Here is a 259,690-nt window from a genome sequence, read left to right as displayed (position 1 = left end):
TTTTAATAACCCAGACAAAGCAGACATGCAAGCTTTGAACTTCCTAGGAATGCAAAGATATCCCCTACAGATCTCCTCTAAAGCTCAGGACCTACCAGTTCTTGCTAGACTTACCAGTTCTCCTGATCTTTGAATGCTAACGAGATGATGTCTGTTTTGTTTTATCTTACTTAATTTGAAGGCTATTTTGGGCAGGTAATATAATGGTAAATGATTGTGTGCAAGTGCATCATTATATTCATGATTTGTAAAACAAGTCCTTGAGTCAGTGCAGCTATGAGTGCAGTTATTGCAGCACATCCAGGTATGTTATGCTCCATAAGTGAGGTACAGGGAGAAGGTGGGTTGGAAGTGAATGAAGCTGTGGTTTTATTTTCAAGTATTAGTTATACCACTAAAATATGATTGTTTTGCTGTGTATGTACTCATGCCTGCCATTGATACCTCTGTTATGACAGGACACATGACAAAAGAAGCAGCTAAAAAAAAATCATGGAATCAAAGAATGGCTTAGATTGAAAGGGACCTTAGGGATCATCTACTCCAAACCTCCTGCCATGGGCAGGGAAGCCTCTCAACTAGGCTTTGTTCCTCAAGGCCTCCTCCAACCTAGCCTTGAATGCTTCCAGGGAGGAGGCATCCACAACCTCTCTGGGCAACCTGTTCCAGAGTCCACCACCCTCCTACTGAAGAACTTCGTCCTAAAATCCAGCCTAAACCTACTCTCCCTCAGCTTAAAACCATTCCCCCTTGTCCTGTTGCTAGACACCCTCATGAAAAGTCCCTCTCCAGCCTATCCTTAGGTTCCCTTCTGGTATTGGAAGGCAGTTACTCCTCAGTTCCCTCAACCTATCGGGACTGCAATGCGATGAGAGTGTGTAAGGTTTTCCACTTGTAAATGATAATAATGAGTCTGTAACAGTGTAGCACTTGATATCCATTTGGCCTTTGTATCTACCACTACCTGGTGCTCTCAGGCAGTTTCACAGAAGACAATACAGCTGCAAGACAGGGTGACAGGCGTAAGTTTGAAACATGGGCACTGATTTTGATTAATTTATCCCAGGAGTCTGGTTTCATAACTATAGCTATTGATTTGTTTTATTATTTAGTGGAATATGTAGCAATCAATCATATTTCCATCTAGCTAACCATGATTATTAATATTTTAAACTAGTTTTAAGATGGATTGGCTGGTGAGTGCAATATGTCTGCTCTCTAAGCCAGCAAGAACAGAGTATGCCCAGGTTACATGGGATGAATTATTGCCATCAGACAATCTGATGAAATCTACATCAGCCATTAGAATATAAATCCAGCTGCAGGAATGCCATGCTGTCAGGGAGCCAAGATTGCCTGCTTTGAATATAAATACACTGCCTTTACCTCTCCATTTATTGAACAGAAAGATGTAGCTATTTTGTGGCAGGGGAAAAAAAAAGTATAGGAGTGAAATCAGTGAAGTTCACATAACAAGACAAGGAATCCTTACAGAAATGTATGTATTTTTAACACAGTGTATGTGGAAAGCAGTTATTGTCCTGCCAAGAGCCAAGTTCAGGGTTCTGTGAAGCAGCAGTAGGAGTCAGCGACCTCACAACGAGGCAGCAGTGTGGAAAAGCATTGTGCTCAGCTACAAGGCATGGGTTCATTTGCTGGGGGAACACTGAAAGTCTTGGCAGGTAATTAAAAGGGGAAATGAATTTTGAGTACAGTATTCTGCTTTGAAATACATTTTTTTTCTATTGGCTGCCAAATATTTCTAAAGAATGCAGTATCCTCTAACTAGTAGTATCTGTGTTGTGAGAGAAGAACCAGAGCTATTGTTCTGCTCACAGCACAAGCTATATATATATATACACACGGCTGTGCAGCACTCCTTTCTGTAATGGTTATCTTCCCACCTATGCAAAACTCCAATCCATTTAAAATAATCACATTAAGATGGTTTCTTACACCAAACTGGTATAAGAAAGCAAGCCCTTCATGTAAAATACTTGCCAGGTTACTTGGATTTAGTACAAAGTAATGTTTGCATGCCTCAGGATGAAAAAAAAAACACCCACCAAACCCCTTTTTCTAATGTCACTGCAAGACCAAACCCCTTCCTCTGCATGAACAGAAGCAGGAAGTAGGAACAAGAGAGTCACAAAAACAAAAAGCTAGCAAGAACTGTATCCATTTTTACCATTGAGTAACCCACAGCTGCTCATTAACAGTTGCAGTGTCTATTTCAGAGGGAAACAGGGAAAGCTACTGTTGTTGTAAACCTTGTTTGTTTGGCAAATACAAGGAAGAGTTCCCCAAGCGCAAACAGTGAGGTGTTTGTTACTGACACCTGAGATTTGCATCTGTGTAGCTACACTGGTGTTGGGAGACTGATCAACTGATGGAGAAACTAGTGGAAGGTCTGTGTCAGCCCCTGCTTATCCCTTGTCCCTTTGTCATTTTACAGCATATAAGTGTTTATTAGATGTGACATGACGTATCCAGATGACATACCACTGTCACTCTTCTTCCCATTCCTTTATGTTGCTTAACATTGTGGTTCCCATATGCAATGTCACATCCTACCACAGTGCTACTTAAAACATTATTTCTCATTTCTTTACACATTGCACCACTCAATTTTGAAGATTATTTATCATTCCTGCAGATAGTAAATTATGTCTTTATCTGAGCTGATTTATTTATTTGTTTATTTATGGCATTTCTGCAGCTTGGACATACCACATGACTCCTGCTTGTGCATATTTTGGGGACATGGGGCATTGTTTGAGTGGAAAAATCTAGTTTCATTGCTTGATTTTACTTGCTTTTTTCCCTCTCTTTGGAGATTCCTCCAACTAATATAAATTAAGTCTTTCATTGACTTGAGCAGGAGTCAGATTAATCCTTTCAGAAGAAAGTTAACAGCATGGAGAGAGACTCTGTATATTTCTGCCCTGGTTTGCAAACAAATGGCTGGAGGCTCCTTTATTTCTCTGCTGCTGCTCTGAAAGGCAGGACATCCTGCTTTTCTAGCCCAAAGATATTAGGCCTGCCCCAACTGGTACAATTATCATACTCAGATAGGAAATGGTGTGGTATTTTCTGTTGATTGTCTAAAAATGAGGTTAGAATTAGAATTGGAATTAACCAGGTTGGAAAAGACCTCAGAGATCATCAGTCCAACCTATCACCCAGCACCATCTAATCAACTAAACCTTGGCACTAAATGCCCCATCCACTCTCTTTTTAAACATTTCCAGTGATGGTGACTCCACCACTTCCCTGGGCAGCACATCCCAATGGCCAATCTCTCTTTCTGTGAAGAATTTCTTCCCAACATCCAGCCTAAGCCTTCCCTGGTGCAGCTTGAGACTGTGTCTTCTTGTTCTGTTGGTGGTTGTCTGGGAGAAGACACCAACCCCCACGCAGCTACAACCACCCTTCAGGTAGCTGTCGAGAGCAAGAAGGTCTCCCCTGAGCCTCCTCTTCTCCGGGCTAAGCAACCCCAGGTCCCTCAGCCTCTCCTCTGCATTAGCAGATAGGTCACTATGAAACTCCAGCTGAGTGAAACAAAGACCTTTTTTTAGTATTTTGTTTAAATTTTATGTTGGAGACCAAAAACACTGGACAGAAATTGAGGGAAGCAGCAAAGATCTGCAGGTAATGTAAGGTGGTCACTTGTGTGTGCATACCTCTCCATCTTCTCCTTTGCAAGTACCATTCAGGGATACACTTCTCCCTTTATGAAACAGAAATCTGAAATGGCAGGGAAGAGGCTCCTGTTCTTCTCTTTCTTTCATGCAGGTTCAGTGTCTTGGACAGAATAACAAGCATCTCTTCTTCCTTGCAAGCAAATTGCTTCATAGAAATTTGCAGTCATTACTCACTGAATTGATTAGAAATGCCATCAGCGAGGCTCAGAACACTTGTACTGGTGCCAATTCAGAGTACTTAGTGGGATTTGAAAATAAAGCACAAAATGCAGAGAGACTCCTGCAGTTACAAGATTATAGGTGTCAAACTTCTGGGCTTTTCCTTATTGTAATGGTTGCTCTCTCTGGAGAGTTTCAGGACTTAAGCAAAATTGCTTTCAGTCATGACAGCTGCCTACTTTACTGTAATCCTGTTACATAAAAATGAAGTTTGTTTCAGCAAAGAGGGTATCTGGTCCAGCAAAAATGAAAACAGATCATTCTCAAGTTCATGTTTTTAAGGCTGGACAGGAGGCTTTGGAGAGACATGGGAATAAAAGAAGTGAGAGTTGAGCTAAGATCTGCTGTAGAGAATATAAAGGGTTTGAGAAGAGGCACATGAACATGAAACCAGTACATGTAGTGTTGGAGATAAAATGAAGTACAGGAAATCTGGGGACAGAGTGAAGTGGTTTGGGGGAAACACAGGCTACCCTAGGGAGGACTCAGTGCTGCATGTGTTGTTCCATGCATCCCAAGTCAAGGGTATATGATGTGTTAGTGAATTCCTTCTGCATGGTAGAGATCCCTGTGCAGGCTCAGATCAGCTACATTTTGGAGGTTGGTTTTTTTTTTTGCATTGGCAGCAGGCTGTCAGAACTGCTTTCAAATGTATAATGGTAGCTTTTGAGATGTCAGTGGGAGAGAGTCTATGCATAACAAGCACTAAGATAAGAGAAGGGGGGACAGGAGGAGAGCAGGCAAGAGAATGCAAGAGAGGAGATAGAGAAAAAGAGTGCAGGAACTCAGGAGGTAAGTAGATGTAGGGCTTTACCTGGCAGTCTAGGCCAAAGACTTTCTCTTGTAATCTTAGCAAGCCTATGTAGGGCAGATAGTCAGAATGAAGAGGTTAATTTTTAATGCATTACTGCTCCAGCTAGCTGCCCTACCATTCTGATGAAAGTTGTTACACCCTGAGGGAGAAGAGATGGGAACCATACCTGTTTCCCTGTGTAGTGTGGCAATTAGCTTTAACCACAAGTGCGGACATTAGGTGAGTCAGATGCTTTTAGTTTCTTCTGCCACACCTCCTACAAGGATAGTACCCTCTGGCAGATGAGAGGGACAAAGTGATGTGGTCTATAATACTTTTTTAAATCAGCACAGCCAGATCAGTCAGGCTTCTCTTAACTAATTTTTGCTGTCCTATGAATCCTCCTGCTTTAGGCACCTGTGTGTTTGTTCATATGTTAGTGCCAGATTAGGAAGACCACAACCAAGTGAGAGAGAAAAAAGGCTGGCAGGAAAATGGAAGGGTGTAGATGGAAGATTCTGTCTGCTCATGGAAAGAAAGGCTTCCCCATAAGTGCCACTGAGAAACTTTCTGTTTCTGTTTCTGCATGTGCACTCAAGGTTGAATTTTGCCCCTGGCCTAGCTTTCATATGAACAAAAAAATCCAACCCAACCCAAAACACCACCAACAAAAAGACAATTGACTAAACTGGTATGTAATACATGGAATATTGCTGACAAAAAATATCAAAGTGGATCTTCACATGAAATCACTGAATGGTGGAGTTTGGAAGGGACCTCTGGAGATCATCAAGTCCAACCGCCCTGCCTTGGCAGGGTCACTTAAAGAAGTTCACACAAGAACACATCCAGGTGGGTTTTAAATGTCTCAAGACAGAGAGTCTCCAGCACCTCACTGGGCAACCTGTTCCAGTATTCTGTCACCCTTGAATTAAAGAAGTTCCTCCTCCTGGTAAAATGGAACTTATGTTCATGTTTGTGCCCTGAAAAAAGCCTGGTGCCATCCTCCTGACACCCAGCCTTTTAAGTATTGATCAGCGTTGATGAAATCCCCACTCAGTCTTCTCTTCTCCAGAGTAAAAAGCCCAAATTCTCTGTCTTTTCTCATAAGAGAGATATTCCTGTCCCCTCAGCATCTTGGTAGCCCTTTGTAGATGAATTTTTACAGCTGTAAATATATATATGTAGAGAGAGAGATATTGAGAGAGAGAGATAATAAAAAAGGCTCACTCGCAAATTCCACTTGGTTCAGTTGTGGAATTCCTTGCTGATTTCTTTCCATGTACCTTCTTGCTACTTTGCCAAACTGTTGGCTGATCAGCTAAACTGTTCTCTAAGTCAAGCACAGCGTTTTTCAAGGCCTGTTTCAGCACAGTCTACAATAATTGGAGCTATAAACAAGAAAGAAGAAAGGACCGCCACAAACCCCCACATATCTATTACTTGTCATCTGCAGAGTCTAGCTGTTACCACAGAAGCATGTTAAAATTAAATGCTGAGCTTTATTTAAGGTACTTATTTGTTCTCTCCTTCTTTGCCTTTACCATTCTCATTTCAAAGCCCTTTTTTTGTTCGTTTCACAACACGGCATATTCGCGGTCACGTAGATACTTGTAATCCACAGTAAATTGCTGTACAATTATACTTGGCTTTTTAAAACAAGCAAATCTTCAGCTGGAGCTTTTGTAGCCACTGCATAGGTGGCTGTTACAGTGAAGTCCTTTTGCAGGAAGTATGCTCGTTTGTATCGGTGTGTTGAGACACTGCAGATTCGAGGATAAATGTCCACTGGAGGTGAAGAAGGAAAATAATGAAGGGGAGGGAGGGATGTATTTGCCATCTGATATGGGTGTGATTTCCCAGCATTGGCATTCTCATGCAATGCTTTGTTTTAAAAATTAATTGAGCTTTTTTATAATTCATCAAAACAGTTTATTTTGCCCACCCATAAGCTCTCCATAGAAACAGTCGTATCTTAGTAACATACCAAGAACAGAGCTCAGGGAGTGCACTGCATCTGTGTGTGGTACCCTTAAAGAGACATTGTGGTTGGCAAAGGGAATGTGAGTTGTCTTCCCCCACTTGTAGAAAGCACATCACATCGTGGTGCTTCCAAAGTTGATCTCCTTATGTGTGAGATACAAACATCTTCTTCCTTGGCCTTTATAGGAGCATACCAGCAAAGATCATAGAATCAATAAGGTTGGAAAAGAGATCATCAAGTCCAACCTATCACCCAACACCTCATGACTAACTAGACCATGGCTCCAGGTGCCATGTCCAATCCCTTTATGAACACCTCCAGGGATGGTGCCTCCACCACCTCCCTGGGCAGCACATTCCAATGGCCAATTACTCTTTCTGGGAATAACTTTCTCCTCACCTCCAGCCTAAACTTTCCCTGGTGCAGCTTGAGACTGTGTCCTCTTGTTCTGGTGCTGGTTGCCTGGGAGAAGAGACCAACCCCCACCTGGCTACAACCTCCCTTCAGGGAGTTGTAGACAGCAATAAGGTCTCCCCCTGAGCCTCCTCTTCTCCAGGCTAAGCAACCCCAGCTCCCTCAGCCTCTTCTCACAGGGCTGTGCTCCAGACTTCTCCCCAGCCTTGTTGCCCTTCTCTGGACACGTTCAAGTGTCTCAATGTCCTTCTTAAATTGGTGTCCAACTGCTGTCCAGCACAGCTAAGGTTTTCTCTTTGTTTGGCTTTGTTTTAATTGGATGCTGGGCAATGAATGCTTTTTGCTTTTGGCTATTGCCATCTGAATTTGAAACCTTTATGGCTACTGCCTGCTTTTCTTCATAGTCTTTCCGCACAGAAACACCTTGCAAACCTTAGCACTGGTGTCACCTTGTGCAGATCTGTAGTTGCTCTGCTGGGCACTCCTTGTCCAGCTGGGTGACTCCAGATGACTCTAGCTTTACCATACTGTTTTTCCCTCTTCCTGTGTTTTGCTCTCTTATTGTTGCTGCATGGCACCTGCTTGTCCTCTGGCATCTCGCTTTGTTCTCTCCTTTCCTTCCATGCACACCCCTCTCTCTGAAGTGATCCAGGGGAAAGATTATGATGACATTTGAGCTTCTCTGCAGCACCATGTCAGTACTTACAGTGAGCTGATCATTAGCAAATTAAGCATGTAACTACACTGTAAAACCTTCGTAGTTTAGCCAGTGCTTCAGGGAAAGAGAAGCAGGAAATAAGGAGTGGTGCAGGGGCTGTGTGTACCTTACACATTTGGCCTGGATGAGAGCTGTGCTAGCATTCTTTCCAGTGAGAAAGGGACAAGATATGCTTTTCAGCTGGCTCTTAGACTGCTTTTTAGTTATTAATTGCTGCACCCCAGCTGAGAATAATGTCTGCCTTGGCTGGTATTCTTCTCTGATTCAAAATAACCCAGGCCATTTAAAACTGCTGTAGAGTAGATGGTGTCCTAACTCCAGCTCTCCACATCTTTGTCAAGCAACAGACCACCCTATTCCTAGTTTTGATTAAGGTAAAGAGTGGTTTGGTTTCAGGCCCAGACTAACTGAGGGAGTGAAGATATCTCTTGTCTCAGCACATGCAGTTATTAAAAGAATGTGACTGGAGGCAAAGAGGAGAAACTAGACAGATTTGAAAACAAACTCTCTGTCCCTCTACATGGGGAGAAAGAGGCAGAGAGCAAGCATCTGCTGAAACATGCTTTGGAAAATTCTGTATCTGTGTAGTCAACCAGAATTTGCAGCACTAGCAGGCAAGTGATTTAAAGAGTAAGAAATGGGAACACTAAGAGGGATCTGAGGAATGTTAGGGTACTATGAACTGCCAGTGATGGTTTAGGAGGTTTGAGTGAGGATGAAAGGAGGCTGAGCTGTGAAAGAAAGGAAGCCATGGGGCCCTTCCCACTCTTCTCTTGCAACCTGTCCTCTCCCACAAACCATTCCACCTTAGAGACCCTCTCCTCATGGTTCCCTTTAGCTGTAATATCTCCATGCTCGGGCAGGCCAGGGACCTTTTCCTGGTGGTGAGAACAGGTATGGGAAAAAGAAGAGGACAGAGCACCAACAGGAGAGCAGGAAGGCCGGCCGTGCTGTTGGATGGTAGTCTGTATGGAGGGAAGAGATTCAGCTAAAGCAGCTGATCTCCTCTCCTAGACCCTAGTGGAACTGACAGATTGCTGCCCTCAGCAGCTGTCAAAGGCTGTGTCTACATTAGCAATTTGTTTCAAAGCAATAGTGCAGTTTGGAAGAGAATCCTGTCATTGTCTCCACTTGCCATGTGGTGTTTCAGTTCTCAGAGTGGTTTTGGTGCATACAAAGTAAATTCCTTAAGGAGGAAAGGAAAACAGAAGCTCTGCTTCAAATCTGCATGTCTGCTCCACGCACCCTGGTGCTAATGGGGACAGTAGGTTCCAAAATAGCCTGTGAGCTGCATCATCTCAAGGTCCTCTAGCACATACCTAACACTTCTCCTCAGAAAGCTTTGAAACACATGTGTAGGGGAGGTGTTTGGCTCTGGGGACCAGGCTAAATATAATCCAGAATAAACCCCTAAAACACATATAATGGAAAAATGCAGTGCCTCAGAATCAACTGTTTAGTTTCTGTATCTGATAGGGAAGGATGTGCACCCAGTTTAATTATTTAAGTTAGCTTTTAAACCAGCTCTTTAATCACTATTAATGTTGCTCATCTTAACATGGATGGAAGTAAAAGCTGTCAGCACTCACAGCAGTAGGACTGAAGGAGCTGGGGCTGTTTAGTTTGGAAAAGAGGAGGCTGAGGGCAGACCACATTGCTCTACAACTAGCTGAAAGGATGTAGAGAGGTTGGTGCTGGTCCCTTCTCACAGGTAATTAGTGATAGAACAAGAAGGAATGGCCTCAAGCTACAACTGGGTAGGTTTAGAGTGGACATTAGGAAAACAATTTTCCCAGCAAGAGTGGTCAGGGATTGGAATGTGCTGACCAGGGAGGTGCTGGAGTCACCAACCTTGGATATATTTAAAGGTGGTTTGGATATGGTGCTTGGGGCTATGGTTTAGGGGTGAACTTTGTAGAGTAGGGTTCTGGGTTGGACTTGGTGATCCTGAGGGTCTTTCCCAACCTGAATGTTTCTCTGTGTGCTGATGCTGTAGGGGGAGCTGTGGAATTGTACCCCAGGGTGTGTGAAGGAACACGGGTGGAAAACTGCACTTAGGAAAATGCTTATCCACCATGAAGGAAAAAAAATAATAAGACAGGCATGGCTGGGTGAATAACTGTGACAACATCATTCACTCCTAAATGGAAGCCACTACATGCCTGCTGCAAGGGTAGAAGAAGCCAAACATCCTTTAAGGCAGAATGATGAATAAACAGTAACTTACAAATATAATTACAAACTGGTATAAATCCCTAACTGTTGCATTGTCTTTCTTTTTTACCCACTTGTGATTTCCATGTATTTATGAGCTGCTTTATTTGCATAGCTCAGCTACAGCACTCCTCTAGGCTTCTGCAAGGGCTCAGTGCTTTTGTGATGCTATTGCCGCTTACATTTAGTTATATTTAGTTACAGTTTAACTTTATAAGATTTAGTTATAGCTGCTCCCAGAAGCCATAACATGCCCCCATTGCTCACATATCCTACTGTGAACTGCAACCATGTTCTAACAAAATGTTATGAAAGGGCATGCAAGATTAGAAAGATTCAGTCTGGAGAGTAGAAGGCTCTGAGGAGACCTAACTGTGGCCTTCCAGTGTCTGAAGGAGGTTGCAAGAAAGCTGGGGAGGGACTTTTTAGGGGGGATGGAGCAAAACTAGAAGTGAGTAGATTCAGATTGGATGTTAGGAAGAAATTCTGCCCCATGAGGGTGGTGAGATGCTGGCACAGGTTGCCCAGGGAGGTGGTGGAAGCCTCATCCCTGGAGCTTTTTAAAGCCAGGCTGGATGTGGCTGATGTAGTGTGAGGGATCCCTGCCCATGGCAGGGGGGTTGGAACTAGCTGATCCTTGAGGTCTCTTCCAACCCTACCAATTCTGTGATTTATTTTTTTTTCCCATGGAAAATTCTCAAGTTCTTTAGGAAGTTGTCATTTCTACAGTTTCATCTCTTTTTTTTTACTCTTCTTTTTTCCCTTTCCCTTACCCTGTAAGATAAACCTAGATATTCTGCTTTCAGATGGTCGCACATTTGGAGATCTGAGAGAAACAGGGAGCTGCTGGAACATATTGCAGAAGCCTAGAGCACTTAGCAACAGAGAGAGAGTGGGATGCAGCCACAGAAGCAGGAATGTGGAAACAAGTGACATCGGGGCGGGTGTCTGGGGAAGAAGAGCTTTTACTGTGTTTATCATTGCAGTAGCTCTAAAGAACTTCACAGTGTAGGAGGTCACTGTAGCCTCTGCATATATTCTCTGTGTGACTGTTTTTCAAGCACCTGTGGTAATTGTTGCCCAAGAGTGCTGGATGTATTTTTTTTTTCCTTTTGTATTTCCTGTTTCTCTCAAAACCCAGAGAGGTATAGTTAAGACTTTTGGTTTTCTTACTTCAGCTTGTCCTGTTAAATCACACTCGTGTGACGTGCACAATGAAGAGACACCTACCAGGAAATAGCTTGATTGCAGAGCTTACAAATCTAACTCTCCTTCTGCATACAGTGAAGCAGCATTTCTGTTTTGTACCAGCTCCAGCCTTTAAACTCATACTATGTTCTGGAGTGATGCAAGCATTCCCCATAATGGTTGTTAGTGCTTTACTTTAGAACATGATGGCAGAAGTGCTGACCAGGATAAATAAAGTTGAGATAAAAAAACATAGGAGTTGGATGGGACCTGCCAAGGTCATCTAGTCAAACCTTCCTGCAGTCAGAAGGGATATCCTCCATTAGATCAGGTTGCTCTGAGCCCTGCTGAGCCTGACCTTGGATATCTCCAAGGATGGGACCTCAACTACCTCCCTGGGCAACCTGTTCCAGTGTTCCACTACTCTCATGGAAAAGAACTTCCTCCTAACATCCAACCTAAATCTCCTCTTCTCTAATTTCAAACCATTGCCCCTCATCCTATCACTGCAGGCCTTTGTAAACAGTCCCTCTGCAGCCTTCTTGTAGCCCCTTTCAGATACTGGAAGTTTGCTATGAAGTCTCCCTAGAGCCTTCTGTTCTCCAGCACCCTCAGCCCGTTCTCACAGCAGAATTGTTCCAGCCCCTTGATCATTTTCATGGCCTTCCTCTGGATCTGCTGCATCAGGTCCATGTTCTTCTTGTGCTGAGGGCAGCAGAGGTGGACACAGCACTCCAGGTGAGGTCTCACCAGAGCAGAGTGGCAGAATCACCTCTCTGGATCTGCTGGCCATGCCTCTTTCGATGCAGCCCAGGATGCCAATGGCCTTACATCTTCACTATCAGAGTGCATCGTAGAAAGGGATTCAGCTATCGGTGTGTTTCTAAGCTCTGCAGGTCCCACTGAGGTGGAAAAGATCTGGAGAACTGGAGTTTTACTCACCAGCTGCTGGAAACTACTTAACTGAATTCATATGTATCTGTAAATGCAAACCCCTCCCTTCCTCTGAACAGTTACTGTGCACTTCAAACAGAGGTAAAAAAGACCACAAAATTAAGACCAAAGCTGAGTAACAAACATACTAACAGGAAAATGAATCAAGTAAGAGACATCCCTAGACTGTAAGAGAAAGGTAATGTAGACAAAGCATTATCAAATCATTAAGGCTACAACAGGATGAACCTGAAAAGTCAGCCCATGACACTTATGAACAGCAATCTCTTCAAGCCTTCCAAAACACACTGGGACCTCCTACAGCTCACTAATGAAGATCATCTTTTCCTGAACCTTCTTAGATGCCTTTGCTTAGGAATAACCCTGAAGAAATGCTCCACCATTCATATCCTCAAGGGAAAACACTTTTCCTTGAGGAAGTTTCCCACAGGTGTCTGTCTGCAAACTTCTCAGGGACTAAGCGCCAGACTGTCTCTCTGCATTATAATGTCTCTTCCATATTAATAGCTGCAGAGTCCCAGAGAGGAAATATCACTTACTGAAGAGGTTTAAAGACTTGAAATTCCAGCAGCATTGCTAAAACATATGCCTTGACCTATTCCCACTTCATGTTTTTCCTTTCTTCTTATGTTCTTCTGTTGCTCTCAGCTATTGCCTTTCTCTTCTCCTAAGGAAGACCATTATCTCATTACCCCAGATCTCTGCTGTACCCAGCCTGTGTAATTGCCACCACTATCAAATCTGAAATTTCTGACTCAGAAAATGTGAAGTCAGAGGCCTGAGGGAACACCACCTGCTCCACCTTCTCTGTGGAGATTTGTCAAACCCCCTCACCTTCCCATTCAGCACTCTCACTCTGCCTTCTACTCCAACTGCTTCTCCAAAAAACCTCTTAGATACCAGAAACATTAGTCCCCACTTTAGCTTCTGCTGAAAGCCCTCATTTTTACATTTAAATGGTGCAAAAACTTTTCCAAAGAAAATGAATTTTGAAGGCAGCATTTTGCCTTTTTTATGGATTTTCCTTTTCTGTCCAAACTGTTTCTCCTGAACAGCCTCTGGGGCTGTATTTGAGAGACCTACTTCCATCAGTGTTCCAGGCATGATTCTTCTCTCTGAAGGGAATTCTCTCCACCTGAGACCCTACTCTTACACATCATAGGCATTTGGAGTGCTGCAGCCCTTTCATTTGCTGTTCCTTGTGACTTCTCTCCTTCGCCCCTCTGTTCTGTCTTTGCCTCCTTGCACAGTGCTTTCTGAGGATTCTTATACTGGGCTCTCTCCTCTTTTCCCCCCCCACAAGTATACCACTCACATGTTTTTTTCCCACCCTGTACAACAGCAGTTGTGCTATCATCTGCTACAGTTCTTTCTCCCCGTACCCCAGATGCCACATCTTACAGCCCCTGAGCTTTCAAAGTCAAGTTGCAGCCTCTTGCTGCATGCCACTATCAACAATCTCTCCCATCTTGTCATCTCCTACTGCATCCCACTATAAAAAAGTCTCCCTCATCTTGTCATCTCCATATCTTTATGTTCCCAGATCGTTCACTTTGTGCACCTGTGGTACTATAAATACTGGCTATTAAATGTGCACCCACACTATGCTAAGCAGCACCCTATCAGAGAGACACAGCATGATCCCAGATACACTGACTTCAGAGACAGACTGTTCTGGTACGTCCTTCTGCTGTAATTGCATTGGTTTGATATTTCCACACAGCACAGTGCTATGCCAAGTGGCTAAGCCTGTTTAGATCTGGCTCAGATGCTGCATCTGATATTGAAGCAGGACCAGCAACAGAGCCATCTGACCTCTCACTGCAATTGGGATTTGGCCCTTATGGCACTGGTCAACTCATTTCCTGTTCCTTTTACTCTTCCCTGAAAACACACTGATTTTCACACTCCCTACACTCCACTACCAGTTGGAGGATGTCAGGTGTGCTTGTGGAGGGCACATTTCGGCTTAGTTCCAATTAGAAGCAGTTCAGCCCATGCTTGAAATGAATGTAGGAGATGGGGATGCTTCAGAAGAGCAGTCTTGATCACAACCCAATTGCTAATGTACATGCACCCATAAGCTTAGATCTGCAAATTAGCTTGGGTTTTGTTTTTTTTATCCATGTTTGGTACACAGTGATGATGTTTCTGTGGACTAAATTGTATTTAATTTACCTTAGTGCTACCCCAGAAGGATGTATAATGCTTTCCTCTCAGTGGAGCTCTGTCTACCTTCTGTAAGGAATCACTTTGTCAATCTTATAATGGAATTATACAGGTACAACATAACAACATTTGCTCCTTTAAGGATAATTTATTAAACAGCTCTATTCCTAACAAGACAGAAGGAAAAATAAAACCTGGCTCGCTTACTTTGATGCTTTAAAGGTAAACACCATGCCTTTGCCTCTGAATGGAATGGGAGAAGAGAAGAGAAGAGAAGAGAAGAGAAGAGAAGAGAAGAGAAGAGAAGAGAAGAGAAGAGAAGAGAAGAGAAGAGAAGAGAAGAGAAGAGAAGAGAAGAGAAGAGAAGAGAAGAGAAGAGAAGAGAAGAGAAGAGAAGAGAAGAGAAGAGAAGAGAAGAGAAGAGAAGAGAAGAGAAGAGAAGAGAAGAGAAGAGAAGAGAAGAGAAGAGAAGAGAAGAGAAGAGAAGAGAAGAGAGAATTAACCAGGTTGGAAAAGACCTTTGAGATCATTGAGCTCAAACTATCACCCAACACCATCTGATCAACTAAACCATGGCACTGAGGGCATCATCCAGTCTCTTCATAAACACTCAGTGATGGTGACTCCACCACCTTCCTGGGCAGCACATTCCAGTGACCAATCTCTCTTTCTGTGAAGAACTTCTTCCTAACATCCAGCCTGAACCTCCCCTGGTGCAGCTTGAGACTGTGTCCTCTTGTCCTCTCAATGCTTGCTTGGGAGAAGAGACCATCCCCCACCTGGCTACAACCTCCCTTCAGGTAGTTGTAGAGAGCAAGAAGGTCTCCCCTGAGCCTCCTCTTCTCCAGGTTAAACACCCCTGGCTCTTCCAGCCTCCGCTCACAGGGCTGTGCTCCAGACCTCTCCCCAGCCTCGTTGCCCTTCTCTGGACATGTTTGAGTGTCAAATCATAGGATTGTCAGGGCTGGAAGGGACCTCAAGGATCATCCAGTTCCAACCCTCCTGCCATGGGCAGGGACACCTCACACTACATCAGGTTGCTCAGTGCCACATCCAGCCTGGCCTTAAAAACCTCCAGGCATGAAGCTTCCACCACCTCCCTGGGCAACCTGTTCCAGTGTCTCACCACCCTCATGGGGAAGAACTTCTTCCTAACATCCAATCTGTATCTACCCATTTCTATTTTTGTTTTCCAGTCCCCCTAGTCCTGTCACTCTCTGACGCCCTAAAAAGTCCCTCCCCAGGAAAATGCATAGCAAACAAGGGTGGCTCAGAAAAATAAGAGAGAGCTATAAAAGTATCAACCTAGAAATCACTTGCACACTGATTCTGAGATTCAGGACCAAACACCAGGAAGAGTAATGCTTTTTATTTATTTATTTATTAAAGGTGCTCCACTCTCATTAAATATTTGCAGACTGCTATTCCCTTGGAAACTAATACTTTAAAGTGCTAAGGCCCTTTAAAGTGTTGGGGGGGGGGGGGGGGGGGGCGGGGGGAGAATAGCTAAGGGAAGGCTTACTTCATCCATATGAGCTCTAAGAGTTCTATTTCTGCTCTCCAGCTTGATTACTGCAGGCTTATGTATCAGTGGCAATCAGTGGTTTACCACCAAAGGAAGTCAGAATCCCTGCAGGAAACACCTGCACTTCTACCCATTCTTGTTAGCAGCTGGTTGCAAGCCTGGGATTTCAGTTTTCCTTCTAGCAAACTATTTACTCTCCTTTGCTGTCATTACACTTTTCAGTATTGTGTTTTCCTGCAGCCCTGCTAGGGTTTTGATGATCCAGGATCTGCATTTCTAGAGGGACACTGATCAAAATATAATCCTGCTTCTGGATAGTTTTAATTCCATTAAAAAGCAATCAGGCAACAGTGCCAACTGCCCTAAAAAAGCCCCCAAAACCTATTCTAATATTTACTTAAACTGGAATAGAGCCAACTTGCCCTGGTTATAAGAAGGTGGGGGTTGGCCTTTTCTCCCAGGTAACAAGTGATAGGACGAGAGCAAATGACCTCAAGTTGCACCAGGGGAGGTTTAGATTTGACATTAGGAAAAATGTCTTCACCAAAGAAGCCATTTGGCACTGGAACAGGCTGCCCAAGGGGGTGGTGGAGTCACCATCCCTGGAAGTGTTTAAAAGGCATCTGGATGAGGAGCTTAGGGACATGGTCTGGCAGCTGTGTACAGGGAGATGTCAGGTTACAGTTGGACTTGATGATCTTTGGGTCTTTTCCAACCAGGTGATTCTATGATTCTATGTTCCAGTATTCTAGAAAGCAGACAAATAACCTTCCACAGGGATGTAGAATGGGAAACAATGCCTTGTTCTGAAACACTGAATTTTTTTACCATTCTAAAATATAGAGATAAAAGCTCACAGTGATAGGATCTCACACACAATTATTAGTGGAAATAATATTATTAGAAATAGCATCATGAGGTAGTGTAATAATACATATCCCAAAAGGCTCAGAATAGTGTCTATTCTCTGAAAGAATAACCTAGAAAATACAATGACACAGAATGATAAATTGAAAGTATTGTTGACAAACAGAAAGCATTCAAATAACTGTGTGATGACAAAGATATTTTTCTCTTCTTCCTTGAATAAGCAAGGCTTAATAACCAACAAATAGCTATTCTTCCACACTGTGTAATTTTCTGCTGCTGACTTCCAAGCTGCTAAATCTCCTAGTCCAAGGTCAGGCTATTGCTCAAAACGATTTCTGTCAGCTGCCTAAACAAACCTCAGTCAGCACATACTTAGAATTTGGAGCAGAATACTCTGGCAAGTGAGTGAGAAACCAGTGAGAATGGGAAATGGAAGCAACGGTGGCCTAAAGCTCCAGAAATCATGCTGCAGAGCAATAAGAAATGGCCTGAGCAGAAATGCATTGATCTAAAAATATTGGAGGTCATCACCAGGTTATTTTAGGTGTCCCTTTGTTTGCTGCCAATGCTTAATTCCTAGAAGAGTCTATTTTGATCCTGTGAGTACTCCCAGACCAAATGCACAACAGAGAAAGTGTTATGATAAGGATGCATTTGGCTACTCAGGAGTCAGATAGGCAGTAGTCTTATTTCCCCAAGATGATTTCTATCTGCAGCATTTGTAGCAGCTCGGAATTCTAACAGCATAAATGTGCAGCAGCAGCATATGAATAAAAATGCATTGTCCTGTTTGTCTTCAAGAGACATTTGGAAAGGTCCTCAGGACTAATTTATTTCTTGGAAGAGGCTATATTTCTTCTATCTTAAAATTTGTCTTGAGAATCTTTATGAAATTAAGAAAATGCAAGATGGTTTTAAACAAAATAGATCACTGTTTTTCCCCTCAGAATCAAATCTTAACTACTAGACACCTAGCAATCAGTTTAAGCTGAATACAGCTGAAATAGAATTCATTTTCATGCTCCATCTCTGCTACTTCTTTTCTCACATTCCATAGAAAAATGTAACCATCTTGCCTGCCTCGATAAATTGGAGGATGTTTTTAGCTCAGCCCCCTCTCTAGGTTTTTATACATGCAGCTAAGTGGTTTGCATTTTTAGTGTGTTTCTAAGATGCAGCTTTCATGGACATCACTAAAAATCTTGTTCAGACTTTCACCTTTTCAGGGCTGGAAGGGATTTATAGGGCTTTTCTACAAGACTTCTTTACTAATGCTCTAAACTGGCTTTAGGCACAGCTTCTTCATTAGAAGAACCCCTACAGCTTCCTGAGATTTGAGACAAGATCTTTGAGCAAGAGAGCTTTACCACCATGGTCTGTCTAATCACCCATAATTAGTACATCTCCAGAAGAAACATTTGCAGCCCCCTGAAAATCATTCCAAAATATGCTATAACATTTCATAGAATCATAGAATCAATAAGGTTAGAAAAGACCTCAGAGGTCATCTAGTCCAACCTATCACCCAGCACCTCATGACTAACTAAACCATGGCACTAAGGGCATCATCTACTCCTTTTTTGAACACCTCCGGGGATGGAGAGTCCACCACCTCCCTGGGCAGCACATTCCAATGCAAAATACTCTTTCTGGGAAGAACTTCTTCCTAGCATCCCGCCTAAACTTCCCCTGGTGCAGCTTCAGACTGTGTCCTCTTGTTCTGGTGCTGGTTGCCTGGGAGAAGAGACCAACCCCCACCTGGCTATAATCTCCCTTCAGGCAGTTGTAGAGAGCAAGGAGGTCTCCCCTGAGCCTACTCTTCTCCAGGCTGAACAACCCCAGCTCCCTCAGCCTCTCCTCACAGGGCTGTGCTCCAGACCTTTCCCCAGCCTTGTTGCCCTTCTCTGGACACCTTCAAGTGTTTCAATATCCTTCTTCAATTGAGGGGCCCAGAACTGGACACCTGATGCCTGTTCGAGTAGGATATATTTGTAAAGTGGAATAAAGCAAATCTGAATCAAATAAAGACAATTAGGAATGTGGTCTAATCAAGCAGAATTAGTACATCTCCAGAAGAAGCATTTGCAGCCCCCTGAAAATCCTTCCAAAATAAGCTGTATCACTTGATGCCTCTTTGAGTAGGAGGTTTTTGTAAAGTGGGATAAAGCAAATCTTAATCAAATAAAGACAATCAGAGGAATTTTAGTCAGGCTGCCTCACATCAGAAACAGTTTCATCTTTTGAAAAGTCACTGAAAGACTTAGCCAGGAAGGGGTTGGTCTCTTCTCCCAGGCAACCAGCACCAGAACAAGGGGACACAGTCTCAAGCTGTGCCAGGGGAGGTTTAGGCTCAAGGTGAGGAGAAAGTTCTTCACCGAGAGAGTCATTCGTCATTGGAATGTGCTGCCCAGGGAGGTGGTGGAGTCACCGTCCCTGGAGGTGTTCAAGAGGGGATTGGACGTGGCACTTGGTGCCATGGTCTAGTCATGAGGTGTTGGGTGGCAGGTTGGACTCGATGATCCTCGAGGTCTCTTCCAACCTTAGTGATCCTGTGATCCTGTGAAGGACTTTGGTGTGTTCAGCTGCTACCTGAGGTACTTAAATCCTTGAAGCACATCTGAGAATTTGTTGCATTTCAACTTAAACCTCTTACAGAGGTGGTTTTGGTGGCTTTTTTTTTTACATAAAAAAAACCCTTCTGCATCTCCCTCCCCAAAGAGAGGTTAACCCACTCAGTGCATAACAAAGCAGCCTGAGTGGGTGAGTCAAATCTCACAGATTGTTCACAGACATGTTACACATTCCTACACTTTCTTTGGTGGGGGGGGAGGGGAAATAACAAAAAAAATCAGCTGCACAGGATCACTTCTCCCACATGACATCATTTTCTGCAAATCCACTGAAACTCATCCAGATGCCTGAGAATGCTTCTCTAATGATTAAAAAGAAACTGAGAAAACCTTTTTATTTTTTGGGGTGTGCATTCACACTCACTTGAAAGGAAAAAAATTTGCTTCCACGTTATCATCCTGCAAGCTTACACTTCATCCTCAAAATTTGGCTCCGAAACCTTTCCTATGATGCAGCCAAAACACAGTGACAACTGTCACCCCCAAACTGGAACACAGCTCTGGAAGGAGCTGGCAATTGCACAGTTCTCAGTCATTGCAGTTCTTCCTCGTGTTGAGCACTCTTTCCCTACACCAACTTTTCCTACACTAACACACTAGATCAGAAAGGAAGCCAAGAACTGTCTTCAAGTGAAAACTTAGCATTTTCCTTCTCTTAACATTCACTTGCATTGAAACTGTCACAGGTCTGCATTCAGCATACCTTAAAGAACCAGCAATTGCTTGCCTAATAGGTAGGACTTGATCTCAAAGGTCTTTTCCAACCTGGTCTATGCTATGCTATGCTATGCTATGCTATGCTATGCTATGCTATGCTATGCTATGCTATGCTATGCTATGCTATGCTATGCTATGCTATGCTATCCTATCCTATCCTATCCTATCCTATCCTATCCTATCCTATCCTATCCTATTTTCTATGTTGTTAAATTTTGTCCCAGAGTTCAGAGACCATTCCATTGTTTGACAGTTTTGTGCCCTATGAGGAGAGGCTGAGGGAGCTGAGGTTGCTGAGCCTGGAGAAGGCGAGGCTCAGGGGAGACCTTATTGCTGCTACAACTACCTGAAAGGAGGTTATAGCCAGGTGGGGGTTGGTCTCTTCTCCCAGGCACCCAGCACCAGAACAAGAGGACACAGTCTCAAGCTGCACCAGGGGAGGTTTAGGCTGGATGTTAGAAAGAAGTTCTCCATAGAAAGAGTGATTGGCCATTGGAATGTGCTGCCCAGGGAGGTGGTGGAGTCACCATCACTGGAGGTGTTTAGGAAGAGACTTGATGGGGTGCTCGGTGCCATGGTTTACTTGATCAGATGGTGTTGGGTGATAGGCTGGACTCGATGATCTCAAAGGTCTCTTCCAACCTGGTTAATTCTATTCAATTCTACTGCACAGTGACAGGATTAGCTGGAATGATTTACAAATGTATTTCACTGTCTCAGCAAAGGACTCAATCTGTTGCTGTGTTTGAGGAGGGTAGATTTGAGGAGAGTAGATGGATATCAGAATGCCATTCTTTAAAGCAAAGGTGGTGAGGCACCAGAACAGGTTGTGGATGCTCCCTCCCTGGAGGTCGTCAAGGCTACATTGGACAAGGCCTTGAGCAACCTGGTCTAGTGGAAAGGTAACCCTGCCTATAGCAGGGGGATTGGAGCTAGGTTGCTTCCAACACATTCTATGATTCTATGACTGAGTCCTAAATAAGCCATTTCCATCATCTGTTCAGATGTCCTTGCCCTTGCAGTCAGGCATGTGCTTTCCTAATTCAGGACATGTTTCTTCACAGGACAGCTGAAATTACAAATGCTATCAGAACATGACAGCAGGTCTCTCATCTCATTACCAATCTTCCACTGAAAGGCAGCAGGTAGCCCTTAGGTGAGGTTAGGAATCCACAAACTCTGTTTGAATGTAAGGCATCTAAAGACACTATCGGTAAGCCACAAGCAGCTCTACCAAACAGCCCTAAGCCACACAGGTCAGAAGGACGGGAGGGAAATGATGGCAATATCATCCCTCATAGTTATCCATAAAAGCCTTGTATTCCCATATCTCTCATCAGGTGTAGGTATCAAAAGTGCCACAGATTGCAATAGCAATTTATTTTCCCATCTGTTGCACCTCTCTGCTTCCTGTGCTTGTGGTTATTTGAAAGGTCCAACAATCCCAGCAAGTCGTTCGCCTCTTATAAGCTTAGCTCTTTTTTTTCTCTTCCCACTGGACAGCTTCATCACATTTAAAAAGTGTATTCCTGGAATCCAGGCATCCAGCAACTTAGTTTACATTTTCCAACTATCTGATAGCTTTTAAAAGACTTTTGTCAGGCAAATTACAGCTGCTCTTTTGTATGATACCTGAGCCATGTGAATAAGAAATGCTGTAGTCATGTAAGACATCTTGTTTCCTTGACCTTGTTTTCATTGCTTAACTCTCAAACTGAATTTCTCCATAAGAATCAGCCCATACCTGCCACCACAGCTTTCTGTAGAGTTACTCCTGTGCTTTGAATCCAGCCATGCACTTCTCATTCAAAGGGGGAGAACTGGGGATTCTCAGTGGCACTTCTGACCAAGCAAATGCAGATACCACTTCTGATAATGCCAGCCCATAAATATGTTAAGCATTCTTTTAAAATCCCATGTCTTCATTAGCCTATCAGTCTGAAGAGCAGGGTCATGGCCCAGAATCACTGCAACTTAGATTTATATGGGGGGGGTGGGGGTGGGTGGGTGTGTGTGTCCTAAAAGCAACATGGAAAAGATGACATAAATTTCTCTCTTTCATCTCTGGATGCTGTCAAGTTACCCTGCAGAAGTCTGGTTATACAGCATCAATGAGTGCCTCTTGTCTCTGAATATCAAACAGCAAAATCTACAGGCCCCATAATCCAGGTGTACATTAACGGCAGGCATCCTAGGAGGGGGTCTGAACATGCATCTCAGAATTACTCATTGGAAACAAGCTCACAGGAAACAAACTAAACAGGGCTTGAATGCCTTACATTCAGCACCTGTACCCTTATACCACTGCACACTCTTCCTGTCCATCTCTGCTGTGATCATACAGTGTTTCCCCTCTTTGTTTGCTCTTAGTAGCCACTGCTGTTCATACAAGTGGAACTGACACATGAAAACTAAGCAGGCAGCTTGATGAGTTAGCAGTGAAGTTTTCCCCCTTTCTGACTCAAGCAGACACTTCCTATGTGGGTTTCTACTAAGTTAACTCTTTGTGGGTCCTGTTTCTGAGGCAGCTTCCTCCTATCTGGTTTGGTGATATTAAATCACAGGTGGCTATGACCTCCCTGCTTGGGTCAGTGCATTGACCTAAGTTCTATTTCTTGGGCCCCTGTCTGTGCCCTCTCTCCATAAGCTCATCTACTTTCTCCCTAATTTTACTGTAATTATCATTATCATTTATTTAGATCACCATCTAAATGTTCTCCTACCAATGATGAATAAATCATTAGCCTTCCAATCAACACATCACATTTTTTTCTTAGGGTGTAGGGACACATGTCATTCAATGAACTGCTAAAAACTTTTGGAGTCATTCAGGTACTGGTGTGCACACTCCCATTTTCTGAGGATATTGTGCTGTCATGGTTGTAACTTCAACAGCTATCACTCTCTTTTGTATAACTAAGCTTTTCTTCTGTAAACATCAGAATATGGAGACTGAAGGTTTCTGAGGAACCTATAGTGCTTCTGAAGTTCAAAAGTTCTATTCATTTAGCTACAAGCCTTTTAGACTTTGGGATTCATTGAATGTTTGACCTATTAAATGTAGGATGAAGACTATCTGTGTAAATATGAGTCCTCTCCAGATCAATAAAATAGAAATCAATATTGTAAGCCTCCAAAATTGAAGTAACATGCACACCGTAATGCTTGCTGCCATGTAGCGCCTTGTAATCCTTCATGGCTTTCCACCCTGGATGCTGAGATGATCAGAACTGCCCTCCTTACACTAAACCTCCACCTAGCAGGGAGTACACACTTGGACCCTTGTCAACATCCGACCCAGCAATTTGAGACTTAATGCTGTTCACAGCTGATCAGCTATGCTCTGGGTAACCTCCCAGTGGTTAAAGCTTTAACTTTACATAGTTCTGTATTTTTCTGCTGGCCCTACTCCCTTTCTTTTACTATTCTCTTTGATTCACTTTGTTTCTGTGGCTGAAACACTAGCATTGCATTCAGTCCACCATCTGCTAGCCAAATATTAGACATACGCAAAGTTTTAGTCAACGGTTTCATTTCCAGTCTCTCAAGTGCCCCTTGAAGCTTCTAGGCACTGCTACTTTGTTCAGGGCACGTCTCTGAGTCCCCATGGATATGATCAGCCCTTTGGGATGCAGCACCATCTAGTGAGGCAAACTCGGACTATCACAGGCAGTTGAAAGGGGTGCCACCAGAGGTACTTGGAGCGGCACAAACCGCTTTTCACAAGAGGCCAGTGTTTGCTAGTCATCTGGAATCCATCACAGGAAGCTCTTTGGTTAGCATGGCAAAGAACAAGCAAAACCTTTGAATGCAGCAGTAACTGCTCTCCAAGCCAAGTTCTCCTATTACGGTTGTCTTGCAAAATTTCTCTCGGTACCCAGTGGTTTCTAAACCCCAGCATCATCACCTTTGTGCTACGTGCCTTTCTTTTTCATTGCAGGCTTTGTTTTCTACTGCCTCCAGAGAAATCTGAGGAACTCGCTCCCTCCCGCGCTCCCACCTAAAATGCACAGCCATTGTTGCAGGAACGAACGCCATGCATATCAATCGCCTGCGATGATTCTCGCTAACACCTTCCCATAGTCACACAGTACCTGGTAAGCGATGGATCCACACAGCTCCCAGCCGGTAATGATACAAAATCAGTGCGTGAAGTGAGTCAGACACCTTAGTCATAAATTAATTTCTTTGTATTTGGTGGATGTTCCCCACGGCCTGATTCTCAAGTAATTTCTCTGGCCTGGCTAATGCATTATTTTCTGGTTCCTTTCCTATCATCTACGGATGCACTTTTCAGCTACTTCTTCACTATTGATCCTTTTCCATTCACTGTTATGAAACGGCCTCCAGCTGGCCCTGGCTGCCAGGCTTCATTGCTCACTCACCGCATTTCTAAGCTTTCTTTTCCAGGTTCTCGATTAAGCTGCCGCTTATGCTCATCATGACAATGAGCAGTGCAGCATCGCTGGTTTCCTTCACATCCCTCCCAAACTGCCCTACCACAATGCTTGTAAAGAATTCGAAAACACATAGGTTGCTATGGCCACCTATAGTAACACGAACAAATACATCTCCTAGTTCACCACCTTTTTCATTAATACGCAAATATAACCTTTAGAGAGTTATCAGACTTTCTTCTATCTGTAATGCCTTCACACAACAAACAACCTCGATACTGCAATGCCTTTGGATAGCCGCTGCCAGGGCGCATGGAGAAAGACAAAAGGCTCTTTCACAGAGTCACACAGTGGGAGGGGTTGGAAGTGTCCTCTGGAGATCATCTAGTCCAACTCCCCTGCCAAAGCAGATTCACCTAGACAGGTCACACAGGAAAGCGTCCAGGCAGGTTTGGAAAGTCTCCAGAGAAGGAGGCTTCACATCTCTGGGCAGCCTGTTCCAGTGCTCCGGCATCCTTACAGGAAAAATGGTTTTCTTCATGCTGAAGTGGAATTTCCTGTGTTCCAGTTTGTATCCATTGCCCCTCATCCTATCGCTGGGCACCACTGAAAGGAGACTGGCCCCTTCTTGACTCCCACTCTTCAGATATTTCTAGACACTAATAGGATTTTCTCTCAGCCTTTCCTCATAAGAAAGATGCTTTATTCCCTTAATCATTCTCGCGGCCCCCTGTTGGACTCTCTCTAGTAGTTCCCTGTCTCTTGGACTGGGGAGCCCAGAACTGGATGCAACACTCCAGGTGCGGTCTCAGCAAGGCAGAGTAGAGGGGCAGAAGCACCCCAGGCCATTGGGGACCTGCTGCAGACAGGTAAAGAACTCTGCCTTGCGCCCTTCCTTCTGTGCGAGACCCCGCATTCACCCCTGCACCGCCGAGCCGAAGGCCCTTTCCCCAGGGGACGAAAGCAGGTTTCGTTCCTCGGCCGCCCCAGGGTTCAGCCCCAGGGGCCCCCACGGCCGCCGGCCGTTGCTGCGAGCCGTTGCCTGGCGACGCCGCCGCGTCGCCTCCGTACCGGTCCGCAGCATGGCGGAGCGCACCGCACCGCGCTTCTCCGCCGTGGTCCCGCAGCCCCCACCGGCTTCTTCCTTCGGGGCCGTGGCGCCGGGCAACCCGGTGGTAGACAGCTTCGAGGCCGAGCTGCGGAACGTCCTGGGCTTCTTGCGGAGGCTGAGATCAGCGCGGGAGCCCAAGGGGCAGCAACACGACAACCACCGCCGCGGGTAGGGGCTGCGCCGCCGCCCCCTTGTCGACCCCACTTGCCCTTCTCGCTAGCCCCTGCCTCAATCCCCGCTTCCTCGACCGCTCCAGTCTTTCTTTGCCCTCCTGCTCCAGCCCCTGGCCGGAGGGCTGTATCCACGCCGCTCTCGGCTGTGCTCCCTGTCCCACCGGGCACTGTCATAGAATCTGCCTCACCCCTCCTGGCTCCCCAGATGCTCTTCCCTCCACCGCCCCTGGCCTGGGAGATAGCAGCCAGGGAGGCTGTTAATATGGGCCAGTTTCTCTAGCAGTTTGCCAAAACACCATCAATCCATTTGCCATTCTTTTAATTAAAACCCCTCTAAAATCTGAACATTTCCTTTTTTGTTTTTTTTTTTTTTCTCCCCAGCACTTCCTAGAAGCTAATGCTTTAGGGAATAAGGTGTTGTGGAAGTTGGTAAACACCACAGTTTGCTGTCTCAGAGCTGCTTGAGCTTTCTGTTAGGAAAATCCCTTCACAGTACTGGAGAAACTGGCAACCCACCAGCACATTGCTGCTGCGTGCCAGGGTGAATGCTGGTGGCACGTACGTGCCTCTAGAAGATGCACTGGCAGTGGGGCTTACACAGGGATAACACCAGACAGCTCTTTTTGTGCATGTGGCTATGCTGGTGTATGTTTATATACATAGATGCAGCCAGAGTATATGGCAAGCGTGAGTGTGCTTATTTGTTTGCTTGTGTACATGCAGATCTGTTGGTGTGCACACATCTAGGTTTTGAAATGCAGCTAAGGCAGAGCAACAGGAATCAGAGTGTGAATCATAATGTATGCATATGTCTTCTGTAGACTGGGCATTTCTCATGGAGCTCTATATATTGCATTTACACACATTATGAGATGAGACTTCAACTGCTTACTTTAAGGCAAATGGTTGTTTTTCTATCATAATTACCTGAGCAGTGTTCTAAATTTACAGAGTCACAGATTGCATTGGGTTGGAAGGGACCCTCAAAGGTCACCTTGTCCAACCTCCCTGCAGTGAGCAGGGATATCTCTAAACAGACCAGACTGCCCAGGGCCACATCAAGTCTGATCTTGAATGTCTCCAGTCATGGGGCCTCAAACATAACTCCAGTATTTCACCACTCTCATTGTGAAGAACTTCCTCCTGATGTCCAGCCTAAATCTACCCTGCTTGGTTTCAAATCATTGTCCCTCATCCTATTGCTTCAAGGGCTTCTAAACAGTCCCTCTCCAGCCTGCCTGTAAGATCCCCTTCAGATATCAAAATTTAGCTACAAGGTCTCCCTGAACCCTTAACATCTCGAGGATGAACAGCCCCAATTCTTTCAGTCTGTATAGAAGAGGTGCTCCAGCCTGCTGATCATCTTTGTGGCCTCCTCTGGACCCATTCCAGAAGGTCCATGTCTCTATTGTGTTGAGGGTCCCATAGATGGACACAGCACCCCAGGTGAGGTCTCACCAGAGCAGAGTGGCAGAATCACCTCTCCATCTGCTGGGCATACTTCTTTTGATGCAGCCCAAGATGCAATTTGCCCTCTGGTCTGCAGGTGAGCATTGTTGGCTCATGGCCAGGTCTTTAAGATAAAGTATGAAACTTTCTCAGATTATCAACATATAATGCAAACACAGCACAGGAGTTAGGTTACAGAGTGCTTATCTTATCAGTTAGGTGGAGCTTCTACCCTGCTGTGTGTCACTAGGTACTTCCCTCAATGCAGTCCACAAATCATAGAATCATAGAATCAATAAGGTTGGAAAAGACCTCAGAGATCATCAAGTCCAACCTATCACCCAACATCATCTCAACTCAACCATGGCACTAAGTGCCTCATCCAGTCTCTTCCTAAACACCTCCAGTGATGGTGACTCCACCACCTCCCTGGGCAGCACATCCCAATGGCCAATTACTCTTCCTGTGAAGAACTTTCTCCTCTCCTCCAGCCTAAACTTCCCGTGGCACAGCTTGAGACTGTGTCCTCTTGTTCTGGTGCTGGTTGCCTGGGAGAAGAGACCAACCCCCACCTGGCTACAACCTCCCTTCAGGGAGTTGTAGAGAGCCACAAGGTCTCCCCTGAGCCTCCTCTTCCCCAGGCTGAATGACTCTTCTCTACAGGAGCTGTGTACATTTTCAGGAGCTATGAAATTCTGCAGCCTGGTATTTGTCTCCACTGGAGATCTTTCCTTTTCTAAGCTGTCTGGATTTCCAGTTTGTTTATGTGACACGTTCATTGTCAGGTCTAGGCTTGGATCTGTCACGCAGATACCAGTCTTCAGGCTTTTGCCTGGTATTTTGAATTGCACTTTGTTGGCTTTTTATGTTACTGCCGCCTCTGATTTCAGTGCTTTGCTATTTCTAAGCTAAGCCTTTCTGTAGCTTCAGACCATTTTTTTTTCTTCAGCTGATCTTTATTCCTGCTTTGAAAGTTATTCATAGAGGAAGGTAGGGATTCCATTCAGCTCCTTCAGACAAATTTCAGACAATTAACACATTCATTTTATCTTCTACACATTCATTGTATCCTGTAGCTGGATGTTGGGCATGCTGAATCTGATCTGTTTGCCATTTTTTTTTATGTGAACAGTGCCTCCAAGACTTTCTGAACCTTATCCTCTGGCATCTTTTGACCTGAGCAGGCTCAATCTTATTCCAGCTGGTACTTTGTAGGTGTGACTCATGTCCACACATTACTCAGTTGGCATGGGAGCGTTTTCTTACCCAAAGAATCCTGCAGCGTTCATCATGGAGGTGAGAATTAACCCAGCCTGGGTCTTGATCCCAGAAGTCACAAAATTCCAGGGCGTTGAGAATGTTGTGTAACATGAAGCTCCCGGTAGCTCTGCATCTTCTGTCATTCTTCATTTGTATAGGGGCACTACAGAGGTAGGAAACTCGAATTCTAATCATTATCATGTGTTCAGGCAGCTAGAAAAGTCATGAGCATTTATTTGTGATGGTGAAGTTTTAGGGTTGTTTCTCCTTTGACTCTCCTTGTTTGATAGCTCAAAATTGAAGCATGTGCTGCTTGCAGAACCAGCCTCAGTCTGGTTGTTCCTAAGAATTTCTGAAGGCAATGGCTATTGCATGTGCTTTCCTAAATGCTCTAAAGGCTTCTTGCTGTGTCATTTGTCAAGCTACTTTTCCTGGCATAGGTTGAGATCAAAGTGTTCTTGTCATTCAAGGAAAACCAGCTTCCACATGACAAGGACGTAGAGTTTAGAAAAAGAAAGCTGTCAGCTTCATTCCTCCAATGCCTTTGCTGTTGATAAGTCAACAGGGAGGCCATAATTTAGACACTTGCAATGTTGTAATGTAAGAAACAGAAATTACTGAGGACTTGTCCTGTACTGAAGTTATGAACCCTTTCAATCAGAAGCAGTAGCAATCAAAATTATTTCCCCTCAGCTAAGCGAGAAGCTGTTTCACCCCATTTCTCTGTGCTAGCAGGGCATCAAAGGATTACCTTGAACTATTGATTTGATCTCATGTTGTGCAGCTTAGCCACTCTTATTTAATAAGGCTTCTTTTGATCAATATCAGAGAATCCTTTACTCCCTGTAGTAAAGACTTTTGGCCCAGAGGTACAACCATGTGGGCTTTACACTTTTATGGGTTGACCTGAGACTGTTTTGGTTTGTTATTCTTGAAGTGGTTGGAAATAAAGAAACTTCACTTCTGAGCTCCAACAGCCTGGTAGTTTTTGGAATTCACTGGTTTGACTTGTTATTCTGGTGTCCTACAGCTTGTTTAAAGGAAAGGCTGATGAGCTGTTTGGGAAGTGTCTCACTCTCCTCCTTTGTCTGTGTCAAAAGAAACATTCCTGTGTCATGAATTCACTTGTGGTTAGTCATGGCACTGTAGCAGATACACCTTACCTTAATCTCCCCATCCAAGCAGAAAGTCTAGCCAGATTGGTCACGACTTTACTAATGGATCACAGATTTGTTACTCCTTTCCTGCATCTGAGACTCTCATGTGTTAATGTCAGCAGTCACAGAACCACAGAATATATCTGGTTGGAGGAGACCTCAAACATCATCCACTCCAACCCTTGACCCAGCACTGAAAGGTTGACACTAAACCACGCTGGGGACTTGCCAGCTGATGGGTCTTAAAGAAATGTGTTAGTCTCACCTGCCAGAGCTTGATCCACAGCCATTCTTACTATCACTTACTTTACAGCCTTACAACTTGAAAATCACTCTTTTGATTTTGTTTTTACCCTATTCTCTACACCCCCCCACCTCCCTCCATCAAACCTCTTAGACTCTGGAATTCATTTCCTAAGCTTCTTCCTTTGGTAGTCCGAGGGAACTCTTCTCCAATGCCTGACAGATTCCTTCTCTTTGGAATCTCTTTGCAAACTTACCCCTACTAACTGGAGCAGAATACTTCTCTCAGTATAAGAAGCCAGTCACCACCCAAGCTGGTAATTGCCCTGGATGGACTAGGAGGGACAGATTCCCCATTTGGAAGGTGGCCTTCATTAAACTGGGCTATGGTTTCCTTTAAAAACATAATGCCTTAGAACATTTTACTGAAGCTGTTGCTTTTGGCCTAGTTTGTGCTGTTACTGCAATTTTCCTTTAGGATACACCTCTAGAATGCCCTACTTATTGCTTTGCTACTGACTTTCAAAAACTGAGAACGGTGCTGGGATGATACTTTTAGGATTATGATTGTTGTGATTCTTTGGTCTAAAGATCAGTTTGACAGGTGTCTCATAGAGCCATCTGTTTCACCTTGACATGAAAGGTGGCTCACAGCTTTTTGTGGGGGGGGAAAATGATGCTCCTTATTGTGTTATTTTGCCTTTTTTTTTTTTTTTTTTTTTACTGGGAGTCTTATGAACTGAAACTCAGAACTGTTTGTGGGATTGAGAATGGATTCCAAGTTCCTGAATGCCAGAAAACAGTTCAAGAAAATGTCTTGCATTCCACATCTTGTAGCCAGGAGGGGGGTGGTCTCTTCTCCCAGGCAACCAGCACCGGAACTAGAGGACACAGTTTCAAGCTGTGCCAGGGGAAGTTTAGGCTGGAGGTGAGGAGAAAGTTCCTCACTGAGAGAGTCATTAACCATTGGGATGTGCTGCCCAGGGAGGTAGTGGAGTCACCATCCCTGGAGGTGTTCAAGAGGGGATTGGATGTGGCACTTGGAGCCATGGTCTAGTCATGAGGTCTGTGGTGACAGGTTGGACTCGATGATCTTTGAGGTCTCTTCCAACCTTGGTGATTCTGTGATCTTAGGAAATAGAAAAGCTCCAGCTGCCTCACACCACTAAGCATGAGGTTTATATGTGAGAATTCAAACAGGACATGATTTTCAAACATTAATTCTCCCCTCTTCAGTTGTTTTCCTTCCTCATAAATTGCTACCCATGAATAATTTAGCTGGTGTGGTTTCACAAGGCACTCTTTGCTGAGCTTTCTCTGCAAGTGATTTGTTAAGAGAATAAATGCAAGAGCTGCCTGGCACTGTGAGCACTGTCAATACTATTAATAATTTGGTAAGAGGAGTCTTTTCTGGAAAATCCCTGTGCTTGTTATCAGTCTGTCTGATCAATTATTGTTTCCCAGTTTAAATATAACTCTCTATATGTAGGATGGGAAACTGGTACACAGGAAGGCACTGGCTCATCAAACATCAGGGACTGCAGGACTGGTGTGAAGTACTCAGTTCCTCTGTAGAGGAGAGCTTAGAGCATAGAGCTAGTTACTGTTTGTGGGAGGCTTGCTGCTTAAGCCAAGTGAGTAATTTGTTACAGCAAGTAATCCTCGATGACAGCTGTGGCAAGAATAACAGGCAGGGACAACAGCAATGCACTGCCACCACCACACTACCATAAAATCCTCTCTGTTCTAACCAATGTGTCATTTGCTCCTCTCTGAATCCTACCCTTTATGAATGAAGAATTCTGATCATTCCATGCCAAATGCAGTTCATGCCACAGGCTTTCTTGTGAATTTCTGCTTTTGTGATTCATAGATTCATGGAGTGGTTTGGATTGGAAGGGACCTTAAAGATCATCTAGTTCTAACCCCCTGCCCTGGGAAGAAACACCTCCAGTAGACCAGGTTGCTCAAGGAAATCCTGGCCCAACCTGGCCTTGAACACCTCTAGAGAGGGGGTATCCACAACCTCCCTGGGCAACCTCTTCCAGTGTTTCACCATGATCACTATAAAGAATTTCTTTCTAATCTCCAGTCTAAATCTCCTCTCCTCAAGCTTCAATCTATTGCCCCTTGTCCTATCACTACAAGCCCTTGTAAAATGTCCCTTTCCAGATTCAGGTACTGAAAAGCCGCTATAAGGTCTCCCTAGAGCCTTCTCTTCTCCAGGCTCATCAGATCCAACCCTCACAGCCTGTTCCCATAGGGGAGGTGCTCCAGCCCTCTGATCATTATGGTCCTCCTCTGGACCCACTCCAGCAGTTCAATGTCCTTTTTTATGCTGGGACTCCAGAATTGGACTCCAGGTGGGGTCTCACAAGAGCAGAGTCCCCTCCCTGTCCTGCTGGTCACACTGCTTTCGATGCAGCTCAGGACATGGCTGCCTGCTGGGCTGCAAGTGCACACTGCTGACTCATGTTGAATTTTTCATCAACTGACACCCCCAAGATTTTCACCCCAAGACTGCTTTTGAGCCACTCCTTGCACAGCCTTGGGTATAGCTTTACATACACCATGAGCCCTATAGGACTGTATCAACCATAGCTGGATGTACTCTGAAGCTCCATGATTCATTCCATGGCTACTGGTTCCCAAGTTAGCTGCTACCTGACACGTACTGTTATTTTGGGATCCTTTTTCCTGCTCTTGGCATTGGTAGCTCTCAGTGCAATAATTGCTGTGACCTGTAGTTCATTGAGTTCATTGTAGTTCACTGAGGACACAGTCTCAAGCTGTGACAGGGGAACTTTAGGCTGCAGGTGAGTAGAAAGTTCTTCCCGGAAAGGGTAATTGGCCACTGGGATGTGCTGCCCAGGGCGGTGGTGGAGTCACCATCCCTGAAGGTGTTCAAAAAGGGATTGGATGTGGCACTTGGAGCCATGGTTTAGTTGTCAGGAGGTGTTAGGTATTAGGTAATAGGTTGGACTTGATGATCTCTGAGGTCTTTTCCAGCCTGGATGATTCTATGGTGAACTTCTCACCATCCCTGGAGGTGTTCAAGACAGGATTGGATGTGGCACTTGGCTCTATGGTTTAGGTAGTCAGGAGGTGTTGGGTGATAGGTTGGACTTGATGATCTCTGAGGTCTTTTCTAACCTTATTGATTCTATGAGTTTCTTTACAATACCAACTTCTTTCTTTGGAACAGAACCTCTCAAACACCAGCTGAAAGATGGGACAGATTTTCCACTTGTGACCACGTCTGAACAGCGCAGGGGAGAGAATTCATCTTCTTTTAAATGTAGGAGAAAAACTGGTGATGGAAATGAAACCCAGAAATGTCCTGGGCTGCCTCTTAAATCCAGGTTTAATGACAACTTCTTTTGAAGCATTCAGAAGTTCAGACAGATTTGGAAGAGAGGAGTTTTCACAATTTGAAGTTCTCTTGCTTTGTTGATTTGTTATGACAAGTCTGCTGCCAGTTTAATCTGAAACCTTTGCTCCTGTATCTTCTTCCTTTCAGAGCAAACACTTTGTTTAATATTTGGATCAAATACAAGCCTCGACTGCCAGAGTGGTATTACAACAAACAACTTCTGAAAGTTGGTGATTCCCTTGCTCAGATCAAAGTAAGTCATATGGAAACAACAAAAGAGAAGAGTCAGCCACGGTCTTTGTTTCATTATGTTTCTATACTGCTTTAATTTTTAATCATAGTTTGCTGGAAGCTATTTAGAAAGTAGCAAAAAAAAAAAAAACAACCTTAAAGAAAACCAATAAAATCCCATTGAGAGCAGGTGGTTGGTATCTCTGGCTTATTATTGTAAAGTTGCCTTGATTCTTCTTGATATATTTTCCGTAGCTGCTGCCCAGGGGGGTTGTGGAGTCTCCCTCTCTGGAGATGTTCAAGACCCACCTGGATGAGCTCCTGTGTGAGCTGCTTTAGGTGATCCTGCCCTGGCAGGGGGGTTGGTCTGGATAACCTCTTGAGGTCCCTCCCAGCCTCTAACATTCTCTGATTCTGTGATTGCCTTTTTGAACACCAAAAAAAAACCCCACAAAATCAAAACCAAACCCCAACCAACCAACCAACCAACCAACCAACCAACCTCCCTCCCCAAAACCCAAACAAACCCCAACCAACCAATCAACCTCCCCCCCAAAGAAAAACCCCAAAACCCAAACAACCCCCAACCAACCAACCAACCAACCAAAAAACCCACAAACCCCACAACAACCCAACCCAAACCCCCTTTGTTTAATATTTGTTTAATGTTTCAACACTCTAGAATATAATATCTATGTTTGTAGATGCTGCTTAAGTCCAGCCTAGAGAAAAGTCTCTGGGGGGCCTTCCAATACCTGAAGGGATCCTACAGGAAGGCTGAAGAGGGACTTTTCATAAGTGTATCTAGCAATAGAACAAGGGGCAATGGTTGGAGGCTGAGGGAGAGCAGGTTTAGAGTGGATCTTAGGAAGAAGTTCAGTGCAAGGGTGGTGAGACTCTGGAATACATTGCCAAGGTAGCTTGTGGATGCCTCCTCCCTGCAGATGTTCAGGGTCAGAGTGGATGAGCTGCTGATTCTCGATAGGAGGTGTCCCTGCTCATGGCAGGGAGGTTGCAGTAGATGATCTCTGAGGTCCCTTCCAACCTAAGCCATTCTATGAATTTGCGGCACTGATAGTGCAGTGGTGGTTTGTTCCACTGAAAGATCAACTCAGTGCTCAGCCACACAGGAATGGGGACTCCACCACCTCCCTGGGCAGCCTGTTCCAATGCCTGACCAATTTTTCAGTAACGAAATTTTTCCTGGTCTCCAAGCTAACCCTCCCCTGGCACAATTTCAGGCCATTTCCTCTCCTTCTGTCACCTGAGACTCAGGGGAAGAGACCAACCTCCTTTCAGGGAGTTGTAGAGGTCAATGAGGTCTCCCCTCAGCCTCCTCTTCTGCAGGCTAAACAACCCCAGTTCCCTCAGCTGCTCCTCACCAGCTCTGTTCTCCAGACCCTTCACCAGCTTGCTTTCCTGGACACACTCCAGCACCTCAGTGTCCTTCTTGCAATGAGGGGCCCAAAACTGAACCCGGTACTCAAGGTGTGGCCTCACGGTGCCAAGCACAGAGGAACTCCCATTTTTAACTAGATTTCTTTGACTTCACAAACTTAGCTTTCATTTTATACATTCCTTTCCTTGGAGGGGGGGAGAAGGGGGGGGGGGGAGAAACAAAGAAAAAACACTCTGTGAGCTGGATGTGCATTACAAATTGTAATGAATTCCTGGGAAGATGAGCGTGGTGTAGCACCAGGCTCTGTGATAGATGGAGTAGAGCCTGTTCCATAAGCACCCTTCTCAATTCCCAGCTGAAAACTAATGGTGATTATTTTGAATTTTAATCTGCTTTTGTGATATATATATATCCTAAAGCTCCCACAATTACTTAATGATGCATAGTCCTTAAAAACGAGTTATTTAGTAGTCAGTGTGTAAGCACCAATTTAACTCTCTGACCTCCTGTTGTTTGCTTGGGGGTTTTTTGTTGTGTTTTTTTGGGGGATTATTTGTTGTGTTTTTTTTTCTCCCCCCCCCCCCCCCCCCGCCATGTCTTCTTACTTTGGATCCCTTCCTGTGGTACATCTGCTGTGTATCTTTTAGGACACACCTAAATAATTCATGATGTCACACATCTGGAAGGTAGTTAGCCCGTTAGTCATCGCACAGATCAGCACTGACTCATTTTGCTCCCCTCCCTTTCTGCCTCTTATCTCTGGTCATATATTTTAAACTGTTTGGGAGAGAAATCGTCTCTTTTGTTATGTGTCAGCAATGGTATTCTGCTCCATGGTGTGCTGGTCTAATGGTGTTTTGATCCATGACTAGGAGTTAGCACAGCCTGAGCCTAGGCATTAGATCACACAAGTGACCAACTGCCCATAACTGTCTGTGGAAAGCCAAAGTTTCTGTGTCTGGGTGCTGCTTTCACACAGAAAAGAGGACAGCAGGACCATGTGTGTTAGGCTCCTTAGATGATTAAAAACTGAAGGTAACTGCTACCATGCAGAATTATTTCACTGTGAGGGTGACAGAACACTGGAATAGGCTGCCCAGGGAGGTTGTGGAGTCTCCCTCTCAGGAGATATTCAAGACCTGCCTGGATGAGTTCCTGTGTGACCTGGTATAGGTGATCCTGCTCTGTCAGAGGGGTTGGACTAGATGATCTCTTGAGGTCCCTTCCAGCTCCTAACATTCTGTGATTCTGTGTGATTCATGGTGGTAGGAATTCATATTGAAAAAAAAGTGAGTGCAGGGAAATACTTCTGAATTTTCTGAGATTAAACATTAAAGGACCATTTTTTTTTTAAGGAGACAAATTAGTTTTGTCTCCCCCCTGTCCCCAAAGTATTATGACTGGGATGGCTGTGTGTTAGGATTAGTGGAGTTGGTAGAGAAACCTCTATATAACCTTTGCTACAGGAAGGAGGAATGATTCAGTAAGTGGAACTTCCACATCTGAGTCAGAGCTGAAGCACACTCTCAGCATGATGTTAGAGTGGATCATCATGCTGCTAAGGAGCTCTATTTTGAATGAGACATAAAGCTCAACATCTTGTTTGTTAACTCTTCTTAAAGACCTGGTGGCAATTTCTGGTCTATTAATGCTGACTTCTTGATCATATGGAAATTCCAGTTGTCACTTGTTTCATTCTGTTCAGTGCATCTTCTTCTTCTCCTTCTCTTCCTTTCCACTTTTATACATACAACAAAAGCATCTGCACATCAGGGAAACAGAGGAGAGAGAAATGTTGATGTCTGTATATTGTTTATAAAGTTCTGCATGATGAAGTACTTTGGTGAGAAGTGTGTAGTATCATTATCATTACTGTTGCAAAGCTGCAGGACATTCCAGGAACTCATTGAGTTTACTACAGTAGCCCAAGATCATACTTGACAGTTGCTCTCTGACCTGTCATAGAAGGAATGGAATGGAATAGGATAGGATAGGATAGGATAGGATAGGATAGGATAGGATAGGATAGGATAGGATAGGATAGGATAGGATAGACCAGGTTGGAAAAGACCTTTGAGATCATCAAGTCCAACCTATCACCCAACACCATCTAATCAACTAAACCATGGCACTAAGTGCCTCATCCAGTGTCTTTTTAAACACCTCCAGTGGTGGTGACTCCACCACCTTCCTGGGCAGCACATTCCAATGAACCACTGGAGATCATTGAGTCCAGCCCCCCTACCAAAGCAGGATCATCTGGGGCAGGCCACACAAGAATGCATCCAGACAGGTCTTGGAAGTCTCCAGAGGAGGCTCCATGACCTCTCTGGGTAGCCTGTTCCAGTGCTTTGTCACCCTCACAGTAAAATTTTCCCTTCTCTTTTTGACCTTATCTCAACTGACATGTCTGCTTTCCTGGCTCCTTTCCTCTTTGTCCCCCCGAGAGGAGACAGGGGGGATTGGGAAGGAGAAAGCCCCTCTGCTGTAAATGGGCTGCTGAGACTCAGCTGCCAGCAGACTTAAAACCAGGTCAGACATCCTGACTGTTTTGCTATTAGAAGTTACATTGCTGAATGTTTGGATGAGGCTTTAGTGGTTGACTTCCAGCTGCTCTTTCACATTGATACTTTTGTTGTTACATAACAAGGCTGACAAACAATCCCTGTGCTGTAGAAAGAGAAATGCAATATACAAACCTCACCAATGGTATTCTACCTGTTCTTCAGGAATATAAGTTGGCAGTTTCACAGTGCTATGGAAGATACCTTCAGCAGTTCATCTCAGAGAACCTTGATGATGTCATGGGTGATGTGCATCAATTTAAATCCACCTTCTTCCCCAGTGGTGTCAGAGACGATAATGCAGCACTTACAGTAGGTGGTTGCTGGGGTTTGCTTTTTGGTCAAAGACATTCATTGATTCCAAACAAATCTGTTTTATCCTCCACAAGTGTGCTTCATGTTATTTAAATGCCAACATTAACTAATCATAGAATCCTCTCCCTCTCCCTCTCCCTCTCCCTCTCCCTCTCCCTCTCCCTCTCCCTCTCCCTCTCCCTCTCCCTCTCCCTCTCCCTCTCCCTCTCCCTCTCCCTCTCCCTCTCCCTCTCCCTCTCCCTCTCCCTCAAGGTTGCATTATTCATGTATTAATGCTGAATACTTTTGTAAGTACCCTAGGTCATAGAATCATAGAATTGTTAGGGTTGGAAGTGACCTCAAGGATCATCCAGCTCCAACCCCCCTGCCATGGGCAGGGACACTTCACACTAGATCAGGTTGCCCAGAGCCACACCTAGCCTGGATGTGTCCAGGGAAGTGAAGTGACCTTGAATATGTTGGCATCCTTTCATGTTAGCTGCTTACCCAGGTAGGCTCTTGTGACTTATATCCATGGAAGAAAGTGTTGCAGTGTTAGGGGAGGCTGCTAAAAGCATGTCAGATCTTACCTCAAGCAGTTCTTTGCAGAGGAGCTCTATTTTCGGTAGGTGGTGGATATTTCAAAATGAATTAATGCAAGTTGCTCTGTGATCAAGAACAGCAGAAGGAAACCATAGGCAGCTCCTGTGTATTAAGCCAAGCAAATTTATATTCCTGTTGTCAGGGTTAGATTGCAAATAGGTGTTCAGTGAGGAGAGGAAAAAGAGGACAGCTTGCTTAAAAGCTTGAAGCAGATGTCATGGTAGAAGAAATACTCTGTTTATATATACTCTGGTTTGGTGTTTGTTCTTTTTTCCTGCTCTTTTTCAAACATAGTTCAGCTTCTTAGAGAGAATTTGATCAAAGACTATGTTAATACATTTTAGCTTGAGCTTTTTAAAGTTGCTTTCTTAATAAATTTGAAGTTGCAGAGGTGGTTTCTCCTGCTTTCTGTATGTCTGCCTAGACTTTGAAGCAATCCTACTGCCAGATGTCATCGTAGGTCTCTGTTAAGATGCTTGTTCTATAGCTTGGCCTTTATCCCTAAACTTCCAGATATGGAACCTTAGTTTGGCAGTGATCTGTACACTTGGGAGCCATTCATGATCATGTGTCAAATGATTACATCTGAAAGCTTTATAAATATATGTGGGTAACTTTTGGGTTGTTAAAATGTAACGCTAAGGAAATCACAGAAATGGAGTTCCAGGACATGAAACTTCCAGTTTCAGTGAATTAACTGGAAAAAACCAATAATCAAATATTATCAGGTTAGTAGGCTCTGAGAGGGACTGACTGGCTGTGTCCCACTTAGTTCATTTTCTCACATCCTAGTTTGTTCAGAGGACAAGGAACTGCAGACAGGACTGAGATCACAGATCTGTTAGCTATTACAAGGAAGAGAAGGAACAATTCTATCTCTAGAAGTAAAAAGTAACATATGAGAGTGAGAAAGAAATCTGATGAGGAGCACCTGAAGGAACTGGGCTTGTTTAGAGCGAAGGAATGAGGCTGAGGGGGCACCTTCTACCTTCTCACTCTCAGTACCTAAAGGGGACTGTAGCGAGGTGAATGTGGGTCTCTTCTCCCTACTATCAAGTGATAAGACAAGAGGGTATGTCCTCAAGCTACACCAGGAGAGGTTTTCATTAGATATTGTAGGAAACTTTTTCACTGAAAGGGTTCTCAAACACAGGCTCCTCAGGTAGGTGGTTGACTCTCCATCCCTGGAGGTGTTTAAGAGATGCAGAAGTGTGGTGCTGAGGGACATACTGATTTGTGCTTTGCTGCTGTGTAAACTCAATGTGTCTCTCTTTTAACTATGCATGGTAATTTTACGTCTGCTTCCACGTCTTTCAGTTCCACGCTTTGCAAGAGAGAAATGCTTGCATGTATCAGATGGTTTGCAGCAGTGACAGAAACCTCCAGAACCAGGAGTCCCTGCAGACTTGTTTCACTATCTTGTCCTCATTACGACTCGCTATGCAAGTGGCTCTACCTCAGGAGAACTTGTGTTGGCTCATCTACAACGGTACCTCAGGCTTGCCATTTACATCTCTTTGCCATTTATATCTCTTTGCTAAGGAAATCTATGGAGAGAAAACTATATATAGTTCCTGATGGTCAGCCTAAGGCTCAGGACTATCTCTAGTTAGATAGAACACAATTTGACTATTTAATTCTTCTATGATATTACTTCATTGTGTAGGCATTTTGGAAGCTAATGTTGCCCAAGAAGTTAATGGCTTCAGCTTCTCTAATTTAAAAGTAGTTATAGGGAAAAAATAAGACTATTTTATTTATTAATTATCTTTTTATTTCTTATAGTTTTATTTCTTACAGTTTTATTAATTATATTTTTACTAATGATATTTTTATTGTATATTTATTTATCATATTTTATTTGTTAATGTTTTATTTAGTAAATTTTTATTTATTGCATTTTAGTGATCATATTTTTATATTTATTTATTATATTAAATTTATTAATTGTTATTGATTATATTTTTGTTTTATTTTTTATTTTATTTGTATTTATTTTAGGGAAAAATAATTATTGATATATTTTTGGGTCTTATATTTTTATTAATAATATTTTTGTTTTATTATATATTTATTAGTATTATATTTATTTATAATAGATATTATTTAATAAGCATATATTAAAGTATATAAAATATTTTATTATATATGTATTCATTATATTTTAGTTATTAATTTTTAGTTACTAATTTTTCACTTATTACATTTTTAATGATAATATTTTTATTCATATAATAGTTATTAAATTTTCGTGTAGCAAACTTTCATTCATCAAATTTTTATGTATCACATTTTTAGTTATTGTATTTTTAGTTATTACATCATATTATTTAATCTCTTTTCATTATTTATATGCATTGTTCAGCCTCTGGAAACACCAACCCAGATATTAACAAGAAGTTTCAGCTGGTCTGGAGTAGCAGTTTTCCTGCAGGATTATAGAATTCACCTCTTGTTTATGTTCTTTGTTTGCAGGCACTATTTATATCTACACCATATGCAGGCATTTGATGATGAGAGGCCAATCTGCTAAGGTATGGCAAAGTAAACAGAAACATTTGATGACTTCACAGAAGGTTGGGAAATTCTCCTTGCTTTGTGTGTAACACTGAACCCTGAGTTTTTCTGTTCCCTGGTCACAGGGGAATAAAATGTCTAGCTTGCAAAACAGCTGTTTTTTAAGCCTTCACACCTTGATGACTCTGCTCCTTCCTCACTCCTGGAATGGAAGCCAGCATAATGTCTTAGAATCATAGAATCAATAAGGCTGGAAAAGACCTCAGAGATCATCAAGTCCCAAAAAGGGATTGGACATGGCACTTGAAGCCATGGTTTAGTTAGTCATGAGGTGTTGGGTGATAGGTTGAACTTGATGATCTCTGAGGTATTTTCCAGCCTTATTGATTCTATCACCCAACAGCTCATGACTAACTAAACCATGGCTTCAAGTGCCTCATCCAATCCCCTCCTTCAGTGATGGTGACAGCACATTCCAATGGCCAATCTCTCATGCTGGTAAGAACTTTCTCCTCACCTCAAGCCTAAACTTCCCCTGGAACAGCTTGAGACTGTGTCCTCTTGTTCTGGTGCTGCTTGCCTGGGAGAAGAGACCAACCCCCACCCGGCTACAACCTCCCTTCAGGTAGTTGTAGAGAGTCTTGCTGGTCTTTGAGATGGGCAACGTTCAGGCTGTTTCAGAGGGATCCAGATGTGTTTTGGCTTCTTTTATTTTTTGGACAACTGTATCAAGAATTGGGCGTTTTGGTTTTTTTAACTCTCTTATTTCCTAAAGTGGAAGTACACTGACACCTGGTGGCTAGGCTTTCAGTTGTGAATTCTTGCTAAAAAATGAGCTGGCCTTTACTCCCTGCCCGTTGCTTTTTGACAGATAAATGGAATTCTTGTTTGTCTTAGCTTTATTTTTTTTTTCTCTTCTACAACTGGGACAGCGTCTGACTCAACCTTAATCCAGGATAGTTTCTTACCTGTTGGTTCTTTTAAGAGGACACAGCTTCAAGCTGCACCAGGGAAGGTTTAGACTGCATGTTAGGAAGAAGTTCTTCACAGAAAGAGAGATTGGCCATTGGAATGTGCTGCCCAGGGAGGTGGTGAAGTCACCATCACTGAGTGTTTATGAAGAGACTGGATGATGCCCTCAGTGCCATGGTTTAGTTGATTAGATGGTGTTGGGTGACAGGTTGGACTTGATGATCTCAAAGGTCTTCTCTAACCTGGCCTATTCTATTCTATTCTATTCTATTCTATTCTATTCTATTCTATTCTATTCTATTCTATTCTATTCTATTCTATTCTATTCCATTCCATTCCATTCCATTCCATTCCATTCCATTCCATCCCTTCCCATCCCATCCCATCCCATTTTATTTTTAACCTTTCACTGAGCAGGAATTTATATATGTATTTTTTTTTGCTCTCTGAACTTCTTTTATGGAAATCCTTTAATGTGTTCAGGCTTTTACTCTACAGGAAACAGGAGAGCTGGTTGCAAGTATTTCAGATTCTTTCAATGCAGACAGAATGAAGATCTGTATATTGACTTAATTTAGGACCAAAGTGCATCTTTTGTGTACCCCAGGGAATAGCTGATTCAAAGAAACTGCAAGGGGAAGATGTTGTTCAGCCAATGCAGTTGGATTAATTTTTAAAATCAGACTGCTGCAATGACTATCACAGAATGCAGAGTCTTGGGAGGGATCCTCAAAGGTCACCCCCCCTGCAGTGTGCAGGGACATCTCCAACTAGATCAGGCTGCCCAGGGCCCCATCAAGTCTGACCTTGAATGTCTCAAGGGATGGGGCCTCAACCACATCTCTGGGCAACCTGTTCCTAAAGTTATATTGGCCCTAATGTTAGAGCCAAACAGTGTGGTTTCATGGTTGGAAATCAATTTAAGAGCAGAGTGTCACTAAGGAAGGCAGACTCTATTGCATCCCAAATAAACTTGCTAATCTAGTTGAAAACTAGCTTAGAGAAAGTTAATCACTGGAGCTGGTACAAAGGAGAGGGATAACTCTCAAGAGCAGATAGAATCACAGAATTACAGAGGTGTTTTGGTTGGAACAGACCTCTAAAATCATAGAGTCCAACTGTCAACCCAGCACCACTATGGCCATTAAACCATGCTCCCAAGTGCCATGGCCACACATTTCTTGAACACCTCCAGAGGTGGTGACTCCACCACCTCCCTGGGCAGCCTGTTCCAATGCTTGATCACTCTTGCAGCAATGACATTTTTCCTAATCTCCAACCTAAAACTCCCCTGGTAGGGCCTCTGTCACAGTGACAAGGCTATAGTGAACTGGAGTGGTTAAGGTAGCTTTGAGGTTGAAAGAGACCTGAGCACGGTTTCAGATGGGGAAAACCCCAGGAACATGCAGGAGGAGTGCTTGGTAGTTAAAAAACCTGCTAAAGGTAAATACAATTTCTATGATTTGTTTTTTAAAGCCTTGTTTTATTTGCCCTGCCAAAGGAGAAGAAGCCTTTGTGTCCTTTAGCAACAGGAAGCATATTTATAGAGGTCAAAATGCAATCACTTTGAAACTGGATTTCTTCAATACAGGTGCTGGATTACTTACTGTGGGCCAGTATATGTATGGAATCATCCATCCCACTCTTATCTGTACACTATTTGACCTGGAGAGCCACCCTGTATGCTGCAGTTTCTCAGTGTTATTTTGACTGTCAAGCCAGCATTCATGGAGAGGTATTCTGATTTACCACACAGATTTACTACTGCTTAATATCAGACTGTATGTGAGTTCTGCCCGCATTCCAAAATTCATCTGCAAGGTGGAGATGTGTTTCCACATAGAATGGTAGGGGTTGGAAGGGACCTCTAGAGATTATAGAGTCCAATTCCCCTGCCAAAGCAGATCACCTGGGGCAGGTCACATAGAAATGCACTCAGTTCTTGAAAGTCTCCAGAGAAGGAGACTCCACAACCTCTCTGGGCAGCCTGCTCCAGGGCTCCAGCACCCTCACAGCAAAGAAGTTTCTCCTCAGGTTGAGGTAGAACCTTCTGTGTTCCAGCTTGTACCCTTTGTTCCTTGTGCTATCACTGGAAAGAGCCTGGGCCCTTCTTCTTAACACCCACCCCTCAGATGTTTATAAACGTTAAGAAGATCCCTTCTCAGCCTTCTCCTCTCCAGACTAAACAGCTAAACGAGCAACCAATTCAAAGCTAAATGCAACAGTGACATGTTATATAATCACAGTCTCAGATTTGTAGCAATAAGTAGTGGTGGTCAGCCCCCATGCATATATACAAAAGGGATTTGGCAAAGGTTTTCTCTTCCACTTCAGTTTTTGTTCATAACCTGGTTTTCATGGCAGCTCTTTGCAGTTGTGTGAATTAAAGGATGATAGGATTCTGAAATCAAGTAGCTAACCCCAATATATCTATATCTATATAAAAAAGATATATAAATATATATAATTCTCTATATATATATATTTAATTTTACATTGAAGTATTTAAGTGTTAAATGTTTAACTACCAGACCCCAGACTGTGTATATATTACTTTGTTTTTAAATGCTTTGGTCAGGTATTTGCTCGCCGTGGTCTGCTTAAAATCAATGAACTGAAGCAACTGGAACACATGAGTTCTTCACTGGCAAATTCAGAGACCAGGAAGATTTTCAGTGAGGCAACTCTAAAGGTGCCACTCTGCAATTCACTACACACAGTTTACAGTCTTTATGAACAGAAGAGGCGACCACAGTTATTTATTTGCTTTTTTTCCTCCCTGTCAGATGTCAGTAATGGTTTTCAAGAGAGCAGTATTTGAACCTAGAAGAAAGCCAAAAACCTACCTTCGGCCTAAATTAAGAGTTACCCTGAAAGAACCACAAAATGTGAGTCTAGCATTTTGCCCACAGCTTTTCTCTGCTTGCTCCTTGCACGTGGCGAGTGTGTGATATAATTCTGCTTGATACATGTGGTGCTGTTCACAAGGAGGAAGTTTTACTCTTTCAGTTTCATGGTTCATATAATTTATTATCAAAACTCAGAACAAACTGGAAAGGAGGTCATCTGGTCCAATCCCCTTGCTCAAGTAAGGGCACATAGAGCTGGTTGTTCAGGACCATCTGCAGTTGGCTTTTGAGTATCTCCAAAGATGGAGACTCCACAACCTCTCTGGGCCACCTGAAATGTCGATGGATGACAAGCAACCCTTCCAAGTGCTGCTCACTCATAGAGGTTTGGTAATCAAATAAAATGTTAAAGTATTTTCTTGTCTAGATCTCTGACTTCTTAGCTGTCAAGAGCACTGTGGTGGTTTTTAGACTATGCCTTTAAAATTTAGCTACAGATTTTGAGCAGAAAAGTAGAAAAATAGAAAAAAATCACTCTTGGGTGTCAAAAGGAAGACACAAGATTATGCTAAACAAATTCATTGGATAAACATCTGGAATAAGAGGAGCTGCACCATAACAATTCTTCCTTCCCTCCTCCCTCTCCTCTCCCTCTCCTCTCCCTCTCCTCTCCCTCTCCTCTCCCTCTCCTCTCCCTCTCCTCTCCCTCTCCTCTCCCTCTCCTCTCCCTCTCCTCTCCCTCTCCTCTCCCTCTCCTCTCCCTCTCCTCTCCTCTCCTCTCCTCTCCTCTCCTCTCCTCTCCTCTCCTCTCCTCTCCTCTCCTCTCCTCTCCTCTCCTCTCCTCTCCTCTCCTCTCCTCTCCTCTCCTCTCCTCTCCTCTCCTCTCCTCTCCTCTCCTCTCCTCTCCTCTCCTCTCCTCTCCTCTCCTCTCCTCTCCTCTCCTCTCCTCTCCTCTCCTCTCCTCTCCTCTCCTCTCCTCTCCTCTCCTCTCCTCTCCTCTCCTCTCCTCTCCTGCTGTTTTGCTTCACTTATAGTCTGGCTTTGGCTAAGTCTAACTTTTCTGCTCCCCTATCTTGTCCTTTTGTACAGGGGTGTAGGGGAGGCAAGGAGGGAGAAGCAGGGAGCTTTTCTTGGTCTCCTGACTGGGGGGGTTGTTTGTGTTGTTTTCTAATTGTAAATATCTGTATAATATTGTAACTACTGTACATTTTGTACCTATTCATTGCATTCCATTGCAGAATGTAGTTTTTGCTTGTAAATACAGCTTCAATTGCTTCTAACTCAGTTAGTCTGGCAAAAGTTGATGTTGGAGGGAAATTTCAACCCACCACAAGCATAAATACCTTGTCTGTGTGTGTTTTCTGCCTTGTGTTTATATGTGCTGCTGTTCAGAATATGCAAGCAAAGGGAACACATCAGTGTCTGATTTCATTGCATGGCTGACATCTTTCTCTGATTTCCTGCAGAGTGTGGAGAACTTAGCTCCTTGTGGTCAAGGAGAAATCTGGGTGGCTCTGAACTACACAGACCTAATACTCTCACCCATAATTTCTGCTGCATTGTTTTTCAGGTGAAACACCATGCAGCAGTGCATCTGGATGCTATGAAATTATGACACTTCTTAAGTGCTGTGCCCAGTTAGCATGAGGCCTCTAAAGCATGGCATTGATAACAACAATATATTTTCCAGGATATTGTGTTTTAAATGTGCACTTGGTGATGGAAAATTGTTTTGAAAGGAATCTTGCATTGTTGTCACTTGGTTCAGATATGGCAAAGCTTAACCTTACCCTTCCTTCCCTAGCTGTCTCTCACTGTGACCAAACAGCTGCTGACAGAAATGTTTGATAGCATGGCAGCTCAGTTCCTTGCCATCCTGGAAGCTCTGTCTGATAGCAGCAGGCGTCTGTGGAACTCTCCCTCAGCTCTTCCTGATGAAACTGAAATTCGTGATGTCCTCTCAGAACTATTTTCTGCAGGCCTGGAAATCCTCTCAGGTAACCAAATGTCTTTTTTGCTGGGCTCTGGACTGACAATAGTCATAGATAGAATAGAACAGAACAGAACAGAACAGAACAGAACAGAACAGAACAGAATAGAATAGAATAGAATAGAATAGAATAGAATAGAATAGAATAGAATAGAATAGAATAGAATAGAATAGAACAAGCCAGGTTGGAAAAGACCTTTGAGATCATCGAGTCCAACCTATCACCCAACACCATCTAAGCAACTAAACCATGGCACCAAGTGCCTCATCCAGACTCCTCCTAAACACCTCCAGTGATGGTGACTCTACCACCTCCCTGAGCAGCACATTCCAGTGACCAATCTCTCTTTCTGTGAAGAACTTCTTCCTAACATCCAGCCTAAACCTCCCCTGGTGCAACTTGAGACTGTGTCCTCTTGTTCTGGTGGTGCTTGCCTGGGAGAAGAGACCAACCCCCAGCTGGCTACAACCTCCCTTCAGGTAGATGTAGAGAGCCATAAGGTCTCCCCTGAGCCTCCTCTTCTCCAGGCTAAGCAACCCCAGCTCCCTCAGCCTCTCCTCCCAGGGCTGTGCTCCAAACCCCTCCCCAGCTTTGTTGCCCTTCTCTGGACACCTTCCAGCATCTCAACATCTTTCCTAAGGAGTCACTTTGTTTAATTCCTATAGATTATTTCATCAACACACTTGAGAATTCTGTTTTCTTGAAAATGCTACTGACTGCTTGGGATGTAACAAGTCAAATGCAATGTAAACTGACTGAGAACTTGTCTGTATTAAAGGTGGAGTGAGCAGTGCAGGTCTCCAAGGAAGTCGTCGCACCGCTTTCTTTTGTGTAATTAATGCCTCATCGACCCTTCTACAGTTGATACTGAAAGGTAAGCTAGCTTTGAATTTTCAAGGGGTTCTCTACCAAGGGGTGCAAATGTTTGGTGGGCAGAATTAGTCTTCACAATAGCAGCAGTTCTCCTCAGAAAAGGATTGCAAAATGCTGTCCTCTGTGTGATACACTTATTTAGATGTGTGATGTTAAGGCATTCAAAAGGGATTATGTACAGACATCATGATGATTTTCTGAACAGAGCTAGTATTTAAATAGAATGTAGTGATATATAGACACTGTAATCACATACTGTTCAGGGCAGTAGCTCATCTAGGTGTGTTAATGTCCCTAAACTAAAGGTGTCCATGCCCATGGCAATATGGAAATAGATGAACTTCAAGGTCCCTTCCAACCCAAACCATTCCATGAATCTAAGAACCTATGAATCAGGGAAGTCATTGTGCCCCTGTACTCAGCACTGGTTAGACCACACCTCAAGTACTGTGTCCAGTTCTGGGCTCCTCAATTTAAGCACATTGAGATACTTGAATGTGTCCAGAGAAGGGCAAGGAGGCTGGGGAGAGGTCTGGAGCACAGCCCTGTGAGGAGAGGCTGAGGGAGCTGGGGTTGCTTAGCCTGGAGAAGAGGAGGCTCAGGGGAGACCTTGCTGTCTACAACTACCTGAAAGGAGGTAGTAGCCAGGTTGGGGCAGGTCTCTTCTCCCAGGCAACCAACACCAGAACAAGAGGACACAGTCTCAACCTGTGCCAGGGGAGGTTTAGGCTGGAGGTGAGGAGAAAGTTCTTCTAAAGAGTGATTGGCCATTGGAATGTGCTGCCCAGGGAGGTGGTGGAGTCACCCTCTCTGGAGGTGTTCAAAAAGGCTTGGATGTGGCACTTGGAGCCATGGTTTAGTTGTCAGGAGGTGTTAGGTATTAGGTAACAGGTTGATGATCTCTGAGGTATTTTCCAACCTGGTTGATGCTGTGTAATTGTTCCTGCTGCTGTGCGATTTTTACAGGTAAGTTTCTGGTAGGAAGGGTCTTTATGGGGGTGATACCCAGATTAATGCTTTTCTTCTGCAAACAGAAAGCACTAGATCCTTGATAGTCTCTTCTTTAATATCAATACCAGCACAGCCTCTTTGGACTGTAACAGGACACTACAGATGCCTCCTTAAAACATTATGTAAGCCCAGGTATTACAGCTCTTATAAAATAATAAAGCTCTCATACAGTCTAGAGCTATTAAAACTTCTTTCAAGAATATGCTGACTGTTCATGAACAGATGCAGAGCTTGATCTATTTATCAATCCCCAATTAATTAAGTTAAACTCTGTGTGTGTGTGTGTATATATATACATAAACCCAGATCCAATATTTTTGTCATCACTGCAGGAGAAGATGAAGTGTCTGGAGAAGCTGCTATGAAATTCATGAAATTAGCTTTCAGTTATGAAGAGTGGGATGTGTTTGATTCTGCTCTTGAATTTGTTGATATTTTTCTTCAGGTAATGTGGATGCAATTTAGACCTTCTTCATGTAGGAATATTATTCAAAGCACATATCTTTAAGATGATTTTCTAATTGATTGCTTTCTTTTTTTTTAATCACCACCAGGCTCAGGATGATCCAGTATGGAAGAAAGCTGAAATGGAACTCAAACTTCTTAAACTGATGCAACCTTTACTCCTCCCAAGAAAACTGAAGCATCGTTTTTCTATTAGTGAAAAGAGCAGCAAAGAATCTAAGTTGCTTCAGAGTTCTGAGAAGAAGCAAGCAGTTAGAAGTGAGTGTTGGTCAGCTCTAATCTGGTGTACATAGCACCCTGGGGGCAAAACTAGCAATGGAGAAACTGCCACCTACTGAATGCTGTCCATTTTTCACTTGCCAAAAGCTGACTTCATACCATTTCCCTCAAGTGTGAAAATGCATGATGTATGTTAGACATACATCAAATTGAGCTCATGGGATCATAGAATGGCTTAGGTTGGAAGCAACCTCAGGGATCATCTACTCCATTCTGCAGGAATGACTCTGAACTAGATCAGGTTGGCCAGCCTGATCTAGTGTGAAGTGCCCCTGCCCATGGCAGGGGGGTTGGAACTAAATGATCCTTGTGGTCCCCTCCAACCCTGACTGATTCTATGATTCTAGGTTGCTCAAGGCCCCATTTAACCTGGCCTTGAAGACTCCCAGGGAGGAGGCATCCCCAGCCTCCCTGGGCAGCCTATTCCAGAGTCTCACCTCCCTCATACTGAAGAACAACTTCCTAAGATTCAGTCTAAACCTACTCTCCCTCAGCTCCAAACCATTCTTCCTTGTCCTATTGCTAGACACCCTTATGAAAAGTCCCTCTGCAGCCTTCCTGTAGGATCCCTTCAGGTATTACAAGGCAGCTCTAAGTTTCCCCTGGAGTCTTCTCTTCTCCAGGCTGAACAACCCCAGCTCCCTCAGCCTATTCTCACAGCAGAGGTGTTCCAGCCTTTGGACCACTTTTGTGGTCCTCCTCTCGACTCTCTCCAACAGCTCTGTGTCCTTCTTCTGCTGGGGACACCAGAACTGGGGGCAGTATTGGAGCTGGGGTCTCAAAAGCTGTATGGAGACATGTATAATGGATGAATGAAACAAACCTGCTTTTGTCTGTTCTTAACATGTGCAACATTTCTTGGCATTGAATCAAGAAACATTTATTAAAGGAACTCTCATTCCCAAACTATGACATTCCCCAAATCTCTACATACCTTGGAACCCTTCTATTTCCCCAACCAGAAATGCTACTTTGGGAATGTCTGTTCCCCTTGTATGGACTGTTTCTTGGACCATAGTATCCACTGGCATAAACTGGGGAATAAATCTACTCTGGCGGTTTCAACCACAAGTTTGCAACAAGAAATAATGTCTTGCCTTTTATTTCTTTTTCATATATGTGTTGAATGTAGAGGATACTTTAAGGCATGGAGAACCTTCTCATGATCTCATCATTTTGGCAACAGCAGTGCTTGCCTGTGTCTCCACACCTGAGGAGGTAATAGAAATTGAGACCTTCCTTTGCAATCATTTCATCTGTAATGAATTCATAGAGCTGAAGACCAAAGGAATCAGTTGCATGTGTTGCTTTGTTTGTTTGTTCTTAATTGGTGCTGTGTGATCAGCCCACTTGAAATATATTTAAATAGATATGAAATCCATTTGGGAAACCACAGGGCTAATTGCACATTTCAGCTAAGCAAGGGGAGAGCAAATGTCTTTAAGTGCATCAGATGTAAGTGTATAAGAAAGCAAATCACATCCTGGGCTGCATTAAGAGGAGCATAGCCAGGAGGTTGAGGGAGGTGATTCTCCCCCTCTACCCCACTCTGCTGACACCCCACCTGGAGCTCTGTGTCCAGTTCTGGAGCCTCTCTTACAGGGAGGATCTGGAGGTGCTGGAAGGTGTCCAGAGAAGGGCCATGAGGATGAGCAGAGGGTTGCAGCTCCTCTGCTATGAGGACAGACTGAGGGAGTTTGGGCTATTCAGTCTGGAGAAGAGAAGGCTCTGAGGCGACCTCATTGTGGCCTTCCAGTATCTGAAGGGGGCTCCAAGAAATTTGGGGAGGGACTTTTGAGGGTGTCAGGGAGTGATAGGACTGGGGGGAATGGAAAAAAAAAACAACCTAGAAATGGGTAGATTGAGATTGGATGTTAGGAAGAAGTTCTTCCCCAGGAGGGTGTTGAGAGACTGACACAGGTTGCCCAGGGAGGTGGTGGAAGCCTCATCCCTGGAGGTGTTTAAGGCCAGGCTGGATGTGGCTCTGTGCAACCTGCTGTAGTGTGAGGTGTCCCTGCCCATGACAGGGAGGTTGGAACTGGATGATCCTTGAGGTCCCTTTCAACCCTAACAACTCTATGATTTAGGTGGGCAGATATCCTCAGGTGTAGCAAAGACTTCTGCAGTATTTCTAGAGGTGGGAGCACTTACCCTAAGGAATGAAAATGCCTTTTGAGCAGCACTGTGCCTGCAATTTCAGGTAACCTTCTCACTGCGAGCAAACAAGCAGCAGAAACAATGAAACCAATAGGAAAGCTCAACATGATGGCTTATTTACTTTGAAAAGTTCTGAGACTCTTTATGGACTGAGTGCTTGGAGAGTGTTTGCATTTACACACCTGCTTCTGCAATGACACATCCTTTTCTTTCCAGGACATCCAACCTGACAAGGAAATACTTGTTGATGTCGTAGTGTTTTTGTGGCAGAAGTGTAAGAAAGGACTCCAGAAAATCCCAACGAGTGGAAGTGACTGCTTGAAACATATCCACAAATACAAAGCTTACCAAGTACCCTTTGACTCTAATGTATTTCTCTTGACAGGAATGCAGTTTGCTAGAGTAAAGCCCAGAGAAAATGTTGGTATTCAGGCTAAGCTTATGGGAAAAGGCAGATCAGTCTTCTTCACTGAAAATGTGAATTGTACCTGCAGTTTAAGCACACTGTGCTCCCATATGCCAATATCAAAATCTCTCTTAGCCTTTTCCCACAGAATAACCCATTCTCTGCCAGTGAACCATGGTGGAAAGAAGCTGAAATAGTGAAAGCATTTAAGCATGATGTAAGAAGCAGCATTTGGTAGAAAGTATCAATATATTTCCAGAAAGTTCCCTAGATCAGTTGAAGAAAATGGCCAAAACCTTACAGCATAAAAGAAGAGAGATGGGGCTCAAGAGTATTTGACCCACTGGACAGACCCTCAGCCTTGGCTTGAACCTTTCCCTAAGACTGAAAGGCTCTGGGCGAAATGCAGCCCTCTGAAGGATAATTAGAATCACAGAATCACAGAATGGAAGGGATCTCTCAGGGTCATCTAGTCCAACCCACTCTGCAGTAAGCAAGGCAATCCTCAACTAGATCAGGTTGCCCACAGCCCTGCCAAGCTACTTTCTCTGGGCTGCCATTTGATGCTAACCAAACCCTTTTTGGAGGAGTTCATGTTCTAGCCCTGATCTCTGTAGTAAAATTGTTCAGAGAGTCACCAAAAGGCAGTGTATGGCTACTTCCCTCTGCTCTCTTCTATATTGTTGAAGTGGGAAGGTGTGGGATGAGTGAGAGGCAAAGGTTCAGAGCTGCGGAAGGCTAACCATGCTATGACAAAATACAAAAGTTGTGTTCAGAGAACATTCCTAAACCCTTAAAAGAGTATAAATAATTACAACAATGTTCTGAAAACTCAACTCAAATCAAACCTGCTCTCTGAAGAAATGGAGGCTTTGGGGAAGATTAAATTGGGCTTACTCTGCTGGCATGCCAGAAAGGCAGCCAAATCCAAGAGAGAGTTGTGTACGTGAAGAGTTTTAAGCAGTTTTGAGTGCAAAACTCTATCTACCTCTGTAATGCAGAAATATCTTGCAAAAATATCTTTTAACTCTGTCCTGATTATTATTTCTTTCCCCCTCCTCTCATTTTCAGTGGGTTCAGATTCTCTGGATAATAAATGAAGCAATTCAGAGGAGCAGCATAGCAGAAGCTGATGCTGCAATGCTTGCAGAGGTAACCTTGTGTCTAACTGCAATATTGGAAAATGTTGCTGATGCTGCAAGTAAACCTAAGGCAAAAGCAGGTAAAGCTTTTAACAGAACTATAGATTCAGATTGGATGTTAGGAAGAAGTTCTTCCCCGGGAGGGTGGTGAGACACTGGAACAGGTTGCCCAGGGAGCTAGTGGAAGCCTCATGCCTGGAGGTTTTTAAGGCAAGGCTGATGTGGCTGTAGGCAACCTGATGTAGTGTGAGGTGTCCCTGCCTATGGCAGGGACCTCAAGGATCATCCAGTTCCAACCCCCCTGCCATGGGCAGGGACACCTCACACTACAGCAGGTTGCTCAGTGCCACATCCAGCCTGGCCTTAAAAACCTCCAGGGATGAGGCTTCCACCACCTCCCTGGGCAATCCATATCCCCTGGCAGGGAGGTTGGAACTAGCTGATCCTTGAGGACCCTTCCAGACCTGGCAATTCTATGATTCATTGGCTGGATATAGTGTTGCTATGAAGTATAAGGCACATTTAAGAATACTATGTTGCTTAGCCTGGGGAAGAGGAGGCTCAGGGGAGACCTTATGGCTCTCTACAACTACCTGAAGGGAGGTTGTAGCCAGGTGGGGGTTGGTCTCTTCTCCCAGGCAACCAGCAACAAAACAAGAGGACACAGTCTCAAGCTGCACCGGGGGAGGTTTAGGCTGGAGGTGAGGAAGAAGTTCTTCACAGAAAGAGTAATTGACCACTGAAATGTACTGCCCAGGGAGGTGGTGGAGTCACCATCCCTGGAGGTGTTTATGAAGAGCCTGGATGAGGCACTTGGTGCCATGGTTGAGTTGATTAGATGGTGTTGGGTGACAGGTTGGACTGGATGATCTCAAAGGTCTTTTCCAACCTGGTTAATTCTATTCTCTTCTATTATTTGAAAGTTATTAGAGCATCATATTGTGAATTTTATAACTGTACACATGCAGCTTCTGTGTTTAAAAACCCAAAAAGCTTCTGATGAAAGAGTGTAATTACTTCTCCTAGGTGAGTAACGAAGAACTGAGTTATTGCCAAGCTCTTAAGTTAGTAGTAGAGCTAATCAGATAGCACTAACATTTTCTGAGTGTATTTCATTTTCACTTTCTCATTTTCTTCCCATAAAAAAAAAGGAAAAAGAAGTGCCTTAGTCTTGCAAGATGAAACCTGTGATATGCCTGAAATACTGATGGTAATGTCTGAGTTGTCTTCATAAACAGAATGGTTTTGAATAGCTTAAGGGCATTTATTTCTGCTGGAAGCTTTAGTCCAATCTGGGATTTGGTTTTGTAAAGCTGGCATTTCACAGCCATGCCAGTGCAGAGGGGAAAAGGAAAGATCTTTTTCCTCAAATGAAATAAAAATGGTTTAATAGCACTTTTTAAAAAGGTCATGCAAACTTTAGTTCATGCTCTATGTAGGAACGTGTTGTTCCTCTTGCTCTGGGGGCCACTGGGTGATGAATGAAGACAGGAACCCTGTTGCCATATAGCAATGAGATTCCAGAGGGCAGAGAATCTCAGAAGTCCTCCTAGAAGTTCTTCATTGCTGCATTGTGCAATCCCTATCATTATAGAGCCTCAGAGTCCCACTTACCGAAGAAGTCTTGGAAGCCCTTAACAGATGAAGCAGCTAACAGAAGTCCTAAACATATCCCTCGCAGCATCCCTACACCCAAGTCCTTGCCAGAAGTTGCTAGCACAAGCCTCTAGCAGCCCTAAACCTCCAAGCCTAACCTAAGTCCTTAACCCTAGTAACTACTGTTCAGAGTGGCTGTTTCTATACTCCCTTAAACCTATCAATCCCTTAACCTGTAAAATCCAACAACCTATATAAGTTAAAATCTTTTCCCAATGAGAGGTGCCAGCATGTCAAGGAGGCAGCTTCTGCAGCATGTTCTAATCCAAGGGTGCCAACGTGAGGGTGCTGTTCTTGGCACCCATGGAATGTTGCTCTTCTGCTTTTTGCAGTGTGCAGTTGGTCAGTTAAGGAGTCAGGCACTCTGCATAAGTCCAGCAGCTGCCCTCAGAACAGTGGCTGCAAGAGGAATGTTCTTGGAGTTGTGTTCTCTGCTCATTTGTTTTTGTAAGGGCCGTGTGTGTTAGCTGGAGCAATCAAGTAGTTCAAAATGACTTCATTAAGAAGAGGAGGCATACTTGAGCCTGTGGTCTCAGCAATGTTGTCAGTGCTCACACATGTGGAGAGGCTTTAATTCAGTGGCACTCTTCTTAAATACGGTGCTTCCTGAATAGAAAAAAATTCTGTGTTTTCTTCACAACATCTTCTGGAGCTCAAAAAAACCCCCAGCTGGTGAAAAATGCTCCGTCAACTTAATCTTCTAAGTCCAGTTTCATGCTGCTATAAGCTAACTCTTTGAGTTAGTAAACTGTTTTTTTTCTCAGAGCTAGATAAAAGCAGTCCTCATTTAATGAAAATTGCTTGAAACTTAAAACATTTATTTGATGAAAGCATGGGGAGCAGTGTGCAGGTTATTTGCCAGAGCTGAACCTGCAACACACACAAACAGCAGCACGTGGGTTTTGATAGTCCATATTGTAGTTTTGAATAAAATAGGCCTCATAAGATGAGTTTCTCTGCCTTTTCATTCCAGAAAACTCCTCCAGAACAATTACAAATTGCTTATGAGAGTCTGGAAAGGGCAATTAGTGCAATGAACGCCTCTCGCCTAACCACCCTCCTACCAGGTGAAAAGTCAGCGTTTGACAGCTGCTGTACAAAGGTAAAGCCCACAAAAAAGCTGCACTGTTGCAAAATCCAGAAATAATGGGAATACAAAACTCATCTTTTCTTTAGGCTTAGAAACCTTAGCATTCTCAAATACACAGGATCACGGGATGTCAGGGGCTGGAAGGGACCTCCAGAGATCGTTGAGTCCAACCCCACTGCCAGAGCAGTTTCATATGTGTAATTAATCCAGTTTCCCACTGATTGGTCTGGTTTTCATTGTCCATTATCCCTGCTTTCTCTGTCTAGTCACTCTCCTTTACTCCATGCTTTCTTGAATGACTGTACACTGCACTGGTTAGGCCATACCTCAAGTCCTGTGTCCAGTTCTGGGCTCCTCAGCTTAGGAAGGAAGTTGACTTGCTGGAGCGTGTCCAGAGAAGGGCAACAAAGTTGGTGAGGGGCTTGGAACACAGCCCTGTGAGGAGAGACTGAGGGAGATGGGATTGCTTAGCCTGGAGAAGAGGAGGCTCAGGGGAGACCTTGCTGTCTACAACTACGTGAAAGGAGGTTGTAGCCAGGTGGGGGTTGGTCTCTACTCCCAGGCAAGCGGCACCAGAACAAGAGGATACAGTCTCAGGCTGTGCCAGGGGAGGTTTAGGCTGGATGTTAGGAGGAAGTTTTACACAGAGAGAGTGATTGTCCATTGGAATGGGCTGCCCATGGAGGTGGTGGAGTCACCCTCACTAGAGGTGTTCAGAAGGAGACTTGATAGGGTGCTTGGTGCCATGGTTTAGTTGATTAGGTGGTGGTGGATGATAGGTTGGATATGATGATCTTGAAGGTCTCTTCCAACCTGGTCTGGTCTGGTCTGGTCTGATCTATTATTCTATTCTATTCTATTCTATTCTATTCTATTCTATTCTATTCTATTCTATTCTATTCTATTCTATTCTATTCTATTCTATTCTATTCTATTCTATTCTATTCTATTCTATTCTATTCTACAGGTATGACACGTTTCAGTGTTCTTCAATATGCTAAAACAACAATATGTCAAGATAAATATAGGAAGCTATGTTTCTGTTTGCTTAATTGCTACTTCCTGTTCATTAGGTGGACTCAAATGATCAGAATTTGAACTTTGGTTTGGGAGGTGGTGGTGAGAAGGCAGAAACAGAGAATGGGTTTGTGATGGATTTACACTTGGAGCTCATTCAAACCCAACATCGAGTAGCTGTGAAACTTCTTAAAATGGCACAAGGTAGGTTTCAGTAAAACTAAATCATAGAATCATAGAATGCCAGCTTGGAAGGGACCCCAAGGACCATCTGGTTCAGCCTTTCTACATGATAATGCAGTTGAAAGGAAATGACCCAGCACCCTGGCAAGCTGAGTCTTAAAACTGACCAATGTAGGGGAATCCACCACTTCCCTTGAGAGATGATTCCAACGTCTGACTGTACCTGTGGTGACAAATTTTCTTCTGGAGTCTTCATAACTTGATTAGAGTCCTTTAGTAATGCATTTGGTGATCTCAAGAAACAAAGGAGCTCCTCTTCTTTCTCAAGAGGAGCTGATGTAGGGCAGTGTACGCCACATGCAGACAGAAGTAATGCACTGAAACTGCAGCGTTTAGATTTACCACACCTCTACTCAATCACTGGGAGTTCAACTCTGCTAGGAGCTACTGGATTTGGTTCCTAGGCAGTTTGTTGTGCTGTTTCAGTTACAATGCTAACTGTTACAACAGTGCCAGTGAGGGAGACTTGAGGGATGCTCTGCAGAATTTTTTCCCCCTGCAATATAAAGTTTTTCTCTAGAGAATGACTTGAATATTTTATTCACTGCTGTTTGTAACCTGAACTTCTACTCCTTGACAACTCTACTGAAGTTGTCCTTATCTCTTCCCTGTCAGCAATTATCCCATTCTTGCCAAATGCCTTCTGAAAAAACCCTGCTTGGCCTCCTATTCCTGGTGGGTTTTGTTTGCTTGGTTGCTTGGGGGGTGGGGTTTGGTTGTTATTGCTTGTTTGGGGTTAGTTTGTTTCTTTGATTTGTTGATATATTAAAAGCTTGTATTACATGCAACCCTATGAACAAACAAGATCCTTCCTCCTGTGATCTTCAGTCCAAGAAATTCTCCTTGAACCAAATATAAGAACATGAGCTGGAGCAGAGTTTTACTACAAAACTGCACCTTAAGTCCTCTCACTGACATGTTCTCAATAGCACTATCAGAATAAATAACTCAGGATTTCCTTCCCATACAGGTGCTCAAAAGGAAAACACATGGAGGTCTGGCAAGTCTCATGTGAATGTTAAAGATTCCCCTTATTTGACAGGTAAGGCCTGGTAATGATGATTTTAGAAGCATAACAATTTACCACTGCTGCTTTATAAATGTCTCACAATAGATGTTTTACAGAGGGATTGATAATGAGAAAAATTAAGAAGAACAAACTCTCCAGAGCAGTCTTTTTGATGCAAAAGGCTGCACAGAAGTACCCTGAAGACTTAACCACTGCTTCCCAAAGGCAGCTGCTGAAGGTAATAAAAAAAAGTGAATCAATTATCACAGAATCACTGAATTTCAGGGGCTGGAAGGGACCCTGAAAGCTCATCCAGTCCAAATCCCCTGCCAGAGCAGGAACACCTACACCAGATCACACAGGAACACATCCAGGCCAGTTCTGAATGTCTCCAGAGGGGGAGACTCCACAACCCCTCTGGGCATCCTGTTCCAGTGGTCTCTCACCCTCACAGGGAAAAAATTCTTCCTCCTGTTTCCATGAAACTTCCTGTGCTTCAACTTCTACCCATTGCCCCTTGTCCTGTCACTGGGCACCACCCAGCAGAGCCTGGCTGCAGCCTCTCAACCTTTACATATTTATAAACATTGATGAAGTCACCTCTCAGTCTCCTCCAAGCTAAAGAGTCCTCAGCTCCTTCAGGCTCTCCTCTTACGGAAGATGTTCCACTCCCTTAATCATCCTCATGGCTCTGTGCTGGACTCTCTCAAGCAGCTCTCTGTCTTTCTTGAAATGAGGGCCCCAGAATGGAGACAATACTCCAGATGTGGCCTCAGCAGGGCAGAGTAGAGGGGGAGGAGAACCTCTCTTGACCTACTGATAGGTAGAAGTGCTATATCAGTATCACAGTTTTTCATGTTATGAATTACTCCTTCTTGCAAAAGGCTTGAGGGGCACTGGGTGTTTTTAACAGACGTCAAATTGCCCCTGAGAATTTTCTTTGTTATGAAAGAATAAAGTGACTTAAAGCATGGAAAGAGCACATCACCAAGTTGTGTGCACAGATGCAGATTGTAGGAAAGCTGAAAGAAGATAGGATCTTTCTTTCTACACTTAGTCACCTAGACTGAAATGATGAACCTATGCCTTGCCAAAGTGTCATGCAGGTTTCCCTCTCCCCATTGCAACCTTCAACACCTTTCTTATTCCAAGATCTGTCTTAGATTACCTTGGCTGCTGCTGCTGCTGACATGGACTTTATTTGTATTCTTATTAAATGTAGAAACTGGAGATTTAGGGATTTATTGAGGCTGAAGGTAGAGTCTTCATGGGCTCATTCTGGAGTTTATTTATTTATCCATTTAGTTTTAAAAATCAGTGAGAGCCTTTCCATTGAGCTTTGTCCCAGCATCTGCCCATGAAAATTGCCTTCTCATTGGCAGGGCATAAAACTCCTTTATACAACAACTAACAGAATCTGCAGTTCCCACTGTGGAATATATGAAAAAGGTATTTTAAACAGGAAGCTAGAAGAAAATGTTTTTCTCTTAACTACTGTAAATTTGGAATCATGATCATAGAATCATAGAATCAATAAGGTTGGAGAAGACCTCAGAGATCATCAAGTCCAACCTATTACCTAACACCTCATGACTAATTAAACCATAGCTCCAACTGACACATCCAGTCCCCTCTTGAACACCTCCAGGGATGGGGACTCCACCACCTCCCTGGGCAGCACATCCCAAAGGCCAATTACTCTTCCTGTGAAGAACTTTCTCCTCACCTCAAGCTTAAACTTCCCCTGGCACAGCTTGGGACTGTGTCCTCGTGTTCTGGTGGTGGTTGCCTGGGAAAAGAGACCAACCCCCACCTGGCTACTACCTCTCTTCAGGTAGTTGTAGAGAGCAAGAAGGTCTCCCCTGAGCCTCCTCTTCTCCAGGCTAAGCAACCCCAGCTCCCTCAGCCTCTCCTCCCAGGGCTGTGCTCCAGACCTCTCCCCAGCTTTGTTGCCCTTCTCTGGACACATTCAAGTGTTTCAATGTCCTTAAATTGAGGGGCCCAGAACTGGACACAGATTTAACACACATACCTTCTGTGTCAGAAGAATGCAAAAACTCCATCAGAAAAGGCACACTAAAAAGAAATCTCAGGTATTTGTGAAATATGTGGTGCTTATGAAGATAAGATAAAGTGATATGGTACCAAAGGTGTAACTGCAGTCACCAGGGAAGACTTACAAGCAGTTCCCAAGAAATGTGTGGTTATCCCAAACAGACATTTGCAAAGGCCTCATACTGCCCTTCAGCATGCTTCTGTGCACTTTTTCACAGGGAAGATGTAGATAAAAAAAATACATCTAACAGATTTGCAGCCAGGAAATGTCAAATTTAACTTTGCTTGGACAAACTTACCCTGATCCTCTTGGATATGTGTGCTATAAGGAAATATTTAATGATATGCTCAATTGATTTTCCTCCCCGAGGTGGGCTGTGTTCACCTCATGACCAGCAAGTCCATATATTTTCATGCTTCTCTCAGCACGTCCAAGATGTCTATACAGGATGATATGGAATTAATTCCAGTCTTTGCTACTGTTGTCAGCACAATATGGTATTGTAGTCAGCACAATATGGTATGTCTGCCCAGACAAGTTGTGCAGGCTGCAAGCCCGGCAGCATTCAAAGCCAGGTTGGGTGGGAGCTTGAGTAACCTGGTCTCGTAGGAGGTGTTCCTGCCATGCCAGTGGGGCGGGAGCTAGCTGATCTTTAAGGTCCCTTCCAACCCAAACCAGTCTGTGGTGCTGTTCTTATTGCACTGTTTTTCAGAAACATGCAAAAATCCTTTTCTCCTGCAATAAACTACCAGGCAGGTATGGAAGCTTCTGAATCATACCTGTATACTCATCACACTGCTTAACTACCTCACCTACTCTGTACCCTCAATGCTTTTTTGATTGCTCTCACAGCTGTTTCATCCTTCCTTCCTGTCCTACATGTCTCCTTTATGGACTTGAGCCCACTGTAATTCTTGTTGGCCAGCTGGAAAACTCTATTAATATGATCAAGCTAATACCACAGAACAAGTCTATGGCTCAGGAAGGGATAAAATGTGTTTTATCACAGGGCAAGCCTGTGGCAGAAGCAGGGATAAAATGTGGAGGTTTATAGTGACATTTGGCTCCCTATTCCATAAGATTGTTCTTTCTCCTTCTGCCACACTGCCACATTTATTATCTTCCAAGTTCCACAATTAATGAAGAACAGGTCAGGTAGTACCACTCTCAGTCACAATACCATCTTTATCCAACCTGAGAGCAATTCCATCCTTGCACTAATAAAAAGTATGTCCTCAGGAGAGGAGAGGAACGAAAGCCACAAGAAAAGTCTCTACAAGAAAGCTGGGGAGGGACTTTTTACACAGGTTTGTTGTGACGAGGTCAGAGGGAATGGATTGAAGCTTCCATGACTCCTTCAGAACTTCTACAGATTAACTCTCCATCTCTCTCTAGTATTCTGGTTTTGTTTCTTATTGGTGCTAATTACTGCTTGACACTAATTGCTAATTAACATTACTGTGATTGCTCTCCTTTTGTCATAGGTTCTTCCAAAACTGGGTATGCCTCAGCCCTCTTTCATGTGCAGCTCTACATTCTCTTTATTGTACTCTGTGAAATGAATCTGCATGTGTAAGACCTAACAACAAAGTGCCATCCATCTTGACTGAGAATGGAAGGTGCTATGGAAATCTATAAAAGTCATCTCCATTGCAGTGAACTCTTGTTAGACCATTTGGAAACCCATTTATAAGTTAAGTCTGTCTGGTTGATGTGTTTTCATATTTTTCCCCCCCTCCCTTTTGTTTTAAATCCTAGGAAGCACTGACTTTAGTTGAGCAAGTTGAAGCTGAACAAAAAGCACTGTATCACAGTTTCAGAGAAGCTATCAACAACAAGGAAAAAAGCAAGACTCCTCCTCCTCCTCTGCTGCTTTCTAGATCACATTGCTCCATGACTTTTAAACCAGCCCCATTCTTTTCAGATATTCAGGTAATGGGGGTTTTGTTTTGGATGATGACTGCATATATAACTAAACTATAACTATAACTATGACTATGACTGCATATAATAACTAAACAATGCACCAGAGAGCAAAAGTTGTTTCAGCAGCGTTATACCAGCACAGTTTTCTCTGTTGTTCTTGAGAAGATTACACTCTTCTGGCTTAATGATGCCTTTTTCCCCCCCTCTGTGATTCAGTTGTGACTCACTCTTTTCATCTGAACATTTGCATGAGGCTTTCTTCACCTCGTGTGCATCATGTTCCGTGGTGTTTCTGTTGTGTAATACTTATTCTACTTGTTGAAAGCTCATTCTGGCCCTTAGGAGCCAAAATGCTCCTAGCTACTATCTGAAGAGCTGCAAGGCTGTTTCATCATGTGGTGAGAGAGGAAAGCAACAGAAACACAAATCTTGCTAACAGTGGTAATCATAGAATCATTAAGGTTGGGAAGGACCTCCAAGATCATCAGGTCCAACCTTCTGTAAGAATGTGTCATAGAACATAGAAGATTTCACCTCAACATGAAGAGAAAGTTCTTCACAATGAGGGTGATGGAGCACTGGAACAGGATGCCCAGAGAAGTTGTGGAGTCCCTTCTGACACTTTCCAAACCCACCTGGATGCATTCCTGTGCAGAGTACCTTAGGTACTGCTGCTTTGGCAGGAGGGTTGGACCAGATGATGTCTGGAGATGCCTTCCAATCTCTAATGCACTGTGAGACCCTGTCTGTGAGTGGCTGCCTTATAACTTGCAGTTTCTTTAGTCAAAGAAATTAACTAGGGAACAGTTCCTCCTTTTCATCTTTAATGAATGGTGGGGGAGAAGAAAAAGAAATAAAGTTCTTTAAAGCCTAGTAGTTCATCTGGTTATTTTACTTCATGTTGTTCAATACAGGAGAGAGACTGCAACACATTGGGTCACTAGATGGTGCAATGTGATTATTATTCTTATGTGAGTCAGGCTCTTCTAGAATATTTTCTCTCTCTCTCTAAAGATACAGATGGCTGTTGTGCAGACATAAAAGGTATCTTTTTAGCAAGAACTTATTCACTGCAAATGGATACTTAGGATTTAATTATGCATCTAGGGCTGTAGCACTAGAAATCAAAGGATCTCTACAGTTTCCTGATCTTAAAGTTGCTCATCTGCTGACAACAACCTCTTCTGTTGCAATACCTCCCTCTGAAAAGCAGTCAGGACTCATTACAAGAAAAATCATGTGTGTTACAAGGAAAATGAACATAATAGCCACAGAGAATTTGAGATGTTGAAAGGTGACCTCATCTGCCGAACCTCAGGTCTGCTTTAACGGCTGCTGAAAGCAAATAAACTTAGTACAGGCTTTCTAGTAGAAGTTTAAAGCAAGAAAACTTAATCAGATGCAGAACTTACTGAAAGCCATCTTCCCAGTTCTACAGAGAGGAAATCAAAGTGAGTTTCCATGTCTGATCTCACTGCACACACGACTGAGCCCCGACCCAGGAATCCTGGATTCCTGCATTCTTTGTTGGATGAAGATAATGAAACATGTGGATGAGATGCCTGCTGAGATTATCAGCAGCTCAATGGCATCAAGAAAATATTGATTCCAACAGAAGCTAAGAAGATGGCTTGTTCAGAAAACAAAACTTCATCACTTCACATCTGCACTTCTGGTGCCTGTTTTTAAGAGTCTGCCCTCAGGCAGTTTGCTGAATCAGAACCTGAGGTCACCTTTAGGAGGATACCATTGTAAGGATCAAATAATGCATCTGGATGTGACTTTAAATCTGCAGGATGACCTACAGAGTTTGTGCTTTGGGGGAGAGAGTAGCCCAGGATAGGGGATAATGGGGATTCATGTGATTTATTGCCATTGTAGTAAATCTAGTTCTCCAGCTGCATCAACTAAGCAATGTTTCCAATGCAGTGGGACTATTCAGCTATACAACTTTAGAGCTAAGTGTTGGTTTATGTTTTTCCCAGAGGCTGTTTTCACACCCGAGTGCATTCTACACCAGGCAAAAAGTAGGGGCAAACTATTTCCTATCAAATTAATGCTCTTCATTTTCTTCAAAGGTTTCCTGGTACAGTATTTTGGGCTCTGTAGCAGAAGGAAGCACCATGAAAGTGAGGTTAAATAACAACAAACTTCCCAATGCAGGAGAAGAGGTAAGACAGAGATAAAACTCCTCTAGGTTGCTGTTTCTTCCTTTCAAAACCTCCAACTTTCCAAATGTATACATCTTATATATATATTTAATCAGGTTAACTGACCAAGCCTTTGACAAACCTCTTGGTCTTTATTTTAAGCAATTGAAATGTTGCTAGGCTGGAAGCATCCCAAAAAACCCAGAAAAAAAATAGTTCTGGTAACCTTTATTTGAATGATGACATCAATGATTCCCAAAGCTTCATGTTAGGCAAGTTTCTGTCCCTCCTGTTCTGCTTTCTGAGCAACATCTAAGAAATACAAGGGGCAAACTGTGTGATGCAATTATGGAGTGCCCTAGACACTGCTCTTTCCAGGGATCCACAATAACAGCAGAAATTCTAAACAGATATAAAGTGCAATATTTTCCTTAATTGCATAACTTCTATCAGCTGTTTCTTCTTAACAAGACCTCACCTTACTTCATGCTGGCAACATGGTAATGTAAATCCTTCAATAACCTTCATGTTCAGACATGATTGACTTCCAGGTTCCTGCTCTTTCCCTTTCATGTTGTCACCATGTGGTAGGACGAACCATCCCACACATCTGTGATGACACATGAATCTGTTGATGCTCTTTGATATTATTTCTTGTTTACAATTTGATGTTCTGCTTCCTGAGTTTGCTTTAAGCTTTGTGCTTTGTGTTAGTGTATTTATTTTCCTTTGGCTAATGCTCTGATGTCCCTGCCCAGACTGAGAGAATAGAATTAACTAGGTTGGAAAAGACCTTTGAGATCATCGAGTCCAACCTATCATCCAACACCATCTAATCAACTAAACCATGGCACCAAGCACCCCATCAAGTCTCTTCCTAAACACCTCCAGTGATGGTGACTCCACCACCTCCCTGGGCAGCACATTCCAATGGCCAATCATTCATTCTATGAAGAATTTCTTCCTAACATCCATCCTAAACCTCCCCTGGTGCAGCTTGAGACTGTGTCCCCTTGTTCTGGTGCTGCTTGCCTGGGAGAAGAGACCAATCCCCACTTGTCTACAACCTCCCTTCAGGTAGTTGTAGACAGCATTAAAGTCTCCCCTGAGCCTCCTGTTCTCCAGGCTTAAGCAACCCCAGCTCCCTCAGCCTCTCCAGAGGTCTCCTGAAGAAAAGGCAGATAATAATTGAATGCTGTGTTGTACTGCCCTCATTTCTCATGTTGTGCATCAGGCACTGTGTCAGTTATTTGTTCTTTCAAGATCCTAAAGACTTAATTTATGTAAGTTGTCCTGGTTATGGAAGGGAAAGTGGAAAATGCCAGTCAGGAGGGAGCCATGCAAGTGGACAACTAATACAAGGAAAAATGAAGGGAAGAGTTTAAAAATATGTTGTTTGTTTCTCACATGCTTTCCACTCGCCGACATTCAGCTCAAAGCACCTGCGTCTAGCAGCATCACATTCGCCCTTCAAGCCTCGTTGTAATATTCTCTGTGTAGCGTTAGCAGCCGCCAACGTGCTGTCGAGTCGCCCTCTGGTGGACACGCGGCGGAATTGCACATTGCCAGTATCAGTATCACTAAGGTTGGAAGAGACCTCAAAGATCATCGAGTCCAACCTGTCACCGCAGACCTCATGACTAGACCATGGCACCAAGTGCCACGTCCAATCCCCTCTTGAACACCTCCAGGGATGGTGACTCCATCACCTCCCTGGGCAGCACATTCCAATGGATATTGACTCTCTCAGTGAAGAACTTTCCTCTTCATCACAGTTTCACAGAGTTATGATGATGAGAGGACTTCAGACTTCCCCTTGCCCATATCTCACACACATGTGGCATGTACAGAGGAGAGCCATATGCTCATTTTCTGGCTAGAGTGTATCCAGCTTGGTGACTGCAAGCATGCACAGCATGAATGTGCAAATGGACAGAAACTCCAGGTCCAGTTATTTCTGAGTTTATGTGCTGTGTCTACTCCAAAGCATTCCAGAGAAAACTGATATTCCCCCTCCCTGTCATTTCACTGTTTGCAGGGGCCTAGTATTACATGGAAACACAACATGTCTGTTCATCTGGGTTGTACTTTGATTGTATCCAAGACCATTGAGCAATTTATCTGACCATAAGGGTTTAGAATTTGAGGTTTGGTTTTGGTGTGGGCAGTGGGTGTAACCAGAATTAAAAAAAAATGATAATTTCTTGATAGGTGCCAGCTGATGGGAAGAGCCTCTTGGAAATCCAAGGTTTAGAGACCAATGAGAAGTACATATTTGCAGTGGCAGCATATGCTGCCGATGGAAAACTCATTGGTGATGCCATTGGGGAAACAACTAAGCCAATCCTTGCTTATCCACCTCTTTCTGCCACTACTGTTCGAGCCTATCTAACTCAGGTAGGGTTTAGAATCTTTGGTAATCATAGAATCATAGAACTGTCAGGGTTGGAAGGGACCTCAAGGCTCAGCCAGTTCCAACCCCCTGCCATGGGCAGGGATACCTCACACTAGAGCAGGTTGCTCACAGCCACATCCAGCCTGGCTGCAAAAACCTCCAGGGGTAAAGCTTCCACCATCTCCCTGGGCAACCTGTGCCAGTGTTAAACACTTTAATTTGCTTGTAATTCAATTTGCTTGTGATAGACTGGTTTTTACTTGCAGCTCTAAAACTTCTTTGGGTAAAAGCTCTAAACTGTCTTGCCAGAAGCTTGCACAGATCCCAATTTTAGCATGGCAATGTGGACAAATGGCAGATTTGAGCTGGCCAAGTCTTAATTCAAAATGATCACCCAACATGATTGGGAATTCTAAGTTAAGGGGAAAGATGTCTCTTAGTTTTATTACCCCTGTTCCTCTTTTTCAGTCTGGATTCAGCTTCTTTCCTCTTCTTTTTATAATTTGGTTTGGTTTTGGACTAGGTGATGCTTCAGATCCCTTCCAGCCTGGTATTAATTCTGTGAATTCTGTTTGTGGTTGAAACTGAGTGCTGCAAATCAGCTTATTACTCATCCCAATAAGGGATGAAAAATGTGATGGAGCATACCAGGTTTCAAACCCAACTGTTTCCCTGTTGAAATAATTTTTGGAGTGTCTTGTGGAAGAGCACAAAAGCTCAGTCAAACCTTTAAAAGGATTTTCTGTATTCTCAATAAAGAAAGTTTACAACAGTGTGGCATGGAGAAAAGTGAAACTGTCTAAGCCTGGAGATCAGATCATAGACTGGGAGGGGTTGGAAGGGACCCCCAGAGATCACTGAGTCCAACCTCCCTGCCAAAGCAGGGTCACCTAGGGCAGGCCACGCAGAAATGCATCCAGGCAGGCTTGGAAAGTCTCCAGAGAAGGAGACTCCACAACATCTCTGCTCCAGTGTTACAGCACCCTCACAGTAAAGAAGTGTCTCCTCATGCTGAGGTGGAACTTCCTGTGTTCTAGCTTGTACCTGTTGTTCCTTGTCCTATTACTGGGCACCACCAACAAGAGCTGGCACCTTCATCTTGACAGCCACTCCTCAGATATTTACAGACATTATTGGTAATGCCTTTAAATACAGAATCGAATCAACCAGGTTGGAAAAGACCTTTGAGATCATTGAGTCCAACCTATCATCCAACACCATCTAATCAACTAAACCACGGCACCAAGTGCCTCATCCAGTCTCTTCCTAAACACCTCCAGGGATGGTGACTCCACCACCTCCCTGGGCAGCACATTCCAATGGCCAATCTCTCTTTCTGGGAAGAACAACTTCTTAACATCCAGCCTAAACCTCCCCTGGTGCAGCTTGAGACTGTGTCCTCTTGTTCTGACATTGATCAGATCCCCTCTCAGCCTTCTCTTCTCCTGACTAAACAGCCCCAGGGCTCTCAGTTTTACTTCATAGGAGAGGTATTCAAATCCCTTAATAATCCATATGGGAAACAGTTAGAAGATTTCCTAAAATGTTCCAGAACAAGAGGTATCCACATGACTTTATCCCTCCTTCTGGGGCTCTGTTTACATCTCAGAGCAGCAGAGCATTCTGCAGTATTAGCAGAAGTAAAATGAACCTAGATGAAGTAATATGCCTTCAAAAACTGTAGCAGAATACCCATGAGGTATTCCACAGAGGGCTGTTAGAGCCTTGGCTAACCATCAACAAACTTTTACCTTCTCTGATGCTAATTCTGAAGGCAAACTATTAGCAGAACCAGATTGCTAGTGCATATGTTTTATTCAAATAGGTCAGAATGTTCTTGCAGTAACTGTAAATGTTCCTGCTTAGGGTGGGGGATTTAAAACCTGTCTTCATAATATCACAGAATCCATCCAGTTGGAAGAGACCTTCAAGCTCATCCAGTCCAGCCTTTGATCCAGCACTGAAAGGTCAACACTAAATCATATCCCTAAGCACCAAGTCCACACACTGCTTAAACACCTCCAGGGATGGTTACTCCAGCAATGCCCTGGGCAGCCCATTCCAGTGTTTGAGAACCCTTTCAGTGAAGAAATATTTCCTACTATCCAGCCTCAACGTCCCCTGGTGCAGCTTGAAACCATTTCCTCTGGTCCTGTTGCTTGTCACCAAGGAGAAGAGGCTTCCCCCTCCTTGCTCCAGCCTCCTTTCAGTTGTAGAGAGCAATGAGGTCTCCTCTCAGCCTCCTCTTCTCCAGCCTGAACACCACCAGCTCCCTCAGACGTTCCTCCTAGGCCAGGTGCTCCAGACCCTTCACCACCCTCATTGTCCTTCTCTGGACGTGCCCCAGCCCCTGGGTGTCCTTCCTGTAGTGCCCCTCAGAACTGAACACAACACTCAAGGTGTGGCCTCTCCAGTGCTGAGCACAGGGGGATGATCCCCTCCCTGTCCCTGCTGGCTGCAGTGTTTCCACTCCACGCCAGGATGCCACTGGCCTTTTTGGCCACCTGGGCACTGCAGGCTCACATTCAGCTGGCTGTCAGCTAATACCCCGAGGTTCCTGTCCAAGCCTCAGCTTTCCAACCACACATCCCCAAGTCTATAGCTTACCATGGGGATGCTGTGACTCAGGTGGAGGACCTGGCTCTTGGCCTTGTTGGACTTCATGCAACATACATCATATTTGGCTGGGTTATTTGATGAACAGAGAAGCTTCCTCATTTTCCCTTTAATCTGGTTTATTTTTTATTGCAGGTAGCCTATCAGACAGGCAACTACACTTTAGCCAGAGAAGCATTTTCACCAATGTGGGATTATTTTGTTTCAACTTCTTCTCCAGTGCCTGCCACTGCAGCTGTTATTTCTGCACACAGCCATTTGACTCTATCTGAAAAAAGGTAAATGGCAAAAAAAAAGACAACCCCAAACCCCAAACCCCCCCAAACCAACAAACCAACCCCCATTTAAAAACCAGTTAATTATTGGGGTGCACATTTTACATCAAGGAGTAGCAGGTTGTGAAATTTAGTTCAGGTTTGCAGCATGAAAAAGCACTGAGTGAAAAAAAGAAAGGGTGTGAAACATGTTACAAAAATAGCCTTTTATAATTAGCAGAGGATCTGTGGTTATTTATGGAGCTCCTAGCATTTACAGCTCTCTGTAATGATTGTTTTCCAAAGATAATTGGGAAACATTTATGGAGTGGCTATTAATTTTGTGGGAGGCATTTTCATATGCAGAATGGGTAATAGGCACTAAGTTCTTCACTTCCTAATTAAGGGGGCAGCAGAGTTCAGGAGTTGTGGAAGTTATGTCAGGAACTACCCGAAACGAGGAGATGCTTTGCTAATTATGCTTTGAGGAGGCTTTGTAAATCTACTGATAATCCTTGAATGGACTGCAGTAATTTAGAGCAGGGATTTCAAACGAATTCCTTTATAAATACATTTGAAATGTTCAATAATAATATCACAGATATTCAATGGGGACAAAGCCCACCTTGAAATTCTGCAGTTACATTCACTTAAATTCCCCTCCCCTCCCCTCCCCTCCCCTCCCCTCCCCTCCCCTCCCCTCCCCTCCCCTCCCCTCCCCTCCCCTCTCCTCTCCTCCCCTCTCCTCCCCTCTCCCTCTCCTCTCCCTCTCCTCTCCCTCTCCTCTCCCTCTAGAAGTAACATTTGAATGAAGCTACTTTCAGGCAAATCAAATGACAAGAGAAAAAACTTGAGCAGCTGTGCAAAGCAGTGTCAGGCATTTTACTTTTCTGGCAGTTCTCTCCATGCTGAAATTCTTTTAAAAATCTATTTGTTTATCTGTCTACTCACAGAATGTGGAAGATTCTCAAAGCTGCAGTATCAAACATGAAACAAGGCAGTTTCAGTTTCACTGATCAGTTGCTAAGAAATTAACAGGCTAGCTTGAAAGTAGGTAGGATTTAGGGAAACAGTAGAGGGAGCTGAAAGGAAAGGAAACCTCTTGTTGCCAGCCAGAAGCCCTGTTGATGGCTCGGTAATGTCAAGTGTGTGACTGTGCCTACTTCTTGAGCTTCAGCCTCTTTTAGGAAATAGACTCGAGGAAAAAGGAGGAATTTCTTTCTCATACTTCACAGGATTTTTCCTGTAGCAAAACTGTGTAAAAATATATAACAAACACAAATGCCCTCTACTGCCGGGGAAGGAAAAAAAACCCACCCAAGTAGCAACAACAAAAATGCAGGCAGAAGAGAAGAGGTTCTTCTCATAATTACAATACATCAGTGACCAAAAGGAGAATGCTAACACTTAGTAATGGACTTCACAACTGCATGTGGCACAGTCAGAATACAGCGAAAGAAGGTGTAAGAGGAGACAGTTCCAATAAACAAACTGTGGCATCCCAAGTTTACAAAGGAAGTTCCAAGTAAATTTCTCTGGATTAATTAAAACAGCCAAGTTAAAGCTGTCTTAGGACAATAAAAAGTGGACAACACTTCGAGAAAGAGTAGAGTCTTATGCTTTGCTTTGCTTCTTCCCTCTTATCCTCTCTATCCTCTTCACCTCTATTCTCTTTTCCTCTCTTCTCTCATCTTCTCTTCTCTTCTCTTCTCTTCTCTTCTCTTCTCTTCTCTTCTCTTCTCTTCTCTTCTCTTCTCTTCTCTTCTCTTCTCTTCTCTTCTCTTCTCTTCTCTTCTCTTCTCTTCTCTTCTCTTCTCTTCTCTTCTCTTCTCTTCTCTTCTCTTCTCTTCTCTTCTCTTCACTTCACTTCACTTCTCTCCTCCTCTCTTCACTTCTCTCCTCCTCTCTTCACTTCTCTCCTCCTCTCTTCACTTCTCTCCTCCTCTCTTCTCTCCTCTCCTCTCCTCTCTGATATTAGAAACCTCAAGCCATTTTTTCAGGTTTATGTATAAACTTTATTTCCAAAAAGTAGTTACAGTAACCTATTTTGTTTTTTCTTGGGGGGGTCCATCAGCTTGAAACTCCAGCCTGCATTTTACTCTGATGCAGTTCCAGGCCTGTGATACCCAAATCATCACTCACTGGCTTTTACTGTTTTATGGTTTGTAGGTTACGTTTTGAAGCTCTGTCTCGGACTTCTCCTATAACCCTGCAGCTTTTCCTGAGGAATATATTCGTTGCCTGTGACATTGGTGTCATGGAAAGAGCACTCTTCTGTGATTCCATCCATTCCAGTGAAGTGCTTTATAAGGAACAAGTATGTGTGGCTTAAAATAATGCACTGGGTTTGATTTTTACTCTTTGATCATCTTCATCTCAGATCTGCAAGATGAATGTTGCAATTTACTAATCCTGTTTGCAGATTAATTGGTATCTGCTCTTCCTCTCTGAAGTATTTTAGCAGCTGTGGACTATTTTCTTTCCTGGTGGAAAGAGGGTTTCTGAATCAATTGTTGCCTAATCCCAAGCCCACTGATTCCAACTCAGGAAGGATTTTCCTTTATTTAAGTGGTGGTAGGCTGTAATTTAAGAATGAAGTCTAACCACAGTCATTTTTGTCTTACTAAGATGCTCCTTGGATTTTTCATTTTGAGCATTTCTGCTTTTTCATACATATATATATATTTGCAGTAATAGTGAATTTTGAACAGGGTTTCACGAGTTTAATACTAAATGTCTCTTATCTCAGACTTTCTTGTAGTAGAGGGACCTCAAGGATCAGCCAGTTCCAACCTCCCTGCCATGGGCAGGGACATCTCACATTACAGCTAGTTCCCACAGCCACAGCCAGCCTGGCTGCAAAAACCTCCAGGGATGAGGCTTCCACCACCTCCCTGGGCAACCTGTGCCAGTGTCTCACCACCCTTATGGGGAAGAACTTCTTCCTAACTTCCAATCTCAATCTCCCCATTTCTAGTTTTGCTCCATTCCCCCCAGTCCTATCACTTCCTGATACCCTCAAAAGTCTCTCCCCAGCTTTCTTGTAGCCCCCTTCAGATACTGGAAGGCCACAATTAGGTCTCCTTGGAGCCTTCTCTTCTCCAGACTAAACATTCCTATTCTGCTCTTTCTTTGCTGAAGTACTTGTCATGGAAAAATGTGAGCAGTTGATTACTCAGTGACTTTGCTGGGTCTGCTCACACATGCAAGGTCTGCAGCAGGGAACTGGAAAAGAAGGGAAGGAATTGTCACCCTCCCCTTAACCTCCTCTGAGAGGTAAGATGTGAAACTTCCACTCCACACAGGCTGAGGCTGTTAACCAGGCTGGTGAAATTACACAGGTAATTTCAGAGGGCACAATTAGCTTTGGAGCAATCATTTCCTCTAAAATCATGAATGATGTCGCATTTATGTGCTTCTAACAAAGGTCAATGTAAATTCATTATCAAACTTTTACCTTGCTTGCTGCTTACACTGCTTTTACACTGCAGTTATACAAGCCCTGTGAGGAGAGACTAAGGGATCTGGGGGTGTTTAGCCTGGGGAAGAGGAGGCTCAGGGGAGACCTTCTTGCTCTCTACAACTGCCTGAAGAGAGGTTGTAGCCAGGTGGGGGTCGGTCTCTTCTCCCAGGCAACCAGCACCAGAACAAGAGGACACAGTCTCAAGCTGTGGCAGGGAAAATTTAGGCTGGAGGTGAGAAGAAAGTTCTTCACAGGAAGAATAATTGGGCCCTGGAATGTGCTGCCCAGGGAGGTGGTGGAGTCACCATCCCTGGAGGTGTCCAAGAGGGGATTGGACGTGGCACTTGGTGCCATGGTTTAGTTAGTCAGGAGGGGTTGGGTGACAGGTTGGACTTGATGATCTCTGAGGTCTTTTCCAACCTTATTGATTCCATGATCTGTCTTCCTTTACCCTCAACTGATTTTAAACAGCAGAATTGATATTTTAATCCAAATGTGGTGGTGTTTGGGTTTTCTTTTTGTGGGTTTTGTTTGGTTATTTTTATTTTTCTGTTTGGTTTTGATGCTTTGTTTTTTTGTTGTGGTTTGTTGTTGTTGTTTTTGTTTTGCCTTTTTTCCCCCACAGGTTGCCAGGTTAGCAGAATGTGAAAGAATGACTGTGGCCATTGAACTCAGCAACTGGTTGAATGATACAAGCTACACCCTGCAGTCTGTGGTACAATGTTATGGGCTCCTTGCTCCAATGATTTATCACAAGATTTCTGCAGTGCCAGTAATTCAGGTGAAAGCATTTTAAGACAAAGCAGCTGGCATTTAAGTTCTGCTGTTATAGTGATTGGAATTCAACTTGAAATGAAATGAAGAATGGGAGAGCTAAATGTCCAGGCTTTGACTTTTTAGTAGGTGCTGAAAGTAAAGACTCTTATGGGTTTGTGTGTTTCCAGTGCATTGGTGTTTGGTGCATGTGATGACTTGCTAAAGGCATAGCTACCCCCTGGAAAGGGCTTCTCTTTCAGATTTCATAATGAAATGGAAAAGTAGTTCAGTCATAGAATGGTCCAGGCTGGAAGGGACCTCCAAAGCTCATCCAGTCTGACCTCCCCACAGTCAGCAGGGACATCCTCAATTAGATCAGGTTGCCCAGGGCCTCGTTGAGTCCTTGAATATCTCCAGGGATGGGGCCTCAACCACCTCCCCCGCAACCTGTTCCAGGGTTCCACCACCCTCTTTCCAGCTCTTGTTCTTTCCTTGCCTGATAGATAGAAAAAGGGGAAAAGATATCTTTTATTCTCAGAGCCCAGAGGAAACATTTTCATTTTGTATAAAATGAAGACCACCTCAATGTATTTTTAAGCAGTCCTTCCCTAGGAGTATGTCATCCCACTGAATTAACCATTCTTTGATTCCATGTTCATCAAATCAGCCAAAACCAAACCCAAATAAAATATCCAGGATGGACCTGTAAGTTAATAGCTGAGATTTTCTGTCAGCATCTCATTTATTCCAAAGGCCTGTGGTTGAAATCTTGACACTGTTCATTCAGTGGGAATTTTAGTCCTGGCTCTTTGAAGACCTAGCATATCATCCTATCTGTTAGATTGCAAGGTGTTTGTAATGTTTGCCATCAAATACAACAGGCTGCACAGAAGTACAAGCTTCTACCTCTGATGAAGACTCCAAACTTTGGTTTAACCCTTGGCTTTTTCTTTTGTTTGTGTGTATGTTTTTCACAGATCCTCATTAAGTGCTTGGCTGTCCTTCAAGAAATTCCAAGTGCTGCTTTGCAGAGGAAAAAGTCAGGGTATTATGAGAGTATTCAGCACATGATAGCTTGCACCTCATTTTATACAGCAAAGGTATGGTCTGTATTACTGTGCCTAGAGCTTAGTTTAAGCTATATTAGGAAGAAATTCTTTGCAGTGATGGTAGTGAGGCACTGGAACAGGTTGTTCAAGGAGATGATGGATGCCCCATCCATGGAGGTGCTTGAGATGAGGTTGGGTGAGGCCTTGAGCAACCTGGGCTGGTGGGAGGTGTCCCTGCCCATGGCAGAGGGGTTGGGACTGGATGATCTTCGAGGTCCCTTCCAACCCAAACCATTCTATGATTCTCTTGTCATTCAGGGGAAATAAAAAAACCCTTTAGTAAGCTGGCCTTCAGAGAGAGCTTTTAAACCTGACACACTTAAATAGCCAAGGGATAGAAATATTTATCACTAGCATTTGTATCAGTGCTTTTTCAATAATAATGACATTTGGACTTGTTAATAGAATTGAGAATATTCATTTGTTCAGAAAACAGACTGTAGCTATTAGTCCATGCCATGAAATGTGCATTTTCTGTCATCCTCTCATTTTCTATCATTGTGGGCACTTTTACACTGAAGGTAGCACTGCTTTTGATAAGGCCCATATGTAGTATAGAAATGTAATAGTGTATTTACTGCAGATAAGCCACACTTGTAGCTTTAATCAGATTAGCATATCTGGCTTATTTGCTAATTAGACACAAGAGATTTGTGCTGTTTAGTCCCACGTGCTGGCAGGAACACAAACACCTTGTTTAATCATGATACAGGTCTGAGGTGAAGCTAGGAAGTCAGTCTACAGGTTAGGATCAGGTCTGGTGAGGGTAGCTAGGTTCACACACAGCCCAGCAGGCTGCTCCATCGTGATGGGAACATTCTGAGGTCAAGCTGAGGAGGCAGGCCATGCATCAGGTATCCAGACCAGTGCATCCTTTGCTAGACCCAGGCATGACTTGAAACATGCTGGAGACCTGCACTCCTGCCACACAGGAGCAGGCAGGTCTGGAGGCTCAAGCCTGAGCTGAAGGTAGAGCTATCAAGGCCAATAAAGCCTATTAGGACCCTTGATACACAGTGTTTGTTGGATTCCCCAGCTGACTGGCTGGCTGATTGCACTGCTGGCTGTTTTCTGTTTTTTTTAGAGAGAGGCTTTCAACAGAACAACAAACAGAATGAGTGACTTGCAAAGGCTTCTGATAAATCCATGGTGTATGGCTTTCTGTTGAGTCACAGGCCATGTACTGTAATTATCCTAAAGTAACCTGTGCCCTTACTTTGTGTATCCCAAAGGCAAACATCCTAACCTGAAGTTACCTTTCACAGAGCAGGAGGTTTGAGAGCAGAGCAGGTAACCTGAAGTTGCCTTCCTTTGAGCTCCATCTAAAGAAGACAAAGCCCTCCAAAAGCATTCCCTACACTGCTCATTTATAAACTTCATACTTTGAATCAAGGAATTTCCCCTCTCCTGGGATTTTCAAAGGTATAAGAGAGGCAAAGGAGCATCATTTAGTTACCCTTTACATTCTTTGATAGCAGCACTGCCTGAGAAGAGGGAGAATGTCAGCCACAGAAACAGATACTTCTGGTTATGTCCTGCTATTCTCTGAGGGATAGGTTAAGCAGAGCACAGAGATACACACTGAAATTCCAATGATTTTACAGGTCTATAGTCCTGGGTATGGGGTTTTTTTGTTTGTGTTTTCCCCCCCTGCATCTTAAGTGTTGTGAAATTAGTTTCTCTTCATAATATGCCTGCATTTTGACAACTAAAAGTAGACAATAATGAATCACTGCATGTTGCACAAAAATACAACAGGTAACAGATGACTCTTTGATAGGTTCTACGTTCATGGAAAGAATATGAACTGGCAGTGATTATTGTGAACTATGGGAAAAAATTGTTGGATTCTTCAGCAGCAGGCTCACCCTGCCTGCCACAAGCTGTGAGCACTGAGGAAACACACAAGGAAGTTAAAGTAACTGCTCTGGATTTTACTACTTCTCCTCTCCCAATACTGTATTCTATTATTTCAAAGGCTTCGTTTGCTGCCTTTTTGTGTTAGAAGTGTTTGCACAGATGAAGAGTTTCTCTGTGGAATAGGAATTCCCAAAGGGCAGCAGAAAAGCTTCTGCTCAATTGTAACCATCTTAGTTAAGAGCAATTGCAGTGGGTGCAGGGTCTCCTCTTGTTCAGCTGGTGAGGGGGCTGGCAGTAGGGAGTTGGGGCTATTCAGTTTGGGGAAGGGAAGGCTCCAAGGAGACCTAATTGTGGCCATCCAGTATCTTAAAGGGGTCTACAAGGAAAGCTGGAGAGGGACTTCTGAGGGTGTCAGGGAGTGATAGGACTGGGGGAAATGGAGCAAGATTGGGTAGATTCAGATTGGATGTGAGAAAGAAGTTCTTCCCCATGAGGGTGGTGAGACACTGGAAGAGATTGTCCAGGGAGGTGGTGGAAGCCTCATCCCTGGAGGTTTTTAGGGCCAGGCTGATGTGGCTTTGGGCAACCTGCTGTAGTGTGAGGTGTCCCTGCCCATGGCAGGGGGTTGGAACTGGATGATCTTGAGGTCCCTTCCACCCCTAACAATTCTATGATTGATTCTATGATTATGGCTCAGAGCCACAAAGATCTTCAGGATCCTTGTACAAGAATCCTTAACCAATCTTCACAGATGCTAGGATTTTTTTCTGTCTAAAAAAGCATTCCCTCAACAATAAGAAGAGTAAAAATAGTCTATGCAGTGTAGCAGCGTAGCCTCTTTTTTGTGCAGCAGCTGGTTGGTACTGCTGTAGACTGGGCAATATTTCTCATCGGAGGAAGAACTTTTGAACTTCAAGTCCTTAATACTGAAATTAAAGACATACAACAAGTTGTGAGGATCCAGGACAAAGTTTTGTCCATTGTTTATTAGTGAATTTGTATTAGCTGGTCCCAGGTTCATAACAAAAAAAGCCAGAACGGGATCAAAGATGATAGGAACAATATAATATCTTGAGCTAAGTAGAACTGACTGGAAGCTACTTTTTCAGAGTGAAAATAAAAGACAAAGAACTTTCTTTCCAGAGGAGTATTTTTTATTTCTGTAGGCAGTAAATAATCCACAGACTATTTTTTTCTTCATGGAACACAACATATTTTATCAAACAATCTGTTCCAGTATGTTGTTGTGGTAGCATGTGGGACTTCCCCGAGAATTTATTTGGTGGCAGAGGCAACTCTACTCACTCCCTTGGAGATCAGTGGAGAATGAATCATGGCCAAGTGTTTGAACCTGTACAGAAAAAAGACAACTATGAACATCAACTTTGTTTCACTTAAAAAGTTAAGACAGTATCAATGAAATGGTCAGGTACAGAATTAGAGGAGTTGGGATCTGATATAATCTTCACTATTGACCTGTTGGTTTTAGTTGGGTGAAAGCTAACCCAGAGGTTTTGGAGTCTTTCAAAACCTGCCTGGATACATTCTTGTGTGAACTACCCTAGGTGATCCTGCTTTGTCAGGGGGGGTTGGACTTGATCTCTGGAGGTCCCTTCCAACCTCTAACATTCTATGATTGCTAAGTTTTCCTGACTAAGTATTCGCTCTTACAGCCCATTTCTTCCAAGACATCTGACTTAGCTGCAAGGGAAAAAGCAACAGAGAATCTAAATGCTCTTGAATCAAACCTCCTCAGACTGACAAAACCAGGTAGGTGTGCTCTTAGAACACTCCTTTCCTTTGGAGTTTGTTAGACCTCTGCTGAACACCAGACAGCCTGACCATTAAGTATAGTACCTGGAAGTTCATCAGTCACATCCATAAGCTGTTCATTAAGTGACAGCTATTTATAGTAGAAAAGAGAAAGCTTCTGAATGTCTCTGGGGAGGACAGTGAGAAATGTCAAAAGCAGACTCCGTGCTAAAGAAGAGTTTTTCTAGTCTTCAGTTATGATTCCAGGTAGAGTTTCTGTTACACACTATCAGTGCCATAATGGATTTGATTTGGTTATTGGTTTAGCTCGTGGATCAGAGCTTACAGGACAGGAAGATCCTTTTCTCCTTTACCCTGTGGTGTCATGCTGGACATCAAGCAATGCTTTTCGAGAAGGTAGGATACTTGGGGTTTATTTTAACTGTAAAGTCTTCTTTGCTGCAGAAAGTTGTCAGTAAAGCTCTCTACTTCTTGCTTGGAATAAACTGGAAACTCACTCACAAGCTCTCTGCTTCCTTCTTGGAAACTTTGTTTTCACTTTGTTTTCAAATATACAGAATCAAGTAAAACACAGACCAAGAAAGATTGTAATACAGTCACAGTTAGTGCATGAAATACGCACCACCAAATTATTTTAGATGTAAGGCATAGCTGCAATTATGGCTCAATTCAGCACCTTTCCCACCATAAATACAAGCCCTGTTAATTATTGGTTACTTTGTGGCAGTGATGAAATTCAGGAACAAATCACGTTTTCTTGAGTTTTTTGTTCAAGTCCTGCAAAAAGTTCTGAATGAAGAGAAGTTCCAATCTGTTCTGGAATGGGCAGAAGATGTGCAAGTTTACTTGAAAAGGTAAAGCTCTGTTGTGGTAGTAGTGAAAAATGTCTGCTTAGAGTAATCAGTGTCACAGTTCATAGAATGGTTTGGGTTGTAAGGGACCTTCAAGATCATCTTGTTCCAATCCCTCTGCTGTGGGCAGGGACACCTCCCACCAGCCCAGGTTGCTCAAGGCCTCATTCAACCTGGCCCTGAACACCTCCAGGGAGGGGACATCCACAGCCTCCCTGGACAACCTGTTGTAGTGTCTTGATTAGATAGTGTTGGATGATAGGTTGGACTCAATGATCTCAAAGGTCTCTTCCAACCTGGTTAATTCTATTCTATAGCACCTATTTGCCTTATTGTTGTGAGGAAGTGGGATAATAATATGTATGTTGGGTTAAAACAGAAACAAACTTGTCAGTGTAGTGTCCAAAATAAAACCCTATACTGAAAAGATTATCAATGGATACTGAAAAGGAACCAAATTGTAGACATTTAGCTCAGAAGATCCCCAAGAAATTTAACTCCAACTTTGTAACATTTAAACATGCTCACAAGTAAATTTGAAGGGCAAATAGTAAATGAAGAGAATTATTACAGGGAACAGGAATTGCTGGTAAAAAAAAGGGGACATGAATAAGTTCTTTGCAGAATTTGGAAAAATCACAGAATCAACCAGGTTGGGAAAGACCTCAGAGATCATCAAGTCCAACCTATTACCTAATACCTAACACCTCATGACTAACTAAACTTCATGGCTTCAAGTGCCATGTCCAATCCTGTTTTGTTTCACTAGGAGTTAGGAAGGCGAGGTAATTGTTGCCTGTAAATTCAGAGATCTATGATAAACCTTCCTATTTTCCAGAGGGGAAGAAGGAAAGAAAACCTGAATTTAAAACTCCTTGTGAAGTAGGAATTGCATGTGCTTCACTTTGCTCCCAAAGATAGCCCTTTAGCTATGGGAGGAGTTCAGCATGAGTGATGGCAATTGTAGTGACTTTCACACTGATTGTTTGGCAGGAGGAACAATCACTTCCTCAGCAGCAATGGAAATTCAACACCCATCATAAGCTCCCCCACTCTCTCAGAAAGCATGGAGAAGCACACTGCAGGAGCTGGGAAGCCTCAGAAAGTGAGTTTTGTTTTTAAGAAGTCATTTCTGTCTTTACTGGGCAGCAATACCATAAGAAGAGAAAGGATTTTTAACAGCTGTCTCATGCAAACCTCAGCTGGAAGCCTGCACAGTTACTGAAGTTTGGAGGACAAGCTCCAGTCCTCAGCTCGCCTCTGCACTCCCAAAACCAGGGCAAAAAGCTGGCATGGGATTTATTTGAAAGACCAAAAATTGTGAGGAATTTGAGATGGGTCAGGCTAATGATTTCCAAAAAGCAGTGAAAACTTGGCTTTCATCAGCTCCCTTTGGAAACCTCAACATGTTAATAGGAAACAGCTTGGGTACTGTTGCATTAAAGAGATCGGCTTAGGTCTTGTGCTTGCACTCTTCATGACTCCTTATACAGACATTTTAATTGCACAATGAATTTCTTTGTTCATAGTTCTTACAAAATAAATGTTTGCCTTTATTGGAAGGTAAGAACAATCCTAATGGATTTGCATTGTTTTGGAGGAAGAGTTTTCCCCCTCATAACCCACTAGTAATGGTGCAGTGCTGCTATTGTCTGAGACAGATTAGAATCATAGAATCAGAGAATCATTTAGGCTGTAAAAGACCTTTAAGATCATCAAGTCCAACCATTAATCCAACCCTACCAAGTCTACATCAAGCCATATCCTCAAGCACCACATCTACACAGCTTTTAGACACCTCCAGGGATGGCAATTCAACTGCCTCCCTGGGCACCTGTTCCAATGCCTGACAGCCTTCTCAGGTAGAAGTTTTCTCCTCATGTCAATCTTAAACCTCCTCTGGTCCAGCTTGAGGCCATTCCCTCTTGTCCTGTCATTAGGGACAAGAGACTAACTCACAACAGCCTCCCTTCAGGTAGTTGTAGAGAGCAATAAGGTCTCCCCTCAGCCTCCTCTTCTTAGGGAAAGGCTTTTCTTTCTCAGGCCTTACATTGCAATTTTGCTCTTTATCAGAATAGGAAAAGAACTATCATTATTTTTGAGATGAAAGCCAGTAATAAATGAAAGGCATTTGGGAACCTGGATGCCTTCTTAGTGTCATTTGACATTTACCTTCCAGGAAAATGGTGAAGCTCCTGGAACATTAAATCTCTGTTTTTCTGTCTTACTTTGACTTCTGCAGAAGCAGAACAGTATGTAAATCCTGGAACTGTTTGTCAATCTGCTGTATATCTCAAATAATTGATACTGTAGGCATTTTAAGTATATTTCAAGATTTTCATGGAAGATTTAAAGAGTACAGTAGCCAGGTGGGGGTTGGTCTCTTCTTCCAGGCAACCAGCACCAGAACAAGAGGACACAGTCTCAAGCCATGCCAGGGGAGGTTCAGGCTGGATGTTAGGAAGAAATTCTTCACAGAGAGATTGGCCTTTGGAATGTGCTGCCCAGGGAGGTGGTGGAGTCACCATCACTGGAGGTGTTTCGGGAGACACTGGGTGGTTATTTGATTAGACAGTGTTGGATGATACATGGCACCATGTGCCATAGTTTAGTCATGAGGTCTGTGGTGACAGGTTGGACTTGATGATCTTTGAGGTCTCTTCCAACCCTGGGGATTCTGTTAGTGACTCGATCTCAAAGGTCTCTTCCAACCTGGTTAATTCTATTCTATTCTAACCTCACCCTCAAAGAAATCAGAGGCATCAACTCTGAAGAAACCAAGGAAAGAAGCCTTGAGTCCTATTCAACATAAACATCAATCCAGAAAGAAATCAATCTTAATAAAGTCTCTAGAAGCAGAAGGGTAAGTGAAGACAACTTGTCAGGTTCCTATAAAGAGCAACATATTTTGACTGAACTTTAGTTTATTCTATTTAAACCTCCTTCCCCCCCCATCAAATGGATGAATTTTTGAACAGACCACTCACTTCCCTGTTTTAGTTTGATATGAAGAGAGCTTCTACTCAAGAGAACAATTTCATTTCTGTTTGAGAGGATAACTATTGAAGATTTTGGAGTCTGTATTAATAATCAAAGATTATATTTAATTTCTGTTAACTTGAGAATGTTGATCCATCCACTACCACCATTCTTGCACCCATCCCAGAGCTAGGGGCAAGACCCTCAACCAGCCAAGATACCACCCAGAGGAGCTCAGCCCCATAAGGAGCCCCAGGCAGAACCTGTGGAGGATATTGGAGGAGTCATCAATCATGGCCCTAACAACCGGGGGGCCACCAGGCCCCCCGGCCTTTGTTGTCACCACCACCAACACCCAGTGTGCACCAGGGGCACTCACCAGGGATGAGAGGAGGATCCTCAGCCCAGATGGGCTCAGCTTAGGGCTTCTGCTTTTCCTGGGGGGGATTAAATAGGGGAGGAATAGGTGGGGAGGGAAAGTGGCCACACCTGGGGTGGGAGGAGACTCCAACAGAGCCCAGGTGCTCTGGGTTTGAGGAGGAAGAAAAAGGGGGAAAATGGGGCAGATGGGGTGGAAAAGGGGCAGAGTGTGAAGCCAGTGTAATTGAGAAAGAATGGATATCAAAATAATATTCAAACATGAATTATTGGCATTTAGTGATTGCTAGATGCTTAATATGGCCAGTTTCAGGATGTTCCACTACTCTTGGGTATTAAATAGTTTGGTGCTGGTCTCTTCTCACAGGTAATTAGTGATAGAACAAGAGGCCTCAAGCTGTGACTGGGTAGGTTTAGACTAGACAGCAGGAAACATTTATTCCCAACAAGAGTGGTCAGGCTTTGGAATGTGCTGCCCAGGGAGGTGCTGGAGCCACCAACCCCGGATGTGTTTAAAGGTAGTTTGGATGTGGTGCTTGGGGACATGGTTAAGGGGTGAACCTTGTAGAGTAATGTTCTGGGTTGGACTTGGTGATCCTGAGGGTTTTTTCCAACCTGAATGTTCCTGTGATTCTGTGGTGTAAAAGCTGTGTTTGTCTGCATGCTATGATGCTCTTCAAACTGGGCTGGGGAGCTTACCTCTTAGGAGTCTAATAAACAATGTTTACTTGTTCCTGATGTTCAGCTGGTTTCAGAGTGCTTTTGGCATCCTTTTGTTAGTCTTTTTTTGGATTAGTTGTTCTATAGCTTTTGGAAAACTATTTCTTGATAGAAACAAATCAAAATTAATTTACATATTTTCTTGGCAAATGATTGCATTCATTTGCTTAAGCCACCCATTCATTTGCTTAAGCCACCCATTTATTTCATAGAATCATAGAATGGCTTATGTTGGAAGGGACCTCAGAGACCATCTAGTCCAACCTCCCCACCATGGGCAGGAACACTGCACAACTAGTCTTGGCTGCTCAAGGCCTCATTGAACCTGGCCTTGAACACCACCAGGGAGAAGGCATCCACAACCTCCCTGGGCAACCTGTTCCAGAGTCTCACCACCCTTATATTGAAGAACTTCTTCCTAAGATGCAATCTAAATCTCCTCTCCCTCAGCTTCAAACCATCCCCCCTTGTCCTATTGGTAGACACCCCTATGAAAAGTCCCTCTCCAGCCTTCAATTGCCCTCCAGCTCTTTGCTTAACCATTCTTTTTTCCTGTGACAGAAAGAACCCACCCTATTGAACTGACTTTGATGGCCTTCAGTGGAAGGGGGAAGTTTATCTTATCATGGGCTTTTTTTGCTTCTTCAGCTACTCTTTCACATCTTGCACAGTAATATTGTTGCATAATGTGATCAGCGTTGTATATGATGTACTGTTCTGCCTTCATTTTAAAGGTGGAAAGCAAGAAAGCAGGCAAATAACTTAGATTGATAAAGGGATCAGCTTATAAAGAAAACCAATAAAAATGAGATTTGATTTGATCTCAGGATTTTATGTGTGCAGGTAATACAGAACTGTTTGATCTGGCAGAGAAACATAAAATATATATATATATATACCTGTGGCTGGAAATTAAAGCCAGGCATCCAAATGTGAAATAGTTTACTTCACATTGAGGATGATTAGCTACCAAAGCACAGCAATAAAATCAAAGATCCCAGTTTATAGTATAGTAGCAGTAGACCCTCCATCTCCTGAAGAGGCTGTGTGAAACACATTGTATTTGCTGTAATAATCTGTTTGGATGATTCAAGTACAAATAGCTTCAAATAGCTAAACTTTTTGTGAGTAGTGAGAGAAATATCTTCTGGAAGCTGATAAAAATCTAAGATAGGATTTACTGTGCTAAGTGTGTTTAAAGAGGGAAAGCAAAGTTGCTTTTCTTGACTGCAGCTCAAATCCTTTTGCAATAAATATGTCATATGCTTCTGAGTTAATACAAGTCTGCATGGCCAGCAGATTGAGAGAGGTGATTCAACCAATCTGCTCTGTTCTGGTGAGACCTCACTTGGAGCACTGTGTCCAGCTAAGGGAACACCAACACAAGAGACACAGACCTGCTGGAGTGGGTCCAGAGTAGGGCCATGAGGATGATCAGAGCTGGAATACCTGTCCTGTGAAGACAGGCTGAAAGAACTGGGGCTGTTCAGCTTGGAGAAGTGAAGGCTCCAGGGAGACCTTGTAATTGCATCTCAGTCTCTGAAGGGGACCTACAGGAAGGCTGGGGAGAGAAGGGCCTGTGGGGATAGGGCAAGGTGCAATGGTTTGAAACTGGAGCAGAGTTTGGGACATCAGGAGGAAGTTCTTTACAATGGGAGTGATGAAATACTGAAACAGGTTGCCCAGGGATATGGTTGAGGCCCCATCCCTGAAGACATTCAAGGCAAGAATTGGTGTGGCCCTGGTCAGCCTGATCTAGTTGGAGGTGTCCCTGGTAACTGCAGGATAAGATGACTTTTGAGGGCCCCTTCCAAGCCAATGCAATCTGTGAATCTGTAAATCCATGATACACAGTGGGATACTTCTGTGTATCTTTACCACTATTTTTCTTTTCCAGAGCCTCAAGAAAACACAGTTTCATGTTTTGCTACTTAATATATTTTCTTTCAGGAAAAGTGAGGAAGAGTTGCTAACAATAGCTCGTCACAACTTAGTGGTACTGCTGAAACCACTCGTGAGGAATTACTTAAACCGAAAGATATTTAAGCAAATATATCTTGAAGAGATGCCCTGGAGATCTCAGATGAATATCTGCCTGGCAGTTGCACACTACAACTTGTTTAAAATGAAATTGGATGAGCAATACAACGTTGGGATTTGTGGCTCACAGCATCTGAGCAGGTACATCTCCCTGCATTGCTGGGGACTGCTGTTAACATAGCTCTGGGCGTTGTTGTCATTAATGCAAACAGATCAGTCAGTTTATTACATGAAGAGCTCAGCTTCCAAACGTAGTTTGATTTACTATGGAGCAAGCTTTGCTTTTCTATCCTGATGGACTGGGTTCAGAGAAGGGCCACGAAGATGATCAGGGGCTTGGAGCATGAGGATAGGCTGAGGGAGCTGGGGTTGTTGAGCCTGGAGAAGAGGAGGCTCTGGGGAGACCTAATAGCAGCCTGCCAGTAGAGAACCTACAGGAATGATGGAGAGAGACTGTTTACAAAGGCCTGCAGTGACAGGACAAGGGGTAATGGCTTTAAGCTGGAGAAGAGCAGATTTAGATTGGATGTTAGGAAGAAGTCCTTTACTATGAGAGTAGTGGAAAACTGGAACAGGTTGCCCAGGGAGGTAGTTGCAGCCCCATTCCTGGAGATATTCAAGGTGAGGCTCGACAGGGCTCTGGGCAACCTGATCTAGTTGAGGATGTCCCTGCAGAGGGGGTTGGACTGGATGAGCTCAGGAGGTCCCTTCCAGCCTGGACCATTGTGTGAGTCTATGATTCTATATAGCTGGTGACCTGCACATTTTCAGTTGCCCACTTGACTGGTCAGAGAAAAGTTTTGACCTGTACTATGCTGTGCTACTTTTTGCTTCCTTATAACTTTTGGCTTGTCGTTCATTGTTTCTGATTCCTAAAGCTGATGTAAAATAATCAAAATCCACTGTTGAGAAACTGTTTTTTATCTGTGTATATCAAAAGCCTTTTAAAAATATTATTTATGAAGATTTTTTTTTAATGCTGTCTTCTTTTTCTCCCATCCTGCAGTTACAATATTCTGGATCCTGATATATTCTCATTAAGTAATTCTGGCGTTCTCATGGTGAGGGATGCTGTAGAGAATAACATGACAACACCAACTCCTCCTGTCTTTAAAATGTCAAGAGTGACCAAAAAAGAAACGTGTAAGAACTTTTAATGGGTACACAACTGCAATCCCTTTCAGCTTTTCCTTTCTTTCTCTGAATTTTTATCTTGGCCTTCATCTGGGTTTCAAAAGTGCTCTCTTTTTGGCTTACCTTGTGTAAAAGAAGTCATAGTCAGTCATGGGTCATTTATAATAACTCTGAGCACTGTTTATTGTGTTGATAAATACGTTGCTTTTAATCATGTAGCTATTCTTTATCCTACACTCTAGTATCAAGTTTATATATTCTAATAAATCAGAGATATTGGCTTCTTATTTGCACACTGCTTAGACCTATTAAACTGATAATATTCCAGGTTATTCTAAATGCAATTATTTTCCTCAGCTTCCTGGTTGTTACTTGGCCTGTGGCTTCCTTTCCATTTTCTAACAGGTCAATAAGTCTTTCTTAAAATGATATATTGAAGTTTTATTATTGTCTTTCAAATGTTAAGTAGCGTAATTGAGATTTCCTTCTCTATTGTTTGCTCTCCAGTGTTTTCCTGTGGCAGAGAATTCCTCAGGATCTATTTTTTATCTCCTCCCACTTTTACCTCAATTTTCTGTCTTTTACATTTGGCTCTTCTCTCAGCTGTTTTCAGTAACATCCTCTGAGGGTTCAACAGGTAATTGTAAAATATAGGACTTGGACACCTCAGGCATTGGCGATAACGCAAAAGTCAACCCAGAGTAGTCTGCATAGCCACCTTAAGCTTGTCTTTTCAATAGCACTTCAGCTGTGGAGAGCAAAACTCTCCTGTCACTTCATGTAGGTCTTCCTTAGGTAGGAGCCAACCACCCTCTTTGCCTTATCCACCAAGCTCCCACCAAAAAATGGCAGTTGAATTTACTGATTCTCTTTGCAACAGCCTACTTTTAGCCTTCTCTTGCTTAACAAGTCACTGAGAACCAAGTCACTGAAAGTTACTCAGAACTAATGAAAATCTTGTTTACTGCTTCCTAACTTAGCAACACTGAATGAAAATGTCATGAATTGTGTCCTTTGCCATGGAGTTCAAATATTGTTTAGCTTGAAATTAGCCTCTCCCTGAAACCTACAGCTCAGGTATTTCTGTATCCCACTACCACGAACTTTTGTATTTCCCTTTGGAGGATATTTGGCATTGAATAAAACAATAAAGCAAATTTTCTCCTCTACCACAGAATTTGCCAGAAGTCTTCACTTCTTCCTACCTTCCCTAATGGCTGGAGACAGCAACACTAACGGCTGGCGCTCCTCTGCTGTGAGGACAGACTGAAGGAGTTGGGACTGTTCAGACTGGGGAAGAGAAGGCTCTGAGGAGACCTTATTGTGGCCTTCCAGTATCTGAAGGGGGCTACAAGAAAGCTGGGGAGGGACTTTTTGAGGGTGTCAGGGAGTGATAGGACTTGGGGGGATGGACAAAAACTAGAAATGGGTAGATTGAGATTGGATGTTAGGAAGAAGTTCTTCCCCATGAGGGTGGTGAGGCATTGGCACAGGTTGCCCATGGAAGTGGTGGGAGCCTCATCCCTGGAGGTTTTTGCAGCCAGGCTGGCTGTGGCTGTGGGCAACCTGCTGTAGTGTGAGCTGTCCCTGCCCATGGCAGGGGGGTTGGAACTGGCTGATCCTTGAGGTCCCTTCCAACACAGGAGATTCTATGATTCTCCTTTCTAAATGCCCCAATTTCAGAATGATTCCTGGGAGCTTCCCACATGATGATTTCTTCCTAAAACTTAACTTCTCTGAGGGTTGTGTTTTGGCTTTGAGGCTGAAATCTGTTTGGTACATGTGATTATTTTGTTCAAGTGTGGTGGTTTTTTTACATCCCTGCTACTCCCAATGCTTAAGTAAAAGCATCTTATATGTTAAATATCACAACCTTATAAATATGATAACCTTAAACGTTGGCATTTCCTAACATTTAAGTATTTCAGCTGCCACAGGAAAATCCTAGCTGACTGATAATTTTTTTTTGCTTCATTTTTATGTTTTGAGGACTCATTTTTAACCCCTGAATATTTCTTTCCTATTCAGCTAAATCTTCTGGTCGCAGAAGCAAGCTGAGCAAAACTTCAACGCTGGACACAGAATTCTCTGGGTCCTCCACAGAGTCTAACAAGTTTCTGCCCAATAACATTTTATTGCAGTATTTTACAAGAATATTCTTGCATTTAAGAAGAGCAGTGGTAAGAATGGCATTTTTATTAACCATTTTGTTAGCACACATTGCATTACAATAAGAGCCATGAGGATGATGAGAGGGGTGGGGCACCTCTCCTGTGAAGACACATTGAGAGAGCTGGGGCTGATCAGTCAGCAGAAGAGAAGGCTCCAAGGAGACCTTATTGTGGCCTTCCAGTATCTGAAGGAGGCTGGGAGGGACTTTTTAGGGTGCCAGGGAGTTATAGGACTGGGGGGGATGGAGCAAAACTAGAAATGGGTAGATTGAGATTGGATGTTAGGAAGAAATTGTTCCCCATGAGAGTGGTGAGACACTGGCACAGGTTGTCCAGGGAGGTGGTGGAAGCCTCATCCCTGGAGGTTTTTGCAGCCAGGCTGGATGTGGCTCTATGCAACCTGCTCTAGTGTAAGGTGTCCCTGTCCATGGCAGGGGGGTTGTAACTGCATGATCCTTGAGGTCCATTCCAGCCCTGACAATTCTGATTCTGTGATTTGCTACTTTCTACTCCTCATGTTTGTTAAATCTTTTTGAAGACACTTGCAGATTAACTTTTCCCTTGACAGCTCTTAGTGAATGCTATGGTAGTACAAACTGAAAGACCAGTGATTGAAAGACTGAATCTTCTTCCCACAAACCTTTCTAAAACCAAGTAAAACCACAAGTACACCAAAATCAATTGCATTCAATGACCAATTAGTGCTTCTATGATCATCTCCAAATTAAGGTTATGTAATGCTTTGTATAAATGGAAATATTGAATGATCTGTTATTAAAGCTTCTATGATCATCTCCAAATTAAGGTTATATAATGCTTTATATAAATGGAAATATTGAATGATCTGTCATTAAAAATGATCTCTAGGCTGTAATTTTGAACGATTACTTAGACCTAAGCTTTGCAATGCAAGCATGAGGCTCTTAGTTTCTGTATTTTCAAAGTATAATTGTATTTGGAATGATCTGCACAGGTTCTTGCTCACCGTGGTGGCTACTGGACGCTGCTCCAAAATGCTTGTCGAGAGCTTTGGAACTATGCTCAAGAATTCCAGCTGCTAGCTAACCATTCACATTTCCATCCAGAGGCACTTCCCATTACCAGGGATTTACTTAGAAACACCATCTGGTTACCATTTTATCTGGCAGCAGACACGATCATTGATATGATCATTGAACTCCAAGCAAGCAGGTCTCTTAAGGTAACAATGATCTTTAATTAGATGCTGTGCTTCTTACTATCACATAAAAGGCTTGAAGTGATAGGATGAGAGGGAATGAATTGAAGCTTGAGGAAGGCAGATTGAGACTGGAGATTAGAAAGAAATTCTTTCCTGTGAGGGTGGTGAGACACTGGAACAGGTTGCCCAAGGAGGTTGTGGATGCCTCCTCCCTGGAGGTTTTCAAGGCCAGGCCTTTAGCAGCCTGGGCTAGTGGAAGGTGTCCCTGCCTATGGTGGGGGGTTGGTGCTAGATGATCTCCAAAGTCCCTTCTAACACAAACTATCCCATGTATCTATGAATCTTCAGAAGAGAGATTCCTTTCTCTTGCATTATATTCTGATACCTCTAGGTTACTCTCTGTACCAAGTTTTTAGAGGATCACAGCATTAATTTGGTTTGTCTTGAAAAAGCAAGTTTGAAAATAACAGGCAGAATAATGTTTCTTCACTGCAGATTGTGGATCCTGAAGGAGACTTCTGCATTCCCAGTTGTTTAGGAGGTATTATGGATGAGAATGGTGGTTCCAGTCTCCATCCACAGTCTCCTCTGGATGATGTGAATGTGGTTGACTTGAAGTGGATATGTAATCTGATTCTTAAAACAATAGAATTGCTGTATCAGATGAAGAAGTGGGAATCCCTGGTCCACATAGCTGCACAATTTAATACAGTTACACAGTAAGTCACACCAGTCCTAGTAAGAACTAAAGAGGAATATTTTGTAGTTAAATACAGTGTCATTTGGCTTCATTGCTATAGCCTTTTTTTCTTTCTTTTTCTTCTTTTTTGCAGTGAGGCATACACAGGACAGGTGGGTCCACTGCTGGTGTATGCTCAGAGGCAGCTGCTGAAAAGGATAGAGAAGGTCAGTGGCCCAGGCAGCCAGGAATCCCCTTTCATAAAATATCTGTCTGCTCATGTATGGAAGGTGAGCCACAGATTTCTCTTTTGGAGGCTGACACTTCGGGTGAACTAAATATGGAGAATGACTTTCACTGATTAGATGAATATGGTTTTTCATAATGCTCACAAATAGCAAATTATAATAAATTAATGGACATAATTGATTGAAGTGCATGAAAAAGGTTTATATGACATGATTCCAGTAGCAGCAGAGGTCTAGACTTGGTGACCCAGAGAACATTGCTTCCATGCCCATTCCATATGCTAAGCCTAAATCCAATTTCATGTTAGTTCTTGATGCTGCCCTTTTAACCTGAAAATATTTAGTTGGCTGTCATGCAGTGTGTGTGATTAATTAAAATTAAATATGAAGAGATTGGGTTTTTTTCTACATTGGAGCACTGCTCCTACAGACCAAAATTAATTGGATTGAGCTAAGCCAAACACTGGCCACGCCAATAAGAAACCTGAAAAATCTTGATTACCAGTAAGTTACTGCAGCAGGCTGCACACAGAAGTTGAGGAGTCTCCTTCTCTGGAGAATTTAAAGACCTATCTGGATGCATTTCTGTGTGTCTTGCCCTGGGTGATCCTGCTTTGGCAGGGAGCTTGGACTTGATGATCTGTAGAGGTCCTTTTCAACCCCTGTCATTCTGTGAAAAAGCCCTAAGCTGCTCAACCAGTCCTTCTCATTAAAAAACATGGCTCTATATATTTAGTAATCTGACATTGCCACTTGGAATGTTTCAATGGAATCAGAGTGATTGTGCTATGGAATGGGTTGCCCGGGGAGGTGGTGGAGTCGCTGTCATTGAAGGTGTTCAGAAGGAGACTTGATGGGGTGCTTGGTGCCATGGGTTAGCTGTTTGGGTGGGTTGGATTGGTTGATGGGTTGGACATGATGATCTTGAAGGTCTCTTCCAACCTGGTTTGGTTTATTCTAATAAAGCTATTAAAAATTAGGATTTTTCCCTGAACTGAACTGATCATAGAATCAATAAGGTGGGAAAAGACTTCAAACATCATCAAGTCCAACCTATCACCCAACACCTCATGACTACTAATCCATGGCACCAAGTGCCATATCCAGTCCCCTCTTGAACACCTCCAGGGATGGTGACTCCACCACCTCCCTGGGCAGCATATTCCAATGGTTAACAACTCTCTCTGCGAAGAACTTTCTCCTCACCTCGAGCCTAAACCTCCCCTGGCAGAGTTTGAGACTGTGTTCTCTTGTTCTGGTGCTGGTTGCCTGGGAGAAGAGACCAACCCCCACCTGGCTACAACCTCCTCTCAGGTAGCTGTAGAGAGCAAGAAGGTCTCCCCTGAGCCTCCTCTTCTCCAGGCTAAAGAACCCCAGCTCCCTCAGCCTCTCCTCACAGGGCTGTGCTCAAGGCTTCTCCCCAGCCTTGTTGGCCTTCTCTGGACATGTTCAAGAGTCTCAATGTCCTTCTTAAATTAAGGGGCCCAGAACTGGACACAGTACTCAAGGTGTGGCCTGACCAGTGCTGATCTGAAACTTAAACTTGTTAGCAGCTTTATATTGTGTTTTACAGGCAGTGTGCTCTTTAGGAGTGCTTACGCTGCCTGGCTATTTGCAAGCATGCATTTATCCAGATAAAGAAAGGTGGTATATTTACTGAGCATCAAGGAGTTGCTCTTGATTATGACAAACACCAAATGAGAGACAAGCTTAATTCATTAACATCTAAACACTTAGATGTTATAGCCAAGAGCTAGGTCTTGTGAACGTTTCCCCTCTTACCAGCGAGGGTGCTAGTTGTGGGTCACTGGTGTCTTTGTAAATTAGCCCTCCTGTATTTTGTCATGACTCAGTATTTAGAAGCTCATCTTGAAGCATCAAACATTCATTCTTTTCCCCCCTGAATATTTTTCAATTATCATGAAACAAAACTTGCTTTTCAGATGAGCTGCAGACACTACATAGGACACGAATTACAGCTGCCTGTTGCCCATTCTGCAAGTGGATGCTTTTTCTCTCCTGAGATGATAAATGACTATACAGGTCAGAGCACATTTCAGTGTCATGAGTTCTCTTTTCTCCCAAGCATTTTCCTTCTTTTTTTTTTCTTCATACTGCATATTTTATTTGGTTGCTTTCCTCCTTCTTGTGGGTCTTCCACTGCTCCTATAATAGTTTATTTAATATTTTATCTCTGTTTTGTCTTGAAATCATAATTCTGGGTATTTTGGATGTATAGCAATGCTGTGAAGACCTTTCCAAATGTATTCAGACTGTATCTGAAGGCAGAGAAAAGCAGTTGTCATCTAAACACAAACCTGACCTACAGTAGGTTGAGTGAGCTTGGGGGTCTTTGTCCAATTTTCTATTGGTATTGTTTGACATAGGACATGGACCTGATGGAGCTGGTCCAGGGGGGCTGGAGCACCTCTCCTGTGAGGACAGGCTGAGGCGATCTGGGTTGTTTAGCCTGCAGAAGAGAAGGCTCCAGGGAGACCTAATAGCAGCTTTCCAACATCTGAAGGGGGCTACAAGAAGGCTGCAGAGGGACTGTTTGCAAAGGTCTGCAGTGATAGGACAAGGGGCAATGATTTGAAATTAGAGAAGAGGACATTTAGACTGGAGGTTAGGTACAAGTTCTTGTGGCAGAACAGTGGAACAGGGTGCCCAAGGAGGTAGTTAAGGTCCTATCCTTGGAGATATTCAGGGTCAGGATTGACAGGGTTCTGGGCAAGCTAATCTAATGGAGGCTATCTCTGCTTACTGCCAGAGGGGTGGACTAGATGACCTTTGGTGGTCCCTTCCAACCCAAACCATTCTGTGATTCCAAGTGAATGTGAACCTGTGCTGTTATTAATAAAATCAATAGAAAAATGGAACTATAAAGGACAAAACCCCTCTTTAGACCAAAGCTGTTGTTCTTTTCAGTCAGGATTAAACTGTTGTAGTCATTAATAAAAGTTTGTAAGGCATAGCTCCTCATATCACAGATTTGTCAATGCATTGCACAGGAGGCTTTGTGTTGAATTCAGCTGAGGAAAGTTCATTAAGCAATGATTAGTGCTGTATGTAAGAAGAGGAGATAAAATTATGCACTCAGTGGAGACATCATGCCAGCTGACAACTTTGGTATACAGCAACTCCAGACATTGTAGTAAATAACATCAACAGCTGTAGTAAAATACTGGTTTCCAGACTTCAGACATGCAGAACTCAGAGCAGAGAGCTGAGGCATGCCCATAGCAGGTGGAATTCAGTGAACATTCATGCTATGTGACAACTTAAAATGTAACACAGAAAAAGCTTTAAAAGCTCAGAAGCATTCCTGGTGGTTAATAATTTTGCTTTAATTCCTGCTGCAACAGGAAACAGAGGTGGCAATCATGTTAACAGATTTCAGTCTTGTCATAGAATCATAGAAAGGTTGGAAAAGACCTCAAAGATCACCAAGTCCAACCTGCCACCCAACACCTCATGGCTAAACCATGGCTTCAAGTGCCACATCCAATCCCCTCTTGAACACCTCCAGGGATGGTGACTCCACCACCTCCCTGGGCAGCACATCCCAATGGTCAATTACTCTTTCTAGGAAGAACTTTCTCCTCACCTCGAGCCTAAACTTCCCCTGACACAGCTTGAGACTGTGTCTTTTTTTTCTGTTGGTGGTTGCCTGGGAGAAGAGACAAACCCCCATCTGTCTACAACCTCCTTTCTGGTAGCTGTAGACAGTAATAAGGTCTCCCCTGCCCTGTCACTGGGCGTCACTGAGATGAGCCTGGCTCCATCCTCTGGGCACTCACCCTTTCACTTTAAAAAGGAAGTTTGAAGATACCAGTAACAAAAGTGATATAGGAAAAAGAACTGCGAATGTTCTGCCAGTCATACCCCACCGGGATGATGGAATGACAGAATTGTTAGGGTTAGAAGGGGCCTCAAGGATCAGCCAGTTCCAACCCCCCTGACATGGGCAGGGACACCTCACACTACAGCAGGTTGCTCAGAGCCACATTCAGCCTGGCCTTAAAAACCTCCAGGGATGAGGCTTCCACCACCTCCATGGGCAACCTGTTCCAGTGTCTCACCACCCTCATGGGGAAGAACTTCTTCCTGACCTCCAATCTGAATCTACCCATTGCTATTTTGTGGAATTGTTCAAAAATTTGTGTTGCAGAGTGATGTACTGAAAGTGTGTATTTGTGTAGCTTCAAATGGTTCTCCCATTCTTAATTCCTTCTAGACCACAGCCGAGCCAAAGGCCTGGTTAATGTGCCTCTTGATGTGGATGACACACTGAGGTGCTTCAGAGAATCTCTACGCAAATCTAAGTACCACAGCAGAGCACTGAGGCACAGCAGGAAGATGCTTTCATTGTTTCTTGCCCACACACAAGGTGAGTTATTAGTTGAAATGTTTCTCACTTCAAGTGTAAATGAAGACAAAACACTAAACAGTGAAAGGAGTAGATATATTTTGTTGTTTAAGGGTCATGAGATAGTGGAACAGGTTGCCCAGGGAGGTTGTGGATGTCCCTCCCTGGAGGTGTTCACGGCCAGGTTTTCTGCACTGGGTTAGGAACTGGCTGGAGGGCCGAGCCCAGAGAGTGGTGGTGAATGGTGCCACATCCAGCTGGCAGCCAGGCACTAGTGGTGTGCCCCAGGGATCAGTGCTGGGCCCCGTCCTGTTCAATATCTTTATTGATGATCTGGATGAGGGGATTGAGTCCATCACCAGTAAATTTGCAGGTGACACCAAGCTGGGGGCAGGAGTTGATCTGTTAGAGGGTAGGAGAGCTCTGCAGAGAGACCTTGCCAGGCTTTACAGGTGGGCAGAGTCCAAGGGCATGAGATTGGACACATCCAAGTGCCAGGTTCTACACCTTGGCCACAACAACCCCAGGCAATGCTACAGGCTGGGGTCAGGGTGGCTGGAGAGCAGCCAGGCAGAAAGGGACCTAGGGGTACAGGTTAATAGTAGGCTGAACATGAGCCAACGGCATCCTGGCCTGCATCAGGAATAGTGTGGCCAGCAGGAGCAGGAAAGTCATTGTGTCACTGTACTCAGCATTAGTTAGGCCAGGTTCCAGTAGCAGCAGAGGTCTAGACTTGGTGACCCAGAGAACATTGCTTCCATGCCTGTTCCATATTATGAACCTAAATCTAATTTCACATTAGTTCTTGATGCTGCCCTTTTAACCTGAAAATATTTAGTTGGCTGTCATGCAGTGTGTGTGATTAATTAAAATTAAATATGAAGAGATTGGGTTTTTTTCTACATTGGAGCACTGCTCCTACAGACCACGATTAATTGGATTGAGCTAAGCCAAACACTGGCCATGCCAATAAGAAACCTGAAAAATCTTGATTACCAGTAAGTTACTGCAGCAGGCTGCACACAGAAGTTGTGGAGTCTCCTTCTCTGGAGAATTTAAAGACCTATCTGGATGCATTTCTGTGTGTCCTGCCCTGGGTGATCCTGCTTTGGCAGGGAGCTTGGACTTGATGATCTGTAGAGGTCCTTTTCAACCCCTATCATTCTGTGAAAGCTGGCCTAGGTGGCCCTCCCTATGGCAGGCAATTGGAACTAGACAATCTTTAAGGTCCCTTTCAACCTAAACCAACCTATGAATTTGTGTTACTGATAATTAGAAAAAAAACCAACCCAAAACTGCCATAAAATGTAAAGTTATAGCTGAAGTTCTGTAAGCACAAACTTTAAACCTATTTTCCTATGATTTATGTCTCATGGTTGGTTGATGTGAATTTTTCTGCAGCTGTCTCCTGTCTGTCTGCAGCCAAATCCCTGCCAGAGGACTGACTGGCAGATCTTCCCAAGTTTATTTTCTCTATCAGAGCACAGTTTTCATTTGCTTGCTCTGACCAATGAGTTATGTCCAGTGAGTTTGAGACACACAGACAGAATCCTAGCCCAGGAAAGAAGACAGAAACAGCGTACCCAGGAACTGCATCATTTGTTCAAGTAACATGGGGTGGAAATATTTGTGGTGCTGAACAAGTATCTGAAAGTATTGTACTTGTCTGACCTGATCATAGACATCACTTCTCTGGTTTAGAAACTGCTGGAAGAGCACTCAGGAGTCACACCTCTTCAAAGAGAAGGCTGGAATTTAATGTGGGAGCTGAAGTGATACTTGAGCAAACTCCACGTGACCTTTCTGATGAAAAATTTAATACCTCCAACACAGTTGAGAGAAAACCAATACCCAAGTCACATCTTTCAGAAATTATCACTTCCTATGAACAGACAATTGGTAATTTCTTTTGTTTCATTATATGCATGTCTGTTGACAGTTTGGATGCCAAAGTATTCTGCCTATCTGTGTTCAAATATGTTTATTCCAGTGTTACTCTAGTGGACCAGTGGAAAGCTCCTTCGAAGCCATGGATTTGCTACAAGGCAGTGGGACCACAGATAGGCTCTGGGAGGACCTTCTAGCCGCCTCCTAATAACTGAAGGGATCCTACAGGAAAGCTGCAGAGGGACTTTTCATGAGGATGTTTAGAGACAGGACAAGGAGGAGTGGTTTGAAGCTGGGGGAGAGTGGGTTTAGATTGGATCTTAGGAAGAAGTTCTTCAGTATGAAGGTGGTGAGACTCTGGAATAGGTTGCCCAGGGAGGCTGTGGATGCCTCCTCCTTGCAGTTGTTCAAGGCCAGCTTTGATGAGGCCTTGAGCAACTGAGTCTAGCTGATTGCTGTCCCTCCCCATGGCAGGGAGGTTGGAGTAGATGATCTGATGTACATCTGAAAGTAAAAACCGATATGCCTAATGAGTGTTGCAAAAAACACTCATGCACTGAATTTGCATCATGCAAAGTTTGTTCTAGGTTCTGTAACTGATTTATTGGTGTGCCAGTATACATTGTTTTTAATTACAATAACAGGAATCCTCGAAATAAACAAACAGAGAGACCTCAAGGTTCAAGCCTTACACGAACTTGGAAATCTTCACTTTTATGCTGGAAAAAAGAGGTAAGTAGTTGTTGGGTTGAAAAAAAGGGCATTATGTCAGTTTGTTGAAATTAGCATTCATATACCCTTAGAATCATAGAGTCATAGAATTTTTAGGGTTGAAAGAGACCTCAAGGATCATCTGGTTCCAACCCCCCTGCCCTAGGCAGGGACACTTCACACTAGAGCAGGTTGCCCACAGCCACATCCAGCCTGGCGTAAAAAACCTCCAGGGATGAGGCTTCCACCACTTTCTTCATAACATCCAATCTGAATCTACTAATTTCTATTTTTTTCCCATGCCTCCCAGTCCTATCTCTCCCTGACACCCTAAAAAATCCCTCCCCAGCTTTCCTGTAGGCCCCCTGCAGATACTGGAATGCCACAATTAGGTCTCCTTGGAGCCTTCTCTTCTCCAGACTGAATAGCCCAAACTTCCTCAGTTGCAGAGCAGCTCCAGCCCTCTGCTCATCCTCGTGGCCCTTCTCTGGACACCTTCCAGCACCTCCAGATCCTTCCTGTAAGAGAGGCTCCAGAACTGGACACAGTACTCCAGGTGGGGTCCCACCAGAATGGAGCAGAGCAGGAGAATTACCTCCCTCAACCTCCTGACTATGCTTCTCTTGCTGCAGCCCAGGATGTGATTTGCTTTCTGGGCTGCAAGTGCACCCTGATGGCTCATGCTGAGCCCTATGAGGAGAGGCTGAGGGAGCTGGGGCTGCTTAGCCTGGAGAAGAGGAGACTTAGGGGTGACCTTATCACTCTCTACAACTACCTGAAGGGAGGTTGTAGACAGGCTGATGATGGTCTCTTCTCCCAGGCACCCAGTACCAGAACAAGAGGACACAGTCTCAAGCTGCGCCAGGGGAGGTTCAGGTTGGATGTTAGGAAGAAGTTCTATACAGAAAGAGTGATTGCGCTATGGAACGGGTTGCCCGGGGAGGTGGTGGAGTCGCCGTCATTGAAGGTGTTCAGAAGGAGACTTGACGGGGTGCTTGGTGCCATGGGTTAGCTGTTTGGGTGGGTTGGATTGGTTGATGGGTTGGACACGATGATCTTGAAGGTCTCTTCCAACCTGCTTTGGTTTATTCTAATAAAGGTTTATTCTAATAAAGGTTCTCGTCTTCTAAGTTCTGATCTAGTTGGAGATGTCCCTGCTCACTGCAGGGAGGTTGGACAAGATGACCTTCAAGGGTTCCTTCCAACCTGGTGCATTCTCTCCTTCTTGTGCTGCCCTCAAGCCCATATCTCTTCTTTCAGCTAACTCACTAGTAGCTTTATTTTGACAGGCTCAGAAACGGATTGCTTTTCTTAGCTAGCTAATTGCAATTGAGCAGATTAATTAAGCAAGTCTGTGGGGTTTTGAGAAGCAGTATCAACTGCTTGACAATTTAATTTTAGTAGAAATTCCAATCATTCTGTTGACCAGGGATGGGATCTTCTTGTGTTGCAGAAACTGTATTTGACCTAATCAGAAATAGCTCTATCTGAGGCAATAAAGGTAAAATGAAGTGAATCTTATCTTCCACTTCAGAAAATGTCAGCAATATGATGAGAACATTTGTTTTTTATGTGTTGCAGAGCTGCTTTTAAATGTTGGTGTCAAGCCCTTGATGAAACACTCAACATTGCCGATGCTCTTAACAACTGGCAAGAGTTATGTGTTCCAAAAAACACTGCAGACTGCTTTGCAGTTGGAAGATGGACTGATATTAGTCAGGAATTTCTTTCTCAGGCTGGAGTTTGGGGGTGTTTGCATGCAGCAGTCTTAGTTGCTAAGATAGCTCAGTAAGTATTTTATCTGTATATGCATTTCTTCTATGCTTTAACCAAATTGCTCATCCGGGACAGCAGGCAACTTGAAATTAATTTCAAGCCACTAACAAATTGCTATAAAAAAAAGAGTCATCAAAGGCAGGGGACTTATTTTTTTTTCCCTTTCAGGAAGAAAGTTGCTCTTGTGGAGAATATTGTTGCTCCCTTTTCTTGAGCACTCATCTTTGATCATAATTGCAGCCGTACATTATATGGAGAGATCATTGATATAAAACAAGATGATGAAAAGTCCTAAGTGCCAGGATTTTGCAGTCATATTGATTTTCAATTGAAATACCACATCTCCCAAATCATTGCACCTATTAAACATTAATGTGTCTTGAGGGGAGATTTACTGCCTAAAGTGCTCATTTTCTGGTGAATTACAACTGAATGAAATTTGAATTACTCTATTAAAGTCTACCATCAATAAATATTTCTGTCCAGTGCTCTTTAAGTGCTGGTAAAACACTGTGGATACAACTCTGAGCTGATCCTCAATGTCCACAAAAATGGACAAAATATAAAAATTAAGAAACATCTAAATGATCTTAGAAGCATTATTGGAATCATCTCCCAAGGGAAATAGTGGATTCCTCTACACTGGACAGTTTTAAGACTCAGCTTGACAGGGTGCTGGGCCAGCTCAGTTCAACTACACTATCACCTAGAAAAATTGGACCAGATGGTCCTTGGGGTGCCTTCTAACCTGGCATTTCTAGGGTTCTGTGATTATACCCAGGAAAGGGCAGTGCTTAATCTGAGTAAACTGTCTTACCTGAGGAGCAGGCCATATTAACCTCACTGTAAAATATCTGTAAGCCCAGGCAGTTTTGAAAGTATCAGCATGGGTATTGTAGGATCAAATGCAATTGGCACGTTCAGATTTTGCACCCAAGAGGGAAAGGAGTGAGTTGAAGTTGATTCTAAATGGCATCTCTGCTAATTCTGAGCCGTGGTGCAGTCTCAGGTCCAATTAGGCAAGACCAAATCCCCACCTGCTTCTGCAGGTCTTTGTGGCACACTTTTGCTGCACTGTGTGATCTCCTTTTACTGCTAATATGGCCATTCCAAAGCCTTCCAGGGGTCTGGAGGGAGCTCTCCTTCTGGCTTCCCCCCCAGGCAGAGCTTTTCTATTTAGACCTTGCTTGGTCTGTTAAACACCTTTCCCTTGAGTTGCCCTCTGCAGAGCATCTTAGTTTCAGGCTGTAAAATTGAGATTAAAAGGTTATAATATTGTATAAAAGAGTTCTAATATTGTAGATAAGAGGACTACCCTGCTACCAGGATGGTTTGAAGCCCTGATGAAGTGCTGGCTGGGATTAATTTAATCTAGCTAGACACCTACCTGTTATTTTAGGCTTCCTTGATGGTAAGAAATAGACTTGAAGGTCTTAGTTGCTTGACCTGCTTTATCTTTCCAGTTTTGTATGAGATTAATTTTGCCCTAAGGTTGCATGTTTCTCTCCTTAAACTTTAAACAGTATCTAGACAACACCCTCTACCTAGGTATGGTTTTGGTCATGGAATCATAGAACAGTTTGGGTTGGAAGGGACTTTTAAAGGTCATTTATCCCAACCCTCCTGCAGTCAAAGGCTTCTTTCTCTGCCTGTTGTGGCTGAGCACTTATCTACAGAACAGGAAGCTGTTTTCCAACATGGAAAACATCTAGACTGTATTATTATTATTATTACTATATAAGAGTCTGAATAATTTATGGATGGGCACATTCATATTTCTTCTTATTTGTTGTGCTTTAGGCATATAACAACAGCAGAGATGAGACTAAGAACCAAACACTGCTATTTTTCTGCCATGCTTTTTAAGGTAAGAATGTAGTTTCAGTTAGAATTAATGAAGTTGACAAACTGCTTCTAAAAACTTGAATCTCAATAACCCTGTATTACAATATTTCCACTTTTATTTTGGTTGTGAAGGAACACTGCAGATCAGAGGTAGTTGGCAATTTATGCACATTAGATTAGATGGTTTTATTCTCTGGTGTTTTTTTTTAAACATTATCCCTGTATTCTAGCCTAAAAATTATCACTTCAATGAGAGGCTAGAGCCTCAGAGAAATAATGAAGTACTGAAAAGTGAAGATGGCTAAAATATTTGGCAGTCAAAGATACTTTACTTCTCTTGAAGTGTTCTGCTCAGGAAGAGATGGATGACAGCGACGACAGCAGAGTGCTGTCAGATCTGCAAGGAGTCCGTACAGATTGTCATAAATTTTCAACCAGGAGAACAAAACTTTTCAAGAAAAAAAAGAGATTGTTTTGAATCTTTCCCTTTTTTAGAATTGAAAGCTGTGGGTTTCTAGTACTAAAAATCTCAACTCCGTAAGGTATTTGCTGGAAAAATCGAGGATGGCACCACAAGTGTTTCATTTGCAAAGAAAATAAGGTCAAGAAAATTGTTTGCAAACTTTCAGAAGCTAATTATAGTGGGAAAAAGAATCACAGAATGTTAAGGGTTGGAAGGGACCTTGAAAGATCATCCAGTCCACCCCCCCTGCCAGAGCAGGACCACCTAGAGCAGATCACACTGATATGCATCCAGGCTGGTTTTGAATATCTCTTGAGAGGGAGACTCCACAATCCTGGACAGCCTGATGCAGTCTTCCATCACCCTCACAGTGAAAAAGGTTTTCCGTATGTTTCCCTGGAAATTCCTATGCCTCAACTTCCACCCATTGCCCCTTGTCCTGTCACTTGGTGTCACTGAGAAGAGCCTGGCTCCATCCTCTAGGCACTCATCCTTTCAGTTTACTTTGAAAAGGAATTTTGAAGATATCAGTAACAGAAGTGACACAGGAAAAAGATCTGCAAATGTTCTGTCTGTTATAACCCACTGGGATCATAGAATCACAGAGTGTTAGGGGTTGGAAGGGATCTCGGCAATCATCCAGTTCCAGCCCCCTGCCATGGGCAGGGACACCTCACACTAGATGAGGTTGCTAAGAGCCACATCCAGCCTGCCCTTAAAATCCTTAAGAGATTGTTCCTTAAAAGATGCTCCAGAGCAGCACCTGCTTCAGGGAGTTACCTGACTTCTTCCAATACAAACCAATGATGCCACTTCCTAAAATCTTGTGGCACCCATGGTTGTAACTGTGACCTGTGCTAAGCTATGTTTAAAACCTCACTAAGTTGGGCAAAGGGAGAACAAGTTGAAGAAACAGTGGTAAAGGAGCATTGTGACTAGCTTCTAGCCCTGTAATTGCTGGTGGTGCAAAGCTGAACACTTCTATTTCCTCCTTTTGACAGAAATAGTACTAAGCATTTGTTCCAGTTGTATAGTGTTATAAATAATTGTGACTTGACTGAAGTGGGTCTGATATTAATTGGGATAGGAGCAGCTTGCAGGGTGAGTGTCTGGAAAAATATAATCAATTACTGTCAGTGTACCTTGTGGAGTTCAAGCTCATAATTTGTTCCTTGATTTGGAAAGCTTTCATAATACTGTTTCAACTCCACCTCTGGTATAAGCTTCAGGCTTATTAATATCTCAGATTTGAGTATGCAGATGGATATTTCCAGCATATCATTGCTAATTACAATGAGATAAACACAAATGGGAAGGAATAAAACTAGAAATAGGTAGGTTGACATTGGATGTCAGGAAGAAGTTCTTCACCATGAGGGTGGTGAGACACTGGCAGAGGTTGCCCAGGGAGGTGGTGGAAGCCTCATCCCTGGGAGTTTTTAAGGCCAGGCTGAATGTGGCTCTGAGCAACCTGCTGTAGTGTGAGGTGTCCCTGCCCATGGCAGGGAGGTTGGAACTAAATGATCCTTGAGGTCCCTTCCAACCCTGACAATTCTGTGATTCTAATACCTAATGCCAGAGACAGTTAGCACTCCTCTCTTTTTAAAGAGGGAACATTTAAGCTACTTCCTTAAAGTTAAGGTGAGTTTTAACTCAGATGATTTAAGCTGCACTATCTGACCTAGTTAAAGGTGGAAATAGGAGGGAATTATCTTTTCGGTGGCCTTAAAGTCAGCAACTCTCCCAGAAATTATTGAAGTGATAGCAGGACAAGGACTGAAGGCTAAGTAAAATCAGATTAGCTTTTTTAGCTTGTGAGGATTTTCCTCCTGATGGAAGATATTTTCCATGAAACATCCTCACACTGGCAAAGAAATGTTTGAGTACACCTCCAGAGTCATCTCAACAGAATTTCCCCCCTGCATTTTCCTTGATGGTGTTTGAATAAGTTCTTTCTGTCTGCTGAGCAGAAGCTTGTTCTGAGAAGTCTTCATGACAGCCCATAGTGATTTGTTACCTTTCCCCTAGTGCTTCCAGAGATTTGTTTGGGATTCTTTGACTTGGAATCTCAGAGAAGCACCATGCCGTCTTTAGGAACATTTTCTCCTTACTTGGGAGAGTACTTGCTAAGGAATTTTTCATCATTATTTTTCTACACCTAAGTTGGTTTTTCTCTTTTACCTGTTCTTTCTGTAGATTATTTGCAGCTGGTATGTCTGTGGGGTTTATTCCTCCATCAAGCTCACACACAAAACATTTTTTTCTTCCAAGATTTTTCATGGTTTTCCCTGGAATCAGCTGGACACTGAAGTCATTGAGTTCCATTTATGAACTCCTTTATGAGTCTCAAGGGTTGGAGTGTTACAGTGTTTCACTAATACCTATCCATCTTTTCATAAGTGCTTCATTACTATTGTTTTCAGAGCCTGTTTGGAGCTTCTCTTCCACATCCAACATCTGACTGTGACTTTGCACAGTATGAAACAAGGATGCTTGTTCCTGGGATTGATTTGTTCTCTGATCGCTACAGAGCTGACATCTCCACTGTACTTGCAAGCCTGGATTTCCTTATGTTTGAGCTACATTGTGCAAAGCAGAACTTCATAGTAAGTATTTGTTTATACCCTGGGAACAAAATTTAAAGCATCAAATGTTCATTTCAGTTATTTATTTACTTATTTTGGTGAGGGTGTACTTCTATACCTGCATGGCTGCAGGTGGCACTAAGATGGAGGCAATGTCTAACTTGCTGCCTGCAATTTTTGGAGCACCCAGGCTACTTGTTTACTCAGGAAGGTAACAATACAAGAGTCACTTAGCTTAGGTATTTTGGAGGAAATTTCCTGCCTGAAATACACTGTACTGAGGATTGATTTAATAAATGTAGTCTGTCCAGAGTGCTTTCCACAATTTTACTTTCACATTCAGTGAATAGAAGTCCCTTCTGCCTTTCTCATGTTTTCTCAGTCCTCTCTGTGTAGTGTTTTTACAGCTTCTCCCTTATGTTGGTCCTGTGCTTATTTCCTTATTTCCACTTCCACTTTAATCCAATTTCTTTCAAAGCTGCAGTGCTGTACATTGGAATAAATGGATTGAATTGCTTACTGGTACTGGAAAAGGTGGAATTCTACCTCTGTTCCTGTTTGGTCCTGGGTGCTTTAACAGATTTCATGTCAGGCAATTACTTAATACCTCTATAAATCAACTCTGGTTTGATGAGATGAATGCACTTATGGAAAGGTCCTACAAGTGACAGAGCCAGTGCAAGGGAGGGGAAGGGATCACTGGTGGCAGGGGAATAAGGAAAGGTTAGGGGGTAGAGATGGAAGAGGAGTTAGAGAGGAGGAGGCAGAAAGATGTTACTCTCTTTATTGTCAACAAGCCATTTGCTGGATTGATTTCTTATGAAACTTCAGGCTAAGTGCCTCTCTTACCTCCTATTGTTGCTTCTTCCCATCCTGCCTTACTGGAGTCCATTTTGCTATTAAGCTTTCTCTAACTGGCCTCACTATGGGAGATCAAGTGAGATCAAGGAGCAGATAGTTAGTTAGCTGGAGGCAGGGACATTTAGTTTGACTGCTGGCCTCACATTTTTTATTCTTTCTGCACTTGTACTGGGAGAATATAGATCCAGGTCACAGATTGTGGTCAAAGCAATTGCAGTTTCAGCAGGATGAGAGCTTCATTTCCACTGAATGCTTAATGTGTGGGAATGTTTTGAATGGGGGGGCACTCAGTTGATTTAACACTTAAAATACATCAAGATTGAAGTTTTATTAAAAATAAGACTTCAAAGACTAATTTTGTTGAACTACTTCAAATGCCAGTTGGAAGCTGTATGGGCACAATTAAAACATTTGCCTGAAGCCTTTGAAACCCAAATTCAGGAGTATTAAACTTCTTTATGAAAACTAGAAGTGCATCTGACAAAACAGGAACAATGCTGTTAGCGTTTTCCAAGCCCAGGGACATTTGAAAGTGAAGGAAAATGCAGAAGCTGAGCAGTAATTAAATTTTGGAAGTTCTTTCATTTTCAGGAAACAAATACATCTGTTAGCAAAGAATCTCCTTCTCCTGAAATACTACATAATAATCAAGGCAATGTTTGTCTCTTTTGCCAGAACTCAGTTTTAAAGTGTTTTTTACATTTTTTTTTCTTAGTTGTCCCTACAAAACCTTTCCATTTAAGATGACTGCAGATACATTTGTTAATAAGACTGATCAGCATCCAGTTTGGTTTACAGTTGGCATCATTTCACATAGCCTTCTTCATGTTGATTTTATTAAGAATCATAGAATCATCCAGGATGGAAAAGATGTCAGAGATCATCAGGTCCTATTACCTAATACCTAACACCTCCTGACAACTGAACCATGGCTCCAAGTGCCACATCCAATCCCTTTTTGAACACCTCCAGGGATGGTGCCTCCACCACCTCCCTGAGCAGCACATTCCAATGGCCAATTACTCTTCTTGGAAGAACTTTCTCCTCACCTCCAGCCTAAACTTCCCCTGGTGCAGCTTGAGACTGTGTCCTCTTGTTCTGGTGCTGCTTGCCTGGGAGAAGAGACCAACCCCCACCTGGCTACAACCTCCCTTCAGGTAGTTGTAGAGAGCAAGAAGGTCTCTCCTGAGCCTCCCCTTCTCCAGGCTGAACACCCCTAGCTCCTTCAGCCTCTCCTCACATGGCTGTGCTCCAGACCTCTCCCCAGCTTTGTTGCCCTTCTTTGGACATGTTCAAGTATTTCAATGTCCTTCTTAAATTGAGCTCACAGAATTCTGTTTCTTGTAGTGGCATCCAAATGCAGAGGGTGTTAGAAATCCCTTATATCAACATCTTGCCAGGAGGTTTGCTCACTAATATTATAATATAAAGACCTCACCTTGAACACAGAGAATAATTTGGGAAATTTAACTTTCTGGATTGTGAGTAACATTTCAGAAGACAGAATCACAGAGTGTTAGGGGTTGGAAGAGACCTTGAAAGATCATCCAGTCCAACTCCTCTGCCAGAGCAGGATCACCTAGGGCAGGTCACACAGGAACATGTCCAGATGGGTTTTGTATGTTTCCAGTGAAGGAGATTCTATAACCTCTCTGGGTTAACCTGCTCCAGTACTCCAGCACCCTCACAGTTTTTCCTTATGTCCATATGGAACCTCCTCTGCTCCAGCTTACACCCACTGCTCCTCATCTTATCGTTAGGCATTGCTGAGCAGAGCCTGGCTCCCCTCTCCTGACACTGCCCTGCACATCTTTATGGCCATGAATGAGCTCACCTCCCAGGCTCCTCTTCTCCAAGCCAGAGCCCCAGCTCCTTCAGCCTTTCCCCAGCAGGGAGGTGTTCCACTCCCTTCAGCATCTTTGTGGCTCTGTGCAGTATTCCAGATGCAGCCTCACTGGGGCAGACCAGAGAGCAAGGAGAACCTCTCTGACCTACTATCTGCACCCTTTAGTGTGTAAGGGTTTAGTTTTTGCCAGCTGAGGAACTTTGGAACACAGTCATCCTTCACAGAGTGTAGAGCAATCTTCCCTTACTATCTCTATATTTGGGATATCGAATTGCAAAGTACATTTCTATAATTGCTCTCTTTATGTCACTTGTAACTAATCTCTGTCTACAGATTCTACCACTGTGCACGTTATACCACTACATTGTTTCTGAGATTTGCAAGGACCCAGCTAGGTGTATTGAAGGAAGAATCTTCAAGGTAATCAAACAAAGTTTCTTTTTAATCACAGCACATTTGTATTTCAAAGAAACTTCTTCTTCCTAGTGAATTTGATACTTCTCCATCTATCACTGCTGTAAAAAGTAATGCTTTAAAGTTCAGCTGTTGCCTAGTGTTTCTTAGCACAACAGATTGTAAAGCAGAGCTGCTTGCTAAATGCAGTTATTATTGATATTCCCAGTTTTAGTGGGAGGTAGAATCATTTGTACAGTATTATGGTTAATGTCCTACAGAGACAGTTAAGTACTTCCATCATTTCTTTCTACTCTCCATTTAACAAACAGTCTCCTTAAAGATACAATCAGGAGATGTTTCCCTCTCAGATCCAAACTTTTCACTTGGTATTTTTGGTATTATTATTTAAAAATTTGCATTGCTCACTTCTGGATTTCACAGAATCACCAAGGTTGGAAAAGACCTCAAAGATCATCAAGTCCAACCTGTCACCACAGACCTCATGACTAAACCATGGCACCAAGTGCCACATCCAACCCCCTCTTGAGCACCTCCAGGGATGGGAACTCCACCACCTCCCTGGGCAGCACATTCCAATGGCTAACAACTCTCTCAGTGAAGAACTTTCTCCTCACCTCCAGCCTAAGCTTTCCCTGGCACAGCTTGAGGCTGTGTCCTCTGGTTCTCTGTATCATAGTGGAACCCAGCTGTCAAACTTTTGGCAACAGACTTTTGTCTGTTTGGGCCTTTGTTTTGTTTTTAAATCCTTTCCTATTAATAAGAAAGAAAAGGAATCTAACTCATAGTAAGAGTTGACTAATTGCTGGGTTTGTATATTCTTAGGAAATGCTGATACGATTTGGGGAGAGCAGCTGAGTACTACAAGACTAAGATGAGTAAAAGTTATGAAATGGATTTTGATAAGGGTCTGATCTTGAACTGACCCTCAAAGGTCTAACCAAACAAATTCAGGTCTTGTCCTTTGTTAGGAGCAAGTGTTTGAAGAGGATGGCTTGGGTTTTTGTAAGTGAAAGACTCTTCTCTGAGATTTCACTTTTTTTTTTTACTACAAACTGCAAAAGAATTCTTTCCACTGAAGAACATTCTCCATGAATTTATTGTTCCAGTAGCCAAATCTACTTGAAAATTCCCTTTGAATAAATTTGGAGGAGGAAAGAAAAAAGGAGTATAATTGGAAATTATTGAAATCAAAGGCTCTGTTATTTTTTTTCTTCCCCCCACAGATGAAAGTGCTTACAGATATAGGCTTTTTTACAGAGGCCTTTCATGAACTGTCTTTGCTTAACTGTGGAGAGAGAATTCCATGGAAAATCCCTGCAGGATACAGAAAAACTGAAGTAACAAAGGTAAACAGCAGTGAACTATATAACATCAAACTCCAACACTCCACTCTCTTCATGCAACTGCACATGCTCCACATCTGCAAGTTATTACCCATTCTTAAAATGCCTCTGAATTGTCTTTCAATAGGCAGGTCAAATAGTCATAGAATCATAGGATGGTCTGGGTTGGAAGAGACCTCCAAAGGTCATCTAGTCTAACCCCCTCTGCAGTAAGCAGAGACAGCCTCAACTAGTGGTCATGGAGTGACATTAATTTCTCTCACTGAACAGCAGGAACAAAATTGGGTGTTCTGTTTTGTTTTGTTTTTACAGTGAGTAATGTAAATTGCTGTTGCCAAAATCTGTGATTTCATGTGCAGACATCAAAACCATGGATGGAGTTCTTTGCCCTCTTAATGGCAAAACTCCCACTGCCTCAGCCAGGAGGAATGTAGCTGAGGGACAGCCAGAGCAGCCCCTAGCCCAGAGTATTGGGTGTCCCTGAGGGCCTGGGGTCAGGCTGGGGTTGTTCATGGCTACAGCAGAATGCATTTACTCCTTATTGATGCTAGTCAGAATAAAATACATCTTTCCTTGATTTGTATAATGTTTTAAGAGCTCACAGGGTTAGAATCAAGTCTGGGTGATTGTCTTTTTCTAACTGGTTTCACAGGGGAACACCAGAGGAGGTTCAGCACTGGTGTCTGGTTATGGTGGGACAAATGTAGAAGCCAAGTGCTTGCTGCACAGCTCTCAGAATAAGAAGGATCCATGTTTAAGGGAATGACAGAGCTGATAGAGGGCTACATCTGGAGCACAGAGTTAATAAAAACTACACAGAACCCAAGTGATAGCTGTGGGCAGGGCTACCATGTATGAAGGCTGGCAATGATCTTTACCTCTCTGCCTTTCCCTTCTCCTCAGTAGACTGATTTAAGTCCTGGTGAAAAGGTAAAGAGTTTTGGACTAAGGTCTAGAATTAGGGTTAGGGTTCAGGGAGCAGGAGCACATACAAACAAAGAAACAGTTGCTTTAAGAGCCCTCAAGTTAATTTTAACTAGTAGCTCCTGCTTTCTTTTCATTCTGCTGAAGAGCAGAGGAGGCATGTGTTGAGTCTGATGTGAGATTTGGGATTCAGAAAGGTAAAGAACTTAAAGGCAATTGCTGGATGGTATATAGAGAGCTCCTGAAACCTGGAAATGGATTTTTGTTGCTTTATGCCTTTTTCTTCCCTTGCTTCAAGTTGAGGCAATCCTGGTGAATGGCATGGGAGGTGTAGGCATAATTTTGGGTCTCAGGTTATGGTTCAGAAATGTAAAGCCAAAAAGTTGCTGATGTTTTCAGATCCCCCCCAAACATAGTTGGAAATGCATTACACTTGCCCACTGCTCTACTAAGGCATTTATATCATAACACTTATTTTTCTGGCTTCTCCATTTTACAGGCCTTCCAGAAATTTGACTCCTCAAAATCTCTCCTGACTGCTACAAATCTACAGGTAAAAAAAATTCCAAGAGAGATAAAAATTTCATGCTTGACTGAAATATTTATTCCTCTGGCATCAGTTAGAGAAGATGTGGCTCAGAAAAGACAATTATTCTTGGCAGAAGCCAGCAAACAGGAAGCATTCTCCTCAACACTTGACCATTTCATGAATTTTGAATTTGATGGCTGGCTTCTCCAGGGAGGGACAAGCATCATTATCACAATTTTTCAGATGGGAGACCTAACATCTACAAATCTGTGACTTGTCTGTGCAAAGCACACTAGTAGGACTAGACAGCTTTTATCATGAGATCTGAGGTCTGTTGTTTCTCCTGCTAAAATACTGGAAACACAACTCATCCAGCCTTATCATTTCTGTCACCTAGAGCCCTCTTCCTGGATTTGTCCTGGTTGGGGTTGAAATCCATTTCTAGGGAATAAAAACCAACAAAGGTGAATCTGTAAACCAAGCCATGAACAACCATTCCTCATTTTAATTAAAAGCATTTTCATTAAAAACTTCTGGTTTGGTTTTGGGTTTGTTTTCAATATGAATAGTTTTCTTTCATTTGCCTTGTCACAGATCCATTAGAGCCAGTAGGGGTGGAAAAGAAACTGTACCATAAGAACAAATTGATAAAGGAAACACTTTCCCCTTCAACTTTTCTCTCTTTTGTCTGCAGTAATCTTGTGTGTGTCTCCTGCTAGTCAATATTAGAAGAGAGAAATGAGTTGTCTGTCTTGACAGCTTTTGATCTCACTGGTTTCCCACTTATTTTGAAGTCATCCTTTATCTTAAGCTTTTCATTTGAACACTTCACAGTCTACATGGAACTCTTCTTGGTCTCCTTATGGTTATGCAAAGCTGTGTAGACTTTTAACTTCCAAATTTATGAATCTAAAGTGAGAATATTAGACTCAAGGTAAAACAAGGATGCTATAATGAATAACAAAAGATTCTATGAAATTTGCTAGAGTGGTCTGATACAAGAATTATTTTCCCTCCCTTGCTTGATCTTTGTAGTTAGGGTGAATTTTACAAACAGCTCTTCCTTTAAGTTGACATTTCAGAGCTACAGATTCACTCACATGTTATTGTGAGCACCTTAGCTCAAGCAGTGCTATGGACACTGCAGAAAACTAGAACTCACCCAGAGTAATACAAAGCTAGGACTTTGTAAATGAGCCTTGAATATTGATGAGTGAGGCTGTAGCAAGTTCCACTAAGGGATGAATTAAGTTTGGGGAAGAGCAGCTCATCCATAATTACTAAGAGCATATTACCAGTATTATTCATGTTAATTGCTGATAAGCATTATTATTAGTGGAAGCAGAATATGCCTTGAAAAGAAAAATGCAACATTTGTCATTTCAAATAGTCCTGATCCTTAACTTTCTTGTAGGTACTGGAAAATGTGTTTAATTGGAGTCTGCCTTTACCAATGGTGCCCCTGTGCAGCCAGCAAATGATCAATAAATTTGCCTTAGCCAAAATGCATCTAATCATTTGCCTTTCTGCCACAATACATGAAGCACCTGTGAAAGTGGAAAAGCACTTCTATTCTGTTGATCACAGCAGCTTGAAGGAGCCAAGCAGAATTACAGCAAGAAAAGTCAAAGGTAATTATCAGGGTAGTGGAAAAGTGCCTCTATTCTGCAACTTTTTCTGAGGATAGCTTAATTTTAAGTGCATGTGCATTGACATGCCAGGTCAGAAACAAGTCATAGTATAAACAATATGCATATTGAATGTTGCTGGCAAGATCTCATTACTGAAATAATAAGCATTAAGTTTTTCCCAAGGTTTTCTTAGCTTAATATCTCTAATTTTATTGCAGCTGTCTTCCTCACTTCTTTGAGATTGCAAATCCCAATTATAAATACAGGGAGGGGAAAAAAAAGGAGCATAGTCTTCAAATTGCTGAGAATGCTTTGGTTCTGTATTTGTTATCATAGAATCTGAATGGTTGAGGGTGGAAAAGACCTTTAGGATCATAGAATCCAAGTGTTAAGCTCTGAAATTTCACCTGAAATGCATTTGACAGGTGGTGCTGACAAGAATTCAGGACAGCGGGAGCAAAGAGGCCCAATGGTGCAGCTTGTTGACTGCAAGGTTGAATTAAATATGGCCATGCTGAAGGTAATTTTGATTTTTATGGAAAAAAGACTTAAGATACAGCAGTTTGTTCCAAAAACATTGCTAATGCATTCAGTCCAACAGAAAGCACATGGGAGCGTGGCACGAATAAAAGGGCCAGAAATTTCTGTGTCTAATCTGCCTGGAGTCCTGCTAACCATGCACCAAGTCTTGGTGGCTTGGTGCAGTTCTTCAAAGGGTCTCCATGGGAAATACTGTCACAAGCAGACCTCAGTATGACTGCTTCAGCAGCAAGGGTGAAACCTGAATGAGAGTTCAAGGCTAAAATCTTCTCCCTTCAGTGAGGGGTGCCTGTAGAATGTGTCAGAGGCTCTTTGATGGGGCAACGTTCTCTACATATGGAAAACTGTTTTCTACCATTATGTATAATGTCTCAGATTTTTCATGATACCTTATCTTGGAGAAAGCATGCCACACCTTTAAATACCTTCTTTGAAGAGGTGTTTTGTTTTTTTTTTTTTTAATTTGTTTTTTTGTTGCTGTTGTTGTGTAGTATTTGGTTTTGGGTTTAGTTTTGTTTTAGTTGTACACTTCATGCTTGGCAATGTCACATCACAAAAAGACCAAAATTGAGGGCTGGCACATACTTCCTTCGCAGGTATCTTCCTTTGTTGCCCTTCATTGGACTCCCTCCAGTATGTCCATTTCTCACTTGCACTGGGGAGCCCATAACTGGGCACAGGACTCCAGGCATGGCCTCACCGGTGTCACCTCCTCTCAGTCTTGTGTCCTCTGTGAACTTGCTGAGGGTACGCTCTGCCCCATCATCCAAAGCATGAATCAAGATATTGAACAGAGTTGGACCCAATATTGACCCCTGGGGTACACCACTAGTTACTGGCAACCAGCTACACTTCATGCCACTGATCACCACCCTCTAGGGCTGGCTATTGAGCCAGTTCTCAAACCACTTCACTGTCTGCTCATCTAGCCCATACGTCATTAGCTTCTCCATGAGGATCTTGTGGGAGACCATGATGAAAGCCTTACTGAAGTCCAGGTAAGTAATAGCCACTGGTCTCTCCTCATCTACCAAGCTAATAATTTCATCCCAGAAGGTTATCAGGTTGGTCAAGCAGATATTCCCCTTGGTGAAGCCACACTGACTACTCCTGATTACTTTCTTGTCCCATGGCCAGCTGCTCCATCACCTCGCCAAGGTCTGAAGGGAGACTGACCCACCTGTAATTCCCTGAGTCCTCCTTCTTGCCCTTATTGATAATAGGAGTGACATTTGCTTTCCTTGAGTCCCCAGGCACCCAGCTGTTGTCAAAGATTATAAAGGGTGGCCTTTTGTGAAACCATACAATGCTCTCTTCTTCTCTAGGGGATTTTATTGACAGAAGCTGAAGAAATTCTTAGCTGTCTGGTGCAGAACTTAAAGAACAAATACAATGGGGAGACATCTCAGTGTTCTGCTGAAGATTTAGAGGCTCTCATTGAGGCCAAACTTCAGCTTGCTGCTATTTGTCAGCAAAGACATCAAGCAGCTTCCAGGTAAGTAATACTATGGGCACCCTGAGGTTGCACAGCCTTGACTACACAAGATAAAAAAAGAAGACTCCAGCACTTTTTCCCCTTTGAATCCTTTATGCAACAGTCTCACTGTTGAAGTGGTAGGGGATTTAGCAGGCCAACAGATAAGTTAGTGTCAGTGTTTGGGTTTTTCCCCCCCCCTTTTAACCCAATTAATAAAGAATAAATGTAAACCAGCTTTCTCCTCCCATCTGTCTTAGGTGAATAAACAAACCTCCTTTAAATTAGACAATTCCTTTTTTAGCTGCTGTGGTACAGAAAGAACAAACTAAAATTAGCAAGGACAGGAGCTTCACAGCATTGCATAGACTGCTGAGCTGAAAACATTAAGAGTACTGCAGCATAGTTTTCCACCTGGGCTTTGTTTATGTTCTTTTAAAAGACCAAAGTTTCCCAAATGTGCAGCTATTAGGGCTGTAATCATTCACTGGTAAAGTCATTAGTGAAGGTCTGAAGTAAGAACTTGCAGGCTGTTTTTTGACATTTGCCATAATGAAACATGAATCCATTTCAGTGTCTTTTGAGCTAGATCAATTTACCATAAATTAGTCAAAGAGAATCACAGAATGCCAGGTTGGAAGAGACCTCAAGGATCACCTGATCCAAGCTTTCTAGGTGTTTTGGGGCATTTACCATCATGAGATATTAATCCATTTCAGTGCCTTTTGAACTACATCAATTTATGGTAAATTAGTCAAAGAGAATCACAGAATGCCAAACTTGGAAGGGTTCTCAAGGATCATCTGATCCAAGCTTTCCAGGTAACAGTAAAGTTGCAATGAGCTGGCCCAGCACCCTGTCAAGCTGAGTCTTAGAACTGTCCAGTGCAGAGGAATCCACCTCTGCACCTTTGGGAAATGATTCCAGTGTCTAAACCAACAAGTCACTGGACAGTGACCTCACTGTGCTTTTGAGTGCCAGTGGATTTTTGGCAACTACCATGTTTGTAATTAAGGGGCAGGGCTCAGACTTATGAAATACCCTGTGCATAAACCTGGTTTAGCGTGACACTAGGCTTGATACAACCTGTAGCAGTAGAGCTTTGACCCAAATGTTCTCATTTTCCTAAGCTGGTTCCAGTGTGCAAGCCATTCCCAGTACCCTTCTTTTAGACATGCAGTTATATTCTAAGCTGGAGTTTATCTCTTGCTTTACAACTTGTCTCAGGTTGGAGAAACTTTTTTAGGCTCCAATGGATGTCAAGCATTTTATGGATCCTTTGTTTTGGGTCTCTAGGATTTTTGAATAGTTTTTGATAGTCATATATTGATAGTGGTCAGGTGGCAGGGGGGAAAGAAACCACAAACCAAGAACCCACCAACAAACAAAGCAAGGGCTTGGGGTTTTTTAGCCTGTTTTACAATTTTATTGCACTGCCATCCATGGAAACTGCTGATATATCTGCCTCAGATACAAATGAAACATTCCTGCAGACAAGCTGAATGTTTCCTGCCTGCCAGACTAGAAATCAAACTTTGCATGATATTACAGAAATTCATCATTTTTTTTTTTTTCCTTTGGCAAAATGACTTAGTGGTGAAATTGTTATAGTCAGATGTACTTTCCTATTTTGATCATCTTGTCACTTCCCGATTCAGCTGATAAAAGGGTGTGTATTTTGTCAGGGGGAATATATAGACCCATCACTCTTCTCGACAGCAGAAGAGGGTCACAAAAATTTCATCAAGGCAAGCTTCCACCTCACAGCTTGTGTCTTGCAAAAAGAGAAATGACCCCTCAGAAGAAGTTTCTATATAGGACTAATTCCACTGCTCTCCAGGAGAGTACTTGCGTGGTGTTCCTCCTAAGGATGTGAACTTTCCCATTAGTCAGAGTTGTGCTTATGTGAATACATTCCTGTTTAAGCCAGTACATTTAGACTGGAGATTAGGAAGACATTCTTTACAGTAAGGGTGGTGAGATGCTGGAACAGGCTGCCTAGGGAGGTTGTGGCTGCCTCCTCCCTGGAGGTGTTCAAGGCCCAGTTGGATGAAGCCTTGAGCAACCTGTTTAGTCTTGAGGAGAGAAGACTGAGAGGGGATCTCATCAGCGTGTATAAATACCTGAGGGGTGGGTGTCAAGTGGAGGGTGCCAAGCTCTTTTCAGTGATGCACAGTAATAAGACAAGTAACAAGAGGTACAAGCTTGAATGTAGAAGATTTCACCTCAACACGAGGAGAAACTTCTTCACAGTGAGGGTCACAGAGCACTGGAACAGGCTCCCCAGAGGGGTTGTGCAGTCCCCTTTGCAGACTTTCAAAACGCACCTGGATTCATTCCTGTGTGGACTGCCCTAAGTGATCCTGCTTTGGCAGGGGGGTTGGACCCAAAGATCTCTTGAGGTCCCTTCCAACCTCTAATGTACTGTGATACTGTGAACCTGCTTTAGTGGAAGGTGGGCAGGGAGCTTGGAACTAGATGATCTTTGTGGTCCCTTCCCACCCACACCATTCTATGATTCTGTGATTTATGTATCTTTGAGCTTGTGAAATTTATATGTAAGCATCAAGGTGAAAATGGCCTCATTTTCACAACTGCTAAGTGTTGACAACAGCAGTTAACTGGAGGTGATGGTGCTCAGGAAGGTAGGTTAATATTTCTTAAAAGCTTCTGTATACTCTTGGGTGCTCCAGCTTCCCTGAGAAATGTTAGCCATAGCATCTCAGACAATATTTTGACAAACATCAGGTTTTGCTGTATTTTAACTCTGATGTCTGGTTTCAGGGGAAAACTCTTCTTAATAAAAAGGAAGAGAAGCAGCCGGGATATTTCACTGCATTATCCTTACTGTCTGTTTTGCTTTTATAAGCAAATTCTGTTTCATCCTTTCTGTGGTGAGAGAGAAGCTGATCATCAAATCCAGCATGGATTTATTCTGAGTTCCTTTTGTGGAATAAAACTGAGGTGAAGGGATGATGGAGATTCATTCTGTATTCTGGGAGCTGAAAGTCAAGATACTAACAGTTTTGGTTCTTATTACTCTGGGGTCTGTTTGCACTGAATTGGTGTAATCCATCTAGGTCTGCATCACAAAAGCAGCAAGCAGGATAGAATTAGAAATGACAGGAAGACTTTAACTACCCTCTTATCTCTGGAGGTTATCCATCCTGTGGTTTAGATACATGTTGGCAGAATGATGTGAGTAATTTCAGAGTAGTGCAGCTCGTGTTCTGACTTCTTTGCACATGAATCAAGATCTTTGCCTTTGCAGCAATTAGTCTAAACCTCCTCAAAAGCAGTAAAATCATTCAGAGGCTGAATCCCACTTGCATGAAAAAACTCTTGACAGCATTTTGGTGGGGTAAAAAGAATTTAATATGTTCATAATTTTTGTGGGTTATTTTTGGTTTGCCATTCTTCTTTTTTTCTTCATAGCAGCCATATGTGAAGAGAGGGTGCTTAAAAAGGCAGCATAGATGGGAATTTTGATTATATATTCTTAACCATTAACCTGCTGGAAAACCTTCTAAGAGGTCAGCTAGGGATGCCCGCAGGTACTTTTTGCATCATTATCAAGATGTACTTCAGTGGGTAGAGAATGATTGGAACTGTAAAAGAACCTAAACAGCCAAACCCAACCAAACCCCAACAATCTTTTGGAGAAGAAGCAGCAAAGCAGGCATTTGGCAAAACTTTTTCTTTCCCTGCTGCTCTGTGACATTCAGACAGTATTGCCTACAGTCTGAATGCAGGGTTCTTTTTTTGGTCAGAAATGAGGTATCCATTCCAATAAAAACATAAAGTGGCAAATATAATTAGTATTTTAAAAAATATAATCTTCTTCTTTATCACAGTGTTGCTTTGGCTTTCTCTGCAATTCGACTTCTCCAAGATGCAAACATTTTTAGGGAGGAAACAAGACCTGCTCAAGGGAAAGGGAAAGAAAGGGAGCGCTTGGTATGTATGTGTGGATATTCCTTTTAAACTCTTCTGTCTTCAAAGCTGAAGGCTTGTACTAAGTGCTGAGTGATTCTTTAGAATACTGCAGCCATCTCTGTGACAGGGTTCACAGAATCACAGAAACGTTCAGTTTGGAAAAGACCTTCGGGATCATCAAGTCCAACCCAGAACACTACAAGGTTCTACCCTAAACCATATCCCCAAGCACCACATGCAAACCACCTTTAAACATATCCAGGGTTGGTGACTCAACCACCTCTCTGGGCAGCCCCTTCCAGTGCCTGATCACTCTTTCCATGAAAAAATGTTCCCTAGTGTCCAGTCTAAACCTACCCAGTGGCAGCTTGAGGCCATTCCCTCTTGTTCTATCACTAATTACCTGATACTAGGGAGAAGAGACCAACCCCCACCTCACTGATTTGATTTTAGACTTGAGGCTGCTCTGTTGCTTTGTTTGTAGTAAAGTAGCTGACTCAGAAAGTAACATTTCTTTTGCTTTTGGAACTGCTGAGGACTCCTGTGTTGAAGATGCTGGGCTGCCTCCCAGTGTGACAGCACGAGATCGAATCAATGTACGGCTGTGGCTAAGGTGCCATGCAGCCTTGGTGACTGCACTGCTGACACCTGCTGCTGGTTGTATGGAAGGTATTACCCATTTTTGGTCTCTGCTTTGGGGTTGCAATGGGCAGGTGGGCCTATTCAGACACAATTCTTATTCACAAATAAATAAATACATTCTGGGGCAGTATTCTCACCAAGCAACTCTTTGTATTACATTCGTTCAGTGCAAGAAGGGAAATACATTTCTGAGTACAGGCTCTCTCCCTAGAGGATGTAAACACAAAGCATTCTATTAATTGGTGTGGAGTGATCATTATCTTTTGCTAAATTGTGTATGGAAAGGTTTCAGATGAAGTTTGAAAATGAAATTATTTTTCTTTCCTTTTAAAGCATATTTGGCACAGAATCTGTGAAATGGTGAATGCTGAATGTCTAGTGTTAGATTTGCTGCAACTTTTTAGTGTGGAAGTAACTTCTTCAGAATAGGAGACACCATGAAGTTTTTTCTATAGTGCTTTTACTACTCATATATTCTCTTCTTTTAGAAAATGATGTGGCTGAATGCAGAAGTGTGATAAAAGAAGTAATATTAGAGGCAGAAGCCTTTGGTGATATTGAGACTCAGGCTGAAATGATGCTGCAAGCTGCTATTCTTGACCTGCAAGAAGAACATCCCGTGGCAGGCATTAAACTTCTTTTGCAGGTCTGAGCACAAAGGAGAAACTGTTCTTTTTGCTTCCCTACATTTTTCATGTAGTCAGAAATAGCTGATGCTAGCACTAAATAAGTTTGAAACAGTGCCTCTAAAATAGATTTTCTTTCTTCACTTTGTGTGATTTGTCCTCGTAAATAGACAGCAGAAGTAGTAACTGCTTCGGTTTATATTGTCTATGTCCAAACAGAGTATCATCAGTTTACTCCAAGAAGATGCATTCATTTCCCCTCCAGCTTCTTTGACTCTTGTGAAAAGTATGCTGCTTCTGGCAGAGCTACCAACACTGCAAACAGCAGAGGGTGCAGAACATTGCTCTTCTACAGTGGAACCATTAAACTTACTGATTGGGGCACATGAGCTTACCATTAAAGCAGTGAGTATATGACTTACCAAGCATTTGCAAATCCTCTCAACAATCTTAATTATATATTCTGGAAGCTGTCCAACAGGATGCCCATGAGGCAGCAATGTGCCTTGTGGCCAAGACAGCCAATGGCAGATTAAAAGGGCTGTGGTTAGTATGTCGAGAGAGGTCCTCCTCCCCCTCTTACTCTGCCCTGGTGAGGTAACATCTGGAATATTGTGTCCAATTCTGGGCCCCTCAGCTCCAGAAGAACCTCAGAGAACTGCTTGAAGGAGTCCAACACAGTGCCACAGGGATGCTGAAGGCAGTGGAACATCTCCCTGCTGAGGACAGGCTGCTGGGGCTCTCTAGCTTGGAGCAGAGGAGCCTGAGGGGTGACTTCATTCCTGCTTACTAAGCTGTGAAGGGCAGTGTCAGGAGGATGGAGCCAGGCTTTGCTCAGGATGTCCAATAATAGGACAAGGGACAACAGGTGAAGCTAGAACACAGGAAACTCCACCTCAACATGAGGAGAAACTTCTTGATTGTGAGGGTGCTGGAGCCCTGGAGCAGGCTCTGATTGTAACCAAACTACCCTGATGACTAAACTATACCTTTAAGTACTACATCTACAGCTTCTTGAGCACCTCCAGGGATGGTGACTCCACCACCTCCCTGGGCAGCCTGTTCCAAGGCCTCATCACTCAGTAAAGTAATCTCTCCTGATGGAAAATTTAAACCTCCTGTGGCACAACTTAAATCCTTTCCTCTTGTCATATCACTAGTAACTTGGGAGAAGAGACCAACACCAGCCTCACTGCAACCTCCTTTCAGGTAGTTGTAGAGAGCAATGAGGTCTCTCCTCAGCCTCCTCTTCTCCAGACTAAACAACCCCAGCTCCCCAAGCTGCCCCTCATATGACATCCTCCAAACCCCTCACCAGCTACGTTGCTTTTCTCTGGGGATGCTCCAGGACCTCAGTGTCTTTCCTATACTGTGGCACCTAGAATCTGTTCCACCAAGTAATGAGGAATCATATGAATCACCTCAGCTTTCCATTTGTGAGACTTGCTAGCCTTCAACAGACTTAACACTTGAGTTTGCTCCTAGTTTGACTGGTCCAGATATGGTGAGTGGGTTTGTTTCTGGCCTTTGTTGGGTGTCAGATTTCTTTGTAGAAGTTACAGTCTCTTTCTAAGGCTCAGGTTACTTAGGAGACCTCTTAAAGACTGATCTGAAGCAGTTTGCTTTTAGAAACCAAAGGCTAACATTTATAAATTTGGGTGAGTTCATTGAAATTGTTCATTTGGTACCAAACTCCTCTGCAAAGAAGACAAGTAGAAACTGAAGTAAAGGATTTTGTGAGCATCACAGAAATCCTGCTCTGGCAAGGGGGCTGGACTTGATGATCTCCAGAGGTCCCTTGCAACCCCTAACATCCTGTGATCCTGTGATCAAGCCTTTTCCTTTTGCTTTTTTATGAGACATATTTGAGTGCCAGTGTTTTGTGATGCCTAGCCTACTTCTTCAAACTGCCTTTTAATTTGCTCTCTGCAACTTGGTTATACAAATCATACTTTTTTTCACAGATTTTTGTGTGTGGAGAACCCATTGAACAGCAAATAGAAGACAGCACATTGACTTGCCTGGTCCTCCCAACAAAAAATATCTACTTGCCACATATCAACTTGCTAGCCCGAGTCAAAATGAGAATCGGTAAGAAAACTGCTCTGCCATCCTCAAAATGAAGAATTTCCCCCTTGTGTTTGCAGGTAGCTTCCTGGGTTCCAGTTTGTGTCCATTGATTCTTGTCCTGTCACTGTACACCATCAAGAAGAGTCTGGTTCCATCCTCCTGCACTTGCCCTTTAAATATTTAGAAGCATCAATGAGATCCCCCTCTTAGTCTCATCTTCTCCAGGCTAAACAGCCTCAGCTCTCTCAGCCTTTCCTCCTTAGGTAGATGTTCCCTAACCATCCCTATACTGGACTCCCTCCAATAGTTCTGGGGACACCAGAATTGGATGCAATATTCCAGATGAGGCCTCACCAGGGCAGATTAGAGGGAGATGAGAACCTCCCCTGACCTGCTAGCCACACCATTGGCCTTCTTGGCCACAAGGGAAATTCTTGGCTCAGGGTCAGCCTGCTGCCCACCAGAACTCCCAGGCCCTTTTCCCTAGAGCTGCTCTCCAGCAGGGCAGCCCCCAACCTATACTGGTCCATGGGGTTGTTCTTCCCCAGATGCAAGACTCTACACTTACCCCTGTTAAATTCCATTCATTATCTCCCTGCCCAGCTCTCCAGCCCATCCAGGTCACACTGCATGGCAGCACAACCTTCTGCTGAGGGTACTCTCTGTGCCTTCATCCAGATTATTTGTGACAGGGTTGATTTGTGTAGCCTGAGCTTCATTTGGATGGCCTACATAAATCTCAGTGGCATCATAAAGTAGTGAAATACTATTATAGTTCTTCATTTATATCCATTCATCATTTAGACTTTTGAGAATTGGATTTTAACAGCACTGGTTCAAAGGAAGTTGCTTCTTTTTTTTTTTGCACCAGTAATTTTTGTGTTAATTAATGGGCTAGGAACTGTCTCTTTTGTTTTTCTTTAGGACATGCATTAGCTGAAAAAGGAGAAGATCCACTACGTGCTCTCAAACATTTAGAATCAGCACTGAAGCTCTGCAGAGCATCTGCAACACAAAACTTGACTATGGAAGATGAACTGCTTTTTAAGATAGGTAAAGCAAACCCTGTTTGTGCATCAGGATTTCCTTCCTAGGCAGTGTTATGTGGCCTCTCTTAAAGTGAAGATGTTTTGCTGTAAAAATAGACCAGATGTGGCTAGCTCTCACCCTGTTCAGCTGCAGCTTTCCTGTGTTTAGTATCACACCAGCATAGTTCAAGGATGCATCATGTCACAACAAATGATTTCAAAACAGCAGAAAAGCTTCTTGTGCCTGTGTGTTATTAGGGATCAAAAGTTGTAGCCAATGAGATTAAGGACACTAGAAAGTTAAGCAGCTTCTTTGCATCAGTCTGAAATAAAGAAGAGGCTGAAAAAGTATCTATATCACATGGATCTGTTGGAGAGGTTCTAGAGGAGGGCCACAAACACCTCTCCTGTGAGGACTGGCTGAGGTAGTTGGGGCTGTTCAGCATGGAGAAGAGAAGGCTCTAGGGAGACCTTATGGCAGCCTTCCAGTACCTGAATACAAGAAAGCTGGGGAAGGACTTTTTATAAGGGCATGTGGTAAAGATTAAGGGTCAGCAGTTTTAAACAAGAGCAGGGTAGATTTAGATTGGACATTAGGAAGAAATTCTTTACTATAAGTGTAGGGAGACACTGGAATGGGCTGTCCAGAGAAGTTCTGACTGCCTCATCCCTGGAAGTGTTTAAGACCAGGCTGGATGAGGCTTTGAGCAACCTGCTCTAGTGAGAGGTGTCCCTGCCTGTGGCAGGGGGGTTGGAACTGGATGACATTTAAGGACCCTTCCTAGTCAAGCTATTCTATGATTCAGTGATTTCTAAATGATTTAACAAAGCTAATGAGTTTCACAGTGTTTGCATGTGCTAGGATTTTAGTGGAATTATGTCTTGCACCAGGAGATGTTGGTTTGTTAAGTTCCCAGCCAGGCACTCAGGACTCTGTAAAATGTCTCTAAAAATAACAATTATTGGAAGTTAACAGTGAAAGAAAGAAAAAGAGGACAGTGTAAATAAGATTATGTCTCTTCAGTCGCTGAGAACTCCAAGCCATACAGTATTGAATGTGTTTCTGTGGAAAGGTTGCCTTGTTTTCATCTTTGGAGCTCTTCAAGGATTTTCTCAGAAGGAAACAATTCTATCATCATTCCTACTGCCAAACAAAAAGCAGACTCACATCAGAACTTCTTGCTGCATGTTTACAGAGGGCAGGTGGGGCTATCACTGGTGCTGAGAAGATGCTGCCAACAGATTCTTCTGTTACAGCTTGCTGGCTGCATTTATTCTGTGGCTGAGGAATGTGCACAGCCAGCACAGGCCTGGAAACCACATTCTGGGTGCAGCTAGTGCAGGACAGAACAGGCATGTGCCTCTGCATTAACTCCTCCATTTACAATGGTCCTCTGGTTGGGATCCCTGTGTGGTGGGAGCCAGTATAAATCTAAAGTTTGGTTATTTGAGCTACTCTGAAGCATTTTGCTAGGCAGTTTAAACAAACTGGGAAAGGTTTTGCTTAGCAGAAAGAGAACAAATCATAGAATCATTGAATGGTAGGGGTTGGAAGGGACCTCTGGAGATCACAGAGTCCAAAACAGAGGTTGTCCAACTTTCTTGGAGGGAAAATCAGGTTAAATCTTTCAGCAAAAACATACAAAGAAACAAAAAGCCAACAAACACCTAAATCTTTCAAACCTGCTTTCTGTATTTCTTTCTTAGGTAAAGTAGAACAGCAGATAACTGAAGCAGGCAACAGGAAGTCACCTCAAGCTGCTGAAACTCTGATGGAACCTGAACAACTCCGCCAGCAACATGATCAAAAGTTTGAGTGAGGAACTAACCATATAACTTAGCAAATAATTGTAATCACACATAAATATAGGGCTGGTTTTTTTTGAACAGTTTTCTGACATTTGGTGTGGAATTTCTGTTATGAAGTACCTTTTATATTTTGGAGAGTTGTCTTCTGTTGCAGTATGGAAGAGCTACTGTATATTTATTCTCTTATTGAAAACTGATGCTGAGGACATTAAAAGCATATTTTAGAGATCCAGAGTTACAGCTTTCTGCTCTACTTCCACATTTGTAGCCTCCCTGTCAGCAGCCAGAACAGAGCTATCAATTAAACAGGGGTTATATTCATATTTCAGAAGATGGTCTGCCCCCTTCCAGATAATAGAAATCCAACTTGAAAAGGTTAGCAGCCAGAAACAGTCAGAACAGAGGCAGAAGGAGCATAGGAAATGTGTTTGTAACAGATATCAGGACAGTGACTTTGGCATTATTTATCAGCATAGCAGATGCTTGAAGAGCTGAACCAAGCCAGCCAATAAATACTGTCAAGCAACTCTGATACATTGGACTTGAGTGTTTGTTTAGGTTTTTTTCTTCTCAGTTTCTTGACCAGTCTTAATAAATAATGTGCCATGTCTGGTTACAGACAGTGTAAAGGCAGCAATTTACCTTGGTTGTTTGGGTATTCTGTTACTTTAGTTAATGAACCAGAACTCTGAACACAGAAGCACTAGCATAGTAATAAACCTCTACAAAGCAGCCAGCATGATGGAAGATAGAGCAGAAATGGACTGTGCTGATGCCTTGCAAGTTTAATTTGCTATACTTATTTAATTTGCTGCCATCTTTCTAAAAGAGTGTACAGGTATATCAGTGGACCTTGGCTTTCTTATTTTAGAGAACTCAACATCCAGACTACCATTAAACAAGCCCTCTGATATCTGAAGGGTTGTTTAAGTAAAGTTGTTTCTTGGCCTCTATCCTGGGTTGAGTTTAATCTGCTGGATATATTCAATACCCTGCTGCCATCATGTCAGCTTCAAAATGAGAGTGCAGGCTGCAGCAAAGAATCTTGAGGCTTGAAGTTCAGTTTGGAACATGAGAGGCTTCCTGTTCTGGTTGGTGCTTCCGGTTTCCAGGTTTGGGGTGTTGGTCTCCTGCTGGGTGGGCTGTGGGTCAGGGGGTGGGGGGGAGGTTTCTGACTTCTGCTGCTTCTTCCTTTTGCTGTGCTTTTTGCAAATAGGCTGGGGTAATTGTGCACCTTATAATCTCATTAAACTCTCTTCATCTCAACCCAGGGGGGGTTGTTGTGTTACTTTCCCTCCAATCTGTGTGGGGAGAGAGGGGGGCTTGTGAGAGCAGTTTGTGTTAACCCAGCACAGTCCCTATTTGGTGTCCCAACGTGGGGCTCGAAAAGCAGGCTGTCTTGGTGGCTTTTAAAGGTCCCTTCCAAGCCAAACTGTTCTATGATTCTACTGTTCTCTGATATTTGCCTGCTTTATAATACTACTGTAAAAATAACTGAAAGGAGAAGAAAGCACAGGAGAAGAACAGGGACTGGTGACCACAGTCTGCCTGAAGATGCGGTGGATTGTGGTACAGAACCTAGAACTGAGTAGGTCCTTCAGCTGAGCCCAGTGAAGAAATTACACGCTGTTTTGGTCACTGTGAGTATTTTTGCTGATTCTTGGAAGAGATTGACTGAAGACCCATATCCAACCTACTTTCCCTCAGCACAGACCTATCCTCTTGTCCTATTGCTAGACACCCTTACAAAAACTCCCTCTCCAACCTTTCTGTAGGTTCCCTTCAGGTACTGGAAGGCAGCTAGAAAGTCCCCCTGGAGTCTTCTCTTCTCCAGGCTGAACACCCCCAGCTCCCTTAGCCTATTCTTATAGCAGAGGTGCTTCAACCCTTGGATCAGCTTTGTGGCCTTTTCTGGACTCACCCCAAAAGCTCTGAGTCCTTCCTATGCAGAACTGGATGTGGTATTTGAAGTGGGGTCTCAGCAGAGCAGAATCAAGGGGCAGAATCCCCTCTCTTGCCCTGTTGGCCACATTCCCCTGGCTGCAGCCCAGCACACAGCTGCCTTCTAGGCTGCAGGAGGCCACTGCCAGCTCCTGTTGAGCTTCTCCTCAATCAACACCCCCATTTTTCATCATAAATATGAGTGACGGTGTGAGAAATACAACAGGCTGTAGCCATGTCAAAGTGGCTACAAGCCATAGATTCAAAATGTAATGTGTAATATAAGAGAAAAGAGACGTTTATGGTTCCAGAAAATTATAGCAAAACTTTATACAGTAGAAAGCATAGTAATAGCTCCCCTGAGAAAAGCTTTACAGGAGTAGCCAATTAGTATGCTCTGGATATTTTACTTTTTTTTTTGCCCCAGTTTTGGTAATTAATCCATGGATTTGCAATCATAGGATGTTAGGGGATGGAAGGGGCCTTCAGAGATCGAGTCCAACCCCTCTGCCAAAGCAGGATCACCTAGGGCAGGCTGATATTTACAACCTGCAAATAAAACAATAATTCTGTTAAGTATAGAGGACTGTTAGAGGACTGTTTCCTAGAAGTAAAATAGAATTTAGCATAATACATTTAGAATCCTAATTATGTGTATCATTTTAGATCTCTTCTGAAGAACTTTCTGAGGAGGCTTTGAAATCAGAAGGCTGCAAAGCACAAGGCTGGGTCGCAGGAAGAGCAGCCACACAGGTTGGTGCAATGTTCTGAAGACTTAATTTTTATTGTTTCTTTTACATTTCATCTTGTGCTACACACACAAGCAAACAGGACATTGCAAACAAGACAAGAATGAAGGCTTCCGGAGATCTCTGGCAGGGACCTTATGTGAGGAAATTAAAATGGACACTGAGTAGCGCATTTAATCTCTCTTGGACAGATCTGACTTTGTCTACCTCAAGTTTGATTCAGTGCAAATAAAATGGCACGCTGCTTGATATGTGTGCACATGTATTTGACATGTGGGTAGACATCACTGGCATCCAGGTGAGGATATCTGATTTGAAATCACTTATGTAGCAATTAACCTGTCAGTAGTAAGGATTTATTTACCTATAGTGTGTACCATATGTCAGAGAGGAATGAAATATTTTCCTGGCTGTAAAAAAATAGAGTAGGTGGAGTAATTATTTATTTTTTTTCATCTTGCTACTCTCAGATTTTAAAATTATAGAAATATTAGAGTGAATAAATATTATTTTTGGGCCAGTAAAGCCGTGCTTGCTTCTCAGCTATTAATTGCCAGGAAGAGTGGTAAAAACCACAGCATGAGTGATGCAGTGCAACAGAAAATCCCCCAGTTTGCTTCCATGGATCCTCTTGTTTCCCACAGAGATTTCTCATCTGGTATTCCTTTATATCTAATAATATCAGAACATTAAGTATCCAATAAACTCTATGTGCTATGTAATCTAGTAATACATTTAACATCTAACTTTCAGTTCTGAAAAACAGTAAGTCAGATTTGGAGAGTTTATCCCAAATCCCTGTCCTGCATAGCAGTATAAAATATTGAGTAGGCCTAATGGGTCTTTAAATACCAGCCTGTGCATGTAATCCAGAGCTGAAAAAAAACACCACCTGGATTGTTTGCATGCAGTGGCTCAGAAAGAGCATAAATACTGCCATACATTAGGAAAACCAGAGGGACCTTAATTACAGGACCTCCCCAGACTTCTCAGGTAGCTCTTGGACCCCTATCAGCCATCACGGCTTTCTTTTTCCAACACTGATTTAGAGCACAATTGGTTTCCCTAGGCACATCAGCTTTTCCTTGGAGATTTCCAGTTTTGCTTTTCCTTTGGCAAAGACAAGTCCATGTTGAATAACTTGCCTTACTTTGCTCACAGCCCAGAACCCCAAAATAACAAACCCCAAACTCTTGCAAATTTGTCTGCCTGGTTACTGTGCTCTAAAATTCAGAACAATACACAGATTTTTCACTGTCCTCCCAGTCCAATGGTTTATTATTTAGAGATCTTTCTGTTATAAATGCAGTAGCGATTTGTGATTTATGTTGCAGATGGCAGTGTTCAGGGGTGGTAGTGGCAGTTGGTCTGTTTTGAGAACAGAGGGTAAATGTTCAGGTTGTTTTGGCTTCAGACAGGAACCTCATGCTAACTTTCTCAGGAGCCATAGAATGTTTACCTTAGATAAGTCCTGTGTTGTGGCTGTACTTGTGTGAGAAGATGTGGTTCTTCAAAGAATACAGGAGAAAATAGAGTAGAGTAGAGTAGAATAGAATAGGCCAGGTTGGAAGAGACCTTCAAGATCATCGCGTCCAACCTATCACCCAACACCACCTAATCAAATAACCCATGGCACCAAGCACCCTATCAAGTCTCTTCCTAAACACCTCCAATGATGGTGACTCCACCACCTCCCTGGGCAGCCCATTCCAATGGGCAATCGCTCTCTTTGTGTAAAACTTCTTCCTAACCTCCAGCCTAAACCTCCCCTGGCACAGCTTGAGACTGTGTCCTCTTGTTCTGGTGCTGGTTGCCTGGGAGAAGAGACCAACATCAGCCTGTCTACAACCTCCCTTCAGGTAGTTGTAGACAGCAATAAGGTCTCCCCTGAGTCTCCTCTTCTCCAGGCTAAGCAACCCCAGCTCTCTCAGCCTCTCTTCATAGGGCTTGTGTTCCAAACCCCTCACTAACTTTGTTGCCCTTCTCTGGACATGCTCCAGCAAGTCAACATCCTTCCTAAACTGAGGGGCCCAGAACTGGACACAGTACTCAAGGCATGGCCTAACCAGTGCAGTGTACAGGGGCAGAATGACCTCCCTGCTCCTGCTGGCCACACTGTTCTTAATGCAGGCCAGGATGCCATTGGGAAAGACCTCCCCTGCCTCATCTGTGACACCTACCACAAAGAAGACGCATGCTCAAGAAGCCCAAGAAGTTGTTAGAACTCATTATCATATCCCTGCCTTCTATTAAGCATAAGCATGCATATGTAGATGGTGTAGCTACATAAAGAAAGGTTAGGATTTGTAAGGTGCTTTTTGGCAGAGACTGGAGGTATCTGCAGGGGGGGAAGTCTCTGTGGCCTGGCACACCATTTCTCTCCTTTTTTTCCTGCTGCTGGCTTGCTTCTGCTTTTTAATAAACCAACTCTCACAGGAAACTTAGACATTTTCTTGTGTGGCCCATTTGTAACATTTCCTTAAGCTTGGTAGAACTTTGCCTTGGCCTTATTTATTTCCAACTTCTGCATTCGTTTTCCAGCTAATGGAATTAATGAAATGGATTTTTTGGGGGGTTGAAATAGCCCACAGTGAAACTAGGTATCCTGGAATAGGGGTTGCCAGACATCCTATAAAGACAGAGGCAAAAAATACCTACCACAGAAACACTGGGAAACAACAATTTAGTGATAAAGCTTTGCTTCAGTGCCTTAATTTCAATCATCCCAACTGACTGACAAAGATTGAATTGCTCTGCCTGACAGTTGCTGGCAAAGCTGAGCGATGTCTGCATGCTGTACAGTGTTTAACCATATGTGTTTTGATTGGTTTATGAAAACAAGTGTTGTACACTAAGACTTTCCATCAATCTGATTGTTTGGTACTGGCTCCATTTGCTTAGGATTACAGAGCATCTCTACTTTTTTCTTTCAGCAAAAAGCAGCAGGTGCTTCTCTTGATAGTTCTGTTAGGCCGTGCAAAGAAGAATAGAAAAAGTAGAAAAGCAATAATAGGCCACAATATATAAAGGTAAATTGAAATGGAAATGATCAGCAGAGCATCCTAAATGTTCTCTGTAAAACCAGCAGTGAAACACATGAAGCTTCATCTATTAAAAAGATGGCCGTGGAAACTAAATTCTGTTTCCACAACTGACCATGAAATATCAGCAGTAATGGAGAGCTTTGTGTTATTCATTCCTGCAAAAATATTCTCTCTGCCGTGTCCAGTGTGTCTAGACCCTAGGAGATGAAACAGAATGATAGTCAGTAAGATTTTATTATTGGCTAATTAAGTTGGCTGTGTTATTAGGTAGGGCTGAGGCTTTACATCTTCTGGATCTCCATGGTGCTTACAAAAAAATGGCTATTTAGTACATACAAGCCTCTATGTTATTAATTTGGTCTGTAATAAAAGCATGATTTAAAAGTATATCATTTATATTTTCTCAAAAGTCATTGAAGGCCTTGTGTGTGAACATTTTTTTCAGTGATGTATATTTTCTCAGAAGACATTGAAGGCCTTGTGTGTGATTCCTCCCCTCCTGCCCCCACCCCAATTTATATTTTCTCAGAAGTCATTGAAGGCCTCGTGTGTGATTTTTTTTCACCCTACCCCCGCTAATTTGTATTTTCTCAAAAGTCACTGAAGGCCTTGTGTGTGAATCTTTTTTTCCCCCTGATTATCACCCGCCCAGTGAATCAAGTCTTTTCAGGTCCCTGGTTTGTGGGCAGCCTATTTGAGCTTTCAAATGTAGGCAGCTTAGCCTACATTACTCAGAGGAATCCTGAACTGGAATGCTGGAGTCGATGATGACCATGCCATAACTATTGAATACTGAATGGTGAAAGTCTTTGAAAATTCAATGTGAAAATGATTGTCTTCAGTGTTTCTCCATCCCACTTCTCACATTAATAATTATCTGTCATAAATGCAATCATGGTTTGTGATTTGTATTGTAGAATTCACTTTTAGGGGAGCTTGGTATCGAGGCTGGATGGTTGGCTTGTTTTGAGAACAGCCGAGTGCTGCACTTTGGCCACAGCAACCCCATGCAGAGCTACAGGCTGGGGTCGGAGTGGCTGGAGAGCTGCCAAACAGTGAGGGACCTGGGAGTGCTGATTGACAGCTGCCTAAACATGAGCCAGCATTGTGCCCAGGTGCCCAAGAAGGCCAATGGCATCCTGGCCTGCATTAGGAATAGTGTGGCCAGCAGGAGCAGGGAAGTCATTGTGCCACTCTACTCTGCACTGGTTAAGACACACCTTGAGTACTGCGTCCAGTTCTGGGCCCCTCAGTTTAAGAAGGACACCGAGACACTTGAACATGTCCAGAGAAGGGCAACAAGGCTGGTGAGAGGCCATGAGCACAGCCCTGTGAGGAGAGGCTGAGGGAGCTGGGATTGTTTAGCCTGGAGAAGAGGAGGCTCAGGGCAGACCTCATTGCTCTCTACAACTACCTGAAGGGTGGTTGTAGCCAGGAAGGGCTTGGTCTCTTCCCTCTAGCAACCAGCACCAGAACAAGAGGACACAGTCTCAAGCTGCACCAGAGGAAGTTTAGGCTCAAGGTGACGAGAATGTTCTTCACAGAGGGAGTTGTTAGCTACTGGAATGTGCTGCCCAGGGAGATGGTGGAGTCACTGTCCCTGAAGGTGTTCAAGAGGGGATTGGATGTGGCACTTGGTGCCATGGTCTAGTCATGAGGTCTGTGGTGACAGGTTGGACTCCATGATCTTTGAGGTCTCTTCCAACCTTGGTGATACTGTGATACTGTGAAAGAAAATGTTCAGACTGTTTTTCCCAAAGCCATGGAATGCTCATCTTGGATAGGGAAGGCCTGGACACAGCTATACTCGTGAAAGACTTCTTTGTACTTGTGTGAGAAGACGAACCTTATCTGTGACCCCCACTACAAGGAAAGTTACTACTCAAGAAGCCCAAGAAATTGCTAGAACTCATTCTCCCTGCCTTCTATTTAGCATAAGCATGCTTGTGTAGATGGTGTAGCTATATAAAGAAAAGTTAGGATTTGTAAGGTGCTGTTTTGGCAGAGACTGGGGCTGTCTGTGGGGGGGAGTCTCTGCAGCCCAGCGTGCCGTTGCCTGGCTTGCTTCTTTTTTAATAGAACAACTCCCACAAGAAACTTGGAAATTTTCTTGTGTGGCCTTTTTTTATAACATTATCCTAATAGTAAAAAAAAAAAAAATTATTAAATGACAGGCTAGTCTCTTATGATTTATTTTATACCTATTATGTTCAGTGGGAGATGGAGATAGAGGACCCTTGAGGAGAGAGAACTTGCTCTCTTATATGAATGAATTAAAATACTTTTCTGCAAGTAGCTCTTCTCGAGTTAGTAACTTTCTGCAGTGTTGGACAGCATATCATTACTCATTTCCCAACAAAGAGCTGACTGAGCCACTGAATAAATTGTAAATATATGGTACGTGACATTTATAACAGCCACCGTATATCAAAAAATATTTTACTCTGTCTGCTCCCTTTTTTTTTTGACATAATTAGTATTACACTGTCCTAGAATAATAAGCTTCAGAGCTTACTGTCATGTTCCTGACAGGTGCAAGCTGCATAATCATGTGTTAGCTTCACTGTTGTAGACAGCTAACAAGCATAAAGCTCTTACTTCTTTTAATTCTAAGCTTCGTTGATTTTTTTGTCACAACATTTTTAGAAGCTTTAAATGTTCAGGAGACTGTGTGAGTTATTTTTAAGCTCTTCCTGTAATTTGATAGGGTTTTTCTTTTTAGCAGTACAAATGGGCACAATTTGGGAAAGCATTATTTTTTATGTCCAGCATTGCTTTGCTTACATGCGTCTCGATAATTCTGCTTTTGGCTCTTGAAATTCTGTTTTGAGCTCTGCTGACCCACAAATCCAAATTGCATTGAGGAGGCCATAATTACACTTGTGTCCCCTGTTACATTGTGTGTGCTTCTGTTTTATTCTACTCCATGATAATATGGTTGGTCTCTTCTCCCAGGCAACCAGCACCAGAACAAGAGGACACAGACTGAAGCTGTGCCAGGGGATGTTTAGGCTGGAGGTGAGGAGAAAGTTGTTCCCAGAGAGAGTTGTTAGCCATTGGAATGTGCTGCCCAGGGAGATGGTGGAGTCACTGTCCCTGAAGGTGTTCAAGAGGGGACTGGATGTGGCACTTGGTGCCATGGTCTAGTCATGAGGTCTGTGGTGACAGGTTGGACTAGATGATCTTTGAGGTCTTTTCCAACCTTATTGATTCTGTGATTCTATGTAGGACTGGAAGCACTTAACTAAGCCAGTTTTTTGTTGCTTTCAGGCTTTTGAGAAAGTCAAATAGCTAAATATTTATATTTGCAATTCAGCAACCCTCCAGTTTGACAAGAGCAGTTGTAACAGCCTTTCACCAAAAAAAATAATAATCAACATAAGGACAATAACAAAAGGACAATAATTAGAGGACACAGTCTCAAGCTGTGCCAGGGGAGGTTTAGGCTGGATGTTAGGAAGAAGTTCTTCATTGGAATGGACTGCCCAGGGAGGTGGTGGAGTCACCATCACTGGAAGTGTTTAAGAGGAGACTGGATGAGACACTTGATCCCATGGTTTAGTTGATTAGATGGTGTTGGGTGATAGGTTGGACTTGATGATTTCAAAGGTCTTTTCCATTCCAGTCCATTCCATTCCATTCCATTCCAAAACATGCAGTTTAGTGAGAAAGAAAACATATATACAGGAGAGAGCTGATTCTGCCCTGAACTGGACATGATACTCTAGATGTGGTTTTACCAGGGCAGAGTAGAGGGGGAGGAAAACCTTCCTCAACCCACTGGCCACACTCTTCTTACTACACCACAGAGTACTGTTGGCCCTCTTGGCGACAAGGGCACATTGCTGGCTCATCGTGATCTTGTTATCCACCAGCTGTGTGAAAGGTAACAGCCACCATTCCTGTAGGTCTCTCTAAGTTAGATCAGAGGGCCTTTGCATTCTGTTTAGAAAAGTCTTACCTTGTGAAATGGAAACAGCCTTAACTGTAAAATGGACACCTTTTAAATGAAACCATTTATTTTCATAAGCATATATTTGTGCAGGAGTGGAAATCATGCTGATTCTAGTAGACACTTGATTATAACAGACTCTGAGTGTTCCACCAGGAAAAAAACAACTCAAAAGTTTTCTTCTCTGTTTCAGATATCTCTTGGGGCAGAATCAACTCTCGTCCTGCTGGTCACACTGCTTTGGATGCAGCTCAGCACACAGCTGCCTGCTGGGCTGCCAGTGACCACTGCTGGCTCATGTTGAGTTTTTCATCAACTGGCGCCCCAAGTCCTTCCCCTCAGTACTGTTTTCAAGCCATTCCTCACCCAGCCTGGATTTGTGCTGGGGATTGCACTTGTCCATGTTGAACTTCATGCATTTGGCATGAGCATGCCTCTCCAGCCTCTTCACGTCTTTCTGGATGGCATTCCTTCCCTCTAGCCTCCCCAAGTCTCTGGATGGCATTCCTTCCCTCTAGCCTCTTCAAGTCCCTCTGGATGCCATCCCTTCCCTCCAGGGTGTCAGCTGGACAAGCACATGCACAGCCAGGGGCTCTTTGATGTCTTTAAGCCTTCTGCTCCATTAAGTTTGGTTAGAGCTGGCCAATACATTCAAACCATACTGGTTGGTGGGAGGCTGTTGGAAAAGCTACAATATGTATGCAGGGAAAATAAAGTTTTGTAAATCTCAGTTCCCTAAGAAATCAGCCTAAGCATGAAAGGAGACAGAAAGTGGAGGGCTGCAGGAAAGCAACAGACTAGGAGGTGGGATTTGTTGTATTTTTAAAGAAGGGAACAACATGCAGGCAAGGTTTCTGCTACTGCAATAGAAATCCATGACCTCCAAACTTTTTGGCCTAGCAGATGTGTCAAAATTTCTTCTAGACCCTTTTCATCTCTATTAATAAACTGACAGAAGCCCTGTGAAGTTAGTGCAAACAATATCCTTTACAATACACTCTTGCAGGTGACTTTAGCATGACCTCACAGATCATTAGGGATCCAGAGACAGCTCTTGAAAACAACTAAAACATTAATGCAATATTCTTGACATTCTCCACTCCATAGTTAAAATCTCCAGCTACCAGTAGGAAACCTATTTTCAATCAGAGCAGCAAATTATTTCAGTGAAAGATGAGAACATTCCTGTTTTCATTTTGTTGTGCTTTATATTGATAAAGCTTTATAAGATTGGTGAGCTAGGTGCACTTCATGGATCTGAACCTAGCATGATGACAGCCATGCACAAGGCCTTATAGCAAATGTAACTAATTACAGAGGGCCTTTGGAAATTCTGTGAAAGTTCTCTGTTCAGCCTACCTGAAACTGGAACTGTGGATATGAGCATGAAGTGGGATTGATTGACCAGAATCAGAAGAACACTGGGATTTTGATGGTGACTCTACAGGTTGTAATTCATTTTCAAACCAATGTAAATGACATCCATAACTAAGTTGCTTTAATACCTATAAAAACTGAGTAGAGTACAAATTCACATGAGGCCACCCTCTCCCCTGCTTTTGAAACTCGGTTAAGTCTTCAACCCTTCCAACCTAAGCTATTCTGTGATTCATTAGCACATTTCATTTGACAGTTATTCTGATCTTGTATCACTGAGACAGCTCAGTTCTGCTATACCATGCTGCATTATAGCTCACCCATTCCTTCTCTTTCACAGGTCTTGCTGCTTTATGCTTATAACACAAAGCCTGCCAAGATTAGCAGCATCAAGATTTTCAGTTCAATGACTGTGTTTTCAAGCCACTTGTGGATTCTGTTGGCTAGGTGAGTAATCACTGGTTTTATCCTGTTATTTCATGCTATATTAAAGATCACTCGACCATTTAGGGTGAGAGAAAATAAAGTACAGAATATCAAAGAGCTGTAAGAATCTTTAAAAGCATTCATTTTTTGCTTCTTTTTTTTCTTTCCACTATGAAAACTGTAAGATGTTGTACACAGCATTACGCTCATCCAAACAGATGCCTTTTCACTATGTTAGCATTTTAGTTTTGATCCTCAAAGATCTGAGTAACACATGCTAATTATATCACACTGGCATAGCTACGCAAGAAAGCATTAGCAAATCTAAGAGGCAGTCCCAGCAGCGATTCCCATTCTTTCACTGAATCAGCTACTTTCTCCATCCCATAATACAACTCTGAGCATGCAAGAATTTCTTTCAGTTGTAGCCTCAGACTCAGCCCTGTGATGTACTTCTTTACTTCTTCCTTGTCATTCACAGAATATATCTGAACAAAGCTGGTGAGAGGTCTGGAGCACAGCCCTGTGAGGAGAGGCTGAGGGAGCTGAGGGAGCCTCCTCAGCCTGAAGAGGAGGAGGCTCAGGGGTGACCTTATTGCTCTCTCCAACTCCCTGAAGGGAGGTTGTAGACAGGTGAGGGTTGGTATCTTCTCCCAGGCAACCTGTGACAGAAAGAGAGGACACAGTCTCAAGCTGTGCCAGGGGAGGTTTAGGCTGGATGTTAGGAAGAAATTCTTTCCAGAAAGAGAGATTTGTCATTGGAATGTGCTGCCCAGGGAGGTGGTGGAGTCACCATCACTGGAAGTGTTTAAATAGAGACTGGATGAGGCACTTGGTGCCATGGTTTAGTTGATTAGATGGTGTTGGGTGATAGGTTGGACTCGACGATCCAAAAGGTCTTTTCCAACCTGGTTAATTCTACTCTACCCTATTCATGAGACCCAGCACTGAAGGGTCACAACTAAACCATGTCCCTAAATGCCAGGTTCACATACCACTTGAACACCTCCAGGGATGGTGACTCCAGCACTGCCCTGGGCAGACCATTCCAATGTTTGAGAACCCTTTCAGTGAAGAAATAGTTCCTAAAATCCAGCCTATACCTCCCCTGGCACAGCTTGAAACCATTTCCTCTGGTCCTATTGCTTGCCACCAAGGAGAAGAGGCTGCCCATTCCTTGATCCAACTCCTTTCAGGGAGGTGTAGAGGGAATGAGGTTCCCTATCAGGCTCCTCTTCTCTGGACTGAACAACCCCAGATGCTCCAGACCCTTGACCAGCCTCATTGTCCTTCTCTGGACATGCTCCAGCACCTCAATGTCCTTCTTACAGTGAGGGGCAAAAAACTGCACAGAATACTTGAGGTGTGGCCTCACCAGTCACTCAGCTAGCCTCAGAATTTTTTGGAACTTCTGAGCAGGTGTAGGGGAAAGAATAAAGGGCCAAGAAGGGTCACACCTCTGGCCACCCTTGTGCTGCTTGGGTGAGAAAAATCTTAGTTTAGGGAGGCATATTTAAAATGCTTCTTACCCTTTTTAATGCAAAATCCTAATGCATTCCCTATTTCCATCTTTGGGCAAAATGATGAGAACAGTCTTGAAGGGAAAGAAAATGTAGAACCAAATCAATACGTAATAAAAGCCAGGTCACTCTAATGATGGCCTGGGAATAACAAATATTATTGGTTTATAACAGCAGTAATGAAAAGTCTTGGCTCTTTCAGAATGAGTTCTTCATGGAAGAACTTACCCAATCTGAAGCAGCAAGCTGAAAAGGTGATACAAAGTCCTAAAAGTTTGGCTTCAGCTTCAGAAGCTGTGAGCTTTCTTCAAGAAAGTGACTGGTTGAAAAAAATTGCCCCCAAAAAGTCCCAAATGAATGACTGAAAAACTCCACCTTGATGAAAAAAACCCAGAAGTATGAAGAGTTCTGCTCTCCAATCTGCCTGATTTTATTTAAGATACCTGTTTGGGGGAAATAAGTGACAGGAAGCTTGGAAGTCAGACCTAAAAGACTAAAGTTTCCTTGCCCCTTCCAAGAAATGTGGAAACGTTTTCATTTTTCATTCAATAATTAACTTTTTCTTAGTTTTGTAAAGTGAGAAGCAATACCAGCCAGGCACCTTCAGCCTTTCACTTAAAAACAGAGGCTGTAGCTTCAGGTACACAGATCTGAAAATGGAAGCCCTATGAGGAGAGGCTGAGGGAGCTGGGGTTGCTTAGCCTGGAGAAGAGGAGGCTCAGGGGTGACCTTATTGCTCTCTACAACTGCCTGAAGGGAGGTTGTAGACAGGCTGATGTTGGTCTCTTCTCCCAGGCAGACAGCACCAGAACAAGAGGACACAGTCTCAGGCTGCGCCAGGGGAGGTTTAGGCTGGATGTCAGGAAGATGTTCTACACAGAGAGAGTGATTTTCCATTGGAATGGGCTGCCCGGGGAGGTGGTGGAGTCACCATCATTGGAGGTGTTCAGGAGGAGACTTGATGGGGTGCTTGGTGCCATGGGTTAGCTGTTTGGGTGGGTTGGATCGGCTGATGGGTTGGACACGATGATCTTGAAGGTCTCTTCCAACCTGGTCTATTCTATTCTATTCTATTCTATTCTATTCTATTCTATTCTATTCTATTCTATTCTATTCTATTCTATTCTAATTTATAGTAATCCACATCTGAAAACGTTTAGCAAACTGTTAAATCAGCACAGTGAGCAACCCAAAAAGTGCATTCATTTTACAACCATCTGCAAGGCAAAATGGGCACTAAAGGTTTCTGAAATGAGAACCTTCTAATAACATTATTGAGAGAGAACTAAAACTGGCAGTGAATTTGTTTTCATTTTCTCTGTGCCACCTTCCTCTTTTCTTCTCATTAGCAAGGCTGGATATGGTGTGCAACCAAATAACTCCCCTCACATCTCCACACAAAAGAGGTAATTTCAGAGTTTTCCATGTGGTCTGTTTGAGATAATGTCATTGGAACCAAACCATGCCACAGCATAACTGCTGCTTGATAAATGCCAAGGCAAAATAGACGTTTATTTTCCAAGTGGGAGACATTTATCAAGTGACAGGATTCTCTTTATATCTATTATATGGAATGATTAATGATGTAGAGGCTGTCATCTTGCCTGATGGATGCTGCGAAGCAGTGACAATTGTGCACTCTTGCCATTATTACAAGGCTGCATTCTGACCAGCTTGCAGAGCAAACGATGCTTTGGCCAATCAGAGTTTGCAGGAGGGTAGGCAGAGCTGTCTTGCCCTGGATATTTCTGATTGCCTGCAGGATTTTGCTCCAGCTGTCATTAATATATGTCAGTAATTGGGAATCCTGGTACAGATTAATATGCCATGCATTATAGGTGCTTAAATATCATCTTGTCAGAGTGTTTGTTTAGAATGTCTTCAGTAAACAGGTAGCAAAAGGATGTCTGCTCACTGGGTTTAATACCTGAGCCAGGGACCGTTTTGCCTCAGTAGAAACTGCAAGGTTTGGCCTCTTGTGTTTGTGCAGCAAACACTACTTATTTGTGTGGCAGAAAAATGTATATTCATCAGCTAAGGTTTGTTTTGCTGTGAATTCAATTAGAACAACCTAAAACTTGATTGTTCTGAAAAATTTGGTAAAGCTAAGCCATCTGTTAGCTTATCAGAGGAGACTGAAAGTACAGCAGTGGGGTTTGGGGGCTTTTTCTTGGTTTATACCATTAGGAAATGACTAAAAGGTGTTTGTCTGAAGTTGAAGCATTTTGACAGCAGTCTTGTTCCAGACCTATCCTTGCCATTAACTGAGATATGCTCCTCTTATTAACAGCCAAAAAAACCCCAACCCTGGACTTGATGTTCTCTGGAGGTCCCTTCCAACCCCTAACATTCAGTGAGTCTATGAATCTGCTTTCTAAAATAAAACAATTAAACAAACCCAAACAGTGAAATAAAATGAAATAAAACAACTGGACAGACTGGGGAGCTGGGCACAGAGGAACCAAATGAGGACGAGTGCAGAGCCCTGCATCTGGGGAGGAATAATAAACTGTAGCAGTACAGGTTAGGAGGTGATCTGCTGGAGAGCAGCCCTGTGGAGAGGGACCTGGGAGTCCTGGTGGATAACAAGTTATCCATGGGACAGCAATATGCCCTGGTGGTCAAGAAGGCCAATGAGATCTTGGGGTGTATTAAGAAGAGTGTGTCCAGCAGATCCAGGGAGGTTCTCCTCCCCCTCTACTCTGTCCTGGTGTGACCTCATCTTGAGTACTGAATTCAGTTTTGGACTCCCCAGTTCAAGAGGGACAGGGATCTGCTGGAGAGGGTCCAGAGGAGGGCTACAAGGATGACAAGGGGACTGGAGCACTGTCTGAGAGGAGTGGCTGAGGGACCTGGGGCTTTTTAGTCTGAAAAAGAGAAGAGTTAGAGGGGATTTAATAAATGTTTATAAATATCCGAGGGCTGGGGGTCAGGAAGGAGGGAACAGGCTCTGCTCACTTGCTCCCTGGGATAGGACAAGGCGCAATGGATGTAAGCTGCAGCACAGGAGGTTCCACCTCAACACAAGGGGGAACTTCTTTACTGTAAGGGTCACAGACCTCTGCAACAGGCTCCCCAGAGAGGTTGTGGAGTCTTCTTCTCTTGAGACTTTCAAGGCCCATCTGGATGTGTTCCTGTGTGACCTGAGCTAGATTCTATGGTCCTGCCCTGGCAGGGGGGTTGGACTGGATGATCTCTTTGGGTCCCTTCCAACCCCTGACATCCTGTAATTATTTGTTTCAACAAAGTTCTATTTAAACACATCTATACTTATAACAGATTTATATTTAAACAACTATATTTGTAGTATACATAGTCCAATACATGAGTGATGCCACTAAGTAGCTTTGTTTTGTGTTTTTTTTTTTCTCATACATTGTTGGGACTTCCTGTCTGGGTTTTATTTTTTTTCATCTTTACAAATCAAATAGAAGCTCAAATGTTTTAACCAGTGGAACAATGGGATTTTCATTAACAGAGAGTTCATCCTAAGATCCTGTTAGATATGGCAGATTCAGATGAGCAAGTGAAGCTTAGTCCTTCAAGATGCTGACTGTCTGCATTCCTGCGTGACTTTCTCTAGGTGAACCTGCCTTGGCAGGGGGGTTTGGACTTGATGATCTCCAGAGGTCCCTTCCAACCTCTACCAATCTGTGATTCTTCTCTGAAGCCAACAGAACTTGTAGAGTGTTGTACTTCATTATTGCTAGCATATTTCTAAGCAGTATTTCCAAACAAGTTGTAGGTGTGCAAAATTCTTGGCTAGAGGTGGAAAGCTCCAAGTAGGATTAGGTATTCCACAGGGTACTCCACTCCCTCTGTTTTCAGGCATGCAGGAGAAGGCAGCAGACATAACTTGCATGTAGGTTTACATCATTTTTCCACCCCACACACTTTTATTGTTGCTCCTCTTCTTGTGAATTAATTGGACAAAGTCAATTCTAATTTGTGGTGTTTTTCCCCTTCTCTGAGCTGTCAAACTTCAACTCCTATCATGTTTCCAGCTTCTCTTCTTTGATTCCCTTCTTTTCCTGTTGATGTGCCTTATGGTGCTTTTTATTCAGCACTGAATTATATTTCTAAGTAGAGGAGGGGAAAGAAAGTGCATTTTTATTGAATTATTCATTTCAATTTATTTGGCTGCTCATGTTTTAAGAATAAAAATTGATCAGCTGGCTTGCTTTAAGGCTATTTAATGAATAGCTGTGTTCTTGAGGGAGATGATAAAGCAAAGGGTTTGGGAGTTCCAGTCTTAAATGTTAAGAATAAATGTATGAATAAGATAATTGCATTAAAAATTAACCTCCCTAGATAGCCTGTTCCAGGCATCTCTTGCTTTAGTTAGTTTTTCTTAATATCTAAACCAGCTAAGTAGTTCTTCTCCATGACCAATGAACATTCAAATCAGCTTAGCATTGCCCTCTGTTTCACCTCATTCTTTCAACTTCTCATCTTGGGAAAAGCCTCCCAAATTACTAATTGGTTTTGCTCCTCTTGCCTGATATCTTCATTTTACCAACAGATAATCAGGATAAACTTTGTGAGCAAGACTGTTCACTTATTCTTCTTTTGGTAGCTTCCTGCAAGAGATGTCAATGGGTTAAGACTAAATCTGAAGAAAGAGATTTGAGTGTATCGATTGAGGAGAAGCCCAACAGGAGCCAGCAGTGCCCTCATGCAGCCCAGAAGGCAGCTGTGCTGGGCTGCAGCCAAAGGAGTGCGGGCAGCAGGGCAAGAGAGGGGATTCTGCCCCTTTACTCTGCTCTGGTGAGACCCCACCTCCAGTAGTGTCTCCAGTTCTGGTGTCCCCAGCATAAGAAGAACACAGAGGTGTTGGAGCAAGTACAGAGAAGAGTCACAAAGATGATCCAAGGGCTGGAACATCTCTGTTACAAGGACAGGCTGAAGGAGCTGGGGTTTTTCAGCCTGGAGAGGAGATTCTGGGAGGACTTTCTAGCTGCCTTCCAGTACCTGAAGGGAACCTACAGAAAGGCTGGAGAGGGACTTTTCATAAGGGTGTCTAGTGATAGGACAAGGAGGATTGTTTTAAGCTGAGGGAGAGTAGGTTTAGACTGGATCTTAGGAAGAATTTCTTCAGTACCAGGATGGTGAGCCTCTGGAATAGGCTGTCCAGGGAGGTTGTGGCTGCCTCCTCCCTGCAGGTGTAGAAGGCCAGGCTGGAGGAGGCCTTGAGCAGCTGAGTCTAGCTGAGAGGTGTCCCTGCCCATGGCAGGAGGCTTGGAGTAGATGATCTCTGAGGTCCCTTCCAACCTAAGCCATTCTACAATTAACACCAATTTATACTGAGGCAATAAACACCAATTTTTACTGAGTATTTCTGACTTATTCATTGGTTGTAGGTCAGAAATATGGAGCTGTTTGTATTTATTAAACTTAGAGGTACTAAAAAGTACATAAAGTTATTTATTTGATTTTTTTCCCTTGGGTTGCTTTATCTTTTTCTTTTTCCCCCTCCATGTGCCCTTTGACATGACTTTGCAAGGCTGGAAGACACATTTGCTCCTGCCAATGGATGTGTAATAACTGAAGAAAGCTTTTTCAATTGGGTGGTTTCTCTGTTTGACTAAACTCTCATTTTGCAATAATTTGATTTAGAACTGAGTTCCCATGTTAATAAAACAGCCTCAGGAATCACACCAGGATTCATCTTTCTAATTCATTTTATCCTTTTCAATTTTAGCTTATTTCTAACTGCTTTGAAATTAATAGTTTTCAAAATTAAAATGCATTTTTAGCAATTAAATTATTAAAAGTTGTGGTTTTTAACAAGAGGATTTAAAATTTCATTTGTTAAATCATCTATAATTAGTTTGTTGGGGGATCCATAATTAGTTTATTGGGGGGGGGGGGGTGTAACTTTTCAAGAATTTCTTACTGTTTAGAAAAAGCTGAATAGACTTTTAACTCCTAACATCCACCAACAGGTACTAAGGAGAAGATTCTGAGGAGACCTAATTGTGGCTTTCCAGTATCTGAAGGGGGCTACAAGAAAGCTGGGGTGAGACTTATTAGGGTGTCAGGGAGTGATAGGACTGGAGGGAATGGAGCAAAACTAGAAATGGGGAGATTGAGATTGGATGTTAGGAAGAAGTTCTTCCCCTTGAGGGTGGTAAGACACTGGCAGAGGTTGCCCAGGGAGGTGGTGGAAGCCTCATCCCTGGAGGTTCTTGCAGCCAGGTTGGATGTGGTTGTGAGCAACCTGTTCTAATGTGAGGTGTCCCTGCCCATGGCATGGGGTTTGGAACTGGATGATCCGTGAGGTCCCTTCCAGCCCTGACAATTCTATGAATCTATTCTCACCAGTGATTTTTTGCAGTTATCAAAAGTTACTTTTATTTCACAGGTTGAGAATTATTGTTTCAGCCTAAAATCATCACTGATTTTGTTCTTTTACACTTCTGTTTGGCAGTTGGCATTTCAGTCTTTTGTGATCAGTAGCAGGAAGAACCTGGGTGAGCTTTTCTGCTATTTTTCTTTACTCCTACAGAAGACAAAAAGACTGAATGTATTTGTGCAGCTTTTAAAGTAGTTGTGCTATTTTTTGTGTTGCCTTTTCTGGAATGCTGTAGAAAGTAGGAAAATTAGAAGTATTATGTGTTGAGTTGGAAGGTGTCCAGAGAAGGGCAACAAAGCTGGGGAGGGGTCTGGAGCACAGCCCTGTGAGGAGAGGCTGAGGGAGCTGGGGTTCCTTAGAAGAGGAAGCTCAGGGGAGACCTTATTGCTGTTTACAACTACTTGAAGGGAGGCTGTAGCTAGGTGGGGGTTGGTTGCTTCTCCCAGACAACCAGCACTAGAACAAGAGGACACAGTCTCAAGCTGTGCCAGGGGAAGTTTAGGCTCGAGGTGAGGAGAAAGTTCTTCACTGAGAGAGTAATTGGCTATTGGAATGTGCTGCTGGAGGTGTTCAAAAAGGGATTGGATGTGGCACTTGAGGCCATGGTTTAGTAGTCATGAGGTGTTGGGTGATAGGTGGGACTTGATGATCTCTGAAGTCTTTTCCAACCTTATTGATTCTATGATGCAACAACAACAACAAAAAAGAGGAAAGTACAAACTGAGTCATCTTTAAAGGGAGCAATTTCTGTGAGCCAGTTGAAGCACTGAGTGGGAATGGTTAACTCAACTATCTAGCAGGCAGTTTGGGAGAGATATTCCTCACTGTTATCCTTTCTGTTAAATGAATTTATTTTTCTGCCATCCTTAAAAACAGCAGGCAAGATAAAAAATTGACTTATTTTGCAAGGAACAAGTAGGAAATTGCAGTTTGGGTTTGTTGTTTGTTTTTTTGTCTGGGGAAGGGGGAGAAGGGAGAAGCTTTTCAGATTTTCTTGTGCTTTGTGAAAATTCTACACCCTTCTTTTTATCTGTTTTGGGATCACCTTGAGGATTATCACAGGACTTTTGGTGCAGTTTAATTAGTGTTTGTAAAACACTCAATAGCATCAGGTGAAAATGGGAGTAAAGTTTTATTACATGATGATGAGGTTTTTCCTCACTGCTGCCTGTCCCGAGGTGTTTCTTCACTGCTGCTTGTCTCGACTTAGTTATAATTCCCATAGTTGAAAGAGAAATATTAAATGATATGCTTTACATATGCATTGAAAATGTATTTCACTTTCTCAGATATTTATGTTGAAACCAGAAAGTGATTCTCCAATCTCCTTTAACACGGCACAGTAAAATAATAACGTGGAAACTCTGTGACCTCATTGTATCCATAGCAGCAGATTTTCCTCTCAGGAACACAGGATCCAGTATTCAGTGCAGGTTTCAGAGGAAAACATTGGAGAAAACATTCTTCATTTTGCATGTAATTAAACTCTTTAGTTAAAATCTGCTTGAAAGGAAGAAAGCTCGTATCTAAAGTCTCCAGTAATTGCACAGGAAAGAAAGAAAGAAAAAAGTATAAAGCTCACTGCAAAGTAAATTGCTTCCCATTTCATGTATTACAGTAGTTGGGCTGCCTTTTTTTCTTACCAATGAATGCAGAGTAAAGCTTTCAATATGTGAGACTAGAATAAATTTGTGTCAGCACCATGCTCAGTGAAATTTCTATGGAATGCTTGTCTGTGTCAGTCTCTACACAACTAGAAAGGAAGAAGGGAAAGTCATCTTTGATTTCAGAGTCTGAAGTGGAAGGCAGGGCCCTCCTGCTTAGGTGAAGCTCTGCTCTGTGATCTGCCCTGTGCACCCACCACCGAAGCACTGCTTGCTGCCTCCACAGCTTTGACCCAACAGTTTGTTTACCAATTCTTTTCAAATTTTAACTGGAATATTTCTGCATTCCACATCTATGAAAGCAATGGGTAGTGTTTCCCTGCCTCATAAGCTGTGGGATAAGGCAAGGAAAGAGAGAGAGCGAGCAGTGTGGGGACAAATTGAAAGGATGCTGAAACGAATCACATTTTGTCTGAAGTGTGTTCCCTGGGAGAGGGACAAGAAGGATCTTAGGAATGGAATGGAATGGAGTAGAATAGAATAGAATAGAATAGAATAGAATAGAATAGAATAGAATAGAATAGAATAGAATAGAATAGAATAGAATAGAATAGGAGTGGAATAGAATTAACCAGATTGGAAAAGAACTCAGAGATCATCAAATCCAACCTATCATCCAACACCATCTAATCAACCAAACCATGATGCCAAGCGCCTCATCCAGTCTCTTCCTAAACACCTCCAGTGACGGTGACTCCACCACCTCCCTGGGCAGCACATTCCAATGGCCAATCTCTCTTTCTGGGAAGAACTTCTTCCTAACATCCAGCCTAAACCTCCCCTGATGCAGCTTGAGACTGTGTCCTCTTGTTCTGGTTGCCTGGGAGAAGAGACCAACCCCCACCTGGCTACACCCTCTGGAGCTAAAGACCAGTGAAAAAGAGGTGCTGATTTTTAAATTCCTTTGGTATTGTCTGTTCTGTGAACTGAATGAAGACAGGGTCCTGAGAACAAAACCAGCTTCTGGCTTCCTGGAGAGCGAGCTGAGCTTTGGCCGGCCTGAATGGGTGCAGAATACTTCATTTTTTAGACTACTTTTTTTGAATACAGTTTGAAGTTCCACTGCTGCCTCGATAAGAGTTGTGCATTGAAGGCATTCACAGGATTTGTGAATACAAAAATATCTGTGAATGCCAATATCTTGCAGCCTGACATTATTTCTGCTTGAATTAATTTTATGATGTGGAAATGAGTAATTTCACACAATTTATCCAATTGCATGCTACCGGTTTTAAATTCCACTGCAGCTCCAATGCACCCTCCTTTTTTGCTGTCCTATTTATCCCTTTTTTTTTTTCCCCTCCTCTCTTTTGGATGAAATCTATCTAACAAAATAATCCTAGTAATTAGCTTCAGTTTTGGTTTGTTGTTTTCTTTTTATCTGAAGATAACAATAATCCCTTCATCAGTGAGGGATTTGAAGTTTTCTGCAGCAACACTTGGGAAAGATTTTCAGATCCTTGGATGAAAGCAGCAGAGAATTGAAGTTCTTATTGCACTGAAACACAATGCAAAAGGGGCAGCAATTTCTTCCCATATCCATTTTTTTGCCACTGAAATCCAAGAAGAAAGATTTTTTGAAAAAGAATAATGATGGAAGTAGAATTAATTGTTGGAATTACAGGCTAATGCTCTGAGCTAATTAAGCCAGCAAAGAATTCCATTTGTGTTTGCCAAAGATAGTCTTTTGAGTTAAAGATACTGAGTACATCATCAAATGATGGAAGTGGAAATATGAAGCATAGGTTAATCTTTAAAATAGAGTGGGTGAAAGGGTCTAGAGGCAAGTGCTGAAGTCAAATATTTACCACTGCAATTAAATTTTCCACTTTGAAACCCAGGAGATAATTAGAGTTATTCTCATTTGTCTCCCATGTCAGCATGATTTAGGATTCTACTTAATGTGCAAAGAGAAAAAAAGCATGAGAACTGAATTACACCAAAAATCTGTGTGTCACACACTGGAAAACCAGAACATGCTACACAGACTATTGCAGGCTGATGGACCTGGCTCTGTAGGCTACCTGGGCTGTTTCAGGACAGCTGGCTGGAGGGTGAAGCTCTATCAAGAGTTGTAGAATCGCAGAATTGGTTTGGTTGGAAAAGAACACCACCATGGCCATCAAATCATGAGCACTTTCAAGGCTGGTTTGTCCTCCTGGCCAGACATCCAGAATTGAACAGACTATTTCATCAGGCACCAAAAAATAACAATGTTCTGGGCAAAGCCACTTGCCGCTTGGCAGCCATGCACTCTCCTCACCAAGGCTTCAGGGGGTTCAGCATAGAAGCTTCTGCAATGGGTTTTCCACTGGAGCAGAATGAGGGCAATGCCTTGTAATTTGCACCTTCCTTCATTCCCCACAGACAGCAATGTCCTAGAGCTCCAACATGGCACATCTAGAGGTAAAAATCCATTTTCTGTTTACCCTATCAAATTACTGTCTACATTTTATCATACATGTACTGTTGTACTACTTTGCTGTTATGATTCCACAACGACCTGCAATAATACCAACTATTTCAAAACTACTTTAAAGAACAATTACAACCATGAAGAAACTCAGGATGGGTTCCCCCCCAGTGTCCTGACTGGTTTTATTCCCTAGGAACTCTGCCACTTATCATTCAGAGATTAAGGTCACTGCTGCTACACTGAGAACCTTGTTTATGGGCAAACAGGACACTAAATATATGGATGTATGGTTAAAGCCAAACATTTACCAATGAAATCTTAGCTAAGTCCAAGAATTGGATGAATTCAATTCATTAATTGGATTAACTAATTCAAGACTACTCTAGGTCTAATTAAGAGAGAATATTCTATGCAGAAAAAGGTTAGAAAGCAATAATAGCAATAAACCAGTAACAATTATGATACAAACTGTTACTATTTTGACCCCTCTTCCCCTGTGTGATGCTCACACTTCTGCTGCTCTCCTGGTTCTGGAGGTCAGGGGTTTCATGCTAGTGTGTGTGAGGAGCTGTTAAGGCAAGTCAGCAGATCAGGAGCAACAGGCCAAGAAGATCATGATGTTGATGTTTTCTTCTCTCTCATTTTAGGATCACTTACCTGTCTGTATGCACAGTTACATCCCATAGTGAGGAGACAAAGGGGGAAAAAAAGGCAAAGAATATTTTTCCAGGGGGAAAAAAAAGAAATAAAGCTTTTGAGTCTATGTATTAAAGACAGATCAGAGTAAGTACCTGCCTTAGAAGTGAAAGATGAGTGGTTTGAAAGCAAATTAGGACAATAAAGTGGAAGGGGAGTAGGAGACTTGTAGGAATGCTCTAGATCCCCTAACAGTCAGCTATCTGAGAAGACAGATGATTGATATAAAATATGAGTAATGATTAGTTAATGAGGATGAATAGGTGCCACAAAGACAGGATCCTCACTGCTGTAGGGAAACAATGGCATTTTGTATAACGGTGACATGAGTTTCTTTCCTTACTCTGACTTCACTTACACAGACTAGAAATGAAATGATCTTGGAAAATCAGAACTCCATTAGCAAAGGAGTAAATGAGGCATTTCAGAGCTAATGATTCTGAGGGTACACAAGATAAAGACTCATTTGAAAGCAGATCTCTACAGAAACACTTCAGTTTTGCTACAGTTTTCATGACTAATATCCCTTTAAAGACAACTTTTCCTTGGCAACTTTCTACTTAGGTTTAAAAAGCAGAGGCTGGGAAAACATGTATTGCCTTTGAGAAGTGTTAGCTTTTATTTTATGAGAAGAAAATAAGCAAACAAACAATAACCCCCCAACTCTCCCTCCTTCTATTAAAATCATGTTCTGAGTCAGGATAAAGATGCAACAGTTCTTGGTTACTTGATGTTATTGCAAGGAAACACAAAGGGTGTAATGGTGCAGGATGCAAATAGGCTTGTAAATAAAAATGGACTTGAGTTCATAGAATCAAAGCCTTGCTTTGGTTGGCAAAGACCTCCGAGTCCAGCCATCAGCCTTACACACCACGTCATTAAACCATCTTCCAAAGTGCTGTGTCCACACATTTCTTCAACACCTCCAGGGACGGTGACTGCACCAAAGCTGACAGGCTCTGCTGAGGATTTTCTCTGTTCAGAATGCATTTATTAGTGATTTATTATGATCTCTCACAACGACAGCTCAGTGAAGATCATACCATGGTTTGGGCTGGAAGAGACCGTTCAAGATCATCTGGTTTCAACTGCCCTCACCATAGGCAGGGACACTTTCCACCAGACCAGACTGCCTAAGGCCCCCATCTCAGATGCTTTTCACTCACTACTAAAGACAGAGCCCTTCCTCCCAGGTTTACAATTTAAAAAGTGGCAAATACTGGGTTTGGTGCCACTCAACACGAGTCTGCTGCAGAGAGTATTGCTTAGCATGTGGCTGGCACCAGCTTCCTTCAGCAGTTTGCAGGGAGCGGCTGCGTACCGCTGGCAGGTGGGTGACCCGTCACCACGCCGAAACGACCCCAGCCTCCCCAGAGTCCCGAAGCCGGCGGCTCCTTCGCCTGGCACGGCGACCTGCCAAACCTCCACCCGCCGCGGCCCGGCGCTTCGGGCCCCCTCAGACACCCAGGCTCGGACCGGCTCTCAGGCGGGCTCGCTCGGGTGCCCTGGTAAGGCAAAGACTACTGCCCGGCCCCCCCGCGATGCGTTCAGAGGGCCGGGTGCCACATGCCTGCCCGCCCAGCCGGCCCCCCAGGGAAGGACCCGAGCAGCGCCAGTGGTGCGCGAACGCACCCGGCCTTCCCCTTGCCCCTTCCGGGCCACCGTAAGTACCGGGGGCTGCGCGGGCCGCGGGGGCTGTTGGGACGGGCGGTTAAGTTGGATGAGGCGCGGAAAGTCGGCCTGGGAGGGCGGCGCTCATTGGTCGCGAGTGGGAGCGGACTCCTGGCAGCAGGAGGGCCTGAGCCAAGCGGGTTGGCTGGCGCCTGCTGCTGAACCCGGTCCAGAGAGGGGAAGGAGCTCGGTCCGCTACCTGCCCTGCTAGGTGGGCAACAGGGGGGGTAGGGAGCGCGGAATGGGAGGGCGGCCCGCAGCGAGGGCCGCCTTGGCGGGAGCAGGGCTGGGGCTGGGTGGTGGCGGTGCAGTGGGACGCGGATACGCCGCTCGTCCCGCGGCCTCTGGGGCTGGAAGGTGCAGGGCAGGAAGAGAAACCCTGGCCGAGGCGGGAGGAACGGGGTGGGAGCTGGGAGTAGTTCCGCGGGCTGATGCCCTGTGGGCCTTGGGTTTTCTGAATAATTCCATTAGTGTTATGCATCTCTCTTAAACCTTCTTGGCAGTGAGAATTCTCGGCCTAAAGCTATGGGAAGCTTTGGCCTAAGCTGTTTTCAGGTGAAGGAAAGGCCTTTTGAGGCCTTGTGTGTTGCTAGTTCAGGATTACCCAGAGTAAAAAGCTGATAAACTTCGTAAGCCTGGAGCCGGTTAGCCAGGCTTTAACTCTTCAAACGATGTCAGTCAAAACAAATAGCACTGGTGCTGGGTGGGGGTCTTTTTGGCTCTTAGTTTTGAGCGTGCTGCGTTGAGATGTGACTCATCGTCGCTCCTATTCCACTGCTAAAGGTTTAGTTTTAAGGATTCTCGGATGTTTCCTTTAGGGTGATGGAATGAACTCTGAAGTGAGTCCTTTAGGTCTAAACTTCCAGCCTTCCCTTGTAAGAGTTGTTTGGATTCTAGCTTGCATGTCCCCATCTACTGGTGGGAAACGAGCCTTTGAAATACTCGCGGCTTCGTCTTAGGCAGCTGTAAACTGGAGATAGCGTTGCTTTAGCCCCTTGGTACCATAGAGAGGATTGTTTTTCCTTTGTGAGAAGGAAATAATACATTTCCTGTGAGAGTGCAAGGAACAAGAGTGTGCAGTGGATGCTGCTTTCAGTACTGTAACCAACTAAACTGTACTAATTGTGTAACTCTCCAGATATTCCTCCTGTTAAGAGCATTAAATGGTAGAGATGAAATTGATTTTGAGTTTGGACGTTGCCTGTTGTATATTTGTGCTTTCTGTATGTCTGTATCACATCTTTCTTTCTTTTTTTGCAAACCCAGGTGCAGCCATGCAAGAGGGCACATGCTTTGCTTCATCAGGAGATGATGTTAAAATATGGGATTCCTCATCTCTAACTGTGGTGGAGCAGTTCAACCCCCATAGCCCCTCACATCCAGTCAGCTCAATATGTTGGTCCAGCAATAGTATCCTTTACAGTTGCAGCCACAGTTTTGCAGGTGGTGTGCAAAATTTCAGTGGTTTGGTTGGTTGGGTCTTTTTTTTTCCCCTTCTTTTTTTACCATTTCTGTAAGTTAAAGGCCTGATGCTGTTCCAAAGCCTTGCATAGAAAGATTTGTATCTATTACGAAGGAAATGTTGTGCTTCTCTCTGTTGAAGTGATTTAGAAAATAAATTCATGCTGGTAAATGCTTCTGAAGAAGTTTCCCTTCCTTTAGGAGGCTAACACTTTTTTAATGATGATGATATGCTTGAATTGCTTACCAACTGTAAAGCTTGCTTAGTTGTGTCTTCAGCAGATGACTGCAATAGTCACTCTCAAGACGGTGCTTCATTTTCTGACAGTGTTGACCAAAACAATTGCTAGTGTGATGTAAAGTCCTGTGCTTAGTGTAGGGAGGAAGATGGTAAGGCAAATAATTTTTGCATGGTTTCTTGTTATTTCCTGAGCAGCTTGTCTTTGATTCTGGTAGTATTTGATATTGTACACTTAAGCTCTTCCTTTGTAGGCACTGGGCTTTTGTTTTATTGCATTGTTTGTAGCATTTAGAGAGGAAGCACAAATGTGTTGGATGTGGAGGAAAGCTTGCAGAGCATGGTGGTTATTTCTGCATGAAAATTGGTCTGGCCCTTTCAGACCTTCCAGTTCTGATTTGGAAGCCTGTTATAGTGATACAGAAAATCTCATGAAAGCAGTGCATTGTCAGCTGAACAGTTTGTAGTGTCTTGATGTAGAAGAAGGACAGGATGCTGGCTCTTAACAAGTCCTGAAAGTTCTGAATGTCTGTCCCCTAAGTCCATAAATGAGTGAATTTATGAGAGAAAAGTTAAAACAATCAGAGCACTAATGAATGTTTTAGCTGTAGGGCTTCTGCTGAAATTGAAGCATAGACATTTTATATATCATAGAAGTGCCTTGGTTGGAAGAGACCTCTAGGAACCGACCATCAACCTAAAGCCACCATGGCCATTAAACAGTGACTAATCCCCACCTCACTGCTGCCTCCTTTCAGGTAGTTGTAGAGAGCAATGAGGTCTCCCCTCAGCCTCCTCTTCTCCAGACTAGACAACCCCAGGTCCCTCAGCTGCTCTTCAATAAGCCTTGTTCTCTGGACCCTTCCTATATATACACTTAGGTGTTTATTAGTAAACTTTGGCCTCGTCCCCTTTTCATCCCTCAGAACTGAAACAACATGTTATCTTTTCCATGTTTGTTAAGTTGTTAGAGGTAAAGCATTGATTTTGGTTCTGCCTTATTCTGTAAGCTAAAATGGGTCCTTAAAATAATGAAAGAAATAGCAAGCATTGTTTTTCATACCAGTTCTCTGGTGTTCAATGCAGCTAGTTAGCCTGTATCCTTAAATTAAGCAAATGCCAGGGTGATGCAAATCATCCTCATGAAGAATGTTTTTCATCTCCCAATTAACTAGTGACACTTGGATGTTCAGTGATTTACAGAATGGTTTGGATTGGAAAGGACCTTGAAGATCATCCAGTTCCAACCCCTCTGCCATGGGCAGGGACACCTCCCACCAACCCAGCTTGCTCAAGGCCCCTTCCAACTTGGCCTTGAACACTTCCAGGGAGGGGATATCCACAACCTCCCTGGGCAACCTGTCCCAGTGTCTCACCACCCTCCCAGTGGGCATTGGCCTGAAGACATATGGGACACAGGCCAACATGATTGCTCACTTACTGGGGGTGCAGAGGTGGTTTCCCCACCCTGTAGCTCTACACTGAAGGCTCTTTGTACTACTTTGATGTGCTTGGTGTCCCGAAAAGTTCTTTCTGAGGTTTTGTTTACCTTCCCCCAGTACAACAGAGGGAGAGAAATTAGTAAGTGTTTGTTGTTCTCTAGAAACTGCATGATGAAGTAGTTGAACACAGGACTGTTGTTTAAATCTGCGCTCTGCTAACAGCAACCACACATTCATTCCTCTGAATGCTGGTGATAAATGGGGCTCTTTCTTGGTGGTGGTGAAGGAACAAAATGTACACTGGGTAAGCTGCCTTAGTGGTAAAGAGCTCTTAAATGGTAAATGGTACCTGCTAGGTATTTTTCCTCTCTGAAAGAGATTGCTCTGCCTTGTATTGGCAACCAAAAGCTGTAGTTAATGCAAGAGTTTCTTAATGAAAGCAAGGGAAATAGCCTTATGGTTCTATTTCAGGTGCCTTCAAGTGATAGCACTTTAGACTGTTTAGCCAATCTGTCTTCTGTTCACTAAGGGAAACTTACTGTTGCTTTTATTAATCATGAGTGTAATACAGTTATGGTCCATAACTTGTGACTAAGATAGATACCTGGCCACTGCTTCTGCTGCTGGTGATAAAATAGTTATTTCAAGCTGTAAAAGCAAACCTGTTCCACTCTATGAAGTAGCTGAAGGAGTAAGTATGAGTAATGCTGCTCTCTGTTTTTTCCCTTGTTACACCTTGTGTACTGTTTGTATCACATCTGCTCTGTGTATTGGGATCAATTCAATTTTAGTACTGCTAGAACTATGGCCTGTATGTATGTGTATAGTTGAATGCATATGAAGAATCAGGGGAATAGTCCTGAAGTAGTGCAACCAGTAAGAAAGTACAAATGTGGTTAAATTGGCATCTGATGCTGCTGGCTTTCTGCTCAGGGAGCCTCAGTGTGGTAGCCTGAGGCAATCAGTGGTTCCAGCTTGAGCTCATGTGTAGGTGACAGAACAGAGCTCCAGACTGAACTTCATTCTCCAGCTTGCATTGTCAGTGTTATGCATGCCTGTGAACTCCACATATTAAAACCTGAGAGCTTGTGTTAAGGGTGTTGCTGGAGTGAGCGTGCCCTGGCTTCTGCAAATAGATGATAGGAGAACTTCTGAGAAGGTTGCTTTTTATTCTTTTTTCCTGTTCAATGGGAGTGTAGCACTACAAACTCTTCAAAAAGCTGGACTTCTTAGAAGAGCCTCTTGACATGGTTACTTAAGTGACTTGCTAGTGTTCTCAACCATTCTAATTATTCCCTATATAGCTATTGTAATTATAATTTGTGCTAGAATTTGCCTGAGAAGCTGTTCAAGCCTGGCTTTTAGATTGCTGAAGCAAACACTTTGAAAGGTCAGAGTACTTGTCCTGCAGATTTGACTAAATCTGCTCTACCACTAAGGCAATCATTTCCCATTCTACCATGCCAATAATTAGATGGACTTGTTAGGGTGGTGGGGTTTTTTTCTGTTCTTCAACTCTCAGAAACTTAAAAGTGAATTTTCAGCAGGGTAGAACTGAAGAATAATTTGTCCCTGATGTAGGTCCATCATTAAGACTGTCATTTATTTCCCCCCTCCCCAAAGCTGGCACTTCAGTGAGTTAAGAAGTTCGTTGCTCTAATATTCTTTGTCATGTTTAGGGCATGTGTGGTGCATCACTTAGGCAACTTCTTGATCTTGCTTTTAAGGTTTTTGTGTTGTTTTGTTTTCCTAAATTCTAGCATTTCCTTTTCAAAACTGCCTGAATAGAAGGCTGATTGTACTTCAGCTATGATTTCAAGGGGAAAATGCACACTGAAGCTAAAGATCCTGAACTATTTTGAAATAGGGATAGGAAAGTGTGGGCATTTGAGTATTTATTAATGAATTTAGATCTGAAGGTAAATTAAAGTCCCAAGTGGAGTGGATTTTGTTTGAATGCCTTTGGATGGGCAGTGCCTGTGTAGTGTATCAGCAGTGCCTTCATTCAGTGGGACCATTGTGTTAGTGATCAGACACATCAATATGCTTTTAAGTACATATGAATAAACCCCTTAATTATTTCTAATATGCTTCTTTCCCCCCCACCCCCTTTTCCATCAGGCAAAACAAACATGTGTGGACCTGAATTCTAGCTTTTCATATGCTGTGAGTGGAGGCCTTGGTAAGACAGTGAATATCTGGGATCTGACATCCAGAAAGCTTTACCGTAGCCTTAAGGTAAGTTTGAGGACAAACTGTAGCTTTCATGACTGACAGATTTTGCTACCAACTGGAAAAAAAAATTATGCTTAAAGTCATGGAGCTGTGGGATCAAGTTCACAGATAGCAGCTAGCAGACATATGTGTCTTGTTCAGGCTTGTGTTCTCTGTGTGCTGTGAATAGCAAAGTTAAATTAACAGGCATGATTAATTTGATGTCTTCAGACTACAGTTCTGTAATAGTGTATGCTTAAGCTTTCAGAACAGGCTGCTTGTTTTGTGAATTTCTATCAATAACCTCTAATGGGGAAATTTTCCAAGGGCAGCTTTTCAGATAATTGCTGTTTCCAATGCCTCAACCAAGAAAACACTTCTGTCTTTGTAGGATGCTGTAATAAAACAGTTGTTGCACAAAGCATGGGATGTGGCTGTCATCTTGGAACTCATTCAGGAGGAATTCTCTAAAACCTTGTTATGAAATGTACCATAGAATTGGTTGGCTTGGAAAAGGCCTCCAAGAACATGAAGTCCAACCATCAACCCAACACCACCATGGCCATTAAACCATGTCCCAAAGTGCCATGGCCACACGATTCATGAGCACCTCCAGGGGTGTTGCAAATGTTAACAAAAATGCAAAGGAAACAGGAGAAATCCAACTCAGAGCTGAATTTTGATCCCTAAATAGGCAGATCATGCTTTTAACATATCCACAGAATAGTCATAATGGTGCAGTGTATTTCCATGACATGATCATTAGATGATCTGCCTTTGTTTAGGACCACTGTTCAGGATCAATAAAACTCCAGCTTGGATTTATTATGGAACCATAGAATTGTTAGGGTTGGAAGGGACCTCAAGGATCATCCAGTTCCAAACCCCCTGCCATGGGCAGGGATGCCTCACACTAGATCAGGTTGCCCAGAGCCACATCCAGCCTGCCCTTAATAACTTCTAGGGATGAGGCTTCCACCACCTCCCTGGGCAACCTGTGCCAGTGTCTCACCACCCTCATGGGGAAGAATTTCTTCTCAACATCCAATCTGAATCTACCCATTTTTATTTTCTCTTAATTCCCCCTAGTCCTATCACTCCCTGGCACCCTAAAAATTGTGTTTTTTTTTTTAAGTTACTATTTGAAGCAAAATTACTAAGTACAATACTTTAAATCTCTTTTTTTCCTTCATGGACTAGGAGTACTTGACTGTCTTCCCTTATATATTTAGCAAACACAATTTCATCATTGCAAATGACATTACTGAGAAGCTATCTGGTAAAATATACATCCTAATGATAAAAGTGAGAGAAGGGGAAGTTACCAGTAGTACATCAAATTAATTGGAAGTGTTTTCAGGTATCACTGGCTTCTGGAAGATTCAACTTACTAGAACAACATTTAGGACACCTCTGGTAGATATCTATGGAATTATCCTTACTGAAATAATCTTCTGAAAGCAGTCAGTGATTAAAATCTATTGGCTGATCTTCAGTGTGCTCTGCTGCTGTTTTCTGGGGATATTCCATGGTCACTCTTTTCAGATGTTACAGATAGAGGAAAAAACCATCAAACAGAAGTTTTTTCTGCAAAAGCCCAGAACAGGAAGGAATGTGGTTAGCCTGAATGTCTTTTAACTCTCTCCCTCTGACCTTCCTTTCCCCAACAGGATCACAAAGATGAAGTCACATGCGTTACATATAATAGGTATGATTGCTACATTGCTTCAGGATCTTTGAGTGGTGAAATTATCCTGCACAGTGTTACCACCAATTTATCAAGTACTCCCTTTGGCTATGGCAGCTCTCAGGTAGGCTGTCTGTGTTAAGTTTTTTTTTTACAGTCTGAAGCTTTCATTCACAGTGTTTAGAAATGGAAAGTCCATCTCAAGAGCTTGAGAGTTTTGTTCATCTGCTTCCTGTTTTTTAAAGAGTGTAAAGAAAAACCAGGCCATTGTGTGCATTCTAGTTCTAAATAATAGCTGAGTAGCATTTGAAATACAAAGTTCTTAGTCACCTTTGCAGGTTGCATCAAATTGTACTTTGAGAACTCTGGTTCCCCAAAAGCAGGCTTCTGCTTATCTTAGAACTGAACAAAAACCAGCTGGCTTTACAAAGCAAGGCAGAATTTCAAGGCATGACCTAATGTGTGGTGTTGTCAAGAACAAACACCAGGTAACCTGGGTTCTGAGCTAACTGAAGTAATCAGATTTACAGCTGTACAAACCATCTGTAGAGGGGAGGTGAATGTAGGCCTGTATTTGGAAGTAATAGATTTGTTTAATCTGGAGATTAAAATTGCACAGCTGCTCCCCACAGAGCTGAGACTCTGTAATACCTATTGAAGTGTTTAAGTAAGGTTTTGGATAACTAATTTGAAGGAAAACTGCAAAAGACAAACAGAATGCATGGGCCTTGGTTGGGTTTTCCACTGCATTCATTTCTGCAGACTCAAAAGCTATTGGAGAGTTACTGGATACCAGTAATGGAATTGCCCTGCTCTAAGGGCTTCTGCTGTGTGTCCCATCAGAAGTTCCAGTGTGCATTCTTGGAGTCAATGTTTTATGCACAGCCAAGTGTTTGTGTTCTAGGTATCCTCTTTACTGAGTAATTTTGCTTTGATCCTAAACTTGACCTTTAATGTCTCAGGGAATGCTAAAGTTGCCTTTCCTGTTACTACAACAGCTTTTTTGGTCCTAGGTTGCAGATAGTGTGAAATTCTGTTTTGTTTCTGTCTAGCATGAACATATAACGTGATGAAGAATCTCTTACAGCTTTGTGGCATCACAGGAATTGTGATGTACTTTCTGTTGAAAAAATCTCCTTTAAATTTAAACTGTCTGTGCTCAAAGGTGCTGCAGTGTCTGATCCATCACCATAGTCTTGTATGAAGCACAATTTTGCTTCAATGCAAGTACTTGGTTTGATCTTAAAAGCCCATCCATACAGTCAGTTCATTTTTCTGATTTGTTATGGTCTTATGAAAAATGTGGATGTGAGGCAGGAGGTAAAGGGTTATCCATGGCTGAGGTGACGCTAAATAGATATTAGGAAGAAATTCTTTCCAGTGGGGGTGGTGAGACACTGGAACAGGTTGCCCAGGGAAGTTGTGGATGTCCCCTCACTGGAGGTGTTCAAGGCCAGGTTGGATGAGACTTTGAGCAATCTGATCTAGTGAAATGTGTCCCTGCCCATGGCAGGGGGGTTGGAACTGGATGATTCTTGAGGTCCCTTCCAACCCTAACAATTCTATGATTCCCAGTTGTTCTACTGAATACAGAACAGGAAACCTGAAGAACAAATCCACCCCTGGTATAGATTCATCTACTTCAGTTGAGCTTTGGTAGAAATAGTTGCAGCTTTATTGCATAGAAATGATGCAAGGAAATTAATCCATATGAAATGAAAATGCTCAAGTGCTTTGTGTGGATCACCTCATGACTAGCAAGACAGGGAAATTAATTACAGGTTTTCTGGCTCAGACTTGGTGGTTTTCATAGCTTCCACCTGAAAGAGGACTACAAGAGAGCCAGGAAGGGACTTCTTACAAGGGCTCGCAGTGATAGCATGAGACAGGATTGAAATTCAAGGAGGGCAGATTTAGACTGCAGATTAGGAGGAAATGCTTGACAGGGAGACACTGGAATAGGTTGCCCAGGAAGGTTGTGGATATCCCCTCCCTGGAGGCATTCAAGGCCAGGTTGGATGAGGCTTTAAGCATCCTGGGCTATTGAAAGGTGTCCCTGCCCATGGCAGGGGGCTTGAAAGTGGATGATCTTTAAGGTCCCTTCCAACCCAAATCATTCTGTGAATCTCTGAATATCACAAGTGTTACTAGTTAATTGGGAGATGAAAAAATTTCTTAATGAGGACGATTTGCATCACCCTGTTTGATATATTCAGTGCTTTGCCCCCAAAAGTGATTAGGAGTAAGTGATGCAGTGAATAGTAGCTGCTTTTGCAGATGAAATGAAGGGGCCTACTGCAAAGCTGACTGACCTTTAAGATGGATAAAGATATCTGACGTGTTAAAGCAAAATAATTGCAAACAGAGCAGCTCTCCACATTCTAAAGGGTTTATAATGTTTTTTAAAGGGGGGGCAGTTACATGATTGCAATGTGAATTTGGAATGGAGTTGGAGTACAGTTGTGTAATGAGATGGCTACTTAGAGGTCCCAGCTTTAGCAGACTGTATCCTAAAAAAATACCTTTTCTCTTACATGCAAAAATAGCTTTATTTTGGGGTTTGGGTCTTGTAGAGAATTGCTGGATTAAGTGTGCAATGAAGCACTCATGTAATTCTGTTGAGTTTAAAAAGCCTTCCCTTGGTTTACATAGTTTAAAGGCCCAGTCTTCTATCATCAAGCATGAATAGATGTGCAGTGTGTTGTCCTGCTTGATCCTGGCAGTAGCTGTCAGGCTTAGTAAGGGTCACCAACCCCTGGTAACTTCTTTTAGAATTAGGGAATGTGAGGCCAAACCAACCTCATAAAACTGAGCTTGTTTCTGTTTGATTCAGCATGATGGACTTTAGCTTTCTTGCCAGCTAATTTCTCATATTGTATAGACTCTACAAGTAGTAGAATAGCCCTGAATTTGCCCTGCTTTCTGTGACATTTAACAATTTTCTTTTCATATGAGTTTTGGCCAATGTTCTATTAATTGATTTTTGATTTAGAAACACCTTTGTGCTTTGTTAGACCTGAGTTCTTGCACAGAGTTGTTTGCAGATCCCATCGTTTGTCTTTGGTGTTCATTTAGACCACCAGATTCTTATCTGCTTGCTGCTCTGAGGATGAATTAAGGTTTGTTTTAAAGCCTAATGTTTGTTCAAGTCTTCACTGCCTGGTGATATTCTCGTAGCAACAGGATTTAGTTGAGTTGTTTGCACAGCTGGCTGGTTTGTAAAGAACTGTGATGAGTTCTGGTCACTCCATCTAGTGAAATAGCTTTAAAAGCTGAAGACTATCAACTGTGTTTACATCCTTCTCATTTATAAGGCTCACTAAGGTATAAAAGAGATTAGGGAGCTCTGCTGTCTTTAAATAAGGTAATGGATGACACTAGGCTACTTTTGGTTAAGTTTTGGGCTTTTCACTTGTTTCCCAGCAGTGAAAAAGTCTCAGTGTAACTGGTCCTTCTTAGCAGTGAGCCAAGCATTTTCTCAAGTGCAATCTTCCATGTTTGGCTGTCTTTCAGTGAAGCAAAAAGAGAAATGAACTTTTGTTTTCCAAAGGAAATCAACCTCAATCACAGCTGAGGCTAAAAGAGATGCTTTTTGTGTTAATTTGACCGGTAAAATGTTCCACAGAGGACCAGAGGTTCAGCACTGAGAATGTTTCTGGTAGTTCTGCATGTGCAGGATCTCCAGAGATTGTCAGAAGTGGTAGTTAAGATGTAGTGAAACTTGTTTTGCCTATGGGTTTACACTTTGTGTTCTGTTTGGGTTGTGGGATGGTTTTTTTTGTTGGCCTGGGTTTTTGGTAGCTTGTCTCCAAAACATGAGAGCAGCTCTTGACAAATAATTGCATCATTCCTAACAATCTTAAAGCTATTTTTCTGTGAGTGGCTAAAATAATTAGAAACCAGTTGACCCCTTTCCACTTCTGGTCAGATGTTTACTTAGGCATATTGGACCTAATGAGCAGCTCTGCTGGCTGGAAATAAAGCAAGTATCTTAAATACCTTCCCTAGTCCAGTTCAGGTAAATTACTTTAGCTTGCCCTAGATCATTTTTTCCTAGTGACCCTTGTCCCATATCTTAGGCTGTTTGATTCTGTGGATGGAAGTATCATCTGTTCTGGCTTCTGTTCAGAAAGCATACCAGTGTTTAATTTGTCTCTCACGTACTGAGCTGGTACTTCTTTCTTTTTTCTTCTTCCTGGTAAACCTTGCATTTAAACCCTATGGGTTTCCTATTGCTAGCAGTGCAAAGGTCAAGCAACTGCTCTGGGGCTTTTTTCAGCTAGACTGAGTTGGAAACTCTAGTGCTCAAAATCAGGGTCACAGAACTGTTTCTAAACTATAACTTCAGGAGTGGGATAGGAGGTGATAAATGAAGTTCAACTTCACACAGGAGTGTGGCCAGCAGGTCAAGAGGGGTGACTCTGGCCCTTCAGTTTGCTCTTATGAGACACCACCTTGATTACTGTGTCAAGTTTTCCTGTCACCATAACAAGGATACTGAGCTGTTGGAATGAGACCAGAGGAGGGACACAAAGGTGATGCAAGGGCTGGAACATCTCTGCCATGACAATAGGCTGAGGGAGCTGGGTTTGTTCAGCCTGGAGAAGAGAAAACTCTGGGGGAAACTTAGAGGTGCCTTGCAATACCTGAAGGGATCCTACAGGAAGGCTGCAGAGGGACTTTTCTTAAGAGTGTCTAGCAGTAGAACCAGGGCCAATGGTTTTAAGCTGAGGGAGAGTAGGTTCAGACTGAATCTTAGGAAGAAGTTCTTCAGTACCAGGGTGATGAGACTATGGAATAGGTTACCTAAGGATATTATGGATGCCTCCTCCATGGGGACATTCAAGACCAGGTTGGATGAGGCCATGAGCAGCTGAGTGTAGATGAGAGGCTTCCCTGCCCATGGCAAGGAGGTTGGAGTAGAGGATCTTTAAGGTCTGTTCCAACCTAAGCCATTCTATGACTCTTTGGGGTTAAAACTTAATACAACATTTGGATTCCTCATGTTGTGTGTGTTTATGAAGTAGTTTAACATGTTGTCTAAGGATGATGTTCCAATTCACTCTTTCACCTCTCTTTCACAGCCTGTTCGACACTTGAAATATTCATCCTTTAAGAAATCCTTGCTGGGCAGTGTTTCTGACAGTGGCAATGTGACTCTGTGGGATGTAAATAGCCAGAACCCATACCATAATTTTGAGAATACTCATAAAGCACCAGCTTCAGAAATCTGTTTCTCTCCAGTCAATAAACTGCTGCTTGTTACTGTAGGTTTGGATAAAAGAATTATTCTCTACGACACTTCAAGTAAAAAGTGAGTATGTTAAAGGCCTTTGATTTTTTTACAGGACCCTTATTTGGGCTTTATAAACAGAAAAGGCTAGGCCATGAAATATTTGTCAGACCCCATTCACAGAATGGTTGAAGTGATTGGCATCTTGGGACTGGAGAACCTGTCCCATGGTTCATTTTACTTTATTTGGAAGACAAATTCAAGAACCTGAGCAAGCAGTCAGAAAATCCAAGTTGGTGGAAACTGTGGTGCTGCATGTGAGTGACCTCTCTCAAGTGCCTGTGCATGAGCTGTTCTTGTTGATACAGAGCAGTGAGCTTCTGTGAGGGATAGTGCAGCCTCTGAGGACTTCCAGCCATCTGAGCTTAGCTTGCCTCGTTCAAGACAGAAGGCATAACTGTGGTGTACAGAGTGAGCCTTAAATGTGGGAGAGGAGTGGTTGAAGAAGCAGGAAGTATGGGGCATGGGTAATGGGGCTGTGTAGGAAGAGATAGGATGGGCAGTGGTTTCCTGGGGCTTTGATCCTAGGGTGGGTTGTGCTTTTTCACTAGCAAGCATCTGGCTCTAGTTTGGAGAGAGGTAGAAGGCTGCAAACTGGGACCTGAAGCTGTTCCTGGAATTGTGGGAAGGTCAGAGTTCATAGGCTTGTGAAGCTGGAGGATGTGTGGAGTATGGTAGCTGCTGGAAACGATGAGACCAGTAAACACTGGTGTCAGATCTGCTGTCATGAAAGCAATTTGATCCTGCCCTGGTGAAGCCTTTTGGCTCATCTGCAGACTTCAATTTGATAAGCATGAACACTCAGTGTAAGGCTAATCCAGGGACCTGGGGTATGATTGACAAGCAGCTGAATGTGAGCCAGCAGTGTGCCCAGGTGGCCAAGAAGGCCAACACCATCCTGGCCTGGAGTGCGGCCAGCATGACTGCGGAGGAGATCATCCCTCTGTACTTTGCACTGGTGAGGCCACACCTTGAATATTGTGTTCAGTTTTGGGCACCTTGATACAAGAAAGACACTGAGTTGTTGGAGAAGGTCTGGAGAAGAGAACTAGGCTGGTGAAGGGTCTGGAGAACAAGTCTTATGAGGAGCAGCTGTGGGAGCTGGGGTTGTTCAGTGTGAAGAAAAGGAGGCTGAGGGGAGACCTTATAACTTTCTACAACTCTGTGAAAGGAAATTGGAGTGAGGTGGGTGTTGGTCTCTTCTCCCAAGTAACTAGTGATAGAACAAGAGGGAACAGCCCTGAGTTGTACCGGGAGTAGTTTAGGCTGGACATCAGAAAAACATTTTTCTTGGAAAGGGTTATCAGGCATTGCAACAGGCTGCCCAGGGAGGTGGTTGAGTCACCATCCCTTGATGCCTTTAAAAGCTATGTAGATGTGGTGCTTGGCAATATGGCTTAGTGGCGGACTGCTAGAGTAAGGTTAATGGTTGGACTCAGTGATCTTGAAGGTCTTTCCCAACCTAAATGATTCTGTGATTGCCTTCTGTAAGATAACTTTCTTGATGCTGGTGAAGTGGAACTGCTAAGCTGAAGCTGATTTTACTGATTTCTAGCTAATTGTTTTGAAAAGTCTAATTTTAAAACTCTAAAAGCTTCTTTATTCTGTCCTGTTTGTAAGGTTACTGACAACAATAGTAGCTGATTTTCCTCTGACAACAGTAGACTTCATGCCTGATGGTACTGCTTTGACTGTAGGATGTTCCCGGGGCAAAATCTGCCAGTATGACTTAAGACAGCTGACATCACCAGTGAAAACAGTTCCTGCTCACAAAGGCTGTGTGAAGTGCATAAGGGTTCAGCTCAGCAGCACTTTTTCCAAGGTAAAAAACCCTCTTCTCTGGTTGCTCATTTCAGTGCAGATTGACGAAAGCAAAAGTACAAGTTGAAGTTCTAAAAAAAACAATGTTGGATTTCAGTTTCTCAGCACTGGAGATGCCAACAAAAGTGAGGCATGCCAAGAGAGAAATGAGAAGCTGCTCAGCCTGAAGTGCTATTTTAGAAGGGGGTTAATGTGGAATTTCCCTCCCCCCCCCCCCCACTCTTAGCCTCTGTGGAAATGAGTAAAGCTTTAAATTGTCTAGTGTGAAGATGGCAGATGAGTTTGTGCTGTATTAGACTGATTTGCAGGCAGTAGCAGAAAGGTTTGTCATGGCCCTGCCACTGAAGGAAAAGACACCAGAGCTGCTACCCTTGAGATATTTGGTGTGCCTGCAAAACACTGTATGTAAATGGGGGAGAAGCTGATTAAATAACAGAGAAGGCTTAGGAGATTCTTCCAAGACTTGATGAAGCTTCTAGTCTATTCAGAAACACCAGGAGTCCACTCAGGAGAGGTGGAAAGAACCTCTGAAGTGGATTCTTTACCACTCTGAGACTTGCCTTCTCTTCTAGCATGCTTACAACTACTAGTTTACTTTTCCTTTACAATCTGGAGTCCCAGATCTCTTTTCTCCCCTTTACCTGAGCCTAGGATCAAAATTGACTCATGCCAGATGACACTGTTCTCACCTGAAGTTCTGATGTTATTCTTTTCTAGGTCCACACAGTATTCCTATAATAATCAAGATGCTTCCCATGGTCTTTTGAAGTAGTTGAGTTTTTATTGTAATACTTGTCATGGCCCTATCTCCCAGGCAGTCTTTGCAGCTTGAGCTGAATTATTATTACTTTTCTGTACTTTTGAGGCAGAATGTTGGTTTATGTTTTTACTTTAAGCTGAAGATATAATAACTTCTCTTAATCTGTTCTATATATATCTATATCTTTTTCTTCAGTCTAGCCTTACAGGTTCTTCAAATAAACCTGCATCCAAAAGAGTGGAAGTCAAAGCTGGTAATATTCTGGGAGGAACTCAGACTGCTGGCATAAAAAATGCTGCCTCTCAGGCACCAGCAATATTGCCCAATGAGAATAAGGGGGGAGAGATACTTCAGGAGAAAACAACAGGTAGTGTCTTTCTTCTTCTCTTAGAATCATAATTGATAGAATGCAAAAGATGGAAGGAATATTTCATACCTGGACAGTTACAGTACAAAAATTCCCTGAGGAAAGGGCATGTGTTTGGAAGAACTGTGTGTATCTGCATGCATACCTGCACCTCTTCCCTCCTTGGCTGCATTAGAGACACTGTGAGACTGTGGGAAGTGAATTGGGCCCTACTGCAAGCTTTGGAATGGATAAAGTCCCAAATGCTGGACTTGAAGTGCACATGTATTTAAACATTGAAAGGAGAAAATGATGGTGGTGCTCTGGGGCTCTTTCTTGCACTCTGACTTCCTGTAAATGATGCTTATATAGAATAGAGTAGAATAGAATTAACCAGGTTGGAAAAGACCTTTGAGATCGAGTCCAACCTATCACCCAACACCATCTGATCAACTAAACCATGGCACCAAGTGCCTCATCCAGGCTCTTCCTAAACACCTCCAGTGATGGTGACTCCACCACCTCCCTGGGCAGCACATCCCAATGGCCAATCTCTCTTTCTGGGAAGAACTTCTTCCAAACATTCAGCCTAAACCTCCCCTGGTGCAGCTTGAGACTGTGTCCTCTTGTTCTGGTGCTGATTGCCTGGGAGAAGAGATCATTCTGTCTACAACCTCCCTTCAGGTAGTTGTAGACAGCAATAAGGTCTCCCCTGAGCCTCCTCTTCTCCAGGCTAAGCAACCCCAGCTCCCTCAGCCTCTCCTGACAGGGCTGTGCTCCAGACTCCTCCCCAGCCTCGTTGCCCTTCTCTGGACACCTTTCAGCAACTCAACATCTTTCCTAAACTGAGGCATTTTTCCTAAACTTACGGTGTTTTGTGTAGGATGGAACACAGGGAAAAAAATTGATGATTCTATTAATAAACAGGAGTAACAAACCTAATCTAAAATAAAACCCAACAAAACACAGGAAAAAAAGAAATAAATTCATTCCTGAACCCCAAGTGAGAACTAAACTGAATTTTTGTGAGGCATGATTCCAGTATCACATGGTAGGAAAGATGTTAAATATAGTTGCCAAGTATGATTGGTTGTATAACTGTACTTGCTATTTATGCTTCTGAAATGAACAAGTTCTTGTAGAAGAATTCTGAGCATTATTCTAATGTTCTACCACAATGTGAAATGTAGTCTTAGTATTGTATTGAGTTCAAGAGTTCTGGTCAAAGCAGTAGCACTGTTCATAGATCATGGAATGATTTGGGTTGGAAGGGGCCTTGAAGATCATCTAGTTCCAATGCCCCTGCCATGGGCAGGGACACCTTGACAGGCTGGACAGATGGGCAGAGTCCAACGGCATGAGATTTAACGCATCCAAGTGCCGGGTTCTGCACATTGGCCACAGCAACCCCATGCAGTGCTACAGGCTGGGGTCAGAGTGGCTGGAGAGCAGCCAGGCAGAGAGGGACCTGGGGGTGCTGGTTGATGGTAGGATGAACATGAGCCTGCAGTGTGCCCAGGCAGCCAAGAGGGCCAATGGCATCCTGGCCTGCATTAAGAACAGTGTGGCCAGCAGGAGCAGGGAGGTCATTCTGCCCCTGTACACTGCACTGGTTAGGCCACACCTCGAGTACTGTGTCCAGTTCTGGGCCCCTCAGTTTAGGAAGGAGGTTGACTTGCTGGAACGAGTCCAGAGAAGGGCAACGAAGTTGGTGAGGGGCTTGGAACACAGCCCTGTGAGGAGAGGCTGAGGGAGCTGGGGCTGCTTAGCCTGGAGAGGAGGAGACTCAGGGGTGACCTTATTGCTCTCTACAACTCCCTGAAGGGGGGTTGTAAACAGGCAGAGGTTGGTCTCTTCTCCCAGGCAGCCAGCACCAGAACAAGAGGACACAGTCTGAGGCTGCGCCAGGGGAAGTTCAGGCTGGAGGTCAGGAGGAAGTTTTACACGGAGAGAGTGATTGCCCATTGGAATGGGCTGCCCAGGGAGGTGGTGGAGTCGCCATCACTGGAGGTGTTGAGGAGGAGACTTGACAGGGTGCTTGGTTACATGGGTTAGTTGATTGGGTGGTGTTGGGTGATAGGTTGGACATGATGATCTTGAAGGTCTCTTCCAACCTGGTTTATTCTATTCTATTCTACCTTCCACTACCCCAGGTTGCTCAAGGCCTCATCCAGCCTGCCCTTAAACACCTCCAGGGAGGGAGCACCTACAGCCTCCCTGGGCAACCTGTTTCATTGTCTCGCCACCCTCACTGCAAAGAATTGCTTCATCTTCAGTCTAAATCTGCCCTCCTCAAGTGGAGGTTGGTCTCTTCTCCCAGGCAGCCAGCACCAGAACAAGAGCACACACTCTCAAGCTGTGCCAGGGGAGGTTTAGGCTGGAGGTTAGGAAGAAGTCTACACAGAGAGAGTGATTACCCATTGGAATGGGCTGCCCAGGGAGGTGGTGGAGTCACCATCATTGGAGGTGTTCAGGAGGAGACTTGATAGGGTGCTTGGTGCCATGGGTTAGTTGTTTAGGTGGTGTTGGATGATAAGTTGGACGTGATGATCTTGAAGGTCTCTTCCAACCTGGTCTGTTCTATTACTCTATTATTCTATTACCTCTCATCCTGTCACTGCAAACCCTTGTAAAAAGTCCCTCCCCAGCTTTATTGTAGTTTGGTTGTTGGAAACAAAAGTAATCCTCAAGCAATTTTGATGCAACAGCACTTTCCCCCTCCCTTTTTTAAACAGAGAAATACTTTTAGCAGCAGTAATTAGGCAATAAGCCACTGCAGTTCAGAGAGAGCTGTATTAATGATCTCCCTTGGGTATGCAGTGAAGTACAAGGTGAAGCAGAATGCTTCCTCTGTATGCCAGAAGTGTTGATAACCAACATTATAGACTGGTGTGGAAAATTTTGACTTCAGTTCAAGTAGATGAAATATTGTCTTGATGTGAAGATGTAAGGGGGTAACAGCCACTCAGCAGGAGCAGGCATCATAAATGAAAAGCTGTAAGAAAATAAAGGCTCACCAAGTAAATCAAATATTTTTCATTAAACTGAGTGTTCACTTTAGAAGTAAAGACCTTTCTCTACTTCAGAAGATAGGGTCTTTACGCTTCAAAATGGGAATGGACAAGAGGCAGTTGTGCAGGGGCCAGGCTCTGTTCAGTGGTGTCCTGTGATAGTTTGAGGAGCAGTGGATAGAAACTGGGGCACAGGAAGTTCCACCTCAGCACGAGGAAACCCCCACCATTTGGCCATGTTACACCTCAGCCCTTCAGTGCAGCCTGTCCAGCTCTCTTTGCAGAGCATTGCTACCTTCCAGCAGGTCAACACTGCCACCCAATGTAGTGTCATCTGCAGCTGACTTTGTCTGCAGCTGTAACCCCACTCTGCTCTCCTAATATTACAAACAAGCAGAGAATATCCTGACATTGAGGCAGCTTTAGAATAGATACTGAAGAGGATTTCCTTTTAGGATGCTTAATGGCTCCAGTGAGGCTGATTTCTCTTGCAGCATAATGGTCATCTGAATGTGGCTAGCAGCTTAGCAGAAGGTGCATTCATCAGTTTTTATTTGACCTGATACACCATGCATTTGTTGCATCCATCTTGTACAGATACATCCATCATCTGTCTGAAAATGAGGACCTTGTCCAGTTTGACACTGGACCTTTTAAAAAAGAGGAAAGGAATCCATTTGCATCTTACTTTTGTTAATAAGCATCTTAGCTTTTAGTTATATTTGAACAGGTTGCCCAGGGAGGTGGCAGAAGCCTTGTCCCTGGAGGTTTTTAAGGCCAGGTTGGATGTGGCTCTGAGCAACCTGATCTAGAGGACACAGTCTCAAGCTGCACCAGGGGAGGTTTAGGCTGGATGTTAGGAAGAAGTTCTTCCCAGAAAGAGAGATTGGCCACTGGAATGTGCTGCCCAGGGAGGTGGTGGAGTCACCATCACCGGAGATCTTTAAGGAGAGACTGGATGGGCTACTCGGTGCCATCGTTCAGTTGCTTAGATGGTGTTGGGTGATAGGTTGGACTTGATGATCTCAAAGGTCTTTTCCAACCTGGTTAATTCTGTTCTATTCTAGTGTGAAAGCCCTGCCCATGGCAGGAGGGTGGGAACTGGATGATCCCTTCCAACCCTAACAATTCTGTGTTATGTTGACAGCCCGAATGACCCCAAAATGTGGACCCTCTGACTGGAATCTGTAGAAGGTTCCAAAGTGCTTGCTGGACTCAGCAGGCATCATGCTTGCTGAGAGATTGTTTAGGGTTAACATATGTTATTTTGGGCAAAAGTGGGTTACTAACTGGATTTTATTATCCTTTTCAGGCTTTCCCCACAGCTGCAGCTTGGATGTGATTCCTTCTCAAGAAACAGATGATGAGAAAAGTGCTGATTTGAGTAATCTTGCTGATTTGACTCGACATAGTTTTGGAGATATATTTTCTCCAATCAGATATGGTGAGTTGCTAATACTGCAGTTTGTAAAGCATCATTCATCTGCTTGCAGCATGAAATGTTGACATCTGTGTGGTGTTGACTGCTGTGCCCACTTGATGTTTTAATTTGTCTTTGATTATGAACTTGTATTCATCTAATAAACACTTAATTGGTCTGTGTTCTCCTGTTTTGTAGATGTCCTGGCAAGCCATCTGAATGAAGATTTTCAAGGGAAAGGAGAGGGTAATTCCAGGACATTTGTTTTTCAGTGGTAGGCCTCTGGAGGCCTAGGCTAGTTCCTGCATGCTGATTTCTATTGCTCCATTAAAAGTAAATGATGAAAACAGATACCAAATCAGATGAATTTGTCTCACACATTGTTGCTAAGGCATCCAATGGAATTGTAGAATGGTAGAGGTTGGAAGTGACCTGTAGAGGTTGAGTCCAACCCCCCCTGCCAGAACAAGACTCACCTAGGGCAGGTCAGGCAGGGATGCATCCATGAGGATTTTGCATGTCTCCAGAGAAGGAGACTCCACAACCCCTCTGGACAGCCTGCTCCAGGGCTCCTTCTCCCTCCCAGGAAAGAAATTTCTCCTCATGTTGAGGTGGAACTTCCTGGGTTCCAGTTTGTGTCCATTGCCCCTCATCCTATTGCTGGGCACCTCTGAAAAGAGCCTGACCCCTTTTCCTTGGGACCCACCCCTCAGGTATTTATAGACATTCCTAAGATCCCCTCTTGGCCTTCTCTTCTCCAGACTAAACAGCCCCAGGTCTCTCAGTCTCTCTCCATAGGAGAGATGTTAAGGTCCCTTCATTATCCTCATAGCTCTCTGTTGGACTCTCTCCAGTAGATCCCTCTCTTTCAAATTGAGGAGCCCCTAAACTGGCTCCAGTGTTCCAGGTGTGGTCTCAGCATAACACAATAACATGAAATCCAAGTGATTTTTGGCTTCCCTTTTTGCAGTTTATGGTCATACTTAGGGGCTTCTCATGCTTTATAACTTTCATAAAGACAGTGACAGGGTAGGTTGAAGGGGTTTTGTGAGGTCCATTTTTAGGTGAGGGGTGTTTTTTTTGCTTGTTTGTTTCATGGGGGGTTCAGGTATTTTAATTTTCTATGAGATTTGTGTGGAGGGTTTGGGTTTAATCTGTAGTGTGTTTCACCTTTTCTCTCTTCACTTTAGGTCTGGATTTTCAGTCCTATGTTTTGGGTTTGGATCTTCACCCACAGCTCCCTACTGCCTTTCCAGTGAAAAAAACACCAGTGGGCAGCGGTGCCCAAGGGATCCAATCCAGCCCATTATGTGATGTATTTGTGGAATCCCCAGTGAAAGAAGAGGAGCAACATCCAGAGACTGACACTAAGAAAATCAATCATGGCAAGCAAGAATCTAAAGAAGCCTTAAAGCAGGTATGCTCTGCTAACTCTTGTTAGGAGTGGTCTTTTTAGAATCTTGACAGAATGCTACTACTTGAAGGAAAAACCCTTCAGAGCTTCTCAACTGGTCCTGCTCTGCAGCTCTCTTCACACTATTGCTAGGAATCTGCAAAATGCTTTTCAGTTTGTGTTGGCCTTCAGCAATCCAAGATTAAATGTATGTTTCTTTTAGAGTTAGAGAAGTTTACATGAAATGAATCTGGCCTAGCCTGAGGAATATTTTGATCTTTGCTAGTGACTCAAGAATGATCATTAATTGGTTGCACCATTATGACTGTTTGTTTTTCACTAGGTTAATTCCATCCTCTTCCTGTTCTTCTTCTGCTGAGACCATAGCTCCTTTTGCATTGCTTTTGAGAAGGCTGAGTTTGCTAGGAATGATGTTTATAACCTCGCCTCCAGATGTGGACTGCTGCATGAAAATTGCTTGGGGATTTTTTTTGATTCCCAGTAATCAAACTGCAGGAAAGCTGGGGAGGGCCTTTTTACAAGGGCTTGTAGTGATAGGATGAGGGAGAATGCATTGAAGCTGCAGGAGGGGAGATTTTTAGAGTGGCGATTAGGAAAAAATTCTTTTCCAGTGAGGGTGGTGAGACGTTGGAACAGGTTGCCCAGGGAGGTTGTGGATCCCCCTTCCCTGAAGATGTTCAAGGCCAGGCTGGATGAGTCCTTGAGCAGCTTGGGCTAGTGGAAAGTGTCCCTGCTCATGGCAGGGGCAATTGGAACTAGATCTTCAAGATCCCTTCCAACCCAAACCATGATTCTATGATTGTTTGGTGTGAAAATTCAGAGGTCTTTTTCACTCTTTTCTGTGTGCTCACTTGAGACAATTATGAATACTTTAGCAATTAGTTTTTTGAGTTGTCTTGCTAGACAATGGACAGCATACATTGGGGAGAAGATAGCTAAACCCAGAAGTGTTACAAAAAGCATTCCTGAAAACTTTAGTCCTGAAGTGCAATTAGAAAATTGAGATAAGTAGAGTTCATTTTCTTTTGTTTTCAAACTTGTCCTTTTCCTTTTTAATGTTTTTGGTCAGTTTGCAAAATCCAGCTCAGCAGCTGTGGAGTCTGTGTTTTCAAATCATCCACCCTCACCTGCTGCTGTAAAGGTTCCTGATACGAATGAGAGACTAACGAAGACCGCTCAGGCTCATCCTGCATATGACCTGCCAATAAATGTTACTACCTCAAGTAAGTTGATCATTTGGACTCAGATTTGAGTGTAGTTGATAGTGAGCTGGTAGGAAATCTGATAGAATGGCTTCAGCATTGAAGCAGAAGGTCCAGTCTTGATTCTTCTGTAAATCCAGTTAGCCCTCCTAGACCATCTCTAATAGCCTCAGAGAAGACTCATTCCAGGACTAGTGTGTACTTGATAGTTAATACTTGAGACCAAATATTGCCAAGCTTTGAGACATTTATGTTGTTCTTTTGTGAAGGTCCAAAGATAACAGCACCTGTCACTGCTGCAGTTACCTGCTCATTGTCAGAAAAAAAAGCAGAAGAGGTTGGGGGTAGCAGACCAAATGCATCTTTGACATCAGTCCAAATCAACTTCATTCAGAATATGATACGGGAAACAGTGGATGACTTCAGGTACCTGGAACATTTTCAATGACATATTTTCTTAGTAAGATGATTTAGTTTCTGCTTTAACAAATTTCCTCTTGTGTTAGAAAATGACACCACTAATAGCCCTAATCTTGGAAATCTAGCTATGAAGCTTTCATTTGATAGCTCTGATGACTAATTAGATTGATCTCTCTAGGGGCTGTTAATGCAAGGCTTTGCTAATTTGTTTTCAGAGTGTTTGAATGCTTCTTGGATGGTAAATTTATCTGCCTAACAGTCAACTGTTTTCTTGAAGTCTTAAGCTGATTTCTTTCCCTTCCTGCTCATCCTTTGTCCCAGCAGGAGAAAATTCTCATGAATAGGAGAGAATAGAATTAACCAGGTTGGAGAAGGACTTTCAGATCATCAAGTTCAACCTATCACCCAGCACCACCTAATCAACTAAACCATGGCACCAAGTGCCTCATCCAGGCTCCTCTTAAACACTTCCAGTGATGGTGACTCTACCACCTCCCTGGGCAGCACATTCCAATGGCCAATCTCTCTTTCTGGGAAGAATTTCTTCCTAACATCCAGCCTAAACCTTCCCTGGTGCAGCTTGAGACTGTCCTCTCCTGTCACAGGTTGCCTGGGAGAAGAGACCAACCCCCACCTGGCCACAACCCCCCTTCAGGTAGTTGTAGAGATCAATAAGGTCTCCCCTGGGCCTTCTGTTCTCCAGGCTAAGCAAGCCCAGCTCCCTCAGCCTCTCCTCACAGGGCTGTGCTCCAAACCCCTCCCCAGCTTTGTTGCCCAGAACTGGATGCAGTACTGAGGGTGTGGCCTAACCAGTGCTGAGTACAGGGCAGAATGACTTCCCTGCTCCTGCTGGCCACACTGTTCCTGATGCAGGTCAGGATGCCCTTGGCCTTCTTGGCCACCTGGGTACCCTGCTGGCTCATGTTCAGCCTACTATCAACCAGTACCCCCAGGTCCCTTTCAGCTGATGCTGTGGAGAATTTGATCTAAACCATTGCCTGGTTTTGGATTTGATTCTTAGGTTGGCACATAGAAGGTTGCATAGTGTGTGTTTCTCCTGGTGTTTTGGTACATTGAAATAATTGTGCTTGCAAAAGTCAATGCCATCAGAAAAGTATTCCAGAAAATAAATGGTGGAGGAGTCAGTTTCATGGTTTAAGGGTTTTCAGCTTCGTGTTTCATGTTGTCATGAAGGTGAGAGGGTGTGCAGTTGTGTGTGCTGAGGGTTGGAGAGTGTTACTGCTTTCCTGACTAAGCCTAAGTGTTGTCCTTTTGCGATCCTGCCCCCAGAGAAGCGTGCCATCGGGATATTGTCAATTTGCAAGTGGAGATGATCAAGCAGTTCCATATACAGTTGGTATGTACAAAGAGTTTGATGGGAGACAGAGGGTTTGCATTTTTAGTAGTACCAAGGCATTGCCAGCTGCTCTTAAAACCAACCCCCACCTGGCTACAACCTCCCTTCAGGTAGTTGTAGATGGCAATAAAGTCTCCTCTGAGCCTCCTCTTCTCTAGACTAAGCAACCCCAGCTCCCTCAGCCTGGGATGTGAAGGAGGGGAAAACTATAATTGAAATCTGCTGAACTGTTTGATAAGTAAAGGGATCACATGCGTTGGGTGGGTACTGAAGTAGTGGAATCCTTTGCATTGGTCAGCAGCAAGGCTCTACCTGACAGCGTGCTGGGGCAGCTCATTTCAACTACACTACCACCTGGAAAGGTTGGATCAGATGATCATTGGGGTCCCTTCCAACCTGGCATTCTGTGATTCTGTAATCATGAATTGCATGTTTCAGGAGTTAAAAAAAGACAAAAGGGGAACATTCAGCTGTCCTTTGGAAAGGACTCAGACCTGGAGTAAGGAGGAGATAGGTGGAATTGAAGTAAAAAGGTTTGCATATAGGCACTGGATGCATAGTGTGCAGTGTCCTGTGTTTAACTTCACCTTTTATGAATCTTTGGTCTTTTGATCTGCATTAAAAAGACCTTGTCTTAGTACTGAACACTTTAATGGAACCTGCAATAGTAGCTTCTCATCCTGAAGAAGTGTAAAATATCTTTTGATAAAATATTCCCTGATGTATTAATGATCAAAATACTGTATGTCAGCAGAAAAAAACAACCCAGCCTAATCTTAGTTTTCATATCAAAAGGGTTTCTTTAAAACCAGTATTACCTGGGTTATTTGATTTTCAAAAAGGGATGTGAAAATGGATAGGATAAAGCTGGAGTAGAATAGAATAAACCAGGTTGGAAGAGACCTTCAAGATCATCCTGTCCAACCTATCGACTAAACCATGGTACCAAGCACCCTATCAAGTCTCCTCCTGAGCACCTCCAGTGATGGTGACTCCACCACCTTCCTGGGCAGCACATTCCAATGGCCAATCTCTCTTTCTGTGAAGAACTTCTTCCTAACATCCAGCCTAAACCTCCCCTGGTGCAGCTTGAGACTGTGTCCTCTTGTTCTGGTGCTGTCTGCCTGGGAGAAGAGACCAACATCAGCCTGTCTACAACCTCCCTTCAGGTAGTTGTAGAGAGCAATAAGGTCACCCCTGAGTCTCCTCCAGGCTAAGCAACCCCAGCTCCCTCAGCCTCTCCTCACAGGGCTGTGTTCCAAACTCTTCCCCAGCTTTGTTGCCCTTCTCTGGACTTGTTCCAGCAAGTCAACCTCCTTCCTAAACTGAGGGGCCCAGAACTGGACACAGTACTCAAGGCGTGGCCTAACCAGTGCAGTGTACAAGGGCAGAATGACCTCCCTGCTCCTGCTGGCCACACTATTCCTAATGCAGGCCAGGATGCCATTGGCCCTCTTGGCTGCCTGGGCACTCTGCAGGCTCATGTTCAGGCTACCATCGACCAGTAACCCCAGGTCCCTCTCTGCCTGGCTGCTCTCCAGCCACTCTGCCCCCAGCCTGTAGCACTGCCTGGGGTTGCTGTGGCCAATGTGCAGAACCTGGCACTTGGATGTGTTAATTATATAAGTAACAATAATAAATAATTAGCCTTGTAGCTGCTGATTGAGACTCTTGTTTTTCTTCTCTCTAGAATGAAATGCATGCTTTACGTCATGCTTTGCTTCAAAACTACTCTGTAAATGAAAGCTTAGTAGCTGAAAACGAGAGACTCCGAGAAGAAAACAAAAGACTGAGGACTCACTTCTGAGAAGTTTCCACTGCTATTTTTTTCTTACCCTGAACTCACTACAGGTGGTGTGTTGCTTATGACAGCTCATCCTTCCTCGCTCAAGTATTGTATGAAGACCTGCTCTTAGTGTGGACATGAATCTTCTAAATAAATGGTGTAAGATAGAACGTGTAATTATAAAGTTTGGAATGGATAAATGCTGTATAAAAACATTTGTATGCCGGTGCTAACCACCTTGACATCCATCCTTCTGCTGGAAAAGCTGAAAGAGCAAGTACATTATCAGAGGGTTTCTAGCAATATGTGAAGTGCCTTTTCATAAACAAAATCTAGCCAGCACAGATGCCTTTTCTAGAGGGTTTTTTGATACTCCTGCTTTTTCTATCTGCTGGTTTCTTCTGTTGCTGTCAGAAACAATCACTGTAGCTTGCCTTTCAGATACTTCCCTTAGACAAAAAGGGGAGAAAAAGCTCTTCTGCATGATGTGTACTCTTGTTTAAAAAGGGTTGGAACGTACAGTGCTCAGTTAACTTTGTTCAACTGACAGCTCTTCTGTCCTGAGTAAAACCAGAGCTTGAAAATACTCCCAGATTCAGTGCCATGATCTCTCTTACTCTGTTCCTGAGTCTGAAATTTGTGCTTATCTGCTGTGAACTTTTGTTTCAAATGCTACTTCAGCTGCACAATGAGATCTTTGTTACCAGTTTAGCTATGAAACCAGAGTTCTTTTTACATGCAAGCTGTTTGTCGTAGTCTGTCCAACATGAATGCAACTCCAGACTTCAAAATGTAAGTATATACTCAGCCTTTAATAATGCAGCGTTGTGGCAGTATTGTCTTTCTGTCTCGGAGCATCTTTTGTGCCCCTCTCTTTTTAAGTCTTACTGGACAACACAGTTTAGCTGACTGTAGCCTGATTGTAGCCTCTTTGAGATAGCTGCATACCAAATCTAACTGGTATCTTACTTGTGTTATTAACATCCCATTAAAGAGAGCTCATTACTTCAGGAGTGTAATGGGTGTCATGTTTGACTTTGTGCTGAGCTTCCTTTCAGACCTGACTTGGCCTTTAGTTGTGCCAAGAGATGGCAATAAAAGCTTCCATTTTAAATTAATTAAAAAATAATCATTAATACAATTAAAAAAAAGAAGAAGAAAATGTTCTAAGAGTGTTTCTTGTTATGTAAATTCTTCTGGAGGCTTCTTAATTTTCCTACTAGTACTTGATGGGTTCTTTTTACACAGTCATTCAGACTCAGCAAGGAAAGCCTTGAGAAGATGAATTAGTTACATCTAGTGTTTAAATTTGTGATGGCACTCTTCTGCTAAATGAGAAAGCCATAATCTATAGTGTAACTTATTTTGATGTGCTGGAAAGCTGAAGGAAACCCCCACCCTAATCTGTACCTTTTCCCTGCCTTCATTCTTTAACAACAAAAACGTTGCTCCCTTTATTGTTATGTTTTTTTCAAGTCAGTTCAGGACAATAAAAACCTGCAGTAAAATGAAGGTCTCTTGAATATTCAAGGCCAGAATTTTAGCAGTTCTGCTGCTTTGATAAGCCTTGAAAAATATTTCTGTATTGCTCTCTAACTTCATGGTGAATGGCAGCACAGTAAGTTAATATTATTTAAACTAACTTAACACACATTGTAGAGTTTTTTGTTGGTTCTGTTTGTGGTGGTAAAGTTCACAGGATGTGTAAGCTTGACCACAGTTCATAATGACAATAGGAGGTGGAGGCAGCAAAATTTATCTTGCTGTTCTTCTGGATGCTTTGCAGTGGTAACCTTGTATTTTTGCATCTCTTTATTTCTTCCCCAAGTGCTCTTGCTGGCTTTACCCAAATGACAGTAGAGAATTAGACAAGTATCCTGGGCGTGTGGCTTATGGATGATTTGTTTTCTTGGCTTAAAACTGTTGATGTTCTTCTGAACTCCCAAATGGAGGTGATTACAGCAAAAAGATATTTTGGCCTTTTTTAATTTCCTCTGAAGATCTTTAGGGCTTTTTTTTTCCATATCTCAGGACTGCTGTAGCACAAGTAGCTACATCCACTGTTTGGAGACCCCATATGCCTACCACTACAGGGGTACATTTTGCCTTGTACACAAACATCATTTGTGTGTTAAAATAAAGCCTGCTTTAACCTTTTGGATAAAAAAGCGCTGTGGTGACCTACTTCTTGAAGAGAATAATCTGTATCTATAGCAAGCAGGAGTCTAATCCAAAGAATAGGTAGAGATCTACCTCGAATTCCTCAGTCATCTCTTTTGCCGCTGTGGCTTCACAAAGGCCATCAAATGTTCACATTACCCTAGGCTGTGTAGTTATCCCTTCTAACTTCAAAACTTAGAGTCAGCACAGATCATGCTCACAGCTGAAAATAATGTTCAGGCAGATGCTTTGGGTGGGGATATAGTTTTACCACCTAAACTCCTGGTAAGATGGATGGCCTGCATCTTCCTAATCCTCGGTTTCAGCCCACCCCTGCCCAACGCACACAGTGTGCTGTTTGTAAACACTACAGCAATGCTGAATTTGGAAGGTGCTCACTGCCCCTTCTATACAAGGCACAGGACCCATGGAAAGGAAGAGACTGTGTTGCCAAACCTGAGTTCCTTGCTAGAAGATACCCTGGATACTAAAATTTAAGATGGAAAACTCTCTCAGATTATTTGGATAGAAAGGTTATAGAATTGTGTAACTGTTGAGGTTGGAAAGAGACCTCTGAGATCACAAGGTCCACCTTCTCCCCTAGAGCTGAGCTACTACCACTCAACCACATCCCTCAGCACCACATTCATGTGTCTTTTAAATCCCTGCAGGGATGGGGATTCTACCACTTCCCTGGGCAGCCTGTGCCAATGCTTGAGAACCTTTTCAGTGAAGAAATTCTTTCTAACAGCCAACCTGACCCTACCCCAGCACAACTTGAGGCTGTTTCTTCTTCTCCTGTCAGTTGAGAGCAACCCCCACCTCACTCCAACCTCTTTTCAGGGAGTGGGAGAGGGTGATGATGTCTCTGTCAGTTCCTTCAGTTGTTCCTCTAACATGTGTGTTCGGGACCCTTTACCAGTTTTGTTGCCCTTCTTTGGCCATGCTTCAGCACCTCAAAATGTCCTTGTAGTGAGGGCCCTAAAACAACCCAGTATTCAAGGTATGGGCTCACCACTACTGAGTAGTGGGGGATAATTATATCCCTAGACCTGTTTGCCACATTGTTCCTGGTACAGGCCAGGATGCCATTGGTCTTGGCCACCTGAGCACACTGCTGGCTCATATTCAGCTGGCCATGAAGTGACAGATAACAGATCTGATACTGTTGGATGCTGAAGACTGACAGATGACATGATGTTTGCTTGCTCACCAGCATGCTTGTGCCTGTGTAGTCCTTGTGTGTGTCAGAAGCTACACCACCTGCTCTGGGACAGGATGGCCATTTTCATGCTACCTCTTGCCATGCATCTGGGGAACACTGATAAACACAGTCTCTTAGGAGCAAAAGATGGAAAGAATCTCATACTACTCCTTAAACATTTGCCAGGCATTGACAAAGATGAAAGATGAGGCTAGAAGGATAAGAATAAAAAATTGTGAAGTGTTTTCAAGGTAAAGTGAAATTAGCTGTGAGCCTGGATGTCTCACTGCAGACAAAGGAGAGACAGTGCAGATGTTTTCATTTCTCCCTGTGGAAAGCCAGCCTATGGCTAGAATGCATGCCTAATGTTTGCAAAATAACCTGGCAGGAGCTGTTTTGTGGCAAACTGGGGGTTTTCAAGAGTGTTAGGAGATGGGGAATGATCACACAAAAGAAAATTACCCTTGGTCTGGAAGGCAGCTCAGGTTCGATAGCGAGTTTAGAAACCTCCCCTGCTTTCTCTGCAGAAACTTCCAGGTTATTCTGTCTTCATGTGGCTTTAGACAAGTGGTGCCTAAAGCACAGGGATGGTATTTATTCTTTAGCTTTGTTGGTATTTAAGACACTCAGACCAGTAGATGCACCTGCCTTTGAGGATCTGTGAGAGCCAGAGAAAGGGCCTGCCTAGCAATAGGAAGTCATAGCAGCTGTGGATGGCCCTCCAAACCTCCTTTCTGGAGCTACACTCAGTTACTCCTGGCAGTGGGATTAGCAGTAGGAAGAGATAAGTTCTGCTAGGTGGAATTCTGTCTTTGAGTTGATTTCTCTAAACCACTGCAACTGCCCCACGGAAAGGCTTGTGATGGGCATTACACTCTAGCACTGTTTACCAGAAAGGCTAAATACCCAGAGGTGTCCAAAGGGAGATTTTAATTTGTTTTAATTACCAAGCTGCTTTTTTCTGAAGAGTTAAGTTCTTCATACTTTTGACTGGCCAGTCAAAAACTGGGGCAAACAGCCAGTTAATGATTTGTTGTAAAGTTTTGGAGTGAGTAGGTAGCATTCTTCCCCTAATTTCGTAGCTCCTCAAACAGTTCTGGGTTTCTGCTGTTCCAAATCTCATCACTGAGCTTTCATATCACTCAAAACATTGAAGCAATTTGTTATCCAAGTCTACCTGAAACAAATGCTTTAAGAGGCAGAGTGCTTTTGTCTGTTGCTCACTGTCATTGAGTCGTAGAATGTTAGGGTTTGGAAGGACCTCCAGAGATCAAGTCCAACCCTACTGCCAAAGCAGGATCACCTAGGACAGGCTAAATATGACCACATCCAGATGGGGTTGGAAAGTCTCCAGAGAAGGAGACTCCACAACCTCTCTGGGCAGCCTGTTCCAGTGCTCTGTCACCCTTACAGGAAAGAAGTTGCTCATGTTAGGTGGAACTTGCTGTGTTCCAGTTTGTATCCCTTGCTGCTCATCCTCTCACCGGACATCTTTGAAGAGCCTGGTGCCGCCTTCTTGACACCACCCTTCAGAAGCATTTGGCCTGACTCCTAAGCATCCTCCTTGGGGTGGTGCAGGGTGAAGTCTCATTCTGTGAATATACAAATCTCTGCCCTGCTGCAGGCCTTCCTCCCGCACAGATGTGCTCCACCAGCTGTAGGTCACACCAGTAATATGGACTCGCTTCCCAGGGCACGTATGGGTGGGGCTCATGAATACCTATATGAATCCATTGCCTGTTTCCATAGTAACTCTGATGCTTCGTAAGGGAAAAGACAAAAAAAGCCAGGAACAACAGGAGACATGCAGGGAGGTAACAGCACTTCAGTGACATGATTGAATTCCCCTTTGCTGTTTTGAAGTGACAGAAAACCCAACTGTGAGAGGCAAGTGTTCTCCAGCAACAGTAATACAGTTTCGGTAGCTGTCAAGCCTGTGGTTGATTTTGCTATTTGATTTGTTAGAGTGACTTTCTACACCCAGCCATTAAGCAAACAGTAGCATTGGTGTGACTGTTGGGTATATTCACCTGTAAGTGGATGTCTCTTCACCACCTCAAAACCATCTTTGTCAAGAGGTCTCACTGCGTACAGGGCACTACCTTGTACATACGTCTTGACCACCTTCCCCAGGAATCTACACTGGGCTCAGGAACCTTCACTCTGTGTTGAGCATAGGTAGCATCTTTAGGAAGGAGGAGAACAGACAGAATGATAACTCACCAATTAACCTGGTTCACCTGTTACTCTCCTGTGAGGATGGGGGCCTCGAAGCTGATCTGCAACTACTGGTGTGGGAGTTCCTCTCAGCTGAGATGCTAAATAAAAATATCCCTCTGCTGTCTCCCTTACAGAGCAGATCAACTGTTTCATGTTTTTCTACACTGAAGCTGTTTTCATGGCCTTCACTCTTCCTGTTACAGTGCTAGGTAGTAACCCAACTTAGGGATCACAAAGCTCAGCTAATGGAAGTCGGCTCCAGCTGCAGAGGAAAAGATGGAGACATTTCTTGTCACCGCTGCTGTGTGTTAAGAGCATCTAGGAATGAAAACAACTCTCAGACGATTTACAGTCCTTGCCACACACTGAGTCACAGCACTGAGGATTCAATAACAGGAGCCCTCCAGGTCCTTGAAATGCTTCTTTCAATGAGCATCCACTCCATCACACCAAGGCTGAGCGTAAACAAATTTCCATCCATACACTTAGCTCAGCCACCTATTGGGTGTTCCTGACAATGCCATGGCCAGCTCCAGAGGAGAAAGCACTGCAGTCAGCTACTCCTGGAGCTATGTCAGCATTGGGGGTCAAATCAATGTCCCTGAGGGTGTGACACTAAAGGGATTGGACTTCAGAAGGCTTGTTTGAGGCCTATAAAAAAAACAAAAACAAAAGAAACCAAATTAGTACCAGTGGAGTTGTGTGGTAGAGGTGGAGGAAGGGACAGACGTAAATGTGCAAGGTGGGAATGAGTGAGACCTTAGCTCAGCTTCAGGGGCATTAGGCAACTAGGCTGTGGCCATGGGGGAGGCAGCAGATATGAGACTCAGGTGCTGCCACACCTCAGGTCTATGCCTGGTTTCAGAACATTCTTTGCCTGTAGCCCCCATGCTTTGGCAGGTGACACATACTTTGCCCCTGCTTTGCCATGCAGCTCTCCAGGCTGCAAGGGTGGAGTCCCTCTGTCTCCACTGGTGACGATCTACCAGTGGGGCAGGTGGAAAACGCTCCTGCTAGTGAACTGTAGAGCAGGAAGGGACAAGGTGGTGGTGGCAGGAGATGCTGGGACAGGGGACACTGGGTTGGTTATAGCCTGGCATAGAGGGGGCAGGGCAGGAGGGTCCATGGAGCTGACAATGAGGGTGGGAGGTGGCTCAGGGAGCAGCCCTGGGAGGTGATTTTTGCAGCCACATTGCAATGTGTGGAGCAGCCATGCAGCAGAGAGCTGGGGTATGTTCCCTGGTTGAGTGAGAAGCTGAGATATGCTTGGTCTTGCCTCTGCTTCCCCCTCAAGGAAGTGCGATCTACTGAGGGAGGTGGTGGAGCCACCATCCCTAGAGGCATTCAAAAAACAAGTGAATATGGCACTTCAGGACAGGGTCCGGTGGTCATGGAGATTTTGGGTAGAAGATTGGACTTGATGATCTTAGAGGTCTTTTCCAAACTTAATGATCCTTTCCAAATGGCACCATTCTGTGATTGTGTGATTTTATGGCACACAATCATACTTTTTATTAGACCCTTGCTGATAAAAGCACGCAATGGCAGAGCAGGGCCGCTGACTTAAAGGTGCTTGTACAGACAGCCTTCCAGTTCCTCCTGTTGTTCGCAACCCAGGGCTGTGGGCAGGAGCACCAAGGACCTGAGGCAGGTGGGGCAGTGCCTGAGGCTAGCACCAGTACCTGAAGCAGGTGAGGCAGTACCTGAGGCAGGCAGTACCTGAAATGGACAGGCAGTACCTGAGGCAGGCAGTACCTGAGGCAGGCAGTACCTGAGGCGGACGGGCAGTACCTCCCGGCCCCCGCAGAGGGCAGGGCCGCCCCACAGCTCGGCGCCGCCGCCGTCGGCGCTCCGCGAGTCCGAGCTCGCCGCTCGGCGGCTGCAGCCCCACGGGTGGGTGCGGCGGTTCCTGTGTCCTCCCCGCCTCATGCCGGGCCGGTGTGTGAATCCTGCCCTGAACCCTGGCTGCGGGTGAGCAAAGCTGTGCGGGGAAGGCGTCGCGGTGGCTGGGTGCGGGGGAGCGGCGTCTGCCGCTGCCGGTAAGTGATGGATTAGCGTGAGCCGCAGCCACCGCCGGCCGAAATGCGGGGCAGGTGGTTCTCTCCTTCTGAACCGGGCAAAGTCACGGCACTGACTCGGTGTGGCAGGTTAAGTCCAATCTGAAGATGCATCTTCAATAAATTTTCATTTCAACGCTTTACACTGAGGAGATGCAAGGTGGCTTAGATTTTGGTTTAGGGTTGTTTGAAAGGGATAGCATGGTACTAAATGGTTGCTTTTTAAAATCACTCCTGGTAATGAACAGAGGACATATTCACGGGGATGTATGTTACTTTCTAGGGAAAGAAGGAAAAAGTGGAAGAAGAAATAGGATGCTGCCAGGTGATCTCAATGTCCCTTGGCTCATTTCCTTCCACTGTGAAAACAGTATACTTCCTAAAGCTATGTGCAAGTGAAAAAGTAATTGAACTATTTTGTGAGTCTTTTTAACATCTCTGATAGAGAACCACACCTTCTCTAACCCAGTGTTGTGTATTTAGGCCGCTCTAAAAGTAGAATAAGACTGCTCATGACCCTATAGTCAAAGATCTGTGTGATTTCCAACCATTGTGGGGTCTTCAACCTTGCTTCAGCTCTTGGCTGCAGTGAGAAGTTACATAGTGGAGATCAGATGGGTCAGGCAGATTAGAATAGAATTAGTATTTCTGTTTCAGTTCAGGTAGAGCAGGGACTAAATGTAAAACTCTCCTCATTCATGAGAAGCACCCTAAGAACATGCCTCCTCCAGTGTAGGATGTTGCTGATTGTGGAATTCACTCTCAGTTCCCAGAAAAGTTACCTTAAATCTTGAAATATTCACAGGATGGGAGAACTATTCCCTGCTCAAAGCGAGGTCTGACAGCTGTCAGGGAACAGCCACATCTGTGCAAGAATAACCAAGAGAAAGTACTAGAGGTGACTTCAGGTTGGCTGAGCTGCATCAGCATGCGTGGGAGGGCACACTGGTGGAATTAGTGCTCTGTGCAGCTCCATTCTTACCTTTAAAGGACTGGCAACATAGAGTGTCATCTTCTTGTTCCCTTTGACGTGGGTTTTGAAGGGCAAGACAACATCTTTCAACTGCAAATGGAGGAATCTTGCTCACAGAAGCTGTGCTCCCTTGATGGCCATCATTGTGTATATTGTCTTTATGTTGCCTCTGGTCCTGTAAATGGTTATGGACAGTCTTATTTAGTACCTTCCAGAGCTTGGATGGAAATTCTCATGCAAGGTTGCACACGGCTATCAAGATTTTAGTAGTTCTTTGTGGACACTGCAGCAGAGAGTGGGGGGCTGTCACATGCTTATGGGGGGTGGCTGATGATTTTAGCACTTATCTCCTGGACTTTGATGCTTAAAGAGCATCATGGTCTTGGAGCTTTTGCACAGATCCATACACTCCTTTTCACTTAGTGGAAATTCAGACCAGGCTATTCTAGAAGCATTAAGTGAGTTATGAATACAACAGGGGGTTGTATGAATACAGAGGTGATGATATTCAGAATAAAGCCAGATGACCTTAAAGCTCATTGTGCAGGGTGAGAAATTGTGACCGGAATTGTTATTTGTGGCCACAATTTAAGGTATTGATCAGACTCTGAGCTATTTTGACTGCCTTGTTTTTATCTTTTAACAATAACAAAATTTCCTATCAGCCTCTGGTCAGTAGGAGAGGAAATAGGAGTGATGACAACAGTGAGGTTTTAAAGCCTCTGTCTCACTAGTTCCCACTCTTTCAGGCTTCAGTGCTTATTAGAGCACAGCAGAGCATGTCCTCAGAGTTGAATCACCTTTTTCTTGCTTTGCAGCAGGTTCAGCTTGACAAGAGTTTTCTTCTGAGACTCTGTTTATGTGTGAAATGGCTGTAATTCAGGAAGGGAGAGGAAATTTGTGTTTGTTTCTGAAGACAGAGGGTTCTGTTGTCATTCACACCCTTCTCAGGAGTGAGCTGCGTGGCTTTGTGGATGCTGTAGAGGGGTCTGGCTTCTCCTGGGGTAGTCTTTTAGTTTTGATAGCATACAGCTGTGACAGGAGCTGGAGTCCTAAGGTGAAAATAATCTCACTAGGTGGTATAGGTGTTACAAAGGTCTTTGGTCCTCTGTTTTTTTATCAAGAGAGACATGAAACTAAACTTTGTGTTCAGTGAAGTGCTGAGAGGCAGAGGAGAAAGCGATATAGCTGGGTAGCACGTTCAAGAGGATCTTTACTGGAGAGCCTTTGGGTTGCTGTCCTCTAACAGCACTCTTGGTAGGAGAAGATGATTGGAGATGTTATGTCCATGATAGAAAAGGTGCAAAACACGGAAGTTTAGTTAGGAAGTTGACTGTGACACAAGTTTGATGTTTGGTACTTCTAGATGCTATAGATGAGAGGCCAAGAGAAATGGAAATGTGTGTATCCTCCATTCGTATGCAGAAGGGTTCAGTGGTCAGAGATAAGGTGATGTGTGCTTTCCCTTGTGTTGTAACTGGCTGGAGGGGCACCTTAGACACTGACAGCTGAATGTAGCATTTGAGACTTAATTTGGATAACTTCCTAGTGTGGCTGGCTTAAGAAAGTGTCCTTGACACTTGGAGAAGGGGGCGAATGCTCAACTTGGCAGGCAAGCCTTGCTGGGCTCCCACTCCAGCTTGGGGCATGTTAAAAAGGAGTGTGGTCAGCAGGTAAGGGAGGTTCTCCTCCTATTCTGCTCTGCTCTAATGAGACCACATCTGGTGTATTGTGTCCAGTTCTGGGCTCTCCAGTTCAAGAAGCACAGGAATATACTAGAGAGTGTCCAACAGAAGGCTATGAAGAGGATGAAGGGACTGGAACACCTGTCTTATGTGGAAAGGCTAAGACACCTAGGGCTGTTTAGTCTGGAAAAGAGAAGGCTGAAAGGAGATCATACTGATGTTTATAAATACCTTAAGGGTGAATGGCAAGAAGAGGCTAGTCTCCTTTCACAGTGCCCTGTAGTTGTACAAGGGGCAATGAATACAAACTGGAACACATAGGAAGTTCCAACATGAGGAAAAACTTCTTTTCTGTAAGGGTGAAAGAACCCTAGAATGATCTGCCCAGAGTGGAAGTGGAGTCTCCTTCTCTGGAGACTTTCAAGACCTATGTGGATGGGTTTCTATGTGGTCTGCCCTTGGTGATCCTGATTTGGCAGGGGGTTTGGACTAGGTTTCCAGAGGTCCCTTCCAACCTCTACCTTTCTGTGATTCTATGATTCTTTGATTCTACAATTCTATGGCTGCTTCTGTGGGGACAAATGGGAGTGTAATTCCCTGAGGGAATATCTCTCCACTGAGGGTATGGCTGGAAATCTGGGTAGATGATGTAAGAGCACAAAGTTAGGCAGTCCATATACATCCTCCACTTCTTCTATTTGCAGTTAAGTCCTGGCTATTTCAGGTTAGTCCTCTGTTCTGAACATTGCTGTTTAATGATATGCTTCAAGGAATGAGGACAAAGAAAGAGCAAAGGGCCTGTAAAGGTATGAAGAAGTCATTTTCACATGACTGAAAGACCTTTTCCTTTCTTTTTCTTCTCTTCCCTGCAGTCTGTGGACTGTTTTTATCTTTCAGTTGTTTACTGATGGCAGTGGCCATTGGCATTTAAAACAGAAACAAGAGAACACCCACATTTCATATGACATTAAGCCAAAGCAGTGATTCAGGGTTCATGTATTTTAATAATGTTGGTTAAAGCATTGTATGTGCATATTTCTTTATAAGCTATTATGAATATTTATTTCTGAAGCATTTTTCTTCATCCTGGCCACTTTACAAGGGCTTTTATTTTTTTATTCTTCTATTACTGCGCTGATGCTGAGCTGCTGCTTTCATTTCTAGAAAATCTAGTGGAGTGCTGGTCTGTTTACTTGGAGAAAACCAGCATATTTCTGACTAATAGGCTGAAATACACCAATAAAGAACAATGTCAAGGCTGCTCATAAAAACAAAGTTTGTCAGTTTGGGAAAGAGGCACTGCTGCTTTACTCCATGCTTCTGAATTGTTAGGGGTACAGTCCTGGTTTAAGCATTGTGGTTTGTTCCTGATGTTACCTGGAATCTGATGGCTCAGGAAGGTGTGAGACACGGTGTAATTACTGAATAACCAGCCCAGAAGGAAGGTTTTTCTTGGGGCTATTGGGCAAAGATTTACTTTTAGTATCTATCTATCTATCTATCTATCTATCTATCTATCTATCTATCTATCTATCTATCTATCTATCTATCTATCTATCTACCTATCCATCCATCCATCCATCCATCTCTCTGTCCATCTATGTATCCATCTATCTATCTATCTATCTATCTATCTATCTACCTACCTATCTGTCTATCCATCCATCTATCTCTCTGTCCATCTATGTATCCATCTATCTATGTATCCATCTATCTATGCATCTATCTATCTATCTATCTATCTATCTATCTATCTATCTATCTATCCATCCATCCATCCATCCATCTCACTATCTATCCATCTCTGTATCCATCTATGTATCCATCTATCTATCTAATCATTTAAATTTATCTTCTACCCTAAAACAGTGTAATGGGGAAGGTTTCACATTCAGTGTAAATGACTTTCTGGTTTAACTCTGTAAATGACTTTCTGGTTTTACTCTTAAAATAGCCTATAGGAACATTGTGTTTCATGGCAATTAGTTAGGAGTTCATAGAATCACAGAGTGTTAGGGGTTGGAAGGGAACTCTAGAGATCATCCAGTCCAACTCCCTGCCAAAGGAGGATCACCTAGGGCAGGCCATGCAGATTGTCTTGAATGTTTCCAGAGAAGGAGACTCCACAAGCTCCCTGGGCAGCCTATTGCAGAACTCTGTCACCCTTACTGAAGTGTGTCCTTATGTTGAAGTGGAACCTCCTGTGTTCCAGCTTATACCCTTTGTTCCTTGTCCTATTACTAAGCACCACCAAAGAGACTGTCACCTTCATCTTGACACTCACCCCTCTGATATTTATAGACATTAATAAGATCCCCTCACAGCTTTCTCTTCCCCAGACTAAATAGTCCCAATTCTCTCTGTCTTTTGTCATAGGAGAGATGTTCTAGTCAATTTAGGTGATGTTTTAATTTCCCCCCCCCCTTAAAACACGATCTTCTTGGTGGTAGTTTCTGTTAGAATAGCAGAGTGACTTCTTTACCTTCTCTGTTGCTTTTTGAAATGTGTATTTCCAGTGTGTGCCCTCTTATTTCTTTCATTTTGGCCTTTCATTTCCATCTAATGGGAGAGAAAGATGCAAATGGCTTCAGGAGACCATTTCTTAATGTGAAGATTCTCCAGGGCTGTCAGAAATAACTAACAATTAATGCAAGTGCTGTTCTCCTGCTTATTTGGAGTTGAGTCACACTGGTGCTTGTAGCATGAATTTGTAGTACTGGGAAAAACAGGCACCGTGTCCTCGGTGCTATACATCTTCAGGTTTGAAGAACCATAAGGTACATCTTAAGTGAGTGAAGCCCAGGAGAAGGTAGTAAATAAAACAAGACTGAATTGCTAATGGGTCTTTGGTATGACAGAATTAAGCTGAGTAATCTGAGGAGGTGTTAAAACTGAGGAAAACAGAAGCCCATATGTGAAGGTTGATGGCTATTTGTTTTGAGATGCATTATGAAAACATGAGAGAGGAACCTGTGCTTACAATTGAAAGTAAAGCACCTAAAATGTGGCTGAGGCAGGGCAAAATAATGAACCTCTAAGTTCCTTAGGCTGCATGAGATAAACAACTTGTAAATAAATTTGAAACAAGTTAGGATACTATCTTGGTTTAAGCAACAAGCTGCTTTTAAAAGTGAAAGTTATTATGTTCACTTTATTCCATGATTGCTTGGCTGAAGACAAACAGCTGGAGTTTGCTCTTGGAGCTTGCAGAGCTTCATTATGTGAAGTTATCTGGTTATCCTGAAATTAGAGGAGAGAGAGAACCAACTTGCACAAAGAGTATGACTTTGGGAATGAGTGGGATAATGAAAATAGTCAGGAAACTGCTTCAACTTCCAGACAGTGTTTTCTCAGAGAAGAAGAGATTCATAGAATGGTTTGGGTTGGAAGGCACCTTGAAGATCATCTAGTTCCAGCCCCCCTTCCATAAGTGGGGATGCTCTTCACTAGCCCAGGTTGCTCAAGGTCTCATCCAACCCAGCCTTGAATGCTTCCAAGGCAGGAACATCCACAACCTCCCTGGGCAACCTGTTCCAGTGTCTCGCTGTCAAGCATTTCTTCCTAATCTCCAGTCTAAATCTGCCCTCCTTGAGTTTCAATCCTTCCTGTCTCATGCTATCACTATGACCCCTTGTATAAAGTTCCTTCCTAGCTTTCTTGTAGTCCTCTTTCAGGTGGAAGCTATGAAAACCATCAAGTTTGAGCCAGAAAACCTGCAATTAATTTTCTTGTCTTGCTAGTCATGAGGTGATCCACACAAAGCACTTGAGCATTTTAACTTCATATGGATTAGTTAATTTCCTTGCATCATTTCTGTGCAATAAAGCTGCAACTATTTGTAACAAAGCTCAACTGAAGTAGATGGATCTGTACCAGGGGTGGATTTTTCTTCAGGTTTCCTCTTCTGTATTCAGTAGAAGAGCTGGGAATCATAGCATCATAGAATTGTTAGGGTTGGAAGGGACCTCAAGGATTGTCCAGTTCCAACCCCCCTGCCATGGGCAGGGACGCCTCACACTAGATCAGGTTACTCACAGCCACATCCAGCCTGGCCTTCAAAACCTCCAGGGATGAGGCTTCCACCACCTCCCTGGGCAACCCATGCCAGTTCCTCACCATCCTTACAATGAAGAACTTCTTTCTAACATCCAATCTGAATCTCACCATTACTATTCCTTTTTCTATCCCCCCTTGTCCTATCACTCCCTGACACCCTAAAAAGTCCCTCCCCATCTTTCTTGTAGTTCCCCTTCAGATACTGGAAGGCCACAATCTGGTCTCCCCAGAGCCTTCTTTTCTCCAGACTGAATCTGTTATTTCCATAACATAATGCACTGGCTGTTGTGAGAGCTGGTTCCAAAACAATGTGCTAATTGGCACTGAAATAATCTGGTGCCTGTGGTGCCCCCTTGTGATTTGGAGTTACAGAGGAGCATGTTTATCAGTGGCTTCAGAAATTAAACCTCTCATCCCTCTTTTAGCTGTGCTTCTGTAAGGCCTAAGTGAATAAATGCGTCATCATGCTTTGAAACACAGAGTTGAGAGAGATGATGCTGTGTTACAGGATGCAAATACAGGGCAAATGGGACCTGCAGTGGAACTTTCCTTGCAGGCTCCTGTGCTAAAATTTTCAGAGCACTAAGGCAGGGTTGAAAAGATGCAATAGAAGGTGCAATATATATCCTGCTCTTTGGCTGTCTAGAAACCATTTAGCAACATCTACCAGGTTGGAAAAGACCTCAGGGATCATGAAGTCCAACCTATTACCTAATACCTAACACCTCCTGACAACTAAACCATGGATCCAAGTGCCACATCCAATTCTGGTTTTGAAAAAGGGCGTGCAGCATATAAACAGATGCCTGAAACTTACAAAGTAAGTTGCATCTCATATAGGTCACAGAATCACGGCATATCAGGTTGGAAGGGACCCCAGGGATCACCTAGTCTGACCTTTCTAGGTGATAGTGTAGTTGAAATGAGCTGGCCCAGCACCCTGTCAAGAGGAGTCTGAAAACTGTCCTGTGCAGGGGAATCCATCACTTCCCATGGGAGATGATTCCAACATCTGACTGTTCTCATGGTGAAAGATTTTCTTCTGGCTTCCATCTAGAATCTCCCCAGCAGTAACTGATCCCCATTATCCTGTCATCTTCTCTATATGATTCCTTGTAGAAAGGGAGTCTCCATCCTCCTGCCAGCCACCCTTTATGAACTGGGAGGTGGTAGTAAAGTCTCCCCTAAGCCTTCTCTTCTGCATATTCTGTTTTCAGATGGCTGTGCTTTTATATTGGTGCTGTTTTGCTACCTCCTTGAGTTTTGGAAGAGGAGCTGGAAAGGATTTGTACTGTTTACAGCTTAAAAATGGACAGGGAGCACTTCAGCAGTTTGCAATTTAGATTGAAAATTTCAACTGGATGTTCCTGAGAAGCCCATCAGGGACAAAATTGATTAAGACCTTCCTTCTTCCCACCCCCATCTCCCCAGTTTAGGTTTCAGAATCAGCTTGATTAGATGAACAACTCTGTTCTTAACTTTGCAGATTTGCTCAGGCTGTCTCCAGGGTAAGGAAGATGATACTGCCCTGGATTTGATTTGGTTTATGTTGGTGATTTCACAACTGTGGGAACTGGGGATGTGTTTTGTTTTCAAATGAAAGGTTATATTTTGGTGAGATCCTGCACTCAAAAGTCATTTCTCCAGCAAACTCCCCACCAAAGCCTAATGTGTGGTTGTATGCCAAGACTGGTGGTTGCATTCCAGCTGCTGAAGCCCTCCTGCCTTGGGACTTGTGCCACCTCTGGGCTGGCTCTAACGTGAGATACATTGAAGGTACAAAACTGCTGGGTAATTAGATGTTTTATTGATGGTTATTGATTCAATTATATAACTATATAGTATCCACAAATGGGAGTGAAGTACAGAGTGAAAGAATCCTTTCAGGCCTATACCTGTGAAACATGACTTAATGTGAGCAGTGCAGAGAACACTGGACACTTTGGCAGTATGTTTGCACATGCTGTATGTGCCTTATGATAATCATTTGATGCTAGCCTGCCAAGCTGCATGAAATTAAATAAAAGGAAACTTTGAGTGGAACAAACAAGAAATGAAATAATAAGTGGAGTGAGATGCCTCTGGAGAGACTAGTGAGGGATTTGCAGTAATATTTGAGAAGTTATTAGATGTGAGAGTCTCACCTGTGTGTTCCAGAAGCCTTACAGTCATATAAAACTGCATCGTGGAGAGGAGGGAAGGTGGGAAACACTGCTTGTATAGCAGGGCCTGGGAGCATAGGCTTTCAGACTGAGATGCTGAATGAGTGTTGTATTATACCTCTTCATTCCTTCTTTCTGTATCCCTCACCATGATGAGTTTGAACTGGATGGGACATAACCACAACAAATGAAGAAACAATGATTTGTGAATACCCAAGTCGAAAAAGTCTGGTATCACAGAATCACAGAATCACCAAGGTTGGAAGAGACCTCAAAGATCATGGAGTCCAACCCGTCACCACAGACCTCATGACTAAACCATGGCACTAAGTGCCAGGTCCAGTCCCCTCTTGAACACCTTCCTGGGGTTTCCTCTGCTATTACTCCCCTTTGAGCTACCCACCCAAGTGGAGACCCATTGTTCTCTGCTCTCCAGTTGCTCTAATGCTTCATCACTTCTCATTTTTCTCCATTTCCCCAGTGTTACTTGTGGTCTCCCTAGGCATGTCTGGAAACCCTGAGTGGTACTCTGGCTCTTCTGCCTTGTGTACTTTGAGCCCTGTGCTGTAGATGGTTGGAACTCTGTCAGGCTCAGAATTTATTAGAGGACCATAAAATGTAACACTGCATAGTATGTTGTCAACCCTCTTGATTAATCTAGAAGAAAGGGTAGCTTCGGATAACTTGGTAGGTTATGGATAAACTCTTCAGAGTGTGCAAACATCAGCAGCAGTAAAGATTTGTCTGGGTTCCCTCTCCTGTAAGGTGCAGGCATTGCTGCCATCATTAGGGCTTCTTAACCTGCTTCCTCTAATGCTCCTTCACTTCAATGGAAGGACTTGCCTGGGTTAGTTATCACTGCCTAACCCTGGTCAAAAGGGTGAAATTTGTCCCTTCATAAATTAAAAGACATTTCTCCCTAGAACCAGGTGATAGAATGAGAGGAAATGGCCTGCAACTGTGCCAGGGGAGGGTTAGGTTGGAGATGAGGAAAAATTTCTCTCCTGAAAGAGTGGCAGGCACTGGAACAAGCTGCCCATGGAGGTGCTGGAGTCTCCATCCCTGTTCAAGAAATGTGTGCATATAGCACTTTAGGACATTGTGTAAGTGCCAAGGTGGTCTTAGGTTGAAGGCTGGACTGGGAGGATTGGAATCTACGATTCTATGATATTGCAGTGTAAGCTGGAATTGTCTGCCTTGCTCCTTCTGAAATGTATGGGCTTTGCAGTGCCACTGTTTGATTAAGGCAACGTGCTCAGCATGCTGCTGGGATTTAAATGGAGTATACAGAGACAACCAGTCTGCTGGGTACCAGGCTGGCATACACTGAGTTTTCTGAACACAATTGTATGTTAAGCCTTATGTTTACATCTTAGTCAATGTGCTTTTATTTTCCCCCTTCTTTTTCTTTTCCCTAATACAATGGTGTTAGCATTTCTGCTGACTGCAGCTCCCACTAGAGCTGATTGAGCTGGCATTTCTGTTCTGTAAGCCTCCAGTTTGTGTTTTCCATAAAGTTGAAAGTAGTTCTTGGTGCTGATATTTCCCCCCTCCCCCCGCCAGGCCTAAAATTTCATCCCAATTCAATCTGTACCTGATAACCCTTCTTGAGCTTATCTACTCCTTTCTGAAATTAAAAAGAAAGCCCTGCCTGTGAAGTCTTCATCATTCTAAATGGTCTCTGATATTTCTGCTACAGTAAACATCTTTTGCTCCACGCATAGCCCACTTTTTGGAGTGAGTTTAATATGGGACTCAAGGCATCAGAAACATTTGGCACGTTGAATTGTAGGTGGGAATCCTCTTTTTCTATCAGGTCTGCAAGCACCCTCCCAGTTAGCTGCAGTAAAGTGAAGCACTAGGACTGAACATTTGCATACCAGCTGCCTGTTTGTTTGTTTGTTTGTTGTCTCATCAAAATATTTAGGCTTCTTTTTGAGAAGGATTCCCTTTTGTCACTTCCAAAAGCTGCTTCAACCACAGTGCCAAGCACTTTGCAGGGTAGGTTTTGCAGAAGACTGCACTTTGAGAGGAAAATGTTTCTTCTGCCTCTTCTATTTAATTCGTGCCAAGATTAGAATTCCCTGAAAAATATGTGTCAGTAATAAAATTCTGAAAGCCTGAAAGCTTACCTGTCATCTCTGTGCAATTAAACAGAGGTTGTCCCCATCCTCGCTGAGCAAGCAAGAATGTTGCATCTCAGGGTTATTAGGAGCTCAAAAGCAGCTCCCTGTTGCTGCAGGCTGAAGTTAAACTGCATCCTGAAGCAGAAGAGCCAGCTTCTGTTTCCAAAGCAGCAACTGACCAGCAGAAACGTTTAAATGCAGATGGAAACAAACCAGGGTGGGAAGAGGGACGGAATGGGACAGTAAGGATTTGGACATGGGCCTCAGTGACTCAGGGTGGGAAAAGGAGAGGGGATGCCTTGGAAGACAGGAGCTCTACTCAAAGGTGCTGTGGCTGCTCAGAGCTTACAGAATCACAGAATGGTAGGGATTGGAAGGGACCTCTGGAGATCATCTAGTCAAGATCAACTCCCCTACCAAACAGGATCACTTGGGCAGGCCACCCAGGAACTCATCTGGGTAGATCTTGGAAAGTGTCCAGAAAAGGAGACTCCACAACCTCTCTGGGCAGCCTGTTCCAGGGCTCTGTCACACAGGAAAAAAGTTTTTCCTCATGTTGAGGTGGAATTTGCTGTGTTCCAATTTGTAGCCATTGCTCCTTGTCCTGTCGCAGGACACCACTGACAAGAGCCTGTCCCCTTCTTGACACCCACCCTTCAGTTATTTGTAAATGTTGATCAGATCCCCTCTCAGCTTCCTCTTCTCCAGGCTAAACAGCCCCAGGTCTCTCAGCCTTTCCTCATAAGGAAAAGGTTCTATTCCCTCAGCCACCCTTGTAGCCCCCATTGGACTCTCTCCAGTAGTTCCTCTTTGTTTCTTGGACTGGAAGATCAGAACTGGACACAATACTCACGTCCAGAGATGTGTCTTTGAACCTCTTTTCAGGTCCTTTACCTTCATCCCTCTCTGGCTCCTGGAAGGAGCTACACAGGCACGAGAAAGGGATCCATGTGAGAGCCTAAATTCTGTCTTTGGAGCAGGGGATGGGTAGCAGGCTTGGCACATTGATTCCTGTCTCTGCATAACGCAAGCACAGCCACTGCATTTGCACTTGGAGTTCTTTCACGCAGAGATAAGTGTCTGTTGGCACTGAGATGGAGAGAGTGTTTATACTTTTTGTCTGGTAAGATGTTCATGCGTATCTTCTTTGAGCTCTGATTATATGTCTGTTTTTACTCTATTCTTGCATTGTTTTGGGAAAACATGTTATTAGTAGGCTTGCACCTGAGATGTGATTTCAACAGGATGAAAGTTATCCAACACAAGAATTGCCTTGAGGGGTTTATTTGCTATGTCTTCAAAGGGGTTTGATTAACATTCTGTGCGATTGAATTTGTAGTGTGAGTTTTACCACTTCCATGCAAGAGGCAGCAAATAGAAATGGTGGGCTCTAGCAGCTTAGCCAGCCTCAATTCTTTCTGAACTGCCACATTAGACACCAGTTTCACCAGCTGTGCTCGTGGATCCTCCTGCCTTGTTAAGTTCCACTGCTTTAGTCACAGCTGCCACATCCCATAGTATGTTTGGTAATGCCATGAGGCTTTGCTGAGGCTTCTGTGAGGAACCATGTTTATACCTGAGAAGTCACAGTCATGGTCCTGGAGGGTTTGCAATCTGAATTGATAAAGGCACAGGACGTAAGTGACACCCACAAACAACAGGAAAGAAAGGTGAGAACAGGATGGTTTGGTGTTGAAGCTGTTGGGCAGCACCAGCCAGTTACCAGGTTCAGTCTCTGCTAACACCACCAGGTACAACATATTATCTTCTACAGGTGAAGCTTCTCAGAAATATTTAAGATCCACCCCCTCATCAGCTAGATGACTTCCTCCTGTGCTTGAACCAGCCTCTTTAGCAGTCAAGCCCCTGTACGGTGAGTTTGCTTGTGCCCCTGTGTTGATCTTTGTCCTCTGGAGGACTGCTCTTTCTCATTTTGGCTGAGACAAATCATGATGGCTTTTGCTTTCTCAGCATGCTTTAGTATTGCTGCTGCAATTGTGCCTCTGTAGACATACCTGGAATACCTCTGAGCTCACCACTCGGCAGATTTAGCAGCACAGCCACCATGGTGTAGAAGTACCAGGTAAGCAGTTTCATGCTCAAGAAGTTCCTTGGGTGGGTTTTGCTCTGTGTGCTGCACCTAGGATTTTGAGAAGGCTGAAGAATTTGTATTCTTTTGCCTCCCTCTGTTGCCCCAAACACCTCCCATGCTTGTGTGAGCACTTCAGGGGTTCTCTGGGCTTGCCTGCATTTGTTTTTTCATGGTGGGTTGACTAGAATGTTCATACTGTCCATAACGGAAGCACTCCATGTGCTTGGATGCTGCTGCTGCTGGTGTCCTGTTGCTGCCAGTGATGCACAGTGTTTGGTGTTTGCCCTCTTTGTTGTTTTCTAAGTGTTTTTTAAGAAGCTAGGACAAAGATGTCAGCTCTCAGAAGAGAAGGTGAGGCTGTTTCTGTGAGCAGGAGAGGGAGTCAGCAGGAGAAAGAGACTGTAAAGGGGAATGCAGAGAGCAGTGTCCTCCAAGAGGACTGCATGGAGTTTGTTGTAATTCAGAAAGTGGAGGGGTTCAGTGGGAAAGAGGAGCCCAGAGTATAGTCCCTTCTGACTACTGTTGTCTTCCCTACTCAGTTTGAGTATTCTAGGCTTTTTTCCCCCCATAGAATCTAGCTTTCTTGAGTTTGAAGACCTAAGTCTGGTCCAGGAAACTTGTGGCACAGTATAAAGTGATCTACCTCAAAGTTCTGGTCAGCCTCAGGGACCTTCTACAAAACAGTTCTGAAAGCGTCAATAGTTGCATTTCCCTGTTCTCATGGCTGCAGTTTCCTGGTCTCATAATGGTGATAGTTTGGAATCCTCCTGCACTGTAGCAATTCTTCCTGGATCTTGCACTGTTAAGCTTTGTCTGTTGTTCATTGTCATGCTCTTTGAAAAGCAGCCTGAAAGAATTTCTTGAGTAAGGAGCTTTCAGCCTGGTACTTTTCACTTTGCTTTCTCCTTTAAGTAATTTACCTGATTTATACATCATCTCCTGCTGACTTTCTCCACCTTTTCTCCCCAAGCTTTTCTGTAGTGTCTTGAGGAATGATTTATTAAAATCCAGATAGATGACATTCACAACAATTTTTTTACTTTTATTTTTTGGTGGTGGGAATGAAAGAGAAAAGAAAGATCTGGGACTAATGTGACCTGGCCTGTCGTTTGTAATTCATTGGATTTCCTTTATTTTCCATTCTTTCCTCAAGATCTGTGTGCCATCCGTGGATGACTGATCTGTCTGTACTACCAAAATGACTCCCCCCCCACACACTCTGTCTTTCCTTTCAAGTCCAGGCACCATATTTGGTTTTCTTCAGTCATGTGGTCCTCCTTTATTTGATGGATTTATTTAATATCCATGCTATCAGGCTTGCAATTTCATGTACCAGTTCTTTCGGTGTTCTGTGATTAAGATTGTTCTGCCACCCAGACTTGACAGCAATAAGCTCTTTGGATTTTGCTTCCATCTCAGTAATTTCTGTCTCTGAGAAACTCCTCCTTATTAGCTGTCATGTCTGGCTCACTGCTCAGCATCGGTTTGTTTGTTTGAAAATGGGTGGAGATAGTAATTTTTTGGGGGGAGCCATGTGTACATTTCAGGTGAGGTCTATCCTACTCTGGTTAAGAGCTTGTCCTGGCTTCTCTGGGTCAGAATCATAAGCCAGCATTGGGCTATAAAGTTTGCTGCCTTGTCTAAGATGTATTCATTGTGAACCATCCACCTCCCAAACTTTGAAAGCTGAAGCATTTTGGCTTGAGGAAGAGGATGAGGGCTTTACTGGACTAGCCTGACCATAAGGCAGCTCTCCAGCCCCATTTGGTGATTTTGGCATCATGTAGCATCTGCCAATTGCCCTTTCTCCTCCTCCACAGAGGAGCAGAGGATCATTGTGAGAAGAGGCTAGGAAAGTAGGAATAAGAACATAGTACCGAATGGTGTGAGGGGCTGCCCACATCCTGTGTCCTGGCACAGGAATACAATCAGATTCCAGCTGTCAGTACAAGATCAGACTGCAAAAGAAGATGGCAGAGTTGGCCTTCTGAAGAAGCTGCTCAGTTGTGTCAGTGTCTGGAAGCTCTGCTACTGTGAGATTAAGACTGAGCTGTGCTATTCCTGAGTCATCTCAATATTACTGCTGTTTCTGGAGTTGCCTGAGCTTGTGAGCCTTGGTAGAACCAGGTCAGGTCAGTGAAGAGCTGCTAGACCTGAAATGAGTCCAAATCTTATGCTCTGCTCATGCTGGTTTAACCAGTCTTCCCAGAATTAGAGTGCTGAGAGGATTCAGTGTAGATCCACCTGTGCCTTTCAGTCATCAGTACCAGGTTTGTTAGGACTAAATCAGGGCAGCAGGGCTAGCCCCTGGGACCCTCAGCTCACTCCAGATGATTGTGGCTTTTGTAAGAGAGCCACAGCTTTTTAAAATATCTTTATTTTTTCCCCCTATGGAGGTTCAGGTACCCTCACCTCAGTTTTATCAGAGAAAATGGACCTCAGTTCCAAAAGTGTCTGGCTGGGAAAAACAGTTTTGTGAGAGCAAAGGCAAGTTGGATTAGCTGGAGCTGCATCTGCAGTAAATGGCTGTTTCATCTGACTGTGGCTGGTGTGTGCTGATGAGGTTTTTTTCAGATGACATTAAGTGTGTTCCTGGAATATGTCTTCTGACAGAGACAACTTGCTACAGGCTCACATGATTTTTGCTATTCAATTAGCATTTAGGAAAGGAGTAAATGTTTTGGGGTTTTTGTATGTTGGTACTGTGATAATTTCCTACAAATACTAGGTAAGGCTTTGAGTGTTGTGCTGCTTGCTTACTGAGAGCCAGAAGGGCTTGGTGAGACTTCACCTTTGTCACTCTAGAGGCAATCTTTATTTTTTTTCTGCATTCATGATCACCTGTGCAAGTAAATCTAAGTAGCTTCCTACTATCACAGGGTGCCTGTGTCCTTTGACAGCTCTCTTGAACCCTGACTCTCCCTGTTTCATAAAGGATGTGTCTGCTGTTCTGCTCTACAGATGGAGGTGGTTGTAGGGTGTTGGGAAGTTTTACATCTGTGGCAAATGTGAGCATGAAGAGCAGATGATTTGTAGATGCAGAAAGGATGCAGTTCCTTGTTTTCTGTTTGTGTATCAGAACAGCTTGTAATACACATTGGAGACATACCCCACTTGAAGGCCTTGCTGATATTCTTTTACATTAACTTTCCTCTATTCTGCCCATGTTGCCTCAGCTTCATGTGGACTGAATTTTACCTGCTCTGCTTAGCCAAAACTAGAAAATCAATTAGCTGCTCCTCTGGATGGTCAGGCATGTGGGAGATCATGATGGGCAAATTACCACTCAGGGTGTTGTAGTGCACATCATCTTTGTGTATGCATTGACAGAAATGACTGTCCAAGAATAACTCTCCCTGTAAGTGCTCTCAGCTGAAAATGTTTCCTATACAGGTGCCTGTAGCTGTCTCTTGCTGTGAAGAGAGAAGTGAAGCAGCTGCAGCTCTGTCAATTTTAGAGGCTTAAAGCAGGCAGGACAACTACTAGATTTTTATAATCTGTGTAGTTGGCTTTTGTGGTTTCACTTTATTTTCCTGCCTGGTGGGAATGGTGGAACAGTTTAGTAAACACTACTAATGCTCAGTTGCTGGAACAGCACTGGATTCGATAAAAACCTTATCTGAAATCCTTCATTTCAACCACCAGATGCAGTAGAACTATGAGGCTGATTACATAAATGGTATTTCAAAGGCTGGAGAGGATGACCAGCAATGTTTGCTCTCTTTAATGAAGGAAGAAAGAATCTACAACTGGATGCAGAACGCAGTGTTTAGCAATTTGGAAGTTTCAGGCCATGGTGGCAATTTAGAAGGTAAAATTACATCAGTGCCTTGATTGAAAATACCCCAAACTGCTCCAAAAAAAGAGAAACAATCCCCCCCAAAAAAGCCCAAACCAAACAAAACCAACCACCAAAATCAAATTAAAAATCCCAAGTCACAACCACACCCCCACCTCCCCCCCAAAGACAAATAAACCCACCCAAACCATGGGAAGATGGTACTGTGGGATACTATAACTACCTTGGAAAATATCCCTTTGGTACATAAATGAGCTCATTTGTGAATGGGAAGCTGCTGAGTGGTGTTTGAGTGTGGGAATTGGATTTCTCTTCCGGATTTGGTTACTGGAGGCCAGGGCGGTTTGTCCAAGCAGTTATTCACATGTGATAATGGCTAACTTATGTACATTGAGTCTCTCAAAGCTGTTAGTATAAATGCTTTAGGTTTCTTATGAATCATGTGAAATTAGATTCTCATTTGAATAGATGGCAAGCAACCTCAAGGAAACAGAATATTTTGTAACATGTTAGAATCTTATGGATCCTTAAAGAAAAGCTGTGTCTGCGGACAAGAGCTGATCAACTAAGCTATTTTAAAAGCTGAAGTCTTTGCTCTGTAATGTTTGGGTTGCCAGATACCCCAGGGAATCTCTCTTTCCATTGTAATTAAAATTGAATAGCATATTTGCTACATCTTTAAGAGCCCCTCCATAAAAGCCCCCTTCAGCAAGACAAATCCTGTAGGCAAGTGCAGTATATATTGATACAAGCATATGGTTTTTAATGAAGAAAGCTTAGAGACCAAAGCTTGACAACAGCAGAGAGAACTGAAATGACAATTGCTTTGGCAAATGCACCAGCCTAAAATCTATAGAATTGATCACTACAGGAACACAATAATAATAATCTTAAAAAAGGCTAAGAAGCACAAAAATCTCATCAACAAAAACTCTGAAGTAGCTGGAGGGAAAGGAGTTGTGTGTGGAGCAGAGTGGATAATTATTCAGATGCCTGTGACCTCTCAAGCACAAGCTCTGTTCTGTGCTGCCACTGAGGTCACCATTGCTTAGCCTTTCGCAGTCTCACTGCTGCAAATGTGCGTGAGAAATTGTGGTTATACTGTGAAGCTCATCAGGTTTTAAGTTCAGTAAACCAGCCCTCCATCCATAAGAGCTAAAACAAAGTGGTGTTCTTTCCACTCCTGTTTTGAGAGAACAAATTCTGTTCTGCCCCTCCTTAACATCCTTGCAAGAACAATGCAAAGGTCTGAGGGGTTTTTCCCTTCTCTTGCTCCACTCTAATCTGTAATGCCTCATGGGTGATGCCATGATGCTTTTTACCTAACTTTGAAACTGAGTGTACTGTCTAGTCTGTTTTCTTGCCAAAAGAATCAGTGGTGTCATACCTGGATGCTGTTCAGCATTGCACTAGGTGGCCAGGAAGGGTTTTGAGGGTGGGAAGCTGCAGAAGTCTGAGAAATATGCAGGTGCTTACTCCACCTCCATAAACTTCAGCAGGCCAAGCACTTGGCAGTTGAGGCTCTACCTTTAATTGTTGGATGTTCAGGTTTCTCAAAAGTGTTTTTGTTTCAAGCAGGACTTACAGTGGCATCAGGACAGGTGAGTTATCTAATGGTCAGGTAGTTGAAAGAAGGATGGCTTCAGTTAATAAAGATGCTCTAGTTTGTCCACCATGTGCCTCTGTGTCCTCTGAGCTTGACATGAGATTAATCTTAGGTAAATTCCAGCACTTTGAGGAGATTTGACCTTGATCAAGATTTTTTGAAACATCCTTGAGAATGTTTGTTGAGGTGGAAGAAATGATGCTTCAGTTTGGGGCAAGGGAAAGTGGTTTGCTAATTAGCAGGAAGCAGTTATGGTGTGGAAGAGGGTTGAAAAGCATGTGGACTTGTCTTTGCTGCTCATCTTTGCCTCTGAAAAATGCAGGTGTATCCATTAGAGCACATCAGGCTTTATCTTCCTCATTTGATGATGGTAATGAATAAAGTGGAGACTGAGGTTTGCTGAATTATAAAACATTGCAGTTGGAACTTGAATGGATTTGTTGATCTGATTTGTAGTGGATCAAGGCTTGACCTGCAGGAAAGCATGCCCACGATGAAGGGCCCTGGAGTCCTGGTGGACAGGAATTTATTGATGAGACAGCAATGTGGTCCTGTGGCTAAGAAAGCCAGTGGTATCCTGGGGTGCATTAAGAAGAGCATGGCCAGAGTGAAGGGATATACTAGAGGATGATTAAGGGACTGGAACATCTCTCTTACAAGGAAAGGAGAGATCTGGGGCTGTGTAGGCAGAAGAAAAGACTGAGAGGAGATCTTATTAATGTCTACAAATATCTGAAGATTGACTGTCAAGAAGAAGGGGGCAGGCTCTTTTCAGTGGTGTCCTGTGACAGGATGAGAAGCAAGGGATACAGACTGGAACACAGGAAGCTCAACCTCAACATGAGGAGAAACTTCTTTCCTGTGAGGGTGACAGAGCATTGGAACAGGCTGCCTGGGGAAATTGTGGTCTCCTTCTGTGGAGACTTTCAAAGCCTATCTGGATACTTTCTCGTTGTGCCTTGTCCTAGGTGATCCTGCTTTGGTAGGTGGGTTGGACTCAATTTCCAGAGATCCCTTCCAACCCCTACCATTCTGTGATTCTATGGACAAAGGTCTTTCTCTCTTTATTTTATACTCTCCTGGATGACATACTTTGGTATAGCTGAAGTGCACCATTATTATGAGAAGTATGGAGCAAGCCATATGCTTTCTGTCCTCTGACAGTATGTGTAAAATAAAAAGGAAGCATTACCATTGTCCTGGGATGAGATATGTATTCTAATCTATGTAAAGGGTTTGTTTGGAATAGGTGCATTTCAAACTGGCTCTCAGAACAGAAGAGCTTTTAATACATGGATTCTGTTCACCTGTGGTGATCTTCTTTCAAATGTTATTGACAGGTTATTGCTTAGCATTGTGATTCATAATTCATGGAGATAGCACTGTCAAGTGTTCTGCAGTGCTTTCCACAGTTTAACAACACAATCTAAGACTTTGCTGAAGGACTGGAATCTATCTCTAGAGCAACTAGGTGAGAAATACTGCAGAGCTGTCTCTCTTCAAAGTACCCAGCCTTCAGCCTTCTTGATGAAGTGTGCATATGTTAGATGAAGTTGTGCATTTCTTCAACTTACTTCTTGTTTTTATAAATGTCTGTGTCTTGCTGCTTAGCTCTTCTAAATGTGAGCTGCAGGAAATAGAACAGATGTTTGGATAACTACCTCTCGAGCCCGTGGAAGAGCTGTATCAAGTGCTATTTTCATTGTTATAATGAAACTATCATTACATTTGCTTGTGAGGTTTGAATTGGGTTCTTAGCAGGAGCATGTTCAACAGGCAAAAGAAAGGGGGGAAAAAAATTAAATGACATAAAACATCATGTGATGTTGGGATAATGAAAAATGTATCACTTTACAGTGTTTGCATTATTCAGAGTTATACACATACAAGTGTCTGCTCTAATCCCTTGCCAGTGTGTTGTCTTGGTAACCAGCTACCTGCACACCTGCTCAGCTTCTGCGAGTGAGGGGAAAATGGATGGTTATTGGCCACAAATATATTGAAATGGAATATAAAAATCGAGCAGGATATTAATATTTAATAAGACTGTGCCTTCTAACTTCAGTGTTTAGTCTCTAGCAGCAAGTTTTATACCTGAACAGAAAGAGATTTGACATCGTTTGCATTGCCGCTTGGTGCAAAGCAGGGAGAAGTCAAATTTGTACCTGAGGATCCTGTAACACAAAGGAAGGCTATCAGTGGTGTGTATACTAAAACAATAGGCTAGTGACAGTTCATTGAGGGAATGTTTTGGAGTAATTAACTGTTGAGGAGTTAATCACTTCTGGAAAGAAGTTTGTTGCTGACCTAAATCAGCTCCATATAGGTACGGACCTGGGAACTAGGAAAAGGTGAGGGAAGAGAAAGTGCAGGTGGGACTGGCCCTAAAATATCTTCAGCCTTGGCTGAACTTCTTTGGTAGATCTTTGTTTTAACTTGAAATTTCTCCTAGTATGGACACAAACTTCTGCTGACTCACAAAAACTTAACACTGGGGCTTTAGGGGGATTTCAGAGACAGCGTAAAGGCTTGTGTGAGCTTTTTGTTCTCTAAAGTCCAACTTCATGAAGAACTGCTAGGAAAATGACTGGTATTTCACAACTAGGTATTTTGCTCCTTTTCTAGCTCTAAACAGGGCATAAGTAGTACCTAAACAGTCTTTTGGTGCACAACAGCAGCCAGAAACAAGCCAGAGAAGCTGCATGAACGTGGTCTGTATGATGCTGTGCGCAGACTGATTGTATTCCACTAAGAATTGTTTTCCTAATGCATGGCCAGAGTGAGCTTGCAGTTGAAGTTAACCAGATGGTTATATTTAGATTACAGATTGTCTGCTGGGTAATGCATGTCACTCCAGTATAAGTTAAGGATAGCCTCGACATCCATTCACATGGTATTACAGCTCTGAAAGTATAGAGGAGGTTTGGGCATGATTTTGAATCATGGGATCCCTTTACTTGAGAAAGACTTCTCTTAATAGAAAACTTGCATGTGTTCCTGCCTTCATTCTATCAGTTCTGTGCTAAAAAAGCTAAGCACTAGCAAAGTAAAAGTTATATGGATCTAGAGGAGCAGCTCTTTTGTTTTGAAAGGCAGCTGGAACCAGTATTAAGGTGTGAGTAGCATGTTCTGATAACCACCTTGCTGCTCCTTTAGAAATGCTTTTTGTTCTGGCTGGTTTTGTAATGCAGGGTCTTACATACATTTCTGGTACAAAGAGTTGAACTGTGTGACCTGGGAGGCTGAAATTCAACTTTCAAACTAAAGGCAGGAAATGAATTTCTTTATTTTTAAAATTAGCTGTAAACATCTCATGTTCAAAAAACCTGGGCCTGTTCTGGTTACTTCTGCGCAGGTTTTGGTAGCTTTGACAGCACTCTAGGCCCTGCCCACACAGAGGAAAGCAGTTTCACTGCCCTAACGTAGAGATCCTGTTGCACATGGCAAGAAACAAATCACTGCAGGAAGAATTTCAAACTTCAGCTATATTTACTCTTGTGCTTGCTCAGAAGTTTTTACAAGATCCATGATCTAAGATGAAGTGTGCCTTTTCTTTTTAGGATCATGTGTGTGGGTATGTAATTTATATATATATCTAAATATACACACACACAAATATAAAACCAGAGTCCTGAAGATTTCACGTGGCCAAGGCTAGCTATTAATATGTCTGTAAGGGTAAATCTCATGTTATTGTGTTGGCAGTTCTGAAGGCTGGAGGTTATAACAGTTTTATATGAACTATGATTTCTTCCCCCCTCCCCTTGTCCTTTTGTTATTCTGATACTGCAGAAATATACTTGTTCAGGCATACTGCTTTTGGCATTGCCATAACTTCACCACCTGAAAGGGGCCTGAAAGAAAACTGGGAAGGGATTTTTCACAAGGGCTTGTAGTGATAGGATGAGGGAGAATGGATTGAAGATAGAAGAGGGAAGATTCAGACTGGAGATGAGAGAGAAATTCTTTCCAGTGAGGGTAGTGAGACACTGGAAGAGGTTGCGAGGGGAGGCTGTGGATGCCCCCTCCCTGGAGGTGTTCCAGGACAGGACCTTGAGCAACCTGGGCTGGTGGAAGGAAGGTTGAACCTAGATGATCTTTACAGCTGCTTGCAACCCATATCATTCTACAACTGAATCTCTGGTAGGCTTGAAGACCAATTTTGATTGCCTTGTGCTTTGTACTGTACTTTATGGGTTACATGGAAACAAGCACAAAGATTCATTGATTTTAACTTTCAGATCTACACCTTGTAATAAAAGTGGTTTTATTTCCACAGGAATATGAACTTTTAAAAACTGGCATTTTGGAGAATAAATTCAAGCCCTGTTGTTTGGAAGTATGGGAAAGCATTGCCCTTACTTTTTTAAGATGGGTTATTCCTCCTTGGTCATGTGGGAAATGTGTGTGCAACAGTGAATCTAGTTAAAAATTACACTCTTGTCCTACTCCCCCCTACTTGGCCCTGGTGGGAGTCAACTGGAGGGATGGATCTAGTGCTGTCTTAAAGCAAGACATGGACTTGCATCCCACAAAAGGTAATGAAGATGATGAGAGGGCATGGAGCATGGATATACAAAGGGAGTCTGAATAAGTGAGTTTTCAGCCTGGGAAAGAGAAGCTCAGAGGGATCTTACCCAGTTGTGTAACCACCTGATGGGGGAGGAGTGATGGAGAGATGGAGCCAGGCTCTTCTCAGTGGTGCTAGGTGACAGCTTGAAATGCAATGGGTGCTAGAAAATAAAGGAAACTGCAATAAAAATTCATTCTTTAAGGGTGACTGAACACTGGGTCAGGCTGCCCAGTGTCTCCATCCCTGGAGATATTGAAAACATGACTGGATGCAGCCCTGAACAATGTGCTGTAGTTGACCCTGTGTTGAGCAGGAATTACAGACGAGGTGACCTTCAGAGGTTCATCCAACATCAAGATTTTGTTAAATTAGTCAGAAAGAAATTGGTAATTATTCCTATCAGTTGTGTTTACCCTTTCATCCTGTCAAAGCATCAGTGGTTCTTTTGTGTTAATGAACTGATCGTGGCTACTGTTAAGACCAGTGTGCAAAGGTTATGTTTAAAGACTAGCATGTGCATTAAACAAACGCCTGTTTCCAAAATGAATTTGCTGTGCTTAGACTTTGAGGTCCTTTGACTCCTAAAAGGGCTTAGGAAATCAGGCTCTCTTGGCACACTGAAATGAATCCCTCCTCACAGAGGGAGAGCATGGTGCGGCTGCATATAGCAGCTTTGGGCACAGGTGTCAAACTCATTCAGCTCTGGTTATCAGCAGAGAACATTACAAGTTCCCTTCCAACAGCACTCTATCTACCTGCTGGGTGAAACAGGGAAGTTTCTGGAGACAGCCAGCCCCAAGATGGGACTGAAGGTCTTTTCTTCTGTTCTGCTGAGCTGTTTCTGCCTGAGTCTTTAATGAAAATGTGAAAGCTTTTGAAAATGTTTGTTAATTATGAACTGTTGGTGCCGAGAGCCAGATCAAAAGGTAAGCACTAAAATAAAAGGCCAATATTTAAGGGCTGTATTTTCAGAACAAGCCTCTCTGCATATGTTTCATCTCGAGCCTGTAATCATCAGCAGCTGTGAGGGAGAGGGGATACAAACATTGTTATTTCAGCATAGAACCCTAGTCCTCAATAAACCCTTTCTTGCAGATGTGTTTCTAGGCACCAACAGAAAATGTCATTGTGAAGTGTTAGCACCAATTTATTATGCAGGATTATCATTGACAGTACACTGTGGAGAGGAGCAATTTGCTTATGTAAGGTTAGAATAAAGTGTCTTCAAGTTTAAGAGGAACCAAACACACAGCAAATTAAACCACAACAAAACAAAAGCCAAGTAACTTTTTGCTAAGATGGAGCTTAGGTAGCTTCAAGGAGAATGTATTTTTCACTACAGCACTCTGAAGTTATCCAGGGAGGTGGTGGAGTCACTGTCATTGGAGGTGTTCAAGAAACAGTTGGACATGGCCCTCTGGGACATGGTCTAATGGCCATGGTGGTGTCAGGCTGAAGGTTGGACTTGATGACTTCAAAGATCTCTTCCAACCAAAACAATTCTATGTGAATGTAAAAGTGACTAACAGCTCCAGGTAGACAGTTTTGGCAAATGAAGACTAATTCTGCCTCCTGCCTCTCATTGCATTCTTGGTTATGGCTGTTTTTTAATACATTCTTGCTCCAATTTTATAGCACACAGTGATTATTTGAGCATTTTGCTGGATCCATTCCTGGTCTTCTGAAATAACCTGAAATTGTGCCAGGGAGGTTTAGGTTGGATACTAGGTAAAAATTGTTTACTAAAAGAGGGATCAGGGATTGGAACAGGCTGCCCAGAGAGCTGCTGATTAACAAAAGTGTGGACGTGGCAATTTGGGACGTGGTTTCATGGCCATGGTAGTCTTAGGTTGATGGTTGCCCTCATTGATCTTAGAGGTTTTTCCAATCAAAACATTTCTATGATTCTATAAATTCTAGAAGTAACTTCAGATGCACTTTGGTGCAGAGAGAACTTCTGAAGTGATGTATAACAAGGCCCAGTGTAAGGGCATCACTTCTGCTTCTCGTTAGGTCTTTGGTCTGTGGTTGTTGTAGAAGAATGAGGAGGAACTAGCAACTGTTGAGAGGCTCTGTAGATGCCAAGTACTGACAGCTTCACCTGTAAAGAAGCTGCTATCCAGACTCTAACATGAAGACTTCCTGAAACAGTGAAGTCTAAACTGATTTCCTTAAATGTATTTTAATCCAGGGGATGGTATTTCTATTAACCAAAACTCTAAAGATGAAATTTGATGTCTGTGTGTGGAAAGTAGGGATGTGGGAAGGGGAGGAACAGACTGTGTGCAGTAATTTTGGTTGGTGGTTGCAGACAGTGATGCAGCTGTGAAGGTCAGGCTCAACACAACAGTCTCCATGCCTGTTTTCTGTCGGAGTAATGGATATGAAGGAAGTGAGATTGGCCTTTAACTTGTGCATGATGTCAGCAGCACATTTAAGCACATATTTATATTTCTTCCTGTTACCAAGACAGAGAGATAGGTGGTAGCTGCCAAATGAAAGCAGTTTTCAGTGGTGGCTGCACATAAGCTGATTCCTGCACTGGGGCTGGGTGCTGGAGGTGAGCTGTGCAGATATCCTCTCTGCTCTCCTGACCGAACGCTCCTCTGGTTTTGGGTCCTGACACCCCAAACACGGACAAGGAAAGGTGAGGCTGGTTTAGATGTTATTAACCTTCCAGTCTGACTGTCAGTGTACATGCATCAGGTGTCCCTGGGCTTATTCCTCTTGTATTTCTAGTGCCTGAGTTTTGACATTGCTGTCTGAAGGAGGTTTATTTTCTTTAAGGAGAAATGTTCTTCAAAAAGTTGGGTTTTGAGAAATGAGGTCGTGAGTGAAAAGAGCACTGCAGCTCTTTTACCACTGATCATATTGATATATATATTTTTAATCTTTTCACTGGTCAGCTCTGTGGTAAATAGGATTTAAAAATAATCAATACAATCTGTAAAAGAAATAAAAGACAGTTATGGGTTGGGTTGAGGTCATGAGCAACGTCTGAGAGAAATGTTGAAAGTGAGTGTCGAATATTGCTAATTCTAGAAGGTCTTTGGTTTGATTTTAATGCCAGGCTAGATTGTGATTTTTAGTGACGCATCTTGAAACCACACACAGCAGCAGTGAAGCCTTTATGAGTTGCTCTACTTATTTTGCTAGAGTTCTCTTCACCTCTGCCATCATCTTCTCTCTGTGTCCATTTGGGGAGCAGTTGATATAAATCACTAGTGGGTCAGAAGAGGGAAGCAAAAATGGCATTTTTAAGAGGATTTTAAATGTTGTAGAATGGTCATTGTTTGTGGGAGCTCTGCACTTCACCTGACAATGATATCCTCAATTACAAGTGTTATTTATATTGGTGTCGTATTTTTATGGGGATAGGCTGTCTTTAGCAGCAGACCTTGAGAAAGCACGAAGCAACCCCCTCCACTTCCACATTAGCATACAGTTAAAACCTAATTAAGGCAATACCCATTATGCAGGGTCATAATTTACAGTTTGAAGCCATTGCACTGTAAATCAGCTAAATATGCATTAAAAACAAACAACAAAACCTTAGCAATTCTTGACCTTTCAAGATCGGGGTAATCAATCCAGGCTTATTTTCTGCTTTAATGCATCCTGGCACCTCAAGTTGAAATGCCAAATGGTGTTTCTTTTCTCTCATGAGAGGCTGAGGACATTTGTTGTAGAAGTTAAGCAGAATGACAGCTTGCTTTGTCTGATGGGTAGGGCTCTTGACTGTGCTGTTTTCACTTTCCCCCATAATAAGTTGTTAATAGAAATCCCCTGGCCTGCAGGGCAGAGTTAATTTGTCACAGATATTGGGTTGATGTAACAGGAATGGAATGCAGTAGAACAATAGGGAGGGATTTTGTTGTGGGGTTTTTTTTTAGGATGTGGGCTCTTTTTGACTCGGTAGTGTCACACATTTTCCAGTGAAGCTCATGTCTTAGCACAATGATATTTCCTTGCCTTTAAGAAATCATGCTGCATTTGAAAAGGTAACTTCACTGTCATGTATTTGAACAAAGAGAGAATTTGGAGATAGGTGACTGTAGAAGCATACAGGAAGAAAAAATATTTCAATGCTGTTGGAAGTATTTTTGCTCCCTGAGACTTGGTATTTATCACATAATATTCTGAGAGGAAATACCTTTGCTTGAGGAGTTGTTGTTTCTCAGTTAGAAAATCACAGAATGTTAAGGTTTGCAAGGGACCTTCACTAGAAGAAGGACATTGAGGTGTTGGAGTGTGTCCAGAGAAAGGCAGCAAAGCTGCTGAAGGGTCTAGAGAACAAGTCTTAGAAGGACCAGGTGAGGGAACTGGCATTTCTTAGTCTGGAGAAGAAGAGACTGATGGGGGAGACTTCATTGCTCTCTGCAACTCCCTGAAAGGAGGTTGGAATGAAGTGAGGATTGGTCTCTTCTCTCTAGTATCAGGAGATAGAACAAGGGGAAATGGCCTAAAATCGTGCCAGGGGAGGTTTAGCTTGGGGATTAGGAAAAATTTCCTTGCTGCAAGAGTGGTCAGGCACTGAAATAGATTGTTCAGGGAGGTGGTGGAGTCACCATCCCTGGAGGTGTTCAAGAAATGTGTGAACATGGCACTTAGGGATGTGGTTTAATGGCCATGGTGGTGTTAGGTTGATGGTTGGACCTGACAGTCTTAGAAGTCTTTTCCAACCAAAAGCCTTCTGTGATTCTACAGCCATTTTCATTCCACTATATGCTTCAATTATAAGAGAAAATGCTTCACTTCACAAAGTACTTCAAAGAGTGGGCTGCTTAGAAAATATTTCTAGCACCAGAGTAACCTTTACAAGTTTGGAGATATTCTCCTACCTACACTTTTATTTGCTGCTTATTATAAACTGTCCTTGATGGTAATCCTGTTAGACAGAACCAGAAGACGATGCGCCTTCCCACTGCTTGATATAAATCTTCTCTGATACAAAATGAGTTGAGCTGCAGTGAACTTAAATGCTAATGCTGGAGAGATCAGGCAACCTGCTGTTCAGTATCAGAAAGTTTTAAATTTGGCTTACTCCTGCATCTTCCTTGTTCCAGTATAAGTTAAATTGGCACCTCACTGTGAAGAATGATAAAAAGCTGTTCCTATTTGCAAACAAGGAAGTTTGTATGATCAAAAGAAAGAGGAGTCACTAGTGACAGACATTACACCAAATCAGTGCATGTGATGTAGTGCAGGCTTCGTTCAGCTAATGAACAATTCCAGCCCTACTGAAAGGTGTAAGAATTATGCAATGCTTTTGGCTGTCTGCTTGTGGCATTCTCTCTTCAGGAGAGATGGTCAATATTGTTCTCAGCTGAGAATGCATTCTCTATACGATATTGAACATTACTTAGTTGTTTTCTGCTGTACATATTCATGCTTTAATGAATTACTACTTAGAAAATACTGACCTTTCATTGATAAGGTATCACAGCTTCCTTCCTTTCTCTGTTCTATGAATTTTATGTGATGAGCTGAAGTAAATGATACTTAGTCTTTCATTTAAGCCCTTCAGAGGTTTAAGTGGTCTAGGTTGCTCTCCAATTTTCATCTAATAAGCAGAAGAAAAAATTGTCATCACCTTTCTGCTAGAAGTCTGATCCTGGTGAATAATTCTGTTCCTTAGACTCTGCAGGGTATAGATGATTGGCTAAAGGTGGGAGAACACACAGGGAATTCCTGTTAGGTGGGGCAGGTGTAGTTCATACACCATGAGCTTCTTGAGTCCCTTCCACCTGTGGAAGGAGGGCACTGACTAGAACAGAATAGAATTAACCAGGTTGGAAGAGACCTTTGAGATCGAGTCCAACCTATCATCCAGCACCACCTAATCAACTAAACCATGGCACCAAGCACCCCATCCAGTCTCCTCCTAAACACCTCCAGTGGTGGTGACTCCACCACCTCCCTGGGCAGCACATTCCAATGGCCAATCTCTCTTTCTGTGGAGAATGTCTTCCTAACATCCCCTGGCACAGCTTGAGACTGTGTCCTCTTGTTCTGGTGCTGGTTGCCTGGGGGAAGAGACCAACCCCCACCTGGCTACAACCTCCCTTCAGGGAGTTGTAGAGAGCAAGAAGGTCTCCCCTGAGCCTCCTCTTCTCCAGGCTAAGCAACCCCAGCTCCCTCAGCCTCTCCTCACAGGGCTGTGCCCCAGACCCCTCCCCAGCTTTGTTGCCCTTCTCTGGACACCTTCCAGCAACTCAACATCTTTCCTAAACTGAGTGGCCCAGAACTGGACACAGGACTCAAGGTGTGGTCCAACCAGTGATGAGTACAGGGTAGAATGACCTTCCTGCCCCAGTAACTAAAGGAAAATAAAGAAATCAGACATTGCATCTGGTGGGGAAACTCAGACCTTCTAACAGAGTCAGAATCTCAGTGCAGCACCTTGTTTTGTGATTATTTCTGGCAAAGAAGAATGAAAACTGTTTGTCTTATGTTCTGTATATCAGCACAGTGCTCTAAATGTTTAAAAATATAGGTTGTATTGATTAAAATGCAAACACTGACAGCGTTGGACTGCTAGACAGTGTCTTGGGATGTTGTCACTGGTTTAAACAAGCTATGGTAGTTACTGTGGCTTAGTTAATTTGAAAAGATGGGTTTGGACTTTGGACCTGCTTTCTGCATTTGGAATAATGCACAGCAGCTTCCTGTTTTGTTTTTCCATAGAATTGTCTTAGTTGGAGAAGACCTCTAAGTTTATGTCCAACTGTCAACCTAACACCACCATGGCTATTAAGCCATGACTCAAAAACGTCATGTGGACATGCTTCTTGAACACCTCCAGGGATGGTGACTCCACCACCTCCCTGGGCAGCCTGTTCCAAAGCCTGACCACTCTTCCAGGAATGAATTTTTTTCCAAATGTCCAATCTAAGCCTCCCCTGGCACAGCCTGAGGCCATTCTCTCTTGTTCTGCCACCTGAGACTAGATTGGAGAAGAGTCTCTCCTATGAGGAGAGACTGAGGGAGCTGGGGCTGCTTAGCCTGGAGAGGAGGAGACCCAGGGGTGACCTTATTGCTCTCTACAACTACCTGAAGGGGGGTTGTAAACAGGCAGAGGTTGGTCTCTTCTCCCAGGCAGCCAGCACCAGAACAAGAGGACACAGTCTCAGGCTGCGCCAGGGGAAGTTCAGGCTGGAGGTCAGGAGGAAGTTTTACACAGAGAGAGTGATTGCCCATTGGAATGGACTGCCCGGGGAGGTGGTGGAGTTGCCGTCACTGGAGGTGTTGAGGAGGAGACTTGACAGGGTGCTTGGTTACATGGGTTAGTTGATTGGGTGGTGTTGGGTGATAGGTTGGATGCAATGATCTTGAAGGTCTCTTCCAACCTGGTTTATTCTATTCTATTGTAAAATGGAAATGCTCCCAAGAAACATCAAGAATGTCACAAACAACAAAACCATAGTGTAATGAAACCACATCTGTACAGATTTCCAAAGGCAGTTCTGTGTTCTGCTAATCTGTCTGCACAGATTAATAGATTAGATGGCTGGAAAGCAACTGTCCTCTAGTTTTGTTTCTTATTTGATGTCGTCTACCAATGGAAGGTACAGCAAACTTCTTGTTAATGTGATTTCTGTGCCCTTTCTCTGGCCATGCTCACTATTAGTTATTATTGTGATAATGAAGCCAGCTGGAGATGGTTTTACTTATGCTGGAATGGATGGTTCTGGTCTGTATGAATATTCAAACTGTGGTATTTCCTTTCTATTTATAACCTTTCTTTGGTCAGTGGATCCTTGATCTGGGTATATTTATTTACATTGGCTGACTGCAAAGAGCACCTCCAGAGACTGTTAACATTTGTCAGCTCTTGGAGTGACAGCTTCAGTCACTATAGAAGACAAGTTATTTTCCTCTAGAAGAAAAGGGATGCTAATCTTCACCTACAGTAACATGTTTTGAGAAACATAATGCACTAAGAAAATGTACCAATTACTTGGCTGAAAATTGCTTCCCTTCTGCAACACAGGCAGTCATAACATTTTTGGACACTCTTTCACTAGTTCCATAACAACTCCCTCTTTTGCAAAGTAAAACTTCATCTTTCCAAGAACAGATGAATGTTCTATCCACTGTTGGAGTGGCATTGTGCTGTGTGTTTTACATTTCAGCCCCTCCATTATGGCCCTTGTCCAGCATCTGGAACTAGAAAACAACTACACTCTGCTTTATTATGAGTCAGTAATGAGTCAGTATGGCACGCATATGCTCCTCTGTGTTTTACTTACCCAGCTGTGAGGGTAGCTCTCACACTGTGTTCCCTATGATGGGCAACTTTAATTTGTGGGATGCTGGTTTTTAGGTGTAGTTTCCTACTAATGGGCTTCTGAAAGCCATTTAATTTCTGCCTCCAAGTAATGTAGGGATAGTAGGTGGAAAGCATATGTAAGTTCATTTTAAGCTGTGGCAGGGGAGGTTTAGATTGGATATTAGGAGAAATTTCTTTGCTGCAAGAGTGGTCAGGCATTGGAATAGGCTGCCCAGGGAGGTGGTGGAGTCCCAGGAGAACTTAAAGAAGCTGTGGATGTGGTGCTTCAGGATATAGTTTAGTGGTTGTGGTCAAGTTGGACTTGACATTAAAGGTCTTTTCCAGCCTTCATGATTCTATGTGCTTATATCACAACATGCTTTGCATGTAATAAGCAAAAGGAGTGAGGTAAATAGCAGCTATATTAATGAAGTTGCTTAATTGCATATAATGACATTTTTAATTTACTGCAGCCTACTGAAACCATCATCCAGCTAATAGGAAACAATGCAAGCAAAAGGCTGTCATCTCTATTGAAATCAGCAGGAGTGTATTAAAACAAACTGTTGAGAAATTAGATGATGTGTGATATAGAAGGAAAATAAAACCATAGCAATATAAAAATTGACTCAGTTTAATAAGCAGTTAGACAAAACTATCTTTCCCAAGATGTTTTGTGCCATGGGCTTATGAGCAAATGAGTCGTATCAAGTGACACAACACAGGATCCTAGGATGCCAGGTTGGAAGGCCCCCAAGGATGTTCTGGTCCAGCCTTCAAATGACATAGTCCAGCACGCCGTCAAGCGCTGAGCCTTAGAACTGTGCAGTGTAGGGGAATCCTCTACTTCCCTTCTGTGATTAGCAAGCCATTAGGCTATGCCACTGAGTAATTCCTTCCCAGGGTTGTTTGTTATGGGACTAAATGTAAGTAGTTCAGCTGGGGATGTCTGGCTCATTTCTGTGATGTGCTGCTTCCCATCCCACCACTGTGTTTTCCTGGTGCTCAGACCCACCTGTGAAACCTCCGCCCCTTTCCTCTGCTGCCACCAATTCTGCAGCCTTGTCTCTTCATCTCTGTGTGAGACTCCTCTTCATTAGCAGCCTAGCTGTTAGGTGCTGTTGCCGTCTACAAGGGAATCAACGAAAGGAACTGCAGAGGTGGAAAGAGATGAGAAAAGTCTGGGCTTAAGTTTGAATCCTGTGCAGAGTTGCAGGAACAACAGGCTCCTGGTAGGATGTAATTGAGGCAATTAAGAAAAAAGTCATGCTAGCATAAAGGCTGGAACATCTGTTTAATGGTTTAGAAGAAGTTCAATGTTCAGCTTCACTAATGGCACTGAAACTTTTTATCATTAATGTTCACTAAAGAATGATTCACTCTCGGATACCTAATGACTTTTGGAGAAGACCTCTATCCAGCTGGAGCTCAGCAACAGTTGCATTGGAGTTATAACACTCCTAGAGAATTTCAGCAGGACAAAATCTATTTCACTTTTCCTTGGAAGCAGTTTGTCAGAGATATTTCTGATGTTTGACTAACTCTAGTTCTATTTTTTTGTTACTGGTCCTGATCATTGTCCTCAGTGGTGCCATGTGCTACTGTCTAACTCCATCAGAATAACTGAAACACCCCAAATGCTAAAGAAAAGTTTCATTTAAATTCTCTTGTACTTGGTTTATACACAGGGAAATGCACAGCTGAAGTAAAGACTTTGTGTAGGAAGGATCATAGAATCATAGAATTGTCAGGGTTGGAAGGAACCTCGAGGATCATCCAGTTCCAACCCCCCTGCCATGGGCGGAGACGCCTCACCCTACATCAGGTTGCTCCGAGCCACATCCAGCCTGGCTGCAAAAACCTCCAGGGATGAGGCTTCCACCACCTCCCTGGGCAACCTGTGCCAGTGTCTCACCACCCTCATGGGGAAGAACTTCTTCCTAATATCCAATCTCAATCTACCCACTTCTATTTTTTTCTTTCCCTTTCCCCCTACTCCTGTCACTCCCTGACACCCTCAAAAGTCCCTCCCCAGTTTTTTTTTGTAGCCCCGTTTAGATACTGGAAGGCCGCAATGAGGTCTCCTCAGAGCCTTCTCTCCTCCAGACTGAACAGCCCAAACTCCCTCAGTCTGTCCTCATAGGTGAGCAGCTCCAGCCCTCTAACCATCCTTGTGGCATGTTCCAGCACTTCCAGACCCTTCCTGTAATAGGGGCTCCAGAACTAGATGCAGGGCTCCAGAACTGGATGCAGTGCTCCAGGTGGGCTCTCACCAGAGCAGAGTAGAGGGGGAGAATCACCTCCCTTGCTCTGCTGGCTATGCTTCTCTTAATGCAGCCTGGGATGTGATTGGCTTTCTGGGCTGCAAGTGCTCACTGCTGGCTCCTGTTGAGCTTCTCATCCACCAGCACCCCCAGGTCCTTTTCTTCAGGGCTGCTCTCAAGCCAGTTGATGCCCAGCCCATATTGATGCTTGTTGTAGTAACTGTAACTCTGCAATTCAATTAACTGTTTAACAATTTAAATATTTTCCAGGAACACTCTTATTTCCTTTCCCCCCTTCCTTTTAGTGATTTTCATCATCCTTCTGTTATTTCCAAGCTAGCTGTGTCTTTGGGAAAGTAATAAAAGCTTATTTCCGTTGTAACTTGGTTTGTGTACTTGTGGCTGTCACATTAATCTGCTGCTAGTATTGGATTTTAATAAAAGGCTACATAGCAGGAAGAAAGAGGCTTGCTGATAGTATAGAATATTCCATGTAATTTAGTTTTTTAATATTAATGGGTTTGGAATGTTGTGAATGATGCTGGACTTTGGCAAACATATATATATATATATGTATAAAGATTGAAACAAAACCCCTCAACCATACAAAAAAGAAAAGCCACCCAAAAAACTCTCCCAACCAAAGCAAGCAGGCAAGGAAAAGCCACCCAAAAAAAAAAACCCAAATCAAAACAAGTAGGCAAGGTAAAGCCACCCCAAAATACCCCTATCAACCAAAGCAAGAAGGCAAGGAAAAGCCACCCAAAAACCTGCAGGCAAGGAAAAGCCACTCAAAAAACCCTCCCAACCAAAGCAAGCAGGCAAGGAAAAGCCACCCAAAAAACCAACCCCAATCAAAGTAAGCAGGCAAGGAAAAGCCACCCAAAAAACCCTCTCAACCAAAGCAAGCAGGCAAGGAAAAGCCATCCAAAAACCCCTCCCAACCAAAGCAAGCAGGCAAGGAAAAGCCACCCAAAAAACCAACCCCAATCAAAGTAAGCAGGCAAGGAAAAGCCACCCAAAAAACCCTCTCAACCAAAGCAAGCAGGCAAGGAAAAGCCATCCAAAAACCCCGCCCAACCAAAGCAAGCAGGCAAGGAAAAGCCATCCAAAAAACCAAGCCAAATCAAAGCAAGCAGGCAAGGAAAAGCCACCCCAAAAAACCCCTCCCAACCCAAGCAAGCAGGCAAGGAAAAGCCAGCCAAAAGAAACCTCCCAACCAAAAGAAACAGGCAAGAAAAACTACACACACACACAAAACCCCAACCAAAAGAAACCCAAATCAACCTAGCAACCAACTAAAAACCCAAATCCCCAACCCCCCCACAAACCCAACCAAAAAAACCCTAACTAAATAGAGAACCCCAAAGCCTAGAGTCACAAAACCCCCAAAACAACAAAGAGAGCCCACAAAACACTCCCAAAACTTCAAATCCAGTTGTGATGTCAAGGCAGTGACAAAACAAAAGATTGAAAGGTTAGAGATTTGCTCAAAAGGTTATCTCTTACCTAGCTTTGAGACTTGGGGAAAGGAAGAGATTATCAAGAGTGAGGTGATGTTGCTTGCTGTCAATTGTATTTTCCATGTTAAGTCCTGATGAAATTTTGCTTATTTATTTGGGAGCAGGCATAAAGCAGTGCTTGAGAATGGGGCATGTGTGCTAGAATTCTCCTGGAAGGTTTACACGGAGCAGGCTTCTATAATTAATTACTACTTGAATGAAAGAGGCAATTCACATCTGTCCTGCACTTGCAGGGGTGGGGGGAAGGATCTGTCTGTTAGTAATTCCCTGGAAGTTATTGCCATTGCTTGCTTGGTGTCTGTTGTGTAAGCTGTTGTGCTTGAGCTGTGCCAGGGGAGGTTTAGGCTGGATGTTAGGAAGAAATTCTTCACAGAAAGAGAGATTGGCCATTGGAATGTGCTGCCTGGGGAGGTGGTGGAGTTCCCATCACTAGAGGTGTTTAGGAAGAGACTGGATGGGGTGCTTGGTGCCATGGTTTAGTTAGTCATGAGGTGTTGGGTGATAGGTTGGACTTGATGATCTTGAAGGTCTCTTCCAACCTGGTTTATTCTATTCTTACACAGTATATGGAGGCTAGGAGGAACTGTCAGCTAAATTGCAATGAGAGACATTCAGGTCAGATGTTAGGATGTGAAAGTGAGGGCCAAAAGTAACCTCACCTAACACCTTGGCATGGCACTGAGGTCTCTGCTGCTGGAGGTCTTAGCTGGACAAGTTATGTGGATGTCTGGAGAGGAAGTGATTTAGCCTCCTTAGGGCATGGGGTTGAATTAAATGACTTTATGAGATGCTCTTAACGTCACCTTGTTGTGGGGGAAGTTTTCTTTAAAGGAAATAGAAAAAGGCAAAGCAAACATCTATGAGTCAACCAAAAATGTTATAGAGCAGTGCTGCTCAGTAATATCCGGTGTGGCCTTTAAATGAGATTGCTTCTGGGACTTCTCGCTCATCTGTTTACCAATTACTATCATTATCTTGATTGGTTCTGTTTTTTTCCTAGGGGGAAAAAATAGAGCAGAACTCCACCCTGTGTCAGAAAGTTTCTTAGGGGAAGAGAAATGTCAAAAATGTCACTCATCTGGGGAATTTAAATTGCCAAGTCCTTTTCTCAGTCTTCTCTGCAGTGTGTCATACAGAAAGCAGTGCAACATCAAGTGTGTAAGGTGCCAATTTTCCATTATCTCTATTGTTAGCTGCATAAGCTGTTTATAGGCACTTGCTGGAGCGTAGCATGGGCCAAATATTTTTGTTATTCAGCTCATTTATGTGACAGGAAACATCTTTTAATCTTTTATGCTGAGTTACTGTCAAGGCAGCAAAATGTATCACTGCTAACTATTGTTGTTAGGTAGCTAAATATTACTGATACCTGTTTTAACTAGCCTCATATTCTTGGCATCTGTATCACTATATGCTAAAGAAATCTTTTGGGGTATTTATATATTGACATTCTTCCTTTGTCTGCCTTTTTCTCCCTGCATTAGGGGACAGAAGTTGTAGTGTTTTTACTATTTACAAGGGGTTTGTAGTGATGGAGCAAGGGGGAATGGATTAAAGCTTGAGGAGGGCAGGTTTAGCCTGGGTGTTAGAAATTCTTTACAGTGGGTCGTGAGACACTGGGACAGGTTGCTCAGGGAGGCTGTGGATACCTTCTGCTTGGAGGTGCTTAAAGCCATGTTGGGTGAGGCTTTGAGCAATATTGGCTGGGGGGGCTGTCCCTGCCCATGGGGTTGGAATTAGGTGATCACTGAGGTCCCTTCCAACCCAAACCATGCTGTGAATGTATGAATATGGATTTAAAAACGTTAGATGGCTCACAGCAATGACATGAACACTTTTTCTGTAAAATGCATCCTTCTATCTCATTTGTTGCCTGCTTGCTTAAGCAAATGAGGCATTACTTCATCTCTGTGCTCTAATAGCTTATGGACCTTTAGACCAATTTGAAGCAAGACCTTGGAGGTCTCTTCCAGATGTTTGCTGTGATGCTGTGAACTTTTTGTGTTCAACTTTTGCAATCACTGCTTTGAGACTTCAGAGTGAAAGCAAAATTAGTGAAACAAATGAAGCCTCCTCTTTCATTCTACCATAGATGACGCTGATTAACTGTAAGGTTAATTAGATTGTAGAGCCAGTGAAGTGAGATGCTAGATAAACATTATCATTTTGACACTGGGAGGAGTTGACCTCTGCATTCTTATCAAGATATCCATGAAATCTATTTCCTGTGGCCATCATTCAGAGTTGCAAGAGCAATATACCTCAAAAAAATACAAGAAAGCAGTAATCCAGTCACATCAGATGTCCGATTCATTGAACTCTGCCAGCCTGAAGAGATAGTATGATACACTAAGCACTTTTTTCTCTTTTCTGTGTTCCGGTGTGAACCTCCCAACTTCAGTGAGCTAGTTACTCGCATGCTCCTTTTATGTTTCCATCGCTTCCAGAAGAAATTGTTTCTCTGAAGTGCTTATTCTGGGTCTCTGCTCTGAATTTCTTCCTGGAGAAGCCTTTCTCCCTCTGAGTATTGAGGAGCCACAGGAAGTTAGCTATCCATATAAGCACCAAAGCTCCCTATGTGTGAATATTCACCCTTTCTGAAAGCCAGCTTTTAAAGATGGTATTGTTGCACTAATCACTTCTTATGCCCACTCCCCACCTTGTTCTTTCTCTGTGTGATGGTTGTTAACCTCATGTTTTGAAGCAGTATCTGTGCAGTAGTACTACAGTGTCAACTTGATGCAAGAAGTACTGCTAATGTTTTTTATACTGAGAAATACTTATTGTGTGTAGCTGAGTGAGGTTTGTTGCAGACACATGTGGTGGTTTTAGGCTATGCCTTTAAAATGTCCTTACAGATTTTGAGCAGAAAAGTAGATAAATAGAAATAAATCACTACTGGGTGTAAAAAGGAAAACTAAAGATTGTTCTAAATGATTTCATTGGAGAGAATGTCTAGTATAAGATTGGCTGAACCAAAACAATTCTTTCTCTTTTCTGATCTCTTCTCTGCTTGATTCTCTCAGGAGAGATTAATCTGCTTTCAGCTGACCTGTGCTGCATTATTTTGGTTAAGTCTAACCACTGCTTTTTCTCTCTGCTCCTTTATCCTTTTGGACAGGGGGTAGGGGGGCAGTGGAATGGCTTCCCTGGTCTCTGACCAGTGGGGGTTTTTGTGTTGTTTGCTAATGGTAAACATCTGTTTGGAAATCTTGTATATTTTGTACATATTCATTGCATTCCATTGTAGACTGCAGTTTTGCCTGTAAATACAGCTTCCATCTGCTTCCAACTGAGCTGGTCTGGCAAAGTTAAGGTCAGGGGCCAAATTTCAACCCACCACAACAGGTCATGTGAACTGCAGACAGGAGATGATGCAAAAAGCATGGGGAGAAAAGAGATTTAGGATGTGCTGGCTGCTCAGGTTTAGTTGTTCCAACAGACCTGTGATAAAGGCTGTGGTGGTTGTCACAAACTCAGTCAAATCCTGGTAATTAAGACCATAAATGGTCCTTAATTATTGTTAATACTTTGACTCTCTTAGAACTCACTATTAAATGGGAAGAACTTTTCAGAGACTTGCCTATCTCTGATTAAAACAAACAACAAAAAAAAGGCAGCCCAAAAGGCTTTACATGGAAGGGAAACTTCAAGTCAACAACTAAATAAATCATTGGGAAGAGCATTCTCGGCTTCATCGATATGCTGTGCTCGGGGAATTTATTATGTGAGCAATAACAATTTCATATATAGTCCCTGAGGAGCCATGATTGTTGAGGAGACCTCAGCTTCATTTCCATCTCTGTGACAAACTAGCAGGCAAAAGTATTTTGGACAGATAACAAGAGGCTTACAGTAAAATGATATACATCCCATAGGGAATTGGACCCATGATAGTCATTTAAAACTGGAGAATAAATCTGCCCTGTCAGTAGGGAAATGTAGGTGAAGCCAAAAGAATAGATCATGTAGCAAATTGATGCCATAGTCATGAGCACAACCTGGTCTTTAAGCACCTAGCCTGGGGCACGACTTGCATTGATCATGTTCTCTCACTTTTAGTAAACTTTGGAGCAAGCCTGAAGGCCGTTTGTGTTTTGTGAAGATCTGAGTGTTCTCTGGCGTTGTCTGGTTTTGCCCCATTTCAGACTCTTGGCCTGACCTTTAATCCTCAGTTGGCCCATCATTCAGCATTTGAAATACCTGAATACTTCCTTCAGCCTTATATGGAGGGGATCACTTTGATCCTGGATCGAAGATATGAGCACACAACTGTTTAATTGAAACTCTTGTGGTGTATTTCAGAGAGGTTGGTGGAGTTTTCCAGCCTGTCAGGTTGTCGAAGCAAAGTCTTGAAAGTTAATGCCCTCTTCCTCTCTTTCCCCAGACTGCTGTTTACAAGTGCTGAAAATTGTTCTTGTTTTCAGTGTGTGAGCTGCAGCTTCCTTTGAACATATCCTCAGGGATGGAGCTGGGAAAAGGCTATCTTACTTAATGTCTAATTAAAGTCCTGTAGGCCTTTTTTTGTTTGGTTTTTTAAGCTCTGCCTTTTGCTGCAGTGGAAAACCTCCAACATTTCTGAATTCTAAAGTTGGCAAGTAAAAGTTGAGCAAATTTCTGGGAGCTTGACTTGAGGGACCAAGCCTCAATGGTGCTTTGTTTGCTTCAGTTCTTTGCCCAACTCTCTCCCCCACTTCTGCTTCACACATGAGTTCAGCAGTGCAAACAGCTTGGTGTTTGTGTGTAGAGCTTTCTTTGGTTTGGTTTTTGGGTGTGCACAATATGCTGTTTGGTTTGTTTGCTGCTGTTGTTTTGGTTGGATGGTTTGCTTTTTTTTCAGCATCCTGCTGCTTCTGAAAATGGAGAGTGTTCCATTGTGGATATAGCTCTTGTGTAAGAAACTTTCATGCCAAATACTTTGATTTAAAAAACCCAAGACTGATGGCTTTCCAGAAATCAAGTGTTCTGTCTGGAATACCAGGTACCCCAGGTTCACATCGGCCTCTGTCTAATATGTGGAAGCACCTAAGCTGTCCAATCAATGACTGCAGAAGCTGTGCTTCCAGAAGCTGTTGTGGGGTATACTTGGTAGCTGTGGCTCTTAGGATTTGCAGTAGCTCCCCACCAGGTGTGCAGGAGTGATCAGAGGGTTTCCTTAGTAACTTCTCACTTTGGAGATTGGATAGCACAGCAAGTATTTGAAAGAATTAATTTCAAAACAGGAGCAAGACTGCCGCACCAAACAAACAGTAAAAAAGTGGAACTTGATCTCAGAATGTTGGTTCATAACTTCCATCTTCAAATACAGTGTGGAATACTTGGGCTGTAGAAGAGACCAATCATAGAACTGTTGAGATTGGAAGAGACCTCTGAGATCAATAAGTGCAACCTGCAGCTCACAATCCCACCACTACTGTTAAACTACTACCACCAAACCATGTCCCTCAGCCACCACATCTACATATGTTTAAAACATCTCCAGGGAGAGTGACTCCACCACCTCCTTGGCAGTGTGTTCCAATGGTTGATAGCCCTTTCTGTGAAGAAACTTTTCCTAATACCCACCTTCAACCTCCCTTGACACAACCTGCAGCCATTTCTTCTTGTTCTGCCACTTGATGCATGTGAGAAGAGACAGACCCCCATCGTTACCTGCACGAGCTTGTTCAGATGGCTTTACTTCTGAAGTACCCCCTACTTTCTTATGACGCTGAAGTTTTTATTGCTGATTTTGCTTTGATTGCCTTTGTTGTTGTTGTAGGGGCAGAGAATGAGTGGCTAAGTGGTTATTTATCTGAATCTTGTTGTGTTTGTCAGTTATTGTGCAAAACAGAATGTGCAGTCTTGAGCATGAAGAAAGACTTTTTCATTAACTGTCTTAAGTGCAGTGAACCTCCCCCAGATAATCCCTCTCCTTCCTGACTGTGGGGAAGAAAAATAAGTGTGCTTCCAGTGATGTCTGGAGAGATATTTCAGAATTTAGATGAACAATTGAGACTCATCCTGGCTTAGCTCTATGCTTATTTCTTCTATATTTGATTTTCTGCTTTATCTTCTGAAGCAAAAGGAACCTTTAAGCTTCTTCCCCACTCTCCTCTCCCCAACAGCTTCATGAGTCTCCTCTCTCCTTCTGGGTATTTTCTTGGCAAGACATGTTTTTGTTACTTTTACTTTTGAAATAGGATCAGAGGTTTGGTGATACTGACAGAGAACACAATTGACCTACAGTGGCTAAGCTTTGTGTTATGCAAGCAGACTATGAAGATCTCCACTTAGCTAAGGCAACTGGGAAGTATTCCTCCAAGAGACAGAAAAGGTTACTTAAAAAATGTGTGAGAGTAAAAATTCCCCACTGGTGCAGCTTCCTACTCACAAATAATAATGAAAACAGGAATTGGGATTCATCCATGGATTTCCATGCTCCTCTACACCTCAACTTCTTATTTTCAGCCTAACATATTTGAAGATCACTCTGAAGTTGTGGTATCTAAACACATTTTTTCCACTGGGTAACTTCTGGAGTAGGCTATGGCATGCAAAAGAAAGCTGCAAGCAAAAGCTGGCAAACTTTCCTAGTTGGTACCTGGTTTTTTCCACCTGCTTGAATATTTCCATGGCACCCTCTCAAGATATCAGCTGAGTATTTCTCTATAAACAAATGGGGAGATAGAAGTTTAGAATCCTCTTCCTTTTGCAGGTAACATGTATAAAAATGTGCATTCAGACAACATGCACTTGAATTTTAATCGAATTCCAAGGTCTCTGTCTTCCCCCTAATAGTACTTCTTGTTAATGAGAAAGATGAGCCTGCTTGGAGTCAGAAATCTGTTTAGGAGCAGGGCTCATTCTCAGTACTCAGCAGGTTGCTGTGTCTAACAGCTTTTCCAGAAAATTCTGATTCATGGTGGATATGAAGATGTAGAAGAAAGTATTGTTGCAGCATGTGGTGAAAGGGAATGCACAGCCACCTTGGCTCCTTGCATAACCAAACCAGCTAGAGTTGTTGTCTTCCTGTAACTTGAGTAATTTCCCCCAAAAGCAGCCATGCATCTTGGAACACTGTAGAGCTCTTTGATTTTTATTGACCTCTTCTGCCACAGTATGAACTTGAATTAATGTCCTCCTGGTGTGAGGATCATCCTCAGGGAAGAATGCTTCACATCTAAGTTCAAACAGCTGTCTGAAAAGCTGTGAGTAAGCTGCATGGGTGCTGTTATCTTTTTAGAACTGTTCCTTCAGGTAGTTTGCAGCTTCATTTCAAGGTCAGGCTTGATGGGGCTCTGAGCAGCCTGATCTAGTTCTTGATGTCCCTGCTTATTACAGAGAGGTTGTACAAGGTAGCCTTTAAAGGTCCTTTCCAATCCAGTGTGTTCTATGACTCTAAGTCAGCTTTGCATCTGTGTGCTAGATTCATATTGCCCAGAGTACCCTTCACGACTGTAAGAGAGTGGAAGTGAGCAGCCTGGCTTGAAGATACAGTTGTTGCTCTCTATCGTGTGCAACTGTTCTTGCTCATTTAAGGAGAAGAGCTTCAACCTTAGTTTACCAGGAAATGGAGGCTGAAGCCCAAAGAGAAGAAAAGGACTGAGGGCCAGAGAAGTACATAAATGGCAGAGCTATAAGCAAGCCTTTCACACTTCCCCTGGTGGCTCATCTCAAGTACCCGTATAGGAACACGGTGCATGGGAAGCAAAAACAAGGAATAGGAAGTCTGTGTACCATCACAGCACCTTTGCAGGCACACAGGGAGGTGGTGTGGAGTGGCTCACACCGACAGTATGCAGTGGTTTAACACAGGCTCTTTTGGAAGTACTGTCTGATAAGATGGAAAAAGGCTCGTGCTCCATACTGAGTAGTAGCTTGACTTGGCAGGGTCAGATGTGCTTTGGAAAGAGTAACGAGGAGCTCAAGATCAAACCAGTCCAATATGGACGTGTCTCAGCAGAGGCTGCAGGCTGCCTGATTGAGGGCAATGTGTTATGAAGGTCTCCCTAGAGAACTGGAGTAAGCTTGATTGAAAATATTATTTCTTGCCAGTTACTTTGACCTGTCAACAACCACTGGAAAGGTGACATGGTGTAGGCCATCAAGGAGATCTCTGGGATGTGTTCAGGATGTTTTTTAATGCAGATGCTGGATCTGTAGCTCATGAATAAGATGTGAAGGACTGTGTGGTAGCTCTGGCTGTGCAAACATTAACTGATGGAATTTAAGACCATGAGGGAAGAGAGGAAGGTGAATAGCAAGATGAGAACCCTTTAGGATTCACTAGTATTTTGGTGGCTATGCTGCTGAGATCCTGTTTAGGAAGAGTATAAGGTAGGTGGCAAACTGGATTGACTGTTGTTCTCAAAGGGTTAGGGTCAGTGGCCTGAAGTTGAGCTTGGTTGCCAGTTACTGGTGACCTCATAATTCCATAGGGCTAAATGCTGGAGCCAGTGTTGTCTAACATCTTCCTGATAACCTGTATGATTCTGTGGCCTGCAATCTCCAGAAGTTTGCCTTTTGTTGCTCTTTTGAAGGCAAGTGGAGCACAGAGCTGCTATTCAAAGTGCTTTCAACAAGCTAAAGAAATGGGCTCAGAGGAACCTTGCCTTCAGCAAAGGCAAATGCAAATCCTTGCAGTTAGGATGGAACAACCCCATGCAACACTACATGCTGGGGACTGCCTGGCTACAAAGCAGCTTTGCAGAACACCAAGATTAAAAGGGAACTGAAGCATAAAAAGCTGAGGGCTTGATTGGCTCAGTATGGAAAACAGAAGACTGAAGGGGAAGTCTGAGAGGCAACTCCCCTTTGTCTTCAGTTGCCTAAGGGGAGACAACAGTGAAGTTGGAGCAAGACTCTTTCTGGAGGTACTTATTGAAAGAAAGCAAACAACAAAAAGCTGCAGCAATGGAAGTTTAGTCAGGAAAAATAAAACAAAAATTAGGATGGTCAGTGTTGGCAAAGGCCTTTTAGGTTATGGTATCTGTGCTCTGTTAAAAACTCAGTGAGAGCCTCAGAAAGTTGAGCTAGCATCAGAAATGGTTCTTTTTGGACTGAGGATTTGTATCTTCCTGAAGCCCACTGAGTCCCACAGTCTACCTAAAACCATCAAGGCCAGTGAAACATGTCCTGAAGAGCCATGTCCACATATTTCTTGAACACTTTCAGAGATGGGGACTCCACTAGCTTGCTGAGCATCCTGTTCCTATGCCTGACCATCTTCCAATAAAGGACTTTTTCCTAATTTCCAACCTAAACCTCCTCTGGTACAATTTCAGGCTATTCCCTTTTGTTCTGTCACCTGATGCTAGAAAGAAGAGACCAACCCCCACCTCACTCCAACCTCCTTTCAGGGATTTGTAGAGAGCAATGAGGTCTCCCCTCAGTCTCCTCTCCTCCAGACTAAGCAATCCTGTTGCTCCTCCTAAGACTTGCTCTGTAGGCCTTTCACTGAGCTTTGTTGCCCTTCTCTGGATGTGCTCCAGCACCTCAATGTTCTTCCTGTACAAAACTGAACGCACCACTTGAAGTGTGGCCTCACCAGTGCCCAGCACAGGGGCATGATCACTTCTCTAATACTAGCCACACTATTCCTGATAGATGCTAGGATGCTGCTGGCTCATGTTCAGCTGCTGTCAACCAGCACCTCCAGGTTGTTTTGTGCTGGACAGCTTTCCAGGCCCCCAAGTCTCTAGAGTTGCATGGATTGAAGTCGTGTGAGTTTGATCCTAGTTGGTTCATCCAGATATTCTGCTTTTGGTCAGACCAGAGATGTGGCAAGCTCAGTTTGTTGGTGGCCTACAGAGCAGAGTGAATCCATGCTGCCAGTGTTTGTGCTTCCCCAGGACAGTCTCTTAGCCTTCTGTGATTTGCAGCTCAGGGCTGTGCTAGAGGAGAATGAGTCTTGCTAATAAAATTTCATGGAAATGCTCTATGCAGACATTTCCTTCTTGTAGCTCTTAATTCTTTGTCAACACCTACAAATTTAGCATACTCCAGGAAAGGCAAAAACAAGTTGTGACAGCAGAGGCATGGAGAAAACTTAGGACTGACAGTTTTGCAGACCCAATTCCTTTTAAAAACTGAAATCTGTTAAAGGAATTGGGAACATCATATTTGTTAATCAGCATTGTGTTGTCACTCTCCATATTTATTATGAAACGTGTTTTTATAGCCATGAAATAAATGAATAAATGAATAAATAAAGCAAGGACTTGGCTGTGGATGAGTAATCAAAGCAATTCAGCCAGCTGATCCATACCAGATGTCAGCAGATTTTTCTTTTACAGAATGAATAAGGCCTTTTGAAATTTATCTTTACTCTTTCAGATAGTCTGGGTGAAGATTTTGACTTTTACTGCTTCTGCTTCTTTTGCTGAGGATCTGAATCAGTGCTACAGACTGGAAAAGGAGCACAGAGAACTCTAATTTCTCTTGTGCTAGCATATTAACGTTTACTGGAAGTGGGTACAGCCAGAGCTAGGGCTGAATTGAAGCTGAAGGACAGTGTTGTGAGCCAATTTATTGCTCATTCCTGCATTGCTTGAAGACTTAGGATTTTCTGGCATGGCATAACAGGCATCCAAAAGTAACGATGGTATCCTCTTTGAAAAGACATTCAGCTTCAGAGCAGGAACTTTCACGCAGAGCCTGCCTTTTGAAGCTATTTGAGGTGCTGTAGAATCATAGAATCAATAAGGTTGGAAAAGACCTCAGAGATCATCAAGTCCAAACTATTACCTCCAGACTAACTGAACCATGGCTTCAAGTGCCATGTCCAATCCTTTTTTGAACACCACCAGGGATGGTGACTCCACTTCCCTGGGCAGCACATTCCAAAGGCCAATTACTCTTTCTGGGAAGAACTTTTTCCTCACCTTGAGGAAAACTAAACTGGCACAGCTTGAGACTGTGTCCTCTTGTGCTGGTGCTGGGTGCCTGGGAGAAGAGACCAACCCCACCCTGGCTACAACCTCCCTTCAGGGAGTTGTAGAGAGCAAGAAGGTCTCCCCTGAACCACCTCTTCTTCAGGCTAAGCAACCCCAGCTCCCTCAGCCTCTCCTCACAGGGCTGTGCTCCAGACCCCTCCCCAGCTTTGTTGCCCTTCTCTGGACACCTTCCAGCAACTCAACATCTTTCCTAATCTCATGGGCTCAGAACTGGACACAGGACTCAAGGTGTGGTCCAACCAGTGCTGAGTACAGGGCAGAATGACTTCCCTGCTCCTGCTGGCCACACTATTGCTGATGCAGGCCAGGATGCCATTGGCCTTCTTGGCCACCTGGGCACACTGCTGGCTCATGTTGAGCCAGCTGTCAACCACTTCTCCCAGGTCCCTTTCTGCCTGGCTGCTCTCCAGCCACTCCACCCCCAGCTATTGTATTGTATACCTGTGTGTCCAAAGACAATCATTAAGAACTAGCAGTACACTGCAAGGGGGAGGACCTGCATAGTAACCCTTTAGTTCTACTTTTTTTTTTAATCCCACACTTTTGCAGTATGGAAGAAAAAAGAGAATTAAATCTGTAGTCCCCAAAATTGTTACAGTGCAATTATCTTCTTCCTGCATCTGTCACCTGGGCAGGTTTGAAAACAGAATGAGGTAGACACCTTACTTTCACTGTTGGCTTTGCTAAGATCTATTGAACAGGCTGTGCTTGAAGGTAGGTTTGGTGTTTTTCAGTGGAAATCTTAATAGTTGATAGACTTAGGAAAATAAAACCCTCTCAGTATTTCTTCTAGCAGTGCTGTGGTTCCTGCTCAATCTCAAAGCAATTCAGGCATGCACAGAGGGGAAAAAATGACAGGTCTTGTGCCAAGGCATGCCATGTGCTAAGCACGCTTTGTGTGGTTTTTAGCTATCACAGATGCCCATCTGTAAAGGTGGGAGCCTGCTGCCTGTGAGGTGCTTACTGCACTGTTAGAATATCACTGAGGGCTTCAAGGTCTCTGTGCCTGCCTGGGAATGCAGATAAGTGGCTCAGCAGTGGGTGAGAATGGGTGATAACAATGCAAGTCTAGTGGCATTTAAGTGATACTGAGTTTGTCTCCTTTATGTGTACACCAAACTTGAATTTAGCTTGTTTGGGTTTTGTTGTGGAGTTTGTGGTGTGTAGGTTTTTGGTTGGTTTGTTTTTTCTTTTCATCCTAGGGTTTCTTCTGCCCTGTCACTGTTCTGTGTGCTTGGACATCCCTGTCTCGTGTTAGTTGGCATCTTTGACAGTGCTGGGAAGGCTGAGTGTGCCAGAGGTTTCTTTGTTACTTTGTACTTTCCCCAGAGTGCTGCAGGAATTTTTGCTGCCACGGTGGTAGCAGGAGGATGATTTCGGGCAGAACAAAAGAGAGGAAGCAGTCACGTAAGAGAGGTCAATATGGCTATTAACTGCCAATATTTTCTTGTGAGAGTTTGTAGAGTGTTGCACATCAGCTGCTTTGATACAGAACACTGGAACAGGCTGCTCAGGGGGATTGTGGAGTTTCCCTCTCTGGAGATATTCAAAACCTGTCTGGATGCATGCCTGTGTGATCTGGTGTAGGTGATCCTGCTCTGGCAGGGGGTTTGGACTGGGAGGTCTTTCAAGGTCCTTTCAAATCCCTAACTTTGTGTTTCAATGCTGAATATAACCAGGAAATTGATATTTATTTGTTTTCCTACATAAAAAATAAGTGTTTCAGTCATTAATAAACACCACAACCTGCAGTAAAGCTTTGTAGAAAATGTTTGGAATGCCATGGAAGTGAGATGAATAGGTGATCTGACCAAAGTGGAAAACCTAGTGGTGCAAGTGAAGGCAGTGAAGGCTGGTCTCTTGGAAGTTCAGTCCCAGAGAATTAATGGTTTCCACTTGGTTTGCATCTCACTGTTTGGGCTTAAGGGGAGATTAGTGCCAAATAGGGGGTGACTCAAACACCCTCTGCTTTCCATCTCATAAAAACCAAAAATCACTTCCCCGACTGGTTGCTGAAGATCAGTTACAAGCTTGAGGCAATCACAAAGAAAGAGGCTCATGGTCTGATGAAATAAAGCACCGAGGCACTGCTTCCTAGGCAGCAGAACTTCTCTCTGCTTAGCTGCCAGAACTGGCCACACAGATATTAAGGATGAAAAATATTTGGCACACATTGTCCTTTGTTTCCTCATTTAATAATACATATTCTTAAATATACTTATTTATATTCTTAAATATACTTATTCTTAAATATACTTATTTTAGAGAGCAGCAGTGAAAGAATTGTTTTGGTTTAGTTTGGTTGGCTGGGTTTTGTCCTAGCTTTGTACATGCTGGCACCTGATGCTGTACTATGAAATTACTGAAGTGCCACGGTCTCCTCAAATTGTATTCCCTCTTGTAAGTGCTTGTGCACAGGCTTCCTAACTTGACATCCTTTTGGCTCACAACTGGAATACCAAATATGTGAAAATGAACATTTTGCCTGCCAACTGGGGGTAGCAAAGTTGCATGAGCTTTAGGCTAGGGTTAGTGTTTAACTGGTAACAGTATTGCATGTATGTTTTCAGCCTTGCATGAGTGTATTCCAAACTGAAGCACCCTCCCAGAGACAGTCTCCCCAGCTCTGTTCCAAGTGTGCTGTGCTGGTGAAGTGAATTTCCCTTTAACTGATTATTAGCCCTAGCTATGGTGCCAATTATATTTTGTTTCCAAGAGCAGATTTGTTGGAAAAGTATGCCAAGAACTTCTCTGCTTAAAAAGAGGACTTTTCTGGCTGAATTTTATTTGCATTTCTGTTTAGCTGTTCTGGAGCCTGACATATGTTTTAAAGGAGGTAGAAATCAGCATTGCTGTCTCCCACCCCAAAAAAACAAGGTTTCAGTGAATGTTGTTGTCATTGTTCGTGCTTCTGAACAGACACCTGCATTAATGGTTGAGGTCACGAATTCAAGTTAAAGTAATGGCTACAGTTCTGGGGGGAGGGAGGATAAAATTAGCATTTACTGAATAAAAACAAAGGGCAACAATTTGCTTTTGAAGCAGCAGTCAAGGTGTGGGTAGACTTTTCATGTGTGTCTATTTATACACTGCAGTGTTTATATACCACAGAGAGAGCTACATGCAGCTCTCTCCACTCAAAATGGCAAAGTCTTGTTGTGTTAGACATGAAGCCTTGCAATCCAAATATCCTCTTCTGAAATCCTTGGTACAGAACTATGTTGAGTAGCAGTTGTTTGGGGTTTTCTTGGTGGTACCTTGCAAAACTCATCTCCTAAACAGATTGAGTAAACGTTAAGTTTTCAATAGCCTTTTCAACAAGAGCTTTTTTTTTTTCAGCTGAATGCTTTGTTAAATTTTGTAGCAGTTGTAAAATAACAAAGCACAGAGGATATTTCTAATTGATTATGGAAATGGAGTACAACTTGATGTTATGCTTGAAAGAAAACTGGCCTGGAAGCAACAGCTCACCCCAAGCAGTGGTCTGATAGAAACCAAACGTTTTGAAAACAGCTTAGTGTTGTGGGAAGAGAAATTATGCTCAGCACAGTTCCTCTTGCCACGTTGACTGGCATCTGCTCTCTGTGGAGCAATTTGCCTGTCCTACCAAGGAGAGAAAAAGTATGGTAATGTGCTGGCAGCTGTTAACAGTGGTGACTCAGCTAGCAGAGAGATATGGAGAGAAAACATATCTATTCTATGAGCAAAATTATGTCAAGGCTCCATTCCTTTTACTTAGAAATCTTATCCTAACCTGTCTTGAAGTCCTCAGAAGCTGAAGACACAGATAGAAATATTCTGGGGGGCTCTCTTTTTGTTGCTATCTGTTATATCAAGCACAGCTGAAGAGCAAGCTACCTAATATTTAAGCAGAGCCTACACTGACCACTGGTTTTCCTTCTCTGTCAATGCTTCATGGAAATATTGCTGTGCTGTCTGATGGGGGGGAAAATAATTTCAATATCAATTCATGCCATTCATGTCTTTGCAAGTTTTAGAAGTCAAATGAATTGATAGTTACCTCTTGTTAACTTTTGCCTCTCTTGTTTGTATCTGAACATGGTGTGGCTGTAATGAGGAATAGGTAATATGGCTATTGCTTGACAAACACTGCCTCAGTGCACTTAACTGAGCTGAGACTCAATTCTGCTGCTGCTGGCTTTATTGTGTCATTTTTTTTTGGGCCACCTTCTCTTCCTCATCGTTCCCCCGTGGCCTGCCATGACTCAGGTGTTGCCGTTAGTTGTCAGGATTTATGAGCCGGCTTTCACGGCAAGTAGCACATTCCTGGCAAAAATTAGATGTTTGAAGGGTCCTGGATTATCACTCAGTGCTGGTGTGGACATGAAAAGCATGTGGATGCATTGTAGGGACTGATTATTTCTCAAGACATCCATTCCCTAGCCAGGAAAAACTGTGAGGAAAAATTATTACGTCGATATAAAGTATTAACAACGGCGATTTTTCAGCTGAACTTCAGTGGAAGTGTGACAGTGTGACCCCCTCGTCAGAAAGAGAGAGTATGCTCAAGATAAATCCAGTGGTACAGCAGAGGAGGAATTTTATTGACTCCACTTTGAATTGTTACTTATTTATGCCTGGCTAATCCTGGGGAGGACTTGAGCAATGCCAATGGGAGCTTGATGAAAAGCAGGCTTTGCTGTGTAGTTCTTAGTGATGGCTTGTATCAGGTGTTTTAGCCTGTGTTAGACTCTTGAATAATTCCGTGTTGTAACAAACCCTGAAGTGGTGTTCTGGCTACTTGTTAGTGTGTTTGGGAAGGGCTTTGATTTTTGTGACACAGTAAAACAGGAGCATTTTCTGAGCATTTTGTGTAATGGCAGTGCAGAATGGTGTGACTCTATCTACTTGGCAAAATGTCTTGCTGGGATATAAATAGATTTCTAATGACTGTCAGGCTCTGTGCCTAAGAAATTTCCTTGTAGGTATCTCATTACAGAACTAACATCATCAATAAAATAGCTGAAATATTTTGCAAGTCCAGGAGAATATATATTTTACCTCGGTAACTGCAAGGAAACTATCTGCCACAGGCATGATTTGAGGCTGGTATTGAAAAACTGTAATTTATCATAATTATCTACATATTATAATGGCAAAACACACTTAATTGTTTTTGACTGGACTGGTATTATGATGAGGAGGAAAGTTAAGAGCAGATGGCCCTGCTGTCAAAACTGTAGTCTCTTAACCCAAAATGAAGTAGCAGACTGAACATAACAGGTTTCTCTCTCCTTTTGCTGTTTTTCAGCACTAAGTATGAGCTAGCATTTGGTGGGGTTGTGAATGTTTACAGAGCAATAGAAATAGTCTTAGATGGGGCACAAAAATAGCAAAGAAAACGGGACGAGATGGGATTCCTCATCATGTTGTGGAGCAGACTTCCTCCAAGATACGAAGTTGTTTAAAAGATTGAGCTGGACTGGAAAGCAAGTAATTTCCAAAGTATTTGAATTTATTACAACAGTGTTTTCTGCCCTCTTAGCACCATGTGTGCACCTTCCACTTCCATATAGCAAGGAAAAAACCATAAAGTGCTTGATCTTTATGTTTCTGGCTGTAAACAGATAAATTAGCAGCTGTAAACCCAGATGATTCTGCAGTGCTTCGAGTAAGTTCAGCTTTGCTGCATCAGTTGCAAGATGCTTGAAGGGTTTGTCTTATTAATCAACAGTGTGCATGCCCAGATGTGATGCTGTAAAAATCCCACCATTTCCACTCAGAACTGAAGATCTTGGAGATTACATCCATGCAAAGTTAGATTACAGAGGGGGTAAGGGAAAGGTTTGGGGCTTTTTTTTTGGGGGGGAAGGGAGGGTAGGGAGCTGGGTTTTGTTGTTTTTTAACGCCTAGCCAGAGAGAATCACAATAAGCAGGTGGTGCATTATACTGTTGGATGGTCAATGAAAGTGAATTAGCTGCTTCAGTTGATAGAAAAGAAATGCTGGTCCGATCAGCTTAAATAAAGGTGACATGTTATTTGTGGAATAATGTGGCTAGCAAGAAGTGGTTTCTCTGTGTGCATGTATGTGTGCTTGCTGGGTGCTTTGTATCATATCTATTTTTCTGGCATTTAATATTCTAGACTAAAATGAATGGGTGAATTTATTAGGAAGCAGAACTCATTACCAGGGGGGAGATTTATTATTTGCTTTGTGTCAGGATAGATCTTGCTGAGATGTGGCCATGGATGGGACACTGTAACTTGTTCATTGTGGGAAGAAAACCATGGAACAAAGACATTTTGCACTTAAATATTTTCCCTTTTTATAATGCAAGCAAGAAGGGGAAACTTTAGAAGCTATCTGATAGGTTTAATGAAGACAATTTATTGAAAAATATATAACTAGGTTGGGTAGATCCAAATGAAATATTGAGGTGCAAATGGTCTAGGAGAAAAGTGGTGCAGAATAATTGTGAACAGTGAGATGATGAATATTTCTGTCTGTTAATATTTTAAGTTCTTATCAATTCAGCCTCACCTGATCCTGTTGCTTCTGAAAGCGGGCAGGCAGTTACAGTCTGCTTTATGCCTGTTTCAGGAGGCAGTTAGGTTTTTAAGGTTTTTGTGTTTGTCCCTTAGGCTGTATAATCTAGATCCTTGTTTCAACAAATGGGGATACACAGCATAAAAACCTCTTTTACAGTGTTCTGTAGGTATGCAGGGAGGAGTTGTTCAGGCTTTCTATGCCCTTTCAAAAGCTAGAGGGATACACTTCTCATTAATTCACTGCACACACTAATAAACTCCTTTCAATGAGCTTATATTTTTTTGTCTAGCCTACTGTGAAATAGTAGACACAAAGACAGGTACTCTTGAATACTCTTAAAATCAGTTGTCCAAAAGCTTGCCATAAATTTCCCCCTCTTTATTCTTCCTTGGAATTGTCTTTATCTTTGTAGGAGGCTCTCAAGATCTGGTTCCTTTGAACTTCTAATAATGTGATATTTTGCTTTTACCCCATGCTGGCCTTCTGAGCATCCCTTTAAGAAGGTTTCTGTGAAGTTCCAAGTTCAAATTAATTAAAATATCTCATTACTTACATCTGATTCACATAATGTAGATGTTGTTGGGGAGGCTTTAATGGGTAAAGTTTAAATTAAAATGAAGAAACGTAACGATTTCCTTCCTCCTGCTAATATTTCCCTCCATTCCCTTACAAAACAGTCACACAGTACACAGGGGACTTGGCAATGGGCTTGGGGAGCATAATTTCACAAGAGTTTCTAAACACTTACTTGCTGAGATATATTTTTGAATGGATGGCTTACAGAGTTCTGGCAACATTCTGCCTGCTGATGGTCAGCCTTCTTTCTAATCCCTCCCGTGCAGTTTTGCTACACCTCTTTGCACACTCCAAAAACTGAAGGAAAAAGGCAACAAACCATTTCCAAAAAATTGATTGTATGGTTTAAAATTTTGCCTGTCATAGAACAGAATTAACCAGGTTGGAAAAGACCTTTGAGATCATAGAGTCCAACCTATCACCCAACACCATCTAATCAACTATACTATGGCACCAAGTGTCCCATCCAGACTCTTCCTAAACACTTCCAGTGACAGTGACTCCACCACCTCCCTGGGCAGCACATTCCAATGGCCAAGCTCTCTTTCTGGGAAGAACTTCTTCCTAACATCCAGCCTAAACCTCCCCTGGTGCAGCCTGAGACTGTGTCCTCTTGTTCTGGTGCTGGTTGCCTGAGAGAAGAGACCAACCCCCACCTGGCTACAATCTCTGTCAGGTAGCTGTGGACAGCAATAAGGTCTCCTTTGAGCCTCCTTCTCCAGGCTAAGCTACCCCAGCACCCTCATAGAATGGTTTGGGTTGAAAGGGACCTTAAAGATCATCTAACTCCAATCCCTCTGCCGTGAGTGGGGACCAGGTTGCTCAAAGCCTTGTCCAACCTGACCAAGGCCTATAATGCAGCTATCTTTTTTTGCTTTATTTCCAGTAATTTAATTTTTTGGTATTGATTTTTGTAATCTCTATTGAACTTCTAATTCACATCTATTTTTTGTTCATCATAATGTTTTGTTCTATCATTATAAAGGCTATATTCCCTACATGTACATAAGCTGAGGGGTGAATTGTGGGATATATGGTAGCTACTAAGCTTTTCAAAACATAGCTTTAAAAAAAAAAACAACACACATACAAAGGAGCAAACAACCCCCCCACAAAACACAACCAAATAAACCAAACACCAAAGACAAGAAAAAGCAAACCAACCACAAAATAAACAAAACTCCCAGTGAAACTGACCAAGCTCAAGCCACAGCAAACCCTAAAACCCCAGTGAAACAGACCAAGCTCAAGCCACAGCAAACCCAAAATGCCCAGTGAAACACATCAAGCTCAAGCCACAGCAAACCCCAAAAGCCCCAGTATAACAAACCAAGCTTGAATCACAGCAAAGCAGAAACCCCAGTGAAACTGCCCAAGCTCAAGCCACAGCAAACCAAAAAGCCCAGTGAAACAGACCCAGCTCAAGCCACAGCAAACCAAAACCCCCAGTGAAACAGGCCAAGCTCAAGCCACAGCAAACCAAAAAGCCCAGTGAAACAGACCAAGCTCAAGCCACAGCAAACCCCAAAAGCCCCAGTATAACAAACCAAGCTTGAATCACAGCAAAGCAGAAACCCCAGTGAAACTGCCCAAGCTCAAGCCACAGCAAACCAAAAAGCCCAGTGAAACAGACCCAGCTCAAGCCACAGCAAACCAAAAAGCCCAGTGAAACAGACCAAGCTCAAGCCACAGCAAACCCCAAAAGCCCCAGTATAACAAACCAAGCTTGAATCACAGCAAAGCAGAAACCCCAGTGAAACTGCCCAAGCTCAAGCCACAGCAAACCCAAAACCCCCAGTGAAACTGCCCAAGCTCAAGCCACAGCAAACCCAAAATGCCCAGTGAAACAGACCCAGCTCAAGCCACAGCAAACCAAAACCCCCAGTGAAACTGCCCAAGCTCAAGCCACAGCAAACCCAAAATGCCCAGTGAAACAGACCAAGCTCAAGCCACAGCAAACCCCAAAAGCCCCAGTATAACAAACCAAGCTTGAATCACAGCAAAACAAAAACCCCAGTGAAACTGCCCAAGCCACAGCAAACCCAAAACCCCAGTATAACAGACCAAGCTTAAGCCACAGCAAAACAAAAACCCCAGTGAAACAGACCAAGCTCAAGCCACAGCAAGACAAAAATCCCAGTGAAACAAACCAAGCTCAAGCCAAAGCAAACATATACACACACACAATAATCAAAAATCCCTCCAAATCCCCCAACAAAATAAACCACCCCCAAACAAAGCATTTTTTTGTTTGTTTGTTTGTAGGAGGTTGACAATTGAGTGTTTGAGGAATGAAAGCAGAGCAGAAATCGAGAAGGCAATGAAAGCCTAGGTATAAAATACATCAACATTTTGCAAGTGACAGACAATGAAGAGAATCATGATAGTAAAATTAAAATAGCAAGGAAGGAAGTAGATTAAGGGTTACAGATTGGAATTGTTAGTCTGGTAAAGTATTCTAGGGTGGGTTAAATGGTTTGATCTTACACTGATGGGCTTAGGTTTAGAGCAAAGGAGCAATAACCTCCATCAGGCTGTGTTTACAGGGAAGTCATCTTTGTGTAACTAATTAGAATGAAGCACCTTGTGTTTAGCTTTTTAAAGTATGTATGGTCACATCCTCTGCTGCAGCCCTCAATATTACTCAGCTCTCTCCCTCTGTAGAAGTACTGTTCTTGCTTTGAGAATATCATGGCTTTGCTGTGAAAGAAGTTGTTAGAGGTTTTTTGTTTGCTTTGCTGCTGCAAAATTACTCTTTTTTTTTTTTTTTGCCTGTTGCTGCTTTTGTTCCCTGTTTGTTTTCCCTGAAAAAAAAACTTAAGGGGGAAAAAATGAAAAATAATATTTATTGAAATTTAGTTGTGAGTTCTTTAGAGGCTTGGAGGTTGGCTCTGTGGTGTTGCAGGAGGCAGCAAACCAGCGTGTTTTTGGCAGTGCCGGCACAACAGGATTCCTCTAACGTTTTTCTTTTTTCCTGCTTGAATAGGCAGGCTCTGAAGGCCTGCCTTGACAGGTAATGAGATCTAATAAGCAAGGGGAAAAGGGGTGGGTGGGAATGAAAGAATAAGGGAATATCCATATTCATTATTTAATCAAATAAAATTGTCTTAGAGGATTCTGGGAATGCTCCATCCTTGCTTCAAAAGCTTCCCTGCGATAGCCGTAAACAAATTACCTTACGAATAACTTCTTAATCAGGGAAGAGGAGAGCTGTTCTCTACTTGATCTCTCCCTTTGGGTGGTCCCAGTCAGAGAGCAGCAGCCTTCCTCCTGGTGGCTTGGCTTCAGAAAAGCTATATGGCATTATGCTGACAGCTGTAGACCTCTTTTTGTTAGGGATAACAAACATCCTGTGCTGAGGACAGCATCAAGCCCAGCTTGCAGTATGCCCAATTAGAGAAGCTGAAATCTCATTTGTTTCACCATGGGAGTCTCTGAAAGCACACCGTTTTGGCCTCATTACAGTATTTTTAACTTTACAAAAACAATTTCATTATGGAAATTAAAGAAGCTCATTTAGTCTTAGCATTTATGCTGAACTTAATAAATTCCACAAGTAGATCAGCTACCCTAGTGTGCAGGCTTTTTTTTCCCCCCTCCCCATCTTTAGCTCAGTAAAAAGTTGTTTGGAAAAACTATTTACAGAGGCTGCTTCATAAAGGAATGTGCCCTTTTGATGTGCTGGCTGTTTATTAGAGTCCAGCAATGTGTTCATTTTCATGTTTTGGGTCATTTTCCTTCATGGAACATCCGAGCACTGGCTGCCATTTGCTGTGCTGACACCCACATAGAAGGGATGGTTGAACCTTCAGCTTCCCTCCAGGTACTTGAGATATTTTAATATTTGGGATGTTCTAAAAATATTCTCTCATAGTAATCCTGGAATCTTCCATAGGTCAATACAAAAAGACAAGAGGAGGAGCAGTGCTTTCCTAGGGTTGCAGTAAAAGGATCATGGTTCCACGTTATGCAGGAAAACCCTCTAGGGGTTTAAAATCAGTGATGGGTGTAGCTTCTGCATGGACCTTGAAAGCCTGTTTGTGCTTTTCCAAAACATAAAGGGAAGAGGACAACCATTTTGCCATGCTGTGTTATAGGCAGAAAAGCGAAGTAGAGATGCTGGCAGTTATATTGGCTGAAGGTGTTTACTGATGAGAAAGCAGAGAGGCCATTTTGTCAGTCTGCAGTCAAAAATATTAGCAAACAATACTGAAAAATGAGTGGCCCGAGCAGGGAATTTGCACTATTTGCTGTTTTGTTATGTGAACAACCTAGTTTGTTTCCTCTAGGGAGCCCAGAAGGACCACTGTTAAGTGACAAGCCTGGTTCTTGTAGCTTTCATTTTTGACTACCCTTTTTGGTTTTGAGCCTTGCCAGCGGGAAGGAGAACTAAATCTGTGGTTATAATGTTCTTATTAACTCTTTACCTGTCCAAAGTAGCAGTAGTGTAGCAGAAAATCTTAACAAATCCAAGGTCTATAAATATCTGAGGGGGGGGGGGGGAAATCTCTTTTCAGTGGTGCACAATAATAAGATAAGGAACAACAGGTACAAGCTTGAACATAGATTTCACCTCAACATGGGGACAAACTTCTTTATAGTGAGGGTGATGGAGCCCTGGAGCAGGCTGCCCAGAGAGATTGTGGAGTCTCCTTCTCTGGAGACTTTCCAAACCTACCTGGATGCTTTCCTGTGCAGAATACCTTGGGTGATCCTGTTTTGGGCAGGGGGTTTGGACCTGATGATCTCTGGAGGTCCCTTCCAACCTCTAATGTACTGTGATACTGTAATCCAATACATGACCTGAGGTTGCTTTGTTATAGCATTTCACCAGCTATGATATATCTTACACAAAATGAGCAGGGATGAGGAGGAATGGTTTCAGTACATAACATGTTCAGGAGCAGAGCAATTGTGTGCTTTTGAGTAGAATGAATGGATAGATAGGAATTTTACATGAGTGGAAGTGATGGGCAGAGTAGTGGGTGGAGAGTAGGATACATATGCATGAATCATGAGTATGCAAAAATGCTCTACTTATTTATGTGCTGAAGTGGCCCAGTCATATTGCCAAACATGCCATCAGGGAAGGTTGGAGGGAGGCTAATGTGAAAGCTTATGGCACGTGTGAGCTGTGCCATGTTGTCTGAGCACATTTTGATCAAAGTGATACCAGCCTGCCTGAAAATCATAATGAATGTATCTTAATTAAATAGTCTTACTTAGGTATCCAACTTGGAAGTAATGCAGGTTTGTATCTGTGACTAGCAGAGAGGATCCTTCAGTTTTTCCCATTTATTTTTCCTTTTTTTCTTCCCAAGTCAGTGTCTTAAATTTTCTGTCCTGTCCTTTTTCAGAGTGGTAATGAAGTGTACCCTTTGGAATGGAGAGGTGCCTGGAAGGGTTCTTAACATGATTTTACTCAGGACACCCTGCTGTACTCTACTACATAAGTCAGTGAAAAGCTCTTAGGTGATAATGTCTTTTAGTCCCCAGCAATGCAGACAAGGGATTGGCTGCTTTGAGGTACAGGTGAAAAGGCTGCTTATCCCATTAGCTACATGCCAAATGCTTCAGTCTCCCTGAAATGTTTCTTAAAGGTGAAATAAATCAATAAAAGCAGGTTGCCATAATGGTGCAGTTACTATACAGTTCTGAAAACAAACTAAATTGATTGTAAGCATCTGTTTTTATGTATTTTTCTCCTTCAGAATATGTCCCAGTGGCTCGCTCTTTGCTAGAGCGATCCCGTTTACTTAATAAGCTATAAATATGTTGAGCCCAAGTCAACAAAGGCAGCTTCAACATACACAGCACTATAAATAAACCAAATGTTTTCTTATGTCTCTTAGGAGCAGCAATAGGAGAAAGGTAATCAGTATCAGTGGGGCACATGAGGTTTTTCTGCTCTCAGGTGCTAAATTCCTCTTTCTTGCTGTTGGTGCTGGCATTGTCACTGCCACTTCATTTTTCCACCCCCCTCGCTTTTGTAGGCAGGAGCTGGAATGAAATCGGAGAGAACAAGACAGAAACAACCTCATTCCACTCTTCATCTTTCCTCTACTGTCATAGGAGCTACTCCATCACCTTCCTCAAATTCCCTGTCTTAAGATTTCTTTAGAGTGGGGAGATGTGCCTGCATCCAGCTTGACTAGCTGAGTCATTTTTCAGACAAGTATCTGTCTAGCTTACTCTGAAAGCTGGTGGAGTTCAGCATCCATAATAATGGCTCTCCTGTAGTTTGCTTTTCCAGTGAAGCTGTGGCATTGTTCCCATAGTCAGAAGCAGCAAGGCAAAACGTCACAAGAATGTTCTTTCCCTTCCAGTGGTTGGTTTTCAGTTTTACAGAGCTGAGGTGGTGATTTCCTGTTCTTCCTCTCTAATTTTTGGTGCTTCATCAATGGTGATAAGAAGCAGGAATTGATGCTGCTGCTGACTCCTCAAATAAGTGAGCATAAATAAAACCACTAAAAGAACTGGTGGAAATGGTTAGCCTGCAGTCGCCATACACCGTCTATTGTCTTAAAATACAGATGTATGGTCTAAATCTTTCTTCTGGCTCTTTAGAGATATTCAAAACTTGATTGAACATGGCCCTAAGAGACCTGATGCAGCAACAAAAATGGCTTGACTGAGTGAGGACATGGTCAAGATGACCTCCACAGCTCCCTTCTAACTCAAATTGTGCCGTCTCAGTAGGGAAGGATTACTCAGGTACTGGACATCCAGTTCCTGTGACTCTCTTTATTGGAAGCATAATTCTTCACCAAAATTTGCCTTAAACAGCTGGGATGAGGGCTACAAATAAGCACTGGCCTGGAGATAATTCTGTGAGCTCCTGGTCCTCAGCTGGCACTGCCACCAAAAGCACAACAGTGCTTCTTGCTTTCTTTCTTGTTTGTTCTTTGCCCTCTCTCCTCTCTGCCTCCCCTGTTCTTTGCCCTCTCTCCTCTCTGCCTCCCCTGTTCTTTGCCCTCTCTCCTCTCTGCCTCCCCTGTTCTTTGCCCTCTCTCCTCTCTGCCTCCCCTGTTCTTTGCCCTCTCTCCTCTCTGCCTCCCCTGTTCTTTGCCCTCTCTCCTCTCTGCCTCCCCATTCACTCAGGGAGAATGCACTGAGCATTGTGTAGCTTCATTGTGAACAGATCAGGGGACAGATGTAGCAGCAAAAATCTAGTTTTCATGGGGTGAGTTTTAGTTGGTTGTTTGGGTTTGGTGGGGTCTTTCTTTTTCCTCTTTGGAGACAACTTGTCTGAACTTCAAAGATGTGCAAGGGTGTGGATTCCTTGGGAACAAACTGAAGGGGGAATTTGTACTGTTTTATTTTTTTTTTACTGCATGTGTATTAAAACAAGTAACACAAGGTGATGGTGGCATTGGAACTCTTTATTCATGCAGATATTTAGTTGAGTTCAAGTAATGCCAGTCTTCAATCATTTTGTATCCTCCAAGACTCTGGTTCACTATATCAAATGTCATCTTATGTGTTAGAAAACATCAAGAATCCACCTTAGAATCATAGAATCACCAACGCTAGAAAAGACCTCAGAGATCATCAAGTCCAACCTATCACCCAACATCTCATGACTAAATCAAGTGCTACATCCAATCCTTTTTTGAATATCTCCAGGGACGGTGACTCCATCACCTCCCTGGGCAGCACATTCCAATGGCAAATTAATCTTTCTGGGAAGAACTTTCTCCTCACCTCCAGCCTAAACTACCCCTGGTGCAGCTTGAGACTGTGTCCTCTTGTTCTGGTGCTGGTTGCCTGGGAGAAGAGACCAACCCCCACCTGGCTGCAACCTCCCTTCAGGGAGTTGTAGACATCAATAAGGTCTCCCCCTGAGCCTCCTGTTCTCCAGGCTAAACAACTTCAGCTCCCTCAGCCTCTCCTCCCAGGGCTGGGCTCCAGACCCCTCCCCAGCCTCATTGCCCTTCTCTAGACACGTTCAAGTGTCTCAATGTCCTCCTTAAATTGATGGGCCCAGAACTGGACACAGTACTCAAGGTGTGGCCTCAGCAGTGCTGAGTACAGGGGCAGAATGACTTCCCTGCTTCTGCTGGCCTCACTATTTCTGATGTAGACCAGGATGCCATTGGCCTTCTTGGCCACCTGGGCACACTACTGGCTCATGTTGAGCCAGCTGTCAACCAGTACTCCTAGTACCTTTTCTGCCTGGCTGCTCTCCAGCAGATCCAGTTGATCCATCTTGGATCCATCTTGTTGATCCATCTTGGATCAATTGCATTAAAAGGTATTGGATGTGTCACTTAAGCCGTGGTTTAGTTAGTCATGAGGTGTTAGGTAGTAGGTAATAGGTTAGACTTGATGATCTCTGAGGTCTTTTCCAATGTTTGATTCTATGAAAAAAAAAAAAAGGGCATTTTCTTTAGCTTTCCTTTGAAACCAATTAAAGTGTAGAGCTGAAGTAATAGAATGTGGTTAAATTATAGATCAAACATTTGTTCTGATATATCTTTGGACCACATTCGGTCTATTTTATGCAGTTATAAACTGCAAAAGCAGTATGCTTACTTCCTTTATAAATCAGGCAAATCTTGTTTTTATTGCAGAGTAGGAGGTGAGGTAATAATGGAGTGGGAGGATAATTTAGAGTAGAGGTACCTGCAACATGCAGATACAGTGCTCCAGAGTATTAGGATATGTTATGTTCCTGTTGAAAAGTTGTTTGTAATGATGGTTAATAGCCTCCCAGAGGAAGCAGACTGTAAGTACACTGAAATCCAATGCAAGCTGAGATATGAAGTTTAGGATCATTTGTATCAAATGAGGATCTTAATAGGAGGACAATCAACAATTCTTGTCAGGAGCTCAGTCCATAATCCTTCAATTTCTTGGAACGTAGTGAGGTGTCTGACCTGGCTGTTTTTCAGAAGGACTGGATATTTGGTGGTTATCAGAAACTGAAAGAGTGATAATGTAGAGGAGGGGGAAAAAAGAGTTAAAGAAAAGATAGCCATCCTGACTGATAATGAGGCAGTGTATTCCAGCCAGGATTTCTTTTTTCAGCTGGCAGGTAACAAAATGAAGAAAAATGGAAAGTAAACATTTAACCTCCACCTTATTTTTGTTCCTTCTAGTTAGGATGTCCTATTGTGATTTAATAAAGTTGCCATCTTTTGGACTCAGCTCTGTCTACTTGGTAAACAAGATGCTCTGCTAGTGCCAGTGAGGGGGTGGTTTGGCTGGGGTGGGTTGGGTGGATTTTTCCCCACTAGTTATTTCATCCTCAGGGAAGAAAACTACCTACTTGGCAAAGATTCCTTACTATGCACAAACACTTCTCATCTGATACAGTACTTAACTGCTCTTCACAGTCTTTTTTTTTTTTTTCTGGAACAGAATAAGTTTCTGGTTTGGGTTGAGAAGTTAGGAAGGAAGGAAGCTTTGCAAATTTGTAAGGACAGATCGTGGCAAGAAAGAATAAATGCAAAATAGAGCCCCTGTCCTCTTTAAAACAACAAAACAAAACTATGACATCGTAGAATGCCAGGTCAGAAGGGACCCCAAGGATCATCTGGTCCAACATTTCTAGGTGACAGTGTAGTTGAAATGAGCTGACCCAGCACCCTGTCAAGCTGAGTCTCAACACTGATCAATGTAGGGAAATCCACTGCTTCTCTTGGGAGATGATTCCAGTGTCTAACTCTTCTCACAGTGACAAATCTTCTGAAGTCCAATCAGAATCTCCCTAGGAGTAGCTTGTACCTGGTGTCTTTTCCATGTGGCTCCTTGTAAAAAAGGAGCCTGCATCTTCACAGTATCACAGAATTATTGAGGCTGGAAGAAATCTCTGAGATTGAGTCCAGTCCATGACGTAACACCACCACAGTGACTAGACCATGTCACTAAGTGCTACCCTTTACACATGGTACTGAGGTTTCCCCTAAGCCTTCCCTTCTCAAGGCTGAATAAACCCAGTTCTCTCAGCCTTTTTCTTTTACAGGAAGCACTCTGGTGGGAAACTTACCCATCCAAGTAGAAGTTGGCTTTTAAGAAATTACTTCCATACTCATCTCTGTTTTTGCAGTTGTTGCTTTGACATGTTTTTTTGGATTCCATTAAGAGAAATATTTAGAAGTATTGAGGAAAAGTGCTTCAGGGTTGAAATGTTGACACCAGAATTGGTGTGACATTTATCATATATATATATATATACACACACACAGAAAGAGAGGTGTGTGTGACATCTGATGGCAGCACCAAGGAATATAAAAACCTAGTTTTAAAAGAATTCTGGTTCTTCATCAAGCAGACAGTATCACAGAATGCCAGGGGCTGGAAGAAAACTCAAAAGATCATCCAGTCCAACCCTCCCTGCCAGAGCAGGATCACCTATACCAGACTACACAGGAACACATCCAGGCAGCTTTTAAGTATCCCTAGAGAAGACAACTCCACAAGTCCCTGGGCAGCCTGTTCCAGTGTTCTGTCACCCTCACAGTGAAAAAAAATTTCTTCATGTTAACATAGAACTTCCTATGTCTCAACTTCCACCCACTGCCCCTTGTCCTGCCATTGGGCATCACTGAGCAGAGCCTGGCTCCGTCCTCTTGGCACTCACCCTTTACCTCTTTATAAACGTTAATGAGGTAATCTCTCAGTTCTCTCCTCTCCAAGCTAAAGAGCCCTCAGCCTCTCCCCATAAGGAAGATGTTCCACTCCTTTCATCATCTTTGTGGGTCTGTGCTGGACTCCTTCAGGCAGTTCCCTGAGGTCTTTCCTGAACTGAGGGGACCAGAACTGGACACAATACTCCAGATGCAACCTCACCCGGGCAGAGTAGAGGGGAAGGAGAGCCTCTCTTGACCTACTAACCACACTCCTTCTAATGCACCCCAGAATGGCATTGGCCTCCTTGGCCACAGGAGCATAATTACTACCCCTCTCACAGTATTTGATGCAAGTCCTTTCTGCTTGCTATATTCCAAGGATTAATATTCAATGACATTATCACAGAGACAGCCCCATTTTCTGTAAAGCAGCTCTGAAGAAAATTGGAAAGGACAGAATTAAATGTTGACTGGCCAGCTAGGCTCCAAGTTAAAAGAGTTTGGTGAAAAAGTGATGTTAGATATAAGGAGCAACGTGCTGGTGTTTAGTTATCAACCTTTTTGATTCTATGATATGGTAAATTTAGTGGTTTCTTAAAACTAAAGCCTCTTTTCAGCAGATGTGTTCATGAACATCTGGCTTTGGATGGGAAGATGTTTACCTGTTGTACCCTTGGTGAAAACAGTTGCAATCCTTCCCTTTCATGCAGTTCTTTGTTCTGGTAGGGCTCTCCTTACCTTCCCCTCTCCACCCATGTGAGTTCAGTATCAGCTTCCTGTCTGTTCACCTAGAAATCATTTGTGTTGTGGTTTTGCATTTAACAGTAGGGCTGCTTATACCATCTTAGTTACTCCTTCTCTCCTCATCATGGCTTTCTTTCATTAGTTATTATGTAACCAGATTAATATAACTCTGTCTCAAAGCAGTTACCTTATTCAAAAGCAGTAAGTATCTAACAGCTGTCCTACAACTATCCTGTGTATGAAGAAGACAAAATAACTTGAGAAACAGCTGCTCCTTATGACTACTTTGACTTGATGTGGTGCTTGGTGCCATGACTTAGTTGTTTAGGTGGGTTGGATTGGTTGATGGGTTGGATACGATGATCTTGAAGGTCTCTTCAAACCTGGTCTATTCTATTCTACTTTCCAAACAGCCACATATTAGATAACTTGTTGAGTACACACGAAGATGCTCAAACAATTCTGGTATGTTGGTCTTTGATTAGGACACCCCCAAACATGAAAATTCCACATGATATGCAAATTGTCTATGCTATGAAGTCTCAGAAGATCCAGTCAGGCTATCAGTGAAAGGGCACTGGCCAAGAAAAGTGGCAGTCTTTCATGCAGCTCATTGAAATCTCCTGTAAATGGGAACAAACAAGTTCAATGGAAACTCTGACCCAAATGGATCATTAATTGCAGCCTACAGATTCTTTTTCATATCATTAACTGCATCTCACGGTGTCTTGCCCAGAAAGAAATGCAGGCCACTGCTTAATGAGTCTTTCTTTAAAATAGATCAGACAGCCTAGCTTCTTACAATTGACCAATTTAGCAGTTGGAAAATGGTTTAATTTAATTCAACCACTAGGGCTTTGTAAATGAGTATATATGTGTGTGTGCTACAGTCGATAGAGAAATTGTCAGATGTGTTATATACTTCATTTACTGTAAGCTCCCAGCTCTTCTGCCTGCGTTTTGCCCATTAATCTGTCATGGATTTTTACCAGCCTCAGACACAGTTTTCTAAACAGCCCAAACAATTATCTTATTTTCTCTATTGTAATGAAGTTGTCATGTGAGGAGTTGTTGTTGTTGTTATTATTATTATTTTTAAGCCAGTGAGAAACTTCTCTCTGTCTGCTGCTGTGCTGATGTGGGTGCAGAGCCGCACAAGCATGAGCACACTGTTGTCAAATCTGGGATGAGGCTTTGTTCTGAGCTCATAAGGATTTCTGAATTTGTATCTCCTGGTCTGCCAAGTTTTAAAAGTGAACTATTTGTGCTGTGCAAAGAAACATTCAGAAGTAGGTGGATTCTGTAAATTGGAGTTTGATTTCTATGTGAAACTTCACGTGGATAAAGTTGGTCATCAATTAAATAGGCAGCATTAAGGCATTATTATGGAAATTACCTGTTGTGGGTTTTGTGGTGGTTTTTTTTTCCCCCTCCCAAATAAATGCTGATAGAAATTTATAATCCCATGTGTCTCCCTGAATTTCTCAGGATTTGAATAAGAATAATATCCTGGAAACACCTACCAGGCTTCATTCATTTTACTATAGAGCCACATATAATTGTAGTGGAAATGGAGGATGATCATGGTGTAGAATAGAATTAACCAGGTGAAGAACTACTTCCTAACATCCAGCCTAAACCTCCCATGAACTGGATTGAGAAAGAAGTGTGGGATATGGAGATTTAGGATGAAGAGAAGCATAGCCAGCAGGTTGAGGGAGATGATTCTTCCCCTCTACTCCACTCTGCTGAGACCCCACCTGGAGCACTGAGTCCAGTTCCAGAGCCCCGATTACAGGAAGGATCTGGAGGTGCTGGAAGGTGTCCAGAGAAGGGCCGTGAGGATGAGCAGAGGGCTGGGGCTGCTCTGCTATGAGGACAGCCTGAGGGACTTGGGGATGTTCAGTCTGGAGAAGAGAAGGCTCTGAGGAGACTTAATTGTGGCCTTCCAGTATCTGAAGGGGGTCACAAGAAAGCTGGGGAGGGACATTTTAGGGTGTCAGGGAGTGATAGGACTAGAGAGAATGGAACAAAACTAGAAATGGGTAGATTGAGATTGGATGTTAGGAAGAAGTTTTTCACCGTGAGGGTGGTGAGAGCCTTGCGCAGGTTGCCCAGGGAGGTGGTAGAAGCCTCACCTCTGGAGGTTTTTAAGGTCAGGCTGGATGTGGCTGCGAGCAACCTGCTCTAGTGTCTTCAAATTAGAGTATTGAAAATGTATTGGCTTTTGAGACTTTTAGGTGGCTGAAGTAAACGAGTTTTGGCCATGTTTTTAAAAGCATGGATCTGGAAGTTTCTTGCTCTTTGGTGCTAAAATAGATGCTGCCACTGTGAGATCCATCACCGTTAGTGTCACTGGGTAGAAACTGCTACTGAGTTGCTCATTGTTTGTCCTTTTTTTTTATCCTGAAAGCCTTGACAAGAAGACTGTCTGGAAGATTTTTATCCAACTGGAACCACAGTTGACTTGTTGTGACTCTTTGCTTCATATTTGATGACACTGCTCAACTCCAAGAGTTTTTGTAGCTGTGTTTGAAGCTGGGCCTTTTTTTTTCCTTTAAAAAAAACAACCTCCCTGTTTTAGTACCTACAGAATCTTGTAGCTCTGGATGATGTTTGAGGCCCACTGAGTTTGTGAACACAGGGTTTGTCTGAAAGGAAATAAGGGATTTTTGCTGCTTGCTGTATGTCAGAGCTTTGTAGTTGTATTTTATGAAGTACAGGTTCTCATGCTTTGCATTTTCTCCCATTTGAAAACTGTCTGAAGCCAGGTAGTTACTTTTTATTGATTCCCTACATATTTTAAAACACCAGGTGGCCCTCACTGGGTTGGCTTGTTTGTTCTCTCTGTTAGAAAATACTTTAGCCTCTGCAGGATGCAGTAACCTTATGGAACATGCAAATGAAGTCAGAGCTTACAAGGAAAGGGACACACACAAATAATTTGATACTTTGGAGGTTGAAACTGTCAGTGTCATTTTAAAGGACAGTGTGCAGGCTCTACTCAAGCATTATAATGTAACCTAAAATTTACCTGTAGAATGTTTGTACTACAAAGTTAAAAGGAGTAATTGAAGCTTGCAGAAAGGAATCAGGAAAACAGTAACACTCGGTGCTATTGGTGCCTGTGTTGTGTCGGATCACTTTTAATCATCTAGAGCTTGCAAATAGTTGGACAACTTTCTCTTTTGCTTCCCTGAAAAGAACAGCTTGCAGCCATGGATATATTTTCTTCTGACAGTTGCATCAAGTGCATAGTTCCTAAGTGAGGATGGGGAGCCTGGTAGTTTCACTTCTAGCAAAGCTGCTTCTGCAGGATCTTATAAAAGGACTTTTATTTTATTGTATTTTCTAACAGTTGAAGGTGGGGGAGGGGGGAAATCCTCTCCTTAAACAGACCCAACTCATCTTATTGATAACTATATCCATTGGTACAGGTGACCAGCAGCTCACCCCCTAACCTGTACCGGTGAAGAAGAGTTCTCACAGTTTGTGGTTTTCTTTGTTAGCATTGTGGTGAACATTTGAGGAGTTGCAAAGTTAGCCACATGAGACAGCCGTTTGTAACCATATTGATGTGTTTGTTCCATGAATGCTGAGGAACTGATTCACATGATTTGCTCATAATTCTGTTGTGAGTTGCAAGCGTTAAGTCTAAGTGCTACAGCTCAAAGAGGAGAATTCACTGTTAGGGTTATTCTGCTTGAAGTGACAGAATGCTTATTTACAAGGTTTTTATTTTCTTTGATCTAGGGGAAAAAACAACAACAAAACAACAGAGATAATAACTGTTTTTTTTTCCCCCCAATTTCATAATATACCTGAAACTTAATCTTTCAGTTTATGAGATGCAAGCACTCTTGCGTTCTTCCCTAGCAAAGAGGGCTGGCACTTGAACTTCAATGAATACATAATTACTTGTGGGCTTCCTAGGTAAGATAAAAGCTGTCATGTGTATGACAGAACTATGAAGGCTTTTCAGGAACTGAGAAAGATGTTTCAATAATTAAAAAGACAGTTTAACTTAAACTAACTTTCATATTTTATTGAAAAATCTCTTGTGATTCTACTCCACAATCCTTATCAGCTTCCTTTTCACTCTATCTAGTAACTTGGCATATTTGCATGTTCCACTAAAACAAAATATATAACATTTTAATTATACATGGATTTGTAGGATGATTTGTGTTGGAAGGGACCTTCAAGATCATCCAGTTGCAACCCCTCTGCCATGGGCAGGGACACCTCCCGCCAGCCCAGGTTCCTCAAGGCCTCATCCAGCCTGGCCTTGAACATCTCCAGGGAGAGTAAACATCTACAACCTCCCTGGGCACCCTATTCCAGTGTCTCGCTACTCTCACTTTAAATCATTTCTTCCTAATATCCAGTCTAAAACAAACCTCTTCCAGCTTAAATCTGTTCCTCCTTACCTTATCACTACAAGCTCTTGTGAAAAGTCCTCTCTAAGCTTTCTTGTAGTCTCCCTTCAGGTACTGGAAGGATGCTATAAGGTCTCTTTCATTCATCAAGTGTAGCTTGCTCTTGCTGTTGGCATTTCTTTACCCATCTTGTTCCAAATATGACAAGAGAAGGATATATGGATATGCAGAGAAATTGATTGACCTAACTTAGTTCAGACTTCCCTCTTCTTGGTGAGGGACACTAATTTTCCCTGTTTCTCTGGAGTGGACCTTTCACATGTGCTTTAAGATCAATTGCAGATGGGAGTAAAGAATCAATTGCTGTCATAATTTATACAGGAATAAATGTTAATCAATTCTTTTAGTATCCTAATGCTAATCAGAGACACAAGCCCTTACTGTAATCCAACATATCAAAGTAGGTTTGAACTTTCTAGGATAAATCAATTTAGAATGACTTTTTTAAAGTAAACAAAGTTCTTGCAGTTTTATTTCTCCTTCCTCCACTACTGTCAGGAGTGGGAGGAAAAAATTATCCCATCTGTCTTGAATAATTTTCCTTAGAATCACAGAATATTAGAGGTTAGAATCATAGAATCAACAAGGTTGGAAACGACCCAGACATCATCAGATCCAACCTATCGCCCAACACCTCATGACTAACTAAGCCATGGCTTCAAGTGCCACATCCAGTCCTTTTTTGAACACCTCCAGGGACAGTGACTCTACCACCTCCCTGGGCAGCACATTCCAATGGCAAATTACTTTCTAGGAAGAACTTTCTCCTCACCTCCAGCCTAAACTTCCCCATGGTGTAGCTTGAGACTGTCCTCTTGTTTTGACACTGGTTGCCTGGGAGAAGAGACCAGCCCCTACCTGGCTACAACCTCCCTTCAGGGAGTTGTAGACAGCAATAAGGTCTCCTCTAAGCCTCCTCTTCTCTAGGCTAAGCAACCCCAGCTCCCTCAGCCTCTCCTCCCAGGGCTTGTGCTCAAGACCTCTCCCCAGCCTCCTTGCCCTGTTTGGAAGGGATCTCCAAAGCTCATCAAGTCCAACCCTCCTGCCAAAGCAAGATCTCCTAGGGCAGGTCACACAGGAGCACATTCAGAAGGGTCTAGAGAAGTCTCTAGAGAAGGAGACTCCACAACCTCCCTGGGCAGCCTATTCCAATGCTCCAACACCCCCACAGTGAAAAAGTTTTTCATTGTGTTTTTGTGGAACCTCCTAACCTGAAACAGGGCACCAGGCATTTGCTACCTTCATGCATGCCCCCACTTATCTTTTTCTGTCTTACCTGTACCTTTGCACAGGTCTAACAGTTGTGTACGGGAAGATGTTAGGTTATGGTTGGACTCAGTGATCTTAAGGTCTTTTCTAACCAGGCAATTTTGTGATAGAATCATCAAGAGCTTGAAATATTTGCTCTAAAAGAAGGAATTTTTTTTTTTTTTTAAGAGTTTAAAGTCTGCATTCTGTGGGTGTTCTCATTAAAAATGGACCAGTGGCCACACAAGTGGCCTCTACTGCCTTGATGATGATGATGGCACACATACCAGGTGATATTGAATGGGATAGGAGTGCTGAGGCAGCTGAAGGTGATGTGCAGGTGGGCTGAGCTCTGTCGCTCTGTCACTGGGACTGGTGGGGCTGTGCTTTCTGTAGCAGAAAGATTAAGAGTTTCTGGAGTCTGAAATTGCCTATAAAAGTGAGAATGTGCCTGGGAAAGAGGCAGAGGAAACACTTTCCTCTCTAAACTCGCTGGCGATGAGGGATGTCGATTGACTTTTAGGAGGTGAAAATGCCTAATTTATCAAGCTCTTGCGATATTGACAACTTCTTCTGTTTGCCTGTGCTCTTAGACCCTCAGTGCTCAGCTTCTCCTTGTGTCTCTTATGTTTTCTCTCACTGCCTAATTTGTAATCTCTCCTAACCCGCTTGCTCCCCACCCTGCATCTCTCTGCTGGTTGTCTCTGATGTGGTGCCTGTGACATGGGCCACTTCAAGCCAGGAGACAAGTTGTGACTTGGAAAGCTGTTGGGTGGAGGGGATTTTTATTTGCACACCTCTGTTTCTTTCACTTGTTAATTTCTGCCACAGAAAAAGGCTGCAAGGTCTTAAACTCCACGTTTCTGTTTCATGTCTGCCCAAGAGAAACAGGGCTCGAGCTGCCAAGTGCTCTCCTAACACCAGTGGGGAATTAGAAGTAGCACATCAAAGAGGTCTAGGGGAGGCTCTCCTCCACATCTGCTACACAGGGCTCACTATCAGCTGGAGCATATTTTCTAGGTGAGTACATTTCTGTCAGCCTGGCTCTCAGAGGGCCAAGTGAGGCTCCTGAGGGATGGCTGGTCCCAAACAAGCAGTTGTCAAGGAGCTTTTCTGGTAGTTCTGAGGGAGGTTGAGGAGCCACATGGAGAGTGAGTGGTGCTGGCAGGAGATGCATTGTTGTGGAGTTTCCTGCTGTCTCTGAAAACTGAAAATTGGGGGACTATAGGTTTGGCAGGGACAGCAGAACAGAAGGACATTCCCTTTCCCTAAGCATACAGTTTGAGAGAAGAAAAAAAAACCCAAACCTTGAGGCAACATCTAATGGAGTTATTTATACCTATAGCATAGCTGGCACGAATATAGAAATAAACTACCATGAATGAAAATGGAGGTGCTGAAGCCAGTGTTTAGTGTGGGCTTAAAAGGTCTCTGAAATTGCTGCCAAATCCTCTAAAATGACTGTATTGCAAATAAGGAATAAAATCTAGCAATATAGCTTAGAAAACTGCATCCTGAGCTAAGCCACTTAACTGTGTGCATTGGCAGAGGTAGGTGAAAGGTCTGTTTGTTCTAAACATAAACCCTTTGTTTCAGTGCACCACCATCTGCTTTTTATGTGCTGCTTTGCTTCAGTTTCAGTTAAAATTGTCAGGGACCAGCAAGAGCTGGCTGATCACTAAAGGACAGGGAGTTGGAGGTGACCCTCACCGTCCCACCCCCCTGAGATAGCTGCTGGTTACAGGCTCCTTTGACAGCCAGAGGCCAGGGGTGTGATGCTCCCTGTTACTGTGTATTGCAACAGGCTGTTACATGCATTGCATCTTGAGACTGTGTCCTGTGTCAGAAAGAGAGGACACAGTCTCAAGCTGCACCAGGGGAGGTTTAGGCTGGATGTTAGGAAGAAGTTCTTCATAGAAAGAGAGATTGGCCACTGGAATGTGCTGCCCAGGGAGGTGGTGGAGTCACCATCCCTGGAGGTGTTTAGACAGAGACTGGATGAGGCACTTGGTGCCATGGTTTAGTTGCTTAGATGGTGTTAGGTGATTGGTTGGACTTGATCTCAGAGCTCTTTTCCAACCTTGTTGATATTATGATACTTGAGATCATAGAATTACAGAATGCCAGGCTGGAGGGAGCCTCAAGGATCATCTGGTCCAACCTAGGTAATAGTGATGCTTAAAAGGGATAGCCCAGTACCCTGTCAGGCTGAGTTTCAAAACTGCAGGAATACTTCCTTTGGGAGATTATTCCAATGTTTAACTGTTCTTATGGGGCATTCCACCTCTCCTTTTCAACCACTGTGCACAGCCTTTTCTCCTCAGAAGTTTGTCAGCTGCCTTTTAAAACGTCTTTTGCATACTTGCTGCTTACATATTTTCCTCCCAAACATTTGTCACGTTCCCTTGTCCCTTTCCCAGAACTCTCATTAGTTCCATGAGCAGAAGTGACTTTGGTATTAATGATGCTATTATATACTACACTGAGTCCATTAATAAATTAACAATGCTGGGTCTTACTTGTTTATAAATGAGGCTCACCAAGGGCTTTTTCAGATGAAAAATACTACTGATTAGTAGTAATTTAATCTAATGAGTTTTCACGTGCGAGTCCTAACTGTGAGTTTTCTAACTCCCAACTGCATTTCAAGTTTAAGGCAAATAATTTAAGTAAAAGTAACAACTTGGAAAAATAGTGTGTGTCCCCCCCCCCAAAAAAAAAAACAAACCCAAACTTTGCCAGAGTTCTTTGATTTTATTTTACTTTTTTAAAGCCTTTTTTGGTATCTCTGGTTTGATACGTGGCTCTCTTTAGGCTACCTTCTTGTATGCCTGAAGAAAACCTCTAATTTTGTTTTGGTGTGTTTAATATTTTCTTCAATTTCATGTTTACCTGGAGTTGTGTTGTTGTTGTTGACCTGTCCTAGCACCAAAATCTGGAATTCTCCCAGAACACAACAGGGAAATGTTGTTAGGCAGCACAATTTATCCACAAAAGCCTGTAAACTGCACAGGGGTGCAAACCTTTAGTGTTCCCCTTTCTTTGTCAGCTTTTTGCATTGTTGATTGATTTTGCTGTAGTGCTGCTGTCAGGAGTTTACCAATAGCCTGGCAGAATCTCATGACTGGCATTTTGCCTTGTTAAAAAGCATCTCGTTGCTCCAGTGAAGAATTTGAGCCTCCCAATCAGCCCTCCTCGCTGCTGGCCTCCTTTTATTGTTATTAATGTCCTCTTGGGGAAGGAATATTGAACCATAATTAGGAGCAAGTCAAGCACTGGAGTAAGATTGAAAAGGTCAGTCTCTAGGCAAGAGGCCTTTCCTATATTATCTTTATTTTTATTTTCTAATCACTATTAATAGAGTAACATGCATCAATCTGTATTTCCAAGTGGAGTTTAAACTGCTGCTATATATCACAGGCTTAAAGAAACCCAATAATTATTTGCAAACCACACCTCAGCAACATGATTTATATTCAAGTTAATTCTTAACCACTTAATTTTCATGTTTGTTCTTTTTTGTTTGTTTAAAGTGGTGCAAAATTGTTATTATTTGATGTAATTATGGGGGGGAGGGGGAAATGTGGCAACTGTATTCTACCAATTCTGCTTTGTGTGGGTTAAATGCAATTTTTTTCTGCCTAAGAAACTTTAGATAAGGAAAGTGATGATGGAATTTGAGGGGGAAACTTTTGGCAAAGCTGATACATCATAGCAAGCAACTTCAATATGTGCAGGAAATATTTCTGGAGGAAAAAAAACCTATTTAAACACTGGATGATAATGTGGGATATTAATGTTGGGGGTTTTACAGCATTTTATAGTCTCATACAGGTCTGTGTCTTGCTATGAACAAGGACCAGGAAAGCACTGATACAAATCAATCATGTCAGATTTCTCTCTTTCTCATCATCAGGGATTAAAATAAACATCTTAGATATAAAAGCATTTGGTGGTTTATTGCTCTATTTATCTAATGGGCATTCTCATAACGTGTTCTACTGCCAGCTTGTAAGCCAGAGGATTGGGCAATATAAAATGCTTTTCAAGTTTTCACTGCTGAATCTTAAAAGTAGATTGTTTTTTCCTTCCAGAAGTGATCTGTGTATGCAATATATTATGCATGTCTGTGATGCCATACATGTGATGTTAATACATGTGTAGGGTACAAATGTAAGGTGCTCATGGCAGGTGGGTTGGAACTAGATGATCTTGAAGGTCCCAACCCAAATCATTCTGTGAATCTATGAATCTATATATATACTTCAGAGATTGCACATTCCTCCTGCATTCAGCCCTGGAGGTCACTGCTGATCTTTGCTACAGAAGATGTTTCAAGTTTAAAAGCTTAAAGTCCACTTATCCCATAAGGGAATCTCTAACTATGTGAATTCTGAAAATTATCAGGGGGGGAAAGGTTTTAGGCAGAAACTTCTGAGAGCTGAGAAGCTGGCAGTGAAAAGTCCCAGTATCACAGTATCATTCAGGAACTGGGGGGGGTTGGGCTCAAAACCCCCTGAGGGAGCCTCTAGGGTTCTTGTCAGTGTTGTAACATTTGAAGACCAGTCCAGAGAACATTTGAAAGTGGAGTAGAAGGCAAAGAAGAATTATTTGTGGATTTCTTTTGGTTTAAAAAGAAATAACGATGATTATTGTATTTTTTTTAATACAAAAATCTAGTTTCCCTTCCTTTTCTGTTCCTATGTCTCTAAGCTGCATGCATCTACATTATCCAGGTGCCAGATGGTAGTATTTCTCATTAAAAAGTGGCAGCAAATGTTGTTTATTAGCCCAGCTTAGGATTGAATAAATACTTCTAGTAGAAATGTGACAATTGGAAAATATCCTCCAGTTAGCAAGCTGAAGATGAAGCCAGTACTCTTCATTAGCCACTTAACAGTGAATGCAAACAGAAGCATATTAGATATCATTTAGAAGTATTGTGTGCTGTGTTTAATTGATGAATCATAGGTGGAAGTGAGTGAGATTTCAGAAGGAACATTCTTTTTGATTAAGCTTTCTGTTCCTTAGTAATACTTTGCCAAAGAGCCTGAGAAACCTCATCTGCCAAAACTTTTAATTTAGCCCAGTTTTTCTTTTCCAGCATCTAGCATTATCACCTTGGGAAATCTGAGGTGACTGGGTAAACTGAAACACTAAGTCTATGGGAGGTAATTATTCTTTGGGAGCCCAATCAAGGGAGGTGGTGGTGGGGGAAACCCCAAGCCTAAAGATCTCTTCAATAGGTAACATTTTGGGAAGTCTCTCTCTTCACAGACTAATTTGTAGCAAAAACATTTCTTCAGACCTGCTTATTTATCTTGGCTGAATTGCTCTTTGTTTTCTTTCCCACGAGAGAGATGGAGGGAAGAAACTGTGGTGGAAAGAATTAAGAGCAGTCCTTATTAAAATACATTAGATTTCAACGGTGGCAGAGAGAAGCGGTGGGGTAGCCCTGCTGCACTGCTGTGGAGCACTTACCCAAACTATTCATGCTTGTGTACTCCCACACCTGTAGATGTTTGCCACTTACCCAACCTTCACCTTTCAGTGAGGTATTAGCTGGTTTCTGTCTCAATACCCCTATTTGGGATTAAACACTCCAAACTTTTCTTTCATGGATATAAACTACTGTGTAAAAGTGTCAGAAGTAAATATTTAGGATTAGTTTAGAACAAAGCTTTCCTCACTCTTTTGGGATTATGTTTAATCCCCTATGTGTGATTTGTTTGTCTTTTTTAAGGATAATACTTATCTGTGGTTTGAGTTTTGTGTTGTTCAGCGGCACTTACTCTGTACTTCTGTGATGGCTTTTTCAGGCAGGTGTCTTTGCAGAACCTTCCCACTCAAGTTTTCTGCTTTAATACAGTTGGTGGCTTAATTTCTTTAAAAGGTAGGGGCTAGACTGAGGGAGTTGGAGCTGTTCAGTCTGAAGAACACTCCGAGGAAACCTAATTTTGGCTTTCCAGTATCTTAAGGGGGGCCTACTAGTAAGCTGGGGAGGGACTTTTTAGGGTGTTAGGCAATGGAAGGAAAATAGAAATGGCTAGATTCAGATGGGATGTTAGGAAGAAGTTTTTCACCATGAGGGTGGTGAGACACTGGAACAGGGTGGCCCAGGGAGG

At 43.1% G+C, this 259,690-nt stretch overlaps 2 protein-coding genes across 2 annotated transcripts; both read left to right on the top strand.

The window, feature by feature from the left end:
- The first annotated feature begins 25,578 nt into the window (after window positions 1-25,578).
- CFAP54 (cilia and flagella associated protein 54) lies at window positions 25,579-137,454 on the top strand. The gene is made up of 62 exons (XM_068142887.1): window positions 25,579-25,775; window positions 33,410-33,515; window positions 37,622-37,768; window positions 39,671-39,842; window positions 40,829-40,887; window positions 43,434-43,577; window positions 44,421-44,534; window positions 44,629-44,730; window positions 46,496-46,688; window positions 47,461-47,556; window positions 48,899-49,011; window positions 49,121-49,289; window positions 50,443-50,528; window positions 51,684-51,818; window positions 52,945-53,095; window positions 54,167-54,225; window positions 55,645-55,773; window positions 56,835-56,982; window positions 57,992-58,063; window positions 58,147-58,268; window positions 61,845-62,018; window positions 64,091-64,183; window positions 66,374-66,559; window positions 69,309-69,451; window positions 71,597-71,744; window positions 73,516-73,671; window positions 74,624-74,746; window positions 76,536-76,673; window positions 78,289-78,385; window positions 78,695-78,784; window positions 79,116-79,242; window positions 80,233-80,344; window positions 81,990-82,102; window positions 85,267-85,497; window positions 86,363-86,499; window positions 88,519-88,670; window positions 89,635-89,862; window positions 90,337-90,560; window positions 90,675-90,810; window positions 92,712-92,811; window positions 95,006-95,158; window positions 96,839-97,036; window positions 97,669-97,756; window positions 99,317-99,523; window positions 101,312-101,378; window positions 104,243-104,425; window positions 107,445-107,531; window positions 108,752-108,874; window positions 110,295-110,348; window positions 111,739-111,955; window positions 112,381-112,475; window positions 113,821-113,990; window positions 117,824-117,926; window positions 118,442-118,574; window positions 119,036-119,193; window positions 119,393-119,578; window positions 121,138-121,264; window positions 122,168-122,296; window positions 123,979-124,087; window positions 134,987-134,999; window positions 135,484-135,590; window positions 137,292-137,454. Exons 1-62 carry the CDS (start codon window positions 25,579-25,581, stop codon window positions 137,452-137,454), a joined length of 8,292 nt encoding a protein of 2,763 aa, XP_067998988.1.
- Window positions 137,455-149,926: 12,472 nt separating this feature from the next.
- NEDD1 (NEDD1 gamma-tubulin ring complex targeting factor) lies at window positions 149,927-176,773 on the top strand. Its single transcript, XM_068142778.1, has 15 exons — window positions 149,927-150,102; window positions 151,158-151,301; window positions 153,629-153,723; window positions 155,154-155,270; window positions 156,917-157,057; window positions 162,018-162,247; window positions 163,847-164,048; window positions 165,003-165,174; window positions 169,477-169,608; window positions 169,783-169,830; window positions 170,775-171,001; window positions 172,068-172,221; window positions 172,470-172,626; window positions 173,911-173,977; window positions 175,668-176,773. The coding sequence occupies exons 2-15, from the start codon at window positions 151,166-151,168 to the stop codon at window positions 175,782-175,784; spliced, it is 1,995 nt and encodes a 664-aa protein (XP_067998879.1). The 5' UTR covers window positions 149,927-150,102; window positions 151,158-151,165; the 3' UTR covers window positions 175,785-176,773.
- Window positions 176,774-259,690: the final 82,917 nt, after the last annotated feature.

This window comes from Melanerpes formicivorus, unplaced genomic scaffold (genome assembly GCF_026170545.1).
Source record: "Melanerpes formicivorus ecotype bairdi unplaced genomic scaffold, bMelFor1.0.p_v2 SCAF_8, whole genome shotgun sequence".
Classification (NCBI taxonomy): Eukaryota; Metazoa; Chordata; class Aves; order Piciformes; family Picidae; genus Melanerpes; species Melanerpes formicivorus.
The sequence above is the reverse complement of the archived record's forward strand: the minus strand, read 5'-3'. Positions and strand labels throughout refer to the sequence as shown.

Coding starts and splice junctions, on each gene's coding strand:
- CFAP54 (XM_068142887.1), top strand. CDS start 25,579: ATGGCGGAGCGCACCGCACCGCGCTTCTCCGCCGTGGTCCCGCAGCCC. Junction 49,012..49,120: donor TTGTTGATATTTTTCTTCAG/GTAATGTGGATG, acceptor AATCACCACCAG/GCTCAGGATGATCCAGTATG. Junction 69,452..71,596: donor TTGACTCTATCTGAAAAAAG/GTAAATGGCAAA, acceptor TATGGTTTGTAG/GTTACGTTTTGAAGCTCTGT.
- NEDD1 (XM_068142778.1), top strand. CDS start 151,166: ATGCAAGAGGGCACATGCTTTGCTTCATCAGGAGATGATGTTAAAATA. Junction 155,271..156,916: donor AGCTTTACCGTAGCCTTAAG/GTAAGTTTGAGG, acceptor TTTCCCCAACAG/GATCACAAAGATGAAGTCAC. Junction 164,049..165,002: donor TCAGCAGCACTTTTTCCAAG/GTAAAAAACCCT, acceptor CTTTTTCTTCAG/TCTAGCCTTACAGGTTCTTC.